Source organism: Tyto alba, unplaced genomic scaffold (assembly GCF_018691265.1).
Source record: "Tyto alba isolate M040663 unplaced genomic scaffold, T.alba_DEE_v4.0 Super-Scaffold_2, whole genome shotgun sequence".
Taxonomy (NCBI): Eukaryota; Metazoa; Chordata; class Aves; order Strigiformes; family Tytonidae; genus Tyto; species Tyto alba.
The window spans coordinates 52,829,651-53,118,008 of NW_024881282.1; the positions used below are offsets into that span (position 1 = coordinate 52,829,651).

The 288,358-nt window shown below is 41.8% G+C and overlaps 3 protein-coding genes and 1 long non-coding RNA gene across 10 annotated transcripts; 1 reads left to right on the forward strand and 3 right to left on the reverse strand.

Moving 5' to 3' along the window:
- Nucleotides 1-57,282: 57,282 nt before the first annotated feature.
- On the reverse strand, nt 57,283-143,219 carry MSRB3 (methionine sulfoxide reductase B3). Of its 6 annotated transcripts, none has more exons than XM_032999927.2 (7): nt 143,138-143,219; nt 123,568-123,694; nt 109,828-109,936; nt 107,918-107,995; nt 96,350-96,378; nt 64,029-64,126; nt 57,283-58,940 (listed from the first exon to the last, which is right to left on the reverse strand). In XM_032999927.2, the coding sequence occupies exons 2-7, from the start codon at nt 123,641-123,643 to the stop codon at nt 58,776-58,778; spliced, it is 555 nt and encodes a 184-aa protein (XP_032855818.1). In that variant the 5' UTR covers nt 123,644-123,694; nt 143,138-143,219; the 3' UTR covers nt 57,283-58,775. The 6 variants fall into 6 exon arrangements, with proteins under 6 accessions (XP_032855818.1, XP_032855819.1, XP_032855820.1 ...); XM_032999928.2 differs by lacking the exon at nt 143,138-143,219 and adding an exon at nt 142,747-143,027; XM_032999929.2 differs by lacking the exon at nt 143,138-143,219 and adding an exon at nt 124,798-124,818.
- Nucleotides 143,220-146,407: 3,188 nt separating this feature from the next.
- On the reverse strand, nt 146,408-198,755 carry LEMD3 (LEM domain containing 3). Of its 2 annotated transcripts, XM_009968165.3 has the most exons (13): nt 197,141-198,752; nt 176,764-176,801; nt 174,203-174,275; nt 165,869-165,936; nt 163,887-163,966; nt 163,658-163,806; nt 161,727-161,828; nt 160,579-160,681; nt 160,170-160,348; nt 152,547-152,628; nt 147,869-147,974; nt 147,693-147,771; nt 146,408-147,447 (listed from the first exon to the last, which is right to left on the reverse strand). In XM_009968165.3, exons 1-13 carry the CDS (start codon nt 198,684-198,686, stop codon nt 147,284-147,286), a joined length of 2,769 nt encoding a protein of 922 aa, XP_009966467.3. In that variant the 5' UTR covers nt 198,687-198,752; the 3' UTR covers nt 146,408-147,283. The 2 variants fall into 2 exon arrangements, 1 of the variants encoding a protein (XP_009966467.3); XR_006165307.1 differs by lacking the exons at nt 146,408-147,447; nt 147,693-147,771; nt 147,869-147,974 and adding an exon at nt 154,287-154,418 and having other exon boundaries at nt 197,141-198,755.
- A 19,441-nt stretch (nt 198,756-218,196) lies between these two features.
- WIF1 (WNT inhibitory factor 1) lies at nt 218,197-264,483 on the forward strand. Its single transcript, XM_042793414.1, has 10 exons — nt 218,197-218,561; nt 218,737-218,876; nt 242,360-242,468; nt 248,286-248,426; nt 253,208-253,303; nt 254,952-255,047; nt 256,415-256,510; nt 260,668-260,763; nt 261,370-261,465; nt 263,646-264,483. Exons 1-10 carry the CDS (start codon nt 218,429-218,431, stop codon nt 263,765-263,767), a joined length of 1,125 nt encoding a protein of 374 aa, XP_042649348.1. The 5' UTR covers nt 218,197-218,428; the 3' UTR covers nt 263,768-264,483.
- A 10,365-nt stretch (nt 264,484-274,848) lies between these two features.
- Nucleotides 274,849-277,695, reverse strand: LOC116963382. The gene is made up of 3 exons (XR_004408134.2): nt 277,592-277,695; nt 277,202-277,304; nt 274,849-275,551 (listed from the first exon to the last, which is right to left on the reverse strand). It is a non-coding gene; the product is annotated as an uncharacterized LOC116963382 (long non-coding RNA).
- Nucleotides 277,696-288,358: the final 10,663 nt, after the last annotated feature.

Consider the following 288,358-nt stretch of genomic DNA (forward strand, 5'->3'; position numbering starts at 1 on the left):
TGATGATTAGTTATGATTATCTCTGCAGAGCTTTAAATAAACAAGGACTTTAGTGTCCGATTAAAGAAATAATGAGCTCTGAGTTTTTTGTTTCATGTGAGTGGAATTTAGGGAAATTCCAGATACGAACCAAACCCCAAGAAGATGGGGTTCTCTCCCTTTAGAAGGTATGTATGCAATTTCTCCATGATCTACCTGGTCTTTCTCGGGTGGTGTAAACCAACACAACTTTGGTGGCATCAGTGGAGCAGTGCCAGTTTCTACCAAATGAGTCTCTGGCTCTGTTTTTCCTGCCCACTTGTAAGAGTTCTGTTTGCAAATCGGCTGTTGCCATGTCTGTGCTTCCCCAAAAGGACACAGCAATACGCCCATGCACATTTTGCTGCCACCCTGTGAAGTATTTTGCCTTCCCAAGGAAAAGTCTCTACATTGAAGGCTCATTGTTCCGTGATACTGAAGAGTTGTTTCCATACCCTTCATATTTTTTACTGTCATCTGGTTTTCCCTGCAGTAAACAGGAGATGTGCATACACAGGCATACAAGGCCAAGCTCCAAACACATAAAGAATCAACAGTAGCCTTTTCATGGGCTTCCAAGAGCTTTGGATGAGCAGAGGCAGTTAGAGATTTCCTCTACTGCTGAGAGCTGACAGCAGAAATGAGATATTTGGGGAAGTTTTGAAAGACACTGACACAACACAGGAGTAACAGCACTATGCTTGCAATATAGATGGACTCAACAACAAGACTAAGGTTGTGGTACTGACTGCCAGAGAGACTAAAGCACCACTCAACAGCACAAAGAACTGAGAAAGTATGATAGGTACTTCACTAAAGATTAGCTACCCATGCTGCCATTGTAAGGGAGGGAAGGAAGCTTCAGGCTCTCTGACAAGGCCAGAAATAGATTATTAGAAGCAAGCAAACCTCAGAAACCATGACCTGCCTGAGACACCAAGAATTTCCATGTGGACGAGAAGAATGCAATAAGGGAATTCACCGATATTACCTTAAATTTCCTCAGAAACTCCTCAGGAAAAGGGAGCCTCGGTGCATAACTAAAAAGAGATAGTATATCTTGCATAAAATATCCAGTGGGGAGAAAGGTGGAAGGAAGCTAGCATGTTAGCATGCAGCCAAGAGCTAGGGGAAGAGAGGCAAAACCCAGCCCCTCAGTTGTCTGTGCAGAGGTGGTCCATGTCAACATACTATTCTCTAGTTGAAGAGAATCTTTGCCCTATTCTGGAGGTTCCCCAGAATCGCAAAGGAGCTGAGAAAGGAGAAGGACAAGCTCTCTAGAATCTTCTTTCCTGAGCTGTATCTTACAGCTTCTCTGTGGGAGGTTGCCACTTGCCCGGCAGAGCCAGCAGATGATGCACACAAGTGCTGCTCTGGTCATTGAGGAGAGGGTCTGGCTCAACATGCCGTCATTGAGGTATGGGGTATAGGAGGTATGTGTAAGAACAGATGAACCTCTTTGTCTCAGGGATGTTCAAATCTCTGAGTCCAGTCTCACTGGAAGTCAGAGGAGCTCAGCTCCTAAGTCACTTCAGAAAACTGGAGTTCAACTTTTTCCTCATGTAGAAACTTTCCAAATTTTTACCCACTTCTTGATCTTTTAAGTGCATACAAATCTCACCCGTTTGCTATGCCTTATGGGTACCAGGGAAATTATGGTAACAGTTGGATAGTCTACTTTTGTGGTTTTGGTGGAGTGTGCATTTGTGTACATGGAGCTAAGGAGATTTAGCTGGTAAAATTCTTCTATTCCAATATTATTGTGAAAAAACTCCCAGGAAATGTTTTAGTTAATATATAATATGTATAGTTTATAATTTAAAATTTTGAATTGATCTTTCCTCTCCAAGGATCCCAGTGTTGACAGACTGCAGAGAGAAACTTCTCGGAAGTGCAAATATACTTACATTTTGACATCCTGAGGAGCAGTTCTTGACCAGGGAAGGTCCCTTTCTACTGTGGTGAGAGGAGGAGAAGGTGGGTACACATATGGCATGGTGAAGTGCCCTGGATGTCCAGGATTATTGCTGCTGTGGTAGATGAGAAAGTTTTGGCAATTTGGGGGGATTTGTTTCACTGAATAAAGTCAGGCCTAGGCAGATCATGGCCATTTTTACCTACTCTCCCCTTTTGTGCTGGGCCAGGACAGAGAAGCAACACTCAAACCAGGGCACAGTAAGCTAGGACAGAAATGATCAAAGACAACGTTCTTCTAATTTCCAATGAAAAGAAGAGGAAGCATGGTTATCAAAGATGAGGTGCACAGGACAGCCCTTGCAATATTCACTTTGCTTCCTGATTTCCTTAACCTAGGAGCAATGGTCCAGCAGGGAGGGTGAGATCAGTGAAAGCTCTTCTTGCAGGACCTGAAGTGAAAAACTGTGTCATATCAGCTGCTGTGCAGTGAACCATCCCCATGTGCTCCTGACTTTAGTGTAGAAAGAACCCCATGACTTCCCCCTGCATTTAATCTGAAGAATTAAAATTCACACACCTGGTAGCCCTTTCGGGGAGATGGAAATCAGTCCACTCTTCATGCAGTGGCCCCTTTTTATGACTCATAGTCAGTATAAGTAATTTGCTCTCCTGTTAGTGCTGTAGTTCTTGTCAAAGATTACAGACCTGCATCTCAACACCACCTTTAACCACCATTGATGAAAGCCAACAGCAATTGGTTAGTTCTGCCTGTTATATGATGGGATGGATGAACGCACTTACTGTTTGTACAGCAGCATAATTCTGCCTCTTCTGAAATACACTGTGGTTATACATGGCTAACTTTCATACTGCTCACATGAGGTGGAGCCCAGAAATCTAAGCCCAGAAATCTAATAGGTCATCTTCTGGGCTGGGACACAGGTCCTTTCTTCTCATTTTTCTGTGGAGCACAATGGTTTGGTATCAGAATGCGGACTCTGAAAGACAACTGAAAAGCCACAGTTTAGCATTAGCTTTCTCTTAACTTCCCAGGAGTAAAGACATTTGCTGCACAGTGGGTACCACTGTCCTGAGTGGTGACAGGGGAGGACAGCATCGGGATGCTGCTCCTTCTCTCCACCCCTTACACTGTAGCCAAAGTTTGTCAGTCCTACTGCTCACAGATTTGGAGAAAACCTGTGGTACATGGGTGGAAGGACCAGCACAGTTGTGGTACGGTGGAGGCTGACCAAGGAATGGCTCAGCACAGGAGTCAGGACGTCTTTTTCCCCGTGTCTCACTCCTTCCCTGAGAAGGAAGCGTGAGGCCGGAGTAGGGGCGAGAGGCTGAAGCGACGACAGGCAGACAGGGAGGGGGAGATCAGGGGAAAGGAGGCCTGGCAGAAGGAGTGGGGTGAAGACCAGACAGAAACCAGAGAAAGCAAGGATTTCCATGTCTCCCTCTGACATACCAGCGCAGTTCATGAGAAAGGCAAGCTTTTGATAAGGAAAATATTTTATTTTCATTGTTAACTTAAACATTTGCAGACCCCTGAGATCAGAGAAATGCTTTGGGATGCAATCACATGTGCAGACAACCATCACATTAAAGGCAGGAATAAGTACAACAATATTACTCCAGTATTATTTTAGCCATGAGCGAACAGAGCAGTTGCCGTACTGAGGGCTGGCGGATTACAGATGGGATCAAGAGGTGGCTCATAAGACAATCTTGTCCTTAAGAGTGGTTTCGCACCCTGCAAGAGCTTGAGCACATCTGCGGAAGAGCAGCCCTCGCAGTCCTCGCCGCTATACCTCCTCCAGATGTGAGGGCCCACGGGCAGCATCTGGTGCTGCACAACTGCAAAACCGAACGCACCAATGTTATATGAAAATCCACATCACACACTGCACACAGTAAGTGAAAGCAGAGTGCCTCAGGGGAGGTGCAACATCAAAAAGTAGGCTGACAAAAAGTGTACTCTTCCTTCAGGAAATTTATTGCCCGGAGGCCTCTGTGTTATTCCCACATCAAGATGTTTGCTGCTGCTGGAGCCATGGGCCTGCCTTGGCTGCCCTCGGGTGCAGCAGGAAGTTTTGGGGTGCTGGGGCACCCCACTAGCAGGCAGGGGCCAGGCAGAGGCATCTGCTTCTCCTGCCCCAGGGAGCACAAGTGACTGCACACCTGTGGATGGGCACACCCCGCTGACACAGTGCTGCCACCCCCACCACCCTGGTAGTCCTTGTGTTGCTTTTGCTTCTCTTTATCTCCATGGTGGGCCATCGTTGTGAAGTGGGACATGAGTCTGTGCTTCATGCCCATGGAGATAAGAGGGGTAGAGCTGGGGTGATGGTGGGACAAGCCCTCTGCTCTCCGTGCCCTATTTAGTCCCACCAAACAAAGGGTGCTTGTCCAAAGAAAAGGCCAGGCAGCTCCCCCCACCCAGCTGGGGACTCAGTTCCAGGTGGCTCAGAAATGCTAACGGCATATACCCTCACTTCTGTCTTTTTCATTTCTGTTTTTACTAACTTCACACACACACATACACACACGCACACACACACACGCTATTTTCAACCTCCGAAAATCAGTTAGTAGGGAATTTTTTCCTATTGGCTAAAAGCTGTGGTGAAATGACTTCATATATTGACTAGAGTTTGGCTCCAAACATGTTGAAATATTTGTGTGAGGTTTGTGTATTGGGACCCAACAGAGTGCTGTACAGGTTGATGCAAGTGATACACTGGTTGCCACGACACTGCAAATGTTGGGATCTGTCGACTGGCCCAAGCACGCCTCAATGCACAAAGCACTTCTTATACCCGGCCCCGAGCAGCCCAGCCTCATGCTAACGAAGGCTGAGAGTTCATTTAGCTCATTGCAATCTGCAGATCCACAAACATTTTCCAGCAGATGTGCAAACCCCTTTAGAAATGTCACATGCATAGGTGGCTGCGCAACACGTATGAACTTGCTTTGCTTTATCACTTTTTACACACTTCTTAGAAACCCTTGGCTCCCAGGCTGAAAAAACACAGCTTCAGTTTCATGTAGCATTTCAGCTTTTAAATGGCTGCTCTTTGCTTCACTGACCATGCTCCACCTGAGGAAATGTGGTTTGTACTTAACCTCAGACAGAGGAGAGTTTCTTTGCTTCTCCCTCCAATTTCAGATGACAGAGGACATGCCCACTGTGCCACGGGGCCTGCTGTGGGGTTTTTAAGATGGAGTTACCCCCAGACAGTTGGTGCTGCCAGAGCCAGCTTGGGCATGAGAGATGGCCAGCGGGCACAGCCAAGACCATCCAACCTGCGGGGCTTAGGACTGCCCCGTGTGGCTGGACCACATCTGTCCCCAGCAGCTGTGGGGTGACATGGGCCACCCTGTGCCAGCCTGGCTGTTTGAAGGCTGGGACATGCATGTGGTGCAGCAAGGCAGGGGAAGGTGGCCGCCTTCAGAGCCACCCACCTTTACACAGTGGTGGAGGGGATTGGTGCCAGACAGATAGACCTTGGCACCAAGCGTGTGTCCATCCTCTTGGCCAAGCCACCCAAGTTGCCGGTCTCAGGGCAGTCTGTGGGTCTGTGCTTGCAGTGACACGGGGGCTGCTGGCTGGACTGGTTCTTGTAGTGCCAGCAGTGTGGGACCAGGGCTTGGAGTAACCATGAATGATCCTTTTGTCCCCTTTTCCCCCTCCCCTTCCTCACACTAGTACATATATATCCTCAGGTGGCCAAGGACCAGGGTATAAATTTGCTTCTCCTCAGTCAAAACTTCCACTAATTTGATCATGGTTTTGCCAAGGAAGGAGTAAATATGGAGCAGGGACTTTGGGGATTTGAGCTATAAAAGTGAGAGCTGGAGAAGCCGAGACTGAAGAAAATTTCTGAAGTAAGCGGTCAGATCCAGGCATCCTGGCTCCCTCCTATATACTTCTGGCCAAGCCTCCACACCCCAGCCTCTACACACACACCCCCCCTCCACAGAGCACAAATTATCAAGTGCTGGTGGGGGGACCATGGGGCCAGGATGCTCACAACATCCTGAGTTTCATGAGGGCCAAGTCAGCTCTAGGTCAGGCCAAGCCGCAAGGTTTGAGAGCCAACTTTCTACTTATGACCCCGTATACTGTGCTGTGTGCAGCTCTTGGTCCCGAACCTCTGCAATACACTTACAGAGCATACTCTTATTGAGGCAAGCTGGAAATTTCACACTTCTGAATGCAAAATAGGTCATTCTATACAATTCCCCCATTTGTGCAGGCGTATTTAGTGTTGGTGCCAGCATACACATATTTCCAGGTACAACCTATATCCCTATCTTGTGAAAATTCAGACGCTTCTTGTCTCGTGCCTGAAAACTTTGAGATTTGTCTTTTCCATATAAGGTTTAATGTCCAGTCTAGGAGCAGTTTAAATACCCAAAGGACTGGGGTTAAAACCAGCTGAATGATCTCCAATGCAGTCTTAAAAATGAATTTCCTGTTCCCTCAGGTGGGGGGAGTCCTTTCCCTGCAGCTGGGCCAATGAATTGGGCACCTTATTTCTCTCTCTCTCCTCGTTTTCTCATTAGCCAGTGTGTAATAAGGCACCGCAGGCATCAAGCATGATTTAAATCACCACTCCTACCCTTGCTCGATGTGCGTGTCTGTGTAAGGTATAGGGCTTTTTTTCCTTGCTCTCTTTTCTGGTTCAATTTATCTCCCTCACTCAGGAGTTTTCTGGTGAATACAATGGCTTCAGACTGGAGAGAGCTGAAGCTAATTTTCTTATTCTGTTTGAATAAATGGCTATTTGCTCTTTCAGGAGTAGGTTAGCCTTCTCATGTGGTTGTAATCTCCTTAAATCCCAGCCACAGAGCTCCTAATGCCTGTTGTATAAATAATCCACCTTTCATACATGGCCGTGTTTGTCCTTGTTTATTTTTTTTTCTGCATATCTATCTCTAAAATTGCTGACCCTGGGAGGGTCTCATTGTACATGTGTTTTCTGACCATTATAGTTTTCGTTGCTCAGGTAGCTTTTACTGCTTGTCCTATGTCCTACCGCCAAAGAGGAAGGGAAGCCTGCAATGCCATGGGAAACGAATAATTCTCTTGCTGTAAGAAGTAGAGTCCCTGTGGCCATGAATGTGCCTTGCCACATGCCTTGCACTGGACAAGGGAGCAACTAGAGAATGAGATCCCAGTTTGATGCTAGCCTCCTCTGCAGCTCAGGAGATGTCATCTCCCATGTCCTCCCTCCTCCCACTGTCTGTAGGATTCTTAGGATAACAATCAGTGAATGCTGCTGAAATCTTCCTGGTACCCCCAAGGCTACCAGGGAAGCTAAGCATGTAGAGGTTCAACAAAATTTACAGCCTGTCACAGTGCCTTTCCACCCCAGTAAGCTATGCACAGTGATTATTCACAATAAACCTTGTAGCACCCAAAATATTTTTGGCTTCTGTTGTGGTTGGTCTCTATCAAGACCCAGGAATTAATCAAGTCGGTTGGTCTGTTGGTCCATTTCATACATTTCCATTTCATACAACCATGAGGTGATGTGGCCAACTTCTCTCTCTGTCTGGATACAGTTTCTGGAGAGTAAAGTGTTGAGTCCTAAGGATGGAGGTTCGCAGTCCCCTTAAATCAGCGTAAGGTGATGCTGCTGTCAGAGGCGGGGTTGCACCTTGGGTCCCTGATCCCAGGAGCACCCCTCTGCCAGCACCTGCTGCCACCGGCTGGGCAGCTCAGCACCTCAGGCTGGCACAAAATGACTGTGAAGCCACACTCCAGGGTTTAAGCGCTGCTCTGACGGTCTCTCCATAGGCAATCCCAACAGTCCGTCAGGGTTTCTGTTACGAGAAGCAGTTGATTTGTTTGTAGCAAAATACTACCTGTGGACATGAGCCAGCCAGTGGGTTTTGCATTTGCATTCACTAAGGCGTTTTCAGGTGAGACATCATCATTTCTCAGTGTAAATCCCTGTACTTGGTACACAGCTAGAGTGATCTAAGGGTCTTCTCAAACGCCTAGTACAATTGCCTCTGTAGAAAAACCTGGCTCTATTTGGAGGATCATAGATGACACCCTGAAGAATAAAATGAAGCTGCTCCTATATTTATTTCTTATCAGTCATGATATGGTTATTAGGAAAACAAGATGTGCAAATATGCTGTCTCTGAAACATCATAGGAGATTGCTGCCTCTCAGCTATGTCAGCTTTTGATTCCTGGAGTGGCAGTCACCTAAGTTCACCGAGTCATTCACATGGTACTGCTATTGCTGAGGTGACTGAGCCTCCAGGATGTGTAGCCTGGGGCCAGAGCGATGGGATGAGCTCTGCAAGGACGGGTCACTGCGGCCAGCTTGTGGCCTTCCACATCTTGGGAGAAAGGTTGCAGGGAGACATCCCCTCTTTCGGTTACACACGTCAGAGATGTCTGCTGAGAACGGCAGGAGAAATGTGAAGGGCAGAGTTTTGGTAGTGACAGACCCTGCCATCTTTATGTTCTGGTGAGAGCTGAGAAATAAACTTTGGGAATTACAGTTTGAGATTTAAATGCCTAGTGGAGTTAGGGTAAAAATTTCATATTTTAGTGCTTTTGTGGATCCAACACGTAGAGCTTTGAATGTGTAAATGCAGCACACTTGATAACTATATTTGGCAATTAGTTATAGTGTTGAGAACCAGCTATGGACATTAAAATATTTATCATATTCTGTGGATGATGGGGATTTTATATACCATTTGTGTATCCTAAGTATAATGTGTTAGCACTTGGGATCAAAAACCATGAACATGAGGAAATCCAATGACTATCTACCATGTCCTTTTCACTATACCATTAGTCAAGCATAAATTGGTGAGACATTTCAATTTACTTACTGTAATTTCTTAACCATAAACATTCTGAATGGCTTCAAACACTCAAACCTTGCTACAGCATTGCAAATCTAAGCCACAATAATGAAAAGTGCAAGCATTTCGCAAGCTGATCAGCATTTGGGTTGTTCAACAGGTAAAAAAATACATGGCAGAAATTAAAACTTGGTAAAGTAGACTTTGAAGGACAACATACTCCTCCTTTTATTATTTGTTGTTAACTCAAAGGTTTCAGGTTAATTTAATTTCCTTCCAGCATACAAATCAAAAGTCTGACTTTTCTAGATGCACAGTTCTGTTCCCCTGAATCCTAAAAGCATATTGTTTACACGACATAATCAGCAAATGAAAATGATCTTGTTCACAGAGGGTCCGGTTCCCACAAAATATCCACACCCTTCCTTGCTCATGAGTTATGGATGTCTGGGGTCTGCACTCTACCAGAAACTTGGCTGGGCTATGTAAAATCATTTTCTGAAGAGTGTGTTTTATTTTGAACGAAGTAAGCAGGCAAGAGGCCAGTAGGATTAAAATGCATTCTTTATTTAAAACAACTCACAAAACACAGCAGCTCCTACCACTTTGTTAGTCTCCCCTATTTGTCTCCAGATCCCTTTTCCAGGCTTCGGCTGGTGCTCTCAAGTACACTCTGCATCTCGCCAGGCGCATCAGAGGGTGGCTGCTACCCAGGGCCAGTCGCCACCCAAGAGCCGGTGGACACGAGAACAAGGAGACTCTTGTGGGAGCCCCAGCCGCCGAGTCACTGGATCCATTATCCCAACCCTAGCATGAGGAAGGGACATCCATCTTTCTGCTCCTTCAGCTTATGGGAAATAATTCCTCCAGGTATAATTCAGAAATACCATGAAGCTTTAATTCTCTGAAATCATAACAAAGAGCTCTCAGATTCCCTGATGAAAAAGGGAATGCTCTGTATCTATCCAATATTATGTTGCATCCAAAGCTCCCTGAATTTATTTGGACAGTATTAACAGAAGTTTATTGAATACAGACAAAATAGTGAATGGACCACATCCACAAGAGCTGGGATACCATGAGGTACACTGACAGTGCCAAGAACTGTCCTGTTTGACAAAGCATAATGCAGTCACCTTCTCCGTTCCCGGCAAAATCTATGTCGTGATCTCCTTTATGTCACTGCAACATTCTTCTCCTGGTTGACTTTCTCTGATGCAAAATAGAGAAAATAACCAAACTTGAAAGAAGAAGTATGGACCTCCTTTGCCAAAGAAGAGGTAACCTGACAGCAACAAACAAACAAACTCAAGTGTCATGAAAGATATTTAATAGAGTATTGTACAAAATGCTCTTCAGTTCTATGAAATTAAAAGCTGCCAAATAATTTAGCAATGGCTTCTGACAGGAAAAATGAAGTCTGTGGCTCAAAGTTCCACCCCAGTTAGTGTTTAAATGTCAGCTGTCCATCTGCTGCCAGACCTGGTGAGTGCCGGATCCTGCCCTACACACGTGTCAGCAGAGCTGAAGTGTTGCTGAGCTCAACCAACAGCCACCCCTAAATGTCCATGAAGGTGCCTGTCCTTACCTGCTGCCCATCAGGTACTCACCATACAGGATCCCTTCCAAGGCCACTGCCCTGAAAGAAGAGTGCAGTCCTTCTGCTATCTGCCCTCCAGAGAGCCAAGAAATGACCTCTCTCAGACTGAATCCTCTTGCCTTGTGACACCCTTATTACAAAAGCGGTGTTTCCACCTCTTTAATCACTACCCCTTCTTTCTTATTTTGTCTTGACATGTTCACTGCTTATCAGTTTGCTCAGCTCAAGGATTTTGAATTTTACAAGTTGTCAACGCTGTAGGCGCTAACCCTCACAGAGGACCCTGAGCCATGGGAACCACGTTTGCTGCTACCCTGCGCCAGCCCCCATCCCAAAACCGCCTCTTCCCTGGGCCGCATCACACATCTGGGGTTGGGACAGGCAGAGGCAAGCCCTTCTGGTCTGGGACAAAAAGTACTTAAAAAGGGGGGGTGGGGGGGGGGGGGGGAGGGGGGGAGAAAGGGGGAAAAAAGAGCAAGAGCCCTGTTAACTGCAATTGGCAGCCACTGTGTAGTTAGGAGGACCTAGAGGGCTCTAGAAAGAAAGCATATCTCTGTGTGCTTTCCAAGATTTGTTTTGAAAAGATGCCAGGCAGAGCTCTGCAGAGCTAAGTGGAAGCAGCAAGCATGATGGTGACATCTTTAAACCTGGCTGGCTACCAATGGGCTTTTACAGGGCCAGAGCGATAAGGCTGGTAGAAGATTATTTCTTTTGTTGCTGTGAAATCACGTAGTCCTTGTTCCTGATAGCTGTGTAGGTATTTATCCAAGAATACATGTTAAAGAAATACCTATGTCACTGAGACAAGAGCAACCACCATAATTTATACGAGAAGGCTGACATTCCAGGATTAAGTAAAAAAAATCATGACATTTGCAATTTTTAAATCACCTCTGGGCAGGATATCCAGTCAGACATTACCACAGCCCAATTAACCTGATAAGAGGAGAAACAACAGTTAATGTTCAAAAATACACAACCCTCTCCCCTTCCCTTACCCGAAAAGAAAAAATAATTAGAGTGGGATTATAAATTTGTTATCGTGTCTATTAATAATCAGACCAAGGACAAGGAGAAGAGACCTTCTGACAAATCAGAAATTAATAAGGAATAGTTTAGGGAGATCTGCTTAGGGTAGATTAGCATTGTCTTTGAGAAAGTTTCCCCCTTCCCCATAAGATGCTTTGAGTTGCAGTATCATCTGAGGGGAAAATACTGCAAAGGCTGCCAAAAAAGCATCGGAAGAAAATTAATATAGAGAGGAAAGGCTGAGACGAGATGGTGTTCCAAAGGTTATGGGCTTAATGTTCAGAATTTCTCTAGTCGAGCCTTTGTCCTAGCAGCAAAAGGTGCTGAGTTAAAATAAAATATCATGGAATCATAGAATACCAGGTTGGAAGAGACTTGGAGGATCGTCTGGTCCAAATTTTCTTGGCAAAAACACAGTCTAGACAAGATGGCCCAGCACCCTGTCCAGCTGAATCTCAAAAGTGTCCAATGTTGGGGAATCCACCACTTCCCTGCAGAGATTATTCCAATGGCTGATTGTTCTCATTGTGAAAAATTTTCCTCTTGAAAGTAATCTTCTATTTCTACTTGCAGATATTACTGAATTGTATGTAGTAATTTATTTCCTACATTACGTACTTTTTTTGGCTTATAAGGGAACTAACATTGAGAGATCCACTGTATTGCAAAAAAGCTGTATTTTGGTTTCCAAAAGGGTCAAGTCTCTGATTTCTGCCATTTCTGCTCTGAGTGACAAAGAAAACTGTTTCAATGTGCAGGACAGAAGGGCCAGATTGAAGCTTGTGGAAGTTAATGATGCTTCAAATCAGAGGCAAGAAGGGAAGGTATATTTCTGAAAATGAGTAAATGCAAAAAATACAAATGTACTAGAAGTCATCACCAACCACTAGAGTGAGAACTGGAAGTCAAGGGTGTTCAGTGCTTCAATGAAGTGAGAAATGGAGGGGAAGAGCAGGGAAATACTTCTTTTGGCAGCAGATTCCATCCTAGAGGTATATAAATATCCCAGACAGACACAGTCAAGAAAAGGCAGCAGACAAGAGGAAGAAGACCTACCCAAGAAGACAAGCAGTAAGACATACTGATGAAATGATGCATTTTCCTGGTGTAATGCCACTGCTGCATATCCTGTTTCCTTCTGGTCAGTTAGGTATGTAAAAAACAAACAAAACAAAGCAAAATTCACTAGTGTCTTTTGTACTTCAAAGTGGAAAGACAGGAAGCAGAGGAAGACGTGCTGGTTCCAAGGGCACACACTAAATCAAATGTGTAGAAAAATGGAGGCTTATAAGGCTCTATTACTGAAATAAATTCTCTGTGCATGACAAAGTTTCCTAGCTTAACGCTCTCACTGATGGAAGAAGGTACCTTCTCCCACATACATTAAAGCCCATCAAAAGCAGTCCTGTAATCACACTACTTAAGTTATTGCTTCCTCTCCAAGCATGGTGTAATCAGGAGAGTGAAGTGCTCCTGTCAGTAATATCCTAGCAGCAAAGGTGGCATTATACAAAAGAATGGCTTTCAAATGGCCTACAGAAAACATGTTCAAGGGACCATACCTGACAGCTAGACAGATATCAGCTTGCTTTTTCTTTGGGCAGAGCATCAGAGGGGATGAGCCACGCTAGAAAGGTGGGAATACAGAGTTTAAGGAACCTGTCAGGCATCCCCTAGTGAACTGCATAGTGGCTTAAGACATAGGAGTCCTCATGCTGCTGCCTTCCCTCTCCCCTGGAGAAGACCATACCCACAGCAAGGACTGCGTGCCCACTTTGGAGTAAACTCCTAGTGAAGGAGGCTGCTCTGCAAGCCTTAGTGCCTGTGGTTCACTGCGCACAGAGCCAAGGGCAGGGCTCTGTGGGCCAGGGCTGAAGCGCACTGAGCAGGGCTACCCCGTTCTGGCAATCTCTTGCAGCGGTGTCAAGGCTGCAGGACTCTCCTGAGGCGTTGCTGGCTGCAAGGGTCAGCGGGATGTGTAGGCAGCCTGAGCTCGACCAGTGTGGATGCCTGCAGCTGGTGGATGTTGATGGCCCAGAGGCAGCTACTTGAACACACCAGGCTGAAGCCTGCTCCCTGGTCCACTACCTCAAGGTCAGACTAGACATGGAGTCTAATTCAGGAATGACAGCAGCTTTCTGTGATTTAGCTTACACCATGTGGGACAGGGTTATCACATCTACTGGTTAAAATGTGTTTCAACACATGCTTCAGTATATACGATTATAGACAAGCCCTTAGTGTGAAGCAGCAGCAGGTTTGTTTTTTTCCAACGCAAAGACTCAAAAGCAGAACTATTTTTCCTATGCTATTTAATGAAATGAGTCTAACCTGAAGTGAAATTGTTGACTTACGAGAAGACCCTAAGTAAGAACATTTGTGTGCAATTGCATGTGATAAGATCATTCTTAAAAAAAGAAGGCTTAAGAGCATGGGAGTAGTAATTAACATGAAGAAGGGAAATGTGGGCCACATTTAGTTTCTGCAGTGTGAAATTTTGTGTCTTTTCCTGTGTCTGTGGAATTTAGCACATATTATCTCTCAAACTGTGACAGATCTGTTTTAGCAGAGCAGTCAGGAAAGTCTTCCTCTTTCTATCTGCTCTCCAAAATGCTGTGGTAACACAAACCATTCTTTTCTGCATCTGTCTGCACAGCTCCTCCTTATTAATTGTATTTCCCAAGCTTCAGGAGTGTCTTTGGTAACCTTGGGAAATCATGTTTTCAAACTCGAAATGTGGTTTCTTCCCTGATCCTTCTTACATCCCCCTCTTTAAAATGAAAGGCTCCCATTCAGAGTTACCCTTTCTTTCCTCCTCTTTCGCCAGTTTTCAGTCCAATATGCTCATTGTCCTTCTATTCCATGACTTCAGCCCTTAGACATTTTAACCAACAGTGGAGAATGTTGTCAAATGCTTTCTGAAAAACGGAGTCTATAATATCCTTTCCCCTTCCTTACCAGGGCAGTAATTTCCTCAAAGAATTCCAACAAATTAGTTAGGCATGATCTCCTTTCCCTGAATTGATGTTAGCTGTCTTTAATCAAGCTCTGCTTTTCCAAGTGTTCCCTATTTGATTCCTTAAAGGAGTTGCAGAGTCTTTCCCCTTCAGTGAAGTCAAACTGACAAGTCTGATTTTTCCCAGTGTCTGGGGAAGCCGTCTTCTTTTTTCCCTTAAGAAAAAATGATTAGAAATAAAATTCAAGTAGTTTCAGCAGCCTCCCACCTAAAGACACTTATTCTCTTGGATTTTTATGCATAGCGTTTGCTGTCAAGAGAGGGGATGCGTACGAAGAAGATGAGGGCGAGAATGGAGAGACACAACATTACAGGTGACAACTTTGTGTAACTGGATTGCGTATTTTGAAATCTGGGAAGCAAATAATAACAAGCATTTCCGATGAAATCTGAGATTTGCATGGATTAAATTGATGTCCAGTTCCTCCTGCAGGCAAGCAACACCGGGACCCGTACCAGCCTACAGCGCTGCCCCACGGACCTCTCTGGGGGACATCCGTTGGGATGTGACATGGATCGCATTGAAGTCTTCGATGTGTTTATGTACTTATGAGGCTTCACAGGCTGCCCCCCAAGCTAGTCTTTCTCTTCAGATGTGAGTAAACTGGGGAGGGGGGATGTGAGAGATTAGCTCCTCTGCTGGCATCAGCATTGCCAGCCTGCATGTGCCTCTGCACACACCCATGATGTGGTGCGTGATCTGGCTCCACGGTGGCACAAGCCTCTCCCCACACACTGTTGAGAGCAACCGCATCTGTGTCGATGTCATTTATTTGCCACATGGTGCTGTAGCCTGTCTCTTGCTCTCGGTGGGCATTTGCTGGCTGTAGCTGGTAACCTCCGACTGTACTCGGGACCAGCCGTGAGGGGCAGGCAGACCACAGCGAGGTGGGAGGCAGCACCCCCTCATTTGGGACCTCCTCTGCCCAGCCTCGCCTGCGGTGCCCCAGGTCAGGGCAGCCCGGGGTAGCCTGGCACAGGTTGCTTACCGTGCCCTGCTGCCCTCATGTCTGGGGTTGGGTTTTCTGTGGGTGGGTTTCACCATGATTTCTCCATAAATCGCCCCTTTCTTCAGAGGCAAGCTTCCTTCCCACTGTCCTCCAGGGACAGAGGTGGCCCCAATGCAGTAGGAGAGCTGCCTCGGAGCAGGGGACAAAGGCATGATGCCTGGTCTCATGACACAGCAAAATTCCCAACACATGTAATTATATCTGAAAAAAAAAAAAAAAAAAAAAAAAAAAGGAGTTTTTACCACTGTCATTGGAAAGAAGATGAGGTTCTTCCTCTTCTGAAGTACGAGATCTGCTCAGTCATGGCAATAAGTGCATCCCGTGATACTTCACATTTTGATACAAATTTGGATTGTATACACTATGCATTTCTTGGATTCCCATCTCTGTAAGTGATACTGTATTGATCTAAGATTAGCAGGAAGAAATCCCTGTATCAGTAGATTTCTGTCCAGAGTGAAGACAACTGCTGGATCCCCCTCTTTTCTAAAACAGATTGTTAACACAGGCTGTTCTGGGAACACATTATTTACTGCCCAAAAGGAAAAGAGATTCTGGTGGCTGCACCTTTCATCAGTAAAGAATATACATTTGAAAAGACAGCAGAAATCAGTCATTAACAGTTTTAGTCATTGTGTTTTAAACACAAGATAGCTCTCAAAGTTTTTTCTTTATGTTTGAGAGAACAATACCCACTACCTTACTTCTGACTCTTTCTCCTCTTATTTCCTTCTTGCCATTAAGCACCATTCATAAAGCATCAGAATCCTGAAAAGGGACTCTTGGATCACTAGTCTAGTCTCCCAGTATTTTAGGCAATCACACTAAGTAATCCCTTTCATAGACTCACTCTTAAAACCCTCTCCCTCCTAAAAAACCAACTCCTTTGTAAGAAAAAAACCAACCAACCAACCAAGCATAGGTTATTTGCTCCTGTTATTCCTACAAAAGACTATTCAGAACCTCACTTCTCCGCTGTTCTGATTTTCCTTCTTATTTTCAAACTGCATTTTTCATGACCCATTAATGGTCATGTGTCCTTGTGCTAAATATTTTCTTTGACTTAAATATACCTTCTTGTTTCCTGAAAGGTCTCCTTTCCTTCTTGCAGCATCTTTCTCTTTTTACCATTATCCTCCCTCTCGTTTCTGCTCTCTCCTTCACAAAGTCTTATCTCACTCATGGCCGATTGTCTAGAAAAAATGTTGATGGATCAGGCACCAAATTTGTTCCACTGGGCTAAAAGACTCTATAATTAAGACATTTGTCTATAGTTAAGAGTCACGTCAGGAGGAACATGACTCAGATACATCAGCGGAACCGCAGGTAACTGACCTTAGCTTGTGGCACAAGTCAGGTAAACCATATCACTTTAAAACTCAGCCCAAGGGATTAAAACTAATATTTGAGACATGTTAGGAATATAAACATGGTCATTCAGCTGTGTTGCTTAGAGCTCTTCTGGAACAAAATACAGCAGATATCCCAGCTTCTGTAAATCTTACTCCATTTTTGGGGTTTCTTCATTGCAAAACTGATCAGAATTAATAAACTGAAAAGGCAGCAGACACTCCTACCTTCTAACACCACTCTTGGGGCCAGCACAGGGCCTGGAATAACAAAAAGGGTGAGGGTGTCAGCCCGGCACTGAACACTTGCTCTCACAAGCAGAGGAGAGGGGAATCAGGGGAGTGGGAGCGGCAGGGGCAGCCTGTGGGTCCCGACGTGGTACCTTTCCCAGCCCTGGCCAGAGAGCTGAGCACACAAGGACGAGCAGGAGGCAGGGGGCAGCAGAAAGGGCGTTTCATAGAATTAATCAGGAGGCCAAATCTTATTAATCATATTATTAATTTCTGCAGTGCTAATGAAGGACAGCCTTGCAAGGTTGGTGATGGGATGGAACAGGGGCACTTCTTTTTTATATTTACAAACTATTTGGAAAGTGTACCATGCATGGTCCTGGTTTCATGCAGCACTCAGATAATCTTCTCCTTTTATAACCAGCAGCTTTTTACCACAGTGGCTGTGCTGTGCTCCAGGAACACCCAGCCCAGCTCAGGGAACCCAGCAGAGGAGCAGAAGGAGCAGACCCAATTCATCTCTGACATTTCAGCCCTGTGACAGCCCAAACACACAGCATTGACTCCATTATTAAATCTCAGCCTAACTCAGAGAGTGCTTTGAGATCTTCTCCAGAAACAATAAAACATTGCTTTTAAAAAGCTAGGAATGCTGGTGTTTTGATGGGCCATTAAAAGACACGTTCTACTGCTACAATTTTATCATTTGCCTGTGTAACCAAGACCTACAGCAGCTTCTTCATTTTATCAGGTTTGATATTTTTGGATAGATTTCTGATTGGCCTCACATTACTGCACCTGGAAAATGTATCTTTGATACATATCTGGTGTCTTATTAAGATTCACCTTTGCTCTCTGTTAAATACTGTGATTCAGCTGATTTAAAACAGTTTGGGTTTGCCCTGAGAACAGGCTTTCATTTAAAGATGTGCCTCCTTTTCTAATTCCTTTTCACAGCCTGCTTTTTTTGGCTAGCTTTCCGATGCTGACTGCTAGGCTGGTCCTTGGAAGGCGACCCCACACTACCCATCCTTAGCCCTTACCGGGGCTCCATGTGAGTGTGGACGTGAGGACAGGGATCTGGTTTTATCTTTTTGATTCCTGCTGTGCCCCTTGTCCTGACTCAGCATCTTGGTGAGAGCAACGTGATGACTGCTATCACTGTCATTCACCCAGCTGGTGAGGTTCCTCGCCCCCCACAGTTATTTGCCTTTGGTGACTTCAAAGAGCACCAACATCACCTCCCTGGGGTCTACCAGATGCAGGTTAGTGGTTGCTTACTTTGTACTACGTGCCCATTGCAAAAGGACTTTTGGAAGAAAACCACAGAGAAATGAACTGTAAGTGCATCCCGTCATCCTCCTATGGTAGGCTCGGAAGTCGCAGTGCTGTGAGCCTGCCTCAATGAAAAGTGATTTCTTAGCTGACATTTGGGCATGTGGAAGGTTTGTAAGTGCTCACACTGCTTTTCAGCCAGCTAATAGAAATCAGTTGTGGTTTATATCTAGCCTTTACCTCCATATGCACTGAGGAAGAAGTCACTGGTTCTGTCCACTGAAGTCATCTGCATTTTTTCCATGTCCAGTCAACTCTCAATGTTATTCTCAATAGACTAATACAGAACATATGTAAGTTGAACTGTACGAACATATTTAGTATATTTCATTTTGAAAAATGAAGTTATGATGAAGAATGAATATCAAGGTGGAGGTGGGGGGGGATGGCTGGGAATATTTTTATCAGGGCACAGCTAATCTGCAACCTGGATGCGCTGCTCCCAGGTGATCAAGAGTTGACTGGGTTTCAATCACAAATGTGGCTCCTTTCATTTCTGCTTTAAACCAAATTGAGCTTGAATTCTCTGAGCTAATCTACATCTTTTTCTCATTGCAGAACTTGGCACTATTCAGTACAAATAGCATGCCTTGCTCGAGGAACTGCAAGAGTAATGAAGGCCGGGGCTTTTGTTATCAAGCCTGAGATGTATTAGCAAAGCGGTGGGGCACTTCCCGCAGCACCTGCCCAGGCTGTTCCTGGCCATGCTGGAAGCTGTTGGGTTTTCCCTTTCCTGATCCCCAGATGGAAACAACTTTAAAACAAGCAGTTTCCATTGCATGCTTGATTTTGGCAAGTAATGGCTGATGCCTAGGTGGGAAGAGAAATCATCCTTCCCCTTTCATCGTGACCTCTTTACCTTAGCTTCATTCCACATCTGGTCCTCTTTCCCCATGCTTCTGCTCTGATACACCTTTTCTTCTCTTTGTTTTTCTCTCTTTATAACTTATCCTCCCCTTATGTTACCACCTTTCAAAACCATAATAGTCTAACATGATGTTTCCTGCTATCATTCCCTCCCCACCTCCTCACCTGTGGTCCTGGTTGCAGCCATAAGCTCTTTGCAAAATGGACTTTTTGCATCTGCTACAGGGGGGCCTCAGTCCTGACTGCTCTGTAGGCTAATAAGCTTGACTAAAAGTAGTGATAACAAGTAGCAACTTTTCTCCTCAGCTAATTAGTTCCTACATATGTGAAGTGTTTTGCTTCTTTAGAAATTGCATATCTAATAGCAGAAAACAGGAATTAATCTATAATTTTATGTATCATCAGTTCAAGGGACAGAATTCACCTCACCTGAGTTTTACTGCTGACCTGATGCAAAATGAATTTTGAATTTAAGTAAGGGGATTTCATTTTTCATTAACTATTTGAAGATGGAACTACTGGTGAATTTTGTGAAAAATATTGCATAACAATCAATAGCAAGGAAGTCCTGAACCGCTCCTGAAGAGTTCACAAGTCAAAAAAGTGCTGAATTTCATCCAATAAATTATTCATTGTGAACTGTTCGCACAGCTGTGCTCTACTTACAAGGGAAGTTCAGGGGGTCTAACAATCCCTCTTCATGAAGAATATTTTGTTATGTAGGGCAAATAGTAATTCAGAGGATGCTAAATTTTTATGCTTTTGTAGTAAATTAAGAAATTGTTTGGTTCTGGCATTTGTGATGAAAATACTTTTTTTTCTTCACTGCTGTGAACCATCTCAGAATAGTTTTTTAATATAAATTATTAGCATTATTGCCATTAAAAAATCAGCATTGGTTCAGCAATTACCACACAATCCCAAATGACGTAGTACAGGAAAATATATTTATCCCAGAAACAGTGTGTGGTAACTTATGGTAAAAGTTGCTTCTTCAGAGGTAGCCACCACAACTCCATCTGTTTTAGCTAAAAAAACTGTCCAAGTGACCCCAATTTCAACTTTATGAGGCTCATATTAATAGGGATTCTGAAGAAAATGAGCCAGAGTTTAGCTTCATGTCACTACTCACATTTTCAAGCTCTTTATCAAGTATCTCTTAAAAGTGTCCTGTATGCTCGAGCTCCGAATGCCTGTCTGTAAGTGATGGACTCGTCTTTAAAGGAATAGATCCACTTAATGTGTCCAGCTACAAACATGAGCCTGTTGGTGCATATGAACTAACATGTCACCCTGTGATTGATGTTTCCCTATTACTCTGCCAAAGCACATTAAGTTAAGCTCCTTTTCATCTCCACAAATAGTAGGGACTACAGATGGCCCTCATTTGTAATCCTCAGGAACTAGCACAATTGAGCAACGCAAGAGGGTACCAGTACCCATTGCCCACCTGAAATGGATTAGGGAGATTTCTGTACGGAGCAGCATTACAAGAATAAAGGAACATAGCAAGTAATAACGGAAAGGAAGGGTTGCTGACAGCGGCTGTGAGCATTAGCAAACTGTGCAGACGACAATACTCTCTGAGCAGACACTTGTATTTGGTGGTGAGTATTTTAGCAGTGTGCATGACTCAAAACTGCGCATTCTTTGCCTTTTGTCACCTGTGTGCCATGAGCACTGCGCACCATGAGAAGCCACATCCACTGCTCTGATGGCATCCTGGTCCCACTGAAGCCTATGGCTAACCTACTGACTTCAGTCGAGGTCAGGATTTCATCATGGCCTGGAGCTTGTTGAAGTCCTGGATGAGAGGCCACAAAAGGAGTCTAAGGATTGCTGGGCACCTCTGAAAGTGTTGTGTTTGGTTTTTTTTTTTTTTTTCTCAGCAGCTTAGAGCTGGCCAGGCACCTACTTTTTAAAGTTATACAAAACAAATCCCCTGAGGCTTTGCACTCAGACTGTTTGCTGGAGGCTCCCAGCATAGGTGTCATGGCTGCAGTCAGTCAAGGGAGTCGTGCTCCAGCAGCCCTGGGAAGAGGAGCTCCGGCTGCCCGCACCCTGGCTGGAGCTGGGACAGCCTTGCAGCCTGCCTCAGGCAATGCAAAAAGTCCAGGAAACCAAATGCTTGGGAAACTGAGTGCTGAAAATACTTTCCTCACGTGGAGCTAATATCAGCCCTTGCGAGACACCTCCAAGGAGTGTTTTCTCAAAAGGCTTTATGGTGTCAGCAAAGAGAAAGGAGAAAGGCCCTGTGCCACCTTCACGGGGAGGGATGGCCAGAGGCAGGCAGGGCCCAGGCTGCCGGACTGTCCGCCCAGCGTTCTGTGCACCACACCGACTGAAGCCATTTGGGAACATGGCGTATGTGTGCCTGCTCGCCAATAAACATGTCCTCTCACTGTCCTCAGACCAATATGCAGGGTCCACATGGGCCAGCCCTCAGCTCCAGAGCCTGCCAGGGCTTTTGTGGGAAGAGCAGGGGCTGGGAGGGAGACACGGATCTCCCTCTCCCATGGGTATCCTTTTACCTCATGGCGAAGCTATTTCCATCATGTAAAGGGAGTGCACTGTAACACAGATGGTCTTCACTTGATGCGTATTACGAGAGTGAATTTATGTCACTTCATTTTTTAAAAGAAGAGAAGAAAACAAAGAAAGCAATCGCGATGGTAGCAGTTTTTGAGTGAGGGATTTGCAAGGCGGGAGATGAGCTCCTGACCTGCTGCTGGCGGCCGCTGCCGTGGGCAGACAGTGCCGAGCGCGTCTGGAGGCTGGACAGGAAGGGAACCTCGGCCTCCAGACGGCACAAGAGATAATGCCGATCTTTCCAGACACCGTTATCTGCCCCAGCAAAGCGCTGGGACCGGCTGACGGTCCTTCTCCAGGGAAAGCGTCACGAAACTCCTCGGAGGTCCGTGCTTAGCTGGGGGAGTGAGGCTAGCGTGGGTCTGGACTCCAAAACTGCAGAGACAGGGATATCTACATCTTCCGCAGGGCTGCCGCCGCACTGACCTGCCGTTTGCAGCCACCCAGAAGTCTGGCTGGGCTGGATCCTGGCCACGTGACAGATGAACAGATACCGTTCTTCCACATTTTCACACGGTGTAGTTATTCCTGACTGACTGAGGGTGAGAACAGAAAGGTCCTCCTGGAGCTGGCGCTGACCTCTGGTGCTGCCTCGGTTTCCCTTCTGCATCACCCACTGATGGCTCCATCAGTGCGATGCTGTGCTGCAGCCAGCTCCTAACACCCAACATTTCTGCCGTGAAAGTCACCGTCCGATACGAACTCCCAGTCTGGCTGCGAATCTTGGGTATTTCTACGGTAGCATGCCTCCCAACATCCCTCCTTTCATCATATTGGCGGTCATCACCTTGCATGTTCCTCGCTCCTTTCTTGCCTCTCTGTGCAGAAAGACATGCACCAATGCATGCGGTAACCCAGGAATATCCCAGCCTTCCTCTCCGCACGTCTCACCCCGAGCAGGCCCACGCAGCCTCTCTGTGTGTCCTCAAGGACAGGGAGCAGCTTCACAGCAGACCTGGGTGCACTCCTCCTCATCCTGCACCCCCCTGGGATGCCCAAGGCCCGCAGCTCATGGCTGACAGCTTCCCATCACCCTTAACCACACACATTTCTCCTTCTCATTCCCCTATCACAACAAGCCTCAAGACCAACTTTCAGGGGAGACAGGAGAGTTTGGAAGCCCCCTCTGACCCCCAGGTGGAGAGACAGTGGGGGGAAGAGGGAAAGGTGGGCAGGGGAGGGGGAGGAGACCAAGTGGTGAGAGACTCTGGAGGCTGGGAGCATGGTCTGGGCAGAGGGTGACTGAGATAAAGGGCTCTTCCCCCTTCATGATAAAATTGTAAATAGCTTTTCCTTTCCATTAAACAGCAAACTTCATAAAACTGAATAAACTTCCTTGTCAGGCATCCAGTCTTGGATGATGTATTCAATTTACTGACATATCTTTATCTTAATCCAGTTGAATTTAGGTAAGACTTTTTTCATTAATTCTGCAGAATCGAGTGTCTCATCCCAGAGCCAATTGCATTTTCTTCTAGAGTACAGCAGTTTGTTTAACAAAATATATTTTTAAACAATTCTATTTATAGGATTCCAATTAGGATGAGCTTGAAAATAATGATATAGTGCAAAAATAAATGCAGTTGGGTGATAACTAAGTTTTGAATATCCAACATCAAAATACACCAGTGATGACACAGGCATGTATTTATGCACACAAACTATACATATGCAAATTATTGACAGAATGTTATATTTCTGTGCATAAAAGCATGCTTCCTTCTCTTACTGGGAAAGGCTACAGGTTGAACTTCTGCATCTGCTTTTCAAAACAAAAAAAGACTCTTGAAATGGAAGTCATTAGTTCGGGATGGTCTATATTTCCAGGACAGCTGAAAAGGTAGTAAAAACAGAATTATCCACTTCTTTTAAAATGTAAGTTTTGCTAATACTTGGATGTTTCATATCTACAGAAAGAATGTTCCCTTTTGGATACAAGTAGCTTGATCCTGCAGCCACTCCACAACCATGTGGAATGAAATTGAAAACAAAAGCCATTTTCATATATGCTGTCAGTCTTCATTTAAAAGGTGGAGCTGAGTGAACCTTCCTGTTCACTTTCTTATGATCATTCCTGTGAATAAGATTTTGTATGCAATGGAGTCAAACAACTGTGGGCTTTCATGTGGGGCACAGTTGGTACTGATGTGGCCGTGTTCACTCTCTGGGTTTTAAAAACTTGTGTGGAGAATCAAGTGTTTTAAGCTCTCCGTCAGCAAAGACATATGTAGGTACCTCACTGAAGAGAAGGACAAGAGTCTTACAGAGAAACTACACAATATATTCCCAATTAGAAAACAAAACCTGTTGTCTGTGTTGATATTAATGGGCTGTACTGAAGGAACCATATGGGATAACTTTTATGAATATTTAAAAATCTTATTAATTCATTTAATTTATTGTATCTGCTAGGAGAGAAAACATGGAACTTTCCCCTACTATTTCTTTGTGTTACATAGGAGATGCAATCCTGATTTTTAAAACAGGAAGAATATTACAAAAAAAGGATCTGCTTTCTAGTTAGTCTGCTCAGAGGGGTTAGCCCCCCTCTGGTGCAGCACAGCCGTTCATTGCCACAATATCCAAGCACATCCTGGAAGGTGGCTGGGCTAAGGAGTCCAACTACGATTAATTCTGGAGACGAAGGGACAAAACTCTTGCAAAACACCAGGCATTTATAAAGGCTAATGTTACTGGACTATTAAGTAGTTTGCCATAATTCGAGTCAAACTTTCCTCATCACAATTTTTGTTCTGCTAAAAGAACCTAAAAAAATAGAAAAAAATGTAAAACTACGTCATTACCAATAGCACATAACTTCCACTTTTTATCAGTCAGTATGTAACCGTTGGAATACTGTATGTTCACTGTGTGTCACTGTAGGAAAACAAACTTACCTTTGCAAATAGTGATTTTAAAAAAAGATGAGCAGTTCACTACAAAGTTATTGTAGCTCTATTAAAGAGTTCAACTTTTCCCCTTATTCTTTCTCTCTCTCTCCAGAAATCTGTTCTAGTTCAATGCATTTAAGCAGAGTCTGAATTTTTCTCTCCCAAATCTCTGTTTATAAATCTCAAATGCTGACATGAGCCCACAGTTTATTCTCTCAACAAACATGCCCTTTCTGTAGAATGCAGGGGGTCTTTCCAGGGGCTAGCACAGGATTTCACACAAATGAGCCAGCCTTCTGCATCCCAGTGCCTTATTCAGTTTCTAGATCATCTGCTCAGCAGCAGCATTTCAGCTGTTCATGGAGTTTCCTAGCATCCCGCAACCTCCGTTGGGCGCGCCGAGGCTTTTATTTCATTGTTGGTTACCCCACGATGCTGCCAATGACTGACGGCACACATATTCCTCCTGAGAGCACAATGGACTGTGTATAGTTCACCAGGGACATCCTGGCGGTTTGTGAACCGATGCAGGAAATATTGTCAACTATGTGTTAGTGATATATCCCAGCTCTTCTCATGACTCACATCTTTAAAGTTTTTTGGTTTTGTTTTGTTTTTTTTTTTTTCTATTCCAGCAATTGGTGATGACTGGAGCAAACCAAATCTGGTCATTAACCAATAAGGATTTGTTTTAAAATATCCTAAGTTAACTAATTTACTTTGAGAGTACCGACTGAGAAGTCATTTATTTAGTCCCTACGATCATATCCTAACAGGGTGCTTAATTTACAGCCGATTCATCATCATGCATCTTTAAAAAGGTGACTCCCGGGAGTCCAGCTGCACAATGCGAGAGGAAGATCAGCCGCGAGGAGCTGTGGGAGGTGGAGGAGAGGGCAGGAGCATCGGGGCTGCCTCGGGAAGGTGCTTCTGCACCAAGGGGCAGCTCGGGCACCCCGTGCCCCCGACCCCAGCCCTGCGCCCGGGCCCCGGCTGCAACCACCTGCCCCGCTGCCGCCCCCACCGCCGCCGGGCACTCGCTCTCCCACGTGTCTCACAGGGAAATGCATCTCTGGCGCTTACGTGCACGTGCCTTGTGCCCTCACACGCACATCTTGCACGCTGACATCTCGCACACACACGTCTCACAAGCTCGCGCTCACACATGCTTCTTGCACACCTGTTCCCAGCCTCCTTCCTGGCGTGGTATCAGGCCTTTCTTCAACACCACCAGGAGAAAAACCTGACAGTGAAATGAAGGACCTTTGTCTCCTGAAAATCTTCTCTTTGAGACATCAGGAGACAGTGCAGTGGGACAAAGAAGACTAATTCATTTATTTTAATCAATCAACCTTTGCTAATGGATTGTGAGCAGCTTTCCCTCTCCATGCCACTAAGATTAAATGTGATTTAACCAAAAAAAATTTCCCTGTTGCTTTACCAGTCACAACGAAACAAATCAGGAAAATGGATGTGATTGCTGAGCAGTTGCCCATCACCAGTGGGTGGGGAAACAAAAGCAGAAGCAGAACCCCTGGGTCCAGCCTGGGGCAGCGTCCCCTTCACCAATGGCCCTTTGAGCTGATGGGTGCAGCAGGGCACTACCTGGCACTATTTTTATGTATTGTGCTTTCCTGATCCCAAATGTCCATCTGCAGCAGCGAAGAAATTCTGCCTACACAGCCCAGGCATCTCCAGACAGATGAATGAAACTACCTCTGAAGGAGGCCCAGATCCTCAAGTCCAGATTGCTAAAAATGTTTTGGTTGTATTTTAATTGATGCTGCCTTCAGTGCAGTTAGGCAGCCAACTGTCAGGAGGAATTTGGTTCATCCCATCCTGGCTATAAGATATCCTCCCACTTTTCCACCATCCCGTGCCTGGGCTGTGGCACTGTGGGGCAGGATCACCTCTGCCCGTGCGGGCAGCGCAGGTCCTCAGGCTTGGCTGGGGACTCCGGGTGAACAGCCCGGAGAGAGGAGGGTGTACCACCATTACAAATACACTGCCTTCAGAACAACCAGCTGCTCGCTGATACCTGCAGACAGCCACCTTCAGTGGCAACCTGATGTATTTCTGATGGTTTAATTCAAATTCTCAGTGAATCAGAATGAACAGCACATGAAAAGGCATCCCATAAACTTGGTGGCAGCCTAAAGTGAGAGAGCTCCAATATTTAAGTGACTGACCACCTTCTCACCCTCTTTCTAGCTTCTAGGTAAGTCCTACTATCTGGACAAAGAGGGTGAATTTCGGCTTTTGGCTGATGTTATACTCTATTTTATGAGCACAGATATTCTGTAAAAGGAGTCATTTACCAGGTCAACATAAATCTGGTGCAACTTGTTTGTTGGAATTCAAACTGTCAGGGACCATAACTAGCTGCAACTTCCCAGCAGTATCCTAGATCAGAGTATAATCCACAAACCGTGGAGAAATGGTTAAAGCTATGATAATTGCTACAGTCCTGTATTTTCTACTGGCAATAAAATCAGACTATAACTCCTGTATGGAAAGAATTATTCCATACCACTGTCCATTGTTCTGCATCACTATCAGGAAACAGGGTTATTACAAGTTTTAGTCTCTTATGTTAACCTTGAAAAAGAAAAGAGATACATTTTGTTCTTAAAATATATTCAAGAAAGAAGAAAGTAAATCCTTTCTCATCTGGTAAATTGCTACTGTACACATTCATCGAAAAAGAAAAACACTTTTTAAAAAACATCACAGGCATAGCACGAAGCAAGAAAAATGAAGAAAAATCAAAGTTAAGGCAGGATCTGTGTGACCGGCTAAACCAGGGATAGCATATTAAACCTTTCAAGAACACCAGAGCTGAGCTGCTATGTGTAGCTCCACTGGGGAGCTGCCACTTCCATCACGGGCTGATAGCAATCACCAAGGATAACCCCGGCCATGGCTCAGAGAGCTCCTGCTCTGCCACTGCCTCCGGTGTCCCCTCGCTATGTCACCCGCTCCAGCTTTGGTGGTGGCTCCCAACCCGCAGCACTTTTGTGCCATGAAGATGCCAGCTCAGCACCTGCACTGAAACATCTCCACAACTTGGGAATCAGAGTCCCCTCCTGCGGGACACACCTGCAGCCGGAGTTGGGGTCTGTGTGGCTTTCCCAGCACTGGGTCAGGACTGCTGAAACGTGTCACTCTGATACACTAAAATTTGGGGAGTTTAATGCATTTTTTAACTTTTAGAAAAGTTATATCAGTAAATACCAGTAAACACATACTGTAGATGTTGCTATAGTATGCACTCATATTTATGCATCACTATAATAATAATTAGTATAATAATATACTCATATTATAAAAAATAAAACGAGTAAGTGGAGGTGACAGTCATTACGCATGTTTTATTTTATAGAAGTGAAAAGATGACATTAAAAGAACACAACAAATAGGTCATTTTCAGCACCATTACCTCTCCATGTGACATTCTTGCTGGGGCAGGGGAGGAGATGGAGCTGTTTCCAGGCTGTTCCGTGCAATGCTTTTTTGATCCGCTCCAGTCACCATTTTCAGGTGCTTTTCCCATTGTTTACTGCATGGGAAGCACATTTTCCCTCTGTTGCTACAAAGCCATAAAGAGGAAAGACTGCAAGATGAGTAGACAAAAGCTTCCAGCCTCTCTCACCTAAGCGGCTGCTTGCTCGCATGCCTTGGGTCTTCCTGCCTTCTGCCAAACCTTTCTCATTGCCAGGAGAGGAACCATGGAGCAAGAAGGAGGGGTGATTCCTACCAGACAATCAGAAATACACTCCTCTTTTACTGCTTAGGCCCCAAGCAGTCCCCAGGGAGGGCAGGAATGGGAAGCCAGGTCCATCACATGGACAAAACTGCGCTCGCTTGTGTCGGGGCAGGAGGAGGTCCGGGGGGTGCCCACCCTGCCTGTGAGCATCTGAGTGCTGCGGGTGGACTTTGGAGACGGTGTGTTTTGTTGCCCTTTCCTGGGACCCCCGCTGCTCCCCAGGCAGGTGCCATGGGCTCTCCTGCACGCAGCACGGGGCATCCTGCCCAGGCCTGTGGCTCGGCTCTAGGGCATGTAACGGGAAGAAGGGGTTAGCCTCGGCAGTGGGAACACCCTTCTGGGTGCAATACCCAAAAAGAGTGTGTCCCACCCATCAGGCTCACACAGCCAGAGAGATTTGCACATGTACACCTGGCAAACACACTCTTTTAATGCCTCTTTTCCTCTCACCAACTCCCCTGCCACCCCCATTGCCTGCGACTGTCTGTAGTTACTTGGATTTTGAATTAGAAGCATTTAAATATACTCTTTGATCCTCCACTAGAAATGGTAGCCCAACACATTTGGCTGTTGGCAGATTGCGGGGACTGTATGTACAGGCCTGTAAAGCAAATATCTTTGGTTTTGTATAGAAACCCAGCTGTGCTCACGCACGTGCCATGGCACATGCTGCATTGAAGTGTGATGACAATCGCAACTGAAAACACAAGACGCTTTGAAGGCCCTGTAATTGAAGCAAAAGAAGAAAAGCCTGGGCTTAGAGCCCGTAGTGATCAGTACCAGGCCATGCACTCAGCAGAAAACTGCCTTGTAACCGGCGGCATTTTACAGACTTTCTAATTGGCTTCCAGGGCTGGTGGCTGTTGCTTGTGCAGAATTGGAAATCAGAGCCATGTGGGGCCAACCGAGCGGCTGAGCTCTGTGCTGCCTGAGTTTTCCTGCAGCCGAGTGGCAGCAGAGGCGTCCCCTGAGGGAGGGGAAGCCAGGGAAGAAGGGCTGGAATGGGCAGGCCACCATCTGCGGCCACTTGGGAAGGTGCCTTGCCACAGCAGTGCCCTACATCTCGGCCACGGCAAGGGTATTTTCTGCTGGCAGCAATGATTTCATCACACGCCTGTGCCTTTTTGGCAGGGTGACTTTTAATGGGAAGTCAACAGTCCTGTCCTGCTGCTGAAGCTGCCTGCAAGCCCCCGGCAGCCTCAGCTGGGATGTAATTGCTGTGCCACCGGCCAGCACAAGCCTGTGCAATGAAGCTTTTGAATTTCTTATCTTGCCTTATTTGGCTTTCCACAGATGAGTTTACTCTTGCCCTCTCCCTGTCTCTCTCTTGCTCTTTAAATACATGCCTATACATACCCTATAAGTATATGTAGACCAAAACATACTCTTTAATGTAGGCTACTTGTGGTGGTGTTGGCTTATTTCCCTGGATTACAGGACTACATGCTAAAGATGCCCATATATACGTGAATATTCATGCAATCCTTTGGCAATTATTTAGTGGCAGTCTGATGGGCTGGGCTTGATTTCCTGCTGGCAAAATTCAGTGTCACCAACCTAAACTTGTTGTCCAGAGACCTGGGAAACTAAATGCCCCATGTCAAGGAACAGGAAGGATTTAACCTCTTTACTTACCAGAGTTTAGTAGGGCTTGAATAAAAGCTTTACCGGAAGAGCTGAAACAGAGGAGGGAAACACAGTAAAGCATCAGCTTGGAAAATCTGGTGAATCTGCCCAGACTCAGGAAAAACTATGGAGAAAGTTGCTCTCCTGCACCTGAAATACGTGTGGATTCAGGGAAGATTACAGCATATTCCAAGCAAAGTAATCACACCCTTATGGCTTGGCAGAAAGGCCTGAGATATCTATGCTTTTATTTTTATTAGGTTCAGCCTAACACTATCTTGCCAGATACTTGCTGCCATCAGTCTTCCTCTTCACCACTTTTTCTCCACCACACCCTCACTGTCCAAAAGAGTCCCAGCGTACTCCAACTCTTTTAAATAAGGAACAGAAACATGACAGTGTCTCTTAGAGACATATCTGAGTAGCCAGACATTCCTTCCCAGAAACTCTCCCCCTTTCCTCATGCTCACTGAGCCCAAATCTTGCTTTTCTTTCTACCTCTGCTGGCCCCTGGGGCTTCTGGGAGACAGGCACTCCATTTCTTTCAACTTTTAAATCCAAATATTTAAAAAAAAAAATTCCCAAATTTGGTTGTAACTGGCAAAGAAATCCCAGCTGGTGCAGTCGGCTCCTCACATGCTTCCGCCGCTGGCAAGGGTCTGTGCAGAGCTCTCTCAGCTCAGTGTTCTCCCTGCCCTGTCAACAGCCACCAGCAATGAGCACTTGCCCTTTTAAGGTTCACATCCCCCAGTTTGTGCATATGCATATAAATATACATATATATATATATATACACATACATATATACACACATACACATGTAGGGAGCCTGTGGAAGAAGGGAAGGAAACAGAGAATCCTCCCACTCCCGCCCCACCTCATGGGTGTACTGAATTCAGGAAACAGATGAATTCAGAAAATTCATCATGTGAAGGACCCTAATAATTACTTTTAAAGACTAAATGAGGTACACTGCACAGAGCCTGTGTGATTATCTAGGCTCACTTGCCTTGTAAATAAACCAAAGACTCCCATGCCGTGGAGGGTCTCTGGGAGATCTCGTCATTGGGATGAGTCTCATTTTGAAGGTATGGCCAAGCCGCGCCATCTCTGAGGTTCAGGACCTGTCCAGAGAAACACTGACTGGCCCCAAGTTTGAAAACATCTCTGCTCGCCGGAGGTCTACTAAGCTGTGCCTGTTAGCTGGCCCATAGTAGAAACCATGAGGCTATGACAATTCTGACTGTTCAGTCACTGGAAAATAATACAGGACCAATTTTTTCCTAATATGTTTTCTACCCCTTTTTCAGAATAGTTTGTGGTCATGTGCCCATTTTCATTGTTTCCCTTAGAAATACTAGTTCTATGAAACAATATCAGTCCTAACTTGTCTCCATTTTCATAGAGCTTTTTTTTATAATTAACAAGAACATTAGATCAAGAGAGCACTTGTTTAACATTTCAACACATTTTTGTCAGAAGTGATTCACTCAGCTCATTTTCCTGGAAAAGGTGTTTTCTGGGCCTGTAATTCCCTAGGTATGTGTTTCATCTTCCAATATTGAGCTGGTATGGACACATGGAAAGAAAATCTTATCTTGTTGAATAATACCTAATACCCTTTCCAGAAAAAACAATAATGATTTGGCACCTCTCCAGCTATTAATGCTTTATGAGTAACTAACTCCTCAATATGCAGAGTTTTCATCCTTCTTCTTTGGTACAGGAAAAAAAAGTCCCAGGCACATGAGGCAGGAACAAAAAGTTCCAGGCACACCAACCCATTTGCCAAGTTTCTCAAGCACCACATCATCATGACTTCTATAGCTGTTCACTGTAATAACAAAAATCATGGCGTAGTCTTCAGTATTTTTGTGATATCGCATGTAATTTCATGAGTTAGCTTGCTCTTTTCCTCTCTCTTTGGATGTTTTACTTCAATGACAGGTATGAACTCTATGCATAATACAGGAAACATATTTAATACACCACACTTGTTCTCTCACATACAAGTGGTTTCTATAAAGAAACCATCCATCACTGCTATAAAACAAGCCACATCTTTTTCTGAATGATCTGTCCTTATGAACTGACATGTGTGGGGATAAATAATACTCACTGTAAAACAGGGAATGTGCAAATATCAAAGTTACTCCTGGAAGAGTTATTAATTTGAGTTAAAATTATTAAAATTGCACAGAAAACTTATGAGTCTAAATCCCCTTTTCAAAAGGAGGTGAAATCTAGACCAGTGAAAAGATGTAGATGTTTAATCAACATAAATAATCTCAATGCTAATGTGGCTGCCCCAGACTATGTTTTAGATCTTCAGCCCTTTTGCTGTCCCATACTTCACACTTACACTACACACTCATACTTCCATCCGTGACATTCCCTGGGCTCGTATATATCCACAGGATCACCTCAGAGCTTTTGAAGGTCATTCTTACTTCCTGCACAGGTTAGGCTCTTTGCTATATCTCCCTTCTCCTACTGGTTACTGGTATGGGAACAACTACGAGTGCCCAAGACCCATAACGTGCTTCACTACCCACCAAACAAGATGGTTCCCAACTAGTTAGGAATTAGTAATTGATCAATGGTGATATGTCAAAACCAACATGTTTAATGAAAATATTTTCGACTCTGGAAACTTCTTGGCAGCCCTGTAGGGTTGGTGTCCCCTGGCAGTATCTGACAGCAGAGCTCTTGGTCAAGAGCCGCAGCTCCCAGGCATTGCTGCACAGCAGGGCACATGGCAGGCCTGGAACCCCAAGAAAGAATGGGACTGGGGGGGTTCCTGTGCACCACACATTCAAGGGAGCAGTCCAGGGGATGCTGCCGAATCGCCTCTGGCACCATTGCACTTCAGACTTGGCAGCCATCCGAGAAGACAAATACCACCCCCCCCACCCCCCCCATCGGTGACCATGTGCCTGTTGCATTTGATTTCTGAAAGACTAAAAATCAATGTTTTGAGCTTCTCAGAACTAAATATTTTCAGAATTTTATTTCCACAGGAAAGGCAAAACTTTTTAGGCTTTGTTCCAATCCAGAACGAAAACTGCCTGGAAATGTCAGGATTTCCCACAGAAAGAAAATGCCAAGTTTTGAACCACACTAGCCTTAAGTCACTTTTTTAAAAAACATTTTTTTTCATTTAATAATTCAGTCCCAGATCATGGATTGCTAAATAGACTGTGGAAACTGTAGTTTCAAAGCCCTTGTTCCTTATGAGGACATCTCAAATTTCTGCACTCGCATCCTTCACCTGGAAGTCATCTCACCCATGTGTCCCCCACTATGACTGTGTGCTACGCTACTGTGCTGTGGGGTATTTCTGTCCAAATGTGGAACTATAACAGGAAAGAGAATGTCAGCCTATCTGTTTAACCTAGAATTAAATGAAATTGTAACGAGCAATGTGTGACAAAAACATAATAATGTGCAAAGAGAAAGGATCTACCTGTGTTTCTCTGGACACCAGAGGGAACTGGCTACACTTTTCCTGATGATATAGAAGGACGATGTATGGTCAGGTCCTTTTGTATGCATGCGTTTCTTAATTTCTCCTAGCATGGAGTGCGGCTCCCTAGCTATTGGTGTGGGACCTGATCATCTCCTGCTTGTTCAGGGACTCTCACTTACTCCTGTGTAGAGCAGCCACACGATGCTACTTAGGCTGCATGGGGACATTTTATATCCACTTGCTACCTCCATGTGCAAGTGAGCCTGCTGGCCTGCTCAGAGAGGGGTGACTGATGGGAAGTTAGAGAGTGACCAGAAAGCTGGAATTATTAATTTCTAACACTCTGAAAAATCACCAATTTTCAAAACCACAGGAAGCTAGAAATAAGCAAGATATTACAAGCAAGAAAAATCCTTTCCATTTCAAACATTTCGCCTGAAATTTTGCACATTGTTCTTCAAGGTGGCAAAAAGCCCTGGCTTCTCCTGCTTCCTTCCCCAGGAGAGGAAGAAGCCTAGCCCTGCAGGGGACAGCCTCATCCACCAGGATCCAGTGCCCTGCTCTGAGCAGTCATAGTGAGCTGCCATTCCCACTGTCCAGCGTGGACTCCAAACATCTCCTTTCCACCTAAGCTGTGTTCTCCATACTACTTGTTCTGAATCCCTGATCTGCAAGATAAGAACCTGGAGATATAAATGCAGAATAATTCCATCCCAGCTGAAGCTACAAACTTTTTATTTCTTCTTAATTCAGGAAACGGGGTATTCCAGTGGAGGACACAAATCTCACGTATTTATCATTGTTGTCTGGACATAATCACATGTAATCATTTCTTTCAGTAAAGAAGATCCAGATTCTTTTGTGAACCTTCCTAACAGACCTTAACTCCCAGCTTCTTGATACCTGCAAGTGAGCAATTCTGCTTGCAATAAAAAATAATGTCCCAAGAGGACCTCTGATCTTAAAACAAATGCTGTTTAATTCACCACTCATTAGGGGTGTATCTGGATTGATTTATTGAGCACTTCTGACCCCAAATCTTTTGAACAGCATTCCTTCACGATTAAATAGGGAATGGATTTGGACAACACTTCTGGCAGGCAGACCAGAAGAACACAAATGATTCTTAAAAATATTCATATCATGTAACTTAATGAAAATATACTACATGTTGGCATGCACTTGGCCCAGACCAGAATGGATGTGTTTTCCAGCCAAGGCTCAGGTAACTTCTATAGTAAATATGGCCAGAACAATTCATTAATTATACATTTGTGGTTGTCCCACCTTGTGTATTTTGGAAATATGCAGTCACATTCAATCAATCAGAAAAATGGCAATATCTTTGGGTCCAAAGGAAATCAATGTTTTTGGTAAGTACACGACAGTCCGTGGCAGCAGAAAGTATTATATCCTCTAGGGAATCAGTTTCTACTTGCTGCTTAATATACAAAGAACAGACAAATGGAAAAAGCTATCCTGAAAGTTTCTTATAAGTGACTGGCTACAGACAAATGCTTTCTAGATGAGAAAAACAAACTTTCTTGCTAGCTGTACCCAAGTAATTATGAGCATGAAGAGACTTGGCCTCTGTTCTCTGAGCACGTAAACAAAAAACTTTGTACCTTGTAATAGCAATCAGGAGTGCAAAATATAACCTCCTGCCATATGCCTCACCATTCTCATTTGGCTGCAAAAGCAAGATGAAGCCACGGTTGCTGCATGGAATAGGCTGTTGGCTGCCTGCCTTGTTTGGCCAATGAAGGTATAAGCAGTAAATCTGGTATGTGCCTTCCCTTCTCTTCAGGCTTCTGGTTAACAGTAGAGTGCAGTATCTGGCTTGTTTCTCCCTCCAGAGATTCCAAGAGCAGAGAATTTGCCAGAATATTTGCATCTACATCAATCATTAAGAACACATGTTGCTTTGGGTGGCACTTGAGTGCTAAGCAATGTCATCAGATCTCATGAATTTACCAGAAGATTACCAAAAATGTCAGCTATTATTTTGAATCAGATCTCATGTTTGCACAAGATTAAGAAATTAGGGAAAGGCTTGATTAGTGATTATTGAGGATGCAGGCTGGGTTTATCCCAACTGACTTTAGGCACCTACTGCCCAAATCAGATGCCTGTTTCTGTTGGGCTCCCTCTGTGCTTGGTGGAGAGCAAGGGCTCCTTCAGACAGTGAACTAGATGACAGAAGGAGCTTACATTGATTAAGGTCCTGAATTAGGTTCCTGTTGCCTAAAGTTAAGAATTGGGCAGAAAAGACCTACAATGCTGAACATGTGGCAACAGAAAGGATTTGACAGCACAAATCGAGGATTTTGCTGTGCAGTGCAGTCAGATTCCTCTGAGTCTGCTCCATCTGGGACATGCAGAATTAAAGTTTTCCCAAAAAGGGGCACTTCTGGGCTGGCTCCTCCAGCTGTTGCATCGGGTGTCAGAAGGATCGGAGAGCGGCATCCCTCGCCCCATGAGCACCCACATGGCTGGGGAGGGTGAGCTGGTGGGACAGCTTTGCACATCTCCCCAGGCTTCCCTCCATGCAGGCTCCTGAAAGGGGGTCGCGTTGTCCTCATCGAAACATTGCTCCCAGGAGAGCTGACCCCTCCACAGGCAGCTCCCCCGGGGAACCCCGATATGACAAAATTGGACGTGGTCCCAGCTGCTTGCAGAGTGGAGGGTGCCGTGAGGGGCAGCCCACATTTCTGCAGTGGCTCGGGCAGGCAGCTGTGAAGCCAGACGTGCTTCCCATCCCGTCGTGGCATGCCCCGCTCCAGCACAATCGTCAAACTCTCTCCTGACACACGAGCAGGAGCCTTGGCAGAGAGGAATGGAAACGGCCCAGCTCCACGCACTCTCATCCAGAGAACAGGACTTCTCTGTAGCGCAGACGGGGGAGGAATCCTTCACTCAGTAGGACCTACACACCCCAGAGCAACACAAAGCCATTAATTACCTTGCACTGCTAACAACAGGTGACAGAAAAGGCTTTATATCTTACACCTGCTTGCCGAAAGTGCACAGAAAGTTTGTTCACTCTTCTGAGACCTTTCCAAGGGGCCACACAAGTGGCGAGCAGAATAAAGCCAGCTTCAGCCAGATCTGCCTTTCGTTTGGGCCTTCTGGATAAAAAAATATGTGGTACATGAAAGAGCTCTTTGAAGTGACTGATGTTGATGCTGCAGCGCATTTGGGCGAGCGCAGAGAACACCACGGCTGATGGTGTCAGGAGTCAGGGGGGCTCTTCCTCCTCACGCAGGGAGAAGCTGAGGATATCTGAGAGCTCTTTCTGATATACTACATCTCTATATTTAAAGGACTGGGTAAATTTAGATTCTGATAAAAAAGTAGAAGGATTCATGCCACAGGGGTGAGGGAAGAACAGCATCTGCCACCTTGCAGTGGCACTGTGTCCTGTCTTGCAGCATGGCTGCAGTGTCGAGCCCACCTTTCCCTGGGTGGCCGCTACAAATTATTCTGATGGTGAGGTAGTTTTCTGACATTGGAAAATGTTCTCCGTAAATGCCAGAGAGTGTATTTATTTTTAACCTAAAGAAAATTTGTGATCTAGGGTCTCCAGAATAAGACGCACAAGCACCTAATGTAGGTGGTAATTTTAACAGCAATTCAAATTGCTGTCAAATGACCTTTCTTCTCTTCATGGTGAAACAATTCAGTGTGCCAAAGATGGAGTCTTCCACGTAATTTGTTGCAAGATAATTAGAAAGGGAAAAAGAGCATCATGAAAAAACAATAAAGAGAAAAACATCATCTTTCTTGTATGTCCAGAGCCACTGGAAAATCCGCATCATAAAACGGGCTGATAGTTGTGTAGCTGGTGGAACTTTCCTTATGTTAGGGTGTATTTGAAGCATTATTTAGCAAACATATGTTTAGTGTCCTGGGCTGAAGGTGTGACAAAAAGCAAAATCCAGTCTGCCTCCTCCCATCAGACCAACAGGCAACCACATCACCACCTGCCCCAGCTGAACCTCTTCAGGTGCTGCTCTGCTCAATTTAAGACAAGCAGGTAGAGGAGGCCAGTGGCGCTTCCTTCTGGGAGGCCAGTGATGCAGAGGATGGGAGCTGGTGTGACCTGGCAAGGTACTGGCAAGGAGCGGGATGGTGCTTGTGTGGGAAGATGAAGCAGGAAAGCTGAAGAGTGAAAGAGGTGCATGAAGTAATTTTTAAGCCCCTTACCCCTGTCATCTTCCTATTTTAAAAATGGAAAGCTCTGGGACAAAGCAACCCAAAGATGAATCCAATGTGTTCAGCTGGAAACATTTCCCTGTTCATAAAGTCATGAATACTTCTCAAATATTCCTGTGTGATTAAAAAGAGGAAATGCAAACACTTTATAAGATTTGGGTTATGGGATTAGGCCTGTAGTAGTTTTACTTGGCTTTATGAGCCTGATCTTGTCCTGGTGAACATGATGGGAGGTAAGTTATCAAGCCACAGGGGGCAAGATAAAGCTCTATATGAGTTGCTATTTTTTACTCTTAAAGTTAGTCTTATTGGGCCCAGCCCAACTTCAGCTGAAGTCAATGAAAAGACTCCTGCTGACTTTAATGGGAGTTGGATTGGCCCTATTGTCCTTTGTTGAGTAAAGTAATTTTAAAAGGTCAGGAGGTGAATTAAAAGAAAAAGAAACAACTACATCGATAAGCTTTATTCAACGTGCTCACCTTATAGAGAAGAAGTGTTGTCTTAGCTGGTAAGAGTAGTTCAAACTAGTCCTTGTAGACTCTAGCAAGGATAACAAAGTATGGTTTTACTCAAAAAAAGTGGAAATGAAAATTGCTGAGTTCCGATTTAATGATCTCCCAGTGGCTTCTATCTGCTCAATTTACAAATAAAACAGACACCAAAGTTAGAGCCCAATCTCAGTGAAACCAACCTTGCGCTGGTGCAATTCCACTGATTTTAATGGATTTCTTCTTGATGCTTCAATTATTTCTTCTTGATTGACATTGATGTGAAAGCTAAAATAAGATGCTGTGTTTCTAATTGCTATGGACACCTTGCTCTGCTTTCAGCACAGTCGCGCCTCCACCTGCAGCTGAAGGTACTTGGTAGCCAAAGTGGCAGGGGAAAAATGAGTAGGAGAAGGAGGATTAGTTAATGAATCTGCTGATGGTGTAAAAATGAGTGCAGGCACAGCTGATTTTCAGAATGATGCCTTGTCTCTGAAGGACTAAGATAAAAAAGAGAAAAACCTATAGCATGTTTTCCATTTGTGCTGTGTGAACCTTCTGGGTTTGGACTTGTACTCTGGGTCCTCTCCAGCTCTAAAAATTCAGACCACAGGTTTTATCACCATATTCAGCGGATAAAACTATCAAATAAAAAGTTGCTATTTTCACACAGTACCTTTTCAGAGTCCAGTAGCATCGTAAATTATAGACCTGCCTCCATCACAACAGCTCTTGTGCACTAAGCTGTCGGAAGATGCTGTTGGCAGTCAGCTTCACAAAATTTTTCTTTTCCAGATTATCCTTCTTCCAGAATGTGTTTTAGGATCCAAAGAACATAAAACATGCTGCATTTCTTGGGAAATGGCTGGAGGAGTTTGGTTTTGATTTTTTTGCATTGTCCTTGCTAAATGTTTCATGCTGTGAAATTCAGTCTTCTCTGATACAGGCAGTAGCAATAGGAAAATTAAAGTGTATCTCCCCCTCCCCCAATTTATTGCCATTTATTATATTTTTAAAAAATCTCTACCAAGCTGAGATGAATCAGAGCCATCTTTCCAGCAGATGGTTAAAACTAAAGGGAGAGAAGGATGGCTTCATTGGGCTAATCCAAGAAAGGGAAAAGCCCTCTGAGCGGTTCCCTTTCCAGGCAGGTTAACAGCCCTGCGCTCAGCAGGTTCTGACCATCAATGAACTAACCCTTTCCTCCAACCTCGCCTCCCGCTGGGCAGGAATTCAATGCATGAGCAGAGGTCAGTGTTAATGCCATCTTGCTAAAGGCATCCAGCTTTCATTCACAAAACAAACCACTTTACTGGCTTCAGAGGGAAAAGGAAGTGACCCAGGAGAAAAAATGCTCAAAGATTTTCTATTAAGTGAGAATCAGTTTACGGTATAATACCAGTCGCAAAAGGGTCGAATCAAACATTGATATAATATATCTTTAAAGCAGCTCCTTAAGTGAGAATCAAGGAAAGATTATTTTGCCCGTGTCTAAGCTTAATGGCACACTTACACAAATAAGATGAGAAACTACAGCTGCAGCAAACACTTGTGCTGCCTGCTGCAGTTTACAGAACAAACATTTGGGATCTATCTGGCTAATCATGATATATTTTTCATGCGATCATCTGTTTATGCTTCTTTGGTTTATATTTCTTGGAACTGGGCTGCGTGCCAAGGGGCTGGGGGCTGGAGTCAGCAAACACCCCCCCAGCCCCACCGGACCTTCGGCGGGACCCTCGGCCACAGCTGCTCCAGCCCCACATGGGAACAGGCCCCCCCCTCCCCGCCTCCTCCTGCCCATCCCTGAGGATGCCGTGTGCTTGGAGCTACACAGCTTAACCCCTCCTTTTCTTCCCACAGCCCCTTTTGCACTGGAGCTGTGGACTGGGCATGCATATGTAAGAATATCTGCATATGCAAGAACATCTGCATATGCTGCTCGGTGCACATTTTAACCAAAAAAATGCATGGTGCCCTGGGGCAGCTCGATTAGGAGGCGAGGCCAGTGATGGAAGCATATGTTTCTTCATTTGTTTCCACAAAATCCTTTTTTTCCTATGTGGTTTGTGTCCACCAGCCCCCCCTGCCCAGCGGCAGCATGAGGGACTTGCCCTGGCTGCCCACTGAGCTGGAGGCCCCGGGGTGGCCACTGCCACCGTGTCCCCAGCGGCTCTGCACTGTAAGCACTGCACCAGGCCACCCTCTCTTTCCATGCGTGACTCCCACGGCTGCTTCGCCAGGCAGAAGCCTTCATCTTTCAGCCACGTGCACCCACAGAGCCTGTGCTTTCCCCCTCAGCTATCTGCCTTCTGCCTCCACACCCGCAGCCCCACAGCATGCTCGTGTCCCAGGGCAGAAATCATCAGCCCTCCCGGACCGCAGCCAGCAGGACCAGGCTTTCCCAGCCAGGGGCTGGCCCAGGTCAAGTCACCGGTGGTGCTGCTCATGCCCATCGCAGCCCCCACGGCCCCCATACGCTAGGCTCAGCAGGCACTCCTCTCCGAAGCACAGGCACAGCAGCAGCCAACTGCTACTTTGACAATCGGATGGCCAAAGCTGAAGAAACAAAATCAGAGTGAAATTTTGGCTAAGCGGCTTTAAGACGCTGGAAAGGGGTCAGCTGCATGCAAGATCTCCTGTTTCTCTCCCATAGAGGGAGCACAGTTTGTCCAGAAAACACTGAAGCAGATGCACTTCTGTAGCCGTTGAAGAATTAAGAGGTTAAAGGAACCGGAAAACAGGCAAAGGATGGCCTATGCCTCCAGCGCAAGTCAAAGATGATTTTTAGAAGTGTTGCTGCTGCTTGTCTGGCCTCCAGCTGGGATACAGCAAAAATGGGGTCTTCTTGACATCAAGACACTTCTGCTGGATGTTGCTGGCAGGCAGGAGGGTTCGGTGCAACACCTTTAGGACAATTCTAGTTTTGGCAAAGGGGTAAGCAACATTGAGCCCCCACCAAGAGTGGCTGGGATCATTCTATACCCTTGCAAGCTACAGCATTTCCCTGTAAGCACAGCTCTACGTGTGGAGCCAAGGAAACTACTCCAAGGAGAAGGAAAGGCAGAATAAACCTGGGTAAGGCCATGGACACGTAGACTCATAACAACGAACCACACTGTACCTGGTTACTCTGCTGATGGTCACTGAAGCTACCCAGTTTCCCGATTAACAGGCAAATAAATAATATCATGTTGCTTCTTTCTTCTCTATCAGTTGTTACACAGCAGCTGTGCAGTGCAGCCCCAGGCCCCACGGTTCGTACAGCAGATCTGGGTCCAGTCGCAGGAGGAGCAGAGCCAGCTTCACCCTCCAGGCAATTCAGCCCTGAGCCACCTTGGGCCCCTCACTGCTCTTTTACATTTGGAGAGCCGGGGTCCCATCCAGCCTCGAAAGCAGTCAGGCTGTGTTTCTGGTTGGCAATGAGGAGCCCTGTGGCTTTTTTACTGTTCAGCTCCATTTCCTGGCTTATGGCTGCATTTGTGCAACAGTCCTGAAAGATTCCTGTTGCCTGGAGTGGGTGGCTGGGGTGAGAGGAAGCCAGGAGGGCCTCGAAGGCACGCACTGGGTACCCCTGCCCTCAGCATTTCCAGCCTTCAACCACATCCTCTCAAGCTGCGACCTCGGCAGCTCTCCCGGCAGAAGCAGAGGACCACAGGCTGGCTGCACGAGCAGCCCTCCCCAGGCAAGATGCTGGGGCAGCGGCATGAGGGCTGCGGTGTGGCTGTGCCACGGTCACCCTGTCTCAGCCAGACTGGGGGCTCGGGGGGCTGCCGGATCTCCTGAATGAAACTGCAGCTGGGACCTTGCCCTTCACTGCAACAGCAGCCGGAGACCCCACGGGTCCTTCTGTACACACAGACACTGTGATTCTGGCAGATAACAACGAGGGCTGCTATGCCCTGCCTGATCTCCCAGCACTTTAGGATTTTGTGGGATGGACATCGCCTTGGCACCCAGAAGGCCGTAAGCAGAAGCTGTCGCATCTACTCTCGCTTCTGGCAGGATCCAAGCCATTGCATGCAGAAAACAGCTCCTCCTAACATCCCATCACCGGGGGAAAGACAGCCAAGGTCTCGATACGTAGCCGCCTGCTCATCTGGAGAGAAATGTGTCTATACTTATCAAATGCCTCAGAGCTGAAAGCAGGTCCCACATGGCCGGGTGCGATGAAGGACGAGTGCCTGGGAGCCTGACTCATAGGGCTCTGCAACCTGGCTCCCAGCAAAGCCCAAAAGAGCAGTGCTGCACGTGGGACTGTCACGCAAAGCAGAAGGATGTTAAATTCCTGGTTCAAAAGGGTGAGTGAGCGCCTCTCTGTGCAGTCTCTACCTCCCTGAAGATGTTTACTTTGCTCCTTGTGCTTCCCCTCTTACTTCCTTCCTCTCCGTTTCACACCACTAATACGTTACACGTAGACTAGCAACAAAATCGAAGAAACAAAAATGCATTCTTGGCAGCAATAGCTCTCCAACCATGCTAGGAGGAAAAGGGTAAGGTGAGATGGGTGACTGATGGAAGGGAGCAGTGCGTTTGTCTGGTTGGTGGGTCCCCACAAGGAAGCCCAAGTGTGACAGGCATAGTACTTAAGTCTGTAAGAACACCTTGCAGATGCAGCGGATCAAAGCCATGCGATCAACCCTTCGCAGTCAACTGCCACCCAAATTACTGGTACATGTCCTCACTACTACGCAGTGTGGCCAAGGAGTAAGATGAGGAGGCGCAGTGAGGGGCATGCTGGCTGTCAGGAGAAAGTCCCCCTCTCAGGCTGGGATGTTCCAGCTCATACGCTTTTGTAGAGAAATCATTTTTCATCATGCTTAATGTTGATTACACAGCGTAAATCCTCTTCCACGTTGCTTACTAGCATCGCTGAGTCTTTTGGAGAGAGCTTGGAGGCCTTTTCCCTGCACTGAACATGTTAAATCCCACAAAAGCAGAGGGGATGGATGAATGAGAATACAGTTGGCTGCCAGAGAGGCTGGTGGTTGCTGTGTTGGCAAGTTTTCCTTTCACCAGTCATTTTTAGGCAAGCCAGGATGTTGCCTTCTCTCAAATCTTGGTCTAAAAGTACAAGCCCCAGATTGCTTAATATTCTGGGTGTCGAGGGTATTTCAGATCCTTGCAGTGGGACATATGTCTATAGAAGCTCTTTGTAGTATTTGAGAATTCAGTGGACTCACATTTTCTCTCTTTTTACAATAGAAACATAAGAAAGCACAAAGCCTCACATATCTGATGACTGCACGAGTGGGACTTTTTTTCTGGAGGGGGAAAATTATTTCAGTCTGATATTACTCCATTATTTTTTATTTAACTCTACATTCCTCAGTTCAGCTCTAAACAAAAAGTGGAAACAACGAAGTGGCCCTTGTGTGAGGAACAGCACGTGGAAGAGACAGTCCCTGGGAGACTGCAGGTGCTGGTGGCCTCATTTTATAGGACAGCGACTGATATCCACCAGTGCCTGGAAACGCCAAGTCTATTCATACAAAAAATAAATTTTGTGTGAAATATGGGCTTTCATGGATCATCTAGTAAAGGTGAACATTTTTTATATCATATTGCACACTAGGAAACAAAAAGTAAACTTCACTGACAGTATGCACTGACAGTGCCCTTTCTACAGCAGATTTTTATGTGTTTTCCAGAGTCTTTAATTCTCTTACTTCAGAGTCACTCTTGTGGATTTATGACATGTTTCCTGCCTCCCTCCTCCTCATCTGTTCCTCCATCTCTCTTACTTGAACTACTTTAAAGTGACATGTTGACACATATCCATGTGATGAAAGTGAGCACATAGCTCCAGACCCAACAGAGCATGTTTCTTTCCAGCTTGGTGACCCTGGATCAGCCAACACACCCTGCCAACATCTGAGCAGAAATGCAGTGGACAGGCAGAGGGACACCCACCTGGCAGGGAAAGGCCATGAACTGGGAGGTGGAAAGGCTTGGCTCCTGTGAAGCTGCCAAGATATTGCTCTTTTTCAACCTTCTGGATGCCTACTTGGGGCTGCTGGGTGAGAAGCAAAACTCTTACTGCTATTAAGTCACAGCCCATGATGGCAGCAGTTTGATGGTCCCCTCTGGAATAGTGTTGTGGTTTGAGCCCAGAGGGCAAATGAGCACCACACAGCCACTCACTCCCACTTCCCCCAGTGCTGGGAAGGAGAAAATTAAGCAAAAGGCCTGGGAATTGAAATAAGGACAGGGAGGGATGACTCACCCACTACAGTCACAGGCAAAAGACAGACTCATTAGGGGAAGAACAGATTTAATTGAGACCCTAACGACAACAACACTTAACAGACAGAGTAGGACAGTGAGAAGCATTACCGCATCTTAAAAACACTTTCCCCCATCCCTCCCTTCTTCCCGGGCTCAGCTCTGCTCCCAATATCTCTACCTCCTCCCCAACAGCAGTGCAGAGGGCAGGAGATGGGCTGTGCGGTCAATCCTGCAACTCCTTTCTCCTTGGAGGGAGGAACTCCCCACATTCTTCACCTGCTCCAGCGCGGTTCCCCTCTTACAGGAGACAGTCCTTCACAAACTTTCTCTGCCGTGAGTCCTTCCTACAAGCTGAAGCTCTCCCAGAGCTGCTCCAGCATGGGTCACCCCCGCATGTTGCCGTCCTGCCAGCCTCGAACTACAGCAGTGGGGGCTGCTTCTTCCCTCAGAGTCCTGGCCTTCTACAGGCGCAATCACCTGCTCTGGTGTGGGCTCCTCCACAGGCCACAGGTCAGCATCTTCTCCACTGTGGACCTCCATGGGTGGCGGGGGGGGGCTGCCCTGCCATCTTACCGTGGGCTCCAGGGGGGTTTCTCTACACTGACGCACCTACGACCCCCCTCTCCTTTCTTCCACTGACCTCACTGTTCACACAGATGTTCTCCTTGTAACTCCTCCTCACAACTCCCACTCCTCCTCTCAGGTTCCCCCTCTTAAATATGTTATCACAGAAGCGCAGCCACTGTCACAAATTGGCTCAGCCCTGGCCAGAGGTGGTTCTGACCTGGAGCCAGGGGAGCTTCGAGAAGCTTCTCACAGGGGGTCACTGCCGTGGCCCCCTCCCTTGCTATCATAAACCCCACCACACACACAAACCCAGCACAAATAGTTACCCTCCGGTAACTTCTGCTACTTGCCGTAGAAGTACTCACCTCAAAAACCCAAAGCCACCCCACTGCCCACCAGTGCTGACACCAGTGACACACATACCCCTCTGCAACCTTGCTCCTCACCCTTCCTCTAAGCCCAGGCAGCACCCACTTGATCAGGCTCAAGTAGTGGGGGAGCATCTAGAGCCAGGAAGGAGAATACTCTATAGACTCCCAGCTTCCAGCAATAAATGGATTAGGATATCCCAGAACTCATGTTTTTGCCTGTATCACAGGTTTTAAATAGGACATACCTGTATTTTGATATTTTTGCCTAATCCCTTGGAATAATGTGTGCTTGTGCATCTTTTAACGTCCTGCAGCACTGAGTCCCACAGAGTAACCCCATGTTGTACAGAAAGGTTCTGTCTCTTCCTTCTACTAAATCTCCTGCCTGGAAATTTCACTGGGTCCCTGCTAGTTCTTGTGCCATAAGAAACAGTGAGCTGCTGTTCCACATCCATCTTCTCAACATCATCTTACAGCAACCTGGTCATCTGCCAGGACACTTTGGACACAGAGAAAGAAGCAAGATTTGAGACAGAAACAGTTAAATCCTCACTTTGGCAGCTGTATACGCCAGAAGCAGCCTGTTCATTTGGAAATGTGAGAACAAAGCCCACTGTACACAGAGATGTGGGCCTTTGTGTGATTTCTCAGTTTAGACCTGGTTCCCTCAAGGGCACTGTTTTCCACCATTGCACATGTCTAAGGGGCTTTGGAGTAGCTTTTTGGGAAGGTTCCCTAACTCACATTAACTCACTGGCCTAGAAAACACCAGTCCATTTCAATACTGTAGCTTTGCTCTCAGCTCAGCTCTGTGTGAATTGTGCTTGGAGTTCAGCGCATTAGGAAACCAAAGAAATGGGAGCAGGCCAACCTCCAATTCCAAGGAAGTGTCACAGGAGTCCTGCCACCATTTAAAGTCATCTGCCTTCCAGTGCCCACCTCTAAGTTCGCAGGCGCACTGTGCATTGAGCCTCTGCTCTCCCAGCCCAGGCTGTGGCTGTGAGTACTCTGCTGCTGAGCTCTGGTCTTTGTCTTAGCTTTTTCTATAGTATACTTATGCTACCAAAAGACCATAGATAAACTTATTTTCAAAGGGACCCTGAAACCAGAGAGATGGACAGTCTGCCTGAAATCTCTTAAGTGCATCAAGGTGGTTGTCACAGTTTTGTCGGGGAAAGGCCTCTTCCATTCTTCTTGTCCAAATAAAGCTGGCTACACACCTATTAACTCAGAGGGACACATTTCTGGAGAGTTTTCTCATGTAGAGAGCAGACGTGGTCTTTCCTGTGAGCACAGGATGGAGGCAAATGCTCACAAGGTGGATGCTGACACCCACCCAGGTTCCTAAGTAACTATGGGCTACGCAAGGGGTGGGCTGGACCACAGGGAGTTTATAGTGCAAATCTTTGCCTGGTGATGGCTTTGGGAGTCCTTTTGTGACATGGCCCCCTTGAAGTGGCACCATCTGGATATGAATGACTGAATCCAGAAGAATATTGAAGAGTTTTCACACCATGTTAACCTGATACTATAGAGCTGGGATAAGTCTTCAGTGCATATGCCTTGTTCCAGCTCATGAAAGGGACACTCAGCTTTGCAGACAGTATCAGCTTTTCATTCACTGGAGGCTTTCAAGGTACCTTCAAAGACATTTTGCAAGCATTAGAAGGGGTTTGGTAGCTATTTGTATAGATGGGGAAAGAGTGTCAGAGAGGTGAAGTTACGTGCTACAGCATAGCAACTTGTCACTCCGATTAGGGGGTGACAAGTTGTTCCCACCATCTCCTCCTCCAGTCCTCCCAGTCCCTGATCCTCCTTCCCCCTGCATCTGGCTACTGGACCAAGTGCTCATCTCACAGTGCACCTCAGGAGCCCAAATTACCCACTTCTTTTATGCTGGGTTAGTCTTCTGTGGTATCAGAAAGCTAAACCAGCTCAGTGCCAAGATAAGGAAAAGATGACTTCTCAGCCGTGAGAAGTGGTCTTTTTGCCACATGCAGCTGAGCAGTCTCAAACAAATGTGCAATATTGCCTATATAAATGGCATAGGGCTGCAGAGGCCACGGAGGAACCATTTATGCAATACGTTGTCAGCTGGTGAGAAATTCTGCAGGAAAGAAAGTGCACAGCAGCTCCCAGCTGCCCTGGGCAACCGGCATCAAACCTCCACGCAGCCTTGCTGACACCGTATAATTGTCCACAAGCAGGGTAGTCTGAATGGCACCCTTTGAATCACAGGCTTTCATGTCTCTGGCAAATGGAAAAGCAGACTTCGATAGATGATGAATATAGTGAGAATTGTATTCTAATCGGAAATAAGACGTATATTACCTTGTACTGGATCAAGTAACATGAAGGATTAAAATGGCTGTGCTGAATAATTGAGATCCCAGTTGTATAATTTTTCCTATCATTTTAAAGTTATGCCACGGAACCAGCAATATTCCACTAATAAAAAAATGTTGCTCATAAAAAGGAAAAATATCAAAGAGCCATCAGTGAATAGGAACGTTAGAGAGAGAAGCAGAATTTTCCCACTCCTCACCCTTTTGTATGTGCAAGTCCTACTTTACAGGCTTTGATTCTTTTATAAAATTATAAACACAAAAATTCATGACAGGCAGCTAGTGTACTCACACAAGCACGTCAGATGTATGGTGATGCTGAAAATGTTCTCTTTACCCTTCCACCCGCATGACGCTGCATGCACTTGTGGTGCTGTGCAACTAGAAAGAATTGGCAAGACTTGACTTGATAATCAGAGTGACAGCTATACCCAGATGTAAACTGGGGGTTCAAAATAGAAATATTTATGGGGCTTGAGCCAACTCTATCTGAAGGGATCAATTCCTAAATCCAGACGCGAGTAAACAGATTCCTTCCTACTGGGGCTGTTTGTCCCCAGCACCACACAAAGCAAGGGGCTGTAACCATAGGCACATTCAAAGACTCTGCATCGTATTACTAGTAGCTTGAAATGCAGACTGCAGCCTCTTTTAAAAGATAGTATTTTTCCAGAAATGTTTATTTTAAGTTTAGAGCTGTTATTGTTATTTCTTCTCAGTGGTATAAAAGTCCAGTTGGAAGAGTTTTCTTTCCTCTGCATTGAGGTTGAAAATTCCTGGAAAGCCATGACAATATTCAGCATTCATGATTACACAGACAGACGTATTTCATGAAAATTGCATAGGCTTTTAATACAGGATTATGAATGAGCTCTAATGTTGAAATTATATTAGATTGAATTTCAGAACTTATTTAACATATTTCCATACAGCAACCTTGGGATGTCTTTTCAATAACAGTGATTATTACGGGCAGGCTGTTTTTTATGAAAACATTTGTTCAGGGTGGACAAGGCTTCCTGAAAAATGTTGTACATCTTTATGGCTGACGTTTTAGTTGTTTTGAATTAACTTTTTTCACAGCCAGAATGAAACGTTTCACCATATAATTCTTCATGCATGTCTTCAAACAAACCTGGAAACTTTGCTGTGAATTTTCTAAACTGTAGTACAATCTTGGGCATGAAAACACTTCGTGAGCTGAAGGTGAGCATTTTGTCCCAAGTTATTCTGTTACTCTCAAAACATAAATATTCTTAGCTAATGTCTGTCCTTTAAAAGCAGTGGTTGCCTCAGCTGATTTTAAGGCATCTCTAAATATGATCCTGTAAACAAGCCCAGGCTTACTCTTTTACAGGCCTCCTACAGCTGACTGCCTGGCCCACAGATCTTGATAAAGAGAAGCTGTTTGATTGAGTGGAACAGAGTTCAGATTTTTCTCTGCATAATGGCAAACACATTGAGATTACTCATCACTCAGGACACTGTATGCATTTGGAAAGCAGAAGTTGGTGGGTGACTCACCTTTGGGATCTGCTTGCACAAGCAGCCTCCCCATCCTCATGGCACGGCTCGAGGATGGTTCTCTGGACCAGTGGCTCAGCTCTGCCATTTTTCCCTTTTTTCCTCCCTCACAGAAAGCAGCAGAGGTCATCCATTTCCCAAAAAAATTCCTTTTTTTAGAATATCAGTAGTTTAAAAGGTAGTCAGTTCGGAAATGTATTTACTAAGTAAGGCTCAAGGTAACGGAGCGTGCCTTTGGCAGTTTATGTGGTTCTCTCCTGGGGCTGCTGGACTCGCTTCTCCGTATTCACTCGCTGCCATTAAGAGCACCCGGACTATTGCATTACACTGATGCTGCACCCTCTTTGCCTCTCATTCACATTGGTGTCAACTGGCAGTAACGCTACAGAAAACACTTAGGTTTTGCCAGTGTGAGGCACTGAAAGGCTTTCCCTCAGTCATTAGCAAGTTTGATAGCTCTCATTAGTCTAGTTTAGTCACTGGAGAAAAGAGATGTGTGTTTCCTACACTGGTGGCATAAACGCTCCCCTCACTTTTACACTGATGGAAGAAATGTGTATTTTCAGGGCTAAAACAGTAATCCATTCACAGCATGCTTCTAAAACCGACCCTATTTTATTCACCTCTCTTAAATGGTCAAAACTGTGTAACTGGATGCCACAGGCTCTATACTCCTAACACCTAATAGAGATTCTTTGAAGGGATGTTTTGAAGACATTTGAAATAGGAAGCTCTGTGCCCTATCCTCACTGCTGTTGTGAAACTCTAGGTGAGTCCACATGGATGTGGATTTTTATTGCCGTTTAACATTTCTAAACACCATTTTGCTGGTTAAGAATGGGCTGAATCATCAAAAATTTACTTTTATTTTTGCCCTCTAACTTGACCCACAGAATATATCTACTAATTAAATGTCAACAGGAAACAAATGTCTTCACAGAGGGAAAGCAGTTATCTATGGCAATTTTGGTTTGTGGTGAAAAAGCAAGGATGAAAAAGAAATCCACATAGAGAAAGTCACATACGTTTTTAAACAGTGTTATAAACTCATGCATGGCCACCCAGCTACGGATGGAAATGGCTGGAGACACATGGTTTCTCCAGAATGGATTCAGTAAGGTCTAGGAGAATGTGCGTTTTCAGCTGAGCTGTCCTCAGGTATGACAAGTCCCACACTCCGTGGGCTTGGCCAGTTAGCAAGGAGAAGCAAAGTTGTGCATCCTGCTTGATCAACTTCAGCCCTGCGATGCAATTAAGAAGGCAAGCAAAACTGTATGTAAAAGTGCCTCCATAAGTACTAATAGTAGGAAACTTTCACAGTTTTGGTTTTGGGGTTGTTTTGTTTTGTTTTTTTTTTTTTTTTTTTCTTCTTGCCACTCTGTATCAACTTCTCAAAGATTCATTCTTCTGTTTTTCTACTACTGACCTAGAAGGAAAGCTGGCTTGTAGAACTCTCCATAGCCTGAATAGCCGACCCAACTGAAAAATGAAATAAAATACGCAAAGGGAAGAGGAAAAGCTACCATCCCACTTGGCATCTGTGTGTAGGAAAAGTGCTGCTCCACTATGACCGAAATGCTTTTAGATGCAACCAACTACTGGGCACTGCCTCAGCCTTTCAAGAAATCACTCTCCACTGTAAACACTGACTGCAGTCAATGCAAAATATTTATTCCTCTCTTCTGAGGATCTCCCACATGCTTTGAGGTATTTGAATTCATAAGTGAGAATACCAAATATTATTCCTGCTGCATGTACGTCAGTCAGTTCTTGGACGCTCTCCCTCTATGTCATGGTGTCAGTAAGGATGAGTGAAGCTGCCCTTTGGCCAGACTGCTGTTTGGTTTAAAACGCTAGATTTGGGTGTTGCTAAAACCACCTCCCACCACTGCTGTCCTTGTTTTCCAAAGTAAACAGCCTCTGGCGTCTTGTGACCTGAACAGCCCCAAGTGTCTGACCTTGAAAAACAAAAAATATTTTACTTGAAAAGAAAAATCTGCAGTCCAAATGATTTGGGGCACTGCTTTCCTTCCTCAGCAGGATTCTGGAATGCCGAGCTTTGGTAGGAGCCGCGTACATGCCACAGACATACATGGGAACACATTTGCCCTCTAATGATTTATTAGGCAATGGTTTTGAGTTGGCAGGCTACTAAAAGCCCTAGCCAAACAAAGATAAAATTGTAATTTATCAACAGAGAATACTGAATTCATGGTCACTGGTGACTGCTGGGACTGGTGGTAGCCCACAAAGATGATGCTGACAACATGGAGACAACAAATTCTAGAGATTGCTTAGAATTTTCTCAGCTTTGGAAAAAAAATCTGTTCAGATGTTTTTTTTTTTTCCTAGAAATTGTTCAAACTAGGAACCAGATAAAACAATCACCTTTCTTAAAATGCTGTACAACAGGGCTGAAGCAGCAAGGGTGTATGAATGCACTGTGATTGCAAGTTATCTTCTGCAGCACATAAAGGAAGGTGTGTAAACAGAGCAGTAGGGATGCAGGCAGAGGCAGCTGGGGGACTGTCTCACTGAGGGATCAGCAGTGCTGTGCTTTGGCTGGTACAGACCTTTCTTTTGAGAGTCTGGTCCGTGGTTTTTAGGACTCCTATGCTCTTTACTAGCTATTTTGGAGCAGTAGGATTTTTCCAAAGGCATCCCTTTCCTACAGAAAGTTTCTGATAAATCTTGAAAATATTTTACCTCAAGTATGTTGACGAATCTTTCTCAGTAGACCTTAGTCCATTACGTCCTCTCAGATTTATAGTAGCTTTGTTTCTCTGAAGTCAGTGCTGTCAGACAGATACCAGAACAAAGTTAAGAATTAGGACCTACTTTTACAAGTTTTCAGAAGCCTCTGTTATTTTAATTGTCCTGAGTGAAGTGTGATCTCACAGTGCCATGGTGGAAAGCCGTCTAATTTAAGATGAAGAGGAGGGGCAAACAGCAAGGGGCAAAATGCGAATTGCTCTTCTCCCTTCTCTACCCTCCACCCACCCTTCCATCTCCTGGCTGCTCTCTGGGCAGATAGAAGCTGACTGCTCTTACAGAGAGGAATTCCACCTCCTCACCAGTTCCAGAATCACTGAGGCTCTCAGGGATACTGCCACAGCGATTTCTGTGAACCGGTACCGGCACTGATTTCACAAAAAAACAGTGAACAGCTAAGAAATCACCAGTGATGCTGGCTGTTACAGCCCCAAGCCAAATGTGAAGTGGTGTTCTGGAGGTGAAAGGATCTCCATGCCATTACAGACCTTCTAAGTTTCCCAGTCCCAGGGGTGTACTTTCATGGGAAGAAAAACCTGTTTCAGATCACGCCAGATATTTTCTGCACTGCCCAGCAGTTATACCTGAGGATGTTCTCCAGATGTTCGTGTTTGTATGAAACATACAATAATAAAGTTGTAAACTGTAGGAGACAATACCCGGACTGCAAGAAGGGCTTTAGGGCGGCCTGGAAAAACATGAAAATTAACTAGCCCACACACAAAATCAACTTGTCCACTTTAATAGGACAATAAAGACATATTTTATTTGCTTTTCCAAAGAACTGCTACTTCTCCCACCAAGTGGGCACACATGATTTGTCTCGGTTCTAATATTGCCTGTAGTATTTTGGGGAACAGATATTCCTTCCACTTGGGTAGACGAGAAGGGAGAAGTGTGGGGTCTAAAACAAAATGAAGCTGCAGTTCAGATAGCTTTTAGGCTACAGTGAAAAGAAAATAGTAATACACCATTGTCTGGAATGCCAGCTATTGAAAAACAGATGAGAAGAAAATCCTTGCAGCAACTGAAAATGGAGGGGATGGAAACAGACCTGTTGCATTAGGGCAGTAAAATTTCCTGGCTAAAAGAAGTTAGACCGCAGGTATCATCTGTACTGAAACTATAAAGAGCACCAAATGAGAATGCGCTGGCTAAGACATCTGCAGAGTGAAATGTCTTCAGTGTTTGCAAGCTGTCTAACAAGAGGTGAATAAAACAGGAGTTTGAAACTGGAAGCCTTTTCTCTTTTCTTTCCTGGAATCACTTCTCTTTTTCTGCTGGCCTGTGTTGGCTAAGCAAAAGGTCTGAGAAGGCTGGCTACAAGTCCTAGGAGGTCTCTGGGGAAGGTTTCTGAGTGCGCTATTCCTGCTTAATTTGGGCTGCTCAAGCAGGTCCTGATCCCAAAAACATGTGGACACAACTGAGACCTTTTTGCTTAGCGCATTTAATATTACACCAGTGGCCTGTATAAGGATCTCAGAATGTCACATGCCTACACTGCTTGGAGTTTGGCTATTTCAGTGATTTCACTGATTTGGGTGCGTTTGGAAGTATTATCTTGCATTTTTTAAAAAAGTGACTGCAAAAATAATACAGTTGCTGACCACTGTCATGCCTTTGATCTCAAAAGCCTAATCGGGCCCTGTGGTGTACGACCTCTCTCCTTATTACAAAGCGGGAGCAAACCAGACTGGAATGCAGCTCTTCACATATGCAGGATTAAACATTTTTGCAGGTTTATTGTGGGACCTGTAGGTGGCCTCATTTTAATAGTCAATAAAACAAGAACCATTAGTTCAGTTTGCCAATGAGCTAAGCAACATTTTGTCTTATTCTACTGAATTAGGAAGCCAATGAATTTGCTTCTAATGCCATTGAATATTCTGCCATTTGTTCTGTAAATAAGTGGGTATAGAGCACACGGATTTTAATTTGGAAAGTGCAAACATCTGTTTCGTTTTCATCCTTAAATTCCTTCGAGGATGGGAAGAAAGAGGGCATGATTTTGCAACTCTGAGTTAGGACCAGAAAAGTAGCCTGTATCATGTATTTCACATCCCCTCTCAGACCATGGGTGAAGGAGCAGAGGACTGCTAACCGTGCCATGACATTAAACACTGACATTTTGTAACATACTGAGCAATAGGAAAAATTAATATACATCACATATCCTGTTAGAGTAGGCCTAACCTCATGGCTTAGGAAATTCAGTTGAGTAAATGAACTGCAAAACAAGGCTAAGTGAATTAAGACTGAGATCTTTCAGTACCATCAATAGAGTACCAACATCCACATCCGCGCTTAGCATCGCTTGTGACAACGCATTCTTCACTGTCACCCCAACAGAAATGCTGACTTACGATGTTGTCTTATTTACCTGAGCCATTTTTGGGGTAAGAAAGAAGAGGAAATACAATGGAGCTTAGCTAGTGCCACAGAAAGCTGCACCTTTGTCAGCTGTTGAGAGGGCAATAAGGTCTCATGCCTCACACTAGGATGTCGGGCAGGTCCTATCCCGTGGGTCGTTATTATCACTATCTTGTGTTTGGCCACTGGAGGCAAGTTACGTGCTTCAGTTTTATCTTGCCTTTTATCCTGGGAGATGGCAGAGCCTTCAGACATCACTTACCTGTGTGTGCACGTAAGAGGCCAATGCATTACTTCCCAACAAGCTCCCCCTCCTTTCTTGGCACAATGTCTTTGCTGCATAAATCCAGATGTCAGCCTACCACCACCCATGTGGGGAATACATGCTATAGCCGCTGTACTAAGGCCCCAGTTTTAACCAGTTCGCATACACACTCTGTATTTTTTTAGTGTATGAGAGCTGATAGAGCTTGTGAGAAAGGCTTACGGTTATGGTGCCTTTAACATATGGAAGCCATATAGCTACCATAAGAGAATCACAAAGCAGTTTGTTAACTGGCCTCGTGTCACTGATCCTGCTGCCACTGCCTCTCCCACCCTGTGGCCAGGCCACCCCAGAGGACAGCAGGAGCAGCAGGGAGAGCGTCTCTTACTAGAAATTTCCCCGTTTTTGAAGGGGTGGGGGTGTACGCTTATTACCTTAGGCACAACTGCATGCCATGCACTGCAAAACCCAGCCTGCCCTGAGCTGGACGGGAGTGCAGAGCCGTCCCTCGAGGGGGCTGCCAGGCCAGCAGCCACAAGAGGACCGGACACCCCCCAGGATCTGCCTCAGCACAGCACCGCTGCGCGCCGGCGGACTGGCCGGGTTATGCTGGGAGTGCAGGGCAGAGCCTCCATGGGGTGTCCAGCCCTGCACCTCATTTCAGTGGGTACCAGTTCGCCCCTCGTTTCAGAAATACCAAACTGTTACAGTTCTGAGAGGGAACTACAGTGGAACGGTGGGAGGCAGAGGGCTACAAGGGATTAATTTTTTGGACTAACAGGGATTATATAAACTTGTAAAACAAGTCTTCAGTGTGTCATCTGTTCTAGGACACTCTGCAATGACTGAGAACAATTAGCAAGTCAATAATTTTGATGTAACTCTCTGGTTCCCATGAACACAAGCATGGAAGCTGGTTTGAAAACAGCCTGAGACTTCTTCCCCTCCCTCTCACCTACCTTTTAAAACCCACTGCAGAGCTGATTTACTGAGCAGCATTAACCTGCTGCCCGTGGGGCATTCCAAAACTGCATCCTTGGAGATGAAACCTTGACAGAAATCAACTTTCCAGCCAAATTCCTCCACTGCAGACTGAGCCTGGGTACCACAGGGCTCCTACAGCATGCCTGCGATTCACCACATCCCCCATTGCACCTTTGAGAAGTGACCAAAACTTCTGTGAAGGAGAAGTTGAGCCTTTCTCTAAACATTTCCACTTCCTATTGGGCCTGGGTGCCTGTGATATTCTCTCAAAAGCAGGCAAGTGCAAGGACACGTGGTACCCTGCAGTGCTGTGCCCCTGCCAGAAACCTGCTGGAAGTGCTGGATATGTAACATTCACAGTAAGTTAAGGGCAAGCAAAGTAAAAGCAGTTCCCCAAGACATTCTGCAGCGAAGGGAGCAAAAACGTGACATAAAAACAGGTAAATAAGGAAGGAGAACAGAATTATTTATAAAGAAATTTATTTTATATTTGTGTACAACAAATATATGAAAACAATTTTAATTTGAAAAAATGCATATTTGATTTCTTAAAAGTATTGAACCCTCTTAAGGAAAGGTTTTAGTCATTAAAAAGGTACCGAAGGCTAAAATTATACTTGAATAATGTATGTGTGTACATATATATATATATATATATATAAAAACATGTGCCATTTTTTATATATATATATATAGCATAAATAAATAACGTGTGACTTACATGATATTTTAAAGTATGCTATTTAAACATCTGAGTAACAATAGAGATATTATAAAATATAATTTGCTATTTCTACACAGTTTGCATTCATTTTTTATAAGCATCTAGACAGTGCAAAATTTAAACATATAGAAATATTTTCCTATTACTCTATACATTCTGCTCAGCTCCCAAGTTTCCTCTGCCATGAACGTAATCCGACTGAACCAAATTTGGAGGGTTCAATACTAGCCCTTAGTAGCATCTTCTAAGAGCAACAAAAGGAAATCAGTCTTACCTTGCACTGCACTGTGGTATAGTTTGCGCACAAGAGAGAACAATGCATTTCCTATATTAAATGGTCTAACTCCCAGAGATCACATACACCTCACCATATTGACTCATTTCATTGCACTCCATATCCTGCAAAAATAAATCTCCTGTAGGACAGCATACTTTACTGCGTACTGAAGTTTAAGTAATATATTTCTTTAACAGAAGACAGGAATATACTGAAATTTGATAACACTTAAATCCAACAGCAATCTGGAATTAAACCACATTTATGTACCACATTTTTATAGATGCTGCCTTTTTTATGTTTATGTCAGAAAATGTGGCAGAGAAAACCTACATTTCTTTAAATAAAAGCAAGGGATAAAAGCAGTCCTTCTAAAAGAAATTTCTAAAAACCAATGGGACCAGGAGAAACAAGACTGCCTTGAAACACCAAAGGTCAGTCTGCACAATCTTTTGTGCAGCTGATGAGCAATTTCTTGCATGAAATCTGGGGAAATACTCATGAGAGTAGGTGCTCACTACAGCAGAGCCCAAGTGTTTTACCTCTAAATATTTATCAATCCTTATTTGCATTTATTTGATGTTAAGGTATTGTATGCTTTTCTCAAGTCTTTCTTATGTTGCTAAAAAAAGGCAATTCTGATGATTCCATATGCTTTTACAGTAGCTATATTTTAACTGAAGGATGTTTGCACTTTAGATAGTATGTTTATTATCACTGACATAAAAACCTCAATCCTGCTTCCATAAAAATCAGTCGTTGCCTTGCTCCTACTAGAAATGAAATTGGATCCAAATATGTTAGTCAGAAAGTTTGCTGATGAAAGTAAATACTATATTCATTAAGTCTCTCACTGCTTAAAGGCAAAGTGGTGTTAGCAAATACTGTACAGTATAGCTTACAGAACAGTATTATGCACAATTCTAGACAAACTGTTATTCAACAAAATCTAAAAGCAGCTGTGAAAAACACCATATGGGACAGCAAATTTTGCTACATGAAAATTTCTGGAGATCTGACAGGCTTTTTTCAAAATAATTTCTTAAACCAACCCTCTCACTCATGTCCTACACCACAATTGCACAAATTAAAGGCTGTGGCCCTGTAGGCAGTATGCATCCAGACCAGCTAATCTTTAAAACTGGATACTTCAGGAGGGTCTCCCTCTTTCTGCTGCATTCATTCCTAAACTCCCTTTTAGCAGAAACTGTCGTGTTTCTGAATCCTTGTAGCAATTGACAAGAGCCTAACGTCATCCCTCATCTACTTCACTTCTCAAGTTTATCTCTGCACTTGTTCATATAACTACCCCCTGCAGATTTCAACTTTAATTCAGATTTGAGTTACAGTTGCTGAACAGGCCTCACAAAAAAAAACAAAGTCTCATTAGTAGCCCTCAAAAGTGAGCCTTACTAGTTAAAAACTTGATTTAAATACCAAACAAAGGGGAAAAATAGATGCTGAAACAATGTTTACATCCTTTCAACCACACCCCTGAAATTCTGGCTGTAAATTAGCCAAAGGATGGGCTTTACACCTCATCCATCTCTCTCAGTTGGGAAGGAACAGCCATAACTACAAGTTTTTGCAGGGTGCGGCTGATGCTGGGAGATGGCTGAATACATATGACCAAAGGCTGCATGCCTCGCAAGTCAGAACAAAGCAGAGATGTGCTAGGAATTCAGGATCTTCTTATGCCCAGAAGTTTCCTATAGACTGGAGATAAACACAAGCCCCATCTCCCACACAAAAAGGAATAGCGTTCAAACCTAGAGTAACACAGCACTAAGAAGAAACTAATAACTAATGATGCCGAAGCATCTCAATTTAAGGATTCCCCAAAGCAATCTCAAAGAAAAGAAAGGAAAAGAAAACATGTAGAATCAGTCAACACATTTTTCAACCCAATTACATAGTAAATGCACCAGCAGGCAAGGCCTCAGTTCCGAAAAGGTGAGGAAGAAGAAGGATGGTGCAAAATGCTTTCATACATTTAAACATTCTTAGGTTATAAGAGAGCAGGCAATTTAGAAAACATTCCTTGTAAGCTGTGTGGGATCAGCGCAGTTTTCTGCAGGCTTTGCTTTGTCCTACAGCTCAGCTTTGCCTGTCTGGGCAGGACTAGCGTTACCGCTGCCTTCTCCGGCGCTGTTCTTGTCTGCTGGCTTGAAAGATAACGAAGCAGAGTTTGTGCAGTACCGTTTGCCAGTTGGGCGAGGTCCATCATCAAAAATATGCCCCAGGTGAGCACCACACTGAAACAAAATACAATAGAGTATCACTGTGTCTGTGCAGCTTGATGGCATCACTGTGGTGTTAAGCAATGACTAGCAGCTGCTTCCAAGGCATCACGTTGGTGCCTACATCGTCCTTTCAAGCGGGATTTGCAACCGACATTTATTTGCAAGAGTGATCCAGGAAGATGATCTTCTGAGATACTACGGGCGCCTAAGACTTCAAACCCAAACTTCCTGGGTGTTTCCCGTCATGCCCCTGCATATGTTTGGTTGGGCCACTATTTCCGAGAAGCTGCACGTCTCTGCAATGATCTCATGGCAGGAGTTCACTTAAAAACACGGTGGTGAGGGCAGCACTGCCCATGTTTCACTTACTTCTGTAAGGAGAGCAGTGTCAGAAAGGGGCAGCCTGAGCTCTGGGCTCTCCTCAGCCTGTGGCCATCTGCTACACCCTTCGGTAAGAAAACACTAAACCCCTTGGTGATCCTGGCAAGGACCTAAAGCAGTGAAGATACTCTTTGGAGTATGCTCTCTCTATTTTTTTTTTTTTTTTTTTTTTTTTTTTTTTTTCCCCCCTTTTCACAGCCTGGCACTCTTCTGAGCATCAGGGTCCTTCTGGGTGCACCTCTGCTCCTCACCCCTGGAGGGGATGGAGCTCATCCACTACTCATCACATACTGCTTTCTGTAGAATATAGGAGAAAGGGACAGATGACTGAAAAAGACCTGTAGTGAAGATATGTAAAACATTTCTGAATGAATAATCTTTAGCTGGGAGTAATTATAAATAGGAATGATGCTGAATTCGCTCTTTGTAAGGAATACGAAACTACAGATGGTCTGTTGACACTTTTGTTCTGTATGAATCAGCCTCAGATACTTGTAGTGGTACTCACGGTGAATACTACTGCTCCTGTCTGTAAGAAAGGTAACAGTGCCTTGCTTTACAGAAGAGTACAATATTTTGAAGAAGCTGATCCAGTTGATCCTTATTCAAAAATTAGGATTACTATCACTGCACATTATGTCTGACAACTTATCTGGATAATAAGAACTTCTTGTAATTAGTCACTTAAATTCCACAAGCTCATTTTTACAGCCTGCCATGAGAAATAAAAAAATAAAACCTTGCACTGGAGAAATATTTATCTTGAACAGGAAAGTCATGCTGTTTTACCAAAGTGCTTTGGCCTTTCAAGTCAGTAGCTGATCTCAGTGAGAGCCGTAATGATGTAATTGAGATCACAGAGTTGCTCGTGGGCTCGCAGTCAGACAGCAAAAATTAAAGACTGCAAATTATTCTTAACATTTAATTAATTCGTAGTATCCCAAATACATAGAGGCAATACTGGTTATTACGAACTGTGAATGAGTTAGTGATGGCAAATCTCTACCCTGCAGTTAATGTGTTGCTAATGTTCTCCTGCTGTTACAGCCTTTAACTCACCAAAGCAGTAGGAAGGGTGTCTGCAGAAGCAGGTAAAGTCTTGGCTTCAGGTTAAACTCTCTCAACAGACTGAAAGGCTGGGGGAGGCTCTCACACCAGCTAGGAGGGACAGAAACTCTTCTCATTCAGTGACAGCTGAAACAATAATCCTCACTGACTCTGGGAGCAGGGCAGATAGGCATGTGAAGCCTCAGTGCTCCCACCCGTTGGTTCCACCCGCACAGCCACATCCCCCAGGCAGGCTCCCTGCTCCTGGAGATCTGCTGCTGAAACAGCCACGGCGGTCCCGCAAGGACCCCAGTAACAAACAAGGGCACTTCTGTTGAGTGCCATCAGCAGGACGCTCCCAGAAGCAATGGGAAAAGGTGTGGGTGACTCCGGGTTAAGCAGCAGCTGCTTGGCTTTGTAAGGAAGGAAGACGAAACATGGCAAATAAGGAAAAGACAAAGGAAAGCTGCATGGGAACCAAAGACAAAGCTTCAAGTCTTGCTCCTGAAAGATTGCTGTCTTGCCACCCCTTCCTCCACTCTCCACTGCTTATTTTATTTCCTTTTCCTTTAGACTGAAAGCCTTTTTTAGGCAGTTTGCACAGAAAACCTGAGCTGTTTCTCAGAGTGAGGTCTCTCACAATGAGGCATTTCACCTGATTATAAAGCTTTTCCATACCTTGGGAAAAAAAAATCTAAAAAAACTTAAGTGTCCCAGAGAGAGTATTTTTCTAAATGCTCAGCATCTTAATTAAATCATCTCATCTCAACTAAGAATGCTTCAAAACCTCCTGGCTAGAAGTGTTAAACAGATCTTTTCCAGATTAACATTTAACCAAAGATAAATCTTTCTCTCTCCACTGGACAGAAATAGAACAAAAGAAACCATAGAGAGGAACGGTCTGCAGGAGTAATATACTCACATACAGACTACAAAGACAATCTATCAAAAAGGTTTTCCTCACAAAACCTGAGAAGCTGCGTGAGAGTCCAAGGTAGTCTCATTACACCTTCTTGCAATGGCAGAATCACACCAGGATTGGATTACTGCAAAATTTGTTACCCCTCACCAAAAATTTATGTGGTGATTCTCTCTGTAGAGGACTCTGTAACTCATCTGCCCTGAAAAGAAACGTAATTCAATCCTTTGTATCACAATATAAGAAACCTGGCCCTCAGCTGAGAGCACAAAGGATGAATTGATTTTACTGTTCTCCCCACATATAATAGCTGCCGACCATTTTTCTAGAATGTACATACATGTCTGCAGAGCCTCCCAAAAAGAAACAATCATCTGTTGCAGCCTTGCACATAAATATATTGGGCAGAATGCACTGGGACGGTGAAACGGTTAGAGTAAAGCATCTGAAGTATGTGTTTGGGAGCAGGAAAGGGGGGGGTCACTGCTAACTTGTCAGTATGCTTGGATCTCCCAAGCCTCCTGGTTCTAATATGCTGCTGGGAGGCACAGAAAGCAGCTTGCAGTCAGCTGCTGTAACTGAGTCCAAGCTATCAATGTGCAAACAGTATTTCTGTGACTACAGAATTTTATTGATTTGTACAGGTACAAATAATAGCTCGGGAGACCTCAGGGGAAGGGACTCTCGAGCAGGGGAAAAAAAAAAAAAAAAAAAAGATGCAACCAGTTTTATAGTATTCCTCAAATGTATTTGTAACCAACTTCAACCTGTCACTAATCACTGACCTTTTAAATACATCCAGGGTAATGTGTTTCCAAACAATTGTAGAAGTTATTTCTAGGATAATCCCATGGATGTCTTTGATTAATATTACACTAATTCTCCCCCAGTGCTTGCTTCCTATAATGGAGAACATTAAAAGAGGCAGGTTTTATTCTCTCAGACAGGTGGAAGGACTTTTACAGAAAAATCAACTACTTTTTCATCTGCAAAAGATTAATAAGGTTTTGGGTGTGGGAGAGGGTATTTCCCTCCAGTTTTACCAAGGCCTGCCATATCAATCCCACTGATTTCCAGGCTGCAGTAAAACTGCGCTTTTCTGCAGCTGTATGTGTGATTCACATTTCTAGGGCTCCGAGAAGGGGAGGAAATCGTTTTGCTATGGATACACAATGCGGCAGTATTGACTGTGCTGAGCAGTGGCTGCAAAGATGCTCACCACTCCTCAAACTATTTTCCTGCTTTACTTGACCTTCTGTGGGGTGATTGCCCCAGAAATTGGAGTAGATGGTAGGAAGTTGCCATTGGATTATACAGCAACCTTGGTCGTATTTTTTTTCTTAATGCTTTAAATTCAGTTTTTGGTTTTGCTTTAATTTCATGGTGTCTGCGTGTGACTGCTGCTAACGCTGCTGGTCTCAGGTCTGCTAACGCTATTTTGTTTGGCAAAAGGTAAATGACATTCCCAGATCCCTTGGCCTGACCACAGGCTGCCTTGGGCTTCTCTCAGGTGAAACCACGAGCTCTGGCCATCTCTTGAAGGGTGTCAGCAGATAGAGGCTCAGCAGGTTGGCAGCATGCTGATTTTAGCACTATTCAGGCCTACTAAGCAGAGCTGAAGAGAGCAGGTTGCATTTTTGATTATACCAGTAATCACTGATGAAACACAAAATTCCCAGTCCGCAGTCCCATTGCTACCTCACTAGGGAATTTAGGGAAATGGATATTCCCAAAAAGTGTTAAATAGATCTTCTGAAGCATATCATCAATGTAAAAACTACAGAATTACATAGTACACATGACATACTAGCAGACACACTGATTTGTCCATTAACATGTTGGGCCAAACCCTCTACCCAGACTGAAGTTAATGGATTCCCCATAAAGACAATCTTGCCTCTTTTTGAGAAGCTTCTTAACTTACTCTGAGCACTTATATATGAGGACCGACCGACTACTGAGGATTCGTATCGTCAGGGATTAAATCAGTTATCCCTTCACCAATACTGCCTGGAAAGTGAACAGCAAATTATCACTGCCCAAATAAAGCTTCTGCTTCTCTCAGGAGGAGTTCAAGCATGTGGAACTAGAGGACTGCAAGCTGCTGGGTATGTCTGCTGAACGCCGATGCAGCAGCTTCTCCCTTTGCTAGGTAATGATTATGCCATTCCCTTCACAGAGAGGAGGGCAGCACAAAGAATGAGAGAAAGTAGAACAAGACAGATAACGGAAAACTTGGGCACGTTTTCAATGACTACTGACTTCATTATTACGGCAGCTGGGATTGTTTGAGGCAGCCATTAGGACTGCGCTGGGAATGTGTGTTGGGAATGAGTTAGCACGGCTGCACAGTAATGCACAGTGATGGAATCAGCACACAGACAGTCGCTCCACTGCTTCTGCCTTCCCTCTCAACTGCTCACATGTGGAGTCAGTCGGCCAGGCTCAGGCTCAGGAGCTCATTTGAAGGGACCCTCTTCAGGAAGACAATCTTTGTAGACTCAGCACCAAGTCTAACCATTTACATCTGCTCTGTTAAATCTCACACGAGACAACAACGTGCATTCCAATGAGCCCTTTGTGCCTTCAGCTCATTCCACCCAGCTGTTATACCTGCGACCCATTGTGCTCTCACACAGTGATTACTATTTAATGGAACAGAAAGGATTGCAAATCTTAGGGAAAGTACATCACGCTGTAATGTTTTTTGCAGCCTTTGCCATCAGAATGGTCTGTCTGTGCTATAAACTAACCTGACTGCAGGATATTTCAATCCGATGCATCCCATAGGAGAAATCATCATTGAAAGTAATTGCATCGGGACTGATCACATCATAGAAGGAAGGCCAACCTGGAAAAGAGGAACAAGATAAGTAAGAAAAGAGGGTGTCTTCGTGGCAGATGGCATTGTAAAAAGCAAGACAGAATCACACTTTGAAAAATGTTTCTCTCACTCCACAGACTGAAAATAACTGAAATGGAGATTTTGGATCCCAAATCATTTAGTTACTTTGGAAAATTTTCCCCCTAAATACAAAGTTGTTTACAGGCAAGGACTAAGCTGCCACTAGCCGCCCATCTTCCATCTCAACAGATTCCTGCACTCCACCACAAGCAGCAGTAGCAGTTTAGCTCGGTAAGAAAGGTGGTTGCTCAGGTGAGCCAGGATCATCTTCACCATCAGTTTAAAAACAACAAATTGCACCATGAAGACAAATGATGAGACTTTATGGAACACAGGTGGGTTTGCTTTTGCAGTGTAAAGGTACTTTAAAAAAAGATCTATGAAGTTGCAATTTAGAGCCCCAAAACCTGCCTTAACATTTGCCTTCACCAAGACATCATCACACCCAGAAGGATATCCTCAGCCACTGTACATTACAAGGCAGTGAGATGACTACTATTGTGTCTAATTTCAAAACAGTAATAAGTGCTTCAGATCAGCCATGGACAGGTGGAGTTATAACTATGCCTATATTAGACATTAGTAGATGGTGAGCATGTGGCTTGCATCCAGGACAAAACAGTTGCACTCGTTAACACGTTATGTTCAACACAGCTGTGAGCTGAGCACTGAGCAGCATGACTTAAGACCAGATGATGATGAGGTGTATACCTGATCTACCAGTAATGGCTACTTAGCATCTAAATAATGATTCTCCATTCTTTAACTATCCCATGCCAAATCTCCCTCTCTCCAAAACACAGGTAAAAAACAACGCAGGTCTATTCAGTGTTCTAGTAGATACCATTACACAGCTGTAACTTTTCAGCCACCTCTCAAAACCCTATCATCATATTCTCCGTTTCCTGAAGCTGGGTTCCCACACAAGAACCTGATAGAGGCTTTAAGGTCATGTCAACATCTACCAGTGCCCATCTGAAATCCCACCAGCTACCTGTCCCTCTCATTCAGTTTCTTGCCAAATATACCATGCAGAGTCGGCTCTTGCTCTCCATGTATTACATATATGCCCATGTATACAGAACCTCCTTGTTTATTCTTCTAGTATCTGTTAAGCATTTACTACTGATGATTTCATAAATTGACTTGCAATAAGCTATTAAGACACACAGCAGCAGCTGTGAATCACTGCATGCAGATGAATAGAGGATGTATACAGCTTCCTGTAAGTAAAGTGAGTAAAATTTCCTATACAGTAAAAGGAGGTGTGGAAGCTATCAAGTTTTCTGAATGGGGGTGAAGGAAGCGTGTAAACTGGAAAAAAATCCTTACGTCTTTAGCTGCATCTTAAACCATTAAATATGGGAAAACACTTATTAGGATGCAAGCATAACAGGCATAAACTTTTAAGAAAGAATTGCTCAGAAATGAGTTTTGCTTCCTTTTGGGAACACCCATACAGTAGCATTCCTAAGCCCACAACCTGAAGGCATTGCAAGCCCCAAGTCCTACACTCTCAAAGTGACTACTACCATCACAAGTCTTTCCCCCCCAGAACTCGCTGCAGCAGTAAGCAGAATCATTTTTTTCCCAAGAAGTATTCCAAATGAAAGAGTTGCAGACAGCAGAAAGACTGAGGAGCAAGAACACTGAATAGGGACAATATCCCACAAGACAGGAACTCAAAACACTGTAGGAATGACAACTGAAAAAAACCCATTCATCAATTCTTCCCCTTATGCAAAATATCCCTGCCAAACAAATACCTTCACAAACAGAAAAAGAATAAACAATGGACAAGTTTTGCAAAAGGGGTTATCCTCCTGACAGAAAATATTATGTCTCCTAATTGGTGGCTCCTTTCCAACACCATTTGTCGTCTTCTTAGCAGGGCCTCTGTCTATTGAAAATTGAGGCCCTACATAGAGCTGGTCAAAATATTTTGAATGAAGCCTTTTTAGTTTTTTTTTAATTTAGTAATTTTGCAAAACAGACATATCGGTTCGCCCTTGTGTGATGGCAGAAAAGTTCCAAAGAGGGAGCTGTCTGAAGCAACTGACCATCTGATCACATGAAAGCCTCTGGAGAAGGAACACTTCACTGATGCAGAAGTTCTCAAAGGCAACTCTTCCATCTCCGTAACAGCAATAAGGGGGAAGCTTCAAAGACTGCTACACAAAGATTGAAGCAATCTGTGTCTTGCTGAGAAAATTATCTTGTGAGAAGGGTTTGGAGGAGACATGTTTATGTCAGCTTTGACATTAAAGAAAGACCATCCATCCTCCTTTCTCCTGACTTTTCCTTTTGGTCTTCCCATTCACCACAGAAAAATAATTTGCTTTGGATGCACTCCATGCACTTTTAAAAAATGAAGTCATCTGAAACCTATATAATCAGGCAAGCTCTTCCTAAAGTAACCTTTGTACCCAACTGGAGTGACTTCAGTTTAGGCTGTCAGTTCATGTTACACGTGACACATGTTCCAAAGGCTCCACCGCTGTCACATATGGTCCCCAAGACAGGGGCTACGAAACAGACTGTGCTTCCACAATGTGGGCTTTTAACTCTCAGTCAAGCTATCTCTTCTTGAGTGACATGGCAGGCCAGGCACCAGCATTACTGCGACAAACCAGTAACTCCATGAGGCTTGACTGAAAACTGAGCAAATCCTGGAACAGAAAAGGTCCGGAAGGGCACAGTGAGACACAATGCCACTCTGTTGACTTTGAGAGGAAGACAAGTGAACTGCTCATTCAGCTGATGAGCCAAACTCACCAGGAAAATCAATCCCCCTCTGCTGTCTCATTTCCTCTCTCCTGAGCTAAAGTGGAAAACCCATTTGATAGTTTGCTAAGCCTTCTCTGGCCATTTTCTCTACTTCAAAGGCTGCCAGGAACAAGCTGTAGAAGCAGTCTGCTTGCCTGCACATCAGGCAACTCCCAGTGATGCAGAGAGCCAACCAAACCCCTGTGGACTCTTCATATGATCTTTCTGTCTTTGTAAGTGGTGAATGACCCAGCAGTGGCCTCCACTTTGCAAGCCCCAGGCTACTTCTCCTGCTGTCTCACTGGCTGCTGCTCCTCCACTCCTGTCCTCCCGAGCGCCTGTCTCCTTCCTGCTGTAAGGCTGCAAAATGGCAGACTCGCTCTACATTTTAGACTGCTCTTAGCCATGCACTGAAGCTTCAGCCTGCCTTTGAAGGCTGGCTGGCTACTTGGAAAGGGCATGCTTCTGCAGGAATGGAGAGGAAGAAGAGCGTTTTGGATCTCTTCTGCTTCTGCTCAGCTGAGAAACAGTAACCCTTAGCACTGCACAGGCTGAGCACTGAAGGAAGACCCTTTGCAAACCCCCATGCCGAGACTCAGTCCTCCCGGGGTGATGGCTTTCTGTCAGGTCTAGCTCACCACATCTGACGGGCAGCAGGAGCAGGGCCACTGTCTTTTCAAAGATGGTAAAACATAACAGCTAGGAAGAAGTATCTGCTAGAGGAAAGGGACAAAGGGTAATTGCAGGAGACAAGGTGGGGGTGGGTGAAGCCTCCCAGCTGAGTGAACAACTTCAAGTGACATTTGCACTTTTGTGTGTGTGTGTGAACAGTAGCTAAGATTTGTGAATACATTTATCCTTGAATGTAAAGTTTAGTTTGAGGGAGACTATGACACAGTAACAGTCAGGTCAGCAATTTTTATCATGTTACAGACATTTTAAATGGGCTCATTCTTATTTTCACAATCACTTTGCATCACACTGGCAATATAAAAGGGCTTTAAAATGAGAGTCTGTTGTGTTTGTGCTAACGCTGATGACCCTTTACATGCAAGTCAGTCTGCTATGTCCTAAGGGCCAATTTCTGGTACATTAATAAGCCAGACACGGAGATGAATAGTTTTTCAGATATATAGCAAGTAACCTTTCCTGGATCTAAAATACACTAAATAAAGCAATGAAACTTTCTTCTGTCAAGTACTTAAGTGAAAACCATGTGTAATCTGAATATTACTGACAGATCTTTTCCGCTCCATCCTGCATGAGTAATAAAAAGGATCTTGTGCTGCTGGGTGTCACACATACTGAGTCATGTCCCATTCTTCCTCATTTTGGGACATCCCCCAAATATTCTGTAAAAGCTGCACAACATTTCTAAAACTCACCCCACACACCCTCACCAAAACCAAATCTTTTGTTTTTCATAATGGTCCCTACTCTGGCAAAGATGAGACAGTGGTTCATGCCTCTTCGTCAAAGAATGCTTTCTTCAGAGCAGAGATGGCCTGGTACTGCCCTGGGCAGCAACAGTGAAGAACAGGGAGGAAGAGAAATGTTGGCTTTGGTAACCTACGCTGGATGCTGCTTTTGCAGCACTGGGAACAGGGCTTCAAATAATTCAAAAGTGGCATCTTTTTTTTTTCACTTTCAGACCTCATATTCTAGGTACCTGACTGAGTCCTTATTACTAAGGAGCCGCCTAAGGCGGGCACCTATACAGGCAGCTGGCAGAAGGGGGGTATCATGACAAGGCAGGCAGCCAAAACACAGCAGTCCCAGACAGCTGACAAACTGAACAGTTTGTCTCCTTCTTAAACTGAGACACTGAAGTAGTTGTAATGCCTGAATAAGGCAGTGACAGCAAACGGTGTGCCTACAGGCCAGCCCGCTTCGTGCATTCCTGATAAGAGATATGACACCCCAGCAGGAGTAGACTGCTTCTTTCGTATTAGCCCAGAAAGTTCTAAAAGCCCCTGATCTCATGGGCTATTCCAGGACTCTTTCTTGGAGCAATGCTGACCTCATGCAAAAAACAAAGAAAGACATTCTGTTCCCATAAAGTTTTGGAAAGCAGTCCAGCTGTTGACTGACTGATCAATTTTAGAAGCACCTCAAACCTCCTTCCAGTTTTACAAGTTTGCACACATTTTGCTGTAGTTAGACCTCTAACTTCCTAATAAATGGATGCAAACACTTAGACATCTAACCGTTAAAATACGAGTCTATAATTATTTGCAGAAGCAAAATGACAGACTGCTTTTGAAAATCAGCCCTGCTAGGTTTTTTTTCCCCCTCTCATGAACTAATATTCCTTTTGACATTTTTTGGAACAGCACAACTGCAATCCCAAAGCATCTAATGCTCTGACATTATTCCCATTTCATACACCTGCTGACTGGAGACCTCCACAGTTTTTCAATAACTGTGATGTCTGTAGTCATGTTTTTCATTTTAGGTCCCAAAGAGATTAAGTTCGACCTGCATTTTATCATTCTTTGCTGTAATTATTCCAAGCATTTACTTCAGTGAGTTATTTACAGATGGAGAAGTAGGGGGAGATGGAAGATGTTAGAACTACCAAATGGCACCAGATGGAAAAGAGGACCTTGACCCGAAAAATACCTTGTTTCTCTGATGTGCTGTATTTTTAGAATTCTGATTCCCTTTTAACCTAATGCGGATTAATGAAAACCCAAAGGCTTTTTAAGGTAGAGTCTCATCATTTATCTTCACTGAGAAGCTATGTCTGTGTAAAATCATAAAGCATATAGGATTAAAAAAAAAAAGGTAATAAAGCTTCTGCTTTGAAACTGCTGTAAAGCTGAAGGGCCTTCACTTTTTTCTTTCTCACAGGTTTATTGAAACCGAATCTGAAAGACACAGGCATCCACAGCTGTAACTTCTCACATACAAGTTTAATGCAGAACTAGAAAGTGACATATTGCCATTATGTTGAATGCCTGTGCAGATATAGGCCTTTCTTTGTCTAACATTCTGGGTTATTTTTCATAGTATCTCCATGATGATGAATGCACAATAAATATCCTTTCTTACAAATATTTTACCACCAGGTAACACTACTTTCAGTGGAGGTTCATATAATTTACCCAAATGAAGCTAGAAACAGAATCAGGCACAGAAACATTCTTTCACCAGTGAACAACTTTACATTAGATATGTATTCCACTGGAAAGAAAACAGTGAGTCCTTTCCAGCACCATCCAGATATAAGGACAATATGGTACTGTTTTTCAGCAGAACATGCAGAGCGTCAGAGTGGTAGGTAGGTTGCGGGGGCAGGGGCAGGAGAGACAAAATGAAGCTTTATTTTGGAAGGAAAAGCAAGAGAGCTCATCTCTAACACACTAGCCTGTCTCTAACAGCAAAGTTGGGCTATTGCAGCAGGCAAACACCATTCTGACGGAACAGTGTGGGAAGGGAATCTTACAAAACAATTGAACTTCTAATACCAGCTTTTATGAGACAATCATCGTTTATTCTTTTCTTTATGTTTCTCACTTGGGAAATAAAAAGTGAAAGCCATAAATAAAGGTGGTATTTGTTTTCTTCCACTACAGCACTCTGAGCTTCGAAACAACTTACTATGAAACAGCATATGCAATCCAGATTAATTTCTTTGTTAGTGGGAGGAGGTTATATTTGTTTAAAATGATTGCTAAGGGAGATCTGAAACTCCGCATTTAAAATTTCATTTGACATCTGAATTTTTCAGAACAAGAGTGCCCCTGATGTCTCTTGAGCAATGAAAGCATGGGGCCTGCTCTCTTTAGCAATTAATAACTGTATCACAATACCGCTCTTGCCTTAGTTGCTTCCTTAGTCCTTTCACTGTGCTCTAAAATACTGCTAAACACAAGACAGCTGTCTCAGAGCCTTCCTCTGTAACACTCCTGGCATCTCCAGCATCTGGGCTGCTGCTAAAATCAACAGGTAGGCAGGAGCTGGGATCTTCCTCAAGTCTTTTTACAAAGATTGAGTTACTAATGGTTTCTTTCTTGGTTCAGGTTCAACAAAACTACTGAACCTAACTCACTTCCTCCCAAAGGATGGGTTTCTCCCCTCATCTGAACAGTGTCTCTTGTTACTTTAAATCATGGCTAATGTTTTTAAAAATATATCTTACACATAAGTCAGCTGTAGATCTTCAGCATCAAAGGAACCAAACAGAATAGTGTGAAGCAGTGTAACCTTAAGCTATAATTTTAAGATGCCATCAAGAAATGTCTCAGTTTTTAAAATTTACTGTTGACCTAGTAACCTCAGTCCAAAGTATTCAACTTCGAATAAATGTTTTTGTTTTCTTCCAAAAGCAGTATTGGTAAAACAAATGTATATATTGCAAAATATCTTGCAATACATATACCTGTGAGTTATCTGAGCAATTCACTAAAACAGCAGAAGCTTTCATATAGGATGAGTAAATCAGGACGGCAGTAGAGCTGGCAGGCCTTATAATGGAAGTGATTTGACAAAATTGGAATCCTAATGCAGTGTGCTCACAGAGAAAGTTAAAAAAAGCCAGCAAATGCAACCTTGTAATAATCAGCATCTGGCACTGAAATGAACAGCAGTCACAGATGAAGTACATATTTGAAAAAATTGTCATGGGGTGTTTCAAGTAATGAACATCTACAATTTGCTTGTTGAAATATTTTCCTGCAGTATTGTTATACATGTCTGGGAAATAAAGTTTGTAAAGAACAGCCAGAACTCAGTTACACACTAAAACTGAAACTACAGAGGTGGAATTCTGACAGAATTATTTTTAACTCAAAAAAAAAAAAAAAAAAAGCTGCCTGTGCTGTCTTCCTTTTGCAGTTATATTCATTCTACTGAGCCTCCTTCCACAGTGCCTCCAGCACTGAGTGCTCTAGCAGACAAGCACCCTCCTCATTACAGCTGGACAAATAGGCTCTCACTGCAGTTGTAAAGTTCTGAAACAAGGGAAAGAGTTATTACACTGATTAAAACCAAAAAAAAAAAAAAAAAAAAAAGACAAAGGCCCCCTTTCTTCTGTTTACTTTAGATATTGAATGAGATGTCTTGGTGAGGGAACTTGGTCACAAATAACTAAGAAGGGACATAATTTTCTTGGCCATCAAGGAAAGCTTTTGTCAGGATTTGGGCCAAGACTGGGGCAGTTAGCAGATGGCAATGTCTGCCAAAGGTTGACAGAATGGGTCTGCTGTAAGGGCCATATGGCCACAGGACAAGACTGTCAGAAGGTGGGATATGGCTCCTTCTGATGCCACCATGAAGTAGTGGAGAGCAAACCCCTCCTCTTTGCCGAATAATACAGCTTATCCACTAAGCTAGTTGATAAAATAGATACATTTCCAGAGCAGGATTTTCATCCCTGTGCAGGAATATCTCATCACGAGCTACAGGCTCATCAAGCCCTGCAAGGAACCTTGACATGAAGTCCTCCTTCACCTGGGAAGTGCAGAAGCTACTTCACACAAATGAAGTGCTTCATGCAAAGACTTCTGAGGTACTTCTGCCACCCTGGACCTGGTACCGAGTGTAACTTTACATTGCCCTCTGCCTAAGCCTTTGTCTCTATTGCACATGGTTGAACACCATGCTGTCGTGCACAAAAAGATGCAACAGATATAGGCACTGAAGAAAGGCCTGAAAGAAGAAAAAGGAATGATTTGCGGGGTTAGATTGTTTGGAGTTAGTGTTGGTTTGGGGGGGAGGTTTAAATCTTTTTAACAACCTCTTATGCAAACAAAAGGAGGTAGGTAATAATGCTGACTAGAAAATAAAGACCTTTCTTCACAGAAGAGCCTGACAAAAACAATATACATGTGCTCACACACTCCCACACACTCCTTTTCCTTTAAGTTTTCTGTGGAAAACTTCAGCTGTACTTTGAAAACTTCTGAAAACTGAAACTATTGAAATGGAAAAGTTCATATTTCAGATTATAATGTTCACCTTCTGTTTTGCTTTCTGTTATGGTTTCTAAAGCAAAGCATGCTCTTTCTGCTAAACCCCATATTTTCTTTCAAGAAAGATTTCAAAGGAAAACTTTTCACAGCCATACTATGTAGCTGGTGACACAGTCCAAGGAAAGAAAGAACAAACTACTTAAAAATAATCCCATGAGGAGCTGTTCTCCTTTCATGCTCTACTGGGGGAAGCCCAGCTTGCCTCTGGAATCTCCCAAAGACTGAACAAGCACTAAAATGGCTGTTGCGCACATCAGCTCAGCACAGGTCTCTTATTTGCTCTGGTGCCTATCCTATTCTTTACATGATCACGTCTTTGATTTCTTCTTTTTCTTTTGGATAAGCCTTCTATTATATTTTTCCTCAAATAACTTAAACAAAACAAATGTACCATGCACAAACTTCTCAAGCCATGGAAGTTATTTTCAACCTAAGAGCATTTGTAATTAGGCACAGTATGCATGGTCACAGTGGAAGTCAATTGTACTTACACATGTTTTTGCAGACAAATAATATTGGTTTATAAACATCCAATTCACTTCAGGGTCTTGTTTTATGCTGTTCTAGGTAAAGAAATACATTAAAAAAGAGTAATTTGCTTGGAAAAGAAACCTGATGCAATAAGCAAGAGGAGAAATAAGAGAAGATTTAGAGAGAATCAGCAAAAGGAAACGGGCCAAGGTGCAGGGGAAGACTGGGGAGAAGCAAGATGCTAGGAGTGGGCATGAAGTCCTCTAATAGATGCATTCAAGCATCTCAAGGAAAACTCTCCAGACTCCGGGGGATTTGCTTCTGTTACACAGTGCTTCCCACAGCACTAGGCCAACCGTAGCTGCAATTCACATCAGCTATGGACACTCTTTGGATACTCTCCTCTGTAACACTGAGGGCTGCTTCGTATTGGCGTTTCCCTGGGCTTTCCCCTCTGGGCCGTTCAGATGTCCTGCTGCCCAGGTGGAGCAGCCGTCCCGACCCCGCTGCTGGGCACACCAAGACAGCTGTCCTCGCGCAGCACTGCTGCCGGGCACGCCGGCTGCTCCAACCCTCGGAACATCACGAGTGGGTATCTCCCAGATGAAAAGCCGGGAGGGAGAGGGAGAAAGGATGTGCCCGCACTCCGTGGCGTTTGCAGGGAAGTGGTGCTGCGTACCGCCCCCGCCATTCCCCCTCTCCCGCTGCCTCTGAAAGGGCTGTTTGAGTCGAGGTTTCAGGAGAGGCGGCGGCAGGGAAGGAGCTCCGACCGCAGGGAGCGGCCCGGCCCGCGAGTAAAGCCGGGTCCTGGCGTGAGGGGGTCGCGGCCTGGCGGCCGCCCCAAACCGGCCCGGGCGCTGCTCAGCGCCGGGGCTGCCTCAGGGAGGGGGGAGCCGGGGAGGGCCCGGCGGCGCGGCCCGGAGCAGCAGCAAGCGCATTGCTGTGTTCTTGTCTCCACCTGCTGATTTCATAAGCAAATATACGCAGGGAGAGGAACCTTACAAATAAATACACGTGCCGGCTGCTCTACAGCCGTGTTTGGCGGCACCAATCTAGGAGCTCCAGCCAAACAGCTTGAGCCGGGAGTGGAGAAAAGACACCAACACCGGAACGGGTGACCAGGTTTTCTGCTTTTCCATTCAGACTTTTGGAAAACAAGGACGGTGCCATTCTATAGTCTGTTTCCTTGTGTTCAATGACATTCAAAGGTACCACCAAGCTCCAGTGAGCGAGAGCAGCCAAGCGCCGTCATTTTGCACAGGGAGGGAGATGAAGGCAGAGGAAGCTCTTGTGTAAGTAGGCGGGTTGGCACTACAATCACTCAATACATTTCTGGAGCTCACATGTCAAAAAGCATCACCTTCAATTCGCTGAACCCTTCAAAGAAGCACACACCAGGGCTCCAGCCTAACCTGGCACTCACCCTCCTCAGACTAAAAAAAGACAGGGAAGGGATATACAAAGGCATTTCTCATCAGCTGCTAAATGGTCCAATATACTCGTAACCTTAGCTTTTCTGCTTTATAGCAAGTGAGTGATGAAAACCTGATGGGACAGGCTTGCAGGCTGCACTCTGAGCCACCGGGGTGCATTTTTGGAATTGGACAAAAATATCCTGAAGTAGACACCTGCAAAGGGCATGGGCAGCAAGGGGAAATACTCTCAGAAAATGAAGAGTTTAAAAAGATTAAGGAAAATTTCTGATTAAACTTTTAAGAGGTGAAGCACTGGCACAGATCAGTTTTCCTGAGAAGCAGGAATAGGACTCTGAGCTGGCTTCTCAGATGCTATTTAGAGACCTCAAAAGCAGAGTCATTTAGAAAGCAACTTCTTCAAGGAGTCCAGCTAAAACTACAAAGACATAAAATTCCTGTCAGACACAGGAAATTCTTAGGGGAATACAAGAATTTTATGAGTCAGAAGATAAAAATCCCTCTGAATACCTAGCTAAACTAATCTAAAGAAGTAGTCACCAGGAAAGGAGTGTGATGAATCTGCATGTCAGGAAGGACAAATTTAAACAAACAGGAAATTGAACAACCTGAAGCTGTTTTCATTTTTACTCCCTGTGCCCTGCTGCTTTATTTCTTTAAAGGTGCAAACCGAGTTGACAGCTGCAGAAGCTGCTGTGTGGGTTTGAGGGAACTATTCCATTTTAGATGAAGTCTCGATTTAAAAGAAATTAATTGCCTGGCTTCTTTTCACAAAGCTGGGAAGCTGTTTACGATTCATTATTTGCACTATTGTAGACTCTACAGGGCCCAGTGCAATCAAGCCACTAACCATTGCAAAGGAATACAGGGAAAATCACTGATGTAAAGTTTATAACCTAAAATTTAGCTTCTTCCCTGGCAAGCAGAACTCAGGCTAAATACTTCCTATTAAATATTTTACCCATGCTAGAGGGTTCAGTCCTAAATCATAGCTAGTCCTGATCCAGCTTCACATTGAGGTGCATGCTCAGTTTTTAACATGGAAAAGTTGTCAGAGATGTTTCCAGAGAAATCCTCATGCCCACAAGGGCCTTGACTTTAGGTACAGAGAATTTCAAGACAAACTCTGTGAAGCAATGTTATACAGAATGTTACCTCCTCTCTGTTATGGAGACATGCATCATTTAGTCTGGACAAAGAAGGGTTTTACATATGTATAGTATTGTGTCCTGGATGCCTTTTGTAAGGAGTGAGGAGCTTTTTCAGTTTATAACCTTTTTATTAAAAATTCTCTCATTTAGGAAGAAAAAAATTATCAAATTGCACTTTGCAGAGATCACGTTAGACTTCCTAAAACTACAAAGATTGATACTATTCTCACAATGCTGCTTTGGTAGTAAGATTACATTTGCATTAAAGCCCTTTTATTACTTCAGGTTTAATTCAGCTTGAAGGAAGTAAACCTACAGAGAAACCAGTTGTTTTCTTTGTTTGTTTCAATGAGTTTTTGTGATTTCAAATGTCTCCATTACAGAATGGAAAAAAAGAAAAATGAAAATTCTCTTTAAACAAGCTTTCCTCCAAAACTGGTCTTGGGTTAACTGTTTCATTATACAAAAATTTCATTATATGAAAACAAAAAATATTCTAATTTTGATTTTTTCCCCCTTCATTTTATATTTCATACTAAAAATTTCAGATAAAAAGTTGTGCTGAAATAATTTTGAGATGAAAAATGAAACCTTCATCCCCAGAAGACAAGCCACTGGTCTCTCAGCTTCCATGGTCTAATGTGCTGTAGTAGACAGTATGTTAGGCATAGGCTGAACTGACTTGCAAACTACTTTAATATAAATTTAGGACACTGCTTAGTTTCCTATCTGAACTCCCTGTCTGGATCCTCCTATTTGGGGTTGATTCTGGACTCCACTTAAAATACTAATTGTTTATATTAAACAGACATGAGAATGTGTGATGTATTTTAACTGTCAAAAGTGTTGTGAACAGCAGCAGCTGGAAGAGGAATGTTTAATTCACTCTGTACCCCCAAGCCTTTTAGAATCCTGTATCAGCAGCTAAATCTTACTCTTGCAGGCAAGAAAAACAGGGTATGAAAGGGTAGCACTGCAAAGTTTCTTCTATATGAAAAAACAGAAGGGGTATTCAAAAGCCCTATGGCTTTATTATCATTATTAGGTCAAAATAGAGCATCGCTAACTCTACAACAGTATGGATGCATCCATGAAAGCTGTGCACATTTTGTGTGCAACAGCTCACATTTTGTGGCTTCTTTCTTCTGCTGGTTTACTCACACTTAGCTGATGCCAGAGACATGATGCAGGTAGTGATGGGAGATACCACTTGAACTATTTACTATATGATACCCCTAAAAAAAAGGAATCTTGATAGTATCAGTAATTGTAATACTCTTAAATCTTCTGGACAAGGGGTCAGCGGCTTGTGTGGAGTTGTGAGTAAATATAAGTTTCCTCCCCTACACAATTTATTCTCACAAGGCATCTCAGACACATACTCAGGACATATTCCCTCATGATAACTATTGCAGCATAAGCTTGTGTTGAGACCAGTGAGACCCAAAACAAGTGTTACGAGTTGTTACTTAAGAGAGATTAACAAATGCATTGCTAAGTAACAGGATCAAGTTGTTTTCAACATTTATAAAAACCCCAAATTTTCAAAAGCAGGAAAGAAATGTAACCACAATTATACAATTTTGCATATTTCCTTGAGGAAATCTCAGTAAACCAGCAAATTAGCTGCACATAGACAAATTATCCTTCTAATGTCAAGGGAAAGGAGGGTCTGAATCATTAAATATAGAGATGCATGAGCTTGTGCAAACTGCCGTAGTGCAGGTTTTCCTTGGGAGGCCTGACTTCTGCCATGTGGTTTGGTACATTTTTTTTTTTAATCCCACATTTACAGAATGGATTTGGCACGCTCAGGAAAGGAACACCGTTTTGTTCATCCCATCAGTCTTTTACTTGTCCAATTGCCACTGCTGTATTAGTAGGAAAAATAGACCTAACGAGGTGTAAAATAATGCTCTGGATTCAAAGACAGAGCTGTACCTCATTTCACTTTAATATTTACTTCAAAAGTAAACTCTGCTGAAACCTTGCACAAATAGCGCTGAATGAGTTTGCAAGGTATTCTGAACTTACTGAAGCAAAATTGGTTCACAGCTCATACACACAATTGCTTATTTGGTTTCTTACTGCCAAAACTTCTGCCAAGAGAGCCCTGGGATGAAGCAAGGGGGGAGATACAGGTATGTCAGGCTTGACTGGAAGAAGGATTGTTAACAAAAGAGAAGTTAGCCAGCAGACACAGTCCACACAAAATGACAGTAAGCAAGAATAGCTAAGCTGAAAAGTAGCTACAGTTAGAGATTTTAATTAATTTTAATTTGATTTAATGCTTTTTACACCCTATGTGTCCAACTTCTCGTTTTTACCCTTTCCACTTTCTTTCTTCTTTTCATCAGTCTTTCCTTACGCTACAGGAAATATTTATTTCTTTTCTTTTTCACTCAAAAAGGCAGCAAACTGGGTGTCTGAGTTTCCTCTCAGGCAGTGTGTTCTTGGGAGTGTGAAGTCAAGGACTTGTGTGTAGCCTTTATTAGACTAGATTTTGAAAGGAGCTGTAGAGATTTTGTTTAGCTTTGAAAGATGAGTTTGTGGTTCATTCTAAAAGGAAAGTCTTACAGAGACTTTCACCAGAGAAGGCGAAATACAAAATGCTCACTTGCTGTCAGCAGACATTTTCATAGGGATGTCTCTGTTTCACCAAAGACCCACTCAACCCAGAACAGCCAGTAACCTGCTGGTCAGGAGGCCCCATGGGAGACGCATGGGAGGCTTTTGTCCCAATCAACTTTTAGTATTTTGTATGCAAAGTGGAGAAGCTTTAGCAAGGCAGACTTAGGGGAAGGTGTCATAAGATGGTTGAGCCAATCCATCAGCTTCCAGCCCTTCTCTTGTCCCTGCTCCCAGTTGTCCTGGCCCTGCTGCTTCCTCACCATTCACCAGCTCTGGTGCTTATCCATTTGTGGAGAGAAAGTTCAGTTCACTAAACCAGCAGAAAATTATTCAGCTTTTTTTTTCTGGGCTAGTTAAACAATCACTGGAGGCAACACAAGGCAGAAGGTTAGAATACAGGGCAAGGGGTGTAAGGGTAACTTACTGTGATATCCCTGACTGATAGAAAACTCTACTGTTCAAATAAGGTAAACCCCTGAATCAGAACTGACACTACATCTTTGCACTACTCTCACAGAAACATGATTATAAACTGGCCACATGAAAACAGATTTGACTAAAACGCTGCTTGAGGTCAGTGCCTTTATAATTCAAATAAGTCTGTAATCCCTCTGTTCCAAAGATCTCCTCTGTCTCAGCATTACAAAAGGCAAAGTATGCGAATTTAGAATTTAAAATAAATTACCTGCGTTATTATCTGGGCTAAATCTTTTCTCAGAGAGCAGGTAGCAGAGGATGTATTTTTCAGGAAAGGGACTGAAACACAGTGTACTTTTCATTCTCTAAGCATGCTGTGAGCACTTAAAAAACCAGATCACTCGAGAAAAGCTACAGTATGTCAGTTCCCAACCCTATCTTGGATATAACAAAATCTAACCTTTGACACCAAGCTACCCCAGTACTGATCCAACTCTATTCAACATACTCAGACCTTTTTTAAAATGCTGCATAACTCCCCACAAGTACAACGTCTGTTTACTTAAGTTCCGAGCGGGCAAAGCGGATTTAGCAACATCGCAACAATGGAAGTTTCAGGGACAGGGAAGGACTGGAATGCCAGAGGTTGCTGGGTTTCCCTCTCTACCCTTCACATGTTCATCAGATTGCAGTCAAAATCATGCACGTTCTGGCTGTGGACCACGCTAAGCCTTAGCAGAAAAGCTCTACTTTTGGTTGCTAAAAGGGACTGTTCTAAGTATAAACCTCCACTGAAATTTAAAGGGCATCTAGTACCCTGAATGGTTTGCAGTCTGCCCAAAAGTTCTTCATGCACTCCCAGACTTCTTCGCAGCTCCCCAGGAAGCTGAAGCATACCCATGGTTTTAAATGCTTGTGCTGTAATGGTATCAATCCAGGTGTTCTCAATAGGATTCCTTCCCATAAAGCAACTATAGAGGTAAAATACAGTCCAAATCTCCACAGGAAAAGAACGGAGCCAACAGCACAATCAGATTCTGAAAAATTACTTGGTTCTCATGCCACAAGCAACAGTCCATAAAGCATCTCACAGAAAACCCAAACAAGCCTTGCGGCTTCTGGCTTTAGAGCAAGAACTAGAAGACCTGAAGACCTCTGACCCACATTTCAGAGTGGACCTTGAAAACGTACTTCCTTCCCTCTCAGGCAGCTTAATGACCTGCAGATTTTCAGTACAGGCCATATCTGACGTCAGCTTCAGAGCCTCATCTTCTGCCAGATTAGAACGGTTTTACATTTTGACATGAAACATGATGGTGTCTCATTTGCACAGGGCACCATCCCATCAATTTGGTGTATTTTTGAGGGGGGAGATGGAGTGGGGAGAAGGAAGAATGCCTACTCTGTTGTATTCAAAGTAGCTTCAGTAGCAAAACTTTCAATGCTCAACCTCTATACTTCGGCATCCAGCAGTGCTATCACTAGGTGTAACATTTGTTTCATGCTGTTACTCCAAGTAACACATTTTTAAATCTACACCCTAAGAAATGTTAAGTCTAAAATGCAAAATGTGAATCGTTGTCTAGAAGACCTGAAACAAAGTGATGACCCTTCAGAGAGCTGTGTGCAATGACTGCTCATCTCTATTGTTGGCATTCCCAAGGGTCACAGAGGGGCTCAGCTGCATTGTACCAGGGCAGCACCGAAAAGAAAGGCACAGCTGGATGATTGTGCAATCTAGGAAACCAACCTGTGGGTGCCAGTAATTAAGCATCCAATTAAATGGGGGCTGAGTTTTGAGTTGATGGCAGGTTTGGGAATTTGTTTTTAGCTGCTTTCTAAACAATACAGTTGCCATAAACTGCAGTATCTAGGGGTCTAGAAAACTTTCTAAAAATTTCTCAAATTTTCTACAAAATTTTGACTGGAAAAATTGGAGGATTTGGACAAAATTCAAACAGCTCAACTGTTTTCCACTTTTCATTTTGAAAGCATATAGTTCAAGTCTTTGTTTGAAATGTTTCATTTCTAATATCAATTTATGTCAAAAAATCCAAGGGGTATACACCCTGCCCCTGTTCAATACACTGAAAAAAACAACATTTTTTATTTCTGCTTGCTAACTTAACGCAAACTTTTCTGGACACACAAGTCCCCACTCTTGTTTCCCTATACAGATTTAGTCCCCAAATAAAAAATCTTGTTGTTCCCACAGTTTTAGCTGTGGCTACCCCAGCTTCTGGGACTAACTTTACCCTCCTCTATTTGAACATTTTACCTCTTTCTACAGTCATAATGTATAGCAAAGGCTATATATCCATCCAAGTATGTAAACGGGTGAGCAGGGCAAACAGTAATTTTATTTGCAGCTTTGTACTAGTGTATCTTTCTGCTATCCCTGCATTTAACAATCTACTTTCCTATGCCCATCACATGAGACTATGTTTCTTATTTTTTTCTTCACTAATCTTTATTAGATCATTTAGAAATTTGCATGGGCTTCAGTAAGTATCAGTTCCTTTCCTGAGAGCGTAGCATTCTTCACTCTTGCTTTGAATGTTTTTTAAATACCTGCTATCACTACTGTAACTCTCTAATTCCCCATCATTCATCAGTTTTAAACAGACTTGAACAAATAAACCATAACTTGAACTAATGAGATATGGGTGGGAAGTTTCTATAAATACAGCCTGAATTAAATGCAGAATGTCTGCATAACTTAGATAATCTTATTATTTACATAGCACTGAAGATGACTGAATGCCCTTCGTTTATTAATCTTTATGAATTTGAAGAACACTCTGCCTTACTCTTTCAGCTTCTTCAACAGAACACCTGTATGTTTTTAAATATGAAGTAACATGCTCCTATCCAAATGCTAAAGCAGAACTGCAGACTGTAATAGATTTGATTACTTAGGCATTTTAATGTTATTGTCCATCTCCATCTGTGCAAGGTTTAAGCCTGGCACTGGCCAATAGAGTTTATGAAAATTTAAAAAAATATGCAAGAACTATTGGCAGAAGAACGAAAGAAATAGACTGTTACTGCTTGTACAAATTATGAGAAACTCATTAAAGCTCAGTCATTTGTGGATAAGTAAAAACATTCTCAGAGGCAAAGTGCCAGTGGAAAGCTCATGAGTTTCAGCTTCTGAAGTTTCCCAATAACCCCCTTTGCTGTGGAAAGGAGGCTAGAGGGGGGAGAGATGGACAGTCTTTGAATGGCCCACTCCTTTCTTGATCAGATGAAGGAAGATACAATCACCTTAATGCCAAGGGCATTTAGATGAAGGTCTGTGTGCTCACTCCCACTTAGACACAGTCAAGCTGCCTTGCCATTCTGGGTGCCGTGATGCCAGGCACCCTAAGCGAGTGCTGACACAGGTCTCAAACTTGGACTTGTGCATAGTCTTTGCAGGAGGTGGGAGGTGTCAGGTACTCAGTCCCTCCTCCACAGAAACAGGAGCCCGGGGGGGGCATGTCCCATCAGGGAGTCTCACTCGTGTGTTGCATGTCCTGGCCAGGAGTAGGTCCGTTGGGCACAGACCTTCCTTGAGTGAGAAAGCAAAGGGCAACATGAAAACTATGTTAACGTATCATTAAAGAAATTACTTTTATGGAGACTAGAGCAAAGGAGTTAAGATTACAGTTCTGCTATGTACATTTCTCTGTTTTTTTAGGAGCAGGACTTACTTCTTATATGGTCTATACTCTGATGCCTGGAACCAAAGGTGTGAAAGCAACTGCTGGCATAGGTTTCAACATCGTGCTGTTCTTCAACAGTAAAATGCAGCCCTATTTAATCATACTGCCACAGTGACATAGATCCAGCTATGCCTGAGATACGTCATCATTGTGGGGCAAGGGAGAAGACTCAGACATGCAGATAGTAAAGAAAATAGAACAATTTAAAAAGAGAGCACCTACAGTTCTCTTCTCCAGCAAAGCCAGTTAACTGGGTAAACGATGGCCAACATAACTTCAGTTTGCCACAGTTCAGCACTGATACTAACTCATGACCTGAAGCCCAGCTCTGACAGTACTCCTTCAATCAGGGATTTATTACTAACCCAGGGAGCGCCGAAATTTAAGTGAAATGCTGCATCTTCTCTTTCCCTCTTGCCTTTTAAACTTGTTTCCAGAGCCATAATGACATCAATGCAGTATTTTATACAGCAGAATTTTTATTCACAAGCACATTCTTTTTACCACTCTTCAACCTAAATATGTCTTAATCAGTTTCCAGATACTCTGTCGGCACTGACAATTGACATTTCAAATTCCACCCCTCTGCAAATCCATATTCCTGGGACACCGTTTAAAATCCTTAAATATAGAGTGCGTGGCAGGGAAAAAAATCACTGACTCAGTGGGTGATAATAGTATGGAAGTGAGTGTATGAGCACTTTCAAAAACAATAGATCTTGCGGGTAAACAGTTTTTAAACAAGAATATAAGCAGGGGAATTCCGTTCTCATGACCACCTCCTTAAAAAGTAAGAGGCAGAAACAGAACACTTTTGTTTCTAAATTTTAATGTTTTAAAAATGCACCTTTCAGTTTTCACATCGGCATTTATTGTGTCAGGTGTCCTTAACTTGGTTAGAATGGTTAACACAGACTAAAACACTTTGACTTTCTAAAAGCTCAAGAATAGTGACATAAAATCAGCAAAATCTCTGCCTACTAAGCTTTTGGAAAATTTCACATGCTTTCTGAAACATGCTAAAGACCAGCTTAATATTCAGTCCCTGACTCAAGCTAAACTTAATACATTTACAACATTTTTGATTCATTCTTGTTACCCATTCCTGCCCATGAATGAATGAACAGTGGTGAATGATCTATTTACAGAACACATTTTGTCAGCTTTTTCACATCTGACAGTTCTTACTCATAATTCAAGAGAAAGAGAAGAAAATTGCTGCACGTCTCTGGGGTAGCAATAACTGAAGACACAAGCAGATTTGTTTTTTTTAAAGAATGGTAAGAAAAGGGAAATGACAAGGCATACAAGGAAAAACAGAACTAAAATAATCGCAGGCAAACTTGTCCTTTCCATAAATACACTGCACCCAAGCTCTGTGTACAGGTGGTTTACTGACACCCAGCAGAAGAACTTGAGAGTAATTGTGTAGCTCTCCTCTTAAATTTATGAATTTCTTCCAGTATACCTCCACAGTGGCAGCTGCAGAAAGAGACTTGGGGCTCACAGCCACTCATCCCCAGCCCTCTGCACATCCACTCCCGACAGAGAGAGAGACTCTCCTGACTTTAACCATTAAAGACACAAGCCTAACTCTAAAGTTGATGGGCACTCAAAAGGGTGATTCAGTACAACCCCAGACAGACTTCTCCAGCAGAAGGGATGAACCCTTCTGAGGATGTTTATCTCTTCCAGTTAACTCTGGATGAAGCTCAAAGGGCTATGTTAAGGTAGATCATTAGAGTTAAATAAGATGATCCCACTCCTCCTGATATGGTAGTACCTTGTATAAAATATCCCTTCAAATGAAATGCTACTGTGTGAAAGCTAGACACAGAGGTAACCTGCAAAGGATATAATGCAAATAATCAAAGCACCTCCATTGCTACAGCTAGTAAAGAAGAGCAAAAACTAGTGCTAAATTAGATGCTCCACGGTTTATTCAGAAGAACCAAACACTGGGAATATGGATTTTATGATCCTGATAGGCATGGTGTTTGGAGAAGGGCATACAGATCTAAGATTGTTCAGACACCTGGATCATGGCTGATGAAAAGGCTGGGACCACTTACTCTGTAAAGACCAGACAGGCATGACAAAGGTGTACCAAACCATAGAGGATGGTAATTCAGCCCCCGATGAAAAAGAAGGTTGCTAAGACTCCTGAGCAGTTCACACAGGGATGCAATTCTTTCCTTGCAGAAATACTTTCAGCCCTTGTAACTTAATTCACTATTGTCTGGCTTAAGACCTGATCATCCTGCCCTTACTCGCACAAAACTCAGTGCAAACTGTGTCTGACTTAAACTGACAGCATTAGACCTTACTGGTATTTTGACTTAGGACTTAATCCTAAGCAGATGGGTGTTCACATGTACAGTGGCAGTTGCAGTGGTATGACACAAACTTGTCTACCATTACATCTTAAAGGCTGTGGTCACCACTAAATTAAGCCAACAAAGGACAAATTAATGTTCTCTGCTTCACTCTCAGATCAACACTGTAAAGATTTTGATGGTGATCACTGAACATTACAGTTTGATTAAAAACATCTTGCATTTTTCCCTTTACTTTCAGTATTACAAAACTTGAAATCAGTTTTGATAAGACATTAAAATGAGAAATAGTAAAAGCTGACAGCTCTTTCGTATGGTTTCTTACTGGTCATAAATTTACAGCACTACATTAGTGAAAGAAAAACATTAAATAATCTTTATTGAATCTTCTGTCATTAATAATTATCACTTGGCTAGTTTGTACAGTCTAATGATATGAAACAGGTAATTTTTTTCAAATAACAGACTTCCTCCAGTTTAAACTAATACTGTATGATATCATTCTCATCATCTTGTACAGAAAAGACGTTAAGGGTTTTTTTCTCACTGACAAATCCAGACAGAAGAAACAAAACCAGCTTATGCCTCTTTCTTATTCAAATTCATAACCCCATAAACCATGCTAATCAAAACAGAAGATGTGCAATTTTGGACAATATGCACTCGGCCACAAAAGATATGGTGCTTAATGAGACACTGCCTAAAACCAGAACAGGAACATGCTCTTTATGGTAGTGAGAAGATAATGAGAAAAAGAGTGGACACGCTGACCATAGCCATCCTGTCCTGTTAAATTCATCAAGGAATACAGGCAAAAACCACCTCAGGAGTCCTCTTTGCCTAGTATTTGGCTGTGGACTGTCCCATAGATAAGTTACTGAAGTCAAAGGAGCCATCTGATATGTAGCATATGGGGGCTGAGGCAGGGCACCCACTGAATGCCATGGTTTTGCTCTCCTCTGTCCCAGAGGCTGATGAAGGTGGTGGTGCTTGTCCCAGTGGTTTTACACAGCTCTGTATTTCCTCTGAGCTCAGTTCAAGTCACAGCAGTACCAAGCACCTCCACAGTGTCACAACTGAAATGATGCTATTGCTGTCTTAAGTTCTTGATGTCCTTACTGAAGATGTGGACTCATCCCAGAGTGGGAAGGGAGAGCCAGGGTGGCTGGAGGAAAGCATCCTAAGCAATTCTCCCTCAGCCAAAACCAGGGAGCTGGGTTAGGTTAGATTAGGTTATGTTTGGTTTGGTTTTATTTGATTTGGTTTTACTGTGAAACTGGAAAGCCAACATGAAGCAGCTACTAGACTCTGTAGATGAAAATGTGGGAATGCTCTTCAGCCGAGGAACCACATTTTTTCATCACCTTCCTCTGATGCTGTAGGGCATCACATGACCAGAAGAACATCCCTCCTCCACAAGAAGCCAAGTAGGGATCCTACTTGACTTCTTGTGGAGGAGGAAAGTTCTTCTGTTTTTAATATCTCCACAGAGGCCATTAATCTTGCCACCTTGCACTCTGCTCTCTCCTCATTTGACCTTGTATGTTGTCAAACAGGCAGAATAAAAAACACTATGAGGAACAAGGGATGCCTTTTCATAGGATGATCAATGCAGTGGTCAACCCAAAGAAGGGTCTAGGAACTATTGAGTCAGCATTTGATTTCCCAACATAGCCTTAGTCACTGCCTAATCAAGAAAAAGCCCTAGCCCAACCTCCTCAGCTGCTTAGCCTCCAGCCAAATAAAAGATGAAAATTTTTGTTAGTCACCAGAAAAGAGAGCAAGAGGAATTTTCAGGTCAGTAGGCATGAATGAAAATGGAATGGAAGCACTTAAGATCTTCTTGTGAACTTTCCAGAAGGGTGGAGACCTGCAGTGGAGACTCAACGTGGACTTCTAAAATAAGCAAGGAATTTACTGATGCAGAGTAAATTCAGGCATATTGGGAGGCTTAAAAAGAGACTACTTTTTAAGAAGGGAAAAGCAATTTGTCTTGAGAATGCATCAGATTGTACCAAATACAGTGTATATCAATTAACATCTTATTAGGATCTCCTCAGTGTTCACAGGTCACTGTCTTTCTGATTTCACCTCCTTCAAAATTGGTATTATTTGTACCATAATGGAAAACACCATAGAACTGATCCACAACGAGTGTGGAGCATTTTCAATTCTCATAGCTTGCAGAAGAGATCAGGCCACTCAGGGTCTTGCAAGATTCAAATTGATTTAATGAACTGGCATTGACAAGAACATTTAACATCCTCCAGGCCTGACTATGTTAAGTATTATTCACATTTGCAAATACAACTGATTTTTTTTCAGAAATTTATGCATGGATGAATGATCCTATGATAAACAGGTAAAACCCTGCTTTCTTAGACCCGTATCACTGATAGCAATATTAGTCTTCAAGAGCTTTTGGACATTTTATATTCTATTAAGTGTCTTCTGTCCTATATGCCTAAGCCCTCAGATCATATTTCCATGTCATTTAAACTCCACTATTATTACATATTGGACTTTAACAAACAAATTCAGGGCTTTATCTATAGCTAGTCATGCATTCTGCTGCAGAAATCACACAGTTCAATTAGGTGACAGATTCTGGACCTGGGAAGACCATTTGCATGAACTGTATTTCTACTGCACATAATTGAGATCCCCTTGACACAAATTTTGTGGTACAGGCGATTGTGTAGTCAGAGTGAAAAACTCTAACTCAGTTGAATACATTTACCATGCTGCCTTTTAGACTGCTTTTCAGAGACTCTAACAGAACTTCATTTGCTCAGTGTAGAAGGAGACACTTTGTAAAGGCCACCCATGATTTGATTTATGGTGGACCTAAGAGATGAGCTCAACTGAGAAAGTGTTTCCACTGCACTAGGTCTTGGACATGCTCAATAGCAAGAGACAGCTCCTTCCCTGAAAAGCTTCGCAATGTAAACAAACTAGACAGACAATGGGCAGGAGGAAGAAGGCATGGGGAAAAGTACTTTGCCCAAGGTCACAGAGCTGTCAGACATGCTGGAACAGGGTACAGAATCAGCAGATGCCTGTACAACAGTAGGAATATGAAACAGCCATCCAAACTGCCCAAGCATTCACATCCCAGCTAGCTATATACACCCAGATGGATGATGATAGCTTCTGCACCAGAAGACAGTAGAGATGTGAAGTATTCTTGAATCCTACAGAATTTTTGTTTCCTGGCACCATGCAGTGAGCTAAACAGTATCCCGTGTTGCCATTCTTCAAAACCTCTGCAGAAGTATGATACACAATGCCATAATACTCCACTTACAAATGAATTATAGTTCAGCTTCTAAATTACAAAGCAGACAGGCAAATTTTTTTCCCCCCATTTCATGGTTTAAATGAATAAAGTACTAATAAAGCAATGAAACGACACAACTAACTTGAGCTGTACATGGTGTGGGTAAGTTGCATTTGAGCTATATAACCATCTCAATGAGCCACAGCTGTGACCAGAAACCTCCCTGCTTGTCCATTCTTGTGGCTTCTCTTCCACATACTCCATTTTTGGATGATTAAATGGGACTATGGCAAAGTTAATTATCACAGTTAGTCTGTAATAGAGTTAATCTGACTGAATGATTTTTCACTTAGAAGGAACAGAAAAACTCTTTATGAAGTCTGTACGTGTAGGATAATTCAAGAGTATCACCAAAAATCTTCTACTCTGTCCACTGCACAAGACTGTAATGCAAGTAGCTCTTGAAAAATAATTAGGTAGTCTTGCTCAGTAAAAAACGGCACAATGACTAAAAGGTCTAAGCAAGAATCACAACATTTTTGTATTTAAGAAATCCAGCCCTCCAGAACAGTAAAGATGTTATGCTGCTGAACGTTGCTAACTTGAAAGAGCAATTTGCTGACTAACAATACACTAACTCTCCAATAGACCAAACCTATCTGAAGCAGCAATACTTATGATGAACAAAAAATCCCGCTAATCTACTTTATAGTTTATAATTTAGCTGAGGACCAGTTTCCAATTCCATGTAATAAAACCATTATTTAAATATTAATCATGTCTTCTCAGAGTACTTTTGCCAAATTGTTTCTTAAAGACAGCCTTTTTAGCTATTTGCAATGAAATAAAAAATAGAAAAGATTGTCTTTAGTACTTAGAAAGAAGGGTAAAAAAATCTCTTAAATAAATCTGATGAATTTGCTTACATTAATGATAGTAAAATAGAAAACCTAAATCTAAATATTTTCATTACAGGACCAATTTAAACACATTGCAAAATCTTTCTCAGCAAGATCCTCAGAGCAAGGCAAGAAAGAAGCAGCAACGATTACAAAAGTATATGTAAGACAAAAATAGAAAACTGTATTTGTCTTTATTGATATTATATTCCTGTCTCCACGAACAAGGCCCTTTAACGCACAGTTCTTACCACATGCCAACAAACAGTGCTTTGTGCAGGAGCAGCACAGTGAGCATGCGTGCTAGCTCACAAGGGCAGAGCATCTTTAAGTAGCTGCCCTATTAATGAGAACACAAGATTTTTTGGAGAGAGGAATATATTATTCAAAACCCTGTGCAAAACAGAAACCACACAAATTATTCACACAGAAATATTTGAGGCTGTTGTGAGTCTGATCAAGGCTGCTGGCCTCCACTGGCCTCATGGGTCTAGCTTATGGAAGTGAACCAGCTTCCTATTAAAATACTTGGACAACTGAGAAGAGTCATGCCAATGATAGAAAGGAACAGCCCATCTCAGATACAGATAAGATGAACAGAGAAGGTGGGAGGAAAAGACAACTGCAACCGAAAAGCCAGTATTAGAATATGGTAAATTACATATTTGGAGTCCTCTGACAGCTGCCTTCATTCGTTAAAAATCTTAGATGAGCAACCTTGCCTGCATGCTTACAACATTTTTAATCAGCCACCCACAATTTAAAATAATTATATATGTTGAAATAATGTGACCAACTTTTACCATCCTTTACAAGAGCAGGGTAATGATCAGTTGCCACAGGTCAGTGCTGTTACAAGCACATAGCTCACTGGGATGTACCAGTGAGATGTCCCAGCCGCCTATAAGTCACACTGAAGTATGGCCCCGAAAACATTCAACAGATGGTTCAGGTTGCATCTGAATCGAAACGCCCATCTCGCTGCTGAACAAATATAACAGACCATGCTCTCCAGCCATTGCATCCCTAACGATCTGCTTGTAGAGTTGTTAATGCCAAGAACAAAACAGCACTGACAAGTAACAACAAGTAAAATAATCTGAGCTGCTGTTCTGTTTATGTAGTTGCTGTCTCCCACCCTCTCTCTGTGCCAGGCTCACAACACCCTTTGAAGACTCCGTGTGCTGGTGGTGGCCAGAGAGAAGGATATAATTCCTCATAGTTGAAAGAGACTCTGAAGAGGTCATTTGCCTCATCCAAAAATCTCTAGAGCATCCCTATTATTCAGTATCTCAGTTAATTTTGCCACTTTTCCCTGTTACAGTCTCTGCAAGTAATCTTTTTATGTTTTTTAATCAAATACTCCAGTTGTAGGGTGATGAATGAACCTGTCAATATGATTTTGTTATGAACACCAAATGTCTCTTCTCCTCCCTGTTCTTGAAATTACTCAGCCTTATTACAAAGAAATTTAGAACCACTCTATCACAACCTGGGTGAAGAAGCTGACATCAGTAAAATTTAGGAATTGATTTGTTAATCTGTACTTAGATCTATGATCCAATTGATTGATGGATGATATTACTAAGTACCCTGTTGCTTCAGGGACCTAAGGTTTCAGGCAAGTTACGTTTCTTTTGTGCTTCTCTAGTAGCAAGGGTCAGTAAGAGATGCTCACTTTGAAGATGCCTTTTGGTTTTCATTTCTCTCTTACTCGGGCAAAGAGTTCCTTATGCTCTTAATAGTTGTACTGATGACTTTCATACAGTGGGACTGATGACAGGCGAGGGGAAATCAGGGCTGATAGCAAGAGTTTGGAAAGTCTATTGCTGAACATCTGGAAGTGTAGCCATGAGGAATTTATGAGAGGAAAACATCTGACCACCCCCAACCTTATAATTTTCTTTGACTGTTCTCTAGCACCTGTGCTGAATCATGTAGCCTAGCAAGTTAGTACATTGTAGGGGCCACATTAAGGGAATGATACCAGTAAATACAAGAGGCAAGAAAGGAAAAGATGGGAACTCTGACAGGGATAGAGGGGTGGCAGCACTGTACAGTGCTGAAGACATGGGGATACACTCATTCTGGTGGAAAAAGTGATGTGCAGAGAGGAGAAATGACTGGCTGACGCTGTGAGTCCAGACAAGGCAGGCGAAGGAAATTCCAGGAACTGTCGGGGGCTCCTTGGCTTGCTTTGTATTTGACTGCTGGGGCAGCAGGGATCCGACAAAAGCTCATGTGTAGCTGTCCCTCAGAACAGCCTCTAGCTGCATAGGCAGCTAATATAGCTTAATTCCTGATACTAATTGGAATGCTTCCAAAGTATTGACACAGTGGTATAAAATAACACAGGTAATCTCTGTATTTCATTTGATCTCTATAGAAGCAGGGAGACAGAAGAACGGGTTTTGGAGATGCATCTCTCATTTTGAGAGAAGCGGGAAGCTGGCACAGGAAATGAAGAAGAACACAGCTGAAGGCCCTGTGTGCCCTTGGGCACTCCTCTCTCTTCTGCTAGTGCACAGATGTGTTTCTACAGCACGGTGCTTCCCCGACTGTCACATTATTGCACCCCGTGCTCTCTGACTTTCTCCATTCCACCCTCTGAATGACACATATATAAGAGACTCCACTGGAGGCCATGTGTATTGTCCAGGAATTTGTCCTTTGTTTTTAACCCAGAACAAAACTCAAATTTCTTCCCCTTCGTGATTTCATTGCCAACACTATCACTTGAATATCACATGGCTCACCTCCACAGTGACATGCAGGATACACCAAATATTACAGGAGATGCCTCAAGAAAACTCCAGCCCTCCCAGTAGGCAGTAGGAAACCTCACCATTACCATTCTCTAGTGACCAGTGGGCATGCTGAGACAGTTGTTTGCATTTTCTATGCTTGTTTTTCTATTACTCAAGTGGGATTAACAGTGTTCAGCAACAGCTTTTGAGACCAAATTCTTCCTGGTATGGAAGAGAATCCTGAAAACCTATTTTTCTCTAAATTAAAAGAAAAATGTTTCATTAACTCATTATTTCAATATAATTCTTACATTCTTAAATTCTAAAATTTGCTAAGAAAACACATAGCACAATAAGCATTTCAGATGCTACCAAAATACTAATAATTGGAACAAAATTGTTTCAGCTGTAGTTTTTGTGGTTTGCTTTGTTCCCTAATAAATTTTGAGGGAAAAAAAAAAAGTAATTCCTACAACCTTTTTCGCTTTCAAGTACTTTTCTGGGGAAAAAATCTATTTTCAGTACCAGTGAAATTAATCATATTATGACAGAAAAGCAAAATTGTTTCATTTCATAAGATATTCTAACAGCATGAAGCTAACCCCATGATCTCTGAGACAGAAATTCTGCCAGCTATAGACTTATAAAGAATCAGCAGAGAAAAAGAAGTTTCTCAGATGGAACTGTTAGTCATGATATGAAGAATGTGTATCCCCTACAGATGTTATAGCTATTTATATGATAAATCCCGATCATCACTATAGGAATTTTACAGCCTTCTTTTAAGTTAATGCTCAAGTTCAAATTAATCTTCTTTTGACAATGTTTGCCTAATATTTCAGTGTTGAACAATACTTCCAGGGTTACATTTACAGTGAGCCTACTGGGCACTTTTGAAGCTGTATTCCAGACTTTGTACTTGCTTCAGAAAGACTCCTTTTAATACTTCAGTGCTTCACAAATATTTCTAGGAAAGTACAATAAGCATTGATAAATGCTTAACAAGGGCACATCTAGACTTGCAAGTTAACTGGAATTAACGTTAGGGTTAATTTAGAGCACGCGACAGGTTGTAGAAAAGATCCCTGGAAGAAAATATTCATTCTAGAATAAAATTACCTCATTCTCAGGTTCAACACTTGAACTGTTTTGAGTAACATGAGATAAATGAGAACAAAGCATGTTTGTTCCAGTTTGCAGGATCATTGGTTTACTCAGGAATCACAGTCTGGGGAATTCAAAATGAAATAAGGGATATGTAAATACCTTAAGGTGTCTCCAAGGAACTCAAGGTTGCATAAATATAGAGTCATTGGTGTCAAATGGCAGCAGCCCTTTTAAAACCAATGCTACATTTACACACTTCAAAGGCCCACATTATGCAGAACATGGTGCTACATAGGACACTGAACACCCCCCCCCCCTCCGTATCAGATAAAGATTTTTTAATGAGGACACCTCACTGCCATCATCAACACATCCTCCCACTCCCTGCCTACACCCTCCTGTTCACTCAGAGGCAGCAGGAGGTCTAGGCTTATTGTCTGGTTTTGGAAAGGGATGGCAAACTCTTTGGTGGGGAAACAAAAACAGTGATGCTTTATTTGGGTGATACATATTGATTTGATCTCAGTATCTCCTCTACTCTCACACATTGGGAATGAAAAATTCTAAGTGCTCACACTGTCTGACTACCAAGAAAAGCTTGTTGGTGGAAGAACTGAGTACTGTCCCTGTTACGGGAATGCTGCTGTACTTTTCACACAGAAAGGGTTTTTTCAGCATTGGTGTTGCTGGCTATGGAATGCACTTTGAGTTTATGGAGTTTCTGTGATTTTTCTTAAAATGCCATTTTAATTATGTGTGTAATCTGTTTTTTTCCATTATCTTTTTAACATCTACCCTTGGTTGTTGCCTGAAACCTGTGCTGAAAGAGGCGGCACTGATGAGACCAATGCATTAAACCTCAGTAATTATCAGTTCCAAATACAGCATTTAGGGCAAAGAATAAAATGAGACCCTGTCCAGCCACAGCACTGGCAATCCACAATGGACCACCAGGTGAGGAGCTTTAAACACCCTGGGGGTGGCCAGGGTCCCATGACAGGAAAGCTTGAAACTGTTCTAACCAAAGGCTTCCACAGGGATTTAGGGGAAAGCAATCATGAGCAGAAGATGAAAGTGAGGCTCTGCAGAAAAAGGAGGAATAAATCTAAGAAATTCCTCAGCCCCAGACCTTCCCATACTGTATCCCTGATGGTATACAGAGTACTTTGATGCTCATGCTGCCTGCTCATATCAACACTCAGCAAAAAAAGTTAATCACCTGCTGCAGAGAATTCTGCTGTGCATCCAGAGAATATTTAGGTGCAGAAAAAAAAGGGGAGATCTTGGGTCTTTTAACGTTCATTTATGTATTTTTTGTGTGGTTTCCTGTACGTGGTCTTTACTTCCAAATCCTTTTGCAACGTCTGTGTGCTCTGTGCTCTTGGGGAGATAAAGCTGCATCAGGCATTCACAAGGCCAGGGCTCTGGCCTTGTAAGAACAGTGCCTAAGGAATGCCTTCAGAAGAGCAGGGCAGGGAGAGCGACTCTAGTCCTCTGGTCTTTGGGCAACAGGGCTTTCCAACACCCCTGTATGAGAAGTAGGAGACAAACTGTGCCCACGACACGGACCCAAGCTCAAGAAAAGCAAGCCTGTGGAGCCCACACAGATGAAGAGGATACATTTAAAAGCCCATGCTCACCCTCCAGAGTCCAACCACAGAGGGCTGGTGACACCTCCTGAGCAGGCGTTTGCCACAGCTGCGGTAGTACCAAACTTTTACCGCTACTCTGTGCTCCCTAGGAAATACCATACCCCGACCTTCACTGCCAAGGGGAGCGGCACGCAGAATAGTGCGCCTAACAGGACAGCTGCTTCAGAAGAGAAAGTCAGAAAACTGTAGTTCTGTCCACCAAGCAACCTGAAGTTCTGCAGAGAGCATTTTCCCCTCAACAGAAAAGTGAGACATTCGACATTCTGCTCCACACCCTAGTTTTGGAGACTTTACTAAAAGAAAGGGGGTAATGGCAGACAATGTGTGAAGCCATTCCCCCATGTAAAACTGGTTTGTCAAGATCCAAGAAGCAGTCTTAGCACACAGTTCATTCAAGCAGTATTTAAAGCAAGTAACCTCAAACTCACAGACTCAAAACATAATAGAAGCAAGATGACTCAAGTATACAAGATGTAGGAATTGGCTTATATAAATGCTTCCTGCTGTAGATTTCACTCCTATATAGTTCCAAAGATAAAATCTGATGTGGAAAGAAAAAGCAATGTAATACCTCACATTTTAAACCCAAATCACGTTGTAACTGGGACAAAAGGAAACATGCTGTTTCATAAATACTCTGATTAATATATATTGTAAAATTTGTATCATTGTAAGCAATTATAATCACTGCATTAAGCAAATCATATAGAAGATAACATTGGCCTAAATACAAAATTGCTGTAATAATATCAGGTTTTCTGCTTAAAATGTCTTTTTCATCTTAACAAAAAATGTATTTTGAATTACCTTTTCAGGCAATGGACATTTCAGCTAGTTTCAGGACAACAGCCTATTCTTAATTTACTATTGTTTAACTTTAAGGAACACCCAGGAACAGTTAACTGAATAAATAACAGTCTGGTATTAGGATCTTCATTTTTTCCCCAACTGTTCCCCTATTTGCTGTCCTGTGCTTTTTGTCTTTTTAGATACACATTAACCTGCTAGACTGACCTTCACTTCCCTCCCAATCCCTATAACACATTAAAATTCTTTAAAAAGAACTTGAGAGAGACTGCCTTTTGGTAAAACTCCTAAAGCAAGCTCTACAGACCAGTCTGGCATGCGTTGTGTACATGCATCTGTCACGAAAATTTGATGACAAATCATCTGTTTCCTGACAGATAGGCTGCACTGACTTCAAATTCCCATGAAATGTCTTTGTCCACCAGGAAGAAAAACATTCTCTTTTAAAGCAGTGATCATTCTCAAACTTCACTTCAATGCTCCATTTGCTTTAGTCTGTATTATCATTTATTTTACTGTAAGTTTTCTGTACCAATTAAAGCCTGTCGCAAGATACATCTTCCTGATCATCTTTTGGGAAAATGTAAAGAGACAGGAACTAATGAAAGGAATGAAAGCAAATGTTTCACAGTAATAATGCTGTTTTCAGACGGTGAGAAATGAAGATCCTTTTTAAGACCGACCTACCCCAGTTTGTTTAAAACTAAACTGAACTTGAACTGATAAACTACTCTTTTGAGATTAACCTGAATAGTGTACATTCAGCAAAACACTGTAAATCTAAACATACCTGAATTGGAGTCAAACTTTGTTTCTGACCTGCAAAAGAAAATAAAAAGATCGTAAGTTACAAGAATTGTTTTATGCCATAAAAGCCATTTGTCATGCTGATCCCCCCAGGCAAATATCATCATTAGCAAGACTGTCTACCTCTGTACATTAATATTTAATGCATTCAAAGGCATTTGAACCCAAATAATAACTATTATCTTTAATATTTTGGGGTTTTTTTACAATGTAAAGTTACGAAGAATACATTTTAAGAGACAAATCACAAAATGAATGCAGAAAATAGAATATAAATTTAAACCAGGATTAGATTATATGCTGTGAATCGTGGCATACAGTTGTTCCTATGAAATAAATATTGTTTTCATTCATTTTCATTTTTGAAAAGTCATTAAGAGGATTTAATTTATTCATGAATGTTTCCAATCTATTTTTGAAGCAGATACCGTTTCATTAATGTCATATGTATTGTATCCAACGATCTGCACTTAATTGTACAACATCCTAGGAGGGTTTTGTTTGTGTGTGTCTTCAATTTACTTACTCTGCACATAGGAATAAGTGGTTTGATTTTCTTAAAAGTGGAAGGCGGGGGGTGGGAGAGAGGGAGAGAGGAAGGGAGCCAGACCTAAATTTTAACTTGTTTTAAAGTCTTTGCAAAAAGACAATGATGTGTGCATTATGCACCATTAGCTTTAGTCGTGCACTGCAGATTTTTCTCTCTCTAACAAGTAGTGTTTTCTTCTAAGGGCTTAGCACTTAGCAAATGAACCCTACAACCTGTATATTTAATAAAAGGAAGAAAAAATTAGCCCTTGTGGGAACATCATGTTTCAGATATAGGTTAATAATACTTGTAAATGAAGAAGCCTTTGAAGATCTCAATTCAACTGTGGGAAAACTTAAGTTGGGTAATTACTCTCAAGATGCTGCTGATGTGCTGTCAAGCAGAATTAACCCTATGACTAGGCCTATCTACACAATCTGCTATAAGACAGCATTGTCTGTATCGAGCTCTCGAACCAATTAACGGGCATGTTCCAATCAGATTTATATTGCTCACTAACAATCAGTTGTACACATGGTCATGGCTGTCACAGCAGGACACAAGGTCGGACCAGCAGGAGACCTGTTAAAGGATGTTACGTTGGCAGCAAAATCCATTTCCCCAGAAATTCTAAGGAGGAAGTACAATGTCGGATTCTTTTACATTGCATCAAGGAGGGGATGTATTTTGGGAAGTTACAGTCCCTCTTTTTTCAAAAATAAATGACCAAACCTGAAGAACTAATTGCAGATTTATTTTCTTATTTTATAAGCTTCTTCATGCAGGTACGTGTAGATGTATTTTAGACATACTTTATATATTTTACATAATTGGCACTGTAATTCCATACCAAAAATCTGTGCTACAGCAAAAAGATATCAATCATGATTTTAAAAATTATCACATTCACACTGTTAGTTACAGTTAAAGCCATCACAAAGGGAACAACTCCCTTCTCCCTTCCTGCTCATTCTCCACCTTCCCCCAGTGCTTACAATCTTTTATGTCTTAAATATAACCCTCAGGTGGTGAAAAGATGAAAGGGAAAAAACATAACTTATCTTCCTAATTGGTAAAGCACCACCAAAATCACTGAACAAAGAAAGTAAGTTACTGACGTGCCTTCAGAAATACCACCACCAGTGACTGCCCAGGGCACCAGCCTGTGCCCCTGTTTGGCAGTGCGTTTCTGTTGGTATTTACACCCAGCAGGGTAAAGTTTTCCACCTTGAAAAAAGTGCCTGCTGGTAACTGGGGGGGATTCCACTGGGTTCCAGGTAAAGCCACTTACTCAGGATTTTATTTACAATATTCTCCTCCAGCTGCAGTGTATCTGTCTAGACTGTTCTCTATTGCCCTTCACTGTATCAGCAACACCTCACTACCTACACAGTCGGAGGCAATGGACAAATCTTACCCTCAGCATCTGTTTAGCTGAACCATCAACTTCTCGCTGCCTGAATTCGAGATACTGGGTATTAGTTGGTCAAACAAAGACCCTAGTTCTGAGTCCACATGGCTTGGCATAGACATATGCACTGCAACTTGCAGCTTCAACAAACTGGTCCAGGGACGAAGATGGCAGACAGTACGTGGGGAGGAGGGTCACAAGAGTCACTGGGCACTGTAATGAGCACCAAAGCTCCAAACAGTCATAAATTACTGGACAACAAATCATAAAACTGATACAAGGTGATAAATCAATAGAACTTTGGCAACAGCAGAATAGCTATGAAAGAAAACGCGACATGGGAGGTTGCACTAGCAGCCATCAAGAGGAGAAGGGTCACCTACGTTATGGTCACCATGTCACCGTGGGAAAACAATGCAAAATTTAGGACATAGTATTATAGAAATTGTTAGAGATCTTAGAAAGGCACCAAAAAAAGGGAGGATAATAACGAAGCATCTTTGGCATGGCAAATAAGCAACAAGTAGCAGATAGAAGTGCTCTGCAAGAACACAAAGTTATCTTGAATACTTGAAGGGATGACAAAACTTCCAGCAACTTCAATGGAACCAGCACTTGTCCCTTAGATCTTCCAGTACGTACATCTTTTTCTTGACAGCACACTAGACAAAGGTATCAGAAACTCGTTGCGCATAGGTGTTAAAAATATGCATTGAAAAAATCACCAATAAATAGGGTAAAATTAAATCCTGAAAGTATGTTCCAAAGGGATGTTCTGCTACACACAAAAATATCCAGACTCCTTTATACTTTTAAAACTACATTAACTAGAAGGAAAAACTTCTCTGTGCATTGTTTGTTGTCACTGTACATATTCTGATATCCAACCTAAGCATCCTACCAGACAAGAGGCACCCTACGGAGCGAGGCACTGACTTTATAAACTGCTTTTTATCACTTATCACATCAAGAGGGGAAAAAAAAACACAACAGAGAATAGCTTTGTGCATATTTTCTCTACGTTTGACCCACAGGAGTATTGTGAAAGTCAGAGAATCACTCATAAATATCTTTGGAAAGAAGTTGATATGCTTAAACAGAGCAAGAGGGTATTTAAGAAGTGCTTTCCATTTCCAACTGTGATATGACTCAAATACACACAACACATGGCAATACAAATGCTAAGTAGCTCAACTACCAACACAGTATGAAAGGAAATAGTGAGCTACTGGATAGGTTTAGCTAAGGACAAGGTGCTGTAATACTTGTAAAGATCCCAGAAGTAATTAAATCAAACACAAACAATAAAATACACGATGGTCTCTTTATCTGTACTGCAAGGAGGTGCAGTATTTCAACCTGTTCCTTTTAAAAGGCACTTTAAACCAGATGCTTAGACTGCCAAGTACTGAGAGAGAAATGGAGTAATGATAATCACCATGTGTTCCTATAGTGTGAATTTAAACTACTGCCTTCCAAAGTATAACTGAACTGCAGTTGTTCAGTGCCACATACTATGGCGTGACCAGACACACTACAGCTGAAGCTAACACATCTGCTATTTGCCAGTGAAGTGGCCTTTTGGGAAGGAGAAAGGAAAGAGGACTTACTGCAGAACCTGTACTGTTGCGTTACAACCGCCTTTTGCTTTCACCCTTCTTGATGAAGTCTTTAACAGGTTTATGCAGGTTTTGCTGAAGCACAACATTGGGAACAGCCTTTGAGAGCCTGACAGCGCTCTCAGAAAGCACCTGGTGAAACATCTGCAGTTCTAATCCTTTCATTTTAACACTGAAGGAGTTACCGACTTCTCTTGGCTTTCTTATGACTCTGCATTAGCAGTTTATACCAGGTTGTTCCTTTGTAAAGTTCTGCTTCAAGATGCTAAACACAACATTGGTAGGGGTAGACATCCAAATACTACTCCCCTCTGAAAAGGACTTTGATTGAATAAAGGTCTGTTACAGTTGTAAAGATGATAGGTACAGCCTTGATACATCTTCATTTTCAAAGAACTTTATTCCATATTGGCATGGGCAGTTTGCTGAAGAGACCAGGATGCACTCCAAGCCAGCCAATGTACTGGCCCACATGACTAAGCAAAATAAAATCACTCCTCTCTCTTTCCCATTTGCCCCCAGTTGTACAGAAAATACCAAGTTGGAATATCAGAGATCTTAGCTATAGCACTGCTAACAAGCTAAAGAGGGCCAGGACAGAAATGCTCAGTTGTGAACATGTCCCTGGACACTGTGTTGGCTTGTATTATTCTCATGCGAACTAGCACTCTCCTAGACAGGACCTAGACCAGCTGCAGGGGAGACTTAGGCCAGGGACCATTCCCCACAACTAGAATGAACCAGGGCCACTCTGTTTCAGAGAGGAATTTAGGCTAACAAACACAAGCCATGTCTTGTCACTTGCCTTTAGGGCCAGAAAAGAGGCTTTGGTCCATTTTCTTTACAAGTATGGGCACAGCCCTTCTGAAAACACAAACCATTGCTTGGATGTGGTCACTGATCTTACTCATGAGCCCAAGCTCCAAATGACAAGCCAAGCTTCCAGAAAGAAAAACACAGCAGTATTCCAATGCAAAAATTAATACCTGATGTAACTATCCAGGAATTTATGAGACCTGCACCATCAGGGAATTTGAGAAGCCCCTGAGTGTTAAGAACCAAGTAGTTCCTCAGGCAGCAGAAGGAGCAAAGCTGGGCTTGCTGCTGCATTGTGGCCAGGGGACAGATCCCGTGGTGTCTAAGGTGGCAAAACTCTTCACAGGTACTTCCCAGAGCTGGACATTCATAATGCCTCTCTCTCTTCCACCCTCATGTGTATTCTCTGTTATAATACAATAATATATATATTATTTACAATAATATTATCTGGTATAATCTAATAATATAGTTGAACTCTTGTTCTGGTCTCCCCTCAGAGAGGGCTTGAATGTGATCTCTCTCCCGATCTCATGAAGGTTTTAAGAACTTAATATCTTTGAGGTTTAATAGCTACTCCCCTGCCAAATTTGGCTTAAATTGTCAAGTAGATTAAATGATAGTGTTTTATTATTAGGAAACGATTGACACATAGACAGCACAATGCTGTAAGCCTTACTTCCTTAGGAAGCCTGGTTAAAGATATATTTTTAATCTTGCTTTTCTAGGCTCAGAAAAAAAGATTGATTCACTGTTGATGGATGCTGTGACAGTTTCAGTTCTGCACATTGATGAAAAGCCAAATTCAAAAAGGACATTTTAACATCAATTTAATGTGAGAGTTATAAACAGATAAATGAAGAAATCTACAGCTTTTGCAGTCATACTACACCCTAGCTGATTTTTACTTCATGTACATACATACACATAGTAAAGCATAAGGTAGGTTAAGACCAGCTGAAAATTATTTCTTCCAATCAGGGTGACTGATGAACAGTCAATACAAAGCAGTGTGAATTGCAAATGGGAAATTACGTATCAGACTTAAAAGTTTCCAAAGAAACCACTGAAATTTTAACAGTGAAAATATCAGTGAAATTCTTAGTAAAATCAGTGGATGTTATCTATACAAATCTCTAGTATTATGGTAATCTTTGTATTTCCTTTTATTTCTAAGAACCTTCAACAAGGATCTGCAATTCAGCTGTGCTCAGCAATAAGTAAAACAAAACAATTTCACAAGCTTGTCTCAATGAGATACTGAAATATTTAAAATGTTACATTTAAAGTCCCCTTTTCCTTCTTATTTGAATCCTAACATGTTTCTCCTAGGAAATCTACATCAGTATTTGCCTTCTGGAAAGGATACCTGTGGATATGTCCTTTGCCTAGCAAACTGTGCGATCCCTCATATTTCTCCACTTGTTTTCACTGCTGGAGATGGTATTATCCAGAGAACACATGCAAAAGGAAATCTCAGGTTTGCTGTTGCATTGGCTTGTAGCTGGCAGTCTCATCTGACTTGCTCCCTGCACAGCCAGTCTCCTCAGCCTGCAGTAATTCAGATGGTGCCTTACTACATTTGTGGGCAGCAACTAGCTCACTACAATAGAGGTAATCTGTTGAAAAACACCAAGACCAGGTGGCTTGTGGATCAAGGTAAAAATTGAGATGAAGTGTTTTTTGTTTTCTATGCTTGCTCTTGCTCTCCTAATCCTTAACATAAAAATCTTTCCACACTTCATTGCTTATATGAGGGTAGTGAAATGAACGTTCAGCACCAGCAAAGAAGCTCCCAGTTAGAGGATATTAAAAACTACCCGTGAGTCGGTTAGGAGCGCAGAATCATTTGCTATAATGACTGCAGCTCCTCTGTGCTACACTTGCCAAGTATCCAGTGACAGAAGCCCTTCCCCAAGAGCCACCCAGCAGCTGTACCCAAGGACAGAATGGCACCATTCTTGCTCCAAGGGGCTCCTAAGGACCAGGAGGACAAAGTCCTGTTCCAAACCACCACAGAAATTAGCAATCACCAGGTCAAGCTCCAGCGATGGCCCTATGCTACAGCTGTGATAAGTTGTACACATCTTAGCACATTTTCAGCACTCAGGTAGGATCAGATGCGGATTCAGTATTCAGGTACATTCAGATGTGGAAGATGCTATGGGCTGTAATCACAAAGCAGTTTTACTGCAGGGACTGCAGTAAATACAGCATTCATTTAGGTGGTCACCTTCAGAGGTGGATTAAACCTCCAGATTCTAGGTGGCTCTGAGGAAGACGGCCACTCTGCTATCTTGATTTTTGGTGAGATGATCAGGAGTGTGTAAGAATTTGTCATCCAGCACGGATATGGCAGACTCAAAAGAATATCTGGTTTCAGCCAAAAAATGATGAAGCAAGAAGAAACCAATGCTTGATAACAACTTTACTAATTTTTAACTCCATCAGCCTTTTCTAGGGACAGTCACAAAAAATTGCAGAAACTCTTGCAAGTTTTAAGATCCTCAAGCTTCCTGGAGCTACACAATACCTAATAAAAATCTGGGTTTGGATGAGAACTGTCTGGTAATACTGCCTGATGACTGATTGAGCCAGAAGTGTGGCCAGGTGGCCAAGAAGGCCAACAGCATCCTGATTTGTATCAGTAATAGTGTGGCCAGCAGGACTAGGGAAGTGATCGTCCCCTTGTACTCGGCACTGGTGAGGCCACACTTCGAGTATTGCATTCAGTTTTGGTCCCCTCACTACAAGACACTGATGTGCTGGAGTGTGGACAAAAAAAGAGCAACAGAGCTGGTGGAAGAGTCTAGAGCACAAGTCTTATGAGGAGCTGCTGAAGGAACTCAGGTTGTTTAACCTGGAGCAAAGGAGGCTCAGGGGAGACCTTGTCAGTCTCTACAACTACCTGAAAGAGAAAACAGCCTCAAGTTGTAGCAGGGGAGGTTTAGATTGGGTATTAGGAAAAATTTCTTCACCAGAAGGGTTGTCAAGCATTGGAACAGGCTGCACAGGGAAGTGGTTGAGTCACCATCCCTGAAGGTATTTGAAAGACATATACATGTGGCATTTAGGGACATGGTTTAGTGGTGGACTTGGCAGTGCTAGGTTAACGTTTGGACTCTATGATCTTAAAGATCTTTCACAACCTAAATGATTCTATGATGCTATGATTACTATGCTGGCAAGAGCCAACTTACTCCAAACAAATGTTATTAAACAGAAGCTGCTGGTTTTGACAAAGTTTTGTGAGGAAATTAACAAGTCAGTCAGGGTGGACAAAATAGCTCAAGCTATTATATCTTCTTAGAGACACTACAAGAGTTACTTCATATGGGCTTTCCTAGCCAGAGAGCCAGTGCTGGTTTGTCATTTGGCCTGCTAAAAGGATACAAAGATTATTAAGAAAGTTTAAAGACCATTAAATAAGCACTCAGCACTGTGGTAAGGAAATTCCTTGTATAGATCTAGCTTGGTGACTGAAATCCTCCCTTGTGTTGTGAGGACAAGAGTGGTACAATGCTAATAGCACTGCAATATTGCCCAGACACGCTTTGCGTTTCTCATGATTTGATTTTGGATGTCTGAGAGATGTTGAGAAGACCTGACACAGTTCAACAAAAATCAAATGAAAACATGACATGAATAAGGGTGTTGCTATTTCTCCTAGCGCATGTTCAGAAGAACCAACATTACCAAGAATTCCTTCCAGGAAGCAATAAAGGCAGCAGTGAGTGATTTATGAAGACTTGGCAATTCATTCCTTGGCCCTAAAAATTGGAAACTGACACAACAATAATATTTCTTTTTTCAAAAGGAAATCATTCTCCCAGGCTTCCCAGTTCCCATCTATACCACATCTTTCTCACACAGTCCTGCATATGGTAAAGGACATGACCGTGGTTTATTAAATATGGAATAGCTCCTCTCCTGTGGCAGTAGCACGAGTCGTGGATTTCACTCAGGTCCATTCTAGCCTTCTCTTGCCATAGCTGTGGACAGAATGGTATTTTTGCACAGTGTACAAGAAAATGCCTTGAAAATATTAAAGTAGGTGCAATCTTGCAAGTACCCTTGGCCCTTACAAAATGCTGAGGATTTGAGTGGTGTAGGTGTCTCTGTGAACTGATACAGAAACACAGAACTCTGCTGCAGAGCCTGTCCAGCCATGATAAATGAGGCTCACAAAAAATTAACATGAGCTGGTATAGCTGATGAGTATGAGGGTTTTTTCTTTGGCCATCTAGTTTTCTATCATCAGATCAATGTGTTGCATCGGGACATGTTCCAGCCATGCCAGGTGAGGTCCAGTGAAATGGAAGCCATGAAAAAAACACCTTAGGGAAGGGTGAGGTAGCAGGGCTGCTTCTTTTAGCATAAGCCTGCAGCTAGTAACACCAAACCACATCAGGGCTGGCTTGGAGAAAAGGAGGTCCTTGAGATTAGTTTATTGTCTGTCTCATTTATTGCTTTCTTTAGGCAGCTGTACTGGGATGTAGGAGAATGTCTGGCGTGAAAGTTCAGAGATGAAACAATTAGATTCAATGGCATGATTATGGATTTTATGTGTGAGGCACCTTTGATTGTGGAAAAAGTTAAAGCTTGTCCTCCATAAAGCCTGGGAGGTTTCTCATACCAGTAGTACAAATAGGTAGATGAAGAGATGTTAAATTCCTAATTGTTTCTTTTATCTTTCCTGTGATAGAGACAGAGTTCTGTTTTAAAGACATACCAAAAGCAGGTCTTTCATCTGGAGTGTAAAATTCATGTGTTCCCTGACCCCATGTGTCACATGGTAATGAAACAACGTAAATCAGAAATGTTAAAAGTTGAAGTTTGTTAATATTACTGCTGAAGCTCCAGTCTCCTTCCTGGTTAAACTGACAGTTCCACAGTCCAAATATATATATATTTACAGATTACAACAACACAAACAAAAAAAATTAATGGACACCCAATGAGTGGCAAATCAAAAAAAATTAATGGACACCCAATGAGTGGCAAATGGAAATGCAAGTTTCAGGTTACTATCTGGAAATTAAGAAAAAAAACACAAAAAAGCCACCACAAAAACAACTTGCATTTTAAATGGGGCAATGGACCTTCTTTATATTGTACTACCACCTCACTCCTAAGAAAATACTTTGATGATTTACACTCTGTGGGGAAAATTTAGTAAATAGCATACATTTTACATTCTCTTATCTATGTTTCGTTCTCACTTCTGTAGCTGTCTGAGCTGAAGCAGTCACCAAGATATAGAAATGTATCTTCCCTAGTTGAGGAAGACATTATATACTGATATTTTGGGGTCAGTAAACAAAAGAAGATGGACCCCTATCAGCCTGTTCATTTGTTCCCACCCTTGCCAGCCACCTCAGAACAACTGGCTGAATTGGATGTAGACCAGAGGTGGCAAGAGCTCACAAAGTAACACAACGACTTTGGGGAGACTGTGCTAAGGCCAGTCCAGCCTTGGGACAAAATAAGCAAGGTGTTTTTTTCAGGTGCCCACTGGCCTGGGATTTATTAAAAATAAAAACCGACTTCCGTCTTTTCCTCTCCCTCCTCCCATAAAATCCATGGGGAGTCTCAAAGAGAATCTGAAAACAGGGACATTTCCATATAGCTCATTTCACATAGAGAAATCCAACTCATTAACTCAAAAAAGTCAAGACTATGCCAAAGCATACTGCACACTTGAGATAATCACAAGAAAGTCTCATATTGCAGTTTTTTCCCATATTAAATGGATTGTGAAAGCAACTGGAAACTAGTTCGCGTTCATTTATGTGAACTACTGCTGTCCAAATCTCACCCCGCAAAAAACCCTACTCTTTCTCCAGCAGACGACAGAAAGGAAGCCAGTCTTGAAGGTAGGTGAAATCCTGGCTCCACTTGCCAAATCTGAATTGACTTCAACAGGGCCAGGATTTCCTCCATAAAGATTTAGCTATGGTAAGCAGGGGGATGTCTAAATGGCAGAGTAGAAAACCAGGTTATGGAGACTTTAGATCCCTACTTTTTACCCTCAAGCCAAGCATCACAGTAACATATGACATGAGAATATTGCCTTGGCTGAGTTTGTAACAATCAGTTTTCCAGCTCAAAAGATTCACATTATTACTGAAGTTTCTGCAGGTAATCCTCCTACCAGAGGAATCAAACGTAACAGAGATGAAGTGCTTCTTTCATCTTTACAGACAGTCTCTTGAGAACAACTATCACTGCCACATCTGGTGATTCTGGAGCTACATCAGTTTTATTTTCCTTTGTAACCTATTAGTGACCCAATTTTCTCTGTTATTAGCACTATCCTGACCATCCTGCTTCATGCTGCTATAAAGGTACCTCTTCAAGTGAGAGGGACTGTGTCAGTGTGAACTGAGAGAAAAAACAAGCAAAAAAAAATTGAATTCTTCATCAGAATGAACACAAGCAGCCAGAAATAAGAAAAAACACATAAACAACTGAATCTATGCAGAACAATGCAGCGATTGAGAGAATTCAGTCAACACTGCTTCTAACAACAAAGTTAGGGCCATAATTCCCACGGTACTTCTAAAGAGTATTTTTCATGCAAGACACAAAAGTTACTATTTCTTTCTTAATCTTTGCCTCAGTTCCTAACGCAGCTCTCTGTGTGTCCCATTTAATGGGATGGATGAAAATTCAGTAAGTAATGCAATTTTCCTGAGTTCTGTTTTCTTAGCTTCTTGAATTCCAAAAAAGCATCTACTTTTTTCTCCATTATCAGATACAATGCTGTAGCATGGATGCAGCATCACCATCCAGGATCCAAATCTTAAAGCTACCTGTGAATAATGCTAACAGATAAAACTCAGTATCTATCAGTGTAGTGAAAGACTGTGTTACAATTACTTGACATGGCTGCATATGAAAAAAAAAAAATTACTATATTGTTTCTATCAAACTACCTATTTTACGTTAATATTTTCTTACTATCTTATTTACTAAATTTTTTTATCTTCACTGTAGGACTTATTTTACTATAGCTTTATTATTTACACTGCTTCTCTTATATCCCTTATCAATTTGAATTACTTAAATGATCTTATGAAATTACATAAGTACTGGAATATACACAAGATTACATGGGAACACAGCACATAAACTAAGAGACAGAAATCTCAAAACTATATTTAGCATACTCACTTGAATAAAGGAGTCCCACAAACAACACATTTGTATATTCCTTGAGCTTTATGATGTGTGTACTCCCCCTCAAAGGCACTGGGAAAACAACAACACTACATTTTAAAAATAAATAAAGGAATCTGGGGGTTTTTTAATTATTAAATTAGCTAAGACTTTAGAAAAAAGTTACAGAAAGAACCCACTATTTAAAAGTTGGCAGTTGTTTTTTATTAAAAGCAGCAAATAAAGCAGGCACAAGCAAAGGGGAATGTCCTCATTAGTGTGCCTCAGGTGTTATGTATCATGCAAGAGGAAGCGAGTTGTCCCACAGTTCAGAGGACAGAACAACAAAAAGGGAAAAAGCAGAATCTTCCCCTATTTGGCAAGCGAAACGTAAGTTTTTGTAAACACGGCTTGTTTGACATGTAGCTCGACCTGACGCACTTCGCTAGGTCTGTCTTTGGGAAGTGTGTTGGTGGTGGGCTCAGCTGCTAAGGCAGAGGTGTGAAGCGCCTGGGTGCCTGCCGCCTGGGAGCTGCGAAGCCGTGCTGCTGGGTCAGGCCGCGATGGGCTGCCGGGGCGACAGAGGCATTGTAGCTGAAAATGAAATAATTGGTCCACGATTTCAAGCTGTGTGCGCCTTACATTTTTAGTTGAAAAGCAATATTACAGCTTTAAGGGAATATTTTTCTAAGTTAACAATCTAAAAGGCTAGGAGGTCATTCATCTAATACGAATCAGCTGTGCTAGCCCAACAAAAAGCCTATGTGCTCGGCAGCTTGTTTTTATTATCCTTTCACCCTTTTTATGAGGTCCAATTTTTTTTTATAAACAGGATTTTTAAGAATGACCTAATCTCCGATTGTTTGTGTGCATTAAATCACGTTGTTGGTCCCGTACACAAGAGCGAGGAGGGCCAGGGGGAAGGCAGGCCTCCCGGCAGAGGCCAATGTCCCCCCTGCCCCTCCGGGGCTGCGGGAGGACGAAGGGGGCTGGGGCGGGCAAGGGGACCATCCTTGCTGTCCCCCCCTCAGCAAATTCAGCCACCGGTACGCGGTGTCAGGAAGAGTGCTGCCGATTAACCAGGACCCCACGTGCGGTGGAGAGCTCTTTCAGGTCATGAATGAAAACAAGCAGTTACATCATTAGGATGTTTGGAGCAGAGGTAAAGCCAGGGCCTTATGCCAAGCTCCGTGGTATAAATTAGACAACAAAAAATGGCTAGGCCTTGGCAAGTTACCTTCATGCTGGAATCAGCTGAGAGAGAGACTTTATTCACTAAAAACAGTCTTGGAAGTGAGTCCTTTTTTTTTCCCTCCAGGAGTCAAGGCTGGCTTCCAGCGACTAAAGCCATGTGAGGGCAGTTATTGAAAATTTTTCACATTCCAACCACAAATGAGCCAATAAATACCTTCTCCACATGTGCTTCAAAAAGAAATTGGAGTGGAGTGGAAAAGAACTAAATTATGCTACCTTCCTTCTGCAGCCAAAACGTCTATACTTACAATGGCCACCTTCAAAACTCCAGCCTCCTGGCACAGGGCCATTTCCCTCGTGGTTCTGCTAACTGCGGTGTCTTCCAAAAAAAGTGTACCTAAACCGCTATTACTTCCACACATTTTGTAGTAAACTAAAACAGACTCTAAACATGAGCCCGGTGACTTTATAAGACATGCAGCGTTCATTAGAAGGAAAAAGTCACACAAGACCCTTGGCTCCTGCCCCTGTGCTGCAGATGGTTGTCTCTGCAGTGGTGTTAATTTGTAGGGGTTAGTAAACAAGTGCAGAAATCCTGGGGGAAAAAAACAAAACAAAACAAAACAAAACCAACAGCTTGGTGGGGAAGGTGAGGAAGCACCAGTAAGAGGAGGGGGAGAAAAGAAAGATGCCTGTGTTTTGAGGACTGTGTTTCCTTTGTCCTGCCTTACCTTTCAGTCCCCTTCTCCTGAGTGACATGGTACTGCAAGGGTGTCAGCCGCTTCCTCAGCTCCTCCTGGGAAAAGACCACCTTACAGTCCTTTTTATCCCTACATGACCCTGCAAAGGGAGAGGATATGGGAGAAGGAGCCTTTTTAGCTTAAATCCTGAATAATTGCTTTGGCAGACGGCCACAGCATAGCTTCTGCATTCACTTGTCAATGACCAGACCGGTCCCTAATGCACGAAGAATGGCTCAGCTGAACTGCAGCTGATTATTTCTTCAAATCCAAGTTTAAAAAAGAATTTTGCTTGAGAGCCAGGTGATTCCACTGGAGCAGTGACAATGTGCTACAGCCAAAGCCCTTTGGTGTGTTATACACTAAACTGTTGCACACACAGTCATTCACAAGAAAGTAACATTTTTCCCACCAATAAAAAAAAATTCTGCAAAAAAAGAACAACTACAGCTGAAACGTTCTTTACAAGACATCTATATTGGAGACTTACGGTAATGGGCATATGATGTTCAGCCACAACATCCAACAATTTCACTACCCTTTAAAGTAGCTGAAAAACAATTCTAGATCTTCAGAATTCCAGTAAGGTTGATTTAACTTCTAGTCGCATCCTTGTCCTTTTACTTTGTACATTAACCATTCCATTTTTTCACTGCTGAAGCACTAGAATGGGAGCCCTGAGGAGCATATCAGGTTTTTTCATGCACAAAGCTGTACAAGGTTCAACAATAAACTTGTCATAAAAAATTAGGGTTGCTATTGAAATTACTCTCCTTTGAAAATCTCATCTTATGCCTTGCTTAGTTTACACAGAAAATCCAATGAGTACATAGGGATTACTGTAAAAAAAATCTGTACAGTGCAAAAATTCACATCACATCAGGGAAGAAAAAAATAACAGTAAGGTTGCTTTTGAGAATGAAAACTCCCAAAGTAGTAACAGAAATTGCCACATATTCAAATAACTTTGATAATTGCTTGCAAAAATTAGCTGACAAAATATGGCAGGGAAAAAGCACTCTAATTATGACAGTAATTAAAATATGGTACAATTAGAAATAAACAGTCCTGACAAAAGTATTTTTTGATAGTAATGTATATAGACTCATAAAAAGACCAATTGTGTTCCCAAAGTAGAGGGAACAGAGCTACCCATCTGTATGTCATTTAGTACAGGAGAGGCAATGGCAGGTTTAAATTACATGGTATTGGATTGCAATTTCCTAACATTGGATGCTTTTCTGCTTTTTTACCTTGAGTCATTACTAAGGAGTGTTCATAAAAAGTAGCTTAAAGCACAGATGCTTGCAAATCATTTAAGAAAAGATGTTTCTTTCTTCCTCTCCCTCTTCTCATTTTTTTAATGTGTGGGGGTGGGTGAATAGGAGAGAGAGAAAAAGAATAATGCTGTTGGTTACTACTGACTAACCCTAGGAAGTATTTTCAAGAAGAAAAAAGTAAAATTGAAAACATCTGATTGAAGTAAATAGTGCAAACATAAAAAGCTTTACTAGTGAAAGAAAGGTATTGAAAAGCGACTTTATTTCATAGATTAGAAATTACTTTTGATCTAAACATTCTTAAAAACAGATTGTTTTCCACTCTGAGCCATCTCATTAGCTGTGCTGCAGAGCCTTCGTTTTAATGGCAAGCTTTGAAAGAGCACTGCTGTATGCCTTTGTTAGCTTCAATCTTATTTGGGAGAGGGATAAAGATTTCATTCCAGGTCTCTTTGTTTGTCTTTCAAGAACCACTAAAGCAGTATTCACACAAATTTTGCAGGAATGTGCCCTGTGCCATAGCTTACAAATTATTTGGTTTTGGTGCACTTAAAGGTCACCTTCCAAATTAGCAAAATTTTCCTACATCCTGGCTTTTCAACCTTAAATGTAAATATTGTTTCCTAACTGTAAGTGAGGTTTGTTCTTTATAACATTTGGTTGCTTATTTAAAGATGTCAAATGTTGGAGGTTTTTATTCTCTGAATGTGCAGGGCCCTAGGACTAGTAAGTCTTTCAAAGTATAGCTAACAAGGAAAGGAAGCATATGCATTATATAAATACCTATTGTTATGTTGCATTACGCAGCTCAGAAAGAAACTGTTTGAGAGGCAGTCTTTCATCTGTAATTTCAGTACTAAAAGTAGTCTAGAGAGCAGCAAAGAATCTTACAAACCAACAGATCATCACTTTTAAAAATATCTACCAATTATTTTTTAAAATAATTCTATTTGCTGTTTAGATGTTGAAAAAAAACAAACTAAGCGTAACTTCACTTTGGAAAAAGTCAGAGGAAATACTGAATGTTTCAAAGAATGGTCAGTATTCCCTCTTTACTCTCCTTGAGTAAAGGATTTAGAAATTCAGTGTTCTTCATTCAATGGGCTCACTACATGCAGAAGAAAATTTCTATATGCCACTTGATCCACGGCATAGATTAGGAGTAGGAAATGTGTTACAATTTTTTTCCTCCATTGTTTTTAATAATTAACTGTGTGTTTTACCATACAGACAAGTATTTATGTCTACAGGGGAATTTAGCACTGGGGTAAACTGCAACCTACCCCAACAAAGGACTCTCCAGGTTTGTAATTTAATAGAATATACATCAGCAAAAAGCTATAGTTGCACTACAAATCCTAAAAGAAATATTTTGACCCAGCCTTTAGCATTCAAGAACAGTCTTATTCGATTAATTGAACTTATTATTTAACTGCTAGCAACAAAAAAATAGCTCAGTAGATTGATTGCACTATTTCCATATTGCCAAAGAACCAAGGAGATAAAGCAAGACTCACTCCTGACTGCAGAGGATGTAAGGATATGTTACCTGAAACAGGGCTAGCCTACAAGCCTCAATAAAATGCAATGAATTCTAAAAATTACTGGATATGATTCCAGGAATACAGTCCTTTGGTTAGGAAAAAAATTACAGGCAAGAGGAGCAAAAGTGCTCAACTTGCTGTACAAGAGTAGCTGCTTCCATTTTTTCAACTGTTCCTTCATAGCATATAGAAGATGTCTGCTATGTTCAAGACAGCTGTCTGTTGCTAAAGCATACATAAATAGCATAAAGCTACATAAATACATGCCCAATATGAGAGAAACTGCCACTAGTAATGCAGCTGTCATCAAAGCTGTTATTAAAGCAGAGAATAAAGGTGCTAGCTCACCACCTTCTTCGGTCTGGTTCCCCAAAGAAGGGACCACGTATGGGCTATGGAAAGGGTTCCCATACAGGCAACAAACTTCTTCAGCATCTCAGGCATAAAGGCAGGGTCCCAGTTCATTTGCAAATTATGGAGTTCGAGGCAGAAGAGAAAAAAGGTCATCAGTTTTATAAACAGCATGACATCAGCGTGATTACATTAAGGGTGAGATGAAATTAAATACACAGTGACAGTAACACTGGATCTGTATTAGGACTCTAAATTGGATCTCACTCGTTCTCTGGAGGTGATTCTTTCAGCAGTGACTTTTAGAAGAGCCTGGGACAGTTATGTTCCTAACTCCAGTTAGATCCCGCTGTTAGGAGAGGGGAACGCCAGCCTAGAAGGGCAGACAAAACTCCCTTTACATTCCACTGTAGGATCGGAGGCCAGATTAAATCTCTCTAATCAGTGCTCCTTGGTGCCTTCGTTGAAGTCGGCGCTCATTAGAAGAGCCGTGCGCAGGCAACTGTTCCACAAACAAGCACCAGCGTTTCCGCTTGAGGCCACCAGCCTTCAGCCTTTTGCCAGCAGCTACAGCAGTGCTGAAAGCCGTTAAGATCCTGGAGCAGGGTGGAAGGCTTTGCGAAGAAAAGGCCAGTTCACAAATCTTAATGCATGAACATTGAAAAAAAGCTGAGGAGGGTGAAACAAACACCAAGAGAAACCCTTTTGGAGCCTTTGTGGCATTCCTGTGCTTAGGAATGGCTTTTGTGAAAAGCAATGCAATGCACACGGACATTTACAATTCACCTGCAGACTGCAGGCATTTCAGAGTTCAGCTCGAGTCCTCCTCTGTACGAACTGAATGAACAGCAAGTATTTTCTGGGTGTTGACCTGATAATGAAGACGTTAAGCATCTCACCTCGCACATAAATTCCAATTTTGACTGACCTTTTCAAATCTGTGGTTCGTAACACAGGTGTGTGCCATTTCCTTCCATATAAGCGATCACAAGAAAACTAGAAATGAGGACACAAGTTAGCAGACCATTACTCCTCACCACTCAGCCCTTCACCTGCTCCAGTGTGATGGAGGGTGGCAATTAGTGTCTGACATGCCCTGAAATATGGTGGCATTTTGCCTGATGGCTCTCCTTCTTCAAAGAGACTTTTGAACCTTTCTATTTTCTCTTATGTTTTGTTGCTTCCTATCACTGAAATTAACACAACATTTCAACTGCATGGAAGACACAGCGTACATTTTCCCCCCTTCTATGAATGCTTATGTTCCACTAGAATTAATGGACATTACAGTCATGCACTGAGCACATACCATTAAGACTTCCTGAATTAAATACAGCAAGATCAAATGTTCCAGCAGAGCACAGCCATATAATAAATTGGGCTTCTAGTATTCAGTACCACTTCTTTTAATATAACCAAGATTTTTAGGGGCCTTCCAACATATTTTATCATTCATATACCACCCCAGTCCCAATTCTTCAATGTGATCGGTGTGGGCAGACCCTTGGGAATATGCATAGCTCCAGCAACTACATAAGGGTCTATGAATGTACATCAGATTACAGGATTTGGCTCTAACTACATATCTCTCTGCTTCCTAATGCCTGCCCCCTCATGAGTGGGTCCTACCTTAGTCACTGATGGCAAATTATCTCAAATTGATGTTAAGAGGAGTCCTGCAAGGTTAAAAAATATTTGTATATGTTCCTTTTAATTAATATCCTTACTTACACCATTGCTAACAGTATTATTAAATGTGGAATCTCTCCTTTTTAATATTTCAAGTTTAATTTACACAATTTATGCTTCTTGTTTACAGTTTTGCCTCTCTCTCTGCTTAGGAAAAGGCAAATGTACAACTCTCTCTTTCACTTCTGTTTAGTCTGTTCTCTGCAGCCTCCAGTCTGCAGCCTTGGGAAAATGCCAGTGTCCTCTCACTGCAAACAAGCCAGGAACTGCTCATCTAGTTTAAAAAAAGAACAAATCTTGAAAACGCAAATGGATGCAAACAGTTCTACTGGCTTGTAAACTGGAAAACACGATTCTACAAAACCTGTGTTTGACATGATAGATCTTTTTATAATCCTGCCACAAGCCATTTTAAATTACCTGAGCATGCCACTGACTAGGATAGATGCTGCTAAAGAACTCTGAAACATTGGAAGGTCACGTTTAAGTAAAATCCAAACTTCATCATTAAACGAACACTGGAAATGTTCTACACATTGAAAAATAGATCTGTTTCTCCTCTGAGGGATGGCTCCTTTGCTTTCTTGCTGTAGGTAGCTAAATCCCACCTGCTGTTGAAATACCCTTTGCAGTTTCATGCAAGCATTAGGAGTAATGGGGCGAAGACCATTTCCGCTATATTGTGCATTGAAAATCCAAAAGCTGGGTACCAGGACAACAGTCACCATTTTGGGTCAAATGCCAGGTTCTATCTGAAAAGAACACCACACAAAAATTAACTGTCTTTAAAAAAAATTATTTACTTAACACCCAGGAGGGTCACATGGCCACAAGGGAAGGGCAAGCCCCTTTGCAAATTTGCAAGCTTCCCATGCAATCAAGTAACAGAGCTGTCACATTTATTTTTTCCACCTGGTCATCAGTGTGGCTCCTGTTTTATATAAATGTATATATTTTGAGTCACCATCAGAGTTCTCCCATGTAAGACAGCAAATTTCTCAAGCACTAATAAAAAAATCCTCCGAACTCCCAACTAATGTATCTTCTCTGTGCCCTTGTTTTCTTTCCAAAGAAAGTCATACTGGAACCCCAGTGGTCCCAGTACAGGCAGCATCTATAGAAACAGAAGTTGCCTGGTTGTTTCCACAGGTCTTCACACATCTCTGCGGCCAGCTACATGGCCAAGGTAGCCACACAAGCCAAAGAGACATTCCTTGGAAAGGAAATCTGAAGCTGCCTCCCGCTCACCCTGAATGCAAAAAACATTTAAGAAAAGATTGAAGTGTTTCACGCAGTGGGGAAAGGGGAAAGAAAGGCAGCTCCATTTGTCCTCTCCAGGGATGTCTACTTTACTTCCTTATTTCACATTAATGAAATATGTCACTACCAGCCACAATCTTGATCTCACAACCTTTCCAAATTCTAACCACCAAGGACTCCACCACCACCCTGCGCTGGCCAGCGGAGGGGAAGGCAGCTTCCCCTGGGGCTTTTTGAGCTGCCACCTTCACCAGTACCACAGCAGTGGCAGCATGTGGCTGCTCAGCAGAGATGGGTGAACAGAAGCACCTTCAATTAAGTGGAGCAAAAGCTCATTACATTATAAACTGCCACTTTTGTTACCCTTTCTGCTGAGATGGCCAAAGACAGAGCACACGGGGCAACTGACCTATCTGCCTTACTCTTGAATGCAAACCAGGCAAGACAAGATCAAGATCTATTGGTACAGCAGTGGAGGAGGGAACATTTATAATGATGGATTCCTCCTCCTCTCTCTCCTAACAGATAAAGAGACTTTTGTTTTATTGATATGATCCTAGCACCTTTCATCGGCGCTACATTTGTTTAAATTAAAAACAAGAAAGGCAGAGACACTGAGCAGTCTGTATCTGGTCTGTAGATTTCTGTCAGAATCAATAAAAGGGTACACTACATATGGAAAGGCATTTTATTAATAGCAGAATTAAGCTTAATTTAATATGAGTGCTTCATGCTACCTTTTGCATTTAAAATATTTCAGTAAGCCATCAAAATAAGTTTATTCACACGGCTTTAATAAAGGTTTAACCCTGCAGCAGAAACAATTGAAAACTCAGCATTTACCAGTGGTTACCACAGTGGTGTGTAGCTTATTGTGGCATTCAGGTCGTTGCTAAATCCTCCTGCTGCTTCCTCCACAATAGTGATGTGTGGCCTGTGAAACGAGCATTGCGTTCAAGAATCAAGGTGCCGCAATCTATACTTGGGATGCGGGTGGAGGAAAGGAGTGGGGTGGGGGGGAGGTCTTTCTTCTCCTCCAGTTCCCCACAACAGCCCAGATCTAACCCCCTGCAAAACTCGGTCTGTCCTCCAACTGTGCAGGTACCCTTTTAGCAAAGACGTAAGCAGGCACAGCCTGCTCCGTGGCCTTTCATCCCACATCTCCAAGCGCTGGGGGACGTACCCAGCATGAGGACGGGGACAGCTGGCACACGCTGTGCTCCAGCTGTTGCTCTGCTACAGCCACCATGGAAAACACTGTAGCCCCCTCCCCTCTCAACCTGCTTCAGGACTAAAGGTAGAGAAACAGCCAAAAAATGTTAGTAACTGCCAACTTCATTCCCTGTTGGGCCTTCTGGACCTCCCTATGTTTCTGTAAGATCCAGCCATGCTTTATGGGTCAGGAAGATGGGGTCAAACCCTATAAAAGGGCTTTTAGAGGACTCAGTTGAGCCCTTCCCTGCCGTGCTCTCCTTGGGACTCGTTGACCTGGGCCAGAGCACTGAGCAGGGAGTTGTTACCTGCGGTGCACAAGGCTGCCAGCACCGGACTTGGGCTGCCAGCAGCTACCGTCCCACAAGAATCCCTTCTCCGGCTGGAGCAGGGGGCACCTTCGTACCCCACCCACGTGCCCCTTCCCAACACAGCTTCTTTTGAAGGCAATCACAAGATGAGACACGTGTTCAGCTTGTAACTAAGAACAAACCTTTCCTCCTTCTTAGCCATCTCTGGGACACAATTCCACTCTACTTGCTTCCCCCCAAATCATGATCTGGGCTGAGACAACCTGTGGTTAACCTAACAGCCAAGTTACGGCAATGTTCGTGTCTCTGGTGCCCGACTCTCAGTCCACACTCTAGATCCGTTCAATGTACCACCAAATTCCAAGCTCACACATCCCCTAAGTGACCCCCTGGATCATCGCCTCCATCACTTCCCACCATACTTCCACTGACTGTGTTCATTCCTATCTTGCACCTTTTCTTGCTTGCCCTTCCTCAGCTTTGCAAGATATAAAATCTCCCTCTGTTTTGTGTGCCATCATTTCTCCTTTACATAACATTCTTCTCGGCAACCTTCATCATGTACTCCTCAGAGAAAGGACAAAGCCAGGAGTTGCTTTTAATTGAAAGGAAAAAAGTGAAGGCAGTCCTTAAAGGGCTTCCCAGACCTCTTGTTATAAACAGTCCCAATAACTAAAAAAGTAGCTTTTCATGGGAAACTTTAAAACACAGAAACACAGTTAGTGCTGAAACTTCATCTTTTCCATACCTAACTAAGCAGAAAACGCAGTAAGCCTGAGCTGCAGAGGACACAGGAATGGAACGCAGAAAATTTATGAGCTCCCAGAATTAAAACATTCCTGCAAGAAGGGTAGAAATGGCTTGTGGTGGGTCCTTTATGGGAGCAGGAAGGGAAGGCAAATGACCTTAAGAAATCCGTCAGGGAACACATTAAGGAACTGGCTCTATGCATGGTCTGGGAGCGCAGGAAACGTCTCCTCTTCCCTGCACTACTCCTTGCCAGAGTCACCGAGGAGCCTCCACCCAGGCACCTTCTGTCTATCCAGCAGATGAGGGAGAGCGCAAAACTCCGCCAGGACGAGGAGTTAAGACGGGGGGAAAAAAACAGGGTAGAAACCCTAGGGTACAAGTAAAAAGGGTACACTAACAAAGGGTTTCTGGTCTTCCTTATGATCCCAAATTTTGCAAGCATTAAGCGCGATAAGGAGCGTATCACTCCCAATGAGATATCTACAAATAAGTTGCATTGTAAACTGTACTAAATAAGACATTCTAGACTGAATATTATTGTACAAAAGAAACACTTGTAAATACAGAATAACATCAAATATACTCCCGTTAAGACAGCTATATACAAAGGTAATTTTAAAAATCCATTTTCAAGTCATTCCAAAAATATGATAATGTTAAAAATATGATAATGTTATGCTCTATTATGATAATACAGCGTTCAACTGACATATGGCTAGGAGGCAGACACATACACAGACGTTTATGTAACAATGACACATGAACAGCTATTGTGCTTAGAGTGCTTGTTCTCAAGACTCTTTTCAAGCATTTATCAAATTCCTCTTAACTGCTGGGAGGTAGCAAACTAGACCATTTGTAAGACTGTATTTTGAGTTTAGAAATCTATTTTTTGTTCCAAATTGATATTTGCCTTTTTTTTTTTTTTAACATCATAGAAATGAGTTTCGATTTTTGCCCCCCAACTAGTTCTGAGGAACAAGTACATCCAGTTGAGACCTTGTGTGACATATTTAAACACAAAGCAAACTGTTACATTCAAGATATAAACCCCAGAACATAGGGATTTATGATGAAAACATTGACAGTCTTTTAACCATAGCCATACAGGTGGTTTTTGCTATACAGCATATCAGGCTTACTTTTATTTTCTTTCAGACCACGTGAACAGATGTCTGTAATAGAACATCTTTGGTGATACACATTACAGAAAGCTATGAGAAAGCTGTAACATACATCATGGAAATAATATCTCTGAACACAGAAACATACAATATGAAACATTTTGACATACTTAAGTCACACAAAGTTTGATAGCAACTACCGTACTTTGAACACATGAGACTGAGGTCTTTTCTAGACTTTCTGCTGTTAAATCCAGATCTGGCAAACACTACAGTGCAGATAATTTCACAGACATGAGCAGTTAGAGTTCAGAGGGACAAATGCATACAAATAACTCACGTATGTAGCTGTTTGCAAGATCTGCTCCTAAAAGTAATCCTTTATGTTAACAGATTACTACTAAAAATCCCATTTTGAGGTAATTTTCTATTCGCTAACTATTCATTTAAATTTTAAGAAATTACATTATACTGAAACTTGGAATTAACAAAGTTTTAATAAAACAAGTTATGAGAAACTGTACTACAGATATTTACTTAATAAAGACTTACACCATATGCCCACCACCATCTTCATACAGATGTATTGTAGTTTAATCTAATCCTAGAAAAGTATGGTTTCCTACTAGTAGTTATTTTAGTAATTAAACACAACAATTTAATATTATCTAGGACTTTATTACTTCAAACAGAAAAAAACCCTTAAGTCTACCCCTGTAATTTCTTCATGATTACCTTTACTTAAATTTACAAGCACCATAATTTTCTTTGATCTACAGGAAAGGAAAAGCCAAATTATCTCATGCAACAAAACATGATGTAAGCAGCACAACATTCAAAGTGTTAAAGAAATAAAGGATTTTTTTAAGAAATGAGAACCCATAATAATTAAAAGACACAGCAAAGCAAAATAAGCTATCTTTTTACTTCATAGCTTGGTGGTCTGCTACAGAAAACATATGTACATGGAATCTGCATAATCATTATTTGTACCAGTTACTTGTTGGTATGCACTAAAGCAGCTGAAGTAGTTTTTACATTAAAAGTTTGGGGGGGGTTTTGTTGTGGTTTTGGGTTGTTTTGGGGTTTTTTTGGGGTTTTTTTTTGTTTTGTTTTGTTTTGTTGTTGTTCATTTTTTGTTGTTTTTTTTTTTTTATTATTATTATTTTTTTTTATTTCTGTGAACTAAATCCTGGCAGGTGCTGAGTGCATCCTACATTTCCAAAGAGATTTAGCGCATTCAACCCTAATAAAGCTGGCTCAAGAAGCATCACATCTACATCACAGACAGACACAATGGAGCTGTAATCATTACTGGCAATGAAGAAACCTTGAACCAATGTGAAGATAGTTTGCGTACCAGCAAAGATTTATGTGATTTTTCCCAGTGCTCAAGCTTTTCTTAAAATACTTGTAAATGTTCATAAGGTCTCAGGGTGTACTTTATGTATGACTGACTCCTAAATGGGAAGCTTTTCGTATAGTGCTAGGCATGCAAAACAGCATATGCTTAGTGCCATCTACTGGGAGTGACTTCTCATACTCTGACTTTAGTACGTCAGCTATAAAAAATACAGTGGGCAAACTACGCACTAGGTTTGCACATGCTGCGCATTTAGTCTTAACTTCAGACAAAAAAAAATATTTTAAAAATACAATTTGGAAGAATAGATCCACACTCCAGGTGCTAATATACAAGTAGAAAAAAAAGAGTGAAAACACTTCACTAGCACAACTGATCCAGTGTAACTCGCACATGCTTACAAAACACTGTTTCAAAGAAGAGGCAGGAGGTCATCCCCATTCTAAGCTACTTCCTAACATTATTTCATTCATTTAACTTATGGAGAAAAAACCCCACACACTTATTTTTGATCTACAACTATAACTTTATATTAAATATAAACTAAATATTGCATTGTATTAGTTTGTTCCTTAGAGGAAGGACAGAGGTACCATTCCAAGCATCGAAATTGCAATGATATTTTCATTTAAGTCCACATCCTGCAAATATTTAACTGCATGGAGTTTAAAACTGTGTTTGAAAGCCCAATTTATAGCTCCGCTGGCATGTTGCTCTGTTATGCTGAGCGGCCAGGGGTTCCAGGAGGTTAGAAAGTCTCCCTCCGTATGGAGTTTGCCACTGAATTAGAAGACGACCAAACTCCACACCATTCCAGACTTGATGGGCACACATCATGGCGGGATGGTTGCAGGGCTGCAATTCACACAGAACTGGGTGGTGGGAAAAGTACTAACTCAAAGTGCTACGTTATAAAAAACTCATGAGAACTCGGGGTGTTTTCTGTATATTCAAAAGTTAAAGTCACAGTGCACTGCGGCATTTAAGCAGATGTTGGCTCTAGATCTCATTCCCATGTTTAATTTGATACATGCTCTACCATTTACTCGCAACCCCCTCAATACACCACACACAAAAAAACAAACCAAAGGCAAAGCAAGCCTATGTTAATCTATAAGCATCTGGAGAATTCAGATTACTCTTAAAATATGTGAGATAAGTGATTGTATATTATTCCACTGTTAGCAGATGAATTTGGGTTTATTATAGATAAAATAATATGTATATATATTTTTTATATATATATAAATTAGCCAGTCAGTGGAACTCAATCTATTAATGTCTGCACAGTTATGGATCAAAAGGACAGGAATAAACAGTAGCGTTATGAGCTTTTTATTCCAAAACGTGACTACTGAATCACGCCAAAAAACAATTTGACAAAATAGTTAATGCAATACTTTGCAAATAGGTATGCAAAACTTCTCACAGGTTGTGCTTCTGGCTGACAGCCCTGTGATCCAGCTGAGTTCTAGTCAAGATCTCCTTTTCAGATCAGAAACAAAATGGCCATTAGACTGAGTGCCCCCATTTTAGGTAGACACCAGCAATATGAGCGCACATCAAAAGGTACATAATGAGGGCTAAGGAAATTTGCTTACCCTATATTTTTAGGATTTTAAATCTGACTCAGCAGCAAATATAACAGGAAACCAAGGTCAGGCTGACACAATGTGGGCTATTCTCTCTCTTCCTCAATATGTGTTTGCAGCTCCTATCTAGGTTAATGGGGTTTGTGCACATGGGGGAAACAGAACACAAATGCTGCAAAAATTGGACTCAGATTTAGTTCAAATAAAGTGTAATCAGCTTTAGAAAAATCCATCAGCTTGAAAACTGATGTCTTATCACTGAAAAAATCTTTAAAAACATCAACTCCATATGCTTGTTAAGTCCAGCTCTGGGAAAAAGTGCTCACAGCATTTTGCACCCTTATGAACCAATCGTGAGTGTAGTACAAATACCCAATCTGGCTCTTTTTTGATGCTTCAAATAGTGATTAACCAGGATTGTACCTTTTTTATTTGGGTGTCAAGAAAATTCCTAGTAACATTCTCAATTAGGGCAGCTTTTATCTTCTCCCACATAACCTTGTACATTACAGATACTGTTGTTTAAGTGAAACACAAAATATTCAGGTTCAAGGTTTTCATGATGCAACCAATTCATGGAGATGGGGTCTTACGGCACACTTCACAGACCCAATAGCCGAACCCAGACCTTACATGAAAAGTGCAGCTGCATCTGGGTATTAAATTGCATGTTTCCATTTATTTATTTAGAGAAGTATCACGTAAGTAAAGAATATGCTGTCAGAGGAATTAAAGAACTATGTTTTAAGTTCTGCATACTTTTTGTACATAATTTTCAGCACAATATATTTGATTTATACTAAAAATGTAAAAAGAGACACATGGAGCGTAACTACAGTATACTGCTAAAGATTTTGGAAAATCCTTTTAAGTCTTATGATTTAATAGCAATTGATATGCTAAATTCTTTTATGCATCTCTTTAAAAAAATTATAAATGGCATTTAACAAATTATTTTCAGCTTCCTTCCACTCGTTTTGCCAAGAATGAGGAAAATAATATAAAATTTAAGAGAGTATGTTGGACAAGTAAGTCAGACAGCATTGCCAAGCATCTTAAAATCTCGGATATGAAAACCCTTGCTGAAGCCAGTGACTTCTACAAAAAAAAAAAAAAAAAGGCAAAGAAACTTTCGGTTCAAAGGTAAATTTAAACAAACCAGAGCAACCCATAGCACATAGTTTCCTGCAGCAGAGACACCCATTCCTAAAAGGGCCTTCATTATGCATGACACAACAAGCAGCACCCATTCAACCTGAGGGAAGCCCACAGGCTCGCAGGGCCACTGGCTGGCTCTTTGTCACCAAATGCAGCAGGTTGAATGCAGACATCACTGTGATATCCTCACCAACAAAACCAGAGGCAAAGAACAGGGGCAAGAGCTGAGTAGGGAAGAAAAAAAAAAAAAAAAAAGAAAAAAAAAAAAAGATGAGAACAAATTAAAACATCAAAAATGTTAAGATACATTCACAGAAAAAACAATGCTTACAATTTTATGAGACCACCACTTGAGAGCACAATTCTAAATGCACTTTTCTTAGTACATTTAGCCCATTTCTGACACCCCCCCTCCCCTAAAATTTTTATATATATTACACAGTATTCAGTGAAACGAGGGACGGGGCATTTTTACAGGGCGCATTCACAACGGATTCTTTAGACACCCAACTGAGGGCAACTCAGAGTAGCAACCTATGCTGTCACAAGTGCAGAGGTACCAAGGGAGAAACCTCAGGACCTGAGCTAGATAGCTGGAATCTTGCCTTGAACACCCAGGAATGCCGAGCAGATCAAATGTGCAGGCTTTTCCTATTTATTTTATTTAAAACAAAATCACACTCCGCAACATTTCTGAATGGTGAATGTTGGACACCAGTCATTGCTAAAAATTGTTCTTTTGATGACTTGTTTGAGGAACGTGACATTTCATTGTAATAAACTTGCCAGATATCTTTAAACCACAACTTCTTTCTTTTAAAAGGCAGGAAATAATTCACATTGTAAACTGTCCATGAGATATATTTAAACAATCTTCCGGCCAGTTTAAATATAGCACACAGAGAGATGGCAGTCGCGAGATTTTATTTTAGAAGGATTTAATGCATGAATACTAACTGTTTCACGTACCCTGCGATGGGAAAGAGGAAACACAGCCCCTTGTAGCCCTGCCATTGACAGCCGCAGCTCGCTTCAGATTACGTGACATCAGGGACCGGAGCCAACCCCCACGGAAGCCAGTAACAAAGTTCCCGTGGGCTCTAGTGGAAGCAGGATTAGGCCTTGAGTGGCTAATGAGCAGCAGGGCATCGCTCCCAGTCACGTCGTGTCCCCCCACCCGGTGCCCACTGTCTTTTTCGCGTGTGGCAGCACAGGAGCTACAAGACGCTGAGTCCCGAAATGGCCCGGAGACGTCCCCAGACGGGGAGAAGCTGGCCACGGCCTCAGCCAGGAGAGCAGGCACCCAGCACCCAGCCGCACGTGTTACCAAACCATGCTGGAGCGTGTCCCACAGAAACCTGCTTGCATTCACACGCCTGAACTCTGGCTTATCCGAACGAAACTCGCTGCGAAACCCAAGCATCCCTGTGACGCTGACTGGCGGCAAAGCGCGGGGGAGGGGGGGAGGGGGGGGGGAGAAGGCGGGCGCTGCACGGCGGACAGCCCGAAGGAGCCATTGCACAGAATAAACTTGTCATGGTCGCGACTGACTGCAGAGCTGCTTAAAAAAAAAAAAAAAAAAAAAAAAAAAAAAAAGCGCGCAGTTTCCCCGCCGGCCACGCCCCGCCCATGGCCCCGCCCCCGGGCGGAGAACAAAGCCGCGCTCCGCCAGCCGCGGCAGCGAGCGCCCCCTGCCGGCGGGCGGCCCGCGCCGCCCCCCGCCTGCCGCCCCGCCCCGCCCCGCGCGGGCCGGCCGCCGCGTGCCCCGGCCGCCATTACCCCTGGGCCACGGCCCCGCGGAGCTTCGTGAGGGCCCGGCCCCGCCAAAACTCTGAGCAGCGTGATTTGCCGGAGCGGTTGTCTCAGACCCGGGGTACCGATCGCCATTTTGGAGGTCGGCCTGGCGAGGGGCGGACGGACAGACAGATCCCTGCCTATATGATCTCATGTACATCTTCAGGAAGCCTCCGGCCCAGCCAGACACAGGCACCCGAGGAGCGGGGCGCAGGGGTGAAGGGACACGCCACCCCGCCTTCCCCTTGTGCAGTCCCTCGGCCCAGCAGACGTGCTCCTCCATGGTGTGGGACTGACCTCCCAAATCTACCCTGTCAGGACCATAACTCCCTCACCTGTAAACAGTTTAAAGGAAATTATTTGAAATTCCCAAGGATTATAAAACAGACCCTGACCTCTTGCAAATGTCAAGTATCTCAGTGTTCACCAAAGTGTTGTTACTTATTCTCAAGTATTCATAAAGACTCGAAGGATATGTAAGTCCTGAAAGCCCAATAAAATATAACTGAGCATTCATGAAAGTAGTTTATTGTGGTTAACATTTTATTCTTTTATTGCTCATGTTTTGATCACTATTTTTATTTATTCTGTACATTACAGCAATGCCCAGTAGTTTCAACTAAGAGGGGACCCCCTGGTCCTAGGTACTGTACACACACAAACAAAACCCCTGCTGCGGGCTGCTCACAGACCGCCACAAGAACCGCTTGTAGAGAATTGGTAAAGAGAAGAGGAAAGTCAGACTCATTACAATGAACACATTTGGTTTGGAGGTGCTTCGGCCCTGCATGCCAATTCCATGGGTACGGAGAACAGGCTGAGGGAGAACTACTGCAACGTTCTTGTGTCTGGTTGTCATGGTTTGAGTGCTCAAACCACGACACAGGTTAAGATCTTTGCTCTTTCTGCAGCAAATGCAAGCTTGGCCACAGCCTTCGACAGGTCCGGGAACCAGGTTTGTGCCTCAGAGTTATTAAACAGGAACAGCCAGAGCACGACAAGAAACATGGGAAGAAAACACCATCTTGGCAATACCACTGTGGGTGGTTTAAACTCCTGTGCTGTGCAGACCCGGACCTTTCCAGGTCAAGCAAAGACCCTGTGCTGGCGCTGGAAGCACCAGCCTCAGCCCCGCAGGAACCAGCGCCGTGCTAACACCACTTACTCGCCTGAGCCATGGCAAGTACTGCAGCACTGTACTCCCACCATGCAGACCTGTCATCCCCCCACATCTTTATTACAGCACTGCAACGTGCCACTTTCCTGGCAGGATAGATGCTCCATGCAGAGCTCACAAGCCAGGGAAGGGGATGATGCTTTTATATGTCACTTCTTGGTTTTGTTGTTTGGTGGGTTGGTTGTTTCCTTTTAAACATGTGCTGCTTGCTGCACTGCCTGCAACACCCAGAACACCGCTGGCTCCTCCACAGTTGTCCCCTGGTGTCACCAGGCCTCTTGGAGCCCTTTCACTTTAACCTAGCAGAAGACGGACCAGCATGGACCTTTTCTCTGTCTGGCTCTCCTAAAATGGACACTATGCTCAGAGATAGCTTGTAAAACCTTATAAATACAGGTCATACAAATGTAGCAATAACTATGTCATTAGGTGGGCTTCAGGAGCCTTTTGCTAGGATGACACACAGTGTAACTCCAGGAAAGCCTTCCTTTTAGGATGCTGATACCCTAATATTGACATATGTTAAAGTATGCCAAGCTTTCAAGAGCTTCTGCATAGACAATTGCAACCATTCAGAAATCACACATTTGATCCCAAAATAAACATGATTTGTTAAAAAGTAATGTAGGGGGTCTGTCAAATTTGTCCTTCTGAAACCAAGAACTTCATATGTACTCGGGTTGTGTTTTCTCAACCTCTGTCTGCAACCAGAGAAATATCTTTGGGGGGGCGACAACTTGAGAGATTAAATTCTGATATTATCACATCTTGCTATTAAGAGCTGTAAGGGAAACATCAAGGGTCTCAGGAGCTGATAATACTACTGGTTTAAGTTTTTCCATAGTCAATGTTTTTTAGGAATTCTGGACCTGAGTTGTCAGGAAATTACATGAGAATCCCAGCTCTCAAGAAAAATGTGAAATTTTATCCCTTTACAAGTAAATGAAAAAGTAACACAAATTCTTAAGGGAATAATCGTTTCTTTTCTTGCCTCAGTAATGAGACCTTAATAGTGTGAGGCTTCTACTTTTTTCCCAGTTGCACTCCCCCCGCCCCCATCTCTCTGGCCCCATTTGGAGGGCAGGAAACAATTAGAGATAGGTACACACTACCCAGAGAGCCAGGCTCTTGTCAGGAATTTCTATGTCACTAGAAAAAGCAAAGAGCAAAAATATTGCCACACTGGAGAAACCCAAACAACCAGCAGTCAGAAGACAGTAAAGGCCTGTGAGTCTGCTATACAAGTGTTACGTTAACAGTTTAAATTTAATCAATTTTTGTTTTGTTAAGTTTCTCCAGTCCAGCAATAAGTTCAAACAGTTGCTTGGCAAAGGGTTGTTTATTTGTTTTTGCATAAATCAAGGTATAATCAAAAGTTTCACTGATAAAGCTTAGTAGAATATTTAATATATACATTTATTACAGCCTTAGCATTTGGATTTTTTTTTTTATTATTTTTTATTTGGCTTTTGCTCACTTAAAAGCTCCTGCCAGTCAATCTCAGCAGACAGAACAGAGTAACCACTGGGCATTGAAAGAACAAAAAGTGCAGCCTAGAGAACCATATGAGCAAGTATTTCAGTATATCATGGATTTCTGTGTCTAAACAGTTATTTACTCCCTAGTAATTTTCCCTTAACTCTTTTTCTGCTAATGCCAAAGCCCTTGATCTCTCCTGCTCCCTGCATTGCACTTGGTAATTTTTGGGGACTTCACTGTTTGTGGTAAATGTCTTATGTTTGTCATGGTGTGTGCTAAAGTTGGGGTAAAAGCAATGTTTAATAGCTTATAAGATGTTTAATGGGGTCTGACCTAATAACCATCACCAAGCTGCCAGCTGTGGCAGGAGACTGGAGCACAGGAAAACTTTTCAGCAGGGGGATGAGGACTGCTAGTTATTTATCAGAGAAAAGGGAAGGAAAGAGTTCCAGTTCCCCCTTCCAATCCGAGAAGATTTCTGACCCTGAAACAAGCACCCTTGGCAGTACACAAAAGTATTCTCTTCACACACATACATCTCACTACCTGGGCTAACCACCCCTTCTGTCCTGGCCTCCCAACAGCCTGCCAGAACAATGAGGAGGCAGCCTTTAGCCCTCAAAAAAACCACATATGCTGTGAATACGCATTTGTGCTTTATATTTTTAGATAACTGCATGCTTCAGTGCACTGTACAATACTTGAAGCATTCAGCACAAAACTGTAAAGGTAATTGACAAAATCTTTGGAAATTCACCTTTAAAGAGAGATTTTAAGCTCTGGATTTTCATGTGCTTGTACATCCATTGATAATGCGAACCAGGTGTCTTCACAAGTTCATGATTTGCTATTAAAATACCCTGCAAAAGCTCAATGTCTGAAGAGAGTAATATACTTTAAACATTAACAGCTAACAACATGCAGCAAAACATCATAATTATAAGCTTCTCAAGGGCTTACTGAAGAGGCATAAAACATTCTAAAAGGACTAATTGTGTTAGCCTTCCAGGTCTACAAAAGTACTGTAGCAATTCACTTGCATGCTTGCCTGCATATACTTTTTTTTCCTTCTCACAATACTAGCTTCTCAGTTATAGCCACAGAAATCAGAAGTATTAGACCTGAATTCCCACTTCACTTTTAACACTCTCAGTTAAATTATGTTCTCCATAGCTGTTTGTGCTGGAATGTGCAAGCTGAATGGCAATCTAGTCTACTTTTTAGGAAGTTTACACTGTGCCCTGATAAAAGAGATAATTACTGCCATACCTCATAATATTTAAGTGGAAAACCAGGAACCATCAAGCTTTAAACTTGAAGTTAGTACTGCCATTAGAAAGGAGCCTAAACAGTGAAGTTCAAAACCTTTCTGCTTTCTTGAATTCTACATATTCTCTTATGCTGGATTTTGTTCTTCACCCTTGCCATAGCAACCGAGTGTATTTATCACAGAAACTCAAACTTGAAAGATACACATTTCTGCAATACAGAACACACAGTCTAACACATAAGAGATTTTCAAGTATCAGTTTGGCTAACATATGCTTTAGGATTACTGTCAGATCCAGCTACAGATGTTTCAGTGGCCCTTACTTACAGGAATGATCATTTGCGGAGGAAACAGAGAAGTGCTTAACTGAGGAGTATATTCAGTGTTTCCTCATGCAAACTATAGTGGTTGTCCCCACACCTGCGGCGCAAGCTGGGCTGGAGGTGGACACACCGACCATGGCACATGCCATGGCTGCTTGAGATACAGGGGTGCAGGAAGTCCCCCCCCCAGTTCCACAGCTTCTCACCGTGCCCACAGGCCAGCCCTCTTTCTCCTGTGAAAAGGGGTACAACAGCCCAGTCGATTAATGTTACTGATGTATCTGTTTCATATCCTAGCTGGGAAGCCTCAGTAGCAGTATCTTCTATATTCAACAGGCTAACAGCTGGAGTAGGAGAGGAAGAAGAAAACTCTAAAGGTTGAGGTCAGACAAAGAAATAGAAAAAAACAGGAAAAGATGATGAGAAAAGATCAGACAGCATGGAAGCACTGCTCTCCCTATAGCGGGAATATATATTCTCACCTGCTCACCCCCAGTCCCACTCTGTGATACACAGTGACAACCAAAGCCCCAGGGACTAACCGTCCTCCATACTTCATCCTTAGGCTGCGTGTAAGTTTCCCACTGAGGTGAATCAGAGATCTTTTTAGGAGCACAGCTTTTAGTCCAAGCTTTATTACCCAGACTACTCCTCCATCTAAAAGAGACGAGATTCCCACAATAGATTTTAGATTATCATAAAGGCTAAACTGATTGTGTTTCCAATAAAATAACCATTAAAAGCTTGGAAAATAAACCAGATTCTGAAACCTTTGCACACAACTCATGATAATTTCACTATTTTCAATTGTTGAGGAAAAAAATATTCTAAGTAAGGAGGTAGGGATCTGTGAGTCTGCATTTATATTAGAATGGTTATCCAGAATAGAAGAATTCTTTATACTTACAAAAGAAAAACACTACATCTGAGCAGAGAACAAAGAGCTATATCTAATTTTCATTTAATTACCGAATTGAGCTAACATTCTCTCTAGCATCAGCTGCCAACGATGGGAAGCTCACAATCCCTTACAGGAATACCCCTGCTGAACTGGCCACTGCATTGATCCCTTCTCCAGCTACTGGAAAACCAGTTTGGCAACAAAGAGGCTGGTGTGCTGATGTAACTAAAGCCCAGAGATGTGTCCAGGGGCCTAGTTAAAAAGGCTGCAGACATAAGAGGATAAACAAAACAAAGGGGTTTTTGAAGGTTGTACCCTCCTGAAAAGCAAGAAGGGAAGAAGCACATTAATGCCTCCCTGTTCCGCAACTGCTCCCACGGAGGAGAGAACTGTGAGGCTGAATTCTCCTTGGTTTACTACTTATCATTTGCACACAGCAGGACAGAAGTACTGGTCCCCTCTGAACAGCCAAAGGGCATGGCCTTGTACAGTGGGGATGAAGAGGACATCTGTGCTACACTGAGAATAAGGGGAGGAAGGAGTTAACTAATTCTCCTTTAAACAATACAGAAGTTAAGAGGGTCCTTGCTCAAAGGACTGGCTTGGTCTTTGGGGAGGGCTGTAAAATGTGAGATTTCATTAGTGTAGAGACAAGACACTGCAAGCCTTATGCGCAATGGATGAAATGGGAAAAGTGGAATAGGAAAGACACAAGAAAGAGCAGAGACACCCCAGGAGCGGAAGAAACTAGAGTAAGTAAGGAGTCTCCAAGCCTGGGACAAGATGATCCTTGGCTAAGGGCAGAAACCAGCGAGTCTCTGGGCCTTGCAAGCACCCACAGATCTGCCATGTGCAGATTGTTTCCCAATAGTTATGACTGGCTGTAATTCCCAAAGGAGAGTAAATATAGGTCAGCTGGGATTCCCACCACCCCACCCCCCCAAGTCCATTCTTGATCCTCCCAGATTTGATGCACTAAAATAGCGCTGAGCTGCACTTTAATTTTCCCTGACTTGGTAGCCTGCCAACATACAGCACATTCCTTCTATGGCAGTGAGTTTATAACTACAACAGTCATAAACTATTCTTAAATGGGTCTTTTCTGAGAATCACAATCCTTCCAACATCTTTAAAAATATCTAATCTTTTCCATTCCAAGTAGCCCTCTCCAGCCCAGTGGTAAAGATTTAATTGTTTCTGGTGATCAGATGATGATACACAAGTGTTCTGGAAATAACCTTTTAATTTAACGATTCCTACTGGCAAGCCTGAAAGCTTTTTGTATTGCTCACCAATAAAGAATTAATTTTCTGTACCAAAAGGAAAAACGAAGTTTAAAAACTTCTGGGTTACTACTGTGGATAGAGCTATCCAAGAGGTACCCTAGCACTGAAGACATGATACCTATTTCTACTATCAGGTTGATTTGAGTACATATGCTCTCCCTCGCCACCAGTATTTGCCTTGTCGAGCTTACCAACACAGCAGAACTAACAGGCTTTCTAGTCTACTTTTAATTTGGGATAAATCCCATGCATCATTTACCAGAAGGTGAAATGCAACTTTTTTAGCAGTGAACAGAAGCCCTTCAACATGAATTTCTAGTCTGCTTTTCTGAAACAACCTTGTGCTAGTTTTTACTTCTTAAAGAAAAAAAAAATTACTAATTTTGATGATTAAACAAATGCATAATTTGGAATTTGAGTTCTTTTAAATTATGTTACACGGTGTTCCGTAACTGAGCAACTTCTTCCTCAGCTTACAAAGCTTATTTGCCTGTGTAACAATATGCAATAGATATGTGATATGAGCAGTTTCTCTGAGGTAGAATATCTCATAAAAATGAAGCAAGGAGAAAGCCTCTAGCTGAGAACTGGTATGACTTAACAGGAATTCCAACCTTAAACACGAAAAAAGTATACACTTTTGAAAAGAGCACTGTCTCATTCGTTCCTAAAATGAGATGGGTGAAATCCAGCCCTGCAGTAGTTTGCTGAACGTGCACTCCTGTCCCGCACAGCACAGATGGGCTGCGGTGCAGGAGGTGGGAAGGAAGCTGCCACTTCTGCTGCACTGTGAAACATTGCAGGAAAGTTAAATTTGATGACCCTGTTTTATGAGGCACTGTAAGGAAATGTAGAAATGACACTTAGTAGTCCACTGAAGGAAACAAGGTCCCCAAACACATCAGAGCTAAAAACAGTTGTGATTTCAGCTGAGGTTTTGGCCTCTGATTTAATGAGCTCTCAAAGTAAAATCTGTAACAGGGAATAAAAAGCCCCAAAGAAACAACGCTCCCTGCCACAGCAGCAAACTAAATCATCCTCGATGCAGGATCGGATGCCACGGGGGTTATTATAGGGCATATAGGAAGTAACTAACAAATAATCAGTAAGTCTATGTCCAGCAGATTTTTAAGATATTTAAAACTCATTTAATTGAAAAAGTGGTTGGTGCTAATATCTATCCACATGTATAGGCACATAATGTGCCTATAAATGCCATGCATCCTACTAGAAAAATAAAATTCTGGTGCAAAAGACACACATAGACCCACATCCTACCCAGATGTCAACCTGAGTCATTTCATTCAGCATTCAATTCTTCAGCATAAACCATTTGAAAGCTGAATTATCTCCCTGTATTTTTATAATTTACTACATGAGAAAATACAATTTTTAGATCAGACCTGAATATCATCTCAAATTTTCTAAAAAGGCTTGTAAGTAAAGCATGTGGTTTATAAAATTTAGTCATGATCTCTATGTTAGCCAGCATAACAGCACTTCAGACCAATTCAGGTTGGTTGTTTCTTTTTTTATCATCCCAGCTATTAGGAAAGCATTTCGTGTTAAAGACATCATAGCTGCCAATCTCTCCCCAGCAGTCTCCCTTACATGGAAATTTTCTACGTGGCTTTCTCTAAAAACCAATACCACTCATCACCACAGAGAGGAGCCATGTCTCTTTCATAAAATCTGATATTACAGTCTTACGAGTTAACCTTCAAGCAACATCCTCAGCACACAGAAGTCTATGCATATGTCAACAGAATAAAAGTACTCTTTAAAAATGTACCTTTGATCACGCAGATGGTGTCACGACAGTATGTGGAACAGCCTTACATTATACAAGAAAACCCCAGCCTTTTATACCAAAATAGTTTAAAAAATCTATAGCATGAAGAAATTCTGATACTGCATAAGAAACATAAAAGAATGGCTCACACGCTGTAAAAGTATTATTAACCATCCTAAAACCAAAGAACTTCATGCAGTTGGGAAAAAAAAAATAAAAGAACATCTAATCCATATCAAAATAAAATTCCATCAAGTAAAACAAACTCGTAAGTCTTCCCTTGTTGGACATGTACTTTTACTTTTATGAACAGCAGTGAGAAAACACTACAGCAAACAAGAGGCTATACTTTATATCTTCTTTGAACTTACATTAAAATCAGATAAAACTGAATGTAAATGACTGAAAAGTGAGAACAAAGAAAACTATTTCCGTCTTAACAGCAATAAATTTGATTCAAATACAAATTTTATTTGATTTTAAATCACCACCCAAGGTAGATTAATTTAACAAATACTTTTATTTAAATTTCTGTTTTCTTAAAAAAAAAAAAAAACTTCACTTTGCTAGGTTATCATTAAGTATGTTGATTAGAAAAAAATTACAACTTTGCATGAAGTTTTCTGCCACTATTTAATGACCAGGATTATATGTACATCTACTGGTATTTAGGTAATTACAGGGATAAAAACATTTATTCAAGACTCTTGCCTTCTTACAAGAGAAAATGTCCAAACATTTTTTCAATGAAAATCACTGGAATCTGTGTGAGCTGGATTCTGATTTTCATTCCAGTGCAGTTTAAAAATGCACAGATGGAGTATTTTATTTGAATTAGTTAAATATATTTACATTGGATGTGCGGCACAAGCATCTGCACCTCTAGGCATCCTAAAGCTATTTTTCAACTCATGAAAGAAAGGAAGTATTCATTCTAGCTAAACATATTACTTTAAAACCTGCTTTGATTATTTCCCTTCTCTTTAATTCTCTCTCAAGTGTCCGGAATGTGAAGGTGTCTCTTCCACCTCTTTTAATCGACTAAAATATTTATTAAACATTACATACTTTTAAATCCATATTTCCCAGTCCTAAATGCATTCAAAAGACGAAAATATTCATCCTATTCCCACCAGCCGGACTTGCCAACAGTAACCATGCAAAACCTTTTTGCACAGCGGGAAGTACTCACCTTTGGAAAAAACCCTAAATACTCTCTCCTGCTCTGTTAGAGTGAGCATATGACAGGGCTAATATAGAAGTTATCTCCAGGGTCAGCTCTGGTGGCCTTGGCCATGAGCCACCTGCGGGCAGGGGCGATGCCACCTGCCTGCTGACACCAGGGCTCGCAGCAGCCCCCCAGCCCTGTGCGGAGCCCCCCCAGACGCCCAGGCCCTGTAGTCCATCACAGAGCCCCCCCAGAGACTCAGGCCCCCCAGCCCTGCGCAGAGCGAGCCCCCCCAGACACTCAGGCCCCCCAGCCCTGCGCAGAGCGAGCCCCCCCAGACACCCAGGCCCTGTAGTCCATCACAGAGCCCCCCCAGCCCTGCGCAGAGCCCCCCCAGACACCCAGGCCCCCCAGCCCTGCGCAGAGCCCCCCCAGACACCCAGGCCCTGTAGTCCATCACAGAGCCCCCCCAGACACCCAGGCCAGGGCTGCCCACCCGTGCCGCTGGCTCACGGGGGTAGGTACACTGCTCAGTTCAGCTTGTCTCGTTTGGAGGGCCACGGGGGGGAGCAAGGCAGCCACCAAGTTTGTTCTCCTCTTCCCCTCAGCCTTTTGCTAGTTTCAAGGCTTTGTAGTTCAGCTTCCCATCTGGATTAATATTCTAAGATAAATTTGGATGTTTTCTTTGCATCATCTGTTCTTAAAAGTGACATCTGTTCCACTTCCTTCAGCAGAGGCAGCAGCACGGCACCCGCAGGCAGCCCCCTCCTGCCAAAGCCTGCTATCATAAACCTCATTAAGCCTTGCTCCAAAATGCAGTTTGTTTCTGTCCTACTTGAATCTGTGCTCCAAAAAAGGAAATCCTACACTTAAAACATCGGGAGTCCCTTTCCCCTCTTGGTCCTGACATTTCACACCACTCTGACTGACACATCAGAAATTCCTCAGCAACTGAGCTATGCCCCCATGGCACCCTCACTCCCCAGCACAGGACTGTTCTTCCACAATTCACTGCAGCACATCTCAGTGCTGAGCGCGCAAGCCCTCAGCACCCCTTCTCAAAATAAAACAACAAAGCATGTATCAGCAATATGTCCACCTTAAGGTTCTTTGAAACAATAATTACTGGTTAGAAATCTGATATATTTGTTTGGTATGTTATTTTTATAACATTGGTATTGTATGTACAGAAAGACTCTCATTCTCTTACATTATATATCCATGTAAACAGATATTCACAGAAAGAACTTAGCTAGATGTTTGGAAATGTTATGTAGTTGCTACGCAAGACAAAGAAGAAAATTAATAAACCATAAACTATGATCAGTTAAGCCCATCAGCAAATTTCGCTATTTGTAACTCAATACAAAGAAAGCAACACACACAACAGATAATCAGGTTGGAAACAGGTTGACTGCCCAGACAATGTTCCATGGCTGTCTATTTGATGGATTTTTTATGAAAGAGGTAATCATCTGAAGTAGTTGCAGTGACTAAGTTCAAAAAGCTAAAATTTGTTGGGCAGACCTTCCTCTGCACACAGATTGTCAGTGGAGCACAACAGTTTCTTGGATTTGTAATGAACTATCTTGTCAATTAAGTTGCTGAAGCTGCATTTTTTTTGAGAGCATGCTTTATCAACATCTATCAATCTCACTCTTAGGAACTCACTTCAGGTGCTTTAACTGGATAAATATGAGGCTATCAGAAATTAGGCACACTACTGCTGAATCACTGTATTCCCAGATGATGGAGCTATCTGGGTGTTTGCAACATTTGTCTGAGGTTACTCTTCCTCCTCTGACAGGTTAGGAAATTTATCCTACAGTGTTTGGGAAACAAGCTGGGCGCAATCATTCAGAAAAGAGCAAGCACCTCGTAGTATATTTAAAGGCCTCTGCTTTTCCAAAAGCTCAGGAGTAGCCTGACAATGTCCATTTTTAAAATGGGAGAAAAGAGCGATTGGTGAACTACATAGCCATAAGCCTACATTCAACACCCTGAAAGCTTTTGAAACAAACTACAAAACAATCCATAAATAGGCAGCTGGAAATTAGAAAGCAATAAGCCACCAATATGGACTTGCCAAAATCTAACCCCATCAACCAATGTACTTTTCCTTCTACAGGCAGAAGAAAAGCAGTAAACCCAACAGATCTCAAATATAAAATACTTTTTGACAGAGCAAACTGCAAAAGTACCTTCCTTCTGGACTGAGGTCCTATAATGTAGGTGCAGAGCTGCTTGAAAAAACACACTCATTCAGCATTTCTCCCACTAACTAGGGTCAACACCCAGCAAGTAGTCTTACTACAACTGCAGAGAAACCAACCTGCAAGGAACGTGAAGCACTCTCAAGAGCTGAGCAAAACTCAAAATGGTCAAAAATCAGTGAGATTAAATTCAGTACAGCCAAGTACAAAAAAACCACACTTGGACTTTAAAAGAAATCCTCAAATCCACAAAACCAAAAGGGAGAATACCAGGCCCGCAGCAGTACTGCAGAAAAGGATGTCAAGGTTACAGTGACAAAAAACTGAGCCAACAGTGTGAAACTATTTAAAAAAAAAAAAAAAAAAAAAAAGGCAAATTACAATCTGGAGTTTATTAAAAAGAGAAGCATCATACATAATAGCAGGAGCTGGGGAGGAAATCTGCTCTTATCAGCAGCAGTGAGGTATCAGCTGGAATGCCCTGCTGGTTTGGGGCATAAAACAGAGAATTGAGGAAAGTCCAGAGGAGAAATAAAAAAAAAGGTGTTTCAGAAAACCAAATCCTCACAAAAATATTTTAGAGAACTTGGTTTGTTTAGTCTACAAGAGTGACTGTGGAGATGGGATAGCGCTCTGAAAACCCGCATCTTGTCTTAAACAGCATTACAACACTCAGCTATTACACTGTCTATACTACCATTATAGTTATTACTTGACTGTCATTAGACAAAAATGTACTACTTGTAATTCGTCTGTAACAGAGCAACAAAAAAGGCTTGTTTTCCCCCAGACAGCTACTGTATTTCACATTTTAAAGAACTTCATGGGCAGTCTTAGGGTCCTGCAAATTATCTGTTGTAATCCTCCCCAGCATGGTTCAACAACCACTAAAATGGTTTGGTGCAATCCAGCACCTCTCTCCAGAGCCAAGTAGCAGAGCTGCCTTGTGGTTTTGGACAAGGGATGCCAGGTTCTGTGAAAGATTAGAAACCAGCAGCATCTGGTGGGTCCCTTCCTGAGCATAATTTGCTACAGAAGTCGGTGGAGATCTTGTCCCTTACACACGCTTGCTTTTAAGTAAAAGCATGAGCATACAGAACAAGTATGTACACAGACAATTTGGTTTCTCTTACAAAAAGAGATGTTAAAAGGTGTGCTGTCAGCACAGAGTATTTTTCCACTGTATATACATAAGACCTAATGAAACACTGATTTTAATCCTGGAAAAAAGTAGGAAAAAATTAGGATACTAAGCATACAGTTCCCACAGCAAGCAGTTAAATACTAAGGCTTTGACTAAAAGGGCGGATTATCTTTTTCCGCAGCCATTTGAAAGCAGAGATGATAAAGCTATAGAAAATCCAAACCGCTTTATTTGTGGAGTTTCTGAATTTCCAACTCAGGGCTTTAACTTCAGAGTCGGCTGATCCACCTCAACTTTTCTTTACTCCCTTCTCTCCCTCAAACGCATGCTATGGCTACTGACAGTGTCATTGGTGTGAAGGAGTAGATGCCTAATAAACCTGATCTGCCAGCCTGGGTTCAGCATACTTAAGACTGGATCAGCGCATTGCTGGATCATGCACTAGTACAAATACTACCTGAACTGGGTGGAGGCCATGACTGCTCATCATCAGGACACGTAAGGAGGGATCTGCTTTGGTTTTATGATTAATATCAAGCTTTTTCCCGGCAGCAGGATGGTGACAGTCTGACTGCTGTGGCAAAGCCTGATTGTACAAAGTCAACAATTTTTCTCAGCAGATTTGAGCAAGTACAGTTAACCTTATATCAAACCAATGCTTGCTCTTCAACCAGCTGCAGGGAACCCAAGGCCAGACTCACTAAGCTGCAGAGCAGCTGCTGCGTGAGCTGAAAGCGACATCCATGTGGCTCTTGCTCCAGTCAACCCACCACACAGGTCCTTGAGGTGGTTAAAATCACCTACATCCTCCATGCACGAGTGCAGCTGGAGGCACAGCCTCACCTGCAGACTCCCCCTGAGAACCACACACCAGGGAACAGAGAAGAACAAGAACAGAGCAATCCCTCAGCCAGACCAAACACTTTCTGGGCTGTTTTCTTTTGGCGACAACTGGCACAGATCACTTCCCCAGGAAGCTGCTAAGGTTCCGTGTGCCGATTTATTTTTATATTTTTTTTTCCATTTTCATTGTGAGGTTGGAGTGAAAGCAGTGGCATTTGGCAGCTACTTTCCATGAGCACTATTGTTACCCCCTGGTAATAGGGATTTGTTTTCCATCAGGTGAAACGCAAAGGCGTTGTCCCTGTTTGCAGGAACACAGAGTTAAAAAGGAAATATGAGAAATATTTCCAAATGCCACGCACAATGTTACTCTAAAGATTTCTTGGATGTGGTAACCCTTACCAACCCTTATGCTATATACATTTTGCTAAATTGCTGCCCACATTTCAAAGATATTATTAATCCCAATGTTCAGATGCTACTGAAAGAGCAAACTGGGGAGCTCTGCAAAAGTCCCATCCTTAGACTCTGTCTGTGCAATGCTCAAAAGCTGAATCATGATTAAATACAAAAGTTACTTGAAAGATCCATTTCCACTGCTCAGCCTAAATAAAGAGGTACTTATACTATTAATCATATTACAAAACATGCTAAACTACAGCTTAAGTCTGTGAAGACAGCAAAACTGTGCTAGCACCTGGTAAGTTTAAGCATTGTTCTTGCCTGTTTTGGGCTAGTATCGTTCAATTCCTCAGGTCTTAAAGTCCTTACTGAGAAAAGCCTCTTTATTCCCAGTACCAGTTGCTAGATCGCGTGGTTTTCAGATAATGCTATTGGAATTGACATTGCTAAATGAGAACCAGAAGGCTGGAGCTAAGCAGATAAATTGTAATTTCCAGTTACCTCACTGTAAATGGGGTTCCCAAAGAATTCTACCCTATTTTCAAACAAAACATAAGGATCACCATCTTCACAGATTACGGACACAAAAATCCCCATTAAAATCCAGAATGACATTCTTCATCGTCTGGTAGAAGATAATGATGCAGTACATGCTCCCTTCCTTTTCTTAAGCAGTTGGTTGGAAATTACTTTTAAAACACTGCTAGTTGGTTATACATTCACAAATTTCCACAAAGGAGGGCTTAAATCTTTAGTTTTGGGGTTTGTTTTGTTTTTTTTTTTTTTTTTTACCTAGTACATATTAATAGTTTATTGAGAACCTAAGATCCTTCTGAGGCAAATGAAGCATACAAAAAGATAATAATACAATCCTATAGAAGCAACAAAAGTGAGGGAAAGTTAATCTGTAGCCACTTCTTACTCTATGAGACACCAAAAAAAATGCCCCAAAAGCTGGCATGTTTTTTGTTGTTATGTTTTAAAGACCTCTGGCTTGTATAGAGAAAAGCAGCCTCTAAATAACTCCATGTATGGGCACAATTATTCCAGAGCAAGAAACACCCTATTTCCATCTAGTCTTGCAGTCTGTTCCAAAACAAGCATACCAACTTCAGAGTTACTCAAGGAGAAATAAATCCATACCTGACTTTATTCTACAGTAATTCCTAAAAACACCATCATAAATACAACAGGAATTTGAGTCCATTTTTCTGGGGGTCTTTTGGTTAAAAGAACCCTTTAACAAATCAGGGCTAGACCAAGCTATAATTAGGCTGATAGCTTATCCTACCTTCCCATCAGCTAAAGCCTCCACAGCTTAAGTTCATAGCTCAGGTGCTGCCCAAACTGCAGCTTTTGATGAAAAAAAAGGAAAATAATAGAAAGGGGAAAAGAGGATCATACTCCCTACCTATGGCTAATAAAATGTTGCATGTAGCTTAAGAGTTGCTCTGTAATGAGGGCACACTCACATGAATTATGCAACTCAACCGAGCTATCTCAAAATTGGACGGCTTTACTGCATCACTGGCTTCTAGTGATGCCAGTCAGGCATAGACAGGCAGGCTACTTAACCTTCTGGCTGAGAAGATTAAATCCTTAACAAAGCGATCTCTCCTCTCCCCTTTCTCCCTCCTACTCCCCCATCTTTTAAAATAAACAACAAAGGAACCTTTAACAATTCACCTAAAAGGGAAATTTCATTTTCAAGCCTGTAATAAACAGGCTGGACCTCCAGTGATACAGAAAGAAGTATCATCTTACAAAGCTGACAAAACATGAGTAGGTAAACAAAATCCTCCCATACCTTCACAAATATCAGGGCAAAAGACCAAATACCTTCCTCATGTGCAAGTTTCCCTTATTGAACAGCTGTAAGGAATTCTTATGGTATGTACAAACAAAAATCTGTATTAACCCAATCCCTCTGAGAGTATATAACCACCACTGCTTGGAAAAACAGGCAAGGTCTTTCAGTCGAAAGATTTTCTTTTTGCCTAGGATCCAACTGCTTTGTATGGCTTTGCTACCAAATATAGAAACATTACCCCATATACAAAGACACTACTTTTAAAGACTGCTTTTGAGGGGAAAAAACAGAATTCTTTTTTCCTCCTAAAAGATCTTTTCAAATGTATATGGTAAAGATCCAAGGAACATCAGGCAGGAAAAAGACGCACCAACCACATTCTGGACTGAACTATATATGGCTTAACTCCTCTAACTTCAGTGGTTTTGAGAAATCAATGCAGAACTTTATTTAGAAAAAAAAAAAAATCTCATCTTGGAATTCTAGGATTGTTTAGTAACTCTAGTTGAGCTATTCACCATACTTAATTCCCTACATATATTTTAAAAGACAAATAAGAAATACTGTTCTAAAATAAGCCATGTCCACAGCGAGGCAGGCAATTCTTTTAGGAACTATGAGCAAACGTCTGATTAAGATGACAAGCCACATGGAAACTACTTCCAGAACCAGACTTAAAGGGCACCATTACCAACCAAATTTGGCAGACAAGGAATCATGACGAACTGCAAAGGCACGCAGCAGGGCAATAAAAATGTTGGGAATCATCAGCAAATAAGACAGCAAGCACTTGTGTCAATTCAGCGAGGGCAAGAACATAAACAGGACAAATTCTAAGCACTAAACGCTGGATTCAGATGAATGGCACTGTGCCATAGTGGGAGTGGAGCTGACTCTTCCATTTACAGGCTGCTTGCTATAAACAAGCCGTATCTGTAAGGCAAAGTATCTGCCTATTGCAGATATCTCATTCTGACATCTTTCAAGAGAGCACAGTTTCAGAACCATTTTAATAGGCACAACAGGATGCTTAAAAGAGAAGGAACCAAAAGCATGACATATATAATGTAAGGCTCTGTACTTTCCTGAAAGCTGCGTTTAAGGTCAGAACTGTTACAGAGATCTGATGTTTATCGCTAAGTAACAGTAGGCACCTAGCCTTACCTGTAGATACCCATCGTTAGATTTGGTATTTTTAATACACAGTCCTCCATATCTAAGATCACTGCACCTTCAGGCAGTCTTTATGCCAAGGGGACGATGACTAGACTTTCAGCTCAAGCAGAAGAGCCAGCGTTTATAGCAAATTTGTCAAATATTAAAGGAAGCGTGAGTCTCATTTATATTTCCAGGAATATTAGAGATGCACCACATACTGCTAGATTAACTTGGAAAAAGGGACAGCAAGAAATAAAGTATACCTAATTATTTGCAGCGACTGTGTTTGCCGGTAACATAACACAAAACAAACGCAGCGACGGAGCACACAGATCCCTTAGGAAAACACGACCAAATTCTGCAAGCGTATATGAAGTTTTAAGTTCGTTTTTTTGACCGACGAAGCACCATTTCCCGAGCCAGGCGACCGCAGCAGACCTGAACTAACCCCGCACTCGCCCAAGCGCTGCTTCACCGCGCCAACCATCCCGCTGCACACCCCAGCGAGTATTTTACCTCGTTTCTGAGCGAGAAGCAGGAGCTGCGGCTCCGGAGGACGCCCCGGGGGCCGCCTCAGCCGCTGCGGCGGCCGCGGGGACGCCACAGCGGCACGGCCGGGATGGCGGGCGGGCAAACCCCGCCGTGGGCTCGCTCGGTGGAACGGGGATCAACCCGAGCACACACACACCCCCCCCCCCTCCGGCCCCCTCCGCTGCCGGCAGGGCCCGAGGACGGGGGGGTGTAGGGGTGTCCCCCCCCTCAGCGGGGGGACCCGCTGCCCGCCCCAGCCCCAGCAGGTGCGGCCCGGCCCCTCCGCGCCGCCGGGGCCGCTCCTCCCCTCGCCCCCGCCGCAGCCCCCCGGCCCGGCCCGGCCCGGCGAAGTGGAGGGCCGGCCGCCTGCTCCTACCTGCGGCTCCTGCGGCGGCTGCCAGCGCCAGGCAGAGCGCGGAGAGCAGCGGCGGCGGCGGCGCAGCGCGCATGAGGAGAGGCCCGAGGGAGCGAACGGCCCCGGCCGGCCCACCCCCCCCCACACACACACCCCCCCACACACACACCCCCCTCCGCCCCTCCCGCCCCCCGGGATCGCAGTGACGGGCCCGCCGCCCGGGGAGCATGACGGGAAATTCCTGGGCACCGGCGGCCAACGCCAAATATGAACATGGAGCCGCGGGGGCTCCGGTTGTGTCCGCTCCGCAGCCACGGCACGGCGGAGCGGGGTGGGGTGGAGACCCTATCCCGCCAGTGCAGCAGGCCCGGAGCTCCCTGCCTTTTAATTTAAAGGGTGTGCCTCGGCAGTAGGCCAGCGGAGCAGCTTTTAGACTTTTTCAAAGTAATTTTCTCTGGCGTTCCGAAGTGGGGGGGAGCGGGGCGCCGGGCCCCGCTGTGCGAGAGGCCGCAGCCCCGCCGCGGCCCGCACCTGCCTGCGGCGGCCGCCGGGAGCGGGCGGTGGCGGCTGCGGCCCCGGCCTGCGGCCAGGGGCCGAGGGACTGGTCCAACTTCATCACAGGCGGAAAAATTAAGATGGTTCTTAATGCCCAGGTTGTACATCATCCAAAAAAAAAAAAAAAACAAAAACAACCAAACCAGGGAGGGAAACAATTACAGTGAAACTCTCCATTTTCCCGCTCCCCTTCCACAGAGAAGAGCTAAAAGCTCAGCAGATGCCGGGGGGAAGGGATACCATCCGGGGGGACCTTGACAGGCCTGAGAGGTGGGCCCAGGCAAACCTCAAAGTTCAACAAGGGGAAGTGCAAGGTCCTGCACACGGGTTGGGGCAATCCCAAGCACAAACACAGGCTGGGCAATGAGTAGAACAAGAGCAGCCCTGCGGAGAAGGAATTGGGGCTATTGGGGGGTGGAAAACTGAATATGAGCCAGCAACGTGTGCTCACAGCCCAGAAAGCCAACAGTGTCCTGGGCTGCATCAAGAGCAGCGTGGACAGCAGGTCAAGAGAAGTGATTCTCCCCCTCTACTCTGCTGCTCTCATGGGACCCCACCTGCAGCGCTGCGTCCAGCTCTGGGGGCTCCAGAGCATAAGAAGGACATGGTCCTGCTTGAGTGGGTCCAGAGGAGGCCACAAAGATGCTCAGGGTGCTGGAGCACCTCCCTTCTGAGGACAGGCTGAGAGAGCTGGGGTTGTTCAGCCTGGAGAAGAGAAGGCTCTGGGGAGACCTTATAGCGGCCTTCCAGTACTTAAAGGGGGCTACAGGAAAGGTGGGGAGGGACTCTATCTCAGGAAACGTAGAGATAGGATGAGGGGTAATGGTTTGAAATTGAAAGAGGGTAAATTTAGATTAAAGAAGAAATTCTTCACTGTGAGGGTGGTGAGGCCCTGTTACAGGTTGCCCAGAGCAGCTGTGGCTGCCCCCTCCCTGGGAGTGTTCAAGGCCAGGCTGGACGGGGCTTTGAGCAACCCAATCTATGAAAGGTGTCCCTGCCCAGGGCAGGGGGCTTGGACTAGTTAGTCTTTAAGGTCCCTTCTAGCCCAAAACATTCTATGATGATTCTATGACTTACACACCCTTCTTTGGTTCTCCTATCACACAACCCTTCAACACAAATCCTCACTAAAACAATTTTAAAACAGCATAGTATAAATGTAATGACAGAAAAAAAAAAGCCCTATATTTTCTGTTAGTCTATCAAAATCCCTCTGAGATCTTTTCCTAACTCAAAATACAAGAAATAAGCTGTAAACACAAGGCTGAGACTCTTCACCTCTCATTTAACAGGTCAGACAACGTGGCTTCCCCTGGACTTGGACATCAAAGTAATGCCTCTGCACTCCCACTGTACAAAATCCGGACAAATTTCAATCTGACAGACATTTAAGTGAAGCTCAGTTGTGTATTTCGGCTCACAGTAGCACCTGTTCAGCTTAAAATCCTAACAAACATTAAAAACTAGGTGGCTCTGATGAATGAATCTCCCTCCCACCCCCCAGATTTAAGTAGTATTTAAGTCAGAGACATCCAAATATCTAGAAGGTGAGACACATGTAAAAACCCCTAATAAACCTTTAATTTGAGTTTGTTTTGTTTTTTTGTTTTGTTTTGTTTTTGTTTTTTTTTTTTTTTTACAGGACAGGGTGACAAATTACAACAAACATCTGATTTTTCTCAAATGTTCAGGTATTGTACACATTCCCAATCTGTCTTGCAGGAAGGGATATCGGTCATCTTAACAGTTTAAGGTAAAATAAGCTGCATAATAGTACATATTACAATAATAAAATGTACAGTGTTTACAAGAAATATATTTTAGAAGCAAGATAGATGCATTTGCATCGAGGCGACCTTTTAAAATGCCACAACTATTTTTACATTCACTCTTGCAACAGGTCACAAGATGGGGTCACTAAGGTCAGGTTAACAAATCACTATGATGCACATCAAATACAACAAAATTAGTTTATATACATATATATAATACATATACATGTATATTATACATATACATATATGTATATAGTAAAACTCATCAAAATCTACCAGACCTGGCACAATCTACTTACCCATCAAAAATATGTACTTGTCCTTGGTAAGTAGAATTCTGCATGGCTGATTATATATTATATATACTCATTCATTAGCATCTGAGACATAAAACTGAGGATTTAAAATTTTTCGGTTAACAAACTCTCCAATAATAAACATGGTGCCCACAAAAGCACAAAGGTAAGGCACAATAGGATTTTCTGTTGCAGAATAGTGTGCATCATGTTTACTTAACCATAAGAAAAACGTGCATTATTTGTGCAAGTTCATGCTGCAAATCCATCATATCTACAAAGTAAAGTGAGTTTCAGTAAAATTCATGGGACTGGTGTGCTTCCAGTCTCACCTCTTACAGGATGTTCAGCTGGATAATTAGATAAAATTGTTGTAGGAATGGGGATTAGTAAAGCCAATAATCTTAGATTTGCAACTAAGCTTCTCAGCAACAATTTTGAACTTCTAAGTAAATGTTAGTAGATTTACAAGCTTTGAATCACAAGATTTATTGTCAGCTGTACTTCTAGTTCGCATCAGCCAAAATTGTTGCAAGGAAGTATGTACCTTTTAAAATTTTAACAGGTAACACAAGTTTTCATGTATTGGGAAAGTCACTTCATCCCAATGGTATTTTGTCACAGCCCTGGCAATTGTAATAATAAATACAGCTTTTCACAAAATATTTTTCCAGTATCTGCCAATTGCTTCTTTATTGCTCACAAATTTGAATTCATTACAATTGGTATCAGACCTTTCACACAAAATCATAGTCAGGTATTTTAATATAAAACCTATAAAAGATATTTAACCTGTATATAACACTTTAAGGTATTTGGCCTCTTGTCATGGTACAGCCAAAACCATATAAAACATTAGGTTTTGAATAAAATAGGAAGCTTATTCACTGCTTCAATGCAGACATCCTCACAGAACACAACCATTTTTGCCGCCACCAGCATTTACATTTATATACAAAACCTAGCACATCCGCATTCAGTTCGTCTTCCCTCACACTTATATGCAACCACTAATGCCAGATTAACTTTCCCCATACCCTAGCTGCAGAAAAAGATTCTTATACAGCAACAAAAAACTAATATTGACTGAAAAAGAAATTTTTTTAACTTATTCACCATCAGGAACTGTAGGTTGTTTGTTACAAAATACCCACAAGATTATTTCACAGGAAACTATGGAAATACAGGAAGTCATCTTTTCTCCATGCTTTTGTATTATCAAAAACACTTCTTGGTGCAAAAATACAGTCACCACATCTGCAAATGTATAATTAATTCGGTATTCCTCATGCAAAACTTAAATGCATTGGTTTACTATAGCCCCGGAAAACTTCCTGAAGCAAATTTTTTCTTTTTTTTTTGTCAGCTCAGTATTACTGCCTCATTGCTAAATCCCTTTGGAAACAAGATTTCTGGAACGTTCAAACTTTTATTTAATTCATTAAAGTATTACATACAAAAAGCACTAAAAAAGGAAGACGGCAGCCAAACAGGAAAACTCCTGTTGCAAGTAACAGTCCTAGCAGTTGTAGAAAGTCTTCTCAGGAACTTCCCTGAGAATTAGTTGTGCCTGTCCGAAGACGCAGATGTGACATAGAGTTCATGTGTTTATTTGATGGCTTCAGTGGAGTGTTACAAGTAAGAGCCTGGGGAAAACGATGATGATACCGATCTAGTCGCAGGTATTTTACTGTCACCAGCTTTCCTGAAGCAAAGAAATAAGAGAAACCTTCTAGTTCAGTACCATTATGTTTTGTTTCAGGACATAATACACACAAACATGCCATTACACTGAAATTCATTTACTAGGTGATGACTACTAAAAAGATCCAGTTTTTGTTACAGCTCAATACTTTAGATATAAGACATTTCACCATTTAAAAGAACTCCAACTGCACCCATCCTATGTCATTCCTACACACGTTTTTGTTATAAACCCCCATTCCTTACCATCAAACCAAGAGCCATGTAATGCCTTGAAAGCCTTTCCAGCATACTCTGGAGAGAGACACTTGACATATACACAACCCTGCATTAAGAAAGAGAGGGTTTGGGAGTTTTTTTTCAAGTCCAACAGACAAGGATAAACAAAGCATTAAGATGTTACTGGAAAGAAAGACACTCACCTCACGTGAATTTTTGTCAACAGCAATATGAACAATTCCATCATTATCACTGCATTTCTCCAAGATTGCTTCTTGAATTGCTAGATGCCAGTGATCACCTATTTCCCTGTGCAAACAATGAAAGATTTAACTAAGCATGTAACTTTTTAAACATTCACGACAATCTCATCCTTCCTCACTGAGTTTGGTTTCTCTGTAACTTGACATAATTTTCTGTTAAACGCCTTTGGGGCAGGTTTAGTACTTTAGCTATTGAATATTCAGTAAATTGGGTTCTACAGACCACTTCAGAAAATTCAACCCTAAAAATCAAGAGGAGTAATCTGTATTTGGGGGAGTTTGTCCTCCCCCTTCCAGCAGCCTGCCATCACCTTCCTGTCTGAAACTGCAGAGTCTCTTAAACTCATATTCCCACGCCTTCTCGGACAGTCTGGCCGTTGTTCCAAGGAGAAGGCTGCTCCTAGGCTGTTCCTACTGCAGTGGAAGAAAAGCAGGGAAGACAACAGCCTGAAGGCCTCTGCCCCTTTACTGTATCACCTCTACCAGCAGTCGCAGAAACAACATTACATGTCAGGCTTCATCAGGCTGAAGGAGCTTTTTAGCTATTCAGACACTGTTCATCTCTGAAATAGCTACTCGCTATCCCAAACAAAGCATCAAATTGCATTCGTCCCATAGGGTACGGATAAAACATGCCAAACTAGATCCAGAAATAGAAGTTACTACAATCAGACTGCAATTTTGAGGGCTTTTCACAAAAAATATTTTATTGTCAAGACTAATCAATCTTTCAGTACATCATTAGAGAAGACAAAAGTTGATGTATTTTTGTGAAGGCACTGCAGGAACTATCTGGCCCTAGTAAAATAAATCTAAGCAGAAGGAAAACAATTTCAAAAGCCTTAATACACCTTTAAGCCTGCCTGAATAGTCTTTACACAAAAAACAATTAACTTACTCTTTCAATAATACTATCAAGAGCTTTGCATAGTTTTAAACAGTTTTCTCTATACAAGGCCAAAATTCTTGAAAAATTTAGACTACCCTACTCCTTATTGATTAAAAAAAAAAAAAAACAAAAAACAAAAAACAAAACAAAACGAAACAACAACAACAAAAAACAAGAAAAACAAAACGAAACAAAACAAAACAAACAAACGAAAAAAAAACCACCAAAACAACAACCCCAAAAAACGTGGTGGAGGGATGGAACATATATAGCAAAGTTAACTGGTCAGGGATGTTACTTAAATCTATTCAGCAGGGTACTAACACAATACTTTACGGACTCTGGCAACATGGAATGTCAGGTTTGTTTCCGTCATTTGACCTTGATAGGTTAGAGGATCAGACCTTCCAGCTGACGCCCCTTAAAGAGGCCGATCATATCTAAACAAGCAAACAAAAGTGGGAGAGGGACACAAGGGTGCAAAGAAGATGCAAATGAAGGTCCTACTGGGAGAGAGACTCTCCAGTGGAAAACACCTACAATTTAAAACCTTGTAAATTTAGGAAAAGCAGCACCCTACTCTGGCTGGAAGAAAATGAGTGTTTTCTTTTATTAGAAAGCTCAAAACGAAGGGGGTATATTCTCCTTCCCCATCTCTAACAGTGTGAACAACAGTATTTTATAACATGTTGTCCTCAGGATGTTAGGGAAATAAAGTAATTCCAAGTTGCAAAAGCAAGGACGTTTAAAGGTCCCATCCAACCAAAGCTATTCTATGAAATCTTGACTTCAGTGCATTCCCTCCCAACCCAGGACTCAAGTCCAGATTTTCCTGAGAAGCATGCTGTCATCAGCAGAAAGCTAGCTACATAAGAAGAGATCGCATTGTTAAGGGCAGGCAGTCATCTTTTCTGCTGTGTATTGTTCCCAAATACTGAAGTCACTGCATTAGTCCCAAGTGCTCATTTCCTGTTTAAACATCAAGCAGAAGTCCACTCCCAGTCTAGTCTACTTTTCGTCTTCTGCAGACCTGGGACATGAAACATCATAAATTATCAACTAACCTGGATTTCCCATAAAGAAATAGGCTCCCAACAGGAATGACTTCCCCTTTCCTGATCCTGCACAGGTATGTGCTGTCAATATGAGTCTTGCAGGAATCCTACCCATGCTATATGAAACATTTTTTTTCACTGACTTGGTGGTAGACACAGAAATGCTAAAATGGGCTTATCCAAATAACGCTGATACTGTTATTTTAAAAAACAGGTTTATGTCTGGCCTAGTAAATGCCTAGAACATACACCCAAGTCTGCTGCTGTGGTCTGAGGGTTTACAGTGCCCAGGTAAGTTTTCTGACTTTTGGCAGTAGAAAGGTGATTATTTACTCTGTTAGCATTGGTAAGTACAAATTAACTGGTATATTCCTCAGATGATTTTCAGGTCAAGAGAAAAGACCTCCATTATGAATGGCTGCTTTTACCAGCTACTGGCATATTACTGAAAAGTACTTAGTCTTTTCTTGTTAGTTTACAGTAGCTTGACTTAAAAAAGCAGCTAAAACCCAATTTTGTTAAACATACCTTTGTACCCATGGCAAAGGTCAAAACAGTACTTGTCAATCTAATCACATACACCAGTACATTCTGTGTTTCAGGTGTTCAGTGAAGGCATTCATCCCTTCCAGATCTGGGACAAGAACATAAACCTCCTTCCTCTTTTGGCACAAGCAACTGAATAAAGTAGTTTGTTTTGCACTGAGGGTTTGAGGTTTTTGTTTCCGTTTTGTTGGTTTTTGTTGGTTGGGTTGGGTTTTTTTTTTGAGATTATTCCAATCATGTCATAAAAAGTAATTCCTTAAGCAGCAGCCCTCTGCAAGACAGCTCAGAGAAAAAGATGGGCCGGGGTGTACAATATGAAATTGGATGAAGTATCCCACTACAACTATAATCCAGCACTCCAGCAGCAGAGCTAGGTCAACTTCCAAAAGAAAAGGTCTACAAAAAATGAATGTATTAGAAGTTACACTGTTCAAAATAGCTACCTGGACATAGACACTACCAAAAAGTGTCAAAAGAGAACAACTTCTAGTCTATAAATTATTTTCTTTTAATGCACTTGCTGGGCATAGACTAGGTCAGTACAAAAATCACCGAAGTTTACAGCAAGGATGTAGTCTATAAAGGGAGACTGTTCTGACAGAAATAACATCTCAGTTACTAGCTCCATTAACAGCAGACATTTTGAACAGCTAACATTTTGAAACAAGAAAGTAACCAACACAGCATACCAATAAATATGACAGTGAAGCTTCAGGAATGGATTTATTTCAGTACTACTCAGATTAAGCAATACAGCTCATACAGTCTCCTTTATAGCAAGGACAGTGAGGATGTTGAGCTTGCCCACAATTCTCAGCAAATCTCATCTTTTATTTCATCCTCCTACAGGAAGATCAATATGCCTCAAGAACAATGCCTAAAATTTCAGTCTTGCTCATCCTACTGAAATTTATGAGAGAGGCCACAGTTGTGGTCTCTGCCCACAATGGTCACTAAGTCTTAAAGCCATTGAGAAAAAGTTTTTAGAGTACTACTCTGTGCTAGGGAGAACACTGTCCTCTGTTAAATCAGCTAACAGCTTTCCAATTAATAAGGCAAAGAACTAAAGTAATTAAGTGTGGCTAGAAACAGAAGTGAAACAGAGCTGAAGAAATATACCCAAACTTTGCAATAACTTGTTTCCATACTCCGGTGTCCCCTCCTACTTCCTGTTATTCCCTATTCTAATCAACAGCTTTTATTTCCACTCAACTTCTCATATTCTTCAGTCCTAATAAGCATCTCACGTTTACTCGGTAAGACAGTATAGCATCTTCATTTTTTCCTTCTATAATCACATTGAGGAATAAATGACTTCAGAGAAGTTACTGGAGTCCCTGCACCTCTTTACACTGAACAAACCAGGCTTCAAAGATTAGAAAAATTAGCTGGCATATCCTATGTGTTAAATCCCCAACTCCTAACATAATCTATTCCACAGACAGTGGGATATAACAGGATAGTGGAGCGGATGAAGCTTTAAAAGACTACCAAAAAATTATTTATTCTTCCTTAAGTCTAGGCATGTGAAACAAGGCTTGTTGTTTATTCATACACAGTACATACTTTAGAATTTTATCTGAGCATTTATAAGTCATTACTCTGCACTAATTTGTTTAAAACCTTCCTACTACAAAAATCAGTTTTGACTGCCTCAAAACTAGGCAGTCACACGACCATAAAGTAATACATTATTTAAATTCAGCCTTTTAAATGTAAACTGCGCAAGCTCTGTAACAGCCTAAATACTCCAGAATACTTAACAATACTTCAGAAACTTACAGTCTTTTGTTAGACCACATGAGTCTCCCCTATCAGCTGATATAACTGAACATTTCTAGAATTAATGGAGAAAGATGAGTCATCGCTCCAAGCAGTTTGACTAAATGCCACACTCTTCAAGAAGCGACCCAAAGACACAAAGCAAGACAATGAAGGACAGAAGACAGACAGGAAGATTGTTTACATCTTCTCATAGATGTTAAAGAGGAAGACTTTTTTTATACAACCCATTTGTTTCTTTTAAGGTATTCACGTTTACTCACTTCTTCCAAACCCCTCCCAGAATAAAGAAATGGACCCTTCCAAACGAATACAGAAACACTGATAGATAACTGGTTTTACTTACATAACTGGATCAAACATATTGCGAATCTTTAGACATGGTGTCAAGCTGTTTGGTGGTGAATTTCTTCTATCTAGATGAAATGCTGCAAAGAAAAATATATTTAATAATAATTGTTGACAGGCATAATACCATCTAGTTAACAAGCGTCAACTTTATTCATTAATATCGTTCTGGTTTTACTCAGTACTTCCCTTCATATATGAAAAAGCTTCAAGCAAGTTAAGTTCCCCATAGTCTTCTACTGCACAGAAGAAAATGTACCATACTTAATTGAATTTTTCAGATTTACAACTTCTACATTTAAAAAGATAATGCACTCTCTTATATCCAGGCCACAGTACATGGAATGAATTCAGGATATTTTAAAAAAATACCATATAGTTGAAGAGACAAGTATTTACATCTCCATGAAAAGACAGGTATTTTTAAAATCTGGAGCAAATTTTTTGAGCTGCAGGTTAACCATTCAGTTTTAAACTGCCTGATGAATTTCAATTTCATCCACTTTTTGGAAAATTTACTGCCCATCTGACTAATAGGGAGACACTTGGATGTTGTATTGCATCTGTATTGCAGAAACAACTGCCGAGGAGCACTTTACAAAGATGGAGCTTTTGTAACTATAAATGCTCTACACATGATCAGAAGCTTGCAAAAATCTGAAATGAAACACACCAGAGGATAAAACAGATGTAAAAAGAAAAATGGAAATTAAAAATAACAGAGTAACTCTTTCAAAGCTGAACAATCCCATGAAATACATTATGAAGTTCTAAAATAAATATTAATTTCCATAAAGTTCACAAGTTCTATTTGTGGGAGTTGCAACAGAAGACTGCACCACAAGAAAAGGAGTAAATGAGCCCGTGAGATTCAGATAAGGTAGTTCCAGGCCTTGAGAAGGGCCAACAAAGCAGCAAAAGAAATGGAAGGGGATAACCTGGCAACACAACTTCCGAGGCTTGAAGGAAGTTTTACTTTGAAGACTTGAGATGAGTAGATTCAAGAGTTTAAACATAAGATTAAAGATCTCAACAAGACAAAATGATGTTCCAAACTGATGCTAACACTGCTCCTTTACAATCCCTCCTTTGGAAAAGTTTGACAGATTCAAGATGTTACGTTCCATGTGTTAGACGTTTCAGTTTTGGGCAGATGATGCTACAGGCCCATGCTTTTTACTGTTGACCTTTTAAAATAAAGTCTTGCAAGTATATCCAAAATACACGAACACTGCTGCTCTTCTGTATGTCACCAAAACAAAAACTGTGTCACATAGAAGAAATTCAGTCATGTGGAAGACACTGCACGTGCAAGACAAACACTAAAAGAGAAAATTCACTGCCTGCAGATACAGCATAGACAAACTTGCTCCTTATGTAAATTTGAGGCAAAAAATATACAATTACCAACCAGAAATTAGAAAAGGTAGCCTCCAAATCTAATACAAAACCTAATGTAAGTTCCCCAAATAACTAAAAATGTTCTTAGTAGAATATACACACACACTGTCCAAATCACCGGACACCTGTAACAACTGTTTTTTTCTCTTGGGAACAGGTTTCTAAATATGCTGGTGACACTGCATCTATCTCTGAGCTGCCTATAGTTTAAGGACAAGTCCTTTTTCAATAGCACATGGTTTTGTAAAGTTTTTTGCCCTTAGTTAAAAAATTATACATAGGGTATACAAGAAAAACTTTACAGAACTAAGCAACATTGAAAAATAAATGGACTTACCTTACTCATGTAGGTTGGCTCCAGCAGGTCAAGGGGGGGCGTGAAATGTCACCAGCATATTGTACACTGGGGCACCACACCATACTGGAGAAGGTGATCGGGGGTGGCCTAGTCATGGACATGGACCTGGACCTGAAAAGGTGTGGGGTTGAGGAAATTATGTGCTGATTGTTAATAGCTAGATTTATTTCAGCACATGGTTTTAATCCAAGGATAAAGAATGGTGAGGTTATTTGCAGAGACCCTAGGCCCAGAGGATCAACATTTCTGCAAGCTGTTTATGAACTCAAAAATAAAAAATACTGCTTTTTAAGGCAGCAGCTACACCATTAAGCTATGTAAAAGTAACTAAATGGGGAATTCATGCTTTAGTGTAGATACCTATAAAAACCAAGCTTTGCCTGCTCCGATTTCTCATAATCTCGATGTCCTTTTGATTGGAAGATCTCAGGTGCTTGCAGAGATGATTTCAGACAAAGCACGCCACCAGCACAAAACTGATCTGCTACCAACTTAATGTAACATCATACTAGTTGAGCAAGTGTGCCCAGGGCAGTGCAGCATATGAAAACAGAGATGAGTTCTGATTTTTCTCAAAAATGTTTCAAAGTCATGGTAAATTAAAAGGAAGTTTTGTGACTTAGATGACGCTTTTTATGTATAAGGAAAAAAAACCACGGCCACAGACATCAGTGAGGTACAAAATTAATGCTAGCATAGTAATAAGCGTTAAAATGTATACCAGAAATGGGACCAAAAGGGGAGGCTAGGGAAGACACAGGCAAGTTAAAAATAATGCTGTACCTACACAGCAAAATTCAAAATAGCATAGTTAACAGATGTCTCTGGAACTTCATTACACATCTGTGACAATTAATTCTCCCCTTCCACTCAAAAGAGCAAGTTTAAGCATCAAACCTATTCAGATTACAGTCCTCATTATTTGAAAATTTACGCTGGTGTGGAGCATACAAAAATACTCTCCCCACAGTAAGGGCATAAGCAGACATTCTTGCAGGACAACAGTCTAAGATACACCATAATTAACCAAGCACCTCATATGACATTTCTTTTTCTAAATAGGTCTCAACAGTAAGACTTACAAGATGAGGGTAAAAAGGTGGAGATGAAATAGGAAAGCAGAAGCACAACTTTGTGCAATAAGGCACTGACAAGAAAATTTTTTGGACTTGCATAAATTCCCCTTTGGGACTAGCAAGCACCTTCAAGAAAAGGAAGCCACTTTGTATTTCAGTCATAATGTACTCTGTTTTATTACGTTAAGCTGAATAGAACTATCGTTCCAGATTCAAAGAACAGCAGCAGCTAAGTGTGTACTTTCAACCACTCTTTATTGCCGTGACTGGAATATGTCTATGAGGAAGAAGTGACTCTTGCACAGACTTCAAAATGAACATCTAAAACTGTAATACAGCTTTCTATACCTCTTGAATTACTACTGTATTATTGCTAAAAGGATTCCCCAGTATCACCACCATGGGTTGTAAGACAACCTAACAGATCTTTAGATGTGGATTTGATGCACCTGATAAGGTTGAAGACTTGCATCAATATAGGTAACCATGTTTCTGAAGAACAGATTTATCCATGTTAAGCCACAGATCACTGCAATTTTTTAAGTACTAACCCTTCTTATCAAAGGCAAGAAGAAAAAGATAAAACATTTAATTGAAAATGTTGAAGTTCTGTATTTTCACACAATGCTAGGTTCTTCAGTAAACAGGAAAGATACAGAAATCAAAAGACTACTAAATGTTACTAAGAGAGGAGAGTGTGATTGACTTGGTGTTTAATACAGTTAAGTTCAGCTATAGAAGACCAGCATGGGATAGGTACTTTTTCAGGAAGCATAAAATCCAGATTTTTCTTTCAACAGTTAAGAATGGAGCTGCATTTTTTTTTTTTGCCCTTTTTTTTTTTTTTTCTTTCCCTAACATGGAGAAAGGATTATATTCTCACAAGCCAGGGAGAAGGGGTGTCATTCACACGAGGTAACAGGTTATCTTCCATGCTGCAGGATGAAATATCACCCTAGATGTGGTACTTCAGAAAACCTCTTTATCTCATCTCCAGAGCTGTCAAGGAACTTTAGCTATTGCTGTTAACTTAGCTACATTAGAGCTCTGTCTACCTATTTTTCTTTAGAGCTCCGGTTATCAAAGGTATGATAGGACAATAGTATCTGTTCTTTCAAAAGCAAATTGAACACACTAGAAATAGCGAGGGTTTTTTTCCCATTGATTTGATTAAATTACACTTTGGCATGAACAAGATTGTTTTTCAATTGACAATTCACTTGTCAACTGTTTTCAAAACATCACTCATATTGTCCATCATCTTATAATGAGCTTAATGACCTTTTTTTTCTTTGACAGATACCTCTACTGTATCCAGCAGATAACATCTTAAAGAAAGTATACCAGACTTTATTCTGACCCAGTAAAAAAAAAAAAAGATACAAAACTGCCAAAACAGGTTGCATCCTGAAGGACTGGACAAAATTCCACAGTGATGCTTGAACTCTAGATGCTAGCAGATAGCAGAGCATAGATCTTCATGCATGCTACAGGTCTCATATTTAAAATGCATGCTATCATCTACCAATATCCTAGTACAATAACAGGTCAAGAAACTTTCTTCTTCAATTGCACATACTCTCTTGGTATTGTGCTCTGCTACAGAGCACCACAAGATCTCAGAAAGTTAAAAAAATCGTGACCTTGCAATTATTCACAAGATCAAAAACCAAGAATTCATTCTGGTTTTATATGTACTGAGTTTGTTCATGACCTAGAAGTCCTGAAGAGTGTTTAGATTTATGAGCATCTATAGTCAAACATGAAAACTGGAGGATGAACTTAGAGTTGATTTATACTTTCAAATATGTAGAAAGCAACACATACATATAGAATTCCTAACATCAGGAAAGAAATAGCTGTGCAAAAAGTATGAAACTTATATAATGTAACGATTTCCAACAGTCATATGAAAATAAGGAATGCAAAATAGAAAGTCTTTGCATGTGAAAATTGCCTTTGCCTGCTGACTAACAAGATATACAGAGCCCAAGTGACCTATGTCATTTTAGCCATCCCTATTTCCATGCCATTCTGTTAGAGCCAAAGTATGCAGTTTCAATTCTTCAAATATCTTTGCTGAACTACAAACAACACTACTAACAAGAACACTAGGAAAATTTATTTTAAAATAACTGAAACGATAGATCTTAATATATCGTATTCAACAGAAAGCATAGTCTTAAGTACATACTCTAGGCAACTTACAGATAAAAACCACAGCTGAAAGATAAAGTTACTCTGACCACATTCACAATATGCTAAAGTAGGTATCAGATGCTCAAATTCAGATGGTACCTAACAGCAGCTACTACAGTAGCTATCTTTCTAGGAAGTTTGGAAACTACTGTTGAGTGTCTTGAAAGTATATTCCATGTAGCAAAGCAGCACCTGAGCTATCACACACTTAGAAGTCTCCCAGGTGAAGGAAAATGCAGTCCAACTTCTAATACAGGACAGAATGTTATGGAGCAATTTAAATTGCAATCAAAAGGACAAGAAAAACTGAGAGCAAGTGAGTAGTAAATGAGAAATTCTGGAACTGGAGTGTCATGTTTCACAATTTGTATTGAACAATAAACTATATAGAAGATTCAGCTTTATAATACACACAGCTTGCAGAAGCTAAATTCAATTTGAGTGTCTGAAAAATCAGTCATGACAGTATTACAGAGATGGAACAAAGACAGTTGTTGACAAAACCAACCATTTCTGCACTGCACCTAAGGCACCTGAACATCCCTAACGGACAATGTCCTAGAAAGAAAAGGCTCCGTCACTCTTGTGATAGTTACTATGCACATCTTACTAACTAAAATAGAGAAACTGAAATCATGTAATACAGTTGTCAGCACAGAAGAACACCATGTTACTATTACTGCAAGAGAATGACCGCAGAACCTCAAGCCTGCAGTAATATTCAAAAGGTATTAAAAAAAAAAAAAAAAAGCAGCCCTCATTTCCAATTAATGATTTAAAATGAAAAACGTAATGGTAAAACCAGTAGCACAACTTTGAGAAGTATATAATGATATCCCAACATAACATTTTGCATAGACAAGCAAGAAATGGGTCCCAAAACTATTAAGACCCTCATCAGGTAACATGCCAAGTATCTGCAAATGTCTCAAAATATTTGGCTTTTCAAGTTGACAGAGTGAATTGTTTGGTTTTGCTTTGAACTTACAGAAAAGCAAAATTTAAGACCAGAGGGCTGAAAGCATATATAGAACTTATGAAAACATGCAAGTGGCCTGGGACAAAACCAGAATGTTAGCATTACTTTTACTCAGGCGATCAAGCTTGCTACAGCATATATGTTCCAGGCCACAAAGAAACTCTTTCTGTCTGTCTTTCAAAAGGAAGCACTCACATTGGAAGGAGCTACTTTAAACTGTACCCTCTTTTATAGGACACAATAAAAACATTGTTTCTTATGAATAAAAATGTATACCAGTAAAAAGCAAAAGAAGGAAGCCTATTACTACTTGCATTAGTTAACTAAGACCAAATTAGCATACACCAGAAAAACATACATGAGTGTGCAGTTGCTTGCCTGTGGGAATTTTAATTTTAAGTGAGACTAGGAAGGGCAGAAAGTCTGTTTTTTTACCTAAGCTTTTTTTCAGCATCTAGTTCAATGCCATACAAGTAATGCATGATAGGAACCTTAATAGCACCCGATTTAAAAGGTTAAACTGAAAACTGAAGAAGCAACCACTCCCTCCTCCCTCACCGCCAGAATAAACTGATGAGTTTATAAACTGGGATTCTCACAGCATTTATTTCAGTCCCACTGGAGAGATAATACACATTACAGAAGAACATAAGGCAAAACAGACCCTTTAAGAGTCACAATGTTTAAACAATTGGCAATTAAGATTTCACTCTAAACATTTACCTTCACACTCAGACATTGATAAAAATGACCATTCTTTTTTACTGCGACCTAGAATTCAAGTTTTATAGTCTCAATTTTTCACTGACCAAAAAAACACCCCAAAAACTGAAGCTTAACATGAAGAAAGGCAGAAAGAAAGAGAACTAGAAGATGACCACTGCAGACAGGCAACTGCAAACCCACTGGATTCTTGCCACTTGGCTCCATGATAAAGCTGAAAAGTGACAGACCACTGCAAAATCCACGTATGACAACAGCCTCCTCTATTAAAGCAAGTGCTTTGCTGCTCCACAGAGCTTGAAATACACATGCACAGGGTAGAAAATCATTTATGACAGAAAGGAAGCACTACTGAGAGATGCTCAAAATCCACCTTCTGTTGATTGAGGAGTCTTTTGTCCCAGCAGTTTCCCTTCCAAAATAAACAAACATCTCTTTCTCCAAACTCTGTCTTTAGGTACCTGACTGATAACTTAACAGTAGGAAACTCAAGCTCTGATTTACCTCTGTCAGATACAACCAATTACGTTATTTCCAGTAAGCATAAGGCATGTCAGAATTTGACCAACTAAAGAGTTTGGGGGTTTTTAAATTCATGAAAGGGAACAAGCAGCTCATTTTGGCTACATGCCCTCTGCTGTATTTCCACAGTAGCTATAACAGGAAAGCTCATTTTGCCTGAAAACAAGGCAGACACTGAATGCACAGAAAAAATAAGTCTGTTGAACAACAAGATAATAGAGAAATAGCACTGACAGTTCATAGCAATACTTAAAGGTGTGAGAGAAAACAAGTCTTTCATGTTCAAGCAACAAAATACCATTTAGAAGTTAGATGCAGAAATTAAAGCCATTATATTTGCAGAATATAACTAAACTTCAATACCTTGGCCTTGCCACACTTTCGATGGTATTACTAAAATTTTGTCATGTGGTGCAGAAGGTTGCATCCATTTCCAAACCAAGAACTCAGCACCACCTATTCTTCGTGTCTCTGTACGAACTCTAGATTCATTTGCTGCAAGAAAGTCAACTGCTCTATTCCAGACTTTTCTCATTTTCCTCCTTAAAAATTGAAGCAAAAATTACAAAGTTAGCATTGTAACAACTGCATAGCTGACATCCAGCATGTAAGAGAAATCCAATGTTTTTTTTCCCCACCTGTGTCAATAACAATCTCCAAAATATTACATTATGCAACCTACTGAAATTAACTTAGTTAATTGACCGATTTATTTTTACTATTTTTCCTTACTTACACATAAGGAAATACAGTACTTCTAGTGAGAACATACCTGTCCTGAGGTGGTATTAGAGAATCACGCACATGTAAAATAGGCATGTAAGGCTGCAAGTCTTTATTTTCAGAGCATGCCTCGCTGTGATTTCTAAGAAGATCTGAGGACACCATAAGAAAAACTGTTAACTATTCAGTTCATGCAAACATTAAGAAAAATATCAGTTCTGGCAATGAACAGCTACTCTGAAGACACACCCCCAATTTCAGTTGTTAAGGTGGTTTGGGCATTTTCAAGCATTTTTCCTCCTAACCATGCTGAAGGCAAATCAAGAAAACTAACCACACACAGTGACTCCAAGTACCCCAAAAAACTTTGGAATAAAGAAAAAGAGTTCTGCAGTTACTCTGGATTGGTACTATTAACTGTTATCAAAGATAGCCAACTTTGAAAATGAAGTGCTTTTTCTCCACCCCAACAAAACTTAATTTGCAAACAAAAAACTGTAGGAAAATGCTAAAAACAGGAAAAGAGCTTCAATTTGCCTACCACCTCATTTACTATAATTGCCACAGGTGAAAGTAGTAAGACAAATTAAATAAAAATGCAGCCCAAAACAGAGCTTAAAAACTATAAACACAAGCTACTGAAAACATTATGGCTTCAAGTAGAAAGGCTGATTTTCAGAACTTAATTATGTATTCTATTTTAGTTACATAATTTCTGCTCAAAGTTACCAACTAAAAAGCTGCTTTTTCTATGAAAAGCCATTAGGGATGGAACTGAGAGCTAACATGCATTTTAGGAGTGGATATCTTAGCTAAAGATAGCGGAAAAATCAGGTACAGAAAACAACATGTCACCATACTTCTAGTTAACAAACATGGCATTTATATTTGTTTTCAATAGTAAGATAACATTACCACCAAGTCAATAGGAATTTATTATAGCCATGCTGATGTAATTCATAAACTACAAGCTTTATACCAAAAAGCTTTGATTAGGTTTAAAGGATGATTTATTTTGGGGAGTTTTTCAATTAAAAAAAAAGAGAAACAAAACACATGAACCACATTTAACCAAGAACTAATAGCATGATGACTGACAACTAAACCAGCAGAAAACGTAACTGAATTAATGCCAGTACTTCAAAAGCTTATACAGAGCCAATACAGATATATCTGGTGTAACTCAAGAAGCCATACCTATGATTTTTACCACTGTATCATACATCTGCCTCGTTTCTTCTTCTTCTTTTGCCCAACGGTATTTCATGTAGTGCAAGACTCCCCAAACCACTGCTATACCTGCATTAAGATGTATAATACTCTTCATATTAGAACATTGGTTATTTAACAAATTTTACAGCACATACTTCAGAAGTTGGCTGAAGTAGCTAACACTTTGAATTATCTTAAATTCCAAAGCTAGTGAAATACACGGTACTAACTCTCAATATTTTATATTTTACTAACACAGCAACACAAACTCTTAAACTTTGAAGAGAAGTTACCATTAGAAAAACATTTATTGTTTTAATAAGAGGCAGGTATCCCCTGATTGGTTTGAAATTTCACCCATTTGTGAAGAAAAATAGTAAAATTCAAAGTAATATCAGAAGTCACATAAACTGACAGTCCAGAACATGTGAAGATTTAAAAATGCACAATATTCACTAATTCATAGACAGGTCACATGCTTTAGGTATACCAGTCAAAACTAATTAACTTAGACTGCTTCAGTTCAACTACGGATTGATATTTCTTGCAACAAAGTACTGTGTGCTCATTTTCTATTACTTTAAAGATTATTCCCAAAAAGGACAATCTAGGTAGGAAGGACAGCAGCATAAAATGAAAATAAAAATCTTATTCTTTCTCCTATCTTGGGCTGAGGGCACCACTACACCTGTGATCTGTTAACAGCATTAAAAAACAAAAACAAACCACCACCAAACAAAAAACACCCCACCAAACAAAAAAAACACCTCATCACAAAAACACACATACACAAATTATAGTTACAGTAGTTAAACAGTTTGTTTCACATATCAGTGATTGCAAGGCAATATTAACTGATACATCAAATACACTGAAGGACACCATTTTAGGTCAAAATGGGTGTTAGTTAATGACAACACATCTAACATTTACACAATGGTTTTGTTTTTGAAAAGGTGCTTCATATTAACCTTAATTACAGATGAGAAAGTTGAGACAAAGAGCAATTCACTCAGCATGACTGATGAGACCAGTGGTTGACTTGGATACTGAGTTTCATCTCCACATCCTAATTCAAACCTCGTATCAACTATTACCAGAAAGACATCAATCTGGGACAGTATGCCTTTGATTCTTTTGGTCCATCAAAAGGCTAGTGAAGAAGGTCTCAAGTCTCATAAGCATGAGACTATTAAGATACCGGGATAACTGATTTATTAAATATTCATTAGGTGCATGAGATGAACTCTGCATCTTCAATATTTCTAATCAGCCAGATGGAAAAGGAGTGAATTGTCTGCACTCAGCTGTACCATATTTTTATGTTGCATAGTTTTCAGTATGGTTAAGAGTTAAATAAACTTGAAAGAACTTGAAACTTAACTAGAGAACTATCAAATACTAAATTAATTAGCCTTACTGAAGGATTAGATATATTTTTACAGCACAGTCTTAGAGATAAAAATTTTTGATGACAACTATTTTGGGTACCCAACTTGTCCCCAAAACTAGAAAAATCATCTTTTCTGTAATTATGTTTCCAAAGTTCCTGGAACAACAGTGAAATATCCTCAAAATTAAGGCTATCATCTTTTTACCAAGCATTTTGCTTTTTCAAATCAGTTCAACCCGGAATTTTTGAAAGACACAGGGTATTGTTTTGGCAGGGAAAAAGACAGAGTTCCCAAAGAATGAATATGTTGAGCTGACTACAGCAGCAGACGATAGCAACCAATGTGAAAATACAGTGGTGCAAGAGAAGTGTAAAGCGAACTGTATTTGTAATCAAGATATTAATATGAACTCCAAGTTTAATTACGGTTGAATAAAAACTTTCTGTAAACAGTATGTTTACTTTTCTCCAGGAAACTTACATAAACTCAAGTTATAATGAAAAACTTTATTTATTAACTTACCCAAAAGTAATATTGATAATCTGTGAGTTACATTAAGAAACGCACGGCGAAAACGACACCTGAAAGACATCTTTGGACTAGTGGATTCCAGATACTTCACATCTGTCACATTAGTGACATCCAGCTCATTAGGGTCATTGCTGAGACACCTATTAAAAAATACACAGTATTTATGAAAAAGGTTACATACTGTTAGAAGAAATTAAGTTAAGAAATAAAGATCACTTACTTTATGCCAACATCTTCCCCGCTATTCAAGATCCATTGCAATGCTGTGTTAAGTACATTTTCATATTCTGGATCTAAATTCTGTCAAAAGACAAATATTAATGTGTAATTTTGGAAATAAGCAGAAAGTTAACATGCCACAATAAAATTTAGATATTACACAGATTAGTAGCCAAAGCTATGTGGTTTGATTCTTGATTCTTCAGATTTTGCATAAGGGTTCTCTACATTAAGTGAATTTACACATGCTATGAGCAGCTAATCAGGCTTACTAGCATTCCTGAAATTAAGGACTGTTTGAAAAGTCAAGCCACATTCACTGTTTTATTAACAATTCTAACCTACAGCAAGAAAAAATTATTCAGCCACTAGGCGGTGCTCGCTGAAAATATACTTCAGGAGTAAAACTCAAACTAGATATAAACCCACCTGCAGATGGGTCCTATAAAAAAAAAAGTTCAGGTCTTTTTTAAAAAAGCTTGAGGAAAACCTATTTTAACTGATATTTTGCCCATTGTTCATAGTTCAAGAACTGGTATTACATATAGAAATTGGCTTTTTTTTAATTAGTTGGTATCAACTATCATAGGAGAATATTCACTGCTCTCTGAGCTAAGGCTGCCTCCATAGTTCACCCTTGCATGTTCTTTTGCAGAAGAAGAAAAGAAAAAACGGAAGCTAATATTGTATTTGAAACTATACTCTCCAAAAAGATTTATTTCCATCCTTCCTTTGAGCCTCACATAATGTAACTGGACTAGAATTAAAGGATAAGCACTTAAGAAAAAACAGTAACTGCTTCATTTTCACTTTGAAAGTAAAATATTAAAGTTGTATCACTGAACACTGAAATTATGCAGAGGAGTTATATTTATACTCCCAAAATGAGGAACTGCAAAATTAAATGAGACTTCGTACAAAGTGACAAATTTTCATATGTAATTTGAGATTCTTATCAGAGCTAAAATAGTTGCTTTGATGACAACTGTCATTCTTTCAGCACACTAGATAGGTAAGACCATCAGTTATCTGGCATCAAGTTATTTTTTTCCATTACGTGCCCACAATGCACTGGTTTTAAAAGATACAGAATATCACTGCTAAACCATAAACTAGTGTTAGCAGCTTCTTCAGGATGCTCTTAACATTTCTGTCTACTATGCCTTTTTTGTCTACTATGTAAACGTTTGCCAAAGCGTAACATTTGTTTAATTTGTCACTCATATCAGCTTAACTCTTCCCCATCCAATCAAAGAAATCTTACACTCTCAGCCTTTTAAAAGCTTTAAGTAGTTTTCCACTGAAAGGTGCACCAATATGGGCTAAAATAAACCTTACAGTTGTCAAGACAAGGCAAGAGTCATCTTTTATTTGGGGAGTAAGGCAGTGGAATGACAGCAGAGAGGGGGATTTCATAATACTGCACAATTATCAAATTAATGAAAAGGCCTTTTCTGACCATTTCTATTTAAAGCATCAATGCATGGTACCTCTATACAGCTGTTGCCTTTCAGGCCCACTGCACAGATCCCCACATCAACCTCTCTCCCCAAAGAAAGGAAGACAGTACCCTTTTCTACTAAGTCTCAAAACATAGTATAGTGGTTTCTAGACAAGATTCTAGAGATTTGAATTTAGTAAATGTATTATTTTTGTGTTGGTCAACTATCTCCATCAATTTAAATTATGCCCTGGTGTTTTAACTACAGGGAAAAAACCTGCATGCCATTGAAGCACTACTATCTACATTTTCAATGCAATTAAGCCAGTTTCTCTTATCTTCCCTCTCCCCCAAAATTTCGCTATATATCCAAATAATAATTGTAAGTAGCATGTGTTAAAGACATCAATTCCAAACATTCCAAATAACATTCAATACTAAGTCAAACCTTAGTCAATACACTAGATATGAAACCAGGCCTTAAAAATTGTAGCTTACACAAATCTTATATACAACCAATGAAAAACCCCTAATTTGCTTACCTTTAAATATGCAGCTGCCTCCTGGATGGTAAGATTTCTTTGAATAGAGCTGCCACATTCATGCTCCCCTGGTAAAATTAAATTTTTGTTTATTTTGATCTACTTATTACTGCATTACATGAAATAAAATCACTTAAACACAAGCTTATGGTTAACACAATCTACACAAGCTGCAGTACCCTCTGTAATTTCCACTAAAAAGTTGGAAAAATCTCTGGACAAATTTCTCCTTTAAAACAGTTAAAAAAAAAAATCTTAAAATTGTCACTGCTAATAATATGTACAAATTACACCAATACAACTTACTGCTCAGTAAGCATAGTTCAGTATATACACTGAAAGTAGAACAAAAGGTAGCATGAAGAATTATCAAAAGGACATTACCATAAAACAGTTGCTGTACCCTGAGTTCAGCTTCTTCCAAATAATTTCCATTTACTCTGAAACATGTATTATTTTTTTATACAGACCAAGTTAGTTCCAGCTGCAACATATCCATAATAGTATTTCAGGCAGTATTTTAAATGGTCCAAGTTATCACAATAACTCAACACCTTCCTGAACATGCACTAAATCCCTGATTTCTTTGTTAAACTAAAGGTACCTAATTCATGCAAAAAAATATGTAATGACAGTCATACCAAAGTCACACAGAAAAGGAAAAGGTCTAACACCAGTTTGATCTATTACCAGGCCATCATTTCTGAAGAACTGTCAGGGAGTGGCAAATCAGTTTTCCTGATCTTTCTAAAATAAAAATATCTTGGCATTTATAACTACGATTTTACTGTGCCAAAACAATAAAATAGGAAACAAATCCAGTCTTTCACTGGCTCAGGGTTACGCCTGCCTTACCTTCCTGAATCTATGCCAATCTGCATTATTCCCAAAGTGAGGCTAGGAAAGTTTAAGATACTCATGCATATACAAAATATAAACCTTTGCTTATACTCTTACAAAGTATTTAAAGTTGTAATTACTCCACACTGGAATATCCTTTAAAAGGAGAAAGTTCAAGTATTAATTCCCTACACAAACAACATTCAAGGCAATCTGAGCAAAAATTAGGAAACAGTAGCAAGTTATGGAGGAGTATCTTCATGTCTCATTCACAGTAGGGAGTTCGAAAGAAGTAGGTGTTTCTATGAAGTCGAAGTCCTTCTCAGTATGCTAAAGCAAAGTTTTGTTCAATACACTTCAACAGATTTAAGTGAATTTGGCCTTACAAGCACATCAGCCTAACATGGATTCCCTTCTCTTGCTGTTGAGTTATAGAGAAATAGGAACACTGTTTTTAAGAGTGATCATATGCTATCTGTGAGCCCCCTCCAGAAGGAAATGGGAGACTTAGTCACCCAGGATATGGAGACAGCTGAGGTACTCAATGACTTCTTTGCCTCAGTCTTCACAGGCATGGGCTCCAGCCACACCACTCAAGACACAGAAGGCAAAGGTAGGGACTGGAAAAATGAAGAACTGCCCACTGTAGGAGAAGATCAGGTTCAAGACCATCTGAGAAACCTGAAGGTGCACAAGTCCATGGGACCTGATGAGATGCACCTGCAGGTCCTGAGGGAACTAGCAGATGAAGTGGCTAAGCCACTACCCATCATATTTGAAAAGTCATGGCAATCCAGTGAGGTTCCCGACAACTTTAAAGGGGTTAATGCAACCCCCATGTCTAAAAAGGGAAAAAAATGGACCTACAGGCCAGTCGGTCTCTCCTCTGTGCCTGGCAAGATCATGGAACAGATCCTGCTGTAAAATATGCTAAGGCAGATGGGAAATAAGGAGGTGACTGATGACAGCCAACGTGTCTTCACTAAGGGAAAATGGTGCCTGATGAATATAGTGGCCTTCTACAGCAGGGTTACAGGGTTGGTGGACAAGGGAAGAGCAACTGATGGTGTCTACCTGGATTTGCGCAAAGCCCTCGATGTTGTCCTGTACAACATCCTTGTCTCTAACTGGAGAGGTGGATTTGACAGGTGGATAAGGAACTGGCTGGATGGTCACACTCAAAGAGCTGTAGTCAATGGCTTGATGTTCAAGTGGAGAGCAGTGATGAATGGCATCTCAGGGTGGTGTTGGGACCAGTGCTGTTTAACATCTTTGTTGGAGTTGTGGACAGTGGGATCAAGTACACCCTCAGCAAGTTGCTGACTACACCAATCTGTGTGGTGCAGTTGACATGATGGAGGGAAGGAATGAATACAGAGGGACCTTGACAGGCTTGATAGGTGGGCCCAGGCAAACCTCAAAGTTCAACAAGGGGAAGTGCAAGGTCCTGCACACGGGTTGGGGCAATCCCAAGCACAAACACAGGCTGGGCAATGAGTAGATTAAGAGCAGCCCTGCGGAGAAGGAATTGGGGCTATTGGGGGGTGGAAAACTGAATATGAGCCAGCAACGTGTGCTCACAGCCCAGAAAGCCAACAGTGTCCTGGGCTGCATCAAGAGCAGCGTGGACAGCAGGTCAAGAGAAGTGATTCTCCCCCTCTGCTCTGCTGCTTTCATGGGACCCCACCTGCAGTGCTGTGTCCAGCTCTGGGGGCTCCAGAGCATAAGAAGGACATGGTCCTGCTTGAGTGGGTCCAGAGGAGGCCACAGAGATGATTGGGGTGCTGGAGCACCTCCCTTCTGACGACAGGCTGAGAGAGCTGGGGTTGTTCAGCCTGGAGAAGAGAAGGCTCTGGGGAGACCTTATAGCGGCCTTCCAGTACTTAAAGGGGGCTACAGGAAAGGTGGGGAGGGACTCTATCTCAGGAAATGTAGTGATAGGATGAGGGGTAATGGTTTAAAATTGAAAGAGGGTAAATTTAGATTAAAGAAGAAATTCTTCACTGTGAGGGTGGTGAGGCACTGTTACAGGGTGCCCAGAGCAGCTGTGGCTGCCCCCTCCCTGGGAGTGTTCAAGGCCAGGCTGGACGGGGCTTTGAGCAACCCAATCTGTGAAAGGTGTCCCTGCCCAGGGCAGGGGGCTTGGACTAGTTAGTCTTTAAGGTCCCTTCTAGCCCAAAACATTCTGTAATTCTATGAAATACAACAAAACCAAAATGTATGTCTAAAAGCCATATGTGCAATCTCAATCAGGTATTAAGTTTTATGATATCAGCAAGTCTGATAGATATCCATCCATTTATGCCTTTTTTTTTTTTTTTCTTTTTTTGTTTGGTAAGACTTAGTGTCTTCCTGGAGTCCTTCCAATACAGAAAAAGCATGTCAGTCATAATTTGACCGAACAAAACACCTTGGTTTTTAGTTATCTAGATAAGCAGCAAAGCCCATTCACGAAATAAATATGAAAAAATAGAGAGGTTAAGGTTAATACACAGAAAACAAAACAAACATGCAGGAAAACAGATTATGAAACATAAATTCTTAAAAATAAGTTTCAGGATTCATTTTGGATTTTTAATCTTACAGGAACACAGTATTATCTTTTACAAGAGGACAAAAGCTCCCTTAGATGGGGGACTATTGCATTACCTTAGTAGTTTTAAACTCTAATCTTATTTGCCTTCTTCCAGGAATTACATTTATGCAGTATGCTGCCAACACACTGACTTCACAGCTTCTGTTCTCATCTTCAAAAATCAGCGGACAGCTTCCTCAAAGTCCTGCTTCTGAAATTTTTTTCAGGCTATAATCCCTCTGAACAAGTTTAAGAGTTAAAAATGCCTTTGCTGCCTAGGCCTTGACAATGTCTAAGGCCCATCAATTCAAATTACCCTCATGCAATGCTGGGCTAAAAAAAAAAAAAATAAAAAAAAAAAATCACTTTCATCTTGCCTCCCATTCTTGAAATGAGTCAGCTAATTAGAGTTACAGAGTTTCAGTCCTGTACAAAGAGCTGTTGGAGTTTCAGTTTCTCATTCCAATCCATCTATTGCGGAGAACCATTTAGCAGCTTTCTTCTAAGAAACTCATGAATTTGAAAGCCTGCAGAAAGTTAGGCAATTCACAAGTCAGACAACCTTCTGTTTTACTGCAAACAGCAGGATATTCCTATATGCCATTTCAGTCACTCCTTTAGCTAATAGTTCTGCAAATGAAGGCTTACTTTGAATAACTTTGGTGCAATCATTAACCACTTGGCTTGGAAACCCACTTTCCATAGTCTGAGCCAAAAATGTTTCCCAACTGTTCCATTTGAGGCCCTATATCCAAGAATAAAACTGAAGCAGAGGCAAAAAAACTTTATACAGGTCTGCTGCAAGATACGTCTGAGCTCTTTGTGAAAACTGCCCCTCTGTTAAAACATCTATTGCGAGCTTACAGAAAGCTTGGACCTTTGTGCTCAAACTTTTCTTGGGCACAGATCACTTCAATTTCAAGTGCAATCAGAGAACCATTCTACTTGCCTTTGTAGGGAGGCAAGATGTAACACATCTCAGCAAGGATCACAAAATTACCTTTTAGCTTATGTTAGTGTAGTTGGGCAAGCCACATAAATTGAGTTGTTCTAGAAATACTAACAAAAAGCAACTAAAGCCTCAGTTCTAAAGAAACATTTAAGTCTATTCTTACAATTGCTTTCAATACAGAAAGTAAGTCGTATCTGCTTTTCCATGCAGGCTAGACTATTTGAAACTGATTTTCATTTGGGTGTTTCACTTCGTTTATGAGCTGCAGCACATACAGTTAACAGAAATATTCAGAATTTTTAAATATTTGCTTTACAATGCAAATAATTCTCTTTAAGTACCAGAACCAAAACCCAGTGGAAATTTAATACTTCAAGGAACACATGGATTTTGCACAGATCTCTAGCTTATAGCTTGATGTGATACGGTCAACCAATACAAAAAAAGGAAATAGCATATAAAACATTTGTGTAGCAGGTCTCATGCTTACAGGTTACTTGCAAGAGAACACTAAAGCGAGTAGCTGAAGAAAAGCAGGAGCAGAACAAGTGTTAAGAGAGCAAGTAAGAATGTCTGATCTCCCAAGGGCAAATTCAACAGTTTAATAATGCTGCGGAAAACCAGAACTTGCTAAATAGTCTTTAAATCATTGGTTGGAAACAGCACGATATCAATTACCTGAAGAACTGAAGATTAAGGAGAGTGACAGAACGGAGAACCTGTGACAGCAATCACATACAGTAGCTGACACTTGAAATTAATAGTAATATCTAGGGTTTTGCCAGGATTTTTTTTTTCCAGCTATGGATTTATCAGTAAGACTTATTACATATGAAAGTCTAATTTACCCCTGCACCTCAAGGGCCTGTGCTGTCCATTGGTTCAGAAGGAAACCATCTAAATCTGATAGAGCATCACTCTGTGGAAAATGCCAAGAAAAAAGAAATATCTAACTAAATAAAAATTCTTTATGTACAAGAACATAAGGTCATACCCTTGGGTAGCTGGCTGCTTCTTATGGATATAGTGATTAGGTTTATTCATTTTACAAGCCTGACTGAAAATGGAAGTTATCTATTGAAGTCTCTCCATGAAAGACCAAGACATCCAGTAATTAGCATATGCCTGAAGGAAGTCTAATTTAAATAAAGCACATTTTGGTTTAGGAATAAGTGTTAGGCACTGAAATATATACTGTCTATAAAAAGTTGCTGCTTTGAAGAAAAGCTGAACCATTAGAAAAACACAGAAACACAAACATCAACTCAGAACTGGACAAGTAGATACTGCTTTCTCCCTCTAGTTTCTTGTGAAGGAGTCATTACTCACTATAGGTTTGGCAGACTAGTAATTCTAAGAATAGTGATGCATTAAAGGCAATCTCTTTTTATATAAAAGTATCAAATCATTTTACAACATAGAGCACCACAGTACAGAATAGGCATCTGCAGTTGCAACACAGCATATTAAGTCAAATCCAATTAGCAAACTGTTACCTTGGCATTTTTGTCCTTCAAACAACTTTCAGTGTTTTAACTTCTAAAATAAAAGCCCCGTCACTTACTCTCCAATTAGAGTTGACGAGGCAAGAAACTAGTTTGGTAAAAATATAAGAAGTCTAATAAAACAAAGAGGGCTAGAAACCAAATTCTGAAGTGACTATCTTCATGGTAGTCAAGATGTTGAATAAAGCTTAACAGAACAGACTACTGCAAGTTTCCAGCCTGCCTTTTTAATATTAATAGTTATAACATGAACAAATGATTCATAGCCAAGTATGAAATGAGAGAAACTTTTCCAAGCATGTGACACAGAGACCTGAAAAGCACCACTTTTAGTAAAACTACATTCCTTTACTTCTCTCTCTTTTGAAGTGGTGCACTGTGTACAAGATCAACACTTCTAAACCCTGCATCTCTCTAGCAGCTTTCTCTGTTATGACTTTTAAACAGCTTCCAGATATTGTGCCAGGTCTACATCAATATGGTATTCAAAAATGGATGGCAGACTTCTTCCTCTCATATCATATGGAACTTGGCGTTGAGGGTTACTTCTAAGTACAGATGTATTAGGTCATTCTTCAGGCTGTATGAAAACTACTCTGCTGAGCAACCAGGTATTCTTGCAATACAGCTTCAGTTTGGGGGATCATCTAACAAGAAAGTATAGCTATATTTTTTGAAAATAAGCACTGAAGATTCTCCTGGCCAGGAACAGACTAAGAGATATTAATGTACCTTTGAGACCTGGGGAAGAAAGCAGTAATCTTGAAGCATACAAATTTCTCTCATAAGGCAGACAGGTAAACAGTTTTATAAGTGTATGTGCACATAAGTAAGCCCCACCTAGTGAAAAACACCTCCATTTCTCTCACAGATGTAGAAATGAGGCACCAAACCTTTTTACTCAGGCAAGGACATTGTTTCCTATATGGCCACCTGTGGGCCAGATGACACACTGCAGGAAGAGCAAGCTGTTAATATTTTCTTTTCAAAGCAGAGAGAGAAGTAGCATAACCCATTACTTCTACTTCACACAAGTCAGTCCCCTACTGCACACAGCTTTGGGTCTCGTAAGACACTCCTACACACCACAAGTTGGCTACCCTGCATGGAAAAAAAATGTGTTTGGACCCCCAATGATTTATAGCACAGAATTATCTACTAGCAGCTTTTAAGTATGAAATAGTTTGAAACAGATAAAAAAATGTATCAAGATATAATTGATCTGTGAAAGATTAGCACTGCAAGGCATTTGCACTCAGAAGGCAACAAAATGATGACTAGAACAACCCTTATTTTGCATGCATTCATGTTAAACATCAATCTTTCTCTATCTTGGGTTAAAGAATAATGTAAACAAGAAGAAATTTGTGGGTTTTGTCCAAACATCTATTTTATTCACTGCGGATATTGTAAATGCTCTGGAAACAAAAAACTTCTGCAGGAAGATTACTCTTGCAATTTAAAGGTATTGCAGAGTTCCTCAAACTTCTCAGAGGTTTCCTATATAGCCCTGACATATTAAATTGTCAGCCTCATATCTGACACAGTTTCCACATTTGTAATGTCTGAGAAAAGTTTGTAGCACCTGATAAGAGTGGAAAAGTCTTCTTGGTGAAACTTGCTGTTGCAAAACAAATAGTTGGCACAAAGAACAGTAAGGCTTAAAAAACAAACAAACACCCCCCCCCCCCCCCGAACCACTGCCTCCTAAATGCATTATGGATTAAATAAGCAAGGATGATAAGTAGCTTAATAGTCATGAAGTTAAGATTCTGCTGTAACTCACACTCACCAGATGCCAAATTTCTAAACACAGTCTTAACTTTACCATTTCTTGATTGTGATATGTAAGCATCTATGCAGTTTAAAGCTGTGTTAATTATGACCTTAGGCAAAAGCACTGTATTTTTTACTTTGAATATTCAATAATTAATATTAATCCTAAACACCATCCCTGCCACATTACTATACACAGTGCCTTTCATTACTATATAATTAGTATGGTTAAGTTGGACTATTTTGTCTAACAAGGCAATCTTGTTCATCCACTATTGTTCATTGTGTTAGTAACCATTTTCTGATTGTTGTGAAATATTGTTTCAGACATTTCTCTACCGCAGTGAAATAGCTACCTTCAAACGAAATACATATTCCTCTCTACATATAGCATATTTAAACCTTTTAATGAAATCAGATCAATAAAGCATTAAGACATTAGATCAAAAACCATACAGGATCACAATATTCAACAGCCTGTCCCGTTAAAGAACACCGCATAAAAAGGCACTACACTGGTGAAAAAGGCAACGTAAATAAACAAGAAATGGGATTTCTAGTTTCCCAAAATAGAACTCTAAACAGCTATCAGGGCCTTACCATATACCAGTTGTTACAAATCACTGAGCGTAGACTTTGTAGCTGTTGCCATAACACTCTTAGTCACAATATTTTTAAAGTGTTACCTGCTACTTGTGCCAATTTATCATGAAGTGCATATAAGCTGTTCATCATGAGAACATTCATCTTTTCATCTTCCTAGAATTAGAAAAACACATTAATGTTAAAACAAATATTAGTAGAGATGCATTTTCTTCCATTTACCCCCAAAATCTTGATATACTACGAGGAAAAAAAAGTTGGTTTACACATACAGGTGGAAAGCTGTAGTGTCTCACACATCAACAATGATGCAAGCAATAGTCTTTGAATCGAAGTATTCACAATATTGATTATTCAGATCTTAGCTGAAACTAGATTGCCAGTTAAAACTGACAGCTCAAAAGGTTATTTTAATACTACTGAGAGAACAGTGCAATGACCCAAAAGAAGTTTGGTGATGGGTTTGTTTTGGTGTTTGGGATTTTTTGGGGTTTTTTGATAGCTACTATGGAAAAATAAAGCAGTTTTATTCTTAATAAATGTGCAGTGACACTTCGTACAAACCACACTGAAGTACCATCTGGTCATATTCCCGCATAAAATTCATAGCAAAGTAAGATTTTTGCTATCTACCTTCAAACTACAGTAACTTAAAAAACAAAACAACAAGAAAAAAAACACAGCACACAAACCCATAAAGCCATGGACTATACAGTCTTGTTGATAATTCCTGCATATGCCACTAGTATAAAAAGACGTAATTACCAAAACATGAATATGAGATGTCATATAATTTTTACTTGCAGGGGACTTAAACTTACCAAGATATTGAGCAATTTCATTGAAACAGATCCAGAAACATCTTATATTAGAGGGAATTACTCAAAACATGAGGATGGGGAACATGCAATTACATACACTGAGTACTAAGGCCATTCTAAAACATTGGGATTTTGTTGTTAGGTTTTTGGGTTTGTTTGTTTTTGGTTTGTTTGGGTTTTTTGTTGTTTTTTTTTTTTTTTTTTTTTTTTTTTCCCTCCTGTTTTTTTTTAAGTCGGCTCTGACTCCTGGGGCAGAGTCAAATAGCTGAGATAAGACTAGAGCCTTTATTCAGAAAATATATGAAGTAATTTTCCAGTTTGTGCATCTGCTGAATTAAACTCACAAACGAAAAAAATAATATATATATACTTTAATTCTCCCACACATCAGCACTGTCTGACAATTTTAAAATTTGAACGCTCCAATTTTTTTTCCATAAGGAAACTGATACCAAAAAGTTGAATATTTCTTTCATTGAGCAAACATTTGACAAATTAATTCTCATAGACAATATCAACAATTATGAGCATCGCTTCTCCTACAAAACCATCATTGAGATTATATCAATATAGTTGGTACTCCCCAGGAAACTAACCAACCTTAACAACTCGTTTCCTGGCTGGAAAATACTGGGCATGGCAGAAGAGGAAAGTCAGTCTTCTACAACATGCACACACCACCAGCTGTACTCCAAGTTCCATTTATTTACCAATAGGTACACCTATGACTTTACTAATAGCTACACTGAGACAGGTACATGAAATATTTTTGTGACCAAATTCTTTTTTTGCAAATTAACCATCAGACCACTTAGAGGAAGGAACCGCACAGTACAACCTTCGTAGCTGGTGAACAAATCAAGCTGGAGTATAATTACTATGGAACAGCACACAAGAAACACAGAAGAACTTAACACACAAAACAGGTTTTCAAGCTGTCAAGCCCAGTGCACAAGATGCATTATTCTCTCTGCACTACTAGTCATACTGAAAGAATCCTCAGCATTTACCCCACAAAATTCAATTTAGTCCAAAGATTCAGAAACATTTTCTACCCAAGAAACTAGACAAGTTAAAATATGCAATTATTCACTTTTGGAGAGCTCAATCTTAGACAAAAAAAATACAAAAAAAAATACCCAAGAAAACCTACAAAATTATCTTGCAATACTTGTTTATGTATGCCTAAAAAGCAAATCACTATGTTTACAGTCCAGGCAGAAAGACTGACAGACAGAAGAGATAATCACCAAAATGTATGCTGCAGAACTAAGAATAATATAGATACCTACAACAGTAACATCTCAGAAATGGTTAACCCGATATTCCAGTTGAAAGAGTGAATATAGGAACAAGTAACAGAATAGAATCAAAGTGAAAAAGATAAACTTTTTAATCCATTTTCTGAAGGAGGCTAGCCCTTGCTCTTCTATGGCACTAAGTAAGATCCTGGAGTTCCAAAGTCAATCATCTCTTACCAGCTGTCCTTTCAAGGTTGAGAAGCCAAATGGTAACAGTAAGAGACAAATTTGATAAATTTAGTCTCAAAACTTAAAGACAGTGCAATTTTTCCTCATAGCTCTAAAATGCAAATTATGTAACATTTTCTTAGTATATAAAGCAACCAGAATGACACAGCCAAACCTTGTAATCCTAGTTATATTGCCCAAGATGAAAAACAAAAAATTAAAACATTAGAGTTGCAGGGACTGTGTTCATCTCATGCAAAACTTTACAGAACTACATCCTTCTGAACAGATCTATACTGCTTTTATACAATCATTTGACAGACTAAAATCTCAATATGAAGTGGGTTTACTTACTTCTATTTTTTGTCGTTCTTCACTGAAGGGATTCTTGACTATCAGAAAAGAAAAAAAATATTAATTAATTCTAGAGTCTGAAAATACAAAAAAGGTATACCAACACCGGAGCTTTATAACAACACTGTAATCTTCAGATAAAAACAAACAAGTCCATAATATGACAAATAATAATTAGACAGTTATTAACCTTTGACTTAATTCCACATTTGATAATGCACTATACTAGTATTTAGATTAAACCAGATTCTTGTAATCTGCAAATTTCACAGTTATTTCCATGCAAAAAAAAAAAAACAACATGCCTACCATTTACCAAGTTCTTGCTTTAATGACTCTATTGCATTGAAACCATAACAGTTTTACATTTTTTAGTGTCTAGTTTAAAAAAGTAGAACTACTTTTTTACTAAGCAGTAATCCATACAACAGAGCTGTACAATTCATAAGCATTTTCTGTTTTGACAAGAGATGAAACAATGAGAATTCAGGTGAAAAAAACCACAGTGTGACTAAATGACCATTCCTTCCTTTCTAAATAAAAGTTTCCACAGCTCCTGAAAGGGTAAATTTATCTATTATATTCCTCTCAGCTACAAAAATATATTCTTCCAGGAAGAGAAGTTGAAATCAGACAAGTAATTTGGGCTATGATTCCACTTAAGACTGATCATCTGGTAACTGAAAAGTTACCAAGGCAGGAAGCAGTCACCATTAAAGCATATTGTCTTGCCTTTCTAAGTCACAAACTCTTGTTTCACCCACAGTTTGAGCTTACACTGAAATTAACATTTCCACATGCTATTCAAACAGCAAATGAAGCTTGTACTGACCATAGTTCACCGTGCACAAAAAGAAAAAAAACCATCCTGAGAAACTTGACACAAAATTGGAGGTCTAGCTGTATATGTCATCATATGGATATTGAAAGCACACCAAGAACAGGTAGCACTTGAAGGGGCACACTGCTTCATGTGCAGTTCTACAAAAAGTAGAGTTATTCCAAAATAAAATAAAAATTTTAAAAAAAGTTTACTTTTCACTGCTTCTAAATCTGATGCATTTGCATAGAGAAACTGGAAGAAATCTCAATTCAGGAAAAGTTTTATGCATTTTAAAATCTTGGAGTTCAACTTTCTATACCAAGACATAGTAAAAGGTAAGTACCATCTTAAATAGTGTCCAAAATACATAATTTCATTTACATGGTGTAATTACACTCACTCCCTCATCCCAGATACTGCAGCTGTTTACACAGCATTTCTGCTTGCATCTGAAGTTAACCCAGTATCAGCCTCTGACAGTGCTAACCAATTTGACTTCTTGTAAGACACTCCCATGTGTAAGATATTCACAAAACATCAAGAGTTGCCTCCCAAAGTCTGCTGATTGACAAAATCTTGACTCCTGAAACATAACCATGATTATTAAGCTGCTCAGTTAATTTAGCTATAAACGGGACAAATATGAGAAATAAAGGTGGACACACTAGATCAAAATCATGGCAAGAATTCTCATTTAGGAGAAGCAGAGGATACAAAAGAAACTAAGGACCAATTTATAAACCCAGGGTCCCCTAACCTTTGCCAAGTCTAATTGCATCTGGATAAGTAACTGAAAATACGTACATTTTTTAACAACAACAAAATTTGTAAAACGATGTGATTTTTATTATCTGCACAAACTTCCATAGCACTGTTTGCAGCACCCAGATGCTGACCCACTTCACCTTTTTTTGAAAGGCAAGCTTGAAGTGGAAATTATTATGATTTCATCGCTCATATATGTAGCAATGGTAAGGAACACATTTCTACAATTACAACCAACAAATGATGTATAAAATATGTAAAACATGAATGAAGAAGAAAGCTTCCCTCTCCAAAACTCTGCAAACAGTTTGTCCACATGCCTGAGCTCAGAAGAAAATTAAGCATGCTACCTACACAACAGCAGTAAGTACTTCAGCTTCCTCTGACACAGCAAATGGAGGGAAACACACACACCGCCCACACCCACACCAAAAAAAAAACACCAAACCACAAACACAAACACTCAAACACAGGGAATGGTTTTCAGACATCTGAATATTTGATTCAGATATCAAATTAAAACTGGTAGAAGCAGGAGATGTTTAAGCACGCTTGTAAATCAAGCCCTGTACCACTTCATGATTTCATTCTGTGGGTGCAAATTCTCAGACATAGCCTATTAGATTATCAAGCTACCAATCTGACAAAGCTTCTACGTATTTCATTCAGTAACTCTGCAGAACATTGCCAGTACACTAAACTTTTAATCTAAATAGCCTAAAATAGAATTAGAGAAACACAGCCAAAGCTCTAGATGACTGCCAACCTCCCAGTTTGATCGTTAGTTATCCAGACAGGATAATTATGTAATTATGGTCTCTTCCCAAGGTCAATCTTATTGAGTATACATGAAATCTTGATTATATGGTTTTAGATTGGGCAGGGTGGGGGCATGAGACACAGTAGTGTGTAGATTTCAGTATACCTCACACACATTTTAGCACTGATGAAAGCCACGGAACAAACACAAATACACTTCCATGCCTGCAAAGATCAAAACTGAAAACTGTCAGCTGCAATTCTACATATGCTAGGACAGTACAGCAATTAAGTGAAGGCAATGATGGTGTTAGATTTTCCCAGCATCAATCTCACATGTAAACAATTTTGTATTTGGATAAATTCAAACATTGAATTTATGAAGCAATCCAGATGAGATACCAATGTTAGCCTCTCCTTCACAAATACGTAGTGGTTAAAGTGACCATTTCCATAAAATCTCTCTGAAGTTATGGATTTTATAGCAGGTTAACCAATAATTGAGACACATTTTAAGATGTTAATATTGTTTAGAATGCCTGCTGTCTTGAGACAAGTAAGCTAAATGCAACTGCAGCAATTTATCAGCTGCATATGCAATTAACAACTGTTAATCAATCTGCATCTACTTACTACATAGCCTGATTAACTTGAGCTAATAAAGCCACTCCTTAACTACTTCACTAATTCCTCTGTTCTGAATCCACCCTTCCTTCTTTTGTCCAGAATCTAAACTCTTACCAAATCCTCCCACTTGCTCCAGCCACAGATGTAGTTTTCACCTACTCCAACATGTCTGAGGTATTTCAATGTATTACATCAACATTATTGGTTCTAGAGGTTTCTTGACAGTTCTTAAAATATGTCAGTATAGTTTTAAGAGTAACAAGTTCTTGTTCTAACCAACCAAGCATTAATATAATAACTAATTACTAATAGAAGAGTTTCTTACATGACCATATCATACTTCCAAGGCTCCTTCTCAAAAAGGTTTCAAGACTTCTACCATACAGCAACAATTACCAGCCTTGAAAGTGGTTTGACTAGAAAACTCTTGTTTTTATGAGCTTCAGAGAACAATTTCTCTTCTACTTATACTACAAAACTAAAAACCATAGAGAAAATTATCTAAACCAGGAATCTCCTGACTGTTGTCCCAGGGGGTCTTCTCTCCAGGTTAACCAAGCAATCCACAACCACATCTGCTGCCCTCAAAAAATGAGAGGTGCAACAAACTACATGGACATGGCAACCTCATTGTCCATTAGAACACTAGACAGCAGCCAAACCGTGAGAAGCATGGCAGTTTTATATGGCCGCACGTGAATACTAGCTGCGGGATAAAAACACAGTGAGTATTTTCATGGAAGAAAAACCTCAAAAACTTGACAAAGGGAACCGTACCAATTCCCTAAAAACACTGTAATAACTAAACATTCTGCTTGAAAGTTTGACACACTGGGAGAAGGGCTTTATTCCTGACAAGGTGTAATAGGATTCTTCAGCCAGACATGAAAGGAAACAGAAAGTAAGGACACTAAGGGACATCATCTTCACATGCAACTTGATTTCAGAACAGGAAGGGATATGTTATTGAAATTCCATTTTTAAGGAGCATTCTTATTTAAATGTTAGTTAATCTAGAACAAGACAATAAGATTACCAAAAAGCCTACAAAAGAAAACAAAACATCTTACAAAAATTGTTCTGGTTAACTGAAAATACTACTAATGACCCTCAGAAGTAATTAATTTACACATCTTACTGTTGGGACAAGCTGTAAATGATGATTTACAGACTAGTAGAAATCCTCAGAATGGCAGAACTGGTCAGTCTCAAATAACAAAAAGTCACCAATACAAAGCTAAGGGTCACAGCACAGCTCCAAAGCATTCCAGTCAAAGCTGTCAACACAAATGCACGTTCCAAGCCATCTCAAAGAGATGCTCAATTTTAGGAGTACAAGTGCAGTCAGTGTCAACATGCAAGGTTAATTTTCACTAGAATACTAAAGCCTTCATCTTTAAAGTAACAATAAAACCACTCACCACCACCCATTTTCCTCCCTAATACATTGGTAACAATTGCAGACGGACACGGTACTTACTTCAGTAAGACAAACAGGGAACACAAAGTGGGATTTCTCCTTTTTTGAAGCATGGTTTAACAGACATGAAGTTGCAGCCTAATTGCAGACATTCATGAACACACTTATAGAGTCTTAATGGTACAAGTTCCAAAGACTGACACAGCTCCACAGGCAGTCATACTCAGAAGACATGCACACGTAAAAATACACTTGCTTAGTACATATGCTAGAACCATATCACTAACATGGTACTAAAATAAGGGATTCTGTTACCTTCTGGTCAGCAAGTTAGGATGTCAAGTATCAGCTAATCCTTCTACCACAGTCATCTCTTAGATGCTGCAGTACCCTGTCCTGAATAGTGATACCATTCTTGCAGTTTCAGTATCCAGTACACTTCAACAGGTAACATCAAAACTGAAGTATGAAGGAACAGTCACACCAGAACAAACCAAGGATTCAACTAGCCCAGAATCCTGCCTCCAGCAGCAGAAAGAGGTTTTCCTCTTTTCAGAGACACCTGTCCCTAACTGGAGGGGAGAAATCAAAAGAACAGTCACAAAAATGAGTCAGAGTGTAAGAACATAAAGTATATGCTGATACTTCAACAGACTATTCTCCCAGTCATAAAAAAATTTGCACCTCAGTGGCTTCCCAAGACAGTCACTGGCTACATTTTTTTTTCTTCTCATTCATCAACTCCAGTCTATTTTTCCCTACCAATTTGTCTAATCCCACATTAACCTCAAGCAAGCTTTTAGCTTCAGCAACATTGAGTTCCACAACTTAAAGTGCATGTGTGAAAAACCAGTTCCTCTGCTTACTCTGAACTTGCCACTTGTTAACTTGAGAAACTCCTCCTTGTATTAGAGGAGACAGTGAGTAATCAGACCCTATTCACCCTCTCCATAATACTCAGGCCTTTGCTTCAATCTTCAGTCTCTCCCTTGGTCCTCACACTTTCACACTCAAGAGTCCTGTTCCTCCTTGCTATGAAAGCCATACTGTGGACCAGAGTTGGACACTATCCAAAAAGGAGCACCATGGATTATTAGTATCATACTGATACTCTCAAATATACTTTGTTCTCTCAATTCTCCTCCTAAAAAGCAGAAAATCCTACCATTGTGTTTCCTTCTTGACCACTACTGAATATTATGGTAACATTTTTAACAGAATCATTGTAATGCCATAATCTATTTCTGAACATACAGATAATTTGATTTTATAAATGAAAAAGCAACTTTCCAATGCAGCTTTAAGGAGCTGTAAAGCCACAGCTGCAGAAATAAGAATGATCCCAATTAACCTGTAATCACGTAATTTCTCAATGTGATGATACCAGAAGTGCCAAATACCATCTACACAAGGATTCACAGACTGCACACTGCAACACACACTTCAAGCTAGCAACTTCTGCAGAAGCAAGAATGTTCCTCCCTGAAAACACAAAAGTACTTTTCTCCTCCCCACCCACCATGTCATAAGCGGACTAATCCCCAAACAGAAGCAGTATTTTCTCCAAAATTTGTCCTGTAAAGGTGTGTTCAGTAAGTGGATAACCTAATGCTTTCCATTAGAATTTTCTCTACATCAAAAAAATACATTAGCTGGATAACATATTGTTACCAGAGAAAGAGACAAAACTGGAAGCACTGCTATCTGAAATAGGCCTTTAGCCCAGCCATTTTCTACATGAGGTTGGAAACAAGTTCTCAATGTTACAATCCACGTACTTCAATACCAACTAACAGATCTGTAACTTTTTTTCAGTAAATTCGGGGTCAAGTACTGATCCCACGGAGTGACATACTGGGTATGTGTCAAGGACAATTCTAAAACATTGTCTCTTAAAGCTCCTAAACCTTAAAATGCCAGTAAAAAACCAAACAAGTTATTACACAAAATAAATTACTCCCACGTTCCATCTTTCAAACAGCTTAAATAAACGTGCCTTTATTTTCCTCTCTGAAATTACTCAACACTCAGAACAAATGAGCAGTTTTGCATGAACTCCATCTCCAGATTGTGCTGGAATTCAGGTAGAAACCACTTTGAATCAGTAGGCTAAATCTCTGTGCTTTGATACTAAGGCACAAAGTCATACGTCAAGCTGAGCAATTCCTTCACTACAGATCATCTTTGTGTGCTTTGGAAAAAAATTTTTGTATTTTTAAATCAGTACACCTTACAGTTTGAATAGTCCTTGGCCATGCCAGTTTTGAACAGCAGCACAATCTGCCACAAGGATTAGCAAATCCTAAAAAGAGCTGATTCTTTCCTTAACATCAAGTCAGTTTTTCAACTGCCTCAGTTTAGAAAGCTTTTATTAATAATCTTCCCCCAATATCATTTGAATTCATTCAGTTTGTGAATAGGTAATAAGTGTTGATGATATAACTAAACTATTTCATAATCACTTTTTTTTTTTTTTACAAAACCTTCCTCTAAAATCATTAAAACTATCATATTTGTGATTGACATTCAGTTCAGACACACTTTCTATCAGCCCTGAAAATAGCGGTCTTCATTATTTTAGGTAAAAGGGTGGGAAATACCAGAATTTCTCTTTGGAGTTCCTCGGTACTTCTTAAAAAAACCCTCTCCATATTTCAGCTCTATCATCCTTTCCAGAAGTGCTCAAATCTACTCCTGCCTATTTAAATACTGGTTATAATAGACCTGAGTACTGAAAGATGCTCTTGGAAGTCATGTCAATTCAGTCCATATTTAAGGAGACTAGTGTTTTGGAAGCGCTTCTCATCAGGTTATTCAGTTTCACTAGAATAAAAATATTACTGTCATTCTAGTACTTGTATTAATGATTGAAAGCATAGAAATTCTAAGTTTTGTGCCTAAAGGATTAAAGTAAAATATTTTACTCTGTGTACTGCCTGTGGATATCCTTGTACTGTGAAACAAACAGAACAGTTGGCTGTAAGTCAGTTCTTAAGAACATCACTTTCTTTAAGCAAAAAACCTTATAAAATAAATCCAGAATTGAAACAGCTGCCAAGACAGAGCTGACTTCAGAGGAAGTTTTCACTAGATTATTGCCACATTCACTCCATGAATACTGCTGCCAGCTAGAATTTACTGTACCGAACTGCCCATTTCAAACAGAACTGATACCTCAGACCAACACCTGCAAATATTAACAAAGAAACTGTCTTTCCTTATTTCTGGTCTCCTGTTTCCTAAATATCACCATCAACCACAGCAAGACTCAGGAAAGAAAAAAAACACCTACAGAGCTATAGTACAGACACTGCTTGTTTCAAAACAAAAAACATGCAACCTGCCCATGTGTATGAAAAAAGCATGAGTTATTTTTTTCCTTCTAGAAGACCCTGTGAAAGTAACTGTACACAACAGATGAAGGAACAAGTAAATGAGCCCAAAGAAGAACTGATACAGCCACACCAAGAAAGAGAACAAGCTTTAGAATACCACTATCAGCAAGAAAACGATACTGCATTTTAGTTCCCCAATTCCATAGACTGATGAGAAAGTTGGGCAGTGTTTCATACTCCCAACACAGGGGGTGGGGCAAGCACCTTCAGAAGAAGCAAGTGCCAGTCACCAAACACTCTAGACAAAGCTTCCAGTTGCTACACCCACCCAGGAACTGGTCTGCACCCCAAATTCTACCTCCTCTGTGCCTACATTAATCTTAATGAAGCATACAGTACATGAGCAGACTTAAGCAAGAGCACATTGAGCTGCTAGGTTATTTACAAAATCATTTCTCTTGATCTGTATTTGTGGAAACCTGAAACTATTCATACAATAAAGTACCTTCTTTTCCAGTTTTATTTTTACCAGTGTAAGGAAATGTTTTATAGCAACAGAATTTGCACACACACTCTTTTACATTATATCATAAAACATGTATTTCAATGAAGAAACAGCTGTCTGTTCTATAAGGAAAAATGGCTCAGAAGTGCATTTGCCATGCATTGTAAAAATTAGGTAATACTACATTCCTTGCACACATATACACACAGTCTCCATTATAGGCTAATGTTTATACGTAGGAAAAAGAAAGAAAAAAAAACCCACACTAAGACTGCTTTTATCAGTAGTTGCAAAACATTACCAGGAAAAACATTAGACTTCAAACTCCTACCAGCATTTTATATGGGGTAGAGAGCACCTTCACTTTCAAGAGATCCCTGGAAAAGGCTTCTGTAATATCTCTTCTCCATTTTTATGTGCTCCCTTGCAAATATTTTCACTCTTTATACTTTTATAAGGTCAAAAACCACCCATGATTTCAATAAATGAAATCGTGAATGATGAAAAAATGAAAAAAAAAAAATAACAAAATGAAAAATAATTAACAAGTGGGGGGAAAAAAGATATTTAGAAGCAGGGGAAACTCTACGTTGAAAATATGGCAGCATGAGCAAATCAATGTTAAATTAGGAAGTGGTCTGCTTTCCTCAAACTCCAAAGTTCAAGATGGAAAGCAAACTCATAAAGCAAATGTTATTAAAACACAGAAGGTTTAAGCATGAATGGGAATCTGCAATTAAATATTAAATCTACTGTCACTCTGCCAAGGTACCCAATCTGGATAGAAACACTCCTGTGATCCTGTACAAGCAGAAAGAATCCTTGTCTTGAAGAGTTTCCAATCTACTTGAAGAGTATCCAGTCATAACCTCTTCTTCCAGACAGATTTCAGTTACAGAGTATTAACAATATACTATAATATGAACAGTTTACAGCATCTAAAGGTAACATTCAAATGAAAAGCACTGACAGGAGAACTCTTAAGTCCCTCAATCATGAGAGCAAAGACATTAACGTCAAGATAAAGATTACATAGGGATTTTTCATATTTAAAGCCGTGGTTCTGCTGTGCCTCTACCTTTTTAACCATTCAGCACACATTGGGCTATCACTGCTTGTTGCACTAAGAGCAGCAGAACTACTGAACAGTGACCTATACAAAGCCTGAAACACGGCAATAAAACTCTGAAAATTGGTGCCCTAGCGTAACCTAGAGAGAAAAAAAGAGCTTAATCTATGCAGGACATACAGAGCTAGCTGCTAGCAAGTCACTTGTCATGACAAAGATGAGTTTTCACAGAGGAAGCAGCAGTCAGCTTACCAGAAGTATCCATATGATCTAAATAGGAGGAAAACTGCCCACCACATATAGCAGAAGTTTGCAGAGCTCAAAACCAGGAGGAGATGAGCAATAACACCACTTGACTCAGAATGAATAAAAGTAGGCAATATTTAGTAACTTCCATTTTCACTCAGCTGCTCAGAATCTAAAGAGTTGGCTAACCTTCCAGGCTATCATACCAGATGCATTTCTTTGACAGCATAAACTGCCTGGTTCAAATAAAAATTATTATCTGAAAGGAACAACTGGACTACCATGCAGCCATGCATCGCCATTGTCCTTACATATATGCCTTGCCATTGGCTCCTATACTCAGCTGAAAAGTCTGCTTGAACTAAGTCTTCCAATATTGTTATTATAACTGTTTGTTAAGATGAATCTTCTAGCAACATTTCTAAGCCAGGTGGATCTAGAGGAAAAAGAACCTATCTTGGCAAGAAACTCATCTGCCATACAGAAAGAACAGAAAAAGAAGATGGAAATGAAGAAAAAGTGACTTGGATCTCAAATGCTGGAGACAATAAAACCTTACCACATCACTGGCTATCTGTCGATACATGAGAACTCTGTAGTATAAGTCACTACATGCAAAAGTATGTAGCACCTAGTACAAAGCTAGGTGCTTAAACTGTAAAACAAAGTTTACAAAACAAGATCTTAACTCTCCTTCCTCAAATCATTTATCTCATGCTTAAGGAAGCATAGCAGGCCATATAGCTAGTAGTCTGATGCCAAGGGTTGTGTAAGAAGCTCAGTACATTTCCATCTCCTGAATGGCAAAGAACATCACATGCCAATTAATTCCTTTATAGAAGGGATAGACAGATCCTACTTGGCCTTTGGTTCACAAATCACCAGGACAGATCCTTCCCATGGCTGGTACTTTAATGGGATTTCCTTCCACAGTTTGCTCTCCCTCCAAAAGAATGACTTTAATACCACATATCCTATACAGCAGAACAAAACAAGTTTTGATTTAACATCCCATTGGTTTTCCCCTTCCACACGTCATGTGCACTTGTACCTAGCCTGCACATTTTTGTTGTTAGTTCATAAGCAGCACCTTTACCTCAGGGTCAAGAGAAAAAAAAATAGTATTTAAAGTTATAAATTAAAATAGGCATTAACCACTGCATTGTCCAATTCCAAAGTACACAGACACATTAGAGTTCAAAGTAAACAAGCTAAAAAAAAGTGTCTACAGCATTTCTGCAGGGAGAACCACCTTTGATGGAAATCAAATTTAACAGAGACTGGTTGTGATACACCTAGGATCACCAAACCAGACTGTGCATATACACCTGCCCATTCTGAATGAAAGAGCTCTCAGGAGTCTCAGGATGGTAGTTCTAGTTTTCAATGAGAAACTAAAAATTACTAGCTCAAAGTACACTGTACAGATCATACAACAGGATGGCTCTTTCAGATGTCCAACACTCCATTTTATTTTTTTCTGTGTTTATATCAAAATGAACATGTGTTTGTTATTATATACAAAATATAAAGTACCCAAACAAGAATATATCCTTTAGATACAGCTCAGACTCTCCATTTCCCACAATGACTTAGGAACACCTTTATCCAAAGCTGCTTTTGCATAAGCAGTACACTTCACATGCTTACAGATAAGAGAAACAAAACCCAAAAATAAGTAGTGAGACTAGTTCCTTCTCCAGAAGGAAATCTGCATCTCCAACCTTATTTTCTCAGCTAGATTAAGTCTCCCCACGACAGCATAAAGTTCCTTTGACACACACATTTAAAAAAAAAAAAAAAAAAAGCACGCACCTTTTCAGCTTTTTCCTTGAAATACACTTTGCCTCTCACTTCCAGAAGCTTCCTTAGATCATACATCTGGTTCAAACCAATACAGAGACAGACTAGGATGAACCTGTCATCATACTTCCCTCTTCCTTTCAAAACCAAGAATTTCATAAATCATTCTCTCTTATTTACAAAGTAACAGTAAACCATTTCCAAGGAATTTGCAAGAATGAGAAACAGCACAAGACTGACAGACTGGCCCTTCCCCAGAATTTGGTTGGACTGTATATCTCCATAACCTGAAAGAGGCCTCTCAGGGGTTGTCTGAAGCATGACACCTGAGAGAAAGAAACAGCCCACTAAACTTTTATATATAGGTCAAATGGCACATATGAACAGAAAATTTCATGATGAATGTTTTATTATTTTCAAGAAAATATACTGGCAATTAAAAAAAAATAAAAAGAACAAACAGAAACAAAACACTACACACCACAATCAAGAGCTGTTTCAGGCAACATTAACAAAAAAAAAAACCACCACAAAACAAAACCAAAAACCAAACACACATTTACCTTTTGATATTTGAAACCCTTCATTCACAGTAAATGCTCCATTGCTTAGCATCCATTGACAGGTTTCAGATTAGTTCTACCTAGACTTCTGAGAGATACAGAAATACTGCACCAGGGGCTCATGTTATGCAGCTTGCTGATACTGAACAGACACTGGGAAAAGTATTACTGAATGAGTCTGCAGTGGAATGTTTTATTGTATAACTACACAGAGAGATGAGGAGTACTGAGGAGACAGATGGATGAGGCGAGCAGCTTTGATAAGCAGCCTATTGAAAACATCCTAAAGCTGACATGAGCGGATATGAAGTCAATGGACAGTGAGACTTCTCCAGTAAGAAATTCAAAGATTTAACTGACCTTCAAAGAAACACTTTCCTGTGGATAAAAGGAAAATTAAAATCTAGATGTGGCCTTAAACTTTAGTCTGGAATAACATTATATTTACCCAACTCATCCCAGCAATCCTCTTGTGGTAAAGTTCTGTTCAGCTGGTTCCCTTAGCAAGGACAGGCTGATGCTGCATTTACCCAAGACATCATGAAGTATAAAAGTTTCATAGAATTATAGAATGATTTGGGTTGGAAGGGACCTTGAAGATCACCTAGTTCCAAGCCCCCTGCCCTGGGCAGGGACCCCTTCCACCAGCCCAGGTTGCTCAAAGCCCCGTCCAGCCTGGCCTTGAACCCTCCCAGGGAGGGGGCAGCCACAGCTGCTCTGGGCACCCTGTACCAGTGCCTCACCACCCTCACAATGAATTTCTTCCTTCTGTCTCAATCTACCCTCTTTCATTTTAAAACCATTATCCCTTGTCCTATCACTACACTCCCCGTTAAAGAGTCCCTCTCCACCTTCCCTGTAGCCCCCTTTAAGTACTGGAAGGCCGCTATAAGGTCTCCCCAGAGCCTTCTCTTCTCCAGGCTGAACAACCCCAACTCTCTCAGCCTGTCCTCAGAAGGGAGGTGCTCCAGCCCCCTGAGCATCTTTGTGGCCTCCTCTGGACCCACTCTAGCAGGTCCATGTCCTTTTTATGCTCTGGGGGCCCCAGAGCTGGACACAGCACTGCAGGTGGGGTCTCACCAGAGCAGAGGGGGTGAATCCCCTCCCTTGGCCTGCTGGCTACACTTCTCTTGATGCAGCCCGAGGCACAGTTGGCTTTCTGGGCTGCAAGTACACATTGCTGGCTCATATTCAGTTTTCCATCCACTAATACCCCCAAGTCTTTCTCCACAGGGCTGCTTTTGATGCACTCATTGCTCAGCCTGTGTTTGTATTTGTTGCTTTCTTGCACTTTTCAAGAAAGAAAAAGTTAAGGAGATGTGACTGTATATAAACCCTGTATTAAGACTTAAAGTGAATAAAGGCAGTATGAAGGAAGTCTTAGTCTGTATATAAAACGATGGTTTTCTAATGAGCCATTTTCCAATTTTTAAGTAAATGGCCTTCTCCAAGACAAATAAAAACTGGCCTAGGAATTGGTCTACAATCCTTCATTTATGAACAGACCTATTTCTTACTTATCTAGTACAGCAGCACTAGAATTCAAAGGATCCTGTAGACTACTTAGTAAGTTTTAATGCCATTTAACTCAATGTTAGACCTCTCTTTTCAAGCCCCTATATCTTCTCCTCCCCACACTAAGCAGCCTTCTATATCAGTTCAGTCTGTAACTCAGAGTTAATTTAAAGCAGCTAAAGGAATTTAAGACTGTAAAAAGGCAGCTTTATTCAAGATACCTGTGTTACAATATGACCTTTGGTATGCAGAAAATTTGATCATTTCCTCTGCAAAAAGAAGACTTCATCTCTGCAAAACACCACGTGTAACAGCACATCTCCAACAAACCAGGCCCAACAGGTACACCACATCTGTCTTTCACGTTTAGCATGCATCCACACTCACTTGCTCCTTATCCTCTCACCCTCCACAGCAGACTGTAAATATACAGCAGAACAGAGAAACAGCACTGAACAACATTGTGGGGAGTAGAATAGAATAGGACTCAATATCAGACATTATAAACTGGAACCAGCCTTCTACGCAGAAGGAACCTATATGAGATCAACTTTAAGTTGTGCAGTGGTTCTTCAATCTATCTTTGTATCTATTGGTATGCTTCTTTCCATCAGTAACACTGTCCCTTTTCCAACTTTTTCTAAATCAGAATTCCTCAGTAGACAGAAGCCATCAAGGTTACTTTGATCAGTGGCAGGGTTACACCATGTCCTCATTTTTCAGAACCACAGCAAAGGCATTGCCACATTCTTCCAGAACTCTAGACCTACCAGCAGCAACAGCAGGAGCCAAGAAAGGAAGAGTAAGGACAAAGATACTACTACTGAAGTTCTTAGCAAACAAGCAAGTCCCCTGAAAAATCACTTTTTCTTCTTAACCTACCTTAATTTCACAATCTCTTAACCAATCAACTTACTCCCCTCAACCTACCACAAATCACAGCAGACAACTAATTCTATCAGAGAATACAAATGCCCACAGCAACTTTAAAGGTGTAAGGAATATATGCTTCATGATTACAATGGACTCCGTGTCTCCACAGCATTGGAACAGCACTTTCATTAACAAAAAACAAGGTACTTGCTTAATTTACTTGCCTAAGTTTTTTTTGTTAATTGACCAAGCGACTTTCTCAAACAGCAGATCTGGCCTTTTCACATGTTCGTAACTATTGCTGAAGCACAAGTCCAGAAGCACGACAGAGATCAATCAGTTCGCTACAACTCTAGCACTCCTGCCAGCTTAGCTGGGTAAGCAATCAAGCCAAAGTTTTGCGACCTGCTACTCCCAGATGAAACACAGATGTCAACAGGAGTTAAAATGTACATGATTTTTCAGAAACACAGTTGATCCCCAAGAATAGAAAGACTGTAGGCCTGATTCACTTCTCATACTGGATACTTAAAAATTATGAAACAGTGAAAAGTGGGGCTCCTACAATGCTAAATTGAAGTCCTTGGTTATCACAGGCTCTCCCTTAAAATATTTCCACTGCATCCATTACTGCTGTATGCATTTGTCCTAAGCAGAAAGAAATCTGCGTTGCACTTGAACGCTGCTAGAGTTGGCAGAGGTTCTTAACAAAAGAAACACAAGTTTGCTTTTTGCATTCCCCCACTTCTTTCTAGTCTGCAGTGCTTTATAAACATAGAAAAGTTGCAACCAGATCTGCTTTCAGATCCTAGATCACCCTTAATTTTCTCACATCAAATCAAATTTTCTTTTGAGAAATTATTATGCGCCATGGAATGGAGTGCAAGCTTTCAATTATTTTTTGATACCTAATGAACACAGATCCTGTCAAGCTCTTCTGCATCCCTGCTCCCCAGGCAAGTAATTTTAGTTCCAATTTCCCATGACTGACTTCACAAAAAAAGCAGAGCCTACAACAGTAACGTTAAAAAAAAGCCACCGTAAGAATATCTAAAGTCATGGCATAAGGAAAGTTTTGTGTGCATCTGCAAACAGCAACACATTTAAGGTATGAATGCCAAATAAGTTAGTTCTAAGTATTCTGAACAAAGTATCAAGCACCACAATCTCCTTAAATCAGTAATTCTAAAGTTGCATAATTTGTTTCAAATACTTATACGCAATTTTCATATTTATACTACAGATCTGCTGTAAAGGTAAGCAGACTGTTTATTATCCCTTAGGAAGGATCTGAAGTTGCCAACTAAGACAAACTACTTTGCATTATGCAACAATTATTTGGAATTTCCTCGGTACAAGTCTTGGTCAAATCTGTTCCTCATTTTTAAGAGTTATTTCTGATATACCATAAGGAAGACTAGTTTAAAAATGTCAAGAATCCTATGGAAATTTAACCATTCTGCCTGGCTTTACCTTATGAAGGCAGCCTAGGGTTTTTTTGACCTACTGATCCTGATCCAAAACTCACCAAACCACAGAAGTGAGATCAGCTACAAGAGAGATTAGTCTTTAAGATGCACATCAGGATTTTCTTTTGTATCACCTAGAAGAGAAATATTTGCTAACTAAAGTTTACAGAAATATACGGAAAGTGAAAGAGCTATATGCTAATATGTCAATAGAGTAAGTTGTTACATTGTCAGCTACAAGTATTACCTGCAAAGCACAAGCAATAATAATAGCAACAAAGTACAGGATCCCTCCAAATTTGCTTCCTCTCTTTACTACCTTCTCTTCTATAAATATTTCTTACACAAAATTCATCTTCTTCCATTGAAGCCAACACTGTGAAGAAGACTTCTCAGAAGGGGATCTTAAAAGACAAGTAGATTTGTAACAGTTATCTGTGAAATACCACAGCACTTTAATAGTAATTTGCAGGCCTGTGAGCACAACAGTCATCTTCTTGTCTTTTATATAGCAAGTCTAACATCTTAACAATGAAATTCCCTGCATAAAATTCCACAGAAGTTTTAACACCCGAGAGATTTAGAAGTTGAGAACAAAGGATCGTCAATGGAATAGAATTAAACTCTTAGAATTGTGATTTGCATAAGCTTCTACTTGGAATATAAGCGACTGCTAAACCTCACTGAATTAACATTTCAAAACCACAAGTTGTAGCAGATACAGTATTATCCTCCTAGCAGTTGTTGTGTAACAAGTATCACAGAAAGATCAAAATTACTAGCAAGAGATGTCACTTTCAAAAGCCTCTCCTAATAAGAACATGAGATTTTAAACAAGAACTACTTGACAGTTTCAAGATTACTTTTTTTGTTGTTGTTGTTTTTTGCCACATCAATTACTCCCCAAGGAAAGCACTGGAGCAGAAACAGCAAGAGTAACTTAAACGAAACCTATTTCAGATTACAACCTTAGCAGCACCTAAACTAGCATCCTCATCTTTCAGAAAATAAACCAGACCTAAAAGCAACATCTACTGATCTGAGAGTTATCACCTTTCCACAAAGAATAACTTCAGAACTAACTCATGGGAGCAGCCACTTGAGATGCTCAGGGTAACATTACAAAACAAATCCAAAGAAATTGGAAAAGATACCCAACTCTTCAAGGTTTGAAAAACCCTAGGAAGTAGACAAAAGTCAAATCTACTATTTTCCTGACAAAATGCTGGCTTGGCAAGAAGTTGATACAATTCCACGGTATTTTGAAAGCACGTCCAAGCAAAATGTGCTTTACAGCAACAGCCACATGAATGAGGTTAGCAGCAACCAAGCCCAAACTGAGCTTTCTTTTCACATACAACACTGCCAGAGACAGCAAGCGCAATATGCACCTATGCACTAGTTGGTCTTTTATGTAAGCTTGAAGAGTAGCTTAATTTCAGTGGTTTAAGAAGCTCTAGTAAGAGCCCCATAGATAATTACCTACATTGTAGACAGCTAAATGCACAACCTTACCTCAAGTGACTAAATGTAGGTTAGATTGGAAAAATTAGCCCAACTCCAGTTTATCTTTGAACATTTTATGCCTCGTATGCATCAAAACTAAAGCACTTCATATCCATTTCAGAGCTCTGAATAAGAAATCATTTGAACATTATGAACAATATAAGTGACAATCCTATTCTGAAGTTTTCCAATTACTGCTTCTCATCTGTATTATTTTACCTGGCCTAAATTCAACCCCAATACCTAGTTTTAAGCCTCCCCCATTAAACATACCTCCTCTGTTCTCAGATTACAGCCTGACAAATACTGTAAATGCTGATATTGGGTGTACTTGGTGATACATATTTTTCAGTGTGTCAGACACAGTAACACTTTATTTTGATTGAATTTCATTTTAGGTAATGAACAATTAAGTCAACCAACATTAAGCTCATTGTGCATAATTCCCTACAAATTTAAAATAAGAAGTCATCCAAATATACAAATCACTGCCCATTTTGCTTTCTCACAGTAACTACAACAATTATAGAGATGGATATAGCGCAACTCCACTGAATCCCAAAACCTTTTATGATATAGTTTGAAGTTGAAAATAACTGAGTTTTTCACAATCAAATCACCCTCAGCCAACAGAATCTTACCTACAACCACCTAAAAGACAGAAAAAAATCAGTATCCAATCACCTAACTGAAAGGTTGTTTCTTGAGATACACTGTTATTTTTCAATAAAAATGTATGAATCAGTTCTGCTTCTAAAAAGAAAACAGACAATACGCCCACACAAGAATAAGAGCCAAAGGACTCACTCAGATGATGTTTAAGCTTAGGGAAGCATGTAATAGAAGACTGGGTTCTTTCCCTTCCCAGTAGCAATCAGTCTTTATTGGCCTGTCTTGTCTGTTCTTGCCTGTTCTACAGACCTACCATATTTTCGTTGCATATGCCTATTTGAGATGTAAGAATTTAGTGAGCACGTGCTGAGCATATGGGCAAGGTAATTCACTGCCCATTTCCACATGACTTAGAAGGAGGAGTCTGCTCCTCTTCCTATCAAAGGAGCTAGCACAAAACCTGGGGCTTGCTTCTTCCAATGGGCCCTGTTCCCATTTGTTATGTTGCAAAGCCCAGGGCCGTGAAAAAGGAAAGACAGATGAAATGTGAGTGATGCTGTCAGAACAATTCTTCAGAAAATCCACTCCCAGGAGTTCCACTGAAAAAAAAAAGAACCAATAGGAACAGGCCAAGAACTGGCTTAACTGAACTATCAAGCAACACTGGGCTACCAGACCACTGGCTGGGCAGCCTAACCTAAGCAAAAGAGCACAATTTTCCCTGTATACAGTTCCAGCTGGGTTAATGTTTTAAGAGCAATATACTCAACACAGTGATCCCACACTCTGTAAGAAAGTTCACACATTCAAAATTAAGTTCTCTCCCAAGACAAAAAGTTCAGAGTGGGTTTCTTTTCACAGTATTACTGCTATCTGCATAGCTGAGACATTCAGTTTTGTCAATCAGCATGGAAGGCAAGTTTTAACTACTGAATTTGTCAGTCAGAAAGTTTACCCCAATAGGCTGACAGACCTTCTCCCCTAGTAGAATCATCATATTTCAAGACTAGGAAAAAAAAAAATCTAATTCATCTTAGTAGAATTACACAGCTTATCAGGATATAAGAAAATGTATCTCTGCCTCTAGCAGTTCTGGCCAGAAGTTAACCACAGAATATGAGTAGTCCCAACAGTCACACTATCCTGTACCTAATTTTAGCCCACCTGCATATGTTCACCACCTTCCCAAAAAAACAGTACTAAACACTACTTAAGAGCCACGTGGACAGCAATGAAACCACTGCAAATGCTTAAGTCCTTGCTGCTACTGTCCTTTCTAAATGCTAAATCCTTTACTCCCTCCTGCAAAGAGCGCAAAACAGAATTAAGAACTTTTCTGATACTATAATGAATAACATTCGAAGGCGGGGGGGAGAAGAGAAAGAAACAGCCCACACTGCTATTTCTGCCCTGTAACATCTAGCAGATCCCAATCTAACAGTGGGATCACTCCTTACAAGGCACTGTATACATGCCCACACATGAGTATATAAACCCTCTACTATCCATACAAAGAAATATATATGCACATGCATAAACCCCACATGCCTTCAAGAAAAATTCAAGTCTCCAAGGACCTTCTAACACTCTCACATGCCAAAACAAGCTTTTTGCATCATTTTTCATTGCTCCTGATGAGAAATTAAGACAGCAATGGCATGATTTTTCTTTCTGATGTTAGAAACTCCACTGCCCATTTTGGAGCAGTCAATAATTGAATTAGCATGAATCTCCACCCTTAGGTGGTACGTTTCCATTTTCATATGCTTTGTGAATACAAAATGGTAGTTTCTAATTCCATTCTGAGAAGTTACTTTCACCTATTAAAGAAGCTCCCAAGTAATTCAAGATTTTAAAAAAAAAAAAGCTCTAAAGCACAGCAGTATTTCATGTATAAACACACTCTCCACTAAATTTAGAAAAAAGGACTTATTAGAAAACAACACACAATAGGTCCAGCAATCACTGCATCAAGTTTGCTACATTGTCTAACATCATCTCAACCTATTGTCCTTTTCAAGCCCCAGTACACATAGATGAAAACAACCCGCTTTATTACCAACTACAGTCAAACCTTAGCCCTGCAGGAATCCCAGATATCTAAGTGTGAATGATTACTTCTGTGAGATTAGCATAAAGTCATACCTCATCAATTCTCTATTAACCACAGATCTGCTATATTGAACAAAACACATAAAATTGCTTTATGAAGAAAACATGCTAGAAAACAAGGTATCAACAGATTACAGCATGGAATGCCAGGATTTGAGTTTATCCTCAAACGCCTTGCAACCTTATTATACTAGCTTGCAAGGTATGTATTTAAGGAAAGACAATTTCTCTGTGCTCCATTTTATATAGAAAGACTATACCAAGGTGGAACCCAGAACTGCTCAGTAAGGGACGTCTGGGAACACAAAGGTGAATTAACAGTTGTTTTAGCCAGCTGCAGAAAGAAACTGCTCTTACCCTTCATCTAATACTTACTGTTGGATCCCACATCCTCAGCTACTCCAGAACCTCTCATTCTCAGGTATGTGAATCCCAGTATCAGAAAGAACAAGCATGCAGCAGTTAAGAGGAACATGGACAGGTAATGTGCACTGAAGCCTCCAGTGGTGGACACCTCCTCTCTTTTGAACTGTTGGAGAAGCTCCTCCTCGGGCTCTGAGAGATTCTTCTTGTAGGTGTTTTTCAGGTAGGTATTATTTGAACCCGTATGATTGGAGTGGTTGAGTCTAAGGGAGGAGGAGGTTCCACCCGGGGGAAGGCTATTACTAGCTGAATAGATCCTGGATTCAACATTATAGCTACCAGGAACACCGCTGAGAACATGGTTATTGGTCGCTTTCCTAATGGTGCCTGGAGGGTCAGTGATTTTACTGCTGTCCACGTCCGTGAGCGGCGGTGGCAGCAACAATACTGTAGGGGATTTCTTAGACAGGCCAATGCGGTATCTGAGGCTGAGAGGACTGGAGTCCAGATTTTCACATCCTCCACCTCCTCCTCCCCCCGCCGCCGCCGCCTCCTCCTGATTTCTGCCCGCGTCTAGACTCCCGGCAGCAGCCGCCTCCGCCGCCGCCGCCCTGTCATTCGTTACGACTACACCAGCACCACAGCCTCCGCCAGCCCTTTCTTGGCCCGTCTCCATCACGCCAGCGCCGGCTGCAGCGCATTTGCTTGTTATGAATGGAGCAGGAGACTTGCTGAGGCTCCGTCTGGGCCGGCGAAGTGCAGACTCCTCCTTTGGTACCTGCTGCTTGGCCCTCGCCCCCGCCGCCGCCTCCTCCTCCTCCGAGTCCGAGTACTTGTCCCTGATGCCGCCGTAGGAGAGGAGCCGGTTCCCGTTCACGGCCCGGTTCTTCCACCGCCGCTGCTCGCTCTCCTCGTCCTCCTCCTCCTCCTCCTCTTCCTCGTCCTCCTCCCCTCCTTCCTCGTCGCCGTCTCCGGGCTTCCTCACGCCCTGAGCCGCCGCCGCTCTCCTGGCCGCCGCCCCCCACCAGGCGTTGGGCTTCCGCCGGGCCGCCTCCTCCGGGGGGGAGCTGTTACTCACGCCGCAGGCGCCGTGGGGGGCGGCGGGCCTCAGGCCGCGGAAGAGGGGTGAAGCCCGCTCCCTCCTGCTGCCGGCGCCGGCCTGGCTCCGGGGACTGGTTTCCACATCCGACTCGTCCGAGCTGAAGCCCAGCAGCACTTTGCCGCCCCCGGCAGAGGGTGCTGCGCGGATCCGGCCGCTCCCGGCGGCAGCCCCGGGGAGGTAGGGGTGCTCGGCGCCGACCAGCCGCGGTCCCACGGCCGGGGCCGCTCGCCCGCCGCCGCCGCCGCCCGCCGCCGCTCCGGCCCCCGTGTTATTGTTGTTGCTGTTCCGGGTCTTGTTGGCGCCGCCGCGGGCCCCAGCCCGCTCATCTTCGCGCAGCTTCTTCAGCTTCTTCAGGTAGACGGGCCGGGTGCTCTCGGTGACCGGCCCGGGGGAGAAGCCGAAGCGCCTCAGCTCCGAGAAGAGCTCCTCATCCGTGAGCTGCGCGGCCGCCGCCATTTTTCCGCTCGTTTCCCCCCCCACCCCCCCTCCCCTCAACCCGCCGCCGACCGCGGCGTTTCCTACCCACGCGCCGCACCGCGCCGCGCTCCCCGCCGGAACTGACGCGTGCGCACTCGGCTGTGGCCTAGACCTGCCTGTCACCCCGCGGGCGCCCCCCGCCGGAGCCGAGGCCGGGCGGGGGAAGGGGGAGGGGCCAGGCGGAGAAGGGGGCGTGGTCAGGTGGGGAAAGGGGGCGTGACTAGACGGCGCCGGCTGCCCCTTCCCCCCTCCACCGCCCAGTAACGGCTGGCGCGCGGCGCCGGGGCGGGGCTGGCGCCGGCAGTTCCTTCCCCTCACACACACACACACTCACACACACCTTCACCCCGCTCCGCCGCCGGGTTTGGGGCGGAGGGTTGGGGTTTTGAGGCAGCGATCAGGGGCGAGGAGGGAACTCCCACACACGCCCCGGAACGGGCGGCACGCCGTAGCGGTGTTTTCGGCGGTGGTACCCCGCGGGGGCAGCCGAGCCCGGAGGGGCGAGGGGCGGCTGCGGTTGGCGGCGGTCGCTGTGGGAGCTGGGAGGGCGGGTCGAGTCAGAAACGCGCAACTTTACGCCCCTCCTGCAGATAGACGCTAAAGCGGGCCGAGCGTCGCGTTATTTGGGGATCGGCTGCAGGGAGAAGTGTCTGGCCGAACATCAAACATCTTTTAGCGCCGTTTCCAGGTTACAAATTTAGCCTAGCCGCGGCCGAAGACGTGAAAAGGGCCCACACGTGCACTTTTCGTGGGCCCTTTCCCAGGGTGTGTGCTTGCTTCCACCAACGCGTTGGGTAAACTCTGCTCTTTCAGAAGTCTGGCGTTGGGACATCACAGCTGTGAGGAGACAAATGAAGTGTAATGGCGGGAATGCTGTGGGAAGCTGCATCCTCACTGCCAGTGGCAGAGCACCACCCTCATTGTTTGCAATTGCCTGTTGAGTCTCTGTCTGACTATATACAGAAATGTGTACTTGGCAAAATGATTGTGCCAGTATAAAGAGATGTCATACTGGCATTTTTCAGGGTGCACTGGCCTTTCTGGATTGGCCCTATGGCCACAGAACCTCATGTGGAGGCTTCAAATCTTCTGACCTGTGTGTCTATACATATCCACACCAAATGACAAAACCCAGGGCTTACCTACTGCTTATGACATTGTAAATGCAGGAAGCTGAGCTTCCATTTTGACCTAACTGACTGACCTTATAACACCATGTGCAGAAAGGGTCCAGAAACAAGATCCAACTGCAGGAACAGTTGTACATTCCCCCTCACAGTCTGCTGCAGTGAAGATACTGTGGATGTGCCCTGCTAATGTCAAAACTGAAGTTGCTAATCTTGTTATTGCAGAACATTTGCAGAGCAGGAGTTAAGGTAGCTGTGAGGCAGCTATGTGCTGAAAATCTAGCCAAGTCTACAGAGCTAGAAGAGTGACTTGAAGCAGTCTTTCCCGATAATGAATGGTGATGATGAACTCCTGTACCCCACCTTCCGTTTCTGACCAACTGCACCTAGGAATGCAGAACCCCTCCTATTGTTTGTCAAAGCTTCCTTTAACACAACGTTTCTGAGGCTGAGCAGCACTAGGTGAGGGTCTGTACTTCTGGTGCTCTCTACATGGCACCACTGAGCAGAGCCTCCTTGTTTCCCTGGCAGAGGAGCCATTTCACATAATGCAGTGTTGTGCATTGGAGCAGTGCACAGAACTCCAGCTGTAAGGAAGATTACACTCCATTGTACATTAAACCACAAACGTAAATGTACCTTCTCTAACCTATCTCCCAATCTATACTAGATAACTGATATCCCAAGTGCCATGAGAAATGCTTCCGACATTCTCTTCCTCCTCCTCAGTGAGAAGGAACCCACACCTTCCACCAGTTATTTGGGATGCATCTTTGAATATCACCACCACATTCAGCGCTTACCTCCAGCTGCCTGTGACGCTGGCCAAACCGAGAGCACTCAGTCCCAGACCAGGAACCATTCTGACAAGAGCACTTCTGGCTAGCGCCCGCTTGGACACCTTCCTTCTATTAGAAGAATGTATGCTGTCCAGCAAGAGGTGAAGATCCTGTCATCTTACCAATGCAACTCATATGTTCTGTCTGTTACAGAGAAGGCATGAGTTAGTTTATGAAGCTGTTTACTCAGCAGCAGGAGGGCAGTAAATACTATCAATTATTAACAATTGAATCATCTTCTGCAAAACTATGTAGATACATAGAACAGCTGACTGAAAAGTCTGCATATTCCAAGCCATGCTTTAAAATCTGTGTGCCAAAATATTTTGAAATGTTTCAAAAATATGTCTTCTGGTTGATACTGAAATAAGGATACTTCCACTACCAGTTAAAAATCTCCACATTTCTTTAATAGTATACATTAGTATCGATATCAATGCCTCATGAGTATCAATAACTCCAGGTAGTACATTTTAAAGTATATACTGAGGTAAATGTTGACTGCAGGGAGTGTGAAGACTGTTGTTCATCCGGGGGAAAAAAAATGGTGGTTGTATTTTAAATAAGACATTTTTGTTCATATTTTCCCTCTCATCCTTAAAGGACTGGTGTTCTCAGGAAAGTGCCAATTCTACCACTGGGTGAAAAGGTGTTCTTTTGGGAGTTAGCAACCATACTTGTGTCAACCTCGTTGGACTGGGTTTTGAAGTTGTATCTTAATATCTCTTTTACCTTTCTTTCCAAGTTTGTATGATGTTTATGCATTTTTGTAAGTTCTTAGAATCAGTGACAGTTGTCTTTCTAGGGTTAACACGTCTCTTACTGCAACTTCCTCTAGCAACTAATGTAACCCAGTCTCTATACAACTCGCCCTTGCATACCTGAAGCATTTAGAAATCATGAGTCACATCTAAAAGAAATATGATCCTCTTGTAAAACTCATAATATTGTAAATGCTAGTGTCTTCCTACTTACCTTTTGATTTTTGAGCGTTAAGGTATGCTCAAATCACAATCACATTCTCTTAGGAATGTGATGATAATGAATGTGAATGTTAGCGAAGAGTAGGAATGTGCTTTTCCTTTCCTCTGTAATAAAAGTAGAGATTGTCACACAGTCACAGAACTCCAGGATCTACTACAGCTACTCTTAAGACAGTATGCATAGTAAGAAATCACTCTTCACTATGAAAAAAACCTGTATTAATCTATTTTTAAACATATTTACTCTGGTTTATTCAGTTGTTTCAAATATTACATGATGAACATGAAATAACTTTCTGCTTAAAATACTTAATGGGCTTTTTACCAAGAAAACTGATTTCCAAATGGTACAGTTGTTGCCACCATGCCAGTTCTGTGTGAACAGACTCACTTGCACGTCCCTCTTTTAACTTATTTCTCCTCCTTATGACTTCCATGTGAGTTTTTGTAATGAGCGTGAATCTGTCTTTGTTAAAGTTAACAGTGGTGTAATGGTACTAATTCGTACCATTTGTTTACATGCTGACCATGCCATTCCGCATGTGAGTGTGTGTATTCCTGATACATCTTTTGCTGATAGGCTTTTCTTTCCTGAGGGCATCCTATTAACGTTCAAAAGGCTTATGCTGTCTCTTGCCTTTGCATTGCTGCTTATTTGTGGCTAAGATGCGGGCACCCACAAGGTATCTAATGCTCACACTTCCCATGTGGTGCTGGACTGCTTTCATATTGCAACAGCGTGAGCACAGTGTGCTAAATAGCCTACATCTCGCAAAGAGGCCATGTGTTTCCAGCTTACAGTTCTTGCCTAAGTGTCCCACAGTAGCTCCACTCCCACAAAATGTGTGATGACCTGCTATGACTGTGCAGTTCCTGTCACTGAAAATGAACCATCTCAGTTCATAAGTCTGAGACTTCATAAGGCAACAGAATCCCCTCCTGCAGCTCATACTTTGCCTCCTGTTTAACCTATACTGGTCTGTAGAATAGCTTGTTCTCAGTTGGGTGTTCATCCCTCATCACGTCATATAATTCCTGGCTCACTTGATTATGCCTGTATTCCTGGGCGCTGGCCTTTTTAATGGGACTGTTGGAGGCATTACTACTGACTATGTATGTTGAAAAGAAAATCCACAAAGCAGAACTCCAAATCCTTAAGACTTGCTTAAAAAAAAGTATTTATTTATTTTAAAAGGACAGTTTGTTTATGTATGAGCCTTTCGCTAAAATTTGCTTTATGTGTTCAGTTTGTTTCTCAGGAACCAGAATGGCTAGGTATATTCATTTTAAAACCCGAGCCCAAACTGTTGAACTCCCCAGGAGCTGAGTTTAAAGAAGAATGCCAGCTATCAAAAGGCAAGAGATTTCATTGCAAAGTGTGACAAAGAAATATGAAAAAAGAGCTAATAGGAAAAACAAAATCAATCAATCAAACAAACAACAATAGAGATAAGGGCAGTAGGAATAAAACAAATAATAGTGACTGAAAGCTGATGTTTATTATGGTAGTAAATTTTTACCTTCTAGCCTCTTTTTTGGGGGGGAAGCTAGAAGAAACATTGTAGTTACAGAGAAGCAGAAGTATTAAATCATAAATGCAGATGAATGATTGAGAGGTCCATCCTGGAGTTACTCAGAAAGAATGGATAAAACTCATAGGTAGGACAGTATCAAAATGTCACTCAGCTGTTGGTCCCTAAAACCTTTTTGTCCTGTTATGTCTCGGAATAATTTTTGCTAGAAGACTACTGCATGCTGTAACAGTTCTAAGTGGGTGACAAATCAGTTGTGTAATTCATTCTCAAAAGCATTGCAGTAGATTGCATCCAGAGTTTTTCGTCTGAGAAGGAAAAAGTGAAGCTAATCTTGGTAGTCCAGCAGAGTACTTTTTATATTGGTTCACTACTCCTAATGTACAGAAACTCTGGCTAGATAAAACACGTATTTGCCACCCAGAAGTGGTGGAGGTACTTCTACATATGTATAATACCCTACCAGCATAGTTATGGCCAAAAGTCATGAGGATACGCTGTTCTGGCTTTTGAGCATCTACTTTCCTATTATTAGCTATGCCTCGCAAATATTTTCAAGGCCTAAGGAATGACAAAATCTAGACATGCGCCCTTCATCACTGGACAATACTAAGAAGGGATTCCATCTGGCTGAAATCCACAGAACCCTGGAACTGTGGAGATGCCTCATTTCCTGCATTCCTGTACCTTTCTTACTTAAGGAAATACCTGTGACCACCATGCAGGATGCAGTCACATTGAATATATTTGATGAAAGTTTTTTGTGATGTCCTAAACAACTTTTAATATGGGTGTAGATATGGCACTCTAGCCTGGGACCTTGATAGAGTTTGGCGGCAACATGAAGAGCAGTGTAGATGTAGCCACAAAGAGCTCACTGTTTACAATTACTTTGATCCAAGGCTTATGTCTTGAAAACTTACATTTACTTAATTCGTCTAATAAAGTTTAAAAGAAGAGCCATTATTCATTGAACAGAAAAAAATAAGTTTACATTTAACATTTTCATTTAAGGCTAATTGTTGTAATGCATTTCTTGTGCCACAAAGCTTTAATTTCAGTTTATTCAATAAATAAGCACAGTATAAATACATACAATAAAAAAAATGAAATCAAAGATATTCAGAATAGGCCCACCATTCTGCTTTCCATCCGTGTTATTAGGTTGCTGCAAAGCACTAAATTTAGTGTTTTCCAATTATTCCCATAACTGTCTATACTTGTTTAACACTTGGAGACCTGACCTATTTGTACTGCTGTCTTGTACAAACACAAGAGAAGATACTCCCTGTCTCTTGAGCACACACTTGCCTTCATTACCTCCCACCTGAACTGCAGGCAAGATACACAAGCAGGAAGCCATCAGCCCTTAGAAAATCTCATGTTCCCACAGAGAGCACTTGTGCATCCCAGCAGCACAGACTGCCACAAACTTCTCAGTCTCTCCTGCTCTCAGATTCTTATAGAGTGTTGAATTGATACTTTTGTTGTGAGTGCTCAGCAGTATGAACCTGGCATGTTTAAAAGATTTCCCTAAACTGTGCAATTTCCACTGTCAATAACATCACTAACATAGAAAATTTCCCCCATGGTGGAAGGAAGAACTTCCATAAGAACCACTCACAGACAATGGGAATGAAGTCCCACTGGCCCTGAGGACTATAATTTCCTACTCCAAGTACATGCTGCATTTCTAGAACTTTCTTTTCTCTCATAAAAATTGACTACCTTTAGGGAGTGCTCACAACAATTAATTTTTGGCCTACAGATAAGTTATCCACATGTCCATCTAAAGGAATTCTTGGTCCTACCGCAGCAAGGCTTCTGTATCACACATCATGGGAGTCTCTAGCATTCACCACACACTCCAGTTGTCTGTCAGTGTCTTCCAGTTATGGGGCCTTTTCTTCTTAACTGTGTGTGCTCATTACAGAACAGAGATCTGAGATCTGCCTTTCCTGTGTCAGACTTCACATGGAGTCTGGATTCTTCAAGTCCAGGGTATAACATGTAGCATCCTATCCAAAGATGTTATTTAATTTCTCAGACCAGAGACACATCTGACAAGTCAGTCTTGGTTATTGTACCTACCTGAAAAAAGATCATCTTCACCTTGCTGAACTTGCATTAGAACTGCAGTTCTTTTACTATAAACTGTTGGACCAGCTCCAATATTACTTCTGGGAAATCCTCACAGCAGCAGAGCCCTCGTCCTCTCCCTTCAGAGCCAGACAAGAGCAATGCTTTCTGCCAGCTCTCCCTCTGATCTCTCCATGCCTCTATGACTGAGGTCAGCCTAGAATGGAACACCTCCCTTTTCTTGTGGAAAAGAAGCATAAAAAGGAGAAAAAAAAACCAAACCAAACCAAACCAAAAAAAAACAAACAAAAAAAAAAAAAAAAAAAAAAAAAAAAAAAACACACAGAAATGAAAAAATGAGAAGACACAGTAGAAATAGAAGAAAGACTATCAAAAAGAAGTAAGGAAAGTAATAGGAATAGAAGAAAGCAGAGGGAACATCCGAAAGTAGTAATAGCAAAATATACAACAAATTTAGAGCCAAATACTGAAATGACTGCTTCTTACCACACGAGGCTTTGTCGAACAGTGCAGAGGTGTTCTTGTGAGGAATCCTAGGGGGTGTTTGGAGGAGCTCTATGTGCATATGGGATGAGGTAAGGCAGGTGAAAAAAGGTGTTTTTTTCAGCTATTCATCCACGCTGTGTAGAGAGCAGTAGGTGAAGGAGTGAACTCTCCTCTCATCCACATCATGACTTCATCTGGAGTGCAGATCATCGTGCTCCAGATGTCTATGGAAAAGGAAAATAGCATTTGCAAATCTGAAGAATTGGGGGCCTATAGCACACAGGTAATGTACCCTCTGAGCAACAGGAGAGAGGCTCCTCTAACCACTTTCTATCATCTACAAACACAGGTTTCCCCTGGCTAAAGTTAGTACTTGTGAAAACTTTCTGGGAAAAAAAAATAAACACAGCAGGAAAAATAAAGTTTTACCTAATATAACAGTGCGCCAAACAAACATAATCTCCCCTACAAAGAACCTGTGAGAAAGAATGACCCATCTATGTATATGGCCAATGTAGTAGTGGAGGGTTTTCAGGCAGTTGTGATCTTAAAAAAAAAGCTTAAATGAACATGCACTTCAGTGTTTGCAGTATAAAGGACACAAATGACTCACCTAAGGTCATAAAAAAGACTGTGGCAGAGCTGTAAACTGAGTTAATGTCATGAGGGCATCAGGCAGGAAATGAAGAGCCTTGTTCTTTGCTCTTGGCTCTGCCACTAACTTGCTGTATGGCAAATCACTTCCTCTTCAGGTGACTCAGTTTCTCCCATAGGCAAATAGAAATAATGATTCATCTTTGTAAAAGTCCTTTAAGAATGACAATGGAAGATGTTACAGAAGAGCAAAGTAGAAATTCCATTCCAGTGCTCTCCCCAGCCCATCCTTTGTCCTCTTACGGTATTTTTTGCAGAATGCTGTTGTTGTTACTGTGAATGGTATTTTGTTAGAGGTAAAGCTACAAATTATTGGCAAAAGCATGTTAATGAATTAAATGCCAGATGACTTCTATTGTATGCTGTAAACAAACTGAAAATGTGCTAAAAGAAAATTATCTATGTTGCAGAGTCAGTCAGGCAAAAAATGAAATGCCGGTTTGCTACTTACTCTGGAGAAAAAAGGCAGTATGTCACTATTTAATTTAAGAAGTTGTAATAATGTAAGCAGAAACAAGGTGAGCATATATTATTAGACTCTTAGAGGTGTGCTGAAACAAGCACAGATAGAAGAACTGAATGAGAACATGTTAGATCATAAAAGGAAGATTACAAGTTTAAAGTCAGTAACCTTGTTTACAGCAGAAATAAGAAAACATAGCAATCGGGGTAAGGCACTATAAGAGGTCAAAAAGGATTGCAGGCCTTACTTTGTGTGTTGGTAGCCAGGGAAATGGAATTAACTCTGCTACAGGCTTTAAGAGGTAAACTGGGAAGACAGGCAAACCAAAGTTTTTAAATGAGCCTTTTGTAGTGTGTTCCTTATCTTCTAAGTGTCCAAGTTCAGATGTACCTAAGACCAATTTTTAAAAATGCTAATCATTTACAAGTCTAAATGAAATTATTTGGAAAACCATCTAGACAAATGAAGGAGGGAAACTTTTCCAGCTAAAATCTATAATAGCTAGTATTAATTACTTGAATGAAAGTTTTCAATATCATACATGCACATTTGTAACCTAGCGTACACCTGCTATTTGTTATAACCATGTGAAAATCTACAAACAGCCAATTAGTCAACTGTATCTTATATTGACCAAGATGCCAAATTGACCAAACTAATGCCTAAATCTACATTTTATGTATGCAACTAAACGTACATCATTTAGAAATGTTTTATTTTTATTTATAAAATGTTTTAATCCCTCTGACATTAAGAATATTGTGCAACCTCAGTAAAAACAATATCCAGTAGGTCTTAAACAGAATTTTGGTTTTGCTCTTAGCCACACAAGTTTTCCATGCTCCTTTATCCTAAGCTCAAGGACAACTCCATGCCCAGTCTTAGATACATCTGGACCTATTTTGATCATCTGAAAGAATATAAATATATGTATGAAGCTGAACTGTTGCATGAAAACAGTAGTTGCTTCAATTGCTTCCATGTATTTATCTTGATGCTGTGACATTTATTTTATATCACTGCCTTGTAATTTTGTTTTAGCTTTCTTTTATAACATATCTTTGTTTTCCATGCCTTTTTTACTGACTCTGTGGAGCATTTCCTATTTAAATTATCATTTACTGAAGCCATGTTTTAGGACATATTACTCCTTGCTCCTTTTCCTAGGAAACATTTTACTATGCACAGTTCGGCATTTTTTACATCATTTTACATCATTCATACTGACATTGTGTTGGCTGTACAAGTTCCCTCATTCTTTATGTTAACTGTGGAAGTCTGGGCCCTTTTAAATCTATCTGCAGTTGCCATTAGGATTTTCTGAAGAACTCATGCCAAATAAAAGTCTCTAAATACATGTTTTAGATAATGTATACATTTTAACACTCTTATTATCCATCCGTTGCTCTCAGAATTCATGTTTTACTTCCAACTTTTCCATAATCTCACATTATTTCTTCTCCTTTTGACATCTGGCAATGCTATAGTACTGTGACTTATGTAATGAATGGGTTGCTGTGGATGCATACAAATTCCAGATACTCCATCACTCCCTTCACTGAATCTTTTCCTTCTTTGGGTTTCTGTGTTGGATTTATTTGTCTCAGCATACTCACTCTGCTTCGCAGAGTGGTTTGGTACCACTGTGGGGTACTCAGTATTACATGAACTATGTGATTCAAGAACATACTGTGTGTAAGGGAGAACATTAACCTATGAGCAAATGTGCTACAAGGTTGCTGTTCTTGCTCTGCATCAGGTGCTGTCTGTGTAGTTTGGAACCAAAAAGCATTTTGTTTGTTCTCTACAGTCTACGACTTGTGTAAAAATATTTCTGGGTCCTGGCAAACCTCCATCTCTAGGAATTAATACGACAAAGAGAAATCCTGGTGTTGAGGTCTCTGAGCAGTATAGTCCCTTTGTATGCCATTCAGGCACCCACTGTCGCTACCTGCTGCAGACACGAAACCAGAAGTCCTCTGGAATGCCTTCTGCTTTCAGTAAAACAGAAGCACCAGCCTTCTGCAGAGATTTAGAAGTCTCTTCTTTTCTCAGAATACCCTATTTTTTATTAAATAATTTTTAGATGTGTCATTAAGTAAATACATAAGAACTTCAATTAAAAAGGTTTGTAATTATTGTGTTTAATGCCAGGCATGTCATATTCTCTCCTGATTGGATCTTTTAATAGTTTTTGAATTTGCCAACACCATGTCCTTCTACATCTGTTACTGCATTTCTTCTCTCAGCTTTCTTCCCTGCATGGAGAGGATTACAACCCTTGGCATTCAGTTCCTCAACTTCTTTACCCATCTTTACCAAAGGGACTGAAAAGCCTTTGCAGTCCAGATGTTTTGATTCTCTGTACCCATTCCCACATGAAACCCACGCCTTAGTCTGCCCCATGCCAAAGCAGTTGAAAGTCAACAAAGACTTTATTCCCCCATGTGCAAGAAATTAGTCTTAGCAACTGTAGTAAACATCATCAGTTAGAAAACAAAAAGTGCAACTTGAATGCCCAGGGAACAGAGAAATTAAAATGTCAGAAAATAATTTATTTGGAGAAGGAATAATCCACAATTAGAGAATGCAAGAGGCCCTAATTATAAGTTATTTATTTTCATGGTATAGTATTCTGTTGTTTCAGATCACCTCACCTTTCTCCTCTATCTAGCTTTATAGCTCAATACACTTCCCTTATTTCTAAATGAAGTTACGTTACACAGCTTCCCTTGTACTGGGACCTGTTGTTATACCTTTGCCTTCTTTCTGTGTAAGCAGAACTGCCATGTGTCCCATCTTCTGCTAACACATGGATTTTGAATGAAGCTCCTGCAAAGCACTCCTTCCCTTGTGTATGCTCCCATCTCCTCGGCTGCATGGTAAGGAAAGCAGCAAAACTAATAAATTCAAGGGGTTTTGCTCCAAGGAGAAAAGTAACTGTACTATTCCCTTCTCTGTAAAAACATGGCCAATAGGCTGTGGGGTTTTGTTGTTTTTTTTTTTTTTAAAATGACAGGAAAGGATGAGCTGGCAAATTAGCAGCTCCCCACAGTGTTATACTCCTGACACTGCCTAAAATCCACACACATTAAATTCAGGGTACAGGTGGTCCCGCACCAAACATGAACGACTCGATGTCCCGTTGTACCTCCAGATGCTGTCGGGAGAGCTGTGCGGTACAGCAGCACCGGGAGCCTGCGGTGGGGCCTCAGCAGCAACTGCACAGTCATTCCAGGAAGATGGGGGCATCGAAGATAGATAACGAGACAGAAATTCTGGCCCTGTTAGGTCAATGGCAGTTTTACCACTGCCTTTATTTAGGCTAGGATGCCATCCCATGTGCCTGACTCATATTCTACTGAAACTCTGAACTGAGTATCGGGACTGTTACCCTGCCCACCCTTGCTCTTTTTTCCTTGCCAGTCCCAGCATGGGAAAGGTTTAAACTGGGATATGAGTGGGGCCCTGCTCTCCTTTCTTTAGCACTGTTCAAAGTATTGCGGAGCTTTTCATACAGCACGTCTGGATTCCGGTCTGCATAGTGTACAAAGGCAGCAGGAGAATGCAGTTGAATGGCTACACTTCAAAAATCACATGATTTTTGGATTATTTTGTTCTCCCATGCAGTTTAATGCCAGAGGGGAACATATGGCCCAAAGTGATTTTTTCCCACTTTACAATTCACATATTCTTTACCATATGTGAGGCATTATTTCATGCTATGACATCTATAATCCCTCCCATGTCTATTCTTCCCTACCACAGATGGACAATATACATTTTGTCTTTCTGCTCCTAAGGCACTGTCACTCTGATGTGACATTGGCTGTAGTTTTCCAAGAACGTTCTTGAAGTATTTTTATGTGCTTTTTAATTATTTCTGTGAGAAATTGTAATGATATCTTTAGTTTTAACTTTCTTGCTAGTTCAAATCTTTCTTGCTAGGCAGTCACAGACCACTTGATCAGTTATCAAAGAAGCTTGCATGATCCTATAGTCGCAGAATTTGAGCTTTTAATCTCCAGTGTATGACATACGCATCAAAGGCTTTGTTGGTAGCCACATTCAGCAACAAATCATACAACTCTCATACATTTCATTCCTTTTCAGTGAGTAATATTTATCAAATCTGCCCATTATCCCCTCCAGTAGATGTAGATGTTAAACCCTCTGAAGCTGATGTTGCAGGTAATTAACTTTCATAAAAGAAATTGCTTCCTTTGGTACAAGAATAATTTTGTAAAGGATGAATTTTTGTCAGCTGTTATTCATGTTCTCTGTCACTTCTAAGGTAGAAACTTGATTGCATCCACTCTTCCTCGTCCCTTTTATTTTTTACTTTGCTAAGATCTTCTACCATTCTCTCTAAAACCCCACTAAATTCAGTGTTGCTGAACGTAAACCAATGTCCACTAGAGTGGAAAAAATAAATCCCAGTACCCCTTCATAAGATTTAAGAAGATTTGTCCCAAACAGACGTAAGCAACTGAGACTGTTGAAAAAGAGCTAAAAGAGAGTTAGTCTATGCAGAAATGGAAAATGAACAGTACTGGCAATCTCAGAGGGTCCTGAATCTAACATAGACCGGATTACTACAGTTTGCATCTTGTGGCTGATTGATTTTCTCTCTGAGAAAGTGTAATCTTCGACTGAAGCTTCCCCTGCATTTGGGAACACCTGGGGAAAAGGTCTCTTTTCCATGTCGTTCTCTTCTATGTAATAATGCATGAGGACAGACTGCACTTCTGTCACAGACAGGACATTTAGAGGATGTCTCTTTTTTTCTGCTCTACTACTAACTACTTGCAATAAGATATTAAATACGCTTTGAAACCTATACCTGCCTGTTAAAATTGGTAGAAATCAACTAATAAGTTCACAGACATTGTAACTGCATAGACGTTTCCATCGGAAACCAAGCTAAAACAACACTCTCAAGTAAAATGTGTGGCCTCAGCTGGAAGCACGCCAACAGCACTTGCCAACACATCTCTAAAAAGAGTATTGCAAAGGTAGCAGGTAACCAGAGAAGGAAAAGAATGACCAAGAACACTGAAGAAATCTGATATAAAGAGAAAGCAAGGATATGCACAGTAGGGAAGAGGCAAACAGCTCGAGTCATGGTAATATTTAGAGCAGTGGAGTAGTGGAGGGCAGAAGGATAAGGGTTTCCTTAGTCTGCAAACCAAGGGAATGCTCATGGAAAATAAACCAAGGAGATTTAAAACTGGGAGAAGAATTCCCCTTTGCCCCCAGAATGGCCAGTTAGACTCTGGACTTCACTGTGTCTGAGAACAGCTAAAACCAGTGCCCGACCCTGCGGTGGCCCGGGCCCGTCCCGCAGTGGCCCGGGCCCTTCCCCCGGTGGCCCGGGCCCCTCCCGCGGTGGCCCGGGCCTGTCCCGCGGTGGCCCGGGCCCGTCCCGCAGTGGCCTGGGCCCTTCCCCCGGTGGCCCGGGCCCCTCCCGCGGTGGCCCGGACCCATCCCGCGGTGGCCCGGGCCCCTCCCGCGGTGGCCCGGGCCCTTCCCCCGGTGGCCCGGGCCCGTCCCGCGGTGGCCCGTCCCGGGGCCCTGGCGCTCCCCCTAGTGCTGCCTGGCTGCAGCAAGTGCTGATCTCAAGCCCTGCGCCGGAGCGTCCCTGGGCGAGCGAACACCTGCCCTTCGCACCACCCCAGAAATACATCCTGGTAAATAGAATGGCACAACTAAACAGGATTTTTGCTTCCTCTGCAGAAGGACCGGTGTGGGCCAGCAGCTCCTGGAGCACCCGCCTAAGCTAAAGCTGCCGCTTCCAGGCAATGTTCCATCTCCCCTCAAACAACACAGGACGAACTACCTTGGTGAGGCGGTAAACTTCCCCTCACTAGAAAGTACTACAGAGGTTTCATAAATGCAACCAATAAAAGGAACTCGTAGAAATAATTTTCTATATACGTATTTCAATATAAAGTTTTCCTTTTAATTATTTCTGAGAATATTTCACAACCAAATACTTCAATGCAACCTGGATAAATTAATTTCAAATTTAAGTCCGATCACTAATCTTATAAATAGGAAAGGTACAATGAATTATGTTAATACTAAACTAATATAACTATTTAGTTTAGTATGTTTTTCAGTTGTTTTAAGGACTTAAAATTTTCATTTTATATATAATTTTCATTTAAAAATGTGATAATCAAAATTTGAGATAACTGAAACAATTAAAAATATGCTTGCACAGATATTATTTACAAAAAAATGCAAGAAACCAACCAAACAAAAGGTCTATTTTGTTTAAAATTACTTTGCTCTGACAGTTTTGAAATAAATATTCACATTTCTCGATCAAACACAAAATCAGTTTCAGAAATTGATCTTGCAATTGGAAGCAAAGTTAGAAGTCATGTCACCAGGAGAAAGAGCTGGGAACCGACGCCTTTAGGCTAATAGCAATGATAAGTTTGGGGATTAATTAATAAAATAGTATACACTGTTCCTTTTAAAAAATGAAACAATTAAAGTCTATATCTACTAGAATCTATTAAAATAATTAAAATTATTGTACAAATTAATTAAATTAAAGCAGTGTGATTTGCTACTGTGGTTAAAAGAAGGTTAAATCTGCTTTTTTAAAAACTGAGAAATGGCACACAAGTTGTAAAAAAACCCCAGCATTTAAAACATTGCAAATTCAATGATTCAAATACTTTTAAAACTCCCAGAATGAAGAATATGTGTGTAACACGTGTTCATGAATTGTAAGGTGTTAGCTAATAATACAGTTGCAGAAAACAAATAATGCCTACCTGATGCTCATTTTCTCCAAACTCTCCATCACCTGGCCTAGGTCTTCTCTGCTATGCTATCCTTTTTAAAAACAGAACTATATATTTTTGTACCACCTCTGGAATAACCCACCTGGATTCTGGGATTCTGCAGACAAGACCAAAGATGTGCTGTCAGGCACCCTGAAATGAAGAACAAAAATTGGTGGCCACCTGGGAAAAAGAATCAAGTAACTTGCCTATTGCCTCATAGGAGCATGACAGAAACAAGGACAAGGACATCTCTCTCTAACTTCTTTAGCAATGTGACCATTTTCACCTCTGCAAACTCCTGTCTCATTTGCTATACACTTTTCAACTTCAGCTACAAATGAGGCGACAACTCTAAAAACAATTTTCTTCTTCAGTGTCTAGCCTAGTTCAAAGCCAGACTAATACCATGCTCTCCAATGGATGAGCCAGGAATATTATAGGATAAGGAACAGAGCAGATAATGAATGGCATCATAAGCAATATAAAAGATGAGACCTCTCCTGCCTCTAGAGTGTGTGATGTTACAACCTTCAGAGTGTTGCTTTAACATAGTTTTTAATACTACAATATAGACTATTTTCTAAACTAAATAACTGGAATGTTATATACAGAATAATTGAAGGTGGACACTTTGATTCCCATCTGAAGTTTTAGAATCTTCAACGTATTCCAATTCCAGCAAAACTGATTTTTCTAATAAAAATAGTTCTATGATTTTTTTTTTTTTTCCTGCCAGCTCTTAATGCCATTTGTTTTGGCCTAACCAGAAAGAATTTAAGGGTATCTAATTCCTAATGAATAAATTTTGTTTTTGCTGAAACCGGCAGGAATTTTGTGATTCACTTCAGTGAATAAACCCAGTGAAGTCTGAGCACTTCTGAAAATCCTGCCGCAATCTGGCATCTTCTTCCTTACTTAAACTGTGCAGGTGTTAGTTATTATCTACCAATGTTCACCGCAAAGAAACAAAGAAATAAAATATATATTTACTATTTCTGTATACCTGAGGTGAAGCAGGATGTCTAGCCCTTGGGATGAAAATTATCACCTCAGGCCATATTTATGCCCGTTACCATTATTATTTATGCCTTTTTCTCCCTCTTTTGTTCTGTTACTCATAATTGATGATCAAAGGGCATCAGGCACTGACTTCCATATTCCTCCCTAGATAGATCATCGTTCAAACCATCCACTCACTGATCCATGCCAAGGCTGTCATCGGGGGGATGCTGTCAGTTGCAATGAATGTCAGAGCAGGCCACAAATGCGCTATATACGCATTCCTATGGAAGTCAGTGGATCTTGAAGCCACATTCGCAAAGTAGTTCTGTTTTCATGTCTGTGTTCCATTTAATTGAACAAAGAACCATGAAACATTCGCTCTTCCAAGTATATTCCAATCCACTTCCTGCTCCCAACGCACTTAAAAAGTGACTAGTATTCCCTGAAATCTGCCATGTAAGTTAGGAGAAAGAGACATTTAAAAAAGGGATCAAGAAGAAATATAACAAGCTTTTACCTAGAACTTCACATTGAATGCAAGCAGGCAGTATGAACACAAGCTTTTGCAAACCATATCCTCAATGGAACTTATTGTGGTACAATACTACAACAGAGAGAAACTTGGGAGAATGGACATTGCAGTACAACAGGCCAGTCTCGGTGCTAACACAGGGCTCACCTAAGCCCTGGTGGATATTGTTGGAGAAGAGGCACAGGGCTTGCAAACACATAGAGCGGCGTATATGGTCTAGGATAGCCTGTAGGTATAAATATATATGCACTGAGCAGTATTTCAGACACTACTTACTACATATTTTGCATGAAGAAAGCCGATCGCTGCTGCATTTTTTACTCAGGAGTGTTTATATTGTACCATCACAGCTTCAGAAAGGATGTTGCAGGGTTATTACTTGGTAATTAAATTCTTCTCCTTTGCTGGATCTTAAGGAAGCCCCTTTAAGTGATAAATAACAATGTAAGTCATTGTATTAGAATATACAAAATTGTTACCTATATTAAGGTCCCGTTTTAACCTCTTTCTAAAAGCTTTCTTGTTCAGCTATTATCTTTCCCCACAACATTTCTCTTTAGCCGCAAACTAAAAATTGCTTGTATCCTTTGAAGCCAAGACAAATCAATCATATGTCATTCCCTACATCAGAATACCCCTCCGCTTTCTAAAATCAAATCCATTAGCAGGAAATTTCCAAAACAATTCCCAGCTGCTCCCTCACGGGCACCTCGAGCCTCCCCACCTGACGGAGCGCCGTGGGGCACGGGGTGTTGCTGAGCGCCCTCTGAAAGCTGAGCCCTCTGTGTGCCGGCTTATTCAAGAAGGTCCTTGACACCCCAGCCTGCGTGGCAGCACCCACGCCACGGTGCCGGAGCAGGGCGGGGGAGAGCCGCGGGGAGCTCCCCCCCTTCTCCCCCTCCTCTCCCCCCTCCCCTCCCCACGGGTCTTGCAGTGGAGGGGTGCGGCCGGCAGAGGGCGGGCTCGCACCGGCTGCCTCGCGGGGGCCCCACGGGCCCGTGGCGTGGCCGCGTCCCCCCTCCCCCACCCGCCCCACCCGCGGCGTGGGGAGCCGCCGTTCAGTCCCCGAGCGGGCGGGAATCACCGGGCGGCTGGACCTCGGGTTGGTGAGGGGTCAGCACGGGGGCGCGGGTGCGATAAACCACACTTTACACACAGTAAGTGATAATAAATAATAAAAGAAAATAGTAAATAATCGCCTCTATCTAAGAAGCGTCTAGAGGGGGGGGCATTTCTGTTCGGGTACGGACGCCGACTCCAGCTCCTGGGCCCTAAGCTTTTCCAGCTGGGCCAGTTCCTAAGGAACCGGCCGAGGATTTAGGAGAACCCTGTTGCAGCCTACATCCATTCCTCAGGTAAACCTGTGCAAGTCACTCCCTCCCCGTGTGCCAGCTGCCTGCCAGTAAAATGCAGTGAAACTGGAAGGAAAAAGTGTTTGAAAGTGTTGGGAGGCGCACAGGTGCCTTGCAGGTGCTTGTATATGGAGAATGTAGAGATGTCATTGTAATGTTGTGCTCCGTAATTACAGGGTATTTATGAATGTATACCTATATATACATACACACACTATGTACATACTTATGTTTCTCTCTGGTACGCATGTGTGCTGCTCTGGGAAATTTGACAACGCAATCCCGAGCAGACAGAATGACAGAAATGAGGGAGGGGAACCTACTCCAGGACAGAAACAGCAATACGGGATTATCGAAGTGATGCTTTGACAGCAGCAGAAGCTTCCTCAGGAGGAGATGGAGGAAAACTCGGAGTACAGCATGACAGTGGGAGGGCAAGGTTCCTTCATGTGTTGAACTATAAACCTTTTGCTTATTAAAAAAAAAAAAAAAATCACCATTACCAGTGATGCTATGCTCTTTGGACATAGAAAAGAAAAATAATGACACAGCTCAGTACCTTTTCCCCGTGTGTAACCTGGCATGGCAAATTCCACTTGAATCGTTTTGTCTGGAAAAGCAAGACCAACTTCATGTTGTTTGCCATGACCTGAAGAATTCTGTGGCAGGCAGTTAATCCAGAGGTAACGTTTGCAGTCACACTGACAGGATGGGATGGAGCACAGCAGCATCCAAAGGCAGAAAATACCCTCTAGCTCCTTCCAGAACGTTACAGACAGAAACTTGGGGGTTTTACTCAAACTTTACCTGCTCTGGTTAGTTTTAGCTTTTTAAAAAAGGCTTGTTTTTTTCTTATGGAAGAATCCAGAAAATTTAGAAACATTACCTTTTATTCCTTCAAAAGGCATGATTCTGTTTAAATAACTTTTTGAGTAGAAAAGCTTTACTAAGTTCCTATACAGAGCCAGTTCCAGTTTCTGGGTAAATGGCAATATTTCAGCATTTTTCAGAGTCTCTGCTGTTCTCGAGACCTTCAGACAAATGCAGGGTGCAAGCCTTTTCTCTCTTGAGCACACTGTCCCCCTCGCCGCGCAGTTCCCCAGAGCCGGGGAGCGCTGTGCTGGCCACACCATCCGCCCGACGGCTCACGCCGCGGCCTGGCCTGCCAGGGCGGGCGGGCGCCTTCCCCAGCTTTCCCAAATCCCACTGGGAGGGGCCCCCCCCGGCCCCAGTCCCTTTTCGGTGACACTTCGCCAACCCTTGACTCACACACCGCGCGCACCGGGTGACCGCTACGGACAAACTGAGTTTCTTGAGACAGACATTAGTTTCTTCAACGATGCTTTTGTGACGGGGGCGGTGCCGTCTTGATTGCACCCGGGGGTGAACGTCGAGATGGGGGGGGGGGGGGGGGGACGACGACAATGGTGACGACACACACGACGATGACAGGCGGCACCTCGTGCGCAGCATGTGCCGGGCACGGTGACCCTCTGGCACCGTGCCCCGCGGCGGAGGAGCTGTGGGTCACGCACCGTGTCCCGCCACTCCCCCCCCCCGTGCCCGTGCAGAGGCGGAGTGCTGCCTGCATATTCCCCCCCACCCCACCCCCGCCGCTCACACGCCGCACCGTGGGAAGGAGCCCGCCCGAAGGAAGGGCTTCGCGAGCACCGAGCTCCTCACGGAACCCGCCCCCCCCCCCCCCCCCCCCGTGTCCGCCCCTCCCCGCACCCCCCTCCCGCCGCAGAGGGCAAGCGCGGCCGGAGCGGCAGCCGGCGAGCCCCGGGCGGGCGGACGGACGGACGGACGGACGGACGGGCGGACGGGCGGGCGGGCGGTGCGTGGAGCATGGCCCCGGCGGGGCGGCTGGGCGCCGCGCTGCTCTGCGCCGCCCTCAGCCTCTGCAGCCTGCGGGCCGCGCCGCGGCAGCCCGACACGCTCTACATGTGGATCGACGCCCAGCAGGCGCGGGTCCTCATCGGTAAGCGGGGCCGCTCCCCCTACCCTGACACCCCCCCCCCCCCCCCCAACCCCCCCATTTCCCCTGACCCCCCGCCCCAACCGGCTGCCGAGCGGCGGGAGGGAGCCCGGAGCGGAGCGCGGCTCGGCGGGGCTCGACGGGGCTGCCGCCCATCGCTCCCCTTTGCCTTTCGTAGGCTTCGAGGAGGATATTCTTATCGTGTCCGAGGGGAAGATGGCCCCGTTCACCCACGACTTCAGGAAAGCCCAGCAGAGGATGCCCGCCATCCCCGTCAGTATCCACGCCATGAACTTCACCTGGCAGGCAACGGGACGGGTAGGTGCGGAGACGGGGCTGAGGGGGGTGGGTGTGTGTGTTTAAAACCCAGGCAGGTGGCTTGGCTTTGGAATCGTGGAGGAAACCCTCTCCGAGGCATGCGTGGGTTGCCTGCCGTCCTGCCCCTCACCCAGACCCGCGTGGGCAACGCCATAAACCCCAGCGCCCCGCGGGGTCCCGGGGTGCGGGCAGAGAGCGGGGGGGGGGGGGGATTAGGGGAGCAGCGAGAAACGCAGCCAGGTCGCTGGGAAAGTGTGTTTGAAGGTGGGGTTGTGAAATACGTGGAGGAGCCGGGTGTCCGGGGCACGGGTGAAGTGGGGAGGCTGGTGTGGCGTGAGCAGACAGCTGGAGTTCACGGGGAAGACACCCGTTGCCTTTACTATTAGTAACATTTTACCTGGCAGTACTTACGTGGATGCAATTTTCTTTCAACTTTCTTTTAGCTTATGGACATATACCACAGTTTATTCACTGATCTCTATTTACTAAATGCGCACGCTTAATTTGTAGTTCTGGTAAATAATAGTTCTCTTCTGTAGACTTAATTTTGACAAGTTTAATTGCAAAACCATGTAAATCTGCAGTATATTGAATCCCTTTGGATTCTTATGTTGAAAAGATAAGAATGCGTGGCATATTTTCATGAAGAAACATATGTATGATTTGACACACTGACAACATATGTCAGATTTGCATAAGGCTGAAACACGATAGCGTACGTTATCATGGATACAGAAAAAAATCATTGTAACATAAGAATGATGGATAAAATTAATTCATTTTTACAATGCTGAACATTGACTTTGTACAATAAAGAGCTTGCTAAAGATGAAACAATGTATACCTTCAAATATTCAGTGAAAATTGGTTGTATAATTCAGCTAATTGCAGCTTCACAAGTTTGGTTGTGGTTGTTTTAAAATACTCTAACTACAGGACTTGTTTGGCTTGGAGGTGTTGTCTGAGGCTCTTGTAATTTTGGCTGTCCTCATGAAGCCTTTGAGTTTAGGAAATGCTTCACCTCCTCTTTTAGAGAGGGAGGGGAATGTGGAAAGACAAAACTTACTCACAAAGGCTAAGTGACTTGCTCAAGGTCTTTGGTGTTCCAGTCCAGCTTTACAGAGAAAACAACTTTGTATGCCAAGGGTTGGCATTTAAGTACCTAGAAATAATTAGGGTGTTTTGGGACTATATATCCTGCTCCGTTTCTCTGTCAGCTTCAGTTGCTGTCCATGATAAAACTACCTCTTTTATGGAAAGGAGGATTGAAATGTTATCCTGAACCCTGTCCTTCTTCTTTTGCCCTTCTTTCCTGTGCTCTCCTCGCCCTCCTTTGCTGGGTACAGGTAGCTCATTAGGAAAAGATGATTGTAACGCTGATTTCAGTGAGAAGAGCCTCAGGCTTAAAGACAGCATAGAGAGTGTTCCCCTTGATGTAACTTGCAGGAAGAAATCCCTTCTGAGTAGCAGCAAAGCTGTTTAACCCATTATTCCTCCTCCTCTTTGCTGAATTACTGGATTCTTGTTAGACAAAACATAATTAGGAAGTGAAATACCTAAAGGTTAAAGTAACATCGTTGCACTACTCTGTTCTGAGAACCCTGTGTTAACTTTCATATATTTATGGGTCAAGCAAGTGTTAAAACTGAGAGAAACAAGTGTTAAAACTGAGAGACTCTGCGTTTGGAGATTTTATATTCCCCTCTAGCTACACCTTACAAGTTCGTCTGTATGTACAGTCAATATAAACATTGGCACTCCAGGCTTATGGTTGTGGATATTTAGATACTTATGCAGATCTGCAGATGAAGAGCAAGATTTCAACCAGCAGCTAAACTAAGCTAAGCTAAACTAAGCTAAGCTATGGAAGGAGTTTCAACCCCCTAGTGTTTTAGGAGTTGGGGAAAAATGGACATAATTAGCATCCTAGAGAAAATGTCTGCTTTTTGGCATCATAAACAGTTCTGTTGGGTTTTGCATCCCTTAGAGGTGTTTGAGTACAGCTGCCTGTTACAGTTCTTGTCATCCTCTGTGGAAACCAGGGCACTTACTGTCCCAATGCCACCCAGCCCTTTACATAATGAGAAGGGACAGGAAAAAAAAAAATTAGTATTTCTTCTGTAGCCTGTAGGGCAACAACATCATTGCCCACAGCAGTTTTGCAAAGAGAAGTAGAATAAAAATTATTTGTGGCAAAAGAACAGGTTCTCCAGAATTTCCAATATTTTATGAGGGGAAGAAAAGAGTAAATTTTAATGTTCTTTTTCAGTGTTCTGTTTTGTTGTTAAGTATACATGTCCTTAGAAGTTTCCAATGACATGTCCAGGAAAATACTAAATACTTGCTACCTTTATTCTGGCAGAATACTTTTTTTCTGGGAATTTCCTAAGTCAGAGAAGGGGAAGTGGCAAGGGGAAGGGATGGGGGGGGAAAGGAGAAAAGAAGGAGTGGAAAGGAAGTGGAAAGCAGAGAAGAGAGGCGAGAAAAGAAGAAAAAGAAATGGAAACTAGTACTCTTTGAAAGAAGAAAGGCATTCAAGGTATTGAAGTACTAGACTTCTTTCTGTAAAACAACTGTTAACTATCATACAGTTGTCTTCTGCTTGGTAAAACTGAAATAATTTATTTTGTGAGTCTTGTATCTCGTGCCTTATAGACCTCTTAACCTTGTTTCTCACTTGAGATTTGAAGCCCTCTTTCCAAGGGCTCCAAGGTTTTGGGGGCTTTCAGTAGTATATGCTACAGCCTCTATCAGTAGTGAGACATTTTTTGGGGTCTATAGATATCAGACTTCTCCCAGGTTGGCACAGGAGATCCTGTCTATATCGTTACATGGTTCCTAGCCCTGATATCAAGAAGACAGGGGAGTAAGAGAGCAGCTGGGTGGGTGTGTGGCAGCCAGTCAAGGTCAACCCACTGCACCCAGGATCTTCAACAGAGTGGGGCTAAGTCTCCCCTGACATGCACCTTGCATCCCTGTTTACACCTGTGGAAAGTGGGTATAAATATCCCATGGGTAGTTTCCATCTACCTGCTCCTGGGATAAATAGTGATCGAAGTATGTAGGCGAGTAAATAATACAACCCAGGGAGTGGCAATACTTCTCAGTCCTGCACTGATGCATGTGTCCATATTCTAGTTCAAAAATGTCTGTTGAAAGCAACATTTTAAGGACTAGATTGTACCTGTATTCTGTGTAAGCTGAAGTGGTAAAAACCCACTACATTTTGATATTACGTTACTAACACAGTGGCCTTTGTGCCCTCATCCATTTTCTTTGGAAAACATTTTGTATGGTAAACAAACAAAGCCATTTTCACTAGAAAATGTTAACCAAAGAAAAGCATTAGTTGCTTTTAGTCCTTAGTCCATCACTTCTAATTAAATATTGGGAAATACTAGGGGAAACCCAAAATTTAAGGGTCTGAAGGTGCTGAATGACTACTTTTTCCAGTGGAGTCAGGATGAGCCAGGCTAGAGACTGCAGAAGGGGATTGTTATGGTTTTATGCTCTTTATGTTTTTACCTCTGAATTTAAACGTAAAATTACAAATGTTATGTTCTCTTTAGAAAAAATATAATCTGGGTAAATCAGTAGTTACAAAGATTGCTCCTTGATTTGAAAGGTTTCAAAAAACAAAAATCAGTGGTAATATATAGTAGGCATCTGTGTAACCACTAGAGCTCACTGGTGTGCTTCTTGCACTTATTCTGTATGTTTTTTGCAAAAGAAAGAATAACGACTTTTAGGAGTTTTTTCCTTTGGGGAAGACTGCAATTAAAGACATCCCGATGATAAGGGAGTAGACCCTATTATGCTAACTAATGCTGTGGCACGTTTCACAATGTCCACCAGTAGAAAGTACCAAAGGTTGCAGTGATAACGTCATCTCTACAGCATTTAGGAACTTATGACAAGTATTTAAACTCCAAATCCGCAAAACCCATTATGTATGCTTAACTTTCAGTGGGACTTCTGACAGCAATAAAATTAAGTTCACACGTGAGTGAATATTGTTGGGAGAAAACCATTAAAAAAAAAAAAAGCACAGGAAGCAAGTGCTCAGTGACAGAGCAGCATCCAGGTTGATTTAATAGATGAGAGATGAAAAAGGAAATCAAAAAGCAAGTTGTAATTTTTGTTATGTAGCAGTCTTTGGTCCGATCCACAGAAACAATCCGTCTGGGCCACAACGTGCCCAGGCTGCTTTCTTCCTTTCAGATGCAGCAGAAGTATTTGGGGTCAGATGGATTATTGTAGCAGCTTGTTTCCTACTCCCAACTGTCATGAGTACCCCCACGGCTCCTCTCCTGTTGCACAGTTGAATGCGTGCCCATGATGTGACATCTGAATACTCAGTCCTGTGCTGGTGCATGAAGGGGATGCGGCCTATGTGCCTGGAGGATGCATGTATGTATCTCATGGTGCATGGCTATCGCATGTATATTGCGTGCTAAAGATCTATCCAGCCTTGTGCTGCTGGGTGAACGCAGCAATATTTTGTGATACAGCAGTGGTGGTTCTGCGCTGTGACAGGAGATATGCGTGTGTGCACAAGGGGATCAAGTGCTGGGGAAAGGTCTTTGGTCTGGGTGTGCTTCTGGTGACAAGAGCACAAGTGTCAGGAGGTAAGGGTGCATCCCAGCACATAGTCTTGAGGGTCCTTAGAAGAGGCAGTTGGACCTGTCCCTACTGGAAAGTCTGGGTTACTTCTGATCAAAGCATTACTGATAACCTTCAGTAAAGCAAAAAGATGCCCACCTCTTAAGAAGAAGGAATATATGTAATCAGTGCAATTTATAGCATCGTTTCTATATTGTAAAGTGGATCTTAGGAACTGTATATAATTACAGCTCTTGGAAGCTAGTTCTGATCTCAACAATGTGACCATCAACCCCAAATAGCTCAGCTGATTTCTCTGAAATTACCTTATATTACTGAGACGTATACTGATCATGAAGATAAAATGGAATATCCAGCTATGCCAGGAGAAGTTTTGTTTCCTTGCCCAGAGTAAAGCTAACAACACTACCTATTTTAAGGCGTTATTGATGCAATTGGGTGCTCCATTCAAACACCACCATTTCCCTGATAAACTGAAAGAAAACAAAGAACAGTGAATTTCAAAACATGTAATTCTTCAAAGGAAACTTTTCTTCAAAGAAACTGCTGAACTTTTTGTAAATATCTTATTCATACCCAGTGATTACAATGATGCTTTTCAGCTTAAAAAAATGTCTTTTATGTACAACTTAGGGATTTTTTCCAATAAAAGTATGGCTGTTCTGGAAGTTTGGTCAAGGCAATCGCATAAACTCACACTCTTGGGATTTACAGTAGTACCTTCATGGTGGTTTCATGTCACCAAACAGAGGAAATACTTTGTTTTCTGACCTCTGTACCAAAATTTCCATGTGGAATGTGAAGATGTTTACGTACTGTGAGCATGATTTTTAGACAGGGGGTTCTCATATCGAGAGCACAGCTCCAAACTAATATTTAGATTCTGCTCAGCTGTGGTATTTTGCATCTCAGTGTTGTAGACATGCCACCAGGGATCAAAGTAATGATGTAGAGATCCCACTTTCTTAGTAAAGCAGGCATGTGCCAGCCATCTGTTGTATCTGCTGATAGAAAACAGCAGTAAAGTTTCTCAAAGTTTTGCCAAGAAGAAAAGGGGGGGATTTATTGCTCAGCAGAGATGAGTTACAAGGCACCTTGTAGTGTAAGCTACATCTGGTTTCCATAGTAATTTACATGGTATATGTGTAAACTACACAATTATTGTTTTTACACAGCAGTGTAAAGCTGCACTAAAAAAACGTTCTTCAAGATTTTAATTGTTTATCCTTTCTATAAATATTCTAATACATTTTTAACAAAACAAGTTTAAGTAATAAAACATTTTCACTACTTTTACAGTAGTAACTGCATTGTACAATGTAACTGTTGAAAAGCACTGGCACTAACAGGACACCCCAAGCTTCAAGGCTATATTTTGTGAAAACACACAGATTTCTCTCTCCATGTTACTAACAGTTTTTCTGAAGTATAAAATCCAGGCTGTGTTGCTTTCCTCTTCTTTGTGGAAGTGAAAATGTTTTCTGTCAACATCACCTCTTTTTTACAGACAGTTTCCCAAGTATGTTCTTAGTAGTCTAAAGTTAATGCCATTACAAGTAATGACATGGAGTAAAAAGTAAGAACTAACCATAACGAGAACTAACTGGAAGAATTTTAATGTATTTAAGTTCTTCTCTTTCCAAAGAGTTTTTTTTGGGTAGCTACGACTATGTATGACTTGCTTCTAGCCAAAACAAATGTAAGAAACCACACTCTTCCTAGGGCATGCACATATGTAGAGAATATGGTGTGACCCAGAGCTTTCAAAACAGTGATATGTAATAGGTACTTGAACAGAATGTAATTTTGAACAGAATTTTAAGTATTGTATACCTTAACTCAGAGCAATGAGTTCCTGATTAATATTTTTAAAGCTTTTGAGAAAATGCATCTCAAAACCTTTTTTGTTTCGCCTTCCTGTGGCTTTACATTTGGCTTTCCAGGGTTTTTTCTTCTTTTATTTTCCTTTTTGTGTACAAATTACACCTTTTGAAAGATGCTACTTTACTTCTATTAGTCTCTTTTATTCTGCTGTTCAATCACGTTGGATTTTTTGTTTTGCTGCATTTTTTTTGTTTGCTTGTTTTCTTTTTAACTGTTTATTTGATCATCAGATTGTAGCCCAGACATGTTGGGAAGTGCAGTCACCCAAAATGCACAACAAAGAATGGGCAGTTGCATTGCAATACTTAGTCTTTCTGTAACAAAACATGCAGTGTTCTTTGCAGTGAATTATATAAAATGTCATAGCGGTCTGTTGCTGCAGGTATGTATTTCACTAAAAGTCGGAGATAGCTTTATTGGTATTTTTTGTTATGTAAATGGATTTCTTAAAAATTGTAAATGGAAGAAACACAAAATCAATCACATTTTTGATAGGTTGTTGAATGTTGAAACACAAAATCAATCACATTTTTGATAGGTTGTTGAATGCAAAAACTTTGCGTTTTTTCCTTTCTGTTTGGTTTGTGGAGACCAACATTTTGAAATCTTAATTGTAATGAGCTGTGATTCCAATAAAATATGTGTAATAATGTATGTAATAATGGAATGAAAGACTGGCACTTCCTGTACGAAATAAAGTTGAGATCCATGTACAAAAAGCACCTGGGCTATCAGTGACACTCTGAGCTGAGCTAATTGTATAAAGTAGCAGAAGTCCTGCTCAATGAGTGCGCGTGCATTGAGATCGGATGGGTTTTCCCCTTAGGTGGCACCCTGGCAGATGATGCACGTGAGCTGGCAGTCCTACAGGCCCTCTGCCTGCGTCCCTGGCCCTCCCAATCTCTAATGAGACCTGTCAGCCTGCAGAAGAACCTGCAGAAGATTAAGCCCTTTCCTTACACTTCATAGAGGAAGGAGCTAAATAAGGAAAAACTGGCATGTCCTCAAACTTCTGTGAGGCATGTTCCCATCCCTTCATACCCTTTCCCTGCACTCACTCCAGTAAGTCCATGTCTCTCTTGCGCTGGGGAGCCCGGGACTGGCCCCAGCACTCCAGGTGTGTCTCACCAGGGCTGAGCAGAGGGGAAGGATCACCTCCCTCGACCTGCTGGCAACGCTCTGCCTGATGCAGCCCAGGAGGCTGCTGGCTGCTTTTGGCACAAGGGCACATTGCTGCCTCATGGTCAACTTGGTGTCCACCAGGACCCCCAAGTATGTTTCTGCCAAGCTGTTTTGCAGCTGCTTGGCCCCCGGCATGTACTGATGCCTGGGGTTGTTTCTCCCCACATGCAGGACTTTGCAATTCCCCTTCTTGAACTTCATGAGGCTCCTGTCAGCCCATTCCTCCAGCCTGTTGAGGTCCCTCTGGATGGCAGCACAACCTTCTGGTGTATCAGCCATTCCTCCCCATCTTGTATCATCTGCAAACATACTGAGGGTGCACTCTATCTCAATGTTAAGGTCATTAATGAATATGTTAAATGGTATGAGACGTAGTACCGACCCCTGAGATACACCACTAATGACTGTCCTCCAGTTGGACTTCGTGCTGCTGCTAACAACCCACTGAGCCTGGCAGTGCAGCAGTCCACCTCACTTAATGTAAATTCCACTTCCTCACTTCTTCTGTGGGGGTGTAGCGGGAGACAGTGCTGAAAGCCTTACTAAAGTCAAGGCAAAGAAAATCCACTGTTCTCTTCTCATCCCCTAAGCCAGCCATTAATGCAAAACGGGCCAGGCAGGATCACAAAACTGAGACTGGCTTGTACAATCATAGTGAAGCAGCAAACCGAAATCTGTCTCAGGAAAAGTAATATAAATAAAGCAAAGACAGTAATACTGTTGTACAGAGGCACTGAGAAGACTTTATCCAGCCATGATACCTGAAATCCACCATAGCATGTGTGTTCATAGTCCATTCATAGAAGACCAATTAGCTGCACAAAAACGCTGAGGAAGGGGTTACCTGACAAGTCTGTCTGACTTGTGCAGAATAGAAATGCCTTAGTAAAGGCTTACACAGATTTGGGGTGGATTTCTTTCAGCAAAACCCCTGGATTTTTTACATACAGTATGAAAGTTTGCTTTGTTTTGCAACCAACTGGTGGAATCCATCATGTTTGGCCGTACAAGGAAAAGTGGGCAATTACCTTCCAGCTGCTTCAGCACTTGCTGCCATCACTGCCAAATACTTCAATAAATAACTTAGAAACCAAACACTGCTTTCAGAGCTGGTCCCACAAATCCTCTGAAGTTGTCCCTTAGCCTGGATAAACAGCTAGCTAAACCCAACCGATCCTAAAGGAAATAAATATGCCTGACATCAAAGCTGGCAATCTCCCAGCCTCAGGTTTTGGCCCATCACCAGGGAAAACAAACTCCCCCAAACAGCAGCCCACTAATGAGAAGACCTGTCACCAGCTCTGAGCGCTGAAGCACAGAAACCAGTAGCAAGAGCAGCAGAGCCAGCCTTGTCAACCGTGGCTGGCCAGAGGAGGACAGAGCAGGCTCTGGGACCATCCTGATCACCACAGAATGAGTTCAAAGCATTCAGTACTGCGATTATGAACCTGTTTTTTCTGAGAACATGAGGACCACATGGAGAGATCACAATTTGTTGATGAACAGGAGAAGACAGGCTCTCACTGCAATGGTTTCTACTTGGTCTCGACTTGAAAATGTGTGAATATTGGTATAGTCAATGGGGATCTGAGACTAAAAACCACATAGGCAAATAATCAAGTCCACTGAACACCTTCAGTAAGGAGTACAAGTACCAACTTCAGCCTATTCCTTTTAAACTGCAGTAAACACTGCTTTAATTTTTCCAAGTTTGAGCCTTAGCCAGTTCTCTTTCTTGCAGAGGTTCTGGGAAATAAATTGAACTGTTGAAACAGAGTCCGTTTGAGTGACCAGGTTGAAACAAATTTATTTTTTCCTTGTGAAGCCACAGATACATCAAATAGCTGCAAGCAGCTATGTGTCTGCAGTATTCCACACAGGGACCTTCAGAGAGAACAAGCAGGTTGTACAGCAGATCACACTGGCATCTGCCAGAGAGGAAGGAGAGGCAAAATACAGTTACTTGGGTCTGTAATCACAAGTAACAGATGAAATGCATAGCCACATTTAGTGTTGGGAAATAATTTTCTAGCAGGGCATGCTGACCATTACCTTGGTTAATTTTTTTTTTTTTGGTTTGTTCTGGATGTTTTTTTATCTCGTTCCTTCCAGTTTTGCACAGGAACATCTATTCAGGTTGATCAGATTTGTGTATTGGCAAAGGAGTGTAGCTGAAAGCCAACATATTCCTCCCCTCCAGGCAGCGCTGTGCCCTGTTGGTATTAAGTAAAGAGTGGAGAAGATCATATTGTCCCTTACAGATAGAAATGAGAGGCCTTCATCACATCAAGAACCACTCAGGTTTCACATTTTTACTTGACATAACAGTAGCTTTCCTTCGATGGGACAAAGCTTGTGCCTTATCTTGCCCACTAATTGAGTTCACATTTGAATTGTGTCAGTGTGAATGTCCTGTTTAGTTAAGGGACCCTTTTAAATTGTCCTGCCAAACATTTGCAGTCAAATAAACGTCATAATTTATATAGTTGGTGCCATGATGCCACTGTTCTTATGATTTCTTTAGACAGCAATTAATTGAAACCTAACAGTAGAATCACAAGATTTAAAACATTCCTAGGTATTTAACTTACATAAACGACACCTTTATTCATCCAAAAGTAAGGTTTTCTCGTCCTGTAAAATACAATCAAACAGTATAAATTCATCCAATTAAATTAATGGGGAAATATTTAAAAAGAAATCTGAAAGTTTGCTGGCAGGAGGAATGGTTACCTGGAGGTCTAGAGCTCACAGCCTCTGCAAGTTTTTGTGAACTCTCTGTTTCTCCACCTCTCCACAATCCCAACAACTCCAACAGAAACTTCTGTTTCAAGGTTTATGCATGTTTCTTGTCTCTGTCGGCAAAGGTAACTTCAGTAAGGTCTTTCCCCCCGTGTTGGTTATGGGCAGGTGATGGAGCCTACCCAGGTTCTTCAGGATTTCTTTCCCTCCCCAGGACAGAGGTCTCATGAAGAGTGGAAGCAGAAAGCCAGTTTTTTAAGGTATGGAAAGAAAGGGATGGCCATTGCCCTTTGATGAAAGCAGAATTCTGAGATTCTTCCCTCTCTGTTTCCTGTGTAACCACTCCCCATTGGGACAGAAGAGGATCCCCAAATTAAGCCTCTCTGATTGAAGGAGAGAGTTATGCCAGTCTTCTGCTCAGGCTGTGTCTGATTATTCCACCCAGGAGAGGGGAAGGTGGAGAAAGCAAACAGTCCACAGGGGCTTCCCTGAGTGTGGTGAGACATAGAAAGGAGGGCTGGAGCTTTTCTTATAACCTAAGCAGAATTTATTGAACTGCTATTCAATTGTGAGAGTTTACAAGACTGTATCACACATTATTATTTTGCCTTGACAATAAATCTGGTTTTTCTACCCCAGCCACTTTCACAGGACAGTTTACTTTAAATGCATAAGCATCTACTCTGATGATACAAGCAGCAGAGATGTTTAGGTGAAGCTTGCTTTTTATCTCTGATTACAGACTTCCAGATAAATCAGATTTAGTAATGGTATACTCAAATTAGTTCCTGTGATAAAATATAAGTTATATTTCTTCAAGCAGAAGATGAGCTACTGACCACTCTCAATAGAAAATATTTGAAGAAATTTTTCGAAAAAGCAAAAAGCCTTGGATTAAAATTTGTACAAACTGCGTGTTGAAAACTCAACCATTAACTAAACATACTTTTCAATATATCATGGAAAATGGGCCTTCTAACTGAGGTGCATTGTTCACCTGTTGTCCTTCAGAAGTACGGTAATAGCCTGAAGCTAAATGATAATTTCTCTGAGAACAAATTTCTACTACTTTAAAAATCTTCCTCTGAAAGCTTATGTGGATATTTGCATATGACCGGCATGGTTTGGGCCTGAGAGTTTTTTCCATACACATTTCCCAAAAAAACATTTCTAATTAATCTTGTGATCAGCAAGTTGTGGCATTGCAGTTTCTGCCACCCCTAATTCATACGCATCTCTGTTTGTTTAATACAGTTGAAAGGTTACATCAACAAACTATTACATTAGGGTAGTTGGCTTTCATGTGCAAGCATATTTTCCCTGGACCTCTGTATATCTTGTACTGCACAGCTTGCAACTGTGTGGTTTAATGTGTCCAGTTGACTTAATGGGACGGTTTTTCAAAGGCTACTCAGCGTTTGTAACAGCCGTTCACTCTGAGGAAACCTGCAGGACTTCAGCACCAGTTCTTTGATTGTATAAGAGTCACAGTTACAGAAGAAGCTGCATGATGTTATGTCTCATAGATGAGGATTGGTATGGGCTCATGCACTTAATGAAGTTTTAATGTCCTGTAAAACCAGAGATCATGTACTTAATGAGGTTTTAATGTCCTGTAAAAACAGAGGCAGAGTTCAGTCTGGACATACAGCATTATTCACTGGTATTTCCATAAGATTTATTGAAACTTTTTTTTTTTTTTGGTTAATAAAAGTGTGTTTTGTATAGCATTTCCTCAGTTTCCTTAAAAAAATAAAAAGATTGAAAAGTAGAAACAATTAGGAAAAAACCCACTTTATTCCTCAGAGATTTAAAAGTTTGAAAATAGTTTGCATATTGCTTAAACTTAATCCCATTGTCTAGACAGCAGTGTGTCCCTTCTCTGAGTGGAGCAGATGGGATCTCCTTCCCTGCACACTGGGGAGGGGGGTGGAAGTCCCTCTTCTGAGCAGATCTGAAGGGAGCAGGTTGTGCGGCATCTTCCTCGGCTGCCGTGCTCCCGAGTTGTCCTTGCGTGGTCCTTCTCTGGTACCTCTTAGGAGATCCACAGGAGGGAGCCCATATGCTGTGTGCACCACCGTAACGGCGAAGGCTGTTGGAGGAGAGTCGGGCTCCCTTGATTCAGGAGTGCATATGTTCCAGTCTGGTTTGCCTGAGCACCTCGCGTGCAAAAGCAGCAGAGCACGGGCCTCACCTTTGCACCAGACCAGCGCCAGCCTTATCTGAGACAGGTCATACCCCAACCAGTGATTTCCTCACTGGCAAACTATATGTATGGTTGGTATGATCACAAAAGCCTCCTGGTGCAGCATCCGTGTGCAGTTTCTTCTGTAAGACACTGTACATCTTTCATAAGATGTGCCAAGGCAGCCACTTGAAAACAGATGTGCAACCTAGCCTAAATTCAGCTTCACAGCACACTGAAGTGGCATGCCACATTCGGAAAAGCAGCACTTGGCTTGTCTCACTTTCCCGAGAGACACGTCATATTCCGTTTAAAGAGTACAGCTCCCTGGTCACGTTAAAGAAACGTGTTTTGTAATCCAGTGGTGCTCCAAATAAACCTGTTAACACGAACTGCCACAAGCTTAAAAACGTGACAAACCGGAGTCAACTTGAATTATTCCCGGTGTTTCCACATGACAGCTCTGGCAGTGCTGTTGGGAATGAGCATGCCCTATCTGGGTGGAGGTTCTGTTGGTCTCAGCAGAGCGTTGGAGGAACCATCTTCTTGGTGATAATTCTCAGTTTAGCTGCTTTCCCACACCAGGATAACAAAATTGGATGTCTGCCAATGGCATGGGAACAGTTCACTTCGCTTCCAGTGCCATTCCACAACAGCTTCAGCCAGGCTGGCAGCAGACACTGTCCCATCTTCTCTCCCATTCCTGGTCACATATTTCTGTTCTTTTTCTTGTGCCGGTGCTGATGTGGCTGCTCAGGGAGCTGCTCTGGCTGAAAACAAGTCCTGCCAAAAGAATTGATTGACTTTTAACTTGACATGCTGTCTTGGTTAGCTCATCACACAGCCACGTCTGAAGAGGGGTGGGACTGAAATGGCACAGTCTTAGGCTACCTTGAGCTGCCCTGGTGCAGTCCCAGTACTGTGAGCTACAGAAAATGTGGCAAATCAAATCAAAACAGAGAGACAACTCCCAAACCCCAAGCATCTTCTAACTGGCAGAAATTCAAGAAGAACCAAACAAAATGGACTCAGCTGACTGGTATCTCAGTGAGTCCTGCTGCAGATGTCAGGGAGGGTTTGAGCCCCAGGCTGCTGTGCCAAGCACTGTCTTTCTGTGCCCTGTAGTGATGCAGAGAGCAGACATGAAAGCTCAGCAAGGTTTGCAGTGTGGGGCGTCATTCTGCTCTCGTGTTTCTTTCTTCCTGAAGGTACCATGGCCCACACTCAGCCCAGAGCTATTCACTTCATTTGGTCAATAAAGGCTGGCCTGGGAGCTTTGAAGAACCTCCAGCAGCCTTTGCCTCCAGCAGAAGTTAGGGATTGTCAGCACACCCAGGATGTATTGAGTGACAATAAGGACAACTGGACCTTGGTCTGCAAAAGCAGACCAGATTTATCGTAGCTGTTTGTCAAGGAATAAATGATATCTCTGATTTTAGCAAAACTCTTTAATCCCAAATGGGGCAGTTATAACAACAAAAAACAAACAAACAAACAAACACACCAAAACCCAAAGCCAAACAAAACCAGAAGGATGTAACTTTCCCAAAATAAACTTCATACCTTTTGAATAGGACTCATTCCTGTAGAGGGTTTGTCTGGAAACTCAGCTTGACCCTGGCTGTCATAACTCTTCTTATTTTCTTTCATCTTCCTCAAAAGGGAGATTGCCCTGGTAATGCTAGCACTGCCTGTATCAGAACACTACTTCTGTCTTTTGCCGAGCTCATCTGCACAAAACTTTTAAATTAGAAAGTGCCAGGACTATTTCTTAATCCCGTTGAAGAAGGGGACCATAGCAGAAGGAGAAAAAAATGAAAACCAGCATGGTTCTTTGCCATGTTCATCATCTGGATCCCCCTCTAAAGAAAGATTGTGATAAGAAGATAGGGAAGGCAAAAAGGACAGGCCTTGAAGAGCAGGAAGAGATTGGTACACTAGCAGTGGCTAGGGGCAGAAGGAAGACTTTTTTGATAAGAGGATTTCTCCAAATAACTGTTGCTAAAACTCAGTGGAATGATGCCAAGTGCAGAGAACTGTCTGTGTTCAGCAGCACAGCCCATGTGCCGCAGTGAAGTTCAGGACTCACCACCTCTCTGGGGTGTGACTGTGCTAGAAAACCAGCGTGGAGAAAGTCAGCAGGATCCAGGCCATGTGAAGATGCTGATGCTGCAAATAGACTCCATCAGCACCCAGGGAGAGAGAGAAAGGTAGTTCAAGACAGCAGGTAAATCAGACTCTGGCTGGGCTGAATTTTCTTCTGCAAGTGCTGGTCTCTCTCATCTGAGTGTACAAGAAGTCGAGGATGAGCTGGATTTAAAGAAGATACTTAATTTAAATGCTGGGAAATACATTGGACTGTTCTGGACCTTAACTCAAAAGACTGGACCCTGTGAGACCGATACCATAACCCAGGGATGAAGCTGTGCAGACCCTGCCTGTGGAAACAGCCTGACAGACAGAAAAGTTGTTTGTAGAAACTGTTTAGTTTCTCATCAGAAACTGGGGATAAGGTAATACTTCCCTGCTTTACTGTGAAGATAAGTCCATCTTGCTTTGAAAAATTCAAAGTACAGTTACAGAGAACATAGGTATGTGGAGGCCTGTGTGGTACATGGAAATATTACAGTAATGTATGTCCACATGCTGAGGTCTTGTCTCAGTAGACAGACCAGTGTGATTTCAGGTACAACAGAAAAACACACAAGTTCCTTTTCAGACACACTGATCAAATGTTCTATTTAAACACCAAATTCAGTTCTTCTTTCAAGGTAGTATCTAGAATTTGCTTTGGTCAATGACAGCCTGTAAAACAAGAACAAAATTACTTTGGATATTCACAAACAAAAGGCATTTGAAAAATCCATGCAGCAGATGTTAAAAGAGGGCAGTGTTAAAGAAGTCTTTCTAAAAACTAGTTAGGAAAGAGTTGAATTTTTTTCAAAACCTTTTCTCCATAACTTTTAAACACCCACTTGCTTGGAATACAAGGCTAAAGACCATTATCTACTGAGCAGTAAATAAAGGAACTTTGAGGTGCTGCAAGCTTTCTGTCAGTTGGGTATACGAAAATGGAAGTGTCTCCCTTTGAGACCCCAGAAGGACTCCAGTCTGACAGAAGCTGCGGTGAGATTTCATAACTTTTGAGAAAGTTCATTGCTTACATTTTGAGGAGAGATATTTATTATACAGGAGTGCTAGTTAAAGCCAAGAGTGAAACACATGGACTCAATAAAGGCCCAATTACGTGACCTTTGCTGTTTGCCACGCTTTTAACTTGTGTAAGTTATTGATTACGCTTTCATGAGATCATAATCAGAAGGTTGTTCTTTGGTAATGGTGTGCTAGAGGAGCTTTATCCTCAACTTCAAAGCTGTCCCGAGAGGCTTAAGAAAAAAGCGTTGGAAGTTTGAAGCACGGCCAAAATGAATCTGTGTGTATTATCCAGGTTTACCACCATGCAAGAGGTGGATTAGCTTATTCTTCAGCTGTGAACTTTCTCTTGTCACACCAGATGAGCCACCATCTCTAAGGTTTACATTTGTGCTTTTAAAAGTATTCTGTTCAGTTAAATGTAGTATCTGCTCAGATCTCCAGCATAACTAGTCTAAATGCTTGTTAGTGCAATCGTTTCCTTAGTTGTAAAGGTTTTATTGAAATTATTTTACATTCTCTGAAAATAATTTTCAGGCTAATTTATTAATTATAAATAAATCTGTCCAGAGCCTTGAACTGCAAACAGTCTGTAATTTTTGTAAAGATGCACTCCCAGGACCAGCCAGCCAAGGTTTTCACTTGTTTTTCAAGCTGTGAGGGAAAGAAAATAACCTCATAGTTTATTCTCAATGTAGATAGAGCCACATAGATGTGTTGCAGGTGCCAGTAGTAGACCTGTATAGCATTGTTTTGTTAGGACCTAACCTGATGACACAGCATTTTAGTTTTTTTCTCTGAGGAGCAGTAATAATTTCCCCCTTTTTTATTAGCCTTAGGAAATAGGCATTTTGAACATCCCTGATAATGAAATCTCCTCTGGAGAGACCATTGATCTTTTGCTGAGTGACAAAAGGATGAATTAGCCCTTGCTGTGATAGAATAAGAAATAACTTTTCAGGAGAATAGCTTTTACCAGCTCTCAGGATACCAGAACAATATGATTCATTAAATATTTGAAGATAATGAAGGCTTGTGTATCTTCTACTTTTTTTAATCTGAACTCTTAATGCTATTTCTCTTGGTGTATTGTTTGCTTCTCTTCCCTTTGCCAAAGCAGAATTATCTAATTTTCTTATGTAAGACAAGAGAGAAAACAATTTAAAGGAAACTTATTTAGCGCATGTACATTCCAGCCTGGTTTATGCTGAGAAATATCAATCCTTGCTAGAGGTTTTCAAGATGTAATTAACTGTGCATATTTATCAAAAACCTGGTGATTTTGTCTCCTTTTAGCGTAATTTTCTCGAAAGTAACTCTAGTGAAGCAGTAATAAAATACGTCACAGAAAATCTGTAAATTTGTTTGACTTTTTTTTAAGAAATCCTGCGTACCACATGGCTTTGTATCAGTGTATTTGTACTTACCTGGAAATTGCTGTGGATCTCTTTGCCCGTATGGTGCTTTCCAAGGCTTTAGCCTTGTGGAATGGCCCCACTGTCCCCATTGCAGATACCTACTGCATTAAGGGATTGACTCTGATCTAAAACAAAATCATATTTTCATTAGCAGGCTAGTGATGGACAGGAATGTGCAACAGGCATTTATTGGCCCACTGTTTCAGGTAGCTTGCTTTTTCTGCGTGCGAGGATGAATTTCAAAGTTAATGTTCCGCTGGTGTACTTGGATTTGTCTTTTTCACTGGTGTCCCTCTTGAACATCATTCTTTCTGCCAAGCCTTTCAGCTTCCAGTCTCAGGTTGGTTTCAAATGACCTTTTCAAATGCTAGAGTGCTTCCAGAGCTCAAAGTCTGGTGAGAGAAAATACCAGCTCAAAATCACCAAGTAGCCGCTGTTTCCCATGTCTCCCAAACATCAGACAACTGCCAGAAACTCAACTGCTAAATGTAATCTAAATCTATTACTTTGTGGCCTTATCAAGCTTCTTGACAGCTATTTCTTCATATTACTTATATTTACAGAGATTATTTTCTCATTATTTGGAGGAAAGGCTAATGTATTCTGCAAAGATTTCTGTCCATCTCTCCTGTGCAAAGCATTCTTGAAAGCCTGCAGTGTCACCTTTGAAAATCTAGGGCTCCTTTTGATAACAACCAAGAATTTTCTCCTTTCAGCTTTCTCAATCATTCTGTTGGAGGATCTGATCTACCATCCACAGCCACATGCCACAGGAGTTATTAAGCACCAGTTAGTCATCTTCCATTGACAAAGTCAGAGAGTTTTTGTACCATTCTTCTTCTAAAAGCAATAAAACCACAAGTGGTTATTGTTGAAAGTTGCACGCAGGCATTCACTCTGTTGTTACAAAAGTCTTCCTCCTCATGCATGGATTTTCTTCAGTCTGCCACAGTTTTCTTAACATGAAGAAAGCAGACATAAAACAGGCTCTCCAGAGTTGTGTGCATTTTACCACATCATTTTGCAATTAACACTGTCACATAATGTATTTTTCTTTGAGATTACCCATTTTGCTGAATTCTAATTTGGGTCTGTTTTCAGAAACACCAAAATATCTCTATTTTTCCTTTTGTGTGAGTCTCTGCTTTCATTAATCCTGCTGCTTCAGTTCATTCCAATACCTTTAGCAGCTGGTACTGGAAAATGGGCCGGTTACCCTGTCTTCTGTGTAACTTGGTTTTCTTCAAGTGTGTTTCTGTATCACTTCATATTGTTAAGCACGCCTCTGACTTTGGGACTACCTAGTGGAGGCTGATGGCAAGTCCCTTTGAGCGTCACACTGAGGTGCAAAAAATGGTTTACCCACTCTGTGACAGGACTAATTAGCAGGTAAAGCAAAGCTGCCTTCCCTAGCAGAAAAATGAAACCTTGTAGGCAGACACTTTATTATCCACATGTATAAGGAGGCATCATAACGTTGCTGATTACAGCAGTGTCTAGACTGCACCACAGTAACAAAATGTGCTGCTGACATACATACTCATACCCTGGCCAGACTCCTTCAATAGCCTGGTATGTGCAGTATGTCTACAGCCTTGCCTCTTTGTTGGAATTCATCTCATTTTGCTTCATGCTTCATCTTGGAACATAGACGGACCAACTTCTCTGACCTAAGGCAGTTAATATCTTGGAGAAGCAATGGCCCATGCTGTAAACACCTGACAAACACATACATTGCCTCACTTTGTGATTTTATTTATGACATATGCAGCTGTGAGCATCTGCTATGGATAATGCATCCTAGAATCTTCTAGTGTGTGCGTAGCCAGAAATATCCATGGATCTGGGACAAAAAGGAACTTTTTTTGATGAGTTTCTTTCTTTAAATGTAGAAAATTGGTGTTAGGGTGTATTTCTCATTTAACTGATAACAGAATAGAATATTTAGCACTGATCTCTTTAAAATAATGAGAAGAAAATATAGTTAATTTCTTACTTTTACTTGCAAAGCTAACACACATTCTCTTTTCATTGTTAGAAAGGCTGCGGATTCCATTAGGTTATTGAGCTGTGACATACAGCAGCTTAAGTTACTCTGCTTCAGATACTACCATTACTTCTAATCCTACATCATCTTTCATGTAAAATGAAGAAAACTTAAAGCACATTCCTGTGAATGCTTTGATTAAATATGAAACAAAACCAAGGTAGGCACGACATGGCACCTGAGTGGTAAGAAAACTCTGATGCAGTAGATCTTGTATGGAGGAGTGGAGTTTTTTAGGAATTTTAAATGTATATCACTTAAAACCAAACTGCCGACAGATGTTTGCTACAATACTTATTAGAGGGCTTCGTTATTTTTATAACCTTTTAAATTCCTCTGATTTATAGAAAACAGCCACTTAAAGTCCATAAAAGTTAATTGTAACCATGGAATTATTTGCCTAAACCAAAATTTCCTCCCTTTGCTGAGGGCTTTGCCCATATGGGGAACTGTTAAAGGGCAGCTGCGCGGGGCTACCTGCTGCCTGAAGGCTCTGAGTCCCCAGACTGTTCATGCAAGGTCTGCAGGGACCCTTGCCTCAGTTTCTGAGGGTCTCAAACAAAGTCTTTATACCAAAGTAAAGCATATTCTTCCTTGAGTGATTCCTGAAGTCAAGCCAAAACCAAAATGTCTTCTGTGCATGCAGAGTGTGCAATTGTCAAAGATCAGCAATTTATCTCAAACCTCATTTCCTCCATCACCTCTGATAACACCATTCCTCTAAGATTTAGCTTCTCTACCAAATTTTGCCTCATGTGCCAGACAGTTCATAGGCTGACTTAAAAAAAAAAAAAAAAAGCCACAAGAAATTTTTTATAATGGAAAAGGGATTATAGATTATGGGGTTTTCCCTTTTATCTCTCAACAATATGCAAGGAAATTTTGTTCTCACTACCAGGTCACTCACAATGACCACTTACAGCACAAATTATGGTAGACCCTAGACAATATTTTAATTATACAGAGCTATCATTTCAATTAACCATCATGACTAAATTTCATGCTAGGCTGGAGCATGGTAAATATTTGCTGAGATCATGTTGTTTGCTTTTCAGTCATGATGATTAATGCAAGTTAATTGACAATCAACTCAAATACAGTAGGACAATACTGGAGACTGGATGTAGGGATTGTGTCAAGACAGATTTTTTCCAAATAGATAGGATTTATGGCAGCCAAGTCTTGTTTCAGATTTGCAGGTTTGAGGAGCTAAACTACTCTACTCCACTGTGCAGCTTCTCTGTGGTTTTTGTATATAATTTTTATATCAAAATTTAACCAACTCAGTCCAGCACATGTGATTTGCAAACATATTCTGCAGCACATGGCTTCATAACTTTGACATCATGCTAGCTGGATCTACCTGAAGTGTTACAGGTCTTCTTAGGCACTATAATTTCAATAAGTTCAGTTTTTGTCAACTCAGCAGATGTACAAACCTTTGTTCAGAAATGGTGAGAGCAGGTATCTCCCCCCAGCACAATGCATGACTTTCCTCCTGAGCAGCCTGTTGCTTCTGCAATGTCTCTTCTCATCTTTTTAATCTATGAGCAGAATGTTCTCCTGCCTCCGGCACTAATCACTGCTACACCTCTGCTCTGGTTAGAGGAATTCCTTCCTTGTAAGGTGATGAGTACTGTGTCTTATGCAGCAATCGGTCCCCTTTCTTTTTGTCTTTGTCCTTTCAACTCTAGAAAATGGGATTCCATTTCCATTCCTACAAGTCAAGGCTCTGGCTCACAAGCTGTCCTGCTACAACAGCGTGGCTGGAATGGAAATATGGGAGTGGAGCTATTTGGTCTAGTTACCAGTTGTTGTTTACTAGAATAGTAAGAACATAATGTTTTAATATCCCAACTCATTATGACCTGGTTTAGATATAACCAAACATCAAAGCTAACCAATGAGAAACAGACAGTACAGCATTGACTCACTCACTGCACTATTCTATAGATGTGTGGAGACATATAATTATTTTTCTGAACCAGAGTTTTATTTGAAAACAAAAATGTTCACAATCTGACTTTATGGCTTGTTTTCATATTTTGGCATGTTATATTGTATTGGAAAAAAAAATCTATAATTAAAAGCAGTCTTTTGAACATTACCCCAGACTTGAATTTTCATCTCCTGTTTTACTGCTTCTCTTCATGTCCCGCCCCCCCCCCCCTTAAAAACTTTCATCGCTTCCTTCCCTATTGTTTTGAGAGTCCTCCTCTGAGGTCTCCATGCCTACTCAACACCCTCTGAAGACTGTTCGTGCAGAATACAGCCCCTGCATGCTGTTTGGGGTTTCCTTGCTGTCCCCACAGAGCGAGAGGAGGGCTGATCAGGAATTTCATAATGACCTTGCTACGCAGCTCATGAGTGCTTTGCTGGTGTCACCAGGAGCTAAAGGGAGATGGTCTTTCACAGGCTGCTGGGACTTCTGCTCAAGTTAGCAGAGCATCACAGGAGGGCTGAGGCTGATCTGAGACCAGTCACGCTGATCTTGAGGTGATCTAGCCCACCTCTCTGCTCAAGCAGGGTCACCTAGAGACACTTGCCACTTGTGTTGAGTTGGGTTTTGAATATGATGGAAGCTCCACAACCTCACTGGGCGACCTGTGTCAATGCTCAGTCACCTACTCAGTAAAAAGGTGTTTTCTCAGGTTCAGATGGAGTTTTCTGTATTGTACCTGCTGACTCCTGACCTGCCACTGGGCACCACTGAACAGAGCTTGGCCTCATCTTCTTTATGCTTCCCTATCAGCTATTTATATACATTGATTAGATCACCCCTCAGCCTTCTCCAGGCTGAACGGTCCCTGCTCTCTCAGCCTCTCCCTGTATATCAGATGCTCCAGTCCATTGACCATTGTGGCCCTTCACTGGTCTCACTCCAGTAAGTCCTCATCTTCTTTATACTAGGCAGCCAGGACATCACAGGAGAAAAAAGACAATCTCCTGGCTAAGGACACTGACTGCCATCTTGTAGACATAAATTAACTACCATTTATCAACCCAAAGTTCTCATAAAATGTTGGCTTTAATCCCTCTTTGTTTCACTATTTTAGCTAAAAAGCAGACATAACAGTACTGTCTAATATCAGTGAGCTGCTGGATGAAAAGACATTTTTGCCAGTGCCCATGCTAAGGTCTCAAGTGTTTTTCTGAGAGCAGCAGGTACAAATACCTGTGATTCCTTATATGCTTCAGGGTAAACGAGAAGCCAGACTTTAGGGCAAAAGGTTCATTTCCACTTGCTCTGCACACCTGCAACGGTGCCCTTGATGGTACTGGAAACCTCCAGTGACTTGCTAAGATGCATACATCTCATGTGTACGTGGTGTGTACAGATATGCTGCAGACTTGTGACGTTACTTTGCATTGAATATGAAGAAATGTTGAGCATATGACTCAGTAGAGAGTCCAGAGTCCCATGAAACAAAGTACCAAAGCCTACAAACTGTGCCACAATGCAGATGCATGTTGAGTGTAGGATGAAGGTAGTGGAAAGTACTTTTAAAATCATGCCAACACCTTTTGGGAATCACCAAAACAAATCATTTATGTTGCGGTTAATAATGAGTGACATGAATCCAACTCTGTAGGAGAGCTCTCAGCTCCACTATTGGAACAATTTAATGAACTGAGGTTGAACAAGGCAGTGTCGGAGCTTCAGGCAAGATTCATGTCCTAGCACGGCACTCCAGCAATGTGACTATTTATTGTCTGGCACTGTTTCCCCAAGGCAATGTGCTGTGCTGTGCAGATCAACCAAGAGCAAGCGCAGATATTTTCATGCCGCAGTTGCATCATGCATATGGGTACGTCCTTTAAACTGCATTTGTGGTGCAGGCAGGTCTTCCAGGCTCACCAGTCAGTTCCAGGAGGATTCTGCCCAAAAAGCAACTTTAGGGATTAGCCTAGTCTTCATACATTTTTTTGTGGTCTCCCAGATATAAAAGGTGTGGGTTGTTAAAGATGTCTTCTCTGTATAACATCTGTTCACTGTGTGCATGCCATTTTCCTTGCTGTTATGCTCTGTCCTCATTACTGTATGGTCACTTGAAATCTCTGAAATAAGAGAAAATTATTGGAAAATGATGCTTAGGTGAAGAAGCACTCAGGGAAATAATAGAAACAAATCCAGTGAATGGCATAATAAAAAGTGTGAAGTTTTTCTGCTGTAGGTTTATATGCTAAATAGTTTGCTTCCATTGATATGATTAAAATACCTATTGGTTTTTCATTTATTTTTTCATAGGCTGAGTACTTCTATGAGTTCCTGTCTTTGCACTCTTTGGATAAGGGCATAATGGCTGATCCAACTATAAATATCCCTCTGCTTGGAACAGTTCCTCATAAAGCGTCAGGTTTGTGCTGTTGATATTATAAATTGTGTTCCTGTAAAAAATATTCCACAGTCAGTAAAGTCTAAATATTTTATTATGAATTGCAGTTCTGAAGTTTATTGCTAAAGAAATTCTTACCACAGTGCTTGACACTGAACAGTTTGTGAGTGCCTTGCCTAACTACAGCAGCATATTTTGTGTGAGCCAAGTCACATGAAGCTTTTATGTGTAGATAAATCAGCAGAAACTTTTGCAAAATTGTTGCATTCGTGTGAATGAATATTATTTAAGTTGTGCAACTTTTGGAAAACAAAATCTTTGATCACTATAAGGAATAGTTATCAAATTATTCTGTTTCTCAGAGGTTCCAGTTTGTGGACATTTTACTTTGAGTTTGGGTCAGCTGTCATCAGGCATTCAGCTCAAAGACAGAAGTCCTAGTTTAGGATATTGTCATTTACCACTTTTCCCTTACTTGTTCATTCTTAGTCCTTCGCTAGAGCATATATGTCCACAGCAGAGGCTGAGCCCAAGCCATCATGAGTGCTTCAGAAGCACCACGGTGCACAGAGAGCCAGGCGGAGTAAGAAAGCCTCCCATGAGAGGTTATCGAATCCACTTTTCTCCACAGTGGACAAATAACAGTTTACGTGATATGTTCCAGGGCTAATATGTGGTAGTGTCTGGCAGAAAGGCAGAAATGTACATCTAGGTGACAGTAGTGTCTTAGTGATCATGGTTTCATGACCAGCTTTAGCCAACCTAAGACCGTGTGGGAAAAAATGGGAAAGAAATGAGAAATAGAGCAGGAGGATGGAGCTCCAAGTGAAGCACTGATATACAGGTTTAAATCTCTGACCAGTTTTTCTTTCTCTTCTCTTTTTCAGTGTACAAATTTTGAAAGTTTGTGCTTGATAGACTCCATTTTTGGCTTGTAATACAATGGTGTTGAAGTAATGTTGCAACACAGATTTTTGCTGTGGCACCTGGAATTTAACGTTAATGATTGGTCTCTCCATTCAGTGCAGATTGAATGAGTGGTATTGCAAATGGATTTGGCTGAAGAGTGCTATAATATTTGTACCATAATTGCTGACATTTAGGTTGTTGCAAGGCCGATACATTGGCAGGTAAAGTCATTTAAAAGTAACTAAGAAGTCACAAAGGCAAAGTTCTTGTTAAGCATTATTTCCATCTCTGTATAAAGCAGGCAAGATATGTGGGAAGCTCTGTACTCATCATCCTTTAATATAAGCTAGTTTCTCCTTTAATTTTTAACTATCTAGAAAGTCTAGACCAAAATGACCCCCTTCTGACTGTGTTTAGGAAAACATAATCTATAACTGCAGGGAGGCCGGAGATGAGATCTCATAGTTCCAGCAGAAGGTCTGTTAACCATCATAATGGGAGGTCTGATTAAAGCCAAAAAGGACTTAGCCTGTTTGCTTTGCAGCACTGGCACCTCAGTTCCAGGACTAATAAGGGCATGTCCATGGTGTTTCCTTACGTGGATCATTTGCAGTGCACCACAGCGCTTAGTATATCTAAGCTGTATTTAAGTCCTGTTTGCCATTATAGTGAGCCCGGTGTTTAACAGCAATTGACAATCAGTACACGTACAGTATTTGAAGCACGTGCGTTGGTTAACAGTGAGCCACTAGTATGATGGTGGTTTTTCTGCACTGCCTGCTAGCTGGCCAAAATTAATTAAGCAGCCATAAATAAATACATGCTATAAAAGTAGTGAATGTTTGCTACTCTGTAGTTATTCCTATAATTTATATGTTTACAAAACAGTTCTGACATCTAGCCTAGTTTGCCTGGATCTATTGCATTGCTAAACAATTTTTCTACACATATGCATGTCAGAATAAATTCAGGCACAAGCTTGTATTTAGTAGCAAATCAACAGTAGCAAGTTATTTCTTGAAAAAGCATTTTAGCCCAAAAGATTACACTAAATTAAGGAGGAATAAAAGAGGAAAGGCAGCTGTATTAAACATGAGAGTGGGAAACAAGAATGAGGATTAACAGATATCTTACTCAGAGATAGTTGAACTCAGTGGTCTTGTCAAAATTAGTGGACTTTTAAAAATTCTTTGAGGATATTTGCCTACCACTGATAAAGCATAAGGATGGCTTTAGAGCTTTAGGGCCTGCCTAGCCTGTATTTTGGCTTATGGCCAACAGTGGCCATAAGAAGACCTGTGGAAGAACAAAAGGAGGGCATGCATATGCGATACTTCTGTTTACTGTCTCAGCTCTGGCTGATTTCAGCCTGGAGGATTTCCTGAGTCTTAAGTGATTTGTCTTTTTTATAACCCCACATAGGTTACAGATCTCTCTTTTCGTACTTGTCCAGGCTTTCCTTGAGTCCATTTTATCCTCTGGCACCTCCAATTTCTTTGACAAGGAGTTCACTGCCTTCTACTGCATGAAGATCCCCCTCCCGTTGTTTCAAGTCTGGCTGTGACAGCTTCATCTGATGGGCACTACTCCTTGTAATGGTGGAGACAGCAGTCAATCCATACTGTTGGTCCGATCCATACCAGTCATGATTTTGTAGGTGTCTGTTACGCTCCCCCTAATTTTTCTATTTGACTGGCAGAAGTGTTGCAGCCTACTCAATTGCTCCTTACTGGATGCAGCCTTTTTATCCTTCTTTTAACTTTCTCCAATTCAGTATATACTTAACGAGATGTGGTATCAAATTCTCCTTGAATTTAAATGAGATTTAAATCACTTAGGTTCCTTGGACTCATTTGAAAATCCCATCCCCAAATCCCAGGATTCCTACTGGATTCAGTGCTTACAACACAGATATTGTTACACCTAGACACATGGTAAGATGTTAAGAAGGCTGGAGAAGATGCCTTTCCACGAAAGCTTAAAGAGTTGAGACTACTCAGCTTTTCCAAAAGAAGATGTTCAAGAGGAGTGTGGGCACCTGAACAGTGAGAAGACACTGGCTGCTCATTTCACAAGGGAAAGCCTAGGAAGATCTGGTGGTTCAAACTGAGGTCAGCAAGTTCAAAACGAAGTCAGGCGTTGTTGGTAGTGGCAATGATTAATGTCTTGAACACCACACTGGGGAGAGTAAAATCACCTATTGGTCTGTGCCCAGAAGAAATGTAGTGGCCTGTGACTTGAAAAGGATCTGGCAGTGCTGTGCCAGTGACACCAGTGCAAGCTGATGGGCTTGGGCTGCAGGCACAGTGCTGCTTCATGCATTTCGTGCAGCTCCCCCTAGCCCACTTGGCCAGGCTCAGAACACCTCCTCTTCCTGCCTACTGCTGGTGTTGACACGTTAAAACATACATGCTGAGCAACCAAAGGTGCTGAAACTCTCTCCAGGAGCAGTGGGAGAAGCTGGTGCCTTCTCTGGGTGCAACAGCATCTCTGCTCACTCTGCCACGCTGGTGGAGAGGGACAGTGGGCTGCAAGGCTGGGCATGGACTCCCACTCTTCTCCAGATCCTGCATGCTACTGGGATTGGTAATTCAGAGATGTCCCTTAAACAATCCCAGCCCTGAGACTGTAGGTGGCTTTTGCATATTAACTAAGTGGGTAAAGCAACTGCCTGCAAACCTGAAGAGCTGTGCAGACACACAGGATTTACTCTCAACCTGCCTCTGCTGGAGACAATTTAGGGAACTTTGGGTTTCCTGAACAGAAGGGAAAGGCATGAGCTCCCAGACAACAGGGATTAAACCTGCATCCTCCACATCCCAGGAGAGCATTCTAATCACCAGCTAAAATTAAATTAGATATAAATCATTAGGTTTCCTTAGGTACCTTTTCAAATTAGTTGAATTTTCCTTATTCCTGCTAGAGCCATCTGCTCTGCAGTCCTGAGTGCAAGCACTCCAGAGGATGCAGAAATATAAATGTGCAGGAGAGGCAGTTCTGTAACCTGGCAGTGGGATGATGGCTCGCAGAGAGAAATCCTGAATTTGGGAAGCAGGGACAAGACCTGAGGTTTGCCCTGCTGTAGCCCTGCTCAGCACTTTGGTAGCCCAAGGGAGTTCATGGCAGTGGTTCTGGATGCAAGGGACTTTTGCTTTGTGCTTTGTTTTGTCTGTAGTGCTGGTGGTGAGTGCTTAGCACTATTCAAACAGGCTTAAAAAGGCAGGGATTCGGGCAGAATTTAGGGACTTTATTTCATCTCTGAAACACCACAGAGCTCAGCCAGGATCCAGGTGCTTATTGCTCACAGGAGGGTCCTCTACTGCATTTCTGTGTGCCTAGGGAGTTTGGACATATGGGAAGTCCAAAAATAAGGATGCTTCCAGGGTGGGGAGTGCTCAAATAAGGGGTTTCTGTCCTGTCTCCTTGGACTTTAGCCCTAAGAAATGGGTTCCTGGTCTTTGCCCTAGGCATTTAAACCCACAGTCAAATCTCAGGGATGTTCAGGGGTTTGCTACTGATTCAGTGAAGTCTAGGTATGACTACAGTGCCATTATTAAACTTCTGCCATATCTTCCTTGCCATTGCAGTTTGCTCAGCTAGGTCACACATATCCCAATATAAGCACTGATTTCCTTCACTTGTGCTGTGAGAAGGTTACTACAGTTTAAGAAGTTCACTGCATTTAAACTGTATTTAATCCACTGTAAGAATTTCCTTCTTACCACATGGTTACATGCTTTTTGTAACGGTCTTTTAAAAGATTGGTGTAAAAGTGCTTCAACAATGAAATTGCTTTATAATGAAAACTGCAAGAGACCTTTCAGTCCTTAGGACTTACCAGAAGCAGAATATGTTTCAGCAATAAATTATTCTGTATTATACCAAGGCAACAAATAACAAAAATGGCCCAGTTATGACTTGCAAAATTTTTTATAACAAGCAATTTAAACCAAACCAAATGTAGGGCTGTTAGCTCAATATTTGGTTCTGAAATCTCAGGCCAGCTTCAGAAGAAATGAATAAACAGCTTCTGTTAGCTGGATCTAACTTACAGAGCAGCTAGGAAGAAACAATTTAGGATAAAAGAGATAAAATCGTTAAATCTGAAGATTATTTAAGATTACTTGTGACGATCACAGTGGAGCATTTCATAGCTCTGAGGTATTGGGCTTGCTTCATCATTAAAATACTCCTTATTTTAATTTACTGGCCTTAATTATTTACTTAAACTCTTTGTAGTTCAAAAGTGTTTGAATACACTTCTGGGAAAGGCAATCTCCAAACATCATTACACTTAACAAGTTTTGTCAGAGTGATGTGTCTATGTCTTCTTTTTAAATATTTGTACCCATGATCTTATTTATCAAGCATACCACCTTACCAGCACTTTATGGAGTAAGTTTTGATTAAATTAGTATCTTATTTAAGTATTAATTGCAATATCCAGAACAGAAAAATATATCTAACGTAACTTTTTTTTTTTTCCAAAATGTGTAAGATGTTTTTGCAAAAGTCGTATGAGAGCCTGCAAAATTTACACTCAGAAGTGATCTACTCAGCTTAGAAAATTAAATGTAGGCTACCAGCTTGTTTTGGTTTATCCTTAGGTACCCCCACATGAGAAATTGCCTCGTCTGCAAGCAAAAGTATGTTTGTGTTAAGATGGCTGTCTGTGCTGTAGACTGTTGAGGTTTTGTCAGTAAATGAGCACAGGCTTGTCTCCTGTGTTGCTACACTTTGAGTCCTGGAGCTGCCTATGAATAAGGTGATCTGTGTATCTCTGTGTTGTAGGTTTTCATCAATGTCATTACTCTAAAGCTTAAATATAAATATTATATATATTTTTTAGTATTTCAATGTACGCTTATATATATATATAGATACATATGCATGTAAGTATGAATATTATTGTTATTATTCTCCTTTAAGTTGTTCAGGTTGGATTTCCTTGCCTTGGAAAACAAGATGGGGTTGCTGCATTTGAAGTGAATGTGATCATAATGAATTCAGAAGGCAATATTATTCTCCAGACCCCCCAGAACGCCATCTTCTTTAAAACCTGTCAGCAAGGTAACACTAAAGAGAATGCGCCAGAATACTGTTAGACAAGGTCACCTAACATTCTTATGTTTCATTTGGGATAAGGACCAGAAAAGGTGGAAAGAAAGTCATACAATGTGTAGCAATGGTGGTGAATGCCAGGATGTTTTGGCTCTGTCTGTGGGTTTCCTGTTCACGCACTATGTGTTTACTAAGCCTTTTCTTACTGTCAACTCCTTTTCCCTTAGCAGGCTGGGTTGGAGGCATTTCTCCTCCTGTTCACTGTTCATCATGTAAAGCTTGTTAACAGAAATGTATTATATGAAAAAGACCTCTTAGCAAATTATTGCTTGGAGGAGAGCTAGTCCAGTGAAAACAAGACAAGGCTAACATTTCCAGAAATGGCACATAATTTGGAGGACTGAACTTTTGGGATCTGTAGTGTGGACACTAACTTCAATGAACACTGTCTGGTTCAACAGTTCCTTAAATCTCAACTTGCACCTGCAAACCAAATGCAAAAATCCTAAATCAGAAAATTTCTGCAAAAGTTGGCTTTACCTTCTCTGGAGCTCAGATGGCAACCTCTTGGTTTTGGATACAGGTAAGGTGGTGGAAGCTGGTCTTCAGTATGTGCAGTCATCAAGCTGTAAACACGCACAGGATGTGCTGGTAGAAGAGCACTATGAAATTATTTCAGTGTTTACTTGGAAAGGAGGGAACCTGTTTAATCAACCAATCTAGGAATCATAAACACTATGTAATAAGACTTTCTGGATTAATTTGATACACTACAAACAACTATAATTATCACTTTAAACTAAGGCTGTGGAAATTGAAAAATCAATATCTAAGATAAGGCAGTTATCCCATGTCATGTGCAATTGTATCACATTAACCCATGACAGGGCTGATGTACAAAGCATGTAGATTTTTATTCTTCTCCTATTAAATCTTCATTCCCAGTCCCACACTTTCTTCTCTGTGCTCTTTCCTCTGAGCTAATTGGCTGTAGCGTGGCTTCAAAGAGCAAGCAGCAGGAGCAGGAGATGTTTATTCCTTGAAACCTCACTGCACCTAAGTAGCAAAGCTGCTTGTCTCCTTTGAAGCCTTGCTGCTGCCAATTAGCCCAGGGAAAGTGGAGGAGGGGGAGAAGAAATGGGCAGAGAAACAGGAAGGAAAATGGGGTCTTAATGGAAGCAAAATCAGTCAGATGTCATGTATGAAGCTGTGTGTCTGATGTAAATACAACATAAACCATGTGCTATCATTTCAGTTCAGTTCAAAGATACTGAACTTAATAAACTTTGGAAATAGGGTTGAGGTAATCAAATAGGGACAGCAGAGTTACATGTCTGTATTGTGGGAAAATGTGGCTTAAACAGAGAGGGCTCCAGACTCAGTTTAGTAGTAGCATTCATCCAAGTTATCATTTCTGTGCTATTAGTTGTCGTTGTTGCTACCATTTCGATATGAGATATACTATTTAACAATTTAGCAGTATTACATCATATGGCCTCTCAGGAAGAATGGAGGTGATTGTTGTCTCAGTCCTTTGTTCCCAGAGCCAGCTGAGAGACACAAGGGTGATTTTCCAAACTCTAGAGGTGGGAATTGGAGGAGTTTTCTCACCTTGTTGCTTCCAGCATGTACTGGGATAACTCCCATTCCTGCTCTCTGTCTGGTAAGGTGGACACCACAGTGTTTTGAGACAGATGCTGAGAAGGATGAGAATGTCCTTACCAGTTGGTGTTAGAGTAGCAGTGAGTTTCCTTCCTCTGAAAGATGTCATTCATGGTGAGGAGCTCCAATTCCTTCTGCTGGGGCCCCAGTCACTGTTTCCAGTCATTCTTGGCCATCCAGAAGGGCCTCTGCCAGAGGAAGTGAGGGGAACAAGGGAGCAATTTTGTGGGAGAGGACAGGATTTGTTGTGGCTAAGAGGTGGCCACACAAAAAATTATGTTTTCCCATTTTTCTGCTTGGAATGATATGTATTTAAGTATGCATTTTCTGTAATGAATAGCATCTCTGCATTCGGGTACAAAGAAAGAAGCATTTCCAGAAAGTCCTAGCGTATGGTGCTGGAACACAATAAGACCAGAAAGCCTTTACCGCTATTACTACTACTGCAAACAGCTTTACTTTTAAAGCAACATTTTTTGCTTCATATATCTATGGCCTTGGATAGAAGTGCATTCTAAAATCACATGAGTGCAGCAGAACACTGTGCTTAGTTATAGCAACCATCATTTCCTGTGGCTCTAATCAACTGTTAGATTTTTCTAAATTTTCAAAAACAAAAGTTAATTTGTGTATGAGTCTAAACAACAGATATGTCACCTGACTCAAATATTAGAAGAAGGGAAAATCATTCACATTTTTAAAGTCCAGGATTATGTTTTCCTCTGTATTAACAGGAGTTACAGTTTAAAGAATCTCTGTGGACTGCTAAAATATCTCAGGCAACCTTATCCTCCTGAATTTATAGACGTCCTGCTACTTCTTGTTACTTGAAACAAGTACACCTTAAAGGCTATAACTGCTTCAGTTTGAACTCAGGTATTATTCAGTTGACACTTGGTGTGAATCAATGGTACACCTTTATAGCCTAGGGATGGTAGGTGCCAGCACTTTCTGATGAGGCAATGGAAAAGAGACAAGAATGCTGTTGGCAGGTGTTGTCAGTCATGTATGTTTATAGCACTGTCACACTAAAGGAAAAGGAAAAAGATGTGTTGCCAACATTACAGCCAATTGCTAATAGATGGCCTTTGAGTTTGGGTTGAGACATATTAGTCTACCTCAGAGTTTTTGATTCTTGTCACTCGGAGTGACATGTGGCATAGCGTCAAGATGAGAAGGTCATGTCTACTCTGCTAAAGCTGCCCTGTGGCCCTGGTACCACTGACCACTAGTGTTGTTAATTTTTCCTAATGGGAGGAGTCAGCCTCTGCTGCCTGCCACCTTCCCCGTGGGACATGTGGGAAACTATTTTTGAGTAGCTGTTTTTCTACTCAGCAGTCATGTTTTCATGGGGTTCCGTAGGGTTCAATTTAGTTTGCCTCTTGTTTGATGGACTGCAGTGTTTTGAGGATGGTGGTGGTACCCAGAGGTATTTCTTGTCCTTGTATAATCCAGGAAGTATAGCCAAATGCTTTTACCAGTATTTGATCAATAGTTGAGATATGAATAAGAGCTGGATTATAGTTGTCATGGTTTGAACCCAGAGGGCAACTGAGCACCATGCAGCCATTTGCTCACCCCTTCCCCCCAGCACTGGAAAAGAGAAAATAAAGTAAAAGGCTCAGGAATTGAAATAAGGACAGAGAGAGGTGTCTCACCCATTACAGTCATGAGCAAAAGACAGACTCATTAGGGGAAGTAAAAGACCGTCACTTTAATTCAAACACTAACAAAAACAACACTTAACAGACAAGGTGGGACAGTGAGAAGTGCCACTACATTCCAAAAACACCTCTTCCCACCCCTTCCTTCTTCCCATGCTCAGCTCTGCTCCCGATCTCTCTCCCTCCTCCCCCAGTGCCGCAGGGGGCAGGGGATGGGGGTTACAGTCAGCTCGCTGCTTCTTCCTTCTCAGGAGGTGGGGTGAATGCCACACATTCCTCCCCTGCTCTGTGTGGCTCCCCTCTCACTGCAGACAGTCCTCCATGAACCTTCTCTGGCGTGAGTCCTTCTCATAGGATGCAGCCATTCCCATGCTAATCCAGCGTGGGCCACCCCCACATGTTGCAGTCCTTCCAGTGCCGAACTACAACAGCAGGAGCTGCTTCTCCCCTCAGAATCCCATCTTGCTTTAAGCTCAGATGTCTGTCCTGGTGTGGGCTCCTCCACAGGCTTCAGGTCAGCCTCTACTCCACCACAGACCTCCACGGGTGGCAGGGGGGATGGCCCTCCTGTCTCATCATGGGATACAGGGGTCTCTGCTCTGGCGCATCTCCCCCCCTTCCTCCTCCTTCATTCCACTGACCTCAGCGTTCACACAGGTGTCCTCATCCCAACTCCTCCTCATAAGTCCCAACCTTCCCTCAGGTTCCCCTTCTTAAATACGTTATCACAAGGTGCAGACACCATCACTCATTGGCTCGGCCTTGGCCAGAGGCCGGTCCAACCTGGAGCTGGGGAAGTTTTCAACAAACTTCTCACAGAGGCCACAGCTGTAGCCCCCTACCCTGCTACCAAAAACCCCACCACACAAACCCAGCACAATGATATAGGACCATTGTTTAGGAATGCTTTCATCTTTCTTTCTGGCCTTTTTTCATTTTGGCCTTGAAGCTGACTCTTTCATTTGAATACAGATTTCATCACTTTGTTACCTCAGTTGTAACAGATGTAGTAATTAATGCAATGCAAGTTGCAGTGCAGTATACTTAAGGCTGCAGAAATTGAAACTGGTCCTGCATGCGGAGGAAAGGTTTAGCCAACAATGTAAGTCCTACACTGAGCTGCCTGCCCATTTCTGCACAGAGGAGAAAGTGCTGGATTGAGCAAACCATCCATGTTGCTCATGCACCTACAGAACAGCAGAGCAACAGAAACGCACAGTCTGCCGACAAGCACATCGAGCATTTGTCTGAACACGTGGTGAAACCTCTATTTGTAGACTAACAAAAAAGAAACTAATTTCTCTTGAGGACGTCTTAGCTGAACTTCCATTTCTGTCAGCATTTGCCTGTCTGTCAGCAAATATTTTCACTGTTGTGTCAAAGGAATATATTGATCCAACCAAGAGCTGGCTGACAGCTGTAGTATATAATATTCAATTAAGATTGTTGTTATATTTTATTAAGCGGAATGTCCAGGAGGGTGCAGAAATGGAGGGTTTTGCAACGAAAGACATGTCTGTGAATGTCCGGATGGATTTTACGGGCCTCACTGTGAGAAAGGTAATTTTAAAAAAAATCTTCTCAACTGTCTTCTTTACCATAATCTCAACAAAACTGTAGCTACTGCACTGTAGCCTCTCCTAAAATTAAGAATGGCCTACTTTGAAGATTTCATATATTTTGAGTCCACACATGTAAGAGAATTACTATTATCATCCATGGTCTAACTGAAACATTAATTGCTTACAAGAGAAATGTTTTCTCTCTAAAAGATTGCTTTTAGCAAAAACTGACACAATAGTTAAGTGATCCTTAATCACAGAGAATCCATCTGTCAAAAAGATTAAATAAAATTCTTCTGCTGATGAGGACTAGCTGAGAAACAAAGCACAGGAATTTAGTTGTGCTGCGTTTGTTTATTTGGAGATAAGATCTAATTTGAAGATAAGAACTAATTTGAGGGCAGGCTGACAACAAAGATGGAAAGATGAAGGAAAGAGTCACCTTTTCCCTTCCATTAGTGACTATTAGTCCTAAATGATATTTCTAGGAGTGAAGGACCAGGAAATTGGTGTGTCTTGGTGAGGAAACTAGCTCTTCTTATCACTTCCTTCCTCCTCCCCCAGTGGAAGACCCTCCCTGGGGTGACTTGAGATTGAACAAACCATCCCCATGGGCATCCTATTCCAATGCCATCCTTCACTCCCAGATGCTCTGGGTACATCCGAAATATTAAGTACAAAGGATCAGGGACTGTTCTCTGGCCTGGAGGCCAGCTGGCATGGCACAGCTTACATTTGTGTGTTTAATAAACTCTCTTACCCTCCAAAAGAAAACCCTCCAAACTCGCTGCTGGGAGGAGCCTGTGGCTGCTGCTCTCCCCTGGGAGGGTTTGCTGGTCAGCTGGGGACAAAGCCATGCCAGGAATGGCACCAACAATTTCACAATTTCCCTTGGCCCCATGCCTGGGTGCTGTTCAACTCACTAGCAAGGACCCAACCTCGCTGCACGTACTAATTGTGGGTGACCACGAAATGAAGCATTGACCCTGACATGCCTCCCTGGAAGAGCTTTGTGGGGTGGCCACAACTGCAGAGAAGTCTTGGGAGAGCACAGGGGCTCTGGAGAGGGTTCACAGGGAGCACGCAGAACAGTTGGGCCACCAAACCAGACCACGCGGCAGGCTTCCCTAACCTAAATTAGGTAGCCGTGCTTATGCTCAGGCATGCAGAGGGAGAAGGGAGGGTTCATTGTAAAGCCTGCCGGGGCACCCCACTGAATTACTGGCACCTCTGAGCACAGCCCCTAAAGAGACAGTCCTGTATGCAGAGCTCAGGCACCAGCTGCAGCACCGGAGTCCAGTTACAGAGAAGACTGGTCTGAGGGGACTTCAAATCTCCAGAGGGCGTAGGTGGGCACTTTGCTCTCCCCTGTTTGGAATTAAACTGTACAAGAAGCCATTTCTGATTACATATGGAACCAGATTTGAACTTAATTTAGTCTTTGCTTTTTTAGTAACACTATATACAAATTGCCAGGTACAAGCCAGAGGTGTAATTGATTTAACCCATTAACAAAGATGCTTTGCAAAGGTGACTTACTACATTCAGCAAAAGGAAAAGTAGCTTAAAGAGTCAGTGTGCTATGTATTTAACTAGCCAGTTGCTGTCACACCAGAAATGTTTTTTCGGTTCTTCCCGCTCCTCAGCGCTGTGTGCTCCTCGCTGCATGAACGGTGGGCTCTGCATTACACCCGGCCTCTGCATCTGCCCCCCGGGGTTCTACGGCATCAACTGCGACAAAGGTAACTGCCAGCTAAAACCCCCCAGGCTCCGTATCCACCAGCCCCTTTGTTCACCTGTGTTAGTTTCCCTCTAGGAGCGGATTTTGGAAAATCAGGCAAGTGACAAAGTAAATAAGTTTTAAAACTTCTTCAAATTCTTCAAACAGATACTCTAGCATAACCTGGCAGCTGCTGGAAGAATGTAGGGATTTGCAGTGCTTTCGCAGCTGGATGTACAGGCATCCATATATACCAGCTCTCTGAAGGGTAATTTAGATAATCACTTTAGTTGATTCACTGAAAGCTGTGGGACCTATCACAGAATTCACTTGTATTTCTGGCATATGAAAAATAATTATCTCTATTTTAAGTCTACTTTCCTGGAGTAAAATTACTTTTACTATTTATTTAGTACATTAATTTGCTGCATCTGGACACATGAAAAAATAAGCAAGCTATTAATTTTTTGTTGCTGCATTGTGGCTCAGGAAGGACAAAAAGAAACAATCAGTTGTTCAAAGCAGCAATTTGGAACAGTCCAAGCTACCACCTAGAAAAAACAAGCAGTTTCCTGCAGAAATATAACTGCTCATGGCAGAGCAGATTACAGAACATCACGTTGCATTTATTGTACTATGACTTTACTAGATGAAGTAAACACTAAATGCAGAACGTCCTAGCAGACTTTCCAGCAAAATAATGAGAGCCTTCCTAGGCCTTTAAGTATGCTTGCACAAACTGTTGTTGTCAATGTCCTTCTGACTTGTATCTAGTCCTTGATGAGACATTTACTGCATTTTAAAAATGTTTCAAAAGTGCACTGTAATGAAACACTCCCAGTGTTTTGAAGGATTAATGTGTATCCCAGCTGTTTGGTGAAAAGTCACGTCTAACACAACGTAAGTAATTTTGCAGATGGGACACCCAGCATTTACATCTGTGTCACCACACAGCAAAAACTTACAAAGGTTTCTTTCTAGTCAATGCATTAAGTAAGAACTGTAGTGAAGTATCCTCTTGTAGAAGTAACTTCCAGTCTTAGGGTGTGCTCCTTTTATCAGACAGTGCCAGTTTCAGTAGCAATAGTGACTTGATCTTTCAACAACCTTTACACATGAGGATTGATAAAGATGTAACACCATCTGTCCTTGGGGATCTTGTTGTATTGTTCACTTGTCTCTATATTGACGTGTGTGTGTGCCCATGTAAAGCATTATGTAGGAAAAAACACATTTCAGTCTTCCTTTGTAAACCAGATGAATAGATGTTAATACAACTTTTTTAAACCTACTCAATGTTTATTTATGATGAGCAGCAGAAGACATTAAGGCCAAGACAGACTGAGTTCATATTAGTGACTTAGTTCATTCCTGTTTTATTTGTTTCAGCAAACTGTACAACAACCTGTAACAATGGAGGAACATGCTTCTATCTGGGAAAATGCATTTGTCCTTCGGGCTATGAAGGAGACCAATGTGAAATTAGTGAGTAACATCTCCATGTGCTTGCTTTCACTTATGTCATCTTGTAGTGTCAGTGTCTGAATGATGACGTGCAACCTGCCTCTGCTGGGGTCCCAGTGATGGTCTCACGCAGCAGGTTGGAGCCCTCACAGAGTCAGATGCCACATGCCTCCAAATGAGGTTCCTACAGATAGGTTGACTTCTTGCTAGACTATCTCACCCCCTACCTTGTTTTGCTCTTGCTACTCACTGGGCTTGGTAACAACCCTCAAGCCGTAAATATGAACACAATACTCTGTGGCAGACAGATGTGCTGCTGTGCCAAGCCTGTGTGAAGCAGCTGTTTTTGAACGTTATGGCAATTTGCACTTGGGCACAGCAGAACAGGGTTGAGCCTGCACCTCTGAAAGGTCTACTATAACTTGGGAATGAAAGGGTTGGGGGAAAAGGGAGACTGAACCGTAAGAGCTGAGAGCTTTCATGTAACATATTAAGTTGCATTCACATGGCAACTTGAAAATCCGTGTCACAAACATCAAAAGACTTGCTATTTTCAGAAGTTCAGCATCAAAGCAATTCAAAATATTTTAGCTCATGGTTGATCTAAGTGTGCTGTGTAAAGCTGGGGGTGGAGATGCAGCTAGGCTGGAACAGACCTGGGAGGTCATCTGTCAAGTATTTGATCTCACTAAAAGAAGGGTTTTCTCACAGCTCTGTTAAATTGGATTAATTCTATAGTTCCCCACACTTGAATAGAGTATGAGCATTTTGGTTTTGAGAATGTACACCCGGGTCATTCTTTCTGGGCTTAAAGCTTCTAACAGGATGCTGTGCGAGGAGCTTACCCTGCTGTAAATAATCTCACCAATATTCCCCAGCACCTTCACAGGAGCATGGAAAACAGCATTTGGCCTGGGATACAGAAGAGCTGATTTCTTAATATGCCTCAGTAGAGACAGATTCTTCTCACAATTATGAAAATTGTATCATCAAATACTTTGGAAACACGTGGAAGTAAACTCTAACATGCTGTCAGCCAATACAGCACAACAAATGAAAGAACACAGATACTGTAAGACCTAAATTTTGCTCAGTACTTATGTGTAGATAAACAGTAGATGTATGTAAATGTTTCACCGTATCTCTGCATTACAAGGCATTTTGCAACTCCTTTTACCTCATCCACACTTGAGCCAAACAGAAGCAGCAAAGCTTTACTGATATTAATTTAATAAAGATTGCCCTTTGTTATAAGCTCAGGTCAGATGTCAGCAAGAACAACAGTGTGGGTTTCCACTGAATTTACCTTTGCTTACATCAAGTTCAAATTTGACACTTGGACAGAATCCCATTTCTTTCTTCAGTCCCCAAGAAGCCAACTTTGTTGATACTTTTCAGATGACGAATAAGGTTTGGTTCAAAGTTTGAGAAGCCTGTATGTTATGTCAGTGGTGTTTTTTGAGAGAATTGTTAGAACTGATATTACAGCATGTATAATTAAGGGTAATCCATTTAATTGATCTGTCCAAGGGGCTCAAGCTCACTGTCTACTGCTGCTTAGGATAGGTGCAACTGACTCTGGCTTCTTGCAAAGGATTACCTGTGCAACTCAAATTAAATTAATTAAATACAGGCACTAAACTGGTTCATGTACAAAATACAGAAAAAAAAAAATCAGGATCCCAGTATGCTAAGAGCTAAACTGGGATCATGTCAATGAGAGCAAGGAAAGCTATGCACTTGCCTTGGCTTTTGTAAAGATTGGACGGCAATTGTTAGACCGTGATTGATCGCTGCTACCACCACTGGGCACTGTACCAGTGCCAGCACAACAGTGGAAGACTGCAAGAAATTCTAGATGAGGCTTAGAAACACCAGAGGAGAAACACAACACAGTGTCTTTTCTTAGATCCAGGGCCAGCTACATTCAGTCATGGGGGTCTTGAAATAATAAGGGGAAAAAACCTTTCAACAGGCAGAAAGCCATCTTCTGAAAACTGCAAAGTTGTTTGTTTGGTTGTTTTGTTTTTTTAATATTGTTTAAAGATTTTGAGTGCTTGTCTAATAGTTGAATGACTCTCTAAGACTCCTGGGAAATGCTCTGGACTCAGTCTACAATACTAACAAGCATTCACAGTCTTCCAGATTTTTTTCTAGCTATAGTTATGCATTGTCTCTAATTAGTGTTTCAGTTTGAGTCCAGAGAATTTTGTTTTGTTTTGTATTCCTCCCCCATTTGTCACCAACTGTTTTGTTGCTTTTTCCATTTCTCAGTCAATAACAGAGAGAGTAATTACCCTTTCCTTCATTCTGTGAAAATAGTCCAAAGTTAATTGAGCTCTACTGAGCCAAATGCAACTCTGTGGAAGTTGGTATCATATCCCTTGACCCATATTCTCCAGGTTTACTTCAAGAACTAGGAAAATTCATGGATTTCCTTATCATTGCTCCTTTTGGTCATTAATTACTTGGGATCCAAATGCTTGTAAATTAGAATACCTAAAGTTTCCCTCTCTGGAGTCTCCTGTGGGGAAATTGTGCTTTTGCAGAAACTCTCCTTAGCATGGTTTGTTCTGTCAGCTGTTTATGAAGCTTGTTTCAGGACTACTAAAATAATTATGCACATTAGGAACAAATGTTTCTTTTATATTGATGATACACACATGCATCACAGAAGTCTGCTGGGGTGGAGAACTGAGCAGATGCTGCCTGGGGTATTGAGCTCCCAAGGGGACAGTCTGTGATCATGAGAAGAGTGCATTTGCTGAGGTTTTCAGCACAGCAAGCCAATGTTGATGTTAAATTATCATGTGCAGGTCTCAGTTAACATCCTTTTAAAACAAGGAAAGGAAAGGGAAGGGAAGGGAAGGGAAGGGAAGGGAAGGGAAGGGAAGGGAAGGGAAGGGAAGGGAAGGGAAGGGAAGGGAAGGGAAGGGAAAGGAAAAGGAAAAGGAAAAGGAAAAGGAAAAGGAAAAGGAAAAGGAAAAGGAAAAGGAAAAGGAAAAGGAAAAGGAAAAGGAAAAGGAAAAGGAAAAGGAAAAGGAAAAGGAAAAGGAAAAGGAAAAGGAAAAGGAAAAGGAAAAGGAAAAGGAAAAGGAAAAGGAAAAGGAAAAGGAAAAGGAAAAGGAAAAGGACTGAGGGTGTAGTTTCTGGTGGCTCAAGAGCACCCAGGGATGTGACAGTAAGCCTCCCTCAGCCTAGGGGTGACCTAGCTCATGGGTGCTGTGCTCACCGATGAGTGAAAATTTAACTAGCTCAATAATGCAGACAAATTCTAACAAGAGATCAACAGTCTGGTGATGGGAGACTTGACATTAAGTTTGAGGAAGGCCTTTGGTATGAGTCAGGCCCAACAGGAACTTGAGCGTGGATCTCTTCCATCAATGTGGACCTCCTCCATCCCAGGCGAGTCAGGGCCAAACACCTTCCTACAACAGCACCGTCAGACCCAGCCTCTTCCTTTGGCAAAGGGTGAATGTGAGGGAAAGTAATATCTGGACCAAAAGCCTTGAAAAATGTTTGCCAGTTCTAATTACTGTTATCAAAGATGCTCTGTTCTTTGCAAATAGGAAAGAAAGGCATGCTTTTTGAATGCATCTTTAGTTTCTAAGCTGTGGTGTGGAACAGTCCTCACTGCACCATCCCATCCACAGCATCACGGTGCTCCACAGCCTCTTGTTACAAGCTGACAGGCCCAGCCAGTCTATTTATTGTCTGCAAGTAAAGGCCATACCTGTCAGTTCCTGAGCTTCCTATTGCTTAAAATCTCTCTCGGACACCACCAGATTTTCTTCTGCTTGTTCCCCCTGGGTGAGGATCCCACTGCAAACACGACGTCTAGACTGTGCTGCTTCCCCCACAAAGGGTGAGGAGAGCAGGAGACAATACTGACCGGTCATACGGGGGACTCTGCAGAGTCCGAATGGCACAAATCTGGGCAAAAGCTGCATAGACACACAGGCTTTGGCCCTGCCAAATTATTGGCATATTTTCAAAGTGGAAGAATGCATATAAATTGGAAGCACAGACTTGCAGCAGAGTCTTTCTGATGGATCCATAGTGCAAACTCTTACACCATCATCTGATGAGTTTTTCAGGTACAAGGCAGGCTTCTCAGACACTTGTCTCCAGTAGGTGCAGGGGACTGAGAGCACTGGTTTTGTGTTTTCAATTTCTAGGTAAATGCCATCAGCCCTGTCGAAATGGAGGCAAATGTACTGGTAAGAATAAATGCAAGTGCTCCAAAGGCTACCAGGGAGACCTGTGTTCAAAGCGTAAGTACCGAAGCCGCACCATCAGTCCTTGTTGTAGGAACATCAAGCTGGCTGTACAGTATCTTCTTACATGTCAGCACTGATTTTTTGTTGTCAAAGTATTTCAGGTTAACTTACTTTCTGAACACACGGCGTACACCAGACTTAAGGGAATTATGAAACCAGAAATGTTTTCTTACAAAAGCCTCTCCACAGTCTCTTCTGTACTCTGAGTTCTATAAAACAGCAATGTGTCAGCTCAGTAACAGAGAAATGCTTAATAAAATGTCAGTACATTGTAACATTAAAATCCAGTGGGAAAACTTTGTGAGAGGGATGCTGGGGGCTACCTTCCGTCTCCCACTGATTGTGGTGGATGCTCAGCTCTGCTGCTCAATCTGCTTGTCTCTACCCAAAACTTAGCCAGACCTTGCGGGTGGAGAGGGGGTGAACTGTTCTGGGGCTCTGCACACACTCAGTGCAAAGGCACAGATTTACTGCGAGAGCCCCAGGCCGTGCCAGGACCAGGACCAACCCATCATGAGGAACAGCAGGGAAAGCAAATATGCAACTTTGTCCTTAGAAGGAATGTCCATAGGTCAGGCATATGCTCTTGCTTTCTTACAGCTGTCTGCGAACCCAGCTGTGGGCCGTACGGCACCTGTGCTGAGCCCAACAAATGCCAGTGCAAAGAAGGCTGGCACGGGAGACACTGCAATAAAAGTAAGTGAGAAACAGACCCCAAGTCCGTATCAGGGGTCTTACACATCTTACGCATCTGATGCCATACAGAAATGAGTGTGTCAAGAGCCTTTCCAGCATCATTAATAATACTATGCTTCTTTTTTTCTAATCTTTAATCCAAACTATAAAGTGAAGATTTTCAAGCTTCCATCATTTTAACTACTTAAAAAAACCCTTAGAATCATTTGTAAGTATTTTACCAAGATCACCCTTGTATTAGAAATTCCAGAGTCTTGTATCAACCAGATTTCTAGATGACCTTGCATGTCTTCAACCCACAGTATGGAAGTGATCTAAAGTCCTTCAGTACTCCTCAGCAACGTCACTTAGCTTTAAAATGTTGGGTAATATTTTTTTAGAAATAAAGCTTTGTCAGGTTTTAAAGCTTATTAAAACTTAGAAAAAATGAAATGACCTGTAGAAGCTTTGGGGAAAACTTGAAGAGTTATGCAAGATCTATGCTTACCAACTTCAGTTTTCTCCTCTTCCCACCCATGCTCCACAGACTACAAAATATATTGTCCCAAAGCAAAGTTAAAGTCTTCAAAATTAATTTCTGTTGTGCTTATTGGTCCATTTGATACCTATTGAACCAACTGATCATTTCGCTGGGTTTAAAATAGGACTCTCAAATTATTTGAAATACAATTGGATATATCCAGTAAGAACGTCAGGTTTAATTTTATATTTCATGTGCAACAGTGCTGTATCAACAGAGCTTCAAGAGACATTCTGTACATCCTCCCATAAGTTATTAATGTTTATCACTGTTAGCTAACGATTCACATTTAGTGTTTTAAGAGTCAATAATAAAAAAGTTGAAAAATTTTACAGCTATGAACCCCACCAATTAGCTATAAGAAATGTGAACTTTACATTGCAGCATCAACTGAATGTTAATTTTTATTAAATGCTGTTGATGCCTGTGATTTGGATCATATTAAAATGTATTAGAATAAATATAGTTGTTTCATTAAAAAATAAGTATGATCTAACTGAAATGGGTTTTGCTGTGGAAATTAGGTTCGGGGAGTCCACTTTTCTTCTGTTAGTTAGTGGACCTGCATTTAAGTATTCATGCTGTTCTCCGAAGGAGAAATACCATTAATACAAGTTATGGTTAGGAACAATGTACATGGAAATGAATCAATATGAACTCCCAATTCATAAGGTCAATATGAACTTTTTCTTCCTGTTATACTCTTCTTATAAAGAACTCAGATAGCAAGTGAAAAAGATATGTATTATGGGTGACCATCCCCAAAGAAGTAATCACCAGGACAACAAAAACAAAACTTGTAACTGCCTTGTTATGAGGAGTCAATAGCCACACATTATTGTCAGCTCCAAGGTTTTCCAACCTTCATTACTTGGAGCTCAGGTTCACCCCCATTTTAAGTGCCTATGTAGGGCTTAAATTACACATACAAGTGCATGCACTGCAATTCACTGTTTTCGACTAAAACCAAACATCGCCTGATCCTGAGGGGAGATTTAAAGTTAATCTGGGAGACTTGCTTCATACTCCCTCAAATGATTGGCTCCTGTTTTCTTAAAAAGAATTGGTTAAAAAAATCAAATGAGGGACTCAGATTTTCAAAGTAATTTCCATGAGTTTTAAGTAATGAGATGGGTAAATGGAACTATAAATAATTATAATACTTCGAATTCCATTTTTATTGTTCGTTTTCATTTTCTACAACAAAGCAGCTCTGCTAAGCCTGTTTCAGACTGCCTTTTTTCCCCCCTAGGTGTTTATTGTCACTGCTGTTCTTTCTTTTTGCATTTAGCCATAAACCAAAGCCAAGCTCAGGTAGCTGGTGCAGATTCTCCCCGGGGGGATGCTTACACCCCTCTTTAGAGCCTGTCGCTGGGAGATGGGCATGTCTCTCACCCACCCGGCGTGGGCTGTGCACCCAGGGCTGAGCGACAGCCTGGACATGCTGCAGGTCCCCTGGGCTCCCTGGCCAGGCAAGTGCATCTTTCTGTCTGGCTGCACCTCGTCCATCCTGGGGTGCACAGAGAGGGGCACGCGCTTGCATAAGGCATAGCAAAATCCTTTGTTCAAATGGGGGAGACTGTTTCCACTTGAAATATTAGCCGTGAGTAGTGAGCCCACTCCTGTGGTTTCTTTTCTCTTGAACTGGATAATTTTCCAGGGTACGGAGCCAGCGGTCTGAGCGCCCTGAGGCCAGCAGGCAGCAAGCACAGGCAGCACACGCCTTTGCCAAAAAGGGCTGAGGAGAGGCATGTTCCACCCGAATCCAATTATATCTGGTGAACTCCAACATCTGAAACAGTTCGTGTTACACAAAGTTCATAGCCTTCATTAACCTCTCATGGATTGAATGTTAAAATGCTGTTCATTACAGTTAAGATTACTGGCTGGAATTTTATTAGCTTCATTATAAACCACTGAGCTGATATTTACTATTCCTTTTAAGTTTTATAAATACTTCTATAGCATGATTATATAGGCTGCTTCTTTCAGTGCTTTGGATGGTGTTTTGTACTATACTTCAGTTACGTTTAAACTTCCTTTTTTGATTATATAGCTGCAAATATTTTCCAAAAATTAAGTAACAATATTCAGGCAGAAAACCTTGTAGATGCTAACCTGAATAATTTCAATGACTACAGATATAATTTGCCTAAGACAAAAGAAAGATGCCTTTTACATTATTGCTATTGTGTATTTAGACTTTTCCCTAATAAAAATTAATAAATAAGTTTCCTAATTTAAAAACTGGGTAACTCAATTCAATGTTATTTTTGGCCTTAGAGTTTTGCAAAGTATTTTGTATTAAAAATACACTGCAGTGGTGCTGTTTAACCAACGTAATATATTGTAAACAAAGTAGAACTATAATGTATGAACTTTCTGCATTGGCTTGAAGCAATATAATATATATTGTAAACAAAACAGCTCTTCTGTAATAAACTTTTTATACGGACAGTTATGTATAAAATAAAGATGCTGCTTTAGTTTTTCGAGTACTTCTGTGTGTGGCCTGCTGCGGTCTCATCAGCGCTGGGTTGGGATGGTGGCTTTTCTAGAGTACCCTCATAAAATGGTGGCACAGTGAGGTTGGTTTACTCCGTCTCTGCTTTCAGCCCCACAGCTCTTAAAAATATTTCAGAACAGCAACTTCTTCCTGTGCCTTTGCAAAGGAGGGGATAGCACTGAAGGACAGGTGTTCCTCTCCCTGTATTTGCCTTCCAGCACGTCTTCCTTTCGCCAGCCACCATGACAAACTGGTGTGCCCTATTCGTGGTGCCTCCAGTACCTGGGATATTCTTCTCAGAGCCTCTGTCCAAGCAGGTAATAGTCCAGCCCTGGCAATGTTTCCTGTTGAAGGGCGATGCTCCCGTGTTGTGTTGTGTCCAGGCTGTAGAAGGTTTGGGTGCTGCTTCTTCCAACAGTCAAGGGCCGCACAGTTTGTAATGTGCTGTGGCTCGGAAGCATTGAAAATGGTTTCTCTGTGCTCTGAAGAACAATATTCACTTCAACAAATGATTAGTGACCCTTGCTATGTTGCAGTTCTGGGAACCTTATTATCTGGAGATAAATAAAAAAATAACACATCATTTGGAGCATAAAATTAATTTTAATGAGTGAGAGATTTTGAGTTGCAATCTGAGCTTGCTGGTCTTATTTAGTCAATGGACCCATGAGCCAAGTAAAAAGATTTGCTTAGGCCACAGAGAGGAAGGACAGCTCTCTAAGGATCTGTTTTTACACTGTCCTTAGTGCGGTGGGACTGTAGGGGCTGCCCAGAAAGCCTGATCTGACAGGAGATCAACCCCCATCGCCACACATGACTGCAGCCCTCCGGGTTGAAGGGAGAAATGTGGCTGGGGAAGGAGGGGCAGGGCCAGGCCAGCCCCTCGTTACACCCAGGACATTAACGAGAAACAGCCTGAACAAGGTGGTTTGGCCACTTGCCTGATATCTTTCTCTGGGATGGCAGTAAAACAGCTCAGGTTTGCTGAAGAAAGAGCTTTCTTGGCATGGATGTGTAACAGCTATAGCTGGTGGGCTCTGAAGTGGTGGTCCCTCAGGCTCATGCCTCCCGTGGGATGCCTGGCACCTCCCTGACCTGCTGGGAGTCTGGGGGGGAGCCTGGGGCATGGGGTCCTCCGGTGGCAAAATACCAGCTGCAGGTGTGAGCTGGGCTTTTCCCTTCACTGGGACCAGCAAAGGGAGCTGTGGGGCAGGCCAGGAGCTCAGCCTCTGCCTGCAATCAGTGCTCTCCCAAAAGCACCCTCTTCCAAACAGAAGAGGATGGAAAACAAGGAGCCTGAGGCACAGGAGGAGACACTTGGGTGATGAAAACCCAGGGGAGGTGTTGAGGAAGGAAACATTTTTTTGAGATTTTTACTTAAAAGTGATGAAAGGAGGAGATTAATATTAGGCTGAAGTTAAATATATAGCTGCACTGTATCTCCAGGGGCACCCCAGGAGCTGTTTCTAAACATGGATGTCACGTTTGCTAGCTTTTTGCCTTTTCTGTAGCAAAGATTGGCTTAAGTGATTGGTCACACGCTACAATATTTCACACAGAAATTTCTTACTTAAAATTCCTCAGATATTTTGGCTGAACTTTTTGTGCTCTTGTCAGTTTCTTAGAAAGTGCTTCCTTAAAAATAGCAAGTGTATTCTTTTTTATGGAGTAATTTATTTTGCTATTTGTTCCAAAGACACTAAACGCTGCTGCTTTGTTTTCAGAGTTTCACCATTGATTTTTTGGAAAGATCATTAGTCATGAGAAGAATATGGTCAGAAAGGTTACAAAATGGAAAAATATTCCTCAAGGTGAACACTGTAGCACCACTCTTTTTCTTAAATATCATCAACTTTCTACACACACATTTTCCACCACTTTGCCTTTAATGTCAGTGTGAGCACAAAGTTTCCTGTGTAGAGACAGTCCCCCATGTCAGAAAAATTTTAAGTCAAAGTCCATGATATCTGACAATGCTAAAAGAAGGCATCTATTCCTTAGAAAAAGTCCAGTAGAAAGTTGGAAGCAATTTTGCCATTAGAAAATAGACTACAGAGTTTGTCACGCCCTCTCACTAGACAGGACATATGTATGGGAAAAACAAATGTATGTACCATAGGTGAAAATCGGTTAAAGAAAAATTACAAGAAAAGTCAAAATAACAATCTACTACAATAGATTGCACAGAAACTGCCTTTTCAACAACATTTGGAAAGTCTATAGTTAGCCAGAGCAAGATGCCAAAAGTTGTACTTGTGAGCAGCAGCTACAAGATGGTCAAAACTGGTAAAAGAACATAAAATGTTAAATAACTATAGCTCTATCCCAGAAATCACAATTTAAGAAACTGATAAAATTACAGCATTATGAAGTGCTTCTAATAGTGCTTGATAATTTGGATATCTAATATTGGTATCCTGCTATGTCCAGGTGTGCATAACAGTTCAAAGGACAAATACATAATCCACCGAAAGAAAGCAGAGGCAGACACCCTAAGGGCAAACTGCCTTTTTTGTACCCCATTAGCTAACCAATACACATGCTGCTTTTTTTTTTTTTTTTTTTTTTTTTGTAATTTACAGTTTAGGTTAGCATCCTCTTAACTCTCTCTGTGCTGCTTGATTTCAAACATATCACTTTTAATGCCTCTTCACTTGATTCTTTGGGAGCTGGAGAGGATTTGGGCCTTTTCTTGTTTGTGCTGTGTGTGAATCAGCAGCATAACTTTGTTCCTGCCTGCAAAGCAAGCCGTGCGGCTGCGCCGCTGCTGCAGCAGGGGCCGGTACCACCGTGCACCCCGGGGGATGCTCACCCAGTGTCTCCGACCAGGAGGCAGCGCCGGCTCCCGGGACCAGCCACACTTTCCCTATGTGGTGTGAATGCATGGTCCAGTTGTTCTTCTTCCAGCTTCAGCTGCACTTCAAGGAATATTAAGGAAAAAAATGATAAAGAAAAGAATTCAAAGCTGTTCCAGATGACTTTCTGCCTGTAAGATTTGAACTCCAAAAGCCAGGCTTAGAGCTTTGGCCAGACCTAGTGCTATGAGTTCAAACACTGCAGTTTGTTTCTGCTTGACAGATTTGTTACCTTTCCCTCTCTCTCACTTCTCTATATCACCTGTTCTACTGAGTTTGCCTACTATGGAAAAAATGCATACTCACAGATACTAAGGGGAGATCTGGCAGTAGCAGAACAGGAGCTGCCGTGAAAAGGCCTGAAGTTTTGCCAGGATTCCTCCGGTGCCTGCCCTGCCCATGGCACTGCACTGGGGGTGTCGAGGCATCTCTCAGAGCCACAGCTTCATGACACCTCCAGGTCTTGCAGTTATTTCAGCTCAAGTCTAGAGAAACTGCATCAGCCAAAAGTGCTCTAGTCCATAACAGCGATTAAATCCTATTAAATCTCGCAGGTCTTGCAGTGTGAATATGACTCCATGTTCAATGAGGTGATGAGGTGCTATGATAAGCCCCGCCATAGCCAAACCTTAAGATCATGATTAAACCAGTGACACCCTATCCATCTCTAAAATGTACCAGCAAGGTTTGCTCATATAATGCTTTAAATGAAAAGCATCTAGTTAAAAAATATTCTCAAGTGAAATAAGTCCTAGTTGTTGTTATTTTTTTTTTTTTGCAGCTCTGTGGCAGGGTAGCTGCTGAGCTACAGGCCAGGCATTCGTGTGTGGCTCCCAGCACCCGGCTCCTGCTGGGGCACGGCTAATTGCACACTCCTGGGTGCTTGGCTGGAGGCAGCTGCCCAGCCGGGCGATGCAAGTTCACCAACACTCCAACAGCAGCGCAAAGCTGAACTGGGCACAGAACAAACAGGTTAGGAGAACAGCAGGGTTTGGAAAAGGCATGCATGCAGATCAGAGCAGATTTATTGCTTACCTCTGTGGCTTTCTAAAGTTCACAACATTCAGATGATATTAATTTAAATGAACCATCACAATTCAAAGTAAAAAAAAAAACACTCCACCACTCTATATTTTTGGCTTACAACAACATATTCTATTATTTATATTAGTTACAGAAATTGCATTTTAATCCCATTCCACGTAGCCCATCAGAAGACAGGAACAGCCTTGTTGCACAAATCTTTCCATGGAAATGTGAATTTTTCAGAGGGTTTAACACACATACCCTGTCTGGCCAAGCCACAGCTCACAAGCAGTTCAGATGCTTAGGAGGGACATCTTCACAAGTCCTTTCTAACACTTTCTTTCCTGGTGTATTCTTGGAGGATCTTTTGGCTGGGAAGGGGGGAGAGGCAAGTCTGTGCTTTAAACACATACTTTGCAGAAGGGACCTCTCTCCTCCAACCTGGTCTACAGGTCAGGCACACACGGTGATCAGCTGCTTTTGGGCACATGTGCCCCCAAATGACAGAGAAGCTGTGAAATGTGGTGCTGGCATCAGTATCTGGCCTTGCTGGTGCTACCTGGGGACAACCTGGGCAGAGAAGGAAGTGGACTTTTATTGTAATTGCTGGAAGGAGAATGTTGTTGTTTGAACCCAGGCAGCAACTAAGCACCACACAGCCGCAGTTTCAGCAGTTCCAGTAGAAGTCCTAGACTTGCTCATTGCATATGAAGTGCTTGGTGAACTGTTCCTAAGCCAGTCACGTGCTGATACACATCCCTTAAGCAGCGTGCTCTGGTTGTGCTGCTCCCTGCCTGCCCAGCGACCCCAGCAAGCCTCACATTTAGGCAAGGACCAGTGAGACTCCTTTAATTCTCCAGCAGGCAGTATTTGCAAAGGCCACCCCACACTTTTCATGCCCTGTGCATCCCATTTCAGCATCTTCTGTGTTATCGATCATGCCTAGTTTGCAGGAGCCTTGCCCAAACAGAGTCCACCATTACCCTGGGCTGGCATTTTCCCCAGTCCTCATACTACTGATTACCAGACTTTGTTGGACAAACTTGGCTACTATGTGAACTCCTTGTGTGCTGGACTCCGGTTTGCTTCAAATTAGGCTAATTCAGCTGAAAGTCAGAGTGCTCAGTTAAAGTCCTGGCTGTTTTAAGCGCGCACAATTCCACACTTCAGTATGAGGGTGGTCGCTGTGGGCACCACGTCTGGTCTATCTGGAGAGTGACTGCCACATACTATGGATCTCCCAGGTGGTGCCACTATTTAAAAAGTTAAGTGAGTGCTTAGCATAATTCAAATCAACTTTTTAATCCACTTTATTACGTAAAGGAGTAACTATTTCTTTCCTTTTACACTTACAGGCACAACAAAGAGGATTTTTTCTGAACCAGAAACCTGGTGATGACTGTACTGCTTCACTTTATTTATCACATTTCAGTGATTCAGTAGTGATAGTTACACCTCCAAGGCTTATTCTTAAAAGGAATCAACTGTGTTTGAAATGCAGTTTAAATGTTGGACTAGTTTTACAATTTCTCCCACCCTGAAAGTTACCAGAGCCCCTGAGTGTTTCAGATGTCACAAGTTACACCAATCCACTTAACAATGAGGTGAGAGGGTTTTCCAGGGAGAGGTGGGTTTGGGGTTTTTATTAACTTCTGTGTAGCTTTGAGATCAGTGGAAATAGGAAATTCTCCAAGCCCAGAGGAACCCAGGCAGTTGGTGTTGGCATAAGGGCAGCAACCCCAGGCGAGGTGGGTGCACTGACCTTCTGGAAGCAAATGCATCTTTGTTGCCACCAAGGAGCTGAAACTGTGATCACCATAAGCCCTGTGGGTCTCTGCAGCTGTTTGTGAACCTCTTTACAACAGGTGATTTAGTAATACAGAATCACAGAATCACAGAATGGTTTGGGTTGGAAGGCACCTTTAAAGATCACCTAGTTCCAACCCCCTCACCATGGGCAGGGACCCCTTCCACCAGCCCAGGTTGCTCAAAGCCCCGTCCAGCCTGGCCTTGAACCCTCCCAGGGAGGGGGCAGCCACAGCTGCTCTGGGCAACCTGTGCCAGTGCCTCACCACCCTCACAGGGAAGAATTTCTTCCTTATATCCAATATAAACCTACCCTCTTTCAGTTTAAAACCATTGCTCCTTGTTCTGTCAGTACAGGACGTGGTAAAAAGTTTCTTTCTGTCTTTCTGATAAGCCCCCTTTATATACTGGAAGGCTTCAAGAAGGTCTCCTTGGAGCCTTCTCTTCTCCAAGCTGAACAACCCCAGCTCTCCTAGCCTTTCACCAAATGTTTGATTTAGGTTTTTCCCCTCTATTACTACTTCCTTTCTTTGGTTTGAGTTGAAAGTCAGTAATGTCAAACAAACAAACAGTTAAACAGACCCCAAGTAACTGTAAATCCACATTTTCATTTGTTCAGAATTCCCCATTTCTGGCCTATTTGGAGGAGCTGTTCAATACTGCAGTAACACCATATTTAACTCTGCACTTGTCCCTGGCAGTACAATAGTACTACAACATTTTTGAACACCTTGTGGGCCACCCACAAGCAAGAGGAGCAGCAACAGTGTGGCCACCAGAATGCCTTGGATGTGATGTTTCCTTGGGGATTTAGAAGACAATAACAAAATAGTTTGTTGGTTGGTATTTTGACTGAAATAGTGTTTGATCACTCAGACAAGTCTGTTCTGCTTGAGAGAGAGCAGTCTCCTCTGAAGCAAATGAATAATACAAACACCTCAATAAAACGGGTGAGTTGTTAAGTACAGAAAATACCTGAAAAAAAGCCATTAGGGTAGTTAAATATTTAGACTCCTGCTCACTTTTCAAGTGGATTTGACATATCCTCATGCAACAGCTCTGACTAGGCTGCAGTTCTCTAATATCCATTGCAAAGGTTGTCCTGGAAGAGTTTAAGATTAAAGAAAAAGGTCTGCTGAACACAACATCTTGATGGAAAGAGGAACGCAAAATCCCACATTTCTTTTTAACTCTGCTTCCTCTCCTAGCAAAACCCATTCCTTTTGTATGTGTCCCCTTCAGCATCCCAGATAATAGAGAGGGGATAATTGCAAAGAAAAAAGTGGCTAATTGGGAGGTATGCTTTGTCCGTTGTACCCAGCACAAGTAAGGTCCCTAAAAGACAAGCCAATGAATGTCCCTTTGAAATAAGGGGGGGGAGAATCTTTTAAAAACTTTGCAAGCAATTTATAGTAATTGTAACCTCATCTGTTATGAAGGCTACCTTCCTATCCATTGTGTAACACTCCACTCAGGCTTCCTCCTCTTATAAACAGACAGTGATACAACAGTATTATTTCATATCTCTGAAGTTGTTATTAGAGGCAAATAATCTTGCTGTGAAACTGGAGTGCAGCTATAAAGCTGCTACCTCACTGCTTCGGATCTGAAAGCAGAGCTACATGGCATGAACTTAACTTCACTCTTTTATGGGATGTATTTGGAGCCTAGAAGCAACTTCTGCTGAATGCACGGAGGTTTGTTTGACTTTCAGGCCATTCTGGGTCAGCTGTGTTAGCCAAGTCCTGGAGATTGTCCCAGGCTCAGGGGCATCTTGTGCTTTTTGATCCTGTCTGCTTTCCCAGTTTAGCAGAGCTCTCCCAGCTGAGTTACCCATCAAAGTACAAAGGGGAGCAGCAATGAGGAACTGACAGTGGCTCTCTTCCCTTTCAGACAGTACTGAATCATCGCTCACATGAAACGGCAAGAGAGGACCTCTCAGTGATGATGTAATTTTCTGTGACAGACAGAATTAAAGATCTTAACCAGATGTTGCTATTGAATAGGTGTAGCACTAGTTCCAGAAAAAAAAAAAAAAAAAAAAGAAAAAAAGAAAAAAAGAGTCTGCTTCCAGTATCCATATTTCAAAAGAGATCCTGGAAAATTTTCAAGAATTGAGGAGAAAGAGGCGAGAGCTATTCAGAATCATGGAGAAGTGTGTCACAGAGGGAGAGACTTTGAACACGATTTGGGAGGACTGGCTGAGCTGCCCTAATCGCTCCCTGACTCTAGAAGAGAGGTCTTTCCTTCACCCCACGCATCAACCTTACCAGAAGAAAAAAAAGCAGTTTTCTGCTGAATAAGTGAGCTCAACCAGCTCTCCAGCAGATCGGCAGAAGGGAGGAGATCTTTAAAAGGTATCCCACCCACAGTCTTCAGCTACTTGCGGAACCAACTCCCTTTTACAAAAATGCCTGCTGGGGCTGAAAAATTGAATCTAAAGAAATTTCAGACTGGATCCAGAGTACACTTTATTAACAGTACACTAAGTAACTGTTAGGTTTTACCTGGGACTGCAGCAGATTCTTTATCACCTGAGTCTTAAAAGCAGGACCTTCTAAAATAGACACTATTAGGTAAAATTTAAGTTACAGGCTTCATGTAGAAATGGCAAGACAAGGGTCTGGTTTCTTCCACACTATTCTTCCAACTAGACTAAGGTTTTGTGTAATAGATTGTTCTGATCTTAAATATATAAAGTGAATAACCGCAGAACTAAGGCCAAATCTTAATGCAGGTATTACATTCCTGAGTGCCTCTACACTTTCACTCTAGAGGTGGATGAAGCTTATTAGTGACTGAAGTCATAGCAAGGTGCTGTTCATGAACTGATATTTGGTCTGTAAGAGGCACTTTATTACTTTAGGTAGTGACAAAGCAAAGAACTCAAGGGCGTGTCAAGCCCTAAAATGTATAACAGCAGAAGAGCTGTGGCTTTTTTATTTCCTTCCTTGCTCCCGAAGTACATTTTTAACTGTCCCATAGCAACTGTTTCTCCTCACCCTGCTATGTGAGAATTGGGATTTTTAAAAGATATTGTGAAGGAGTTTTGAGAAAAACTTCAAAAATTCACACCATTTAAAGATTAGGAATGGAGGAAAGTTCATGAGAAGGACAAAGAATAGCAGCATGCCTGTGATACGAGCCTTTGTACAGGCAGTTATTTTCAAAAGCCCCACAGCAGAATGAGTGTCTCAGTATGCTTCAGATGAAGTGTTTTTACAGATACAGTCATAGATGTGTGGCCTTCACTTTTCTGGGTACCAAGTGTGGATCAGAGTGGGTTATGTGATTGCTTCTGCATATCTTGGCACATTGGGCTTTCCAGTCCTGGCCAAACTCCACCCTGGACAAGTGTTGCCTTCATTTGCTGGCAGATCGTTCAAGGGATCTTTTTGTGCGGGTGACAGCTGAAAGGCATTAAATTGTACATTAAATCATTTAACTGGAGCCTAGAATGTGTGAACACCAAACCACAAGCTCTGACAGAAGAAAATCAGAATTTATTTTGTGTTTTGAACAGTTTTAACATTAATGGCCCAGCTTAACCACATATAACAAGCATAATCTGTTCAGTTTTCAGCAAGGTCTTCAACTGGATATTGTATACCTCTGTGGTGGTTTCCTCTAATTATTTGAGGTTTCTTACTTGGGAATTTTGTTGTTAAAATTAATTTTATTCTCTTGAAAGGTGACAGAATGCTAGCTGGGGAAGACAAAGTCTGTCCACACCGCAGTTCAGCAGGGGCAGTAGCAAACCTCACACACTCCCCCCAATTCTACTGTGCAGGAATGAAGGATGAAGAAATACAATCTGAGATGAACAGAAAAAAAGCAATGATACTCTTCACACTCATCCTTGAATTATCCACATCTTGGGGAGGGCCTACCTTCTTTTTTCTGGGTTTCAAGAAGTGCTTCCTTTTGACAGTTTTACTTAAATAAAAATACATTATTATGAGGAAGAAAAATATTTTAACGTATCAGACTTTTCTACAAAAGCCATTCTATCAAAAACTCCTAAGTCACTCTGTTCAGAAAGTATCCTCATGCAGCATCCAGTCAGTCTGGCTTAGTACAAACTCAAAAATGTAAGCCATATTCTGAAGTCAAGGGGGGCCAAGCCAAGGAGAAAGCCAAAGGCTGAAGAAAAGTGAGCTCTGGGCAGGCAGAAGATAGATGATAAATAGAGACCTGCTGAGACCATCCTGGGAGCTGTGAGCAGACGCTGCTGGTGGCAGGAGGGACAACAGGCACTTACTGATTTACCTTGGCATTGAAACACCAATTAATTATTATAGCCATTAACAGCTTTGCTCCCAAATTCAGCCCAGCTTTTTATTTGCACAGCCATCAGAGAGAAAGCCTTGGTTTGTGGGAACATCGATGTGCTGTAGCTAGGCTAGGGCTTGGAAAAAGGTGATGGCATTGATGCTAGAGCATCTGACCACCCGCTTGCCTGACAAACTGAAGTCCCCGGGACCTTCTGCTGCAGGAGGAGATACCACACTCACAAATGGCCAGCGCTGTGCAGAGTTATAATTTTCTGTCCAGGAAAGGTGTTCATGGCCACCAGGCTGCCTATCTCCTCCACTGGCCTTGCCCTCTCCATCCATCAATCCATCCATCCATCCATCCATCCATCCATCCATCCATCCATCCATCCATCCATCCAACCATCCATCCATCCATTTATTTCTTGGCTGTAGCTTCCGAGTAGACAAAGCCCATTTAAAGTCACTAGGTTACCAAACAACTGGGCTTCGCAACATCGGGAACCAACTCCCAAACTACAACAAAAGGCACAGAAACCATACATCCCCAAAACACCACCTGAGGAGAGAGTCTCATGGGCACAACAGTCTCTGCCATCACCTTCACCTTCTCCACCTTCTTCCTGCAGCCAGGCCTGTTAGTACAGCAAGCAGAGGCCTTGATGCCACATTACCAGTCGTTTCACCAGAGCCAGGGCACACGTATCGCTGTTGTTCCTTCCAGCAGCTGCCCCCCAACAGACAGACGATTGGTCCCACTGTGCTCACTGGGTGACGGCTGCAGCAACACTGCCCGCAGCACCCTGCCACCACCCTGCTGGGCTCTCCAGCAGTCCCAACCCCTCGGAAAGACACTCCGAGTGCTGCCACGCTGCAGAGCAGGAGAGAGGAAGGACTTGGTGTGGGTGCACCTTTGGTCACGCAAGGCACTGCCAGGCCACCCTGCTGCTGTTCGGGGCTCCCGCGATGATGGAGTTTCAGCCTTTTCAACTTCCAGCAGTTTGGATGCCTCCTGCGTTTGAAGCTTCTGGAACCACATCAAACGGCCACAAGTGAAGAATGCCGTTGAAGGATTTATTCAGCCTGGATAGGAGTGTTGCTGATGGGAGAGAAGGGAACAACAAAGATTTCTTAGCCACCATTGTGATCTACTCGTTTAAAAACATATTTAAAAAAAAAAAAAAAAAGAAAGTAACAGTTCCTTTTACTATCAAAAGCATTTGGCTGAGCATTTTACTGCAGGCCCTGAGCAAGTTCCAAATTGCCTAGCTTACATAAATACCTCTACCACCAGTGGGCCTTTGCAGAAGAAAAATGTTTATAATTGAGTAGTAAACCTTACTAAGTGACAATCATGAGACACAATACATGTTTTAAAAACCAAGTATCAGACTTCTGAATTGAAAACCTACAACTGGAAATATAAATTCCAAACCAAAAAGTAGATTAAAATATTACTGTAATTAAATTAGTTTCACAGTGGTACAGTAATGCATCTGTGTACAAAAGGTAATAAATTGTAAATTTTTCTACTTAGGAAAGTTGATTTTTAATAACAAACATATTTTTAAGTTCCTTTTCTTCTTTCTGTACTTTATTCCAGATTCAGGGAAGAATATCAGTCCAATATATTTCCATCTTTAAGTTTCATGCATTCAAGAAAGAGCAAAAACCCAGTCCACAAGCACATTTTCACTAGCTAAATATACCCATTTGAAAAACAAGTTTGCACATTAAAACGGTGTAACTTCACCTTCCCTCTTCCTATATAATCCCAGTTATATTTCTTTAAACCGGTGTTTCCACTGCCTTCTCATGCTGGTCTTTTACAAGAACAGGAGCCATCCAGGGTGATCTGGACCCCTCTGGGGACTTTTCAGAGTCACTGGTGCTTCCCCTGCTTTAGCAGTGTGTACCATTATTAATTTTAAGAAACATTCAGCTTTTTCCCTTCCATGCTTTTATCCTTCCTTCTCTGCTGCCATTACAATGGGTGCACCTAAAGGGAAGGTATAGAGAAGAGGGAACCAGACTCTTCCAGGAGGTGCACAGCAACACAAAAAGAAGCATCAGACATAAGCCACAAAAAAGGATATTCCAATTCAGTAAAAGAGGAAAAAAAGGATTTACCATGGAAATGGTCAAACACTGGACCAGATGTTCAGGGAAGGTATGGAGTCTCCATCCTTGGGGATGTTCACACTTGTCCAGACACAGAGCCCTGTGCAGCCTGATGCAGCTCCCAGCTGGCCCTGCTCTGAGCAGGGGTTTGGACCTTTGGATCTTCTGAATTGTCTCTCAACCTGAATTATGATTCTGTAATGGCCCTTAATGAAGGGACACAGACAGGTGTGTCTGGGATCTGTAATAAGATCGCAGACAGGTATGCACTGTCTATGTGTTAGTTCCACACATCATGTGAAGACAAGTTAGAGACAATGGATAGAACAATTCATGTCAGATAAGTCCAACGGGAGTGACTCCCTCAGACCTGTTTTGGTTTTTAAAGATACATCACAGTTCAGTTCAATTCTTGGTATGCACAAGCATGACCCATAGTGCTCAAACCAAAACTTTTCTTCCATATCCACACCTGAAGACATCTAGAATTTGAAACAATCTAGCCCCTTGGAGGCACACGTCCAAAAGGCATCCTTTACTGGATACTTTTGCATTTATAAACAGCATTGTGAGTTTAAGGCACAATTTGACCATGATTTGCTATGGTCTACAACAGGCATCATCTCACCTGTCATTAATGACCGGCTTCACACGCGGCCACACTTTGCAAAGGCCGTAATCCTTGGGACTGCAGTTTCCTCAGGGTCTGTTGTCAGCTTCCCTGCTGGACACTAGGTCAGAGCAGGAAAAGGATGAAAGTGGATGGAGACAAGACCAAGATGAGATAGTAGAGCAAAAAAAAATGCCTACCAAAATGTATAACACTTAAATTTTGTTTAAAAAAGGGAGAGGTGCAAGGGATAGTTTGATGGCTTGGCATTTTTATTTCCCTCAGCACTGAAAGAAATGTCCACATAGACTGCCTTTAGAAGGGGAAGAGCAGCAACAGACAGACCACAGGAACCTGAAATACCACCCCAAACCCTCCTGCATTTCCCTCTGATTGGCAGCCACTTACCTCTCATTTCCCCACACAGCACACAAAGCAAATATCCTTTCCTTGCAGTGCTTTCTTTCTAAGTTTCAGTTAGTATTTCATGCTAGTTTGAAAATACATCAGGAGGATTTGTGTGTATAATATAAATACCTCCCACTGCAATTGGTATCTGCTAGTGGGAGAGGAACAGGCTGCATCAACATTGCTTTTCTGCTAAAGTGCCGCTGTAGTTTCAGTTCATCCTACAAATGTGGCTTTGTTCCCTAAAATTACATTACTAATTACAACTAATACACCCAAGCCTGGATGAATGCAACTTTGATCTGAGTAGCACTCCTACGCAATCCCTCTGGCATGCAAATTGTAATTACACAACACAGCTCAAATACAGCTTGAAAGCAAAGATGTAAGGCCAATTTATTTAGTGCCCTTAGACTAAACAAGGTGCTTATTCCAGTGCCAGATTATGATTGACTGAGATTTACTCACAAAACATTTCCCACTGAGAATGTGTGACAAACTGCAATTATTACTAGTCCAGTTGGTTTAAATAAAAAAAAAAGTCCATCTTTAGCAGTAGCTTTGGCTGGGCTGCCTGACAGAAATTGACTGCCAACTACAGCAGCAGAGCAGGCTGAAGGGAGTAGGTGTGGGGGTACAAAAACCAGAACAAGACAGGTTTGGGGGATGGCAATGAACAACAGGAAGGAAAGAAAGAGAAGAAAGACAGAGAGAATATAGTTAAAAGGGGCAAGTTAAAAGAGAAAATAAGAGAGGTTAAAGGAATATAAGGACACAGAAAGCAAGCATGGAAAAGAGAAAAACAGATGTGAGAAAATGAAGGAAATTAAGAAAGAAAACAGAGTAGACAGGTCAAAAAATAAAATAAAAAGATTAGCCAAAGATAGTTCCCTTGAACACTTGCCACTGACTAGCTCACTAGGGCAAGAGCTGGACCACATGCTTTCAGCTTTTGGAAGGAGCCAGTTTAGGCTTCTGCTGCTGCTTTCAAGCACGTGAAATTCCCATTTCTCTCATATTAAACAACTGCAGGCATGAATTCAAGAGCAGAGCTCTCTTCAGCACAGCTAGAAGAGAAAGTACTTGCCACGTGGCACCTAGTCCTAGACAATTTGTGTGTAAGTTCTGCCACAAAATCCTGACTGAAAAAAGACTTAGTTTAGGAAAAAAGAAATCAGTCATTTAGCAGCACACTGTGACAACACTAGAGATCTGCAAAACAGTCATACACATTTGATAAATAGGTATGTAGTCTGGAGAAAAAAAAAAATATCAAAGGAACAGAATTTTTTCACTGGACAAAACCAGATATAATCTTTTCTGCACACTTCAGAGTTGTAAGAGGAGGTCACAAGCCAAAATAAAAGGTTCCTTTTTAGTGTCACAAAAGAAAGCAAGTCATCTCAGACCTTTGGTTGATATATCAGAATAGACCTGAGGTGAGTAAAAAAACCTGACATTTAATTGCAAAAAAAAAAAAAAATCAAATTAATCTGAAGCCATTTACAAATGCTTACTCATTTGAAGAGACACCAAAAATGGATTTAGAAGATATAAATGTGGTTGTGCACCTTTTTAAGAAACCAAGAGCAATTTTGTCAGAAAGACTGAAGTGGAAAAAATAAACAGATAAATTATGTTTCCCTTAATATGGAGGGTGATACAAAGCCAGCATCTCACTTTTTAACTTTTATTTGCTCTTTCTTTCAATTCAAATCTTATTTCTATGATTTAACATCCACATTTAAACACACCAAGATAAAGTCTGTGGCTCTCAAACAAAATACAGCCTTAACCCATGTAACTAGAAGTCTTATTCAAACATTGATTGAGAGGCATGTAAAATTATCATTTGCTGTAAGAAAAATGATGTATGTAGCACAAAAATCTTGATGAAATTAATGCTGATCAGAAGCCATTTCAGTAGCAACTAAATGATGTTTTTAAGCAGGAGGTAGGGACTAAACTTTGTAGGAGTATAAAGTCTCTCCAATGACTCACCCTAAGTTTATCTACTGAAATTCTGCATAAATATTCAAGGTAATTACTACATAATCACTAAGTCATGCTAGCATGTGAGCCTAATTTGTTTTAAGAGATGAAAAATGTGAATTGTCTCTTCAAGCAAGAGATCAGTGCAGGAAACCTTAGGGGAAGGAGTTTAGGTTCTTATTTGTGGGCATTATTGTTTTCAAGTTAAATCAATCAAGTCAAGCTCACAGAGCAGGTCTGACTGCACAAATAACCTGTCTTCTCTCAGTTCTTTGGAGCAGTAAGTAGGGTTTCTATCTATTTCAATCCTTACTCAGAACGTCCTTTTCTTATAATTGTTTAAAAAACCAAAATGAACGCAACCAAACCAAAACAACAAACAGGAAATAATTTGAATACATTAATAACAGAATTCCTCAAATCAAAGGTTTCCTTCCATAAACTTATGCAGAATTTACAAGATCAAAGGAACTATATACCTTTAGGCCATAATCTTGTAAGGCAATCTTCACAACTGTGGGTCCAGGCTCAGCAGGTCTGTGCTTGTACTAACTAGTTTCAAGGCATCCATCACAGACAGAAGGTAAGTGTGCACATCAAAATTTGCCATGTGGGTCTCACCTATATGCTTTAAATTCCCTCCCCCTTCCCTTGTTCTAAAAAACCTTGCTAAAAAAGGCAGTTTTCAGCTCACTTTTTCCCCTGAATGAAGTAAGAGCCCCGTAGGAGTTAATGTACTAAACTGAGTCCATTATAGAAAAATCAGGCAATGTTGTGCTGCACATGTTGACTTTGCCAGACACTGAAGTTTTAATAAGAACAGGATGACTGTGGTGATGGCACTGAACTGAAGAGCACTGGGTTAAGCTCTTTGCTGTCATGCAAACTAGGATAGTGAGTTTGGGCAAGGAATTTAGTAAATCTCCATCTGAAAATGAGGGTAATAATTGACTTAGATTTGTCCTTTCAGGCCTTGAAGAGCAAATCCTCAAAGCCTGTGACATCCTGTGTGCAGGCAGTCATGAAGACTCTAGGTAGCTGGAAGGTCAGAGTTTGACTGAAAACTGTTTTGAGAAGCATCTCTCTTCTGAAGTAAGGCACCCAAGACAACAGGACTACAATATCAATAACAAACACGGCATTCTGTGGTCTTTTCCTGAGCCAAAAGCAAATGTTCCTGCAAAATATGCAATTAACAAGATACTAAAATTGTTCTGTGGCTATGAAAGTGCTCAGAAACATTCATTTTTAGCTCTCAAATTATTTGGGTAGACATTGCAAGGGACTGCATAAACACAGTCATTGTCAGCTTCAGATTGGTGTGCCACCTTATTTCTATGGCTGTAAATCTCCTGAAACATCTAGATTCCCTCCCATTAGCACTGGCAAAGCAGTCAAATTATTGTCATCAGATACAGCTTTACAGTTGCACAGATCCAGTCAAAGCCCAAAAAGTCTAAAAGGGGCAGGGGAGGGCTGGTGGGTGCCCAGGCTGTGCAGGGGTGCCACAGCATGTGGAATGGGTGCTGGTGACCATCCAGTGCCATACAGACAGCCCTGGGACCAGAGATGAAGGGACAAGACACTTAATTTCAGCTGCTGACAAAGGACTTAACGGAGCACCTAAATCTGGGGTTAAAGGCTAGATGCATAACAGATTTAGGATGGGATCTGTGAAGTGAATATAGTGCTTAGCATCCAAGAGTCAAGCACCTTCCTAACTGAATGGGATCCACAGAACTTTATGTATTCCTTCCTGAGCCTAAAACTGAGTACCTCAGGACATCAGAAGGATGAAGGGAGATGTTTTACTGATCCCCAGGTAAATTGTAAGTGCCTGAAATAGCATGTGGATTGTTTTTATGGATTTCACCTGTACACAGCCAATTCTGAGGCTTGCAGCCACCCAATCCCCAGAGTTCAGCAGGCTGCACTAGGTGTTTGTGCCATCTCTGGGGCAGCTGGTCTCCAGCCCTGTGGCTCACACGGACACCTGCAGATGCCTTTTCTGATATCTTTTCTAAGGATTCCTATCCAGTAAATGTTTCACATACATTATAGGACCAGGGTTAGGAAAGGCAAGCAAGCCCTGAGACTGACTCCTCCCTCTGAAGGCCCAGGTCACCAGCCCACACACACTTTTCCTATATCATTGATTCTTTAATTACTTGTTGTATGATGACCCAGCTTCTCAGATCTCTAATCTCTCAGGTGAGCACTCTAACCACCACATTTTATAATAACGAGGAAAGACCTCAGCAAACGTATTTTTTTGAAACCATGGGTTTAAGCAGCTCTGGCAGCTCAAGTGAAAGAAGTGGCTTTTTACCCTGTATGAATTAAACTACTCCTTGAAATCCAAACTGCTGAGGAGGTTTATGTTTGCTGCATTTAGCTTCCTGGCCAGCATGCTAGCTACTGTAACTCATCTGAGGGTCCTGGACAGCTTCTTAGATGTTTAGATCAAAGTTTAGCTTTGTCCATGGATGTAGTCATACACCCAGAACAGCCTGGTCCCACACTGGAAGTCCCAGCAAGTTCTCAGGGAATGATCCAATGCAAAGTCCTGCTGAGCTACATATAAGTTCCTTTTAAAACCCAGCTATTGTTCCAGTACATAATCCATCTTTTGTCACCCCTTTTTGTGTCTATCTGTGGACTCCTGAACATAATGCTTCTAGAGAAGAAAGAACAGAAGATCCAAATTTTCTCCAGGTCCCTGGGAATTTCTCTTATAATTTAGTTCTTCCTCTAGAGTGAGAAGACCTTCTCTGCTCATATGTGCATATGATAAAGACATGGATGACTAAGGAAAAGGGCTTAGCTTTCCTTCCTCTTAAATCACTTTTTCAGTGATCTTTTAACAGAACATAAAGAAGTTTATTTTTAATCTCCCCTTTAAAACTCAAATCCAATGGGATATCATGTAAGATGCAGCTTTGCTAAAACATTGCTGGAAGGAGTCTCTCTGTGGAGAAGAAAGCTTTGCACGTAGTGTTTTCCTTCCATCTCTCCCCCACCCATTCCAGTCTATACCAATTATTCAGTGCAGGAAAATACCAAGATTTTTACTTGGTTGTTCTTGCTTCCCTCTTGATCCAGGTCCTGTCAGCTATTTCCTGACAACTGCCTTACAAAGGGCCACCTGGCCCAGCTGTGCTCAATTGACAACTAATAACCAACCAAAAGAGTTACAGCAGCTTGATGAGAATTGTTCATGATTGCTATGCTCTACAGCAGACCCAGCTGCACCCGGTTTTTACTATAGCCCACTCTCCTACGACAAGAGTGTTTTAGAATAAGGCTGTTAAAAAATAAATGAGTAATCCCTTAGGCACAAAAGCTGTAGAGCAGATTCTGCCTTCTACTGCCTGCATGGGTTTTGGATGAAAAAGAGACTTAGTGTTGGCTCCCTGTGACTATTTTCTGCCGGTGACATCAACTGAGGTGGGGTAAGTCTCTGAACTGGGAAAGGGCAGAAGAAATTAGAGGTCTCCAGGTGACCATACCGGGGAAGAGGGCTTTCCTGGAGTACCATGATAGCAGGTTGCTTGTAGGCAAGATATTGGTTTTTTTCTGTTAATCTACCTATGTCCAAACTAATTCCATTCTCAGTGAAGAACATAACAATAGATACTAGAGGTTTGGTTTTTTTTTTTTTTTCTTATTTATTTATGAAGGATAATGATTCTATAAAAATCTTTCAATTTTCAAAGCCAATGCAATAAATTCTGTTTTGGCTTTGTGATTAAGAGAGAAGCAGGATGGTTAAGAGTCAGAGTGTTTGCAAAGAGAGCAAAGTGATGCTCTGCGGATGGCCATGCAGCGGAAATGAGGGAAGTGGCTGTTCATTAAAAGTTCAAACCTGCTTCCGGACTAGACAGAAAATATTTTGAAAAACAAGCAATCTTTGGTTCATGTTCAAATCACCCCTCAGTTTTTAAACTAATTTTGTAATCAGAGAAAAGAAAAAAGGTAAGGAAAAAGGAGAAAGGAAAGTGGAGGGAAAGGAAAGTGGAGGGAAAGGAAAGTGAAGGGAAAGGAAAGGGAAATGAAACCTTGTTACCTGCAGCAGTGGCTTTTGCTGATGGCACACAGCAGAGAGAAGACATTATTCCTTGCCTAGGGCTATAATGAAGTTGAAACATATGAGAGTGGCAGCAGTGCATCTTTTGTAAGCAGTGATCACATTTTGAAGATGTGACACCTCTACCATTCTGTCATCGATTGTGACAGGGGTTTTTTTCCACCTTTGCAAACCTAACATTACTTTTTATAGCCGCAGCAACTAACTCGGCACAGTAGCTAAGCATTAGTGTCTGGCACAGAGGCGCTGGGAACAAGAAGATGCACCCATTTGGTCTGTTTATTTTGAAAGCTTCCTCATTATTGTTGTTTTTGTGGGTTCAAGTACTGTAGGCCTGTCAGGAGATAAAGAGGCCTTTCCTGTCTGCTGAAGCCAGTCTCCAACATCTGCCCTGACCAGAGGGAAGGAAAGCTATGTTAAAGGAAGAAAAAGAAAGCCACCACAAATGTTAGCTATTTGCTAGTATGTTTAGGCAATGAGATCAGAGCGGTCAAGCCGAAGAAAAGTTTGCTCAGTTTTGATTAAGAGAACCAAAAAGCTTCTGGCACATAGGTTTTCATCTTACAGTAAATCAAAGGAGTCTCTCATGAACAAAGCCCTTTTCATATTTTACAAACTATAAAACACTCCAGTGGGTGTTTACTTATAAATGACAAATGGAACGACATGCAGATTTCACAGTACATTGGAAAACACTGGTCAGAAGTTAGTTTATATTTAAAAGCAGTTATTGTAAACTCGATTGTATAACATGCTGATCTTTAACAGCAAACATCTGCTTATTGCACTCAGACATTTATTTTCCCACTTTTCTTCTAACAAAATGTTTTGAATACTGGGTAACAAAAGCATCTCCATGCCATGTACAATCTGCATACATATGAAGTCAATGTGTGAGCGTTTTCCAGGGACAACGCATGAAAGTTCATGTGGTTTTACTACCAACAATATACCCCAAAGCTGAGAGATATGTCTGCCACGCAGCATAGGTAAACAGAGCTTCATTTTCATGTCTGTGCTTCAAAAAGCTATTCTTTAAACCATTCCAAGTTGTCTGTAACCTTTGGAATATTGTGTACGATGGAAAAATGATGAGAAACATTTGCTTCCAGACTTGACTCTCTAAGGCTGAAAATCAACAGCATACTTTGATTACGGGCAAAAGTCACCAGCCAGGATGTGCACAGGGAGAACACTGTCACTGGGTTGCATATCTGAAGACCAAAGATTTAAATGTCCATATTAACAAATGCTCTTGTCCCTTTATATGATGGTGATGGTAGGTTTTAAACGAAACTCTAATTAACCTGACAAGCCCCACTGAAACCTGGAAAATAGAGCGAAGCCCAAGTAGGGCTTTTCCTTCCAACAGTTGAGTCAAGAACCTGGAGCTATCAATCTGACAGGTGTAATTTTGGTGTCTTTAAATGAAAAACAAACCACAAACAAACCACACAAACAAACTGTAGGAAAATCATCCTTTGCAAATATTGCTCGACTCCTTTACTGGCTATTCCTAATTTCAGTGGTATGTATTCAAGCTGCATTCAGATTAAGATACTGTGCTGTTCAGAAGAGCAACCTGCAGCAGCTCTTCAGCAGCTGTAGGAGCTGGGAATGTAGGAAAAGCAACATGTTTAGTCCTTGAGGGAGGAGTAGGAGGTGCCTCATGTTACTCAACAGCGATGTGAATGGATGAGTAGATGCTGTGGTCAGGGGAGGCCCCTTCCAGCCGCCAGCCACGGGAATGGCTGCAGGTAGAACTCTCCGCATCTCCGCGCCCCGTGCCAGGTCAGTGTGGGCACCACACTTAAAATAAGAAAATAGTGGCATCCCTGCTGACTTCTCCCTGGGGGGAGGACAAGGAACAAGTATGACTGCCATCCATAGATGGTAGATCTCATCTTGCTTGATGTTAGACGGTGAGTTAAATTTATGCTGGCTGCCACATGTTCCCTCTCTCGTCAGTGGAGCCTGTTGATGGAATGACTGCTCTGTTTGTTTGTTTGTTTTGGATGGGGAGAATCATGTTGTGGAAGTGCTTGTTTCTCTCCTTTAGTTAGAGATAGTGTCTAGAAGTCTCCCTCAGCTACAAACTTCTACAATGGGCAGACGAGATCCTTCCGAAGCAAACGGTCAAGAAGGGCAAGCTAAGAACGTTTGGGTGACTTAAATAGGAACCTAACTATATCTTTCCAGCAGGTATGAATCATGTCATTCTGGAGGGCTCAAATATTTCTGGGAAAAAACATGATTCGGTCTTTACTTAAAAACAAGTAGCAAGAGTCATTAAGCGATGCTTATTCTCTGGTCTGCATCATCAGTTGTGTGTATCATGTCATTAACCTCAATAGTCCCATTTTCTAATGGAGTGTGGTGGGTTGATCCTGGCTGGACACCAGGTGCCCACCAAAGCCATTCTATCACTCCCCCTCCTCAGCTGGATAAGGGAGGGAAAATATAACGAACGGCTCGTGGGTCGAGATAAGGACAGGGAGAGATCACTCACCAATTACTGTCATGGGCAAAACAGAGTCAACTTGAGGAAATTAGTTTAATTTATTACCAATCAAATCAGAGTAGGGTAATGAGAAATAAAACAAAACCTTAAAACACCTTCCCCCCAACCCTCCCTTATTTATGGGCTCAACTTTACTCCTAATTTCTCTACCTTCTCCCCCCAAGTGGGACAAGAGGACAGGAAATGGGGGTTGCAGTCAGCTCATCACACGTTGTCTTTGCCGCTCTGTCCTGCTCAGGAGGAGGACTCCTCACACTCTTCCCCTGCTCCAGCATGGGGTCCTTCCCACAGGAGACAATCCTCAGTGAACTTCTCCAGCATGAGTCCTTCCCATGGGCTACAGTTCTTCATGAACTTCTCCAGTGTGAGTCCCTTCCACAGGGTGCAGTCCTTCAGGAACAGATTGATCCAGCGTGGGTCCCCCATGGGGTCACAAGTCCTGCCAGCAAACCTGCTCCAACACAGGCTCCTCTCTTCATGGGGTCACAGGTCCTGCCAGGAGCCTGCTCCAGCGTGGGCTTCCCATGGGGTCAGAGCTCCTTCAGGCATCCACCTGCTCTGGTGTGGGGACCCCACGGGCTTCAGGTGGGTATCTGCTCCACTCTGGACCTCCATGGGCTGCAGGGGACATCCTGCCTCACCATAGTCTTCCCCATGGGCTGCAGGGGAATCTCTGCCCCAGTGCCTGGAGCACCTCCTCCCCCTCCTTCTCCACTGACCTCAGTGTCTGCAGATATTGTTGCTCTCACATTCTCACCCCTCTCTCCACAGTTGTTGTTCCCCCAGCAGGCTATTTTCCCCTTCTTAAATATGTTATCCAAGAGGCTCTGCCACCATCCCTGATGGGCTCAGCCTTGGCCAGCGTCAGGTCCATCTTGGATCCAGCCGGCATTGGCTCTCTCGGACATGGGGGAAGCTTCTGGCAGATTCTTACAGAAGCCGGTCCTCTAGCATCCCCCACTACCAAAACCTTGCCACGCAAACTCAGTACATGGATACACTGAATGGTACAAGTAGTGGAGGAGGTGCAAAATTAAAGCAAAGGGACTGATGAAAGGACAGGCCTGGATGCTGCTGGTGTGCATGCTAGCTGAAGAGGCAGAGTACTCTTGGATAAGGCCCTGGAGCAGAGGGACTTCCATTTGTTCCCCACAACTGCCTAAACTACATTTCTCTGCAGCACATTTCACTTAAAAAGAGCTAAGTGAGAGGGGGGTGAAGATGAAGCATTCTGCTTGATGGTGTTTTCCTGGAACACTGTAGTGTGTAGGGGAAGAAATAGGAGCTACACAATGTTGGGACTAAGATCAAATAAGGAGGGAGGGAGGGAGAGGACTCTCCTCTTCTTCTGCCAGCCCTATAGCTGGGAGGGTTTCTCTTCTCATCTTTGAGACAAGGATCACACAAGGGTTGCCTCCTGCAGGTGCCCTGTTATGTTTTCACCTGCTCAGACAACAAAAGCTCTGGTCTTTCAAAGGTGTGGATTCCTCAGGATGCAGGAAGACACATTTTGCAAATCTACCCAGGCATTTATTTTCCACTGCCTGCCTGCATACTTAGCTTCATAGCATCTTTAAAAACCTGACCCCACAGGAATGAAATCTATATTTTTAGGGCTTAATATCTTACCAGTCTGATAGATGGAATCATCTGATACTAACTCATGTGCCCAGAGCTGTGACAATATTCAAGTCAAGAAGTTAAGTGCTGCATTAAGGAGGTGATTTTTTTTTTTTTTTTTTAATAGAGTCGTGGCACTGAAATCTATCTGTTATCCAAAGCTGGAACTTGGGAAAAGTCCAGAAGGGCAGAAAAAGTTCTGTCCTTCTGCAGAACACCCTCTTCTCTTTCAGGCATAATTTTTCAATCAGAGATTGTCTTGAACAAAAAACATGGCAGGTTTCCAGTAGGATAAACACACATGATCCTCATTATTTATAGATAGCCACACAACCACAGCTCAGTTATTGAGGGCTGATGAAACCCTCACAATCTCCTCTGAAGTTCATGGTAGATAAAGGTAATAAACCTTTCTGAAAATCTGGACATACTTATCCCCTAGATAAGCTGCCCCTCAGAGGCAGCTACCTGGAGCCCAGTTAACACTACACGGAGTCACAGTAAATTGAAATCAAGAAGCAGCATTCATGGGTGTTATGACAAGACT

Bases quoted from the DNA above. Each gene is read 5' to 3' on its own strand.
- MSRB3 (XM_032999925.2), bottom strand. From the start codon at position 124,484: ATGGCAGGGCTACAAGGGGCTGTGTTTCCTCTTTCCCATCGCAGG. The intron at 123,695-124,439 runs GTACGTGAAACA...TTCCCTACTCAG, and splicing joins TTCCTCTTTCCCATCGCAGG to CTCTTGCCCCTGTTCTTTGC. The intron at 64,127-96,349 runs GTATGTTTAGAT...CCTCTTTTCCAG, and splicing joins AAAGTTTGACTCCAATTCAG to GTTGGCCTTCCTTCTATGAT.
- LEMD3 (XM_009968165.3), bottom strand. From the start codon at position 198,686: ATGGCGGCGGCCGCGCAGCTCACGGATGAGGAGCTCTTCTCGGAGCTG. The intron at 160,349-160,578 runs GTATGTTCTCAC...TCAATTTTTAAG, and splicing joins CTAATACCACCTCAGGACAG to GAGGAAAATGAGAAAAGTCT. The intron at 147,975-152,546 runs GTAAGTAAAACC...TTGTTTGCACAG, and splicing joins AATATGTTTGATCCAGTTAT to GGAAATAGGTGATCACTGGC.
- WIF1 (XM_042793414.1), top strand. From the start codon at position 218,429: ATGGCCCCGGCGGGGCGGCTGGGCGCCGCGCTGCTCTGCGCCGCCCTC. The intron at 218,562-218,736 runs GTAAGCGGGGCC...TGCCTTTCGTAG, and splicing joins GCAGGCGCGGGTCCTCATCG to GCTTCGAGGAGGATATTCTT. The intron at 255,048-256,414 runs GTAACTGCCAGC...TATTTGTTTCAG, and splicing joins CGGCATCAACTGCGACAAAG to CAAACTGTACAACAACCTGT.